General features: G+C 43.5%; 15 protein-coding genes and 1 long non-coding RNA gene across 24 annotated transcripts in view; 3 read left to right on the forward strand and 13 right to left on the reverse strand.

Annotated features, from left to right (window-relative positions):
• Nucleotides 1–5,185, reverse strand: part of LOC306938714 (atrial natriuretic peptide receptor 1-like) — a gene marked incomplete at both ends in the record, with an annotated part of 47,525 nt that extends 42,340 nt beyond the window's left edge. The window contains 3 exons of the mRNA XM_079522980.1: nt 2,143–2,391; nt 2,975–3,173; nt 4,934–5,185. Of these exons, the coding sequence (XP_079379106.1) occupies nt 2,143–2,391; nt 2,975–3,173; nt 4,934–5,185 (700 nt within the window). The remainder of the gene's footprint in view (nt 1–2,142; nt 2,392–2,974; nt 3,174–4,933) is intronic.
• A 4,166-nt stretch (nt 5,186–9,351) lies between these two features.
• LOC306938759 lies at nt 9,352–15,137 on the forward strand. The gene is made up of 3 exons (XR_013791762.1): nt 9,352–12,381; nt 13,060–14,966; nt 15,013–15,137. It is a non-coding gene; the product is annotated as an uncharacterized lncRNA (long non-coding RNA).
• Nucleotides 13,535–31,332, reverse strand: hsf1 (heat shock transcription factor 1). 2 transcript variants are annotated; one of them, XM_079523049.1, is made up of 15 exons: nt 30,952–31,332; nt 27,863–27,971; nt 26,891–27,027; nt 25,944–26,068; nt 24,531–24,606; nt 22,519–22,580; nt 22,027–22,123; nt 21,417–21,532; nt 21,179–21,324; nt 20,003–20,111; nt 18,073–18,126; nt 17,234–17,339; nt 17,091–17,144; nt 16,371–16,410; nt 13,535–16,097 (listed from the first exon to the last, which is right to left on the reverse strand). In XM_079523049.1, the coding sequence occupies exons 1-15, from the start codon at nt 31,096–31,098 to the stop codon at nt 15,916–15,918; spliced, it is 1,560 nt and encodes a 519-aa protein (XP_079379175.1). In that variant the 5' UTR covers nt 31,099–31,332; the 3' UTR covers nt 13,535–15,915. The 2 variants fall into 2 exon arrangements, with proteins under 2 accessions (XP_079379175.1, XP_079379176.1); XM_079523050.1 differs by lacking the exon at nt 18,073–18,126.
• Nucleotides 31,333–45,627: 14,295 nt separating this feature from the next.
• On the reverse strand, nt 45,628–73,396 carry LOC306938157 (uncharacterized protein). The gene is made up of 8 exons (XM_079522188.1): nt 72,838–73,396; nt 64,202–64,499; nt 62,950–63,250; nt 61,267–61,449; nt 60,006–60,211; nt 58,195–58,441; nt 49,368–49,635; nt 45,628–47,118 (listed from the first exon to the last, which is right to left on the reverse strand). Exons 1-8 carry the CDS (start codon nt 73,220–73,222, stop codon nt 46,331–46,333), a joined length of 2,676 nt encoding a protein of 891 aa, XP_079378314.1. The 5' UTR covers nt 73,223–73,396; the 3' UTR covers nt 45,628–46,330.
• A 4,728-nt stretch (nt 73,397–78,124) lies between these two features.
• Nucleotides 78,125–86,195, reverse strand: LOC306938349 (uncharacterized protein). Its single transcript, XM_079522482.1, has 5 exons — nt 85,998–86,195; nt 84,617–85,354; nt 83,646–83,752; nt 82,254–82,523; nt 78,125–78,961 (listed from the first exon to the last, which is right to left on the reverse strand). The coding sequence occupies exons 1-5, from the start codon at nt 86,017–86,019 to the stop codon at nt 78,347–78,349; spliced, it is 1,752 nt and encodes a 583-aa protein (XP_079378608.1). The 5' UTR covers nt 86,020–86,195; the 3' UTR covers nt 78,125–78,346.
• A 10,683-nt stretch (nt 86,196–96,878) lies between these two features.
• LOC306938376 (uncharacterized protein) lies at nt 96,879–104,136 on the reverse strand. Its single transcript, XM_079522524.1, has 5 exons — nt 104,045–104,136; nt 102,449–103,201; nt 101,461–101,567; nt 99,264–99,533; nt 96,879–97,698 (listed from the first exon to the last, which is right to left on the reverse strand). Exons 1-5 carry the CDS (start codon nt 104,064–104,066, stop codon nt 97,084–97,086), a joined length of 1,767 nt encoding a protein of 588 aa, XP_079378650.1. The 5' UTR covers nt 104,067–104,136; the 3' UTR covers nt 96,879–97,083.
• Nucleotides 104,137–117,721: 13,585 nt separating this feature from the next.
• LOC306938373 (uncharacterized protein) lies at nt 117,722–125,565 on the reverse strand. Its single transcript, XM_079522518.1, has 5 exons — nt 125,047–125,565; nt 123,102–123,857; nt 121,511–121,617; nt 120,132–120,401; nt 117,722–118,566 (listed from the first exon to the last, which is right to left on the reverse strand). Exons 1-5 carry the CDS (start codon nt 125,318–125,320, stop codon nt 117,952–117,954), a joined length of 2,022 nt encoding a protein of 673 aa, XP_079378644.1. The 5' UTR covers nt 125,321–125,565; the 3' UTR covers nt 117,722–117,951.
• A 1,379-nt stretch (nt 125,566–126,944) lies between these two features.
• Nucleotides 126,945–137,287, reverse strand: LOC306938715 (uncharacterized protein; the record flags this gene model as incomplete). The annotated part of the gene is made up of 16 exons (XM_079522981.1): nt 126,945–127,085; nt 128,752–128,834; nt 129,217–129,317; nt 129,772–129,920; nt 131,258–131,324; nt 131,452–131,618; nt 131,951–132,033; nt 132,416–132,516; nt 132,968–133,116; nt 134,455–134,521; nt 134,649–134,815; nt 135,153–135,235; nt 135,890–135,984; nt 136,451–136,587; nt 137,021–137,090; nt 137,198–137,287. The coding sequence occupies 16 exons, from the start codon at nt 137,285–137,287 to the stop codon at nt 127,060–127,062; spliced, it is 1,635 nt and encodes a 544-aa protein (XP_079379107.1). The 3' UTR covers nt 126,945–127,059.
• Nucleotides 137,288–146,003: 8,716 nt separating this feature from the next.
• On the reverse strand, nt 146,004–172,736 carry LOC306938370 (uncharacterized protein). Its single transcript, XM_079522510.1, has 11 exons — nt 172,278–172,736; nt 171,331–171,849; nt 170,909–171,015; nt 170,290–170,787; nt 168,830–169,214; nt 168,220–168,566; nt 168,003–168,174; nt 167,594–167,724; nt 166,430–166,699; nt 165,250–165,720; nt 146,004–146,773 (listed from the first exon to the last, which is right to left on the reverse strand). The coding sequence occupies exons 1-11, from the start codon at nt 172,543–172,545 to the stop codon at nt 146,132–146,134; spliced, it is 3,810 nt and encodes a 1,269-aa protein (XP_079378636.1). The 5' UTR covers nt 172,546–172,736; the 3' UTR covers nt 146,004–146,131.
• LOC306938374 (uncharacterized protein) lies at nt 153,835–159,825 on the reverse strand. The gene is made up of 4 exons (XM_079522519.1): nt 159,518–159,825; nt 158,199–158,866; nt 155,815–156,303; nt 153,835–154,585 (listed from the first exon to the last, which is right to left on the reverse strand). Exons 1-4 carry the CDS (start codon nt 159,741–159,743, stop codon nt 153,953–153,955), a joined length of 2,016 nt encoding a protein of 671 aa, XP_079378645.1. The 5' UTR covers nt 159,744–159,825; the 3' UTR covers nt 153,835–153,952.
• Nucleotides 172,737–173,887: 1,151 nt separating the features above from the next.
• Nucleotides 173,888–190,098, reverse strand: LOC306938372 (uncharacterized protein). Of its 3 annotated transcripts, XM_079522515.1 has the most exons (6): nt 189,626–190,098; nt 187,616–188,239; nt 186,935–187,041; nt 185,607–185,876; nt 184,614–185,075; nt 173,888–174,644 (listed from the first exon to the last, which is right to left on the reverse strand). In XM_079522515.1, the coding sequence occupies exons 1-6, from the start codon at nt 189,891–189,893 to the stop codon at nt 174,009–174,011; spliced, it is 2,367 nt and encodes a 788-aa protein (XP_079378641.1). In that variant the 5' UTR covers nt 189,894–190,098; the 3' UTR covers nt 173,888–174,008. The 3 variants fall into 3 exon arrangements, with proteins under 3 accessions (XP_079378641.1, XP_079378643.1, XP_079378642.1); XM_079522517.1 differs by lacking the exons at nt 184,614–185,075; nt 185,607–185,876; nt 186,935–187,041 and adding exons at nt 176,695–176,985; nt 177,885–178,003; XM_079522516.1 differs by lacking the exons at nt 184,614–185,075; nt 185,607–185,876; nt 186,935–187,041; nt 187,616–188,239; nt 189,626–190,098 and adding exons at nt 176,695–176,985; nt 177,885–178,003; nt 178,687–179,478; nt 180,473–180,940.
• A 668-nt stretch (nt 190,099–190,766) lies between these two features.
• Nucleotides 190,767–203,061, reverse strand: LOC306938371 (uncharacterized protein). Of its 4 annotated transcripts, none has more exons than XM_079522514.1 (6): nt 202,592–203,061; nt 199,522–200,262; nt 198,975–199,081; nt 194,735–195,010; nt 193,022–193,450; nt 190,767–191,999 (listed from the first exon to the last, which is right to left on the reverse strand). In XM_079522514.1, the coding sequence occupies exons 1-6, from the start codon at nt 202,857–202,859 to the stop codon at nt 191,352–191,354; spliced, it is 2,469 nt and encodes an 822-aa protein (XP_079378640.1). In that variant the 5' UTR covers nt 202,860–203,061; the 3' UTR covers nt 190,767–191,351. The 4 variants fall into 4 exon arrangements, with proteins under 4 accessions (XP_079378640.1, XP_079378639.1, XP_079378638.1 ...); XM_079522513.1 differs by having other exon boundaries at nt 190,768–192,002; XM_079522512.1 differs by having other exon boundaries at nt 190,768–191,999; nt 193,016–193,450.
• A 1,285-nt stretch (nt 203,062–204,346) lies between these two features.
• Nucleotides 204,347–211,621, reverse strand: LOC306938716 (uncharacterized protein). Its single transcript, XM_079522982.1, has 6 exons — nt 211,158–211,621; nt 209,233–210,075; nt 208,495–208,601; nt 207,766–208,005; nt 206,443–207,057; nt 204,347–205,442 (listed from the first exon to the last, which is right to left on the reverse strand). Exons 1-6 carry the CDS (start codon nt 211,417–211,419, stop codon nt 204,804–204,806), a joined length of 2,706 nt encoding a protein of 901 aa, XP_079379108.1. The 5' UTR covers nt 211,420–211,621; the 3' UTR covers nt 204,347–204,803.
• A 1,419-nt stretch (nt 211,622–213,040) lies between these two features.
• Nucleotides 213,041–220,480, reverse strand: LOC306938446 (uncharacterized protein). Its single transcript, XM_079522624.1, has 8 exons — nt 219,774–220,480; nt 218,845–218,978; nt 218,228–218,410; nt 215,490–216,046; nt 215,088–215,212; nt 214,779–215,001; nt 214,156–214,273; nt 213,041–213,927 (listed from the first exon to the last, which is right to left on the reverse strand). Exons 1-8 carry the CDS (start codon nt 220,000–220,002, stop codon nt 213,607–213,609), a joined length of 1,890 nt encoding a protein of 629 aa, XP_079378750.1. The 5' UTR covers nt 220,003–220,480; the 3' UTR covers nt 213,041–213,606.
• A 1,585-nt stretch (nt 220,481–222,065) lies between these two features.
• Nucleotides 222,066–243,511, forward strand: dusp11 (dual specificity phosphatase 11 (RNA/RNP complex 1-interacting)). 3 transcript variants are annotated; one of them, XR_013791737.1, is made up of 6 exons: nt 222,066–222,231; nt 224,596–224,669; nt 232,904–233,225; nt 236,168–236,333; nt 237,706–241,374; nt 241,481–243,511. XR_013791737.1 is itself a non-coding variant. In XM_079522731.1 (5 exons), exons 2-5 carry the CDS (start codon nt 224,623–224,625, stop codon nt 238,875–238,877), a joined length of 1,707 nt encoding a protein of 568 aa, XP_079378857.1. In that variant the 5' UTR covers nt 222,066–222,231; nt 224,596–224,622; the 3' UTR covers nt 238,878–243,511. The 3 variants fall into 3 exon arrangements, 1 of the variants encoding a protein (XP_079378857.1); XR_013791738.1 differs by having other exon boundaries at nt 237,706–241,344; XM_079522731.1 differs by having other exon boundaries at nt 237,706–243,511.
• LOC306938624 (E3 SUMO-protein ligase ZBED1-like) lies at nt 225,905–228,674 on the forward strand (the record flags this gene model as incomplete). The annotated part of the gene is made up of 2 exons (XM_079522886.1): nt 225,905–226,819; nt 227,967–228,674. The coding sequence occupies 2 exons, from the start codon at nt 225,905–225,907 to the stop codon at nt 228,441–228,443; spliced, it is 1,392 nt and encodes a 463-aa protein (XP_079379012.1). The 3' UTR covers nt 228,444–228,674.
• Nucleotides 243,512–246,968: the final 3,457 nt, after the last annotated feature.

Raw genomic sequence — 246,968 nt, forward strand, 5'->3', positions numbered from 1 at the left:
TTGTCATTACAGAGTCTTAGACTGGGTTTAGACATTCCCTTATTTTTCTTGCTCTTTCGTTTTATCTTTCGTTTTCATGAAGCCATCTGGTATATGCTGCCATGTTGTTTACATTTAAACCACCTCTCCTGCTGGTTTAGAATGAATCCCTTATTGATACTTAAATCAAAGTTTAAAGTAGTGGTGCAACAGGATTGATATTAATCCAGGTTTACTGTGAAAATTAAAACCAAGATTAAAAAAACTAAACCAAGATTAAAAGGATGGTTTAAAACTAAACCGGATTAGTGAAAACTAGGTTTAAAGTTTGGTGCAACTGGATTAATAGATAAACCTTGATTTAAACCAGATTAAGGCTTAACCCAATCTGTGCCAGGAACGTTTAGTTGCGTTTTAAGCAGTAAAACCACCTGTGCAAAGACGTAATTTTACGTTATTTAAAAAATAAAAACATGTAAAACTAGAAAAAGTGCCCTTCTGGGCACAGGTCTCCACCAGGAGGATAGGACTGTGTGAGATGTTTAGGAGTAATATAAACATGTTTGCCTTTGATGGCAATTGGATGATTTGAGGCATTTTGTTCCAAAAATGTGTTTTGCAAAAATCAACCTGTTGGTGGCGCTATAACAGGCCAATGTGAAAAGGGTGGGATATATACCTCAGCCTAGTAAGAAAATGTGTGAAAGATTTCACGTAAATTGCATGCTGCGTTCATGATTTGAGGCTTTTGTTCAAAACGGGGCAATCTTGCAAACTGTGAAAGCCAATTATAGCCAATTAGGATGGAATATGAAATATCGGACAGATCCGACTTGAGCACACGACCATAGAGATACTGTGTAACGATTTGTGAGATCTTTGGACATGTGTTTTCCAAAAGTCGGCCTCCTGGTGGCGCTATAAAAGGCAGATGCGGAAAATGCAGGTCAAAGGTTTGTCCTTGGCCTCTAGGGAGTGTGCATGCAACGTTTCACGCAGATCGGTGCAGTTTTAGGTAAAAAATGTGAAAAGCTGCCTCATGGTGGCGCTATAACAGGCCGTTCTGGAAAATGTGGGGCAGAGGTTCATCGTTGGCATCCAGGGAGTGTGTGTGCAAAGTTTGGCATCGACCGGGTTAACGGTGCCGGAGATTAGCTGGTAACGGACGGACGGAAGGAAGGACGGACGGACGGACGGACACACACACACACACACACGGACGGAGTGCAAAACATACTCTCTCCCCATGCCTTCGGCCTGGTGGAGACAACAACAGCAGACCCAGGTCTCAAGACCCACGGCCAGGCCAGCATTCACCAAACTCCTGCTTGGAAGAAGACAGGGCATTTAAATAGTCACCTGGTGATTGTCAATGAGGAAGTGCCCCTATGGTGGCCTCTGAGGCTCAACTCCAACTGGCCACACATATATTAGACAGTAGACATAGAGCCCATTTTGTATTTAAACGGACGGTTGGCAACCCTACTGTCAATGGAGGGTGTTGCAACTAGTGTAGCCTCGACCTATGAATCTGTTACCAGTCGGCCAAAGAGCCAGGCGCGATAGGCAAGGAGCAACACAGCACCGTATAGCCTACAGTCGTCCCCCACTATACCTGGAAGCACGCCCAAGTGCACCAGCCAGGCGCTATAGGCTCGACTGACCTCCACAACCAGGCAAGTAACGTTCTGTCGACTATACCCGGAATTAGGTCTGTAACCTGTAACGCAGAGTGTCTGTAACGCTGCCACCAATGTAGCCTCAGCCGGGAGGCCAACCCGGGACCTACAAATCCTACGGCGCGGTCGTTACCAGCCGGCTAAAGAGCCTGCAGGCCCGATAGGCAAGCAGCAACGCAGCACCGTATAGCCAATACTATAGGATGCAGATAGCATCTCAGTTGCGTGCGGGCGGCATCAACCAGGGCTTAAATTATGCCGGACCAACCGGAGCTCGGCTCCTGGAACCTCCCTCCTGCGCTCCGGTAATGCACATACAATATACGACTATTTATTATTTTAGTTTCATTTTGAAGTCAATTATAGGCTTCTTCCTGGTCATAGTTATATTTCCAATTTCCAGTACAACTCCAAAATAAAACATGGGTTCCAGGGGCTCCGGCAACCTAATAATTTCCAAGTTAAGCACCTGGCGTCAACTCACCTCTCCCGTGTGCGCTGATGTGCTCGACCAGCTCCTGGTAGTCGATGTTGTCCTTGTTGACGAGCCTCTCGGTGACGGTGACGTTGATGCTGTTGAGCAGAGTGTAGACGCCCTCCACGGCGAAGAAACACACCCTGTCGTCGTTGGCGTCCACACTGTCGTCGGTGAACACCAGGAGCGCGTGGCGACGCCACCCGAAGTACTGCTGGATGGACACGGCCAGCTCGCCCAGCTTCTTATGAGTGGGCCCTGATGTCAGATCATTAGCATAGCAGTCTTTAGCGGTGTTGATTTCGTCGACTAAAACTAAGACGAAAAATGTTCGCCGACTACCTTTTTTCACTGAGGAAAACTAAATGGAAACTAAATGAAAACTAAGCCATCATGACTAAAACTAAGACTAAATATATTGACAATTTCGTCAACAAATAAAAACTAGACTAAAATGTTAGGAAGGGAATAGTGGACAAGAGATCCAGTATAAGTCATTTTGCACTTGTTTGCATGCTGAAAATAGCAGCTCTACAAGCCATAGCTTATTTCACCTGCATGCCCTTTTTCAAAACAAAGAAAAAACTGTCAGAGAAAAAACTGTAGAAAATAATGAAAATAGCAGAGCTTGCAGATCTGCCATTTTTCAGCTAGCTTTCTCTTCCAAATGTACAGATTTTCTTTTAATTATTTAACAAAAAAGTAGAAATAATAATAATAATAGTTCAAAACAAAAGGTAGGCCTACATAATCGCAACCCATAAAAATGACCCAAGAATGGACCCGGACCCGCTGTTTTGGGAAAGGCTAAGCATTCCAAGGTTGCGTTTGTTCAACTCACCTGTGTTGGTCACCGAAGCGTGGCGGTCAAAGCCAATTGCCCGCGCGCCCGCCGTCACCATGGGGACGTCCCAGTGGGTAGTGAAGCGAGCGACCGGCGACGAGGAGTAGTCGCAGCCCGGTCCCACGAACACCCAGGGGTCATGGGACATTTTGAGATCCACCGCCGCTAGCGGCGCCGCCAAGTCCGAACAGAACCCCTATAGGGAAGTGAAACTTCATTAATGCAAGTCCGAACAGAACCCCTATAGGGAAGTGAAACTTCATTAATGCAGGTTCATATAGACTCAGTCCGAACAGAACCCCTATAGGGAAGTACAACTTCATTAATGCAGGTTCATATAGACTCAGTCCGAACAGAACCCCTATAGGGAAGTACAACTTCATTAATGCAGGTTCATATAGACTCAGTCCGAACAGAACCCCTATAGGGAAGTAAAACTTCATTAATGCAGGTTCATATAGACTCTGTGTTTGTTGCTACACTTCGGCGCAATGAATCCGAAGGAAGAGAAAAGAGAAAATAAATAGAAAAGAAAGAGAAAAGGAGAAAACAGGACATGAAAAAGGGTAGGCAATAAAAGCTTCTGCTTCAGCCTCTACCTTTTCAGTGCCACTAAGTTAGTGGACTTACATGTGTATGTATATATGTTTGTATGTATATGTTCTCGAAATAAAGGACCGAAATAAAGTACAATATTACTAAGAATATCACAAATCAAATCAATTTTATTTGTATAGCACATTTAAAAACGACTCTCATCGTACCAAAGTGCTTCGCAGGTCAGAGAAAACAATACGATACACCAGTGTAAAATGAAGCAGTAATAAAAAAAAGCGAGCTAGACTAGGACAACAAGTCACACAGAAACTAAACACACACACGCACGCGCACACGCACACTCACTTACTCACAGGCGCACACAGATGCAAGAGAGTTATGGGCTTTGAAGACAAGCAAAAAAAGAATAATGTCATTATTCTACGCTTCACTGGGAGCCAGTGGAGAGAGACAAGGACCGGTGAGATGTGCTCTGTAGCCTGTCAGCCAGTATACCTGCTGCTGAATAATAGACTAAATAACCAGTATACTTGTTTTAAAATAATAGAACCATTATACCGTAACCCATTTTGACCTGAGATCAGATTCTCAAAATGTCTTCTACATCCTGACAGTTTTCTGAAAAAGCTATGTTCCCCCTCCCAGTAAGGGCGAGATCTATTTCAGCCCACCGCCCGGTCGGACTACCGACCGACCGGGCGGTCGGCTAAAATGGATCTCGCCCTTCCTCCTATGTCAGTCGTTCTTTGATTTTTCAAAAATAGCAGACCTACAAGCTCTACAAGCTTGTAGATCTGCTATTTTTCAATAGCTAAAGCATAACATAATGCTAACACCAAAAGGGGTTCCCGCCCAAAATGGGTTAAGACAGGAGAACAGTACCAGTGTAGCTGCTGGTTTTAGAACAATATAGAGCATCGCAGTCTCGCGGGCGGGACTTTTCCCATTCATTTTTCCCATAGACGTTTCAGAAAGTATTTATTTAAAGACCTGTAAGTCTCGGAATACTCGTAATCACCGTAATACTGGTTTTAAAACAATAGAGCAATCGGACCAGTATAGCAGCTGGTTTTAGAACAACAGAACAATAGGACCAGTATACCTGCTCGTTATAGAACAATAAAGGGCCAGTATAGCAGCTGGTTTTAGAACAACAGAACAATAGGACCAGTATACCTGCTCGTTATAGAACAATAAAGGGCCAGTATAGCAGCTGGTTTTAGAACAACAGAACAATAGGACCAGTATACCTGCTCGTTATAGAACAATAAAGGGCCAGTATAGCAGCTGGTTTTAGAACAACAGAACAATAGGACCAGTATACCTGCTCGTTATAGAACAATAAAGGGCCAGTATAGAAGCTGGTTTTAGAACAACAGAACAATAGGACCAGTATACCTGCTCGTTTTGGGAGTTTCCCACCTCCAGAACCAATCGGATCCCGGGCAGCAGGGCGGGGTCCGAGTTCACGCGCTCTACAGCGCGGTAGAGGGCGGGGCCAACGCGAGGCCACGCCCACGCATAGTCTGTGTTGTTGATGGGCAGAATGGCTGCCATGGTGACGTTGTAGAGGTCACGACCTTCCTGGTGCATGGGGGAGGAAGAGGAGGAGAGGAGGAAGAGCAGGAGGAAGGACAGATGTGGAAACATCTGGAGCTGGAGTTCCTGGAGGCCTGAAAAAACGGTCACAATGTTAGTCCAGCCCGCGCGACCCAAACTAGTGAAAATAGCCGATCTACAAGCTAACAACGCGACACTTCTCACCGCGTTGTGAGCTTGTAGATCGGCTATTGTCGGCTATTGTTTTCTAATTTATGGAATTTCTTAGATTTTTCTTTTATTTATTCATGATTTATTTTTGATTTTGATTTTGTTTTACCAATATTTGATGTTTGTTCTGAAACGAACAGATGCCAATTCCTACTGTCGATCAGATTATACTAAGACCCTCTGCGGGGGTCAGAAAATTGGAGTATTATGTGGGCTATAGAAAATTGGGAAAATGAACCAATATTGTTCTGAAACAAACATCAGAACAGAAAACAGACACTTTTTTTAAAAGCCAATTCTTACTGTTCATCATGATTATACTTTATTGTAAGATTCCCTGGCCTAATTTGCTCTCATCTTATTCTTTAATAATATATAGTAAATGAACAAACTGATTAATTGTTTCATTTGAATTTATGCACATACTGTATGTCTCCTTGGGGCAGAAACCTTGCATTGTAACATCCAGGGCTGTCTGTCAACAACCCTGGATCCTGCAGGAGTCTCCTGCATATCTCTCTCTCTCTCTCTCTCTCTCTCTCTCTCTCTCTCTCTCTCTCTCTCTCTCTCTCTCTCTCTCTCTCTCTCTCTCTCTCTCTCTCTCTCTCTCTCTCTCTCTCTCTCTCTCTCTCTCTCTCTCTCTCTCTCTCTCTCTCTCTCTCTCTCTCTCCCCCATCTCCGGCAGGACTCCTGCATTTTAATCTCTCCTGGATTTCCCCTGGATTTGGTATTCCAAAATTCACCAGAACACAGCCTAGCTCTGGTCCATAGCTCAAATGCAGATGCAACGGCATTAGAGCTATGGACCAGAGCTAAACACATAGCCAAGAACTATACTATATTCAAACATTTCTGGGGGATGAGGACCCCCAGACCAGACCCCCGCTTTGGCTGGTCTGGGCAGTGCATGCAATCATACAGAGAGAATCAGAGAAATGATTGCTAAAAAGTCTCCTGGATTCTCACTGTCCAATGTCTGCAGCCCTGCTCCAGCTACAGTCTATAATTGTGGCATGAGAAGTCTGCCATTTCAATTAGAACCATTTTTAAATCTTTATAGCCTATAATAATAATAATAACGGGAACATTCTTCAGCGACATATAGATGTTCTAATCATAGTTTGAATTAACATAGCCTGTGTGGTCCATCTCACATGCAGTGTTTACATGATGTAGACCTCTGCGCGTGCAGCATGTCCTAATTAACTTAAAGGACAACTTTAGTTTTTTTCAACAAGGTTCATGTTTTAGGTTTAGGTTCATGTTAATTTGCTGCTTTCTTTCATTTTAGGGATTTTAGCTGTTTTTGACAGGGGGTCGGGGGCATTCGAGCATGGGGCTAAATATGTATTTTTTTTGTATTATTATTATTTACTATAGTCCTACTAGTTACACTCCAAGAAATTACATCTGGCCACAAAAGATCACGGGATCTATACTGAATGTGTCAAACTGACATATTGAGCCTATAACACACAGTGTGGCTTCCCCCCAGTAGGCTACCCTCACAATTCAGATTAGATCCTGTGATCTTTTGTGGCAAGATGTAATTTCTTGGAGTGTAGTATCATTATGTAAAGAAATACATATTTAGCCCCATGCTCGAATGCCCCCCCCCCCCCCCCTGTAAAAAACAGCTAAAATCCCTAAAACGAAAGAAAGCAGAAAATGAACACTCATCTTTTACTTTCTCTAATTACTCACTTTTGAAAAAAACTAAAGTTAAAATAAGTTATTTTATAGGCCAGTGGTTCTCACTCAATAGTGGTCCGGGGACCACCAGTGGTCCTTGACAGGGTTCCAGGTGGTATGTACGGGTCCATTTGGTTTCATTTTACTCTCAAGAGTTAAATTATAGTTTAGCATCTGCATTACTTAATTTACAAGAAGTCTACACAATTAAAGAACGTACAAATGGTGCCGGTCCGCATGTGCCTCAAATAATGGACCTTGATATGAAACAGGTTGAAAACCATGGGCTATAAATCATACGTAGTTATAAAGCAGTTGAATAAAGTTTAATTTAATGTACTGAACTTAATGAAATGTAATGAAATGAAAGGTAATCTTACGTGTTGGTCCGTCGCTGCTTGTGTGTTAAATGGTTGTAGCCGTTCTGCTCCGTGTCACTCTGCTGGTTACCGTCACGCACACACACACACACACACACACACACACCTCCCACGTAGGGTCATCAATCTGGTGGACACAACCAAGATATGGCACAAGGGAAGTGCGTGTGTGTGTGACGTGTGTGTGTGTGTGTGTGTGTGTGTGTGTGTGCGTGTGTGTGTGTGTGCGCGTGCTAGGGGACTATTACATTACCATTATGAGAACAGTCATGAGAAGAGGAGATATTATGCCCCTAGAGCTCTCTCTCTCTGTGTGTGTGTGTGTGTGTGTGTGTGTGTGTGTGTGTGTGTGTGTTGTGAGATGCAGCCTGAGCCAGTGTCCTCATCTTAGAGAGAGAGAGAGAGAGAGAGAGAGAGAGAGAGAGAGAGAGAGAGAGAGAGAGAGAGAGAGAGAGAGAGAGAGAGAGGGTCTATTAATTACTGTCATTGGAACAGCAAGACACTAGCACGTTTTATCATGTTGTCATTATGTCAGCATGTGGTGTGTTAGCCAATAGCATGCTGTACCTAGGCTACAGTGTTCACAGTCAAAACCATATTCAGATATTTATAGTAAACACAACACAATCTGATTTAATGACAAGGTTAAGGTCAGGCTCAGCAGACCACTAGAATTATGCTTGGCTGAATCTCTGGACCTCTCCTTGTTTGGTTTGGACTTTGAGATATAGGCCTATATTTAAAAAAAATGCAGTAGTCATTATTACTGTTAATGGACAGACAGACAGATATTCTTTATTTTATAATCAAATTATGTATAGGGGAGGGGAACATATTTTAGCCAGCAATAATGTTCACTGTGAAACCAGACCAGTCCTGTACCACATGTGTCTCCACTTCCCCCTGCCGGTAACACAGGGAATCACATTAAAAAAAAAAACTAAGAATATATCATGTATTCATTGACTCCCCAGTCCAATAACCATTATTATTATTATATTTTAACCACAGTAAATCATTATGGGTGGATCTCTTTGTACTCGCCATGTACCGGTCTAGATACTTCCTTAATGTTAACGAAGTCCACACCCACAACACCAGAGGAAGTGCAACGAACCATGTACAACCCAGATTCGGCACAAACAAGGGACTAAATTCTTTTCGCTCCTATGCCACCAAAATGTGGAACGCCCTACCAACAGTCATTAAGACATGCAAATCCCTTGACTCCTTCAAAACCGCTCTCAAAGGGCACCTACGGACGGCTGCAATTCGAAACTGGCCTCCGTAAAATCTGAATGCCCACCCCTTTTTCCCCTCACTGTATATGTTTCTTTTCCCTTTTTACCTCCCTTATGATGAATTCCTGTTCTGTTCTTTGACTATATATAGAAGTGTCTATTTGTACGTCTCTAAATGTTATGATGAATTGAACAAGGTGGACCCTCTTGTAAACAAGTGTAATGCTTAATTGGGTTGTCCACTCACAGTTAAGTCTTTGTATTGAGTTTGTGCTTGAAATGTACTGTAATTCTGCAAACTGTTAATACATATTTAAATCAATCAATCAAAAGCCTGACTCGCTGTCTGCTGCTAAACTGTAAACACCATAACATCATGCAATAAAGAAAGGCCGGGCCGACGTCCATACTGTAGGTGAACTAGGCAGTGGCCCAGGGCGGCACTTTGCAAGGCCAACTATCCAGGAAGAGAACGTGACGTCCACCATCCTTCAGGGTGGCCATTTGGGGTCCCCCTGATGTTCACATTCAGTGTTGCATTGGTCATTGCACGCAGTACTACCACGCCGCATTGCAAGAACATCCTCAAGGACCCCTAGGGGCCCCGTAGGGGTCCTTGAGGATGTTCATGCAATGACCCCCTAGTAGGGGCGGGGTCCCCTGACCACACTCTGAGAACCAGTGGAACAAAGGGCGAAGGTAGAATTCAATTCACACAAACACACAGTTCAAGGTTAATGGTGAACTTTATTTATTTTTTGCTTCTACTAAAACTTGTCCTGTAGATTCTCTAACATAAAATAAAGCCTACAGTGAGTGCCTTAAAAATAAATACATGGATGCTTTGTGGGGCAACAACAGCAGACCAGCATCGGTGTAATGAAAATAACAAATAAAAACAGAAATAAAAGGAGACAGTTGTACCAGCCTGTCTATGATCTGAACACTGGAATAACTAAGTTTAAAAGGAATAGTTCACCCTAAAAAATTACTTCAATTCTATGAATTACTCTCCCCGTAAAGCCTTGAAATCATGGAGATTTCATTTTTTTTGTCATATTCCTATTCATATTCCTATGAGCCAATAATCCAATATTTGACTAACTGAAGTTAAAGCGGTACTGTAACTTTTTTCTTTAATGAATACAATGTAATGTTGTCCATTCTGTAGTGTGTGAATACAATATAATTTATACAATTTGGGTGCAGGTATTTAGTGTCCCTGCTCTCCTATTGAGATCATGTCTCAGCTATACATACAGGATATGACACAAATCTTGAGCCGATGGTCAAGGTTGAAATTATACCGAGCATAGGCCGGCTTTATCAGCTCAATGGTTAAAAAAAATAAAATAAAAAATAAATCAGCACCTGCGCAAGGTTCAAATCCGGGGTAGAAGAGGTTAAGTTACATAGTGGAGATTTAGAAGGAGACCAATCATAATAAGAGTAAAACCACATTTTAAATCATTCTCTTTGAACCTGGATCATCACACTGTGAGAGTGATTTAGGAGTTTATGTTATGTATACCGCAGCGGCGTCATCAACTATTGGATTATTGTCTCGTGCACGGGGCGAGCAACTGATAGGGGAAAAAAAAGAGGCTACTATTCCTTAAACTTCTACATTGAAAGAAATGCACCGCAAGTGATTTCATTCAATTTGTTGGAAGCTCATTACACAAACGTACGTGTGTGTGTGTGTGTGTAACATTGTCAAGTTAAGTGTCATACTTCAGATTGAGGGGCGAATCATTGTCTACGCGGATAGTTAATTATGTACATACTGTATATAAAATAAAAACACTTGCTCAAATTTCTTTGCAGTGTTAAGGGAACGAGCATCATTTGTTTTCTGTGAAATAAATCTAGATTATGATGCAACAAACATGGTAACTGCACCTTCTAGCCTTGCGTGACACTGGTTTATTCCATATTACATGTAGTATGTGGAATAAACCAGTCTGTTATTCCATATATTACATGTAATCAGTTTTTTTCCCCCTCGTATGTATATATAACGATTCGACACAAACTAAATTGTATCTTTTTAATAATCGGCTACATCGATTTTAAGCTCGGTCCATACTCGTTCCGAGTCCGACCCTCCAAACCTTTCTTCAGAAAAGGTGGTGATATAACTAACGTACGTCATCCCGAGCTCAGAACGTTTCCTCAGAAACCGGGGACGTTCAGAATTATGTCCCGACTCGCCAAACAGGAACATTCTCCGACGTCGGAAAGAGTATGTATCGATTAACCACTTAACCCTGGCCTGTATTACACTTTGTTGCACATTGGCGTTGAACAAAAGATTAACGAAAATAGCCGATCCGACAAGATCTGTAGATCTATTTTCACAATTTGTTTTTTTTAATAATCGTTAATCGTAGGCAAACATTTTTTTTTATTAATGGCGATATGGCCGAGCCCTGACAACATACAGTATGGAGTACTGTAGAGCGAACGGTATATTAAATAAACCGCATTACCAGCAGACAGAGCCAAATGATAAAATAACCAAAGTTACAAACCAACGAGAAGACAAACTAAAAAAAAAAGATTCCACAAAATAATTGGTTGGTTTGAGATCATGTGATCCCATGCCTTTGATCAGTAACACTTGAATAGATATGGAACCACATATATATATATAATCTCTCTTTTACAAACGGCCTGTTTACAAGAACCTCCGTAATAAAAATATACATTTGATTTAATTGAACGTTCCCACATGTTTTTTTGCCACTTCTAGTTTCTGTGCACTTTCCTGACTCAGACACATTTGTTACAGCCCCCCAGTGTGCAGTGTTTTCATAATGACATCCGTCTAGAGTCTACCTACAGTTGGGTGCCACCGATATTGTCCCTTATCATTTGACCCATTTAGGCCTGACCTCAAAATTTAAAAAAATCCTTCTAAATCCTCCAGTTTTCTGAAATAAATATTTTCACGATTTTTCAAAAATAGCAGACCTACAAGCTCGTAGCGCGCCACTCGGTGGCGCGCTATGAGCTTGTAGATCTGCTATTTTTCAATAGCTAAATTATAACATAATGTTTAAAACACCAAAAGGGGTTCCCGCCCATAAAAGGGTTAACTGTCCTTTTGCGCAGATCACGCAAACCTCAGCAAAAAGAAGGACAATATCGATGGCCTCCAACTGTACTCCACAGAGTATGCCAGTGATTCCAAAGTGTTTGACCTCATCTGTGATAATGAAGTTTAGTCCCTTTTAAAATGCTGGCGGCTTCACATAATGCACCAATATGACTTCTCTAGATGTGCAACAATCATCCAGGGGACCTGCTGGAACTTAAAAAAAAGAGTTCTGGCAGGATGCTAAAGTGGACATGTTGATGTTGTGGAGGTGATATAATCACAACACAGATCATTTCGCATTGTATCATTTTTTTTGGTTACAATCTAGTGTATTAATAGTGCAGTTGGCTATGAATATTTGAAATACTGAACATTGTTTTCCCTTTTTATCTTTTTTCATTTTGTCTGGGCTCAGGCAGCGCAGGGGTAAGACCCCTTGCTAACCACCGTGGTGCATCCGGCTCGCCGTCTAAATAAACACACCATTGTGTGTGTTCGGGAAGCTGGTTGGGGAGTCTGGGGACTGGGGAGGGTGATATTTGACACTGCACATAGTAGTACTCCTACAGGCTGGGGGCGGAGCCAGTCAGTGGGGAATGTTGAGCGGGAAGAGTAGGACGGAGGCTCTACATCGTCCCAGCGGGGGCTCCTCACTGGCAGGTGAGCCAGTAGGTTACAACAGTGTGTCCTCCCGGTGGGGGCTCCTCACTGGCAGGTGAGCCAGTAGGTTACAACAGTGTGTCCTCCCGGTGGGGGCTCCTCACTGGCAGGGGAGCCAGTATAGGTTACAACACCGGTGGGGGCTCCTCACTGGCAGGTGAGCCAGTAGGTTACAACACCGGTGGGGTCTCCTCACTGGCAGGGGAGCCAGTATAGGTTACAACACCGGTGGGGTCTCCTCACTGGCAGGGGAGCCAGTAGGGTACGACAGTATGTCCTCCCGGTGGGGGCTCCTCACTGGCAGGTGAGCCAGTAGGTTACAACACCGGTGGGGGCTCCTCACTGGCAGGGGAGCCAGTATAGGTTACAACAGTGTGTCCTCCCGGTGGGGGCTCCTCACTGGCAGGTGAGCCAGTAGGTTACAACACCGGTGGGGGCTCCTCACTGGCAGGTGAGCCAGTAGGTCACAACACCGGTGGGGGCTCCTCACTGGCAGGTGAGCCAGTATAGGTTACAACACCGGTGGGGGCTCCTCACTGGCAGGTGAGCCAGTAGGTAACAACACCGGTGTGGGCTCCTCACTGGCAGGGGAGCCAGTAGGTTACAACACCGGTGGGGGCTCCTCACTGGCAGGTGAGCCAGTAGGTAACAACACCGGTGGGGTCTCCTCACTGGCAGGGGAGCCAGTAGGTCACAACACCGGTGGGGGCTCCTCACTGGCAGGGGAGCCAGTAGGTCACAACACCGGTGGGGGCTCCTCACTGGCAGGGGAGCCAGTATAGGTTACAACACCGGTGGGGGCTCCTCACTGGCAGGGGAGCCAGTAGGTCACAACACCGGTGGGGGCTCCTCACTGGCAGGTGAGCCAGTAGGTAACAACACCGGTGTGGGCTCCTCACTGGCAGGGGAGCCAGTAGGTTACAACACCGGTGGGGGCTCCTCACTGGCAGGTGAGCCAGTAGGTAACAACACCGGTGGGGTCTCCTCACTGGCAGGGGAGCCAGTAGGTCACAACACCGGTGGGGGCTCCTCACTGGCAGGGGAGCCAGTAGGTCACAACACCGGTGGGGGCTCCTCACTGGCAGGGGAGCCAGTATAGGTTACAACACCGGTGGGGGCTCCTCACTGGCAGGGGAGCCAGTAGGTCACAACACCGGTGGGGGCTCCTCACTGGCAGGTGAGCCAGTAGGTTACAACACCGGTGGGGGCTCCTCACTGGCAGGGGAGCCAGTAGGTTACAACAGTATGTCCTCCCGGTGGGGGCTCCTCACTGGCAGGGGAGCCAGTATAGGTTACAACACCGGTGGGGGCTCCTCACTGGCAGGGGAGCCAGTAGGTTACAACAGTATGTCCTCCCGGTGGGGGCTCCTCACTGGCAGGTGAGCCAGTAGGTTACAACACCGGTGGGGGCTCCTCACTGGCAGGGGAGCCAGTAGGTTACAACAGTATGTCCTCCCGGTGGGGGCTTGAGCCAGTAGGTTACAACACCGGTGGGGGCTCCTCACTGGCAGGTGAGCCAGTAGGTTACAACACTATGTCCTCCCGGTGGGGGCTCCTCACTGGCAGGGGAGCCAGTAGGTCAAAACACTATGTCCTCCCGGTGGGGGCTCCTCACTGGCAGGGGAGCCAGTAGGGTACGACAGTATGTCCTCCCGGTGGGGGCTCCTCACAGCAGGGGAGCCAGTAGGGTACGACAGTATGTCCTCCCGGTGGGGGCTCCTCACAGGCAGCAGAGCCAGTAGAGTACAACCAGCAGTGTCAGGAATTAATTGGCATAACTACTGGGTGAAAAGGGGCTACAAAATGATTGGCTACTTTAAATTAACTTAAAAAAAAGAACAATGTTTTTTTTCCCCCTTAGAATTTAGCTCCATGTATTGTGGTGTTTGTTTGTTGAACAAAGCACTGCACTGCCACCAGCTGCAGGAACTATTAGTCAGCCAAGATGGCTTTTCCTTTCATAATATATTTTTTTTCAAATAATATCATGTTTTATTCATTATATCGAATTTAGTGCCAAATCCCTGAAAGTGTAGGAACACAACACCCCAGCTTTACCACCCCAAACCCAGACCTAAACCTAACAGTGCGTAACAGTGCCTAAACTGTTACTTTTCAGGTTCCAATAGTTACTTAGTCACCCATTAAGACCCGATTCTAATGTCTTCTAAATCATGAGTTTTCTGAAAAAACTGTTTCTATATCAGTGGTGCTCAAACTTTTTCATGTCAAGGACTCCAAATATCTCACACACACACACACACACACACACACACACACACACACACACACACACACACACACACACACACACACACACACACACACACACACACACACACACACACACACACACACACACACACACACACACACACACACACACACACACACACACACACACACACACTTCAGAAAACTGTTACGATCAGTTATGATTTAGAACACATTAGTATTATCGTCCTTAGGGCTAAAGTAACGGGTATTATTTAGTAGTAACGGTCTGTCTAAACGGGTTAAATTAATTTTCTTTAGTAGAAATAGTCAATCTTGAAGCTCTCAAGATCGGCTATTTGACTACTTTCGTAGGTTATGAGATGAAGTAGGGCATTCATTTACAAAAAAAAAAAGAACATGAAGTCGAATTATGGCGATACATGATTTCTGTCCGACTGCGACGATAGACTCCACATGGTTGAGTGAGTCTCACTAACAACCATTCATCTACAGTTTGTAAAGCTGTCTGAAGTTGTTAAATCAAAAATAGACTCACTGGATTGATTCTTACTCGTCTAATAAGAAACATCCTCCAATTCTGTTAAAACCAAATGAAGCCAGTCTTGTGTTTTGGTACAGTTGGTGCTAGCTGGTTGTTGTTGCTCCAGATGAAGTTCGGTTGTTGTTGGCGGTGGAGAGTGGAGGCTAAAAGGAGCACTTCACCCATTTTTCAACCGTATCTTCATGTAATAGGTCCTCACTAATGCTCATTATAAGATGGAACCATTTCCGTTCGTTCAGTCTGTGTCTCAGTGGAGGGTTGTGGACAGTTCGGAAACCTGCCTACTACTAGTGACATCATCGGTAGATACGGTCATTTCAAGCTTTCGTTTAACATATTCAGGGATGCACGCATGTGTTTGCGCATGTGAGGTCAAAATAAAATGTTGCGTGGCAGATGAAGTACTATGCGTACAATTATATATATATTTTGGGGTCCTTGACATGGAAATGTTTGAGAACGACTGACATAGAAAACTGTCGGGATTTAGAAGACATTTGAAGTCGAGGGGCAACAACGCAATCGTGTTTACGTGGGCGCTAAAATGTCTGAGAGGCTAAAATGTCATCAAATGGTGGTCCGTGGCTCAAATGCTGAATAAATAAATAATGGGCCTCGATATGAAAAGGGTTGAAAACCACTGACTGTACAGAAACGGTGCCATCGGGTAATGAGACTTAGTGAGCGCCCATTCTCTAAAGATGCGGTTTGAAACGGGCCTTTGAGGAGGAGGCTGTAACAGAAGCGGTGTGAGGTCAGTCTGTTTCTTCTTGTTCATTGGACTCTGGGCTGAATATGGGCGTGGCCAGCAGGTTGAGGGTGGCGTCAGGGCTGAAATATGACTCCTCCCCCTCCAGCTCCAACAGAGACGGCAGCTCCGCCTCATCGCTGCCAGACGTTAACAGGGGCGTGGCCATGTACTGCACCAACTGTTTACCTAGCCAATCAGAAGACATCAACAGGGAAATAAATGGTAACCATGACAACAATTCTAGTTTGCTTCTGAGGGTCAAATGTTCTTACAAGTATTTAGTTTTAATTTGAGAAATAGACATTGGGAAGACCTTTGTCCTGGTCCTCACAAGATTGTTTTATGGCTAAAAACTAGGCTTACAATTAGGAAGTTAAAAATAAATTATTGATTCAAGTTAAAAATGCCTTAAAATTGGTCTCTTCACAACTATAAACTGTGTGTGTGTGTGTGTGTTACCTGTTTTATCATCTGTTCTTGGAGTTAAAGGGGACAGCAGCTGAAAGGAGAAAGTCACATTCAGCCAACTTTAATAATCTGCTCAAAAAGAAACTTACATTATACAATATAATAATCGGTTGTTTGGAAAACGACAATATTATGCCGAGGTAGCCGCATAATCAATCAATATCCCTCCATAGGAAGTAGTCCATGTTTGGTTAGACGGAGAAAACACTACTAGCCAATCACAGAGAAACTGTCCATCCTGGCTATGCAATACATAAATAAAAAAGCTAGTCATTCTCTGACAAAAAATAAATCTGGCCATTCTCTGACAAATAAAAAAACTTGTCATTCTCTGTGATGAATACATTTGTTACAGTCCAGAAGAAAACTCTTCCTTCACATGGTCATAGGCTTTTCTGAAGTGAATCGCTTCGTCATACAAGAGTGTAATGAAAATCATAACTATATTGAAGACATCGGAACAAGAAGTTATTTTTCCCCCCCCGTTTCTTTCTTGTTCTGGACAAATCTATCTTGAAATTGCTTCCAAAATGTTCCATAGCCACCTTTACTTAGTGGTTGTAAAGAAATCTCTCTCTCTCTGTGTCTCTGTGTCTCTGTGTGTGTGTGTGTGTGTGTGTGTGTGTGTGTGTGTGTGTGTGTGTGTGTGTGTGTGTGTGTGTGTGTGTGTCTGTGCGTGTGTCTGTGCGTGTGTGTGTGTGTGTGTCTTACACTGTCAAGGCTGTCCAAGTCAAAGTCTCCACTGGAAACTGACGAACTGAAAAACTGTTGTAAAAAAAGAAACACAAATTAAAAACAAAATAAAGCATTACAAAAGATAAAGGGACACAGACACACACGCACACGGTACTTGCATCAAACAGAGGTGTGGAGTCGAAGCTGATGTTTTGAGAGTTCAGGATGGACTGCAGGCTCTCCAGACTGCCATCAATGTTCTCCAGATGGTCATTTAACTCTGATCTGCACACACACACCCCCACACACACAGTTTACAGCATGGTGAGCAGGGACTATAGCAGTGATCCTCGATCTCTCTGGACTCAGGGCACCTCTGCCTGTCAGTTATTTATTAGACAATTACTACTGCATCGATTCGTCATCGTTTCCATCCATGTCGTTAAATGTTCATATATTTTCAAAAGATATGGAAATAGACAATCTAAAAGCTTGCAAAGCATCGCAATGTGACCGGTGTTATTTAAAAATAAAACAAATAAAATAAAGTTATTAAATACAGAGATGAAAACATGACATATCTCCACAACCACAACTAGTCCACTACTAAATTCAGCAGTAGTTGTGAAGCCCTAAGTGTACTGTGTGTGTGTGTGTGTGTGTGTGTGTGTGTGTGTGTGTGTGTGTGTGTGTGTGCTCAGTAGGGCATTCACTTCTAGGCATTTTTACTACTTGACTAGTTGCCTAGTTTACTAGTCGACTAGTTGTTTAACTACCTATTATGTAAATAATAATTTTTAAATAAATATTTGTACATTTAAAAACTGTGTACATGGTGACTATAACTATAATCTACCTGATCTTGAGGCCTACAAAATCTTGATTTCTTATCAACTAGTACCAACAAGGTTGACTAGTGGATTTACTAGTCGACTAGTTGCTTAATGCCCTAGTGCTCAGTGTGCAGTGCATGTTAATTTGAGGTATGTAATGTGTGCGTGAGTGGCATTCCACTCACATTGGTTTAGACTGGTAATTTCCAGCTGGGCTGGACTTCTGATGAGCTAAAACACTAGAATCAAATGAAGTACATTCAGCGGTAACATTAGTAGTAGCATTAATAACAATAATATTACTAGTACGGTGTTGATACTAGTACTATTATCAGTAATAGTAGTGTTGTTAGTAGTGTTAGTAATACTTATGGACACAGGAAACATTTAGTTGTAGTATTACTAAATGTTTCCTCCACTACTAGTACTATTATCAGTAATAGTAGTGTTGTTAGTAGTGTTAGTAATACTTATGGACACAGGAAACATTTAGTTGTAGTATTACTAAATGTTTCCTCCTCTAAATGTTTCCTCCTCTACTAGCAGCAGTGGCGTATTAACACGGTCATCGTCTCTATGCACAGCAGTAATAACACGGTCATCGTCTCTATGCACAGCAGTAATAACACGGTCATCGTCTCTATGCACAGCAGTAATAACACGGTCATCGTCTCTATGCACAGCAGTAATAACACGGTCATCGTCTCTATGCACAGCAGTAATAACACGGTCATCGTCTCTAAGCACAGCAGTAATAACACGGTCATCGTCTCTAAGCACAGCAGTAATAACACGGTCATCGTCTCTATGCACAGCAGTAATAACACGGTCATCGTCTCTATGCACAGCAGTAATAACACGGTCATCGTCTCTATGCACAGCAGTAATAACACAGTCATCGTCTCTATGCACAGCAGTAATAACACGGTCATCGTCTCTATGCACAGCAGTAATAACACGGTCATCGTCTCTATGCACAGCAGTAATAACACGGTCATCGTCTCTATGCACAGCAGTAATAACACGGTCATCGTCTCTATGCACAGCAGTAATAACACGGTCATCGTCTCTATGCACAGCAGTAATAACACGGTCATTGTCTCTATGCACAGCAGTAATAACACGGTCATCGTCTCTATGCACAGCAGTAATAACACGGTCATCGTCTCTATGCAACAGCAGCCACAGTGGAAAGACATTGGGCCTCTTCCTTACTTTCTTCACAGTATGGGAAACAGCAGTGTTGATTTCGTCGACTAATACTATGAGAAGAAAAGGGTCCCCGCACACCGTCTTCACTTATAGAGCAGTAGTTTTATTAGATGACAACGTTTCGGTCTAAACGATCTTCATCAGGTATCTGGAGAGATACCTGATGGAGGTCGTTTAGACCGCAATGCTGAAAATATGACTCCTAACGTCGTTAAAGTGGGACTCATAAAATGTCCCTGGGACTGAACACTCAAGAAACCATGAGGGTCCCTGGACCCCCACACCAAAGAGACCTACTGGTGTAGCAGAGTTCCCAGTGAGCCAACATGCACAATATCAGCATTGCAGACTTGTCCCTGTGTTTTGACCAGGTGGCCATGGTTTTGAGGTTAGGTTTAGTCATAGCTTTCATGAGGTTAAAGGGATATTTCACTTTCAAATAAAATAAACATTACAAAAAAAAATGAAAAGAAGAATTGGAAAGATCACTTCTTTCCAATGTGGCTGCTGTGCATAGAGCTTAGTAGTTTAGTAATACTGAACAAGAGATAGGATCCTAGCTGGGGGCTAGTGAATGTAATACTTACTTATCCACACGACAAACAATCGTACAATTTAGTTATAGTATTACAACTAGTACAATTTAGCAGACACACGTAAGGTAAAAACATGCATCAAATGCAGAGAGGCAGTGTAGTGCCTCACTAAACCAGTACAATACACTATCATTTTTTTAAAATAGGATACCAGGTAAACAACAAATCTGTCTAAATTACCTGCCATCTAAATTTTAACATCGTGATCAAGACAGAACAAGCCCATGTAACCAGAAAAAAATGAAAAGAAAAAAAGATGAGAACAAAAGTCTAGTCTAGTCACATTATTAGTAAAAGTAATGCTTACTTATCGAAGCACGAAAGACTCAGGCATTTCTGATTTCGTTTTGCTGGGCTGGGGGCGGGGCTGGGGGCGCGGTCAGATGTGACGAGGGAGCCGGTAGCAGTGCCGAGATCTGCAAGATGAGACGGTAATTATGTAAAATGAGACGGTAATTATGTAAATGCATTATGCTCAGCAGCACGCCTGGTGTTCAACCAGCCAAAATGTTCACGGTCTGCCCCCTTTTCCGCTCTCTCCATTGGCTCCCGGTTGCTGCAAAACACTGATGTTGGCCTACAACGCAATCAAAGGCAGGGCACCCTCATATGTTCAACACCTCATCCAACCCTACAAGCTCACTCAGTTGACACAGGAAAACTGTCTGAACATTCCCTAAAACACCCTGGACAATGCTCCACGTGTCCTAGACTCTTCTCCCTTCCCTACAACACCCTGGATAACGCTCCACACATCCTAGCCTCTTCTCACATCCCTAAAACACCCTCTTCTCCCTTCCCTAAAACACCCTGGACAACGCTCCACATGTCCTAGACTCTTCTCCCTTCCCTAAAACACCCTGGACAACGCTCCACATGTCCTAGACTCTTCTCCCTTCCCTAAAACACCCTGGACAACGCTCCACATGTCCTAGACTCTTCTCCCTTCCCTAAAACACCCTGGACAACGCTCCACACATCCTAGACTCTTCTCCCTTCCCTAAAACACCCTGGACAACGCTCCACATGTCCTAGACTCTTCTCCCTTCCCTATAACACACTGGACAACACTCCACACGTCCTAGACTCTTCTCCCTTCCCTAAAACACCCTGGACAACGATCCACATGTCCTAGACTCTTCTCCCTTCCCTAAAATACCCTGGACAACGCTCCACACATCCTAGACTCTTCTCCCTTCCCTAAAACACACTGGACAACACTCCACACGTCCTAGACTCTTCTCGCTTCCCTATAACACCCTGGACAACACTCCACACGTCCTAGACTCTTCTCGCTTCCCTATAACACCCTGGACAACGCTCCACATGTCCTAGACTCTTCTCCCTTCCATAAAACACACTGGACAACACTCCACACGTCCTAGACTCTTCTCCCTTCCCTGAAACACCCTGGACAACGCTCCACACGTCCTGACCTAGACTCTTCTCCTTTCTCTATGGAGGTTGTGGGTGTGAATCCTACCTGGCAGGTGATTGGCTGTAGGGAGATGGTGGGTGGGGTCATCCTGCAGAATGGAGTTAATGAAAGTGGTGGGAGAGAGGGAGGAGTCTACCAGGGAAGCTGTGCCTTCTTCTACTTCCTCCTTCACATGGACCAATGGGCTGCCTCTGGAACGGGAAACAGGAAGTGGTACCGTTACAACAAGCCAATAGTAGCATAATGACATCATTGTGACAAATCTGATTGGCCGACTCCCCACCCTGCTTCTGTCCAATCGGAGGGTATGGTTGTGGGAGAGGGCGGGGCCAGGTCTGTGATGTCAGAGATGATGGGGCCGGACTTCAAAGGACTGTCGGCAGGACGTAAACTGGAAGTCTACACACACACACACACACAAAATAGTAACTATCACTTTTAAATCATTGTATCGTATCGCTATAAATGAACGAATATCATCCATGTATTGTATTATAAATAAATAAATGTGTCGTGACGCGTATCATATCACTGTTAAAATGTATCGTTACACCCCTATAAATAATATATAATTTGTGTTACGTTGCATCTACGTATAAACCATTCTGAAGACCTTGTATCTGCACATTTTATAAATTTTTCTTTTTTGTAAATGAATGCCTTGCTTAGGTCGCTCATAAAAGTAAACTATACAAACTTGCAGATCTTCTATTTTCACAATTTCTGAAACATTTTGAAAGTGGTTTAAGTGTGTGTGTGTGTGTGGGTCCTGTAAATACTGAAGCAACGAAGAGATAAAAAAAAAAGACCTTGTGACTAAAATAATAACTAAATGGGATCCATCGGAACACGGGTTCTTTTTGTAGAGCCCGACGGCGACTCGTGTGACTTACGGTCAAGGCCGGAGACGACTGCACGTGCTCCAAGGAGAACTGACGACTGTATTTGGGCAAGGAATGGGCGGAGCTAGAATCACTCAGCATCAGAGGCCTGTAAACAAGCACAATGGCCTTTACTGACGTTTACTACTACTACGCAATAGTACAAGTAACAGTTCCTAATCGTACCAGTACTAGCAGCAGTAAGGCCTGTCACAGTTATTACTTCAAAGTATACATTAAATAAATATGTTAGTCATTTATTTATTGATGGTATTTGTCATAATATTGTCTGCCCTTACATACATGTAATTGTTATTCATATTTTCTAAAAAAATAAACTTAAAAAATGTAATTAAATCGCAAATCACAATTATTTGCATGACACTTATTGTGACTACCCTAGTTGTAGCAGTAGTAGTAGTGGTAGTTGTAATAACAGTCGTAGTAGTAGTAATAGCACTATTAGTAGTAACAGTAATAGTAATAGACTGAACGTAGACATACATCTTTCTCTTCATTCCCATTACTCTGTTGGACTGAACCAGCGACACCAGGAACTGTATCAACTGGAAGACACACAGACAGAACACTGTACTTAATAATAATTACACAATGACAACATGTGTAGATCAGGAGCCTTCAAATGTTATTCAGGTCCTTGGCAAAGGACCCTTTTGCTAAGAGAGAGATGAAACAGGGGTGTAACCAGGGGTGCACATGAATGGTGCGCATGCATGCGTGGTCAAAATAAACGTTGTGCGGCAGGCCAACATTTACTGGCTCTGGTGTCACATACGCCTAATACTAGACTACGTCCCGGTCCAGTGCAACCCGATGGACAGAATAGTAAATTATTACCCCCCCCGGCAATGCCAACACAGAGCAATATTTATTTCCCACCACGGCGTAACCTCGCGTCATTGTAACCAAGCTGCTATGACTGTTACCCACGTGGCTTAAACACAAGCTTTTAGCCAAAGTTCATATATTTACGATATGCAAACCATGCATCAGAGACTTAAACAATGTACACACTTTGGAATCAAGTTACGGTAAATAAACACGGAACCTCTGCATGAGCTACGACATGCATGCAACGTGGCCCTTCTGGAGTGAGTATGGAAATATAATGGCCCTCTCCATCGTCAAAGTTGCCCACCCCTGCCTTAATTCCTTAAAGGTATATTCAGTGATTTCACTTAATTCAAATATCACTTATTTTTTCTTATTTTTTGGATAATCCTCCCTACTATAAAGTGTGCTGACCATATAAGGAGTTCCTCCCTGTCCCCAGTGAGCCCCTGGGGTCAAAAAACCCTAGTTTCGGTTTGGGTGGCAAAGCCTTCATCCAATCAGGATGAGAGGGGCCTTCTTCCAATCATGATCGAGTGGGGCGGGCATTGGTGCACGTGCTGTTGGTCTGTTGTACTTCCCCCACTGTAGAGCGTGTGCATGTGCACATCTTATAACCGGGTGGACCGGGTTTTTTTCCAAATCACCCAAATCACTGAATGCTCCTTTAACTCAGCGTATGAGTAGCACGGCTTGATGTTGTGCGGTAAGTAGTGGGAGCTGATGTTAGGTGTTGTGCTCCATCTCCCAGAGGTCTAGCGCATTGAAACGGGGATCGACTCCTGCACCCTGGCTGATACAGACAATAAGCCTCTCTGACTGACTAATAGGCAATTCACACTGAGAGGGACTGAATCCGTTTCATTGGAACCGTTTCCGAATACGGTTGCCTGGTCCCCGATGGCCATGATTCACATTGCCCGAGATTCAACAGCGCACCCGGGTACACTTGCATAACACACTTTGATCCTCCATATGGCGGTGTGCTTGATGGCTGGTGCGCACGGACAATGACCATCAACTCTGCGACATTGTCTCCAATAAATCCAGACACACTGACTACATTGCATTGCCTCTTTTGGCTCTTTGCCGTTATACTACTTCACTGTCAGCCTGCCTGCATGCTATTCACTGTGTCAGTCAGTTATGTGCTCCAGTGTCGTGTTTGATATTAGTTTGCTATGGATTCTACTTTAGCATTATTATTATTTTGTTTTACTTTGGAAACTATGCCAATCAAAGTCCAAGAGCCACGTGTAGTCCGCAGAATAAGATCAGCGCGTACTGCGGTGCTGCGCGAACAGGAGACGGGCGGCGTTGAGAAATGTGCTGGTGTAACGCGTCATGCAGCGTCTGTGTCAACTAGAGATTATGTCACGTTCTTAAAAAAAAACAGTCCACTTCCTTCTTTAGGTACGCATGCATTCACATTGGAATGATCCGTATCTGAATACACTTCATCGGTCCAGAGACCCACCCCCCATGCGGTCTCGGGGACGGTTGTGCGATCCGCTCCCGGGAACGGTACGCATCATTCACACTACCACAAAATCTGCCAAGTGGTCCCGAGTGCGAACCCGGGACCATAGTGTGAATTGCCCCTTACTTAGTGTTAAGTTAAGGTGGAGGCAAGATGTTATGTATTATTGGATGGATGGTGGTACCTTGCTGACGACTTTCTGTTGCTGAGCGTGTTTCTGTCGAAGACTGGCCACTTCTCTCCACAAGGCCTCGTTCTCACTGACACACACACACACACACACACACACACACACACACACATAGTATAGTAACGTAGCTGCGCGCTCGGCTCACAATCACAAATTCCACAGGGCAGATATGACAAATAACTTCAATATACAAAGAAATCATTGACACATTTAATAATTTTTTATATATTTTTTCCTTACCGATTTTCAACTGTAGTTGATCTTAATTTATTTTTTATTTATTGAAAATGTATGTATCTCAAGTAGCCTACCCCAGTTTGCACCGCGACAATATCGATGTGGCAAAACACACCCATCCAACATATTTTTACAGCCTTTTTAATCAGACGGACAAAATAATAACATTTATTTTGGATATATTTTTGAAGAGTTGAATTGTCGAGGATTGGACCATTACATTTCCAAAATAAATGTTCAAATATCACCCAAAGAAAGTAAGCAGACAGACAGACAGACAAGTCTGTCCCAATTATTACAATAGCCTAAATGCTATTATTTGAGATAATCACAATTCCTAATCATGTTGATAAATGTGATATGATGATATCATGATGATATATATGATAAAACATATATTTATGAACATTTACACTATTTAAGTAATTTGTCACATCTGTGCACCTTTTCTTTACAAAGCCTAAAAGCCAAACAGAAATGTAATTTCACAACGTTCAACGACTGGAAACGCACTTAAAATATTTTAGCAACACACAGAAATTAAAAGTAAAATGTCACAATGGTGACAGGCTAGCCGCCCTATAGACAGACTCACAGACGGTAATAATGAAGTCATTCAGACCAGGGGTGGGCAACTGGCGGCCCGGGGGCCACATGCGGCCCCCACCTTCACTTAATGCGGCCCGCATGTTAATATCAGAATACTGATATAGTATTGATTTCAGCTGTTACAATTCCAAACCCCGCTTTAATTACTTCATGACTAGTATTAAATGACTAGTACTTAATGACTATAGTATTAAAATGTTATTGTCTTTTTGTGTCCAATGTAGTTATGGTAACAGTTCATAAAGTTAACATAACTATAACTAAATGCATTTGAAATTCAATCCAAAGCTTACTTTTCAGGATTCCAATTCAAAAATAGCAAAAAAATAAATCAGGTTTTCAATTCAAATATAGCAAAAATAGCCGATCTACAAGCTCAAAACGCGTCGCACTGCGACGCGTTTTGAGCTTGTAGATCGGCTATTTTTGCTACGACAGTAATATGCACTGTGGCCCTCTCTGGAGTGAGTGTGTTCATATATTGGCCCTCGCCATCGTCAAAGTTGCCCACCCCTGATTCAGACGGTCGGACGGAGGGAGGGAGGGAGGGGTCAGTCTTACTGTTTCATGGTGCTGATCTTGGTGTCGATGTTCTCTTGCTTCCCTTTCATGTGCTGCACGTCGGTCAGAATCTTGGTCACGTCCTCCGGCGTTATCCTCAGCTCCTCCTGCTTTACGGCAGACACCTGCGTTCCCCAACGACAGCCGTCACACATCAATGCAGAAATAGCCATTTGTGATGCGTGATTCCCTGCCATGTGCACTTATTGCCTAAAAGGCAAACGGAAATGCTAATTCTATTCCAATTCCCAATGCCAAAAACACAATAAAATCATTAATCGCAATTATTTGTGTGACAAATAATCATCAACTTAAATATGTAATCATGACAGCCCAAAGCGTCACCATTATTAACCCATTTTGGGCGGGAACCCCTTTTGGTGTTAGCATTATGTTATGCTTTAGCTATTCAAAAACGAGCTTGTAGGTCTGCTATTTTTGAAAAATTGAAGAACGACGCCATAGAAACATAGCTTTTTCAGAAAACTGTCAGGATGTAGAAGACATTTTTAGAATCTGATCTCAGGTCAAAATGGGTTAATGTGCGAGTCTGTCTGTCTTTCACCAGAGTTATCACTGTGGAAGTCTGTCTGTCTTTCACCAGAGTTATCACTGTGGAAGTCGCTCTGTCTTTCACCAGAGTTATCACTGTGGAAGTCTGTCTGTCTTTCACCAGAGTTATCACTGTGGAAGTCTGTCTGTCTTTCACCAGAGTTATCACTGTGGAAGTCTGTCTGTCTTTCACCAGAGTTATCACTGTGGAAGTCTGTCTGTCTTTCACCAGTTCACTGTGAAAGACAGACAGTGTCGGTCTGTCATATCACCAGCTTTTACAGTGACGACAGATACTGACTTTGCCTCACGATCAATAAAGGTCTGTAGGTCTGTCTGTCCACTACATTAGTAAGTTAACTTTTAATAATTTGTGTAATAAATTGAGAACTTACGTTGGTAACTTTGCGTTTGATATTCTCCAGCAGGTGATCTTGTCCTCGGATGAAATAAGGATGCTGGAATTCTGTGTCGTCTCGTTCTGGTTTCACCAAGCCTCCCTGTTCAATGTGAACCACCTTACGGAACCCATCTGCACGCACACGCACACACACACACACACACACACACACACACACGCGCGCGCACACACACACACACACACACCCACACACACAATTATAAAAACAACAGTGCATATTAACCCATTTAGGCCTGACCTTGAAATTTAAAAAGAAATCTTCTAAATCCTCCAGATTTCTGAAATAAATATTTTCACGATTTTTCAAAAATAGCAGACCTACAAGTGGCGCGCTATGAGCTTGTAGATCTGCTATTTTTCAATAGCTAAATTATAACATGTTTAAAACACCAAAAGGGGTTCCCGCCCAAAATGGGTTAAAGCAATAAGCCACTAGAGCAGTGGTTCTTAATTTGACTCAGTTCCACAGTAAAAAAAAGTAGTGAAAATAGACGATGTACATCTACAAGTTCACAATATTTTTTTACTTTCTTAGGACAACATTTGATTTTAGTGAATAAATGGTAAATGGCGCATTTATATAGAGCCTTTATCCAAGGCGCTTTACATAGATTGTGCATTGCATTACTGTACATTCACCCATTCACACACCGATGACAGGGGAAACCATGCAAGGCACCAACCAGCACATCGGGAGCAATTTGGGGTTCAGTGTCTTGCTCAAGGACACTTCGACACTAACTCTGGGGGAGCCCGGTTTCGAACTGGCAACCTTGCGGTTACCACCCGGCCACTCTACCCCTGAGCCACCCCCTCTTTTTTGCAATCAATTTGGAGCCTCTGCTATTTGGAAATTGCAGTAGTTCATGTGGCAATTTTGGTCATAATTTTAATTAATTGTCCAGCCATAACACAAACACATACACACACGGTGAGCGTATCTTACACATGTTGAGTTGTCGTACGAAGCTGGCCATGTTGTTGTGTTTGAAGAACTTGGGCAGAACCTCTTTTGAGAACTGACCCTGGTCAAAGACGTGGAAACTGGTTCCATTCTGAAAACACACACACACACACACCACAACACACACATTATAAGGCTGCTTTCGCCCCTGTCCTGTCCAGGGTGTCTGACTACCCGTCCGTCTCTGAGTCTGGACAGCAAATTCCCGGCACCGTTGAGCCGAATGGCATGAAACGGTGCATGCAGACTCACAGTAGAGTAGGCCAGGGGTTCTTCTCAACCCTGAGGGGTTATGGATAGTATTCCTGAAGAAGAGTTCCTTTACCAGTGTTGCGGACTCTATTTTTTCTACCTATTCCCGTTTGTCCAGCACCGGGGCACCGGGGCTAGAGTGGATGTGCATGCACTATCACCTCTGTCACTGTGTCACATAACTGAAACATACCAAATAATTACTGGCATTTTATTAATGTTAAAGGTAAAAAAAATGCGGAAATAGCTGATCTACAAGCTTACAGCGCATACAGCAGTGTAGATCTGCTACACGTAGATGACGCCCCTGAGTAAACCTCTGTCATTTGAGACACAGCAGCACACAATGTCAACAACCACATACTATAATAGAAAGCACCTACGTAACTCCAAATGTTCATTTTTGTCAAAATGATGTTCTTGCCACGGACAATAATATTACCAGAAACACACAAAGAGCTAGCCCTGAATGATGATACATGTTTGTTTCGAGTTTCGACCATAATAATTAAAACATAAAACATTCGAGTCATAACATGCCATAATATGCCTTAGTGTCGTAGTAAATAAGTGTCATACATATTCTGAAGAAAACTTGGAGACTTACATTCAGTAATTGGGTCTTAATGATCAAAGTAAAAACATTACAATGGAATGGTGTCTAAAAAGGAAAATCAAACATTTGCCATGGACAACGACAACAAGGCCAAGTCTTTGCCACGGACGGACACATTTGTCAGTGTACGGACATATTGAATGACCCCTGAGCATGAACATTTGAACATCATGTGAGAAGATGAGAGGTTTCCGCAAGACACTCAGCACTCTATAGAACAGATACATGCACACACTGCTTTTCCCCCTTAATCCTAGCTTTTTCTTTACTTATTTCTTGTCATCTGTGTTGCTACAACAATGTCGAGGGGCCTAAAGAAACAAGGGTTAGTCGCGTGTACTTGACCATTATATAAACAGCACGGGAGGTTTAAATGAATGTAATGCTATTTGAGCAGATAGCCTACACCCTACAGCAGGGGGGGGGGGGGGTTGACCGACAGTCCAACAACACCTGGTCTATTCATTCTGTCTTCAGCTCCATTAGCAGCAGCTGTCTGTCGGTCTCTGTCTAAACAACGTCAAGCCCGCCGACCTACAAGACATCAGGGCTTCACGTGGCACCACGTTGATGTCTTGTAGATCCATTGTTTTTCTGGACCAGGCCCAGCCAGCAGCGACACCAAACACCATCTTAATACCACTACTACAGCATGATGGATCTTGGCAACTTAACATCCATGTGGCGTGTGCTGTGCTTGAGTATAAATGTTAGCATTTTATATAAATGCTAGGACCCTGATGTAAACAAGGCTTTGTGCTTTTTTCTGGTTTCACCCTCATAGTGGTTTCTGTATTGACTTGTGCTTTCGATTTAAATGTACCCAGTCTACATACTGTGAATACAAAAATTCAATCAATCAATCAATCACTGTCAATAGTTATGTGTGTGTGTGTGTGTTTGTAGTGAAGTTATGTTATTATGTTAGCACTTAAGGGGCATTCCACTCATTTTACTATGTAATTAATATACCTTAGAGCTGTTGTGTGAGAATAATAAAAAAGTCCCCCCATTCTGTGTTTCCTAGAACTAGAGGTCTGAAAAAAATCATTAACATGGTGAAACACATCTTGATGATGTCATCAAGATGCGTTTCACCATGTTAATTTGTTGATTTTTTTCAAACTTACAGTTCTAGGAAACACAGAATGGGGGGACTTTTTATTATTTCCACACAACAGCTCTAAGGTATATTAATGACATAGTAAAATGTTGAAAATGGGTGGTTTTCCCCTTTAAGCATCAGTGTGTTTTACTCACAAGACTCCAGTATAAATGTTAGCACCACTGAGTGTGGTGTACAGTACAGAACACACATGACATGTTAGCATATTAGCATGTGTGTTGTTCTGTCGATTTACTTACAGAATCCAGCTATAAATAATAGCATGTTAAGCACCGGCATGTTGTTGTACTAATAGTACAGTTATTAATGTTAGCATGTGTGTTGATTCTTACAGGATTCCTGTTAGAAATGCTAGCATTCTGGCATCAGTATGTTGTTGCAGTAGTTACAGTTAGTATCAGTGTGCAGTTATTGTAGTAGTTATGAATGCTAGCTAGCATCACTGTGTTGTTATGAATGTTAGCATGTGTATGTTGTGGAACAGTTATACATGACAGCAATGATTGTGTCATTTCACTTGCAGTCACTTAGTCTTGGGTCCCGAAAAGGGCTACTAGAGTCCTGCAATAACCTTTTCTGTACTACTTTGTTTATTTTGGGACGGCGCTATACCGCCCCAAATACATTTTCAAAATCGATCATCTATATAGCATCTACGACAGGCTAGGACTCCAGTTATAAATGCTATAGCACGTTAGCATGTGTGTGTTCAGTCACACAGGCAGGGCTCCAGTTATATAAACGTTAGCATGTGTGTGTTCACTCACAGGCAGGGCTCCAGTTAGTTAGTTATAGATGTTAGCATGTGTGTGTTCACTCACAGGGCTCCAGTTATAAACGTTAGCATGTGTGTGTTGTGTAACTTGTGTTCACTCACAGGCTGGGCTCCAGTTATAAACGTTAGCATGTGTGTGTCGTGTTCACTCACAGGGCTCCAGTTATACACGTTAGCATGTGTGTGTTGTGTTCACTCACAGGGCTCCAGTTATAAACGTTACTACGTTAGCATGTGTGTGTTGTGTTCACTCACAGGGCTCCAGTTATAGATGTTAGCATGTGTGTGTTGTGTTCACTCACAGGGCTCCAGCAGATCAGCTGGTCGGTTTGGGGGTCTTCAACTAAAGTCCACAGCTTGGTGAGAAACGCAGGCACGTTGCCGCCGCCGACATTCACGCTGTTGACGTTATTATTAGCGCTAGTATTAACATTGTTGAACTCCATCATTAGCAACACCAAGCGTCAACGACACTGATGCTAACGATGATAGCGTTAGCCACACACACACACACACAACTCCAAATAATAACAACTTAACTCACTACCCCCCTAAAAAAAAAAAACTAGCCCACAAACAAAACAAGCTAGCCCACAAACAAGTGTTTGTTAAGCGGAGCGTTGAAACCGACAAAATATGAATGACAAGTATTTACGAAAACATGTTATGGTTTTAGAAAGAAATGTTGCGAGTGGATCAGTGGAAACAGTCTGCGTCAAAAGTAGGCCAGGCCTGAGTGGATTTGTGTCGCACGTTGATGACGTGCCCACGCACACACGCACACGCGCGCACGCACACACGCGCACGGCACGCATGCACACGCACGCACGCACGAACATGTTTGAATTATTTTTTATAATATAAAATAATTATTATAATTAAGAACAAATTGTAGAAACATGTAGCACTAGTGGTTTTCAACCAGTGGTCCGGGGACCACCAGTAGTCCTTGAGGGGGGTCCAGGTGGTCCCCAGCTAAGTGATGGAGAGTTAATTGCAACCAAAAGGACCCTTATAGTCCATGAGCCAGAGTAGACCCCCCTAATTTGCGCGTTAATTACGAAATGGGTGGGCAAATTCTTGTTTGAATTTTTGACTAGCTGTACATCTCTACTTCACATTTTTCTGTGTGTGGATGGGTGGCTGGGTGGGTGCGGCACGTCAAAAAAGCACTTTCACCTAGAAACTCCATTCACACTTTTTATAATTCAGCTTACTGTGCATGGGCACACATGCTGGAACTTTTTACTTTGAAATGTTTTGTAGTTTCTGAGATATTTAACTTAAACGCCCAATGCATTCTCTATGGCAATAGCACAAACTTTGGCATGCTACTAGTCCTACATACTTACACCTAGAAACCCCATTCAAACCTATTTATGTTCATCTTATGGTGGACATGTTTACCTGAATGGGAATCTTTGAAATGTTTCATAGTTTTAGAAATATAGTGCTTTCAAATTTGAGACATTTATAATGGGGCTCAATGGCAGCTCTATGGCAAGTCAAAAAAGCACTTTCACCTAGAAACTCCATTCACACTTTTTATAATTCAGCTTACTGTGGGCACACATGCTGGAACTTTTTACTTTGAAATGTTTTGTAGTTTCTGAGTTATTTAACTTAAACGCCCAATGCATTCTCAATGGCAATAGCACAAACGTTGGCATGCTACTAGTCCTACATACTTACACCTAGAAACCCCATTCAAACCTATTTAGGTTCATCTTACGGTGGACATGTTTGCCTGAAAAGGAATCTTTGAAATGTTTCATAGTTTTAGAAATATAGTGCTTTCAAATTTGAGACATTTATAATGGAGCTCAATGGCAGCTCTATGGCACGTCAAAAAAGCACTTTCACCTAGAAACTCCATTCACACTTTTTATAATTCAGCTTACTGTGGAGACACATGCTGGAACCTTTTGTTGAAATGTTTTGTAGTTTCTGAGTTATTTAACTTAAACGCCCAATGCATTCTCAATGGCAATAGCACAAACTTTGGCATGCTACTTGTAAATGACCCAAGGCACTGTATTTTGTCTGTGTAATTATCTGCATGCAACATGTGTCATACTTTTATTTTGAAGGGTTTTTTTGGTTTTGAGTTCAGTGTGTGGCTGAGAGCCTGGTAACTTTCCACTGGGGGTTTCCTTGATTGGTTATTGCACTCACCTGGCTGCTCAGAATCAGAAGGAAATGTTTGAGGCAAGCAGCAGCAACAGTTTTATCTTAGCACCCAGCTAGAACGGGAACAAGGTAATGTGTTTGGGTTTTATGATTCTGTGCATTTACTTGGATATGTTTATATTAACACAGAGAAGGTGTTGCTTTCATGTAAACATTGTGATTATTCATGATTATGTTTTGTGTGTGTTTTAAAGGCCCATTCTGTATGTTATTGTTTTATGACCTGGTTTGTAATGTTTGTATGTTGTAAGAGCTCATTTTATGAGCTCTTATGTTTATCTGTCCTATAGTTCTTACGGTGTCTGTCCAGAAAAGAGGTGTTTCACACAAAGGAAAGGAATTTATGTTCAAAACAAGGCCTAAGGCTGAGCATAAATAAAACCTTCTGGAAACATCAGTACGCTTCACCATTCTCTGGCTTGGGTTCGCTACAGTAAGAACTTCCCCGCAACGATCTACATGGTTGTTGCCAAAGGACAGGCTACGGCAAAAGGTCTTCACGGCGTGCCTGCTGCTGCTTCGACGGAGGGTCTCTACACACGGTGTGATGTGCTTGCTGCAGCTACTGGTACAACATACCCAGGGACTTCATTGAGTGCCTGCTGCTGATCCTGCTACGTCGCTACATGCCAGCTCCATTCATCAAACGGCACATGTTCTCTCATGTTGGAGCCTGACCTGCATCGGCAACTCGGGCAGCGGTCACATGGATTCAGTGCAATGGTCAGGTACATATCCACCAACATTGATGCAAGTCAGTATTATTGTTATACAGTCAACGGTATTGACAAGGTGAGCAACGGATGTAGCCTGAACTGAACTGTGAACAATACTCATCTGCTCACCTACAGAAAATTCAAAAACGAACAAAAAAATACTGCATTTCTAAAAACGAACGCAGATACAGACATACATGGTCTTAAGGATACATTTACATTTTTGGACTTGTGTTTGAAACGTATACAGTACACCACGTGCACAACACGCACACACAGACACAGAAGAATACATTTATTTTTGGATTTACATTTCAAGGACTTTCAGAGTTGGGTTCATTGTTGTATTTACATGGACATTTATGGTTGATCTACATTGGTTGAATTGTCTTTATAATAACTACTGAGGTTCTGATATTTCATGTTTATTTTTCATTGCAAAGGGTCAATTATAACTGCCAATATATTTGATCATAACTGCCAAGAGGTTCTCTCATAACTTAAAGGTTGAAATTCATATTTCTGTTGACAATGTCTAAGTCAGATAAAAGTAAGGAGCTCAGGGAACAGAAAGGTGAGGTCACAGAGGAACCTCGCCGCTCTGAGCGTGTACGATATCCAACAGAAAAAATGCATGCTTACCAACAAGAGGAGATGAGTAAGAAAGAAAAGGGACTAATTACCCTGTATGAACAGTGGAAGAGTTTGGCCCGTAAAACGAGACAAGATCTCAAAACTAACATAACAGAAAGCCATCTGACATCACTCGTAGACCCTCTTGAAAAGGCACAACATGTAGTCACAAGGACCTACATGGAAATAAGAGATCAGATCCCACCATCAACTGAACTAAGACGTAAAATCGATGCGTGTGAAGCCGTGACTAAGGATATCACCAAAATTATATATGATAGGATTACTGAGATTGATGGAGATTATGATGCAGAGTTTGCAAATGGCCGGCTTCGTGAGCTACTAGAGTATGACTATGCCCGCTCTATTTATGGTTCAACTGCATCTCAAGTACAAGGCCATCACTCTGTGGCGTCTTCACATAGAAGTGAACACTCTGTGTCACCTTCAAATAAAAGACCACCTGTTATTATCTATCCATGTCCTGTTGTATTTGAATAAAACACCTGTCACTGACTGTCAATTTGGGGGTGTGTGGTTGGGAAATAAAGGGGAGGGAAAGGAACAACTTGGGGAGGAACGGGGTGACACTCACTTTTGACTGTACTACGATGAGCAACCATGCTACCATTCTGCTGTACTGAGATGATCGGAACGAATAAAGAACGATGATTGACAATATGCCGGACTCCTTGATGCTGTGTCATGCCTTCACCTCCCTCTGCTGATTGCCAATGATGGGACCTCATAATTTCCTTAACAAGGTCTATAACAGAGAGGTACAAAGGGAAACGGACAACCAATCTGTAAAACATGACCCCGAGAGCCAGCACCCCATATTCTCAACTTCTGTACAGCCCCACATACAGTCTGTTAAGGGTGCCCCTGATAACCAGCGCTCCGTCATTCCTTCCTCTATGCAGCCCCAAGTCCAATCTATTAAACGCGACCCTGATACTCAGCGTTCCACACCAGCTATTGCCATGCAGTCCCCCAGCAATGAGGCCACAACACCTCCTCCTACTGATGTGTCAATTCTGGCGCAAGCTGTACAGGACAGCATAGCAATTAATCGACTTCCTATGCCTGAGCCCACAGTCTTCAATGGTGAACCCATTCGATTCATTGATTGGAAAGCTTCCTTTATGTCACTTATAGACAGAAAGAGCATTTCGTCTGCCGACAAACTGTACTACCTTAAGAAGTATGTTAGTGGCCCAGCTCATAAATGTCTTGAAGGCACATTCTACCGAAGCGATGAAGAGGCTTATCAAGATGCTTGGACCAAACTTAACCAGCGATACGGCCAGGCCTTTGTCATCCAAAAGGCATTTAGGGAGAAGCTGACAAATTGGCCAAAAATACATGCTAAGGATGCAGAAGGTTTAAGGAACTTTTCAGATTTTCTGAATGCTTGCCTACAGGCTATGCCATACGTTAAGGGTTTGGATATACTGAGTGACTCTGAAGAGAACCAAAAATTAGCACAGAAATTGCCAGATTGGTTAGCGTCACAATGGAATCGGCAAGTTACTAAGGCCCTCATTGAAAGTAACGAATTTCCCAGATTTCATGCCTTTGCTGCATTCATGTCAGTCGAAGCAGAGATTGCATGTAACCCAGTTACCTCTATCCACGCTCTTCGCTCATCTGACTCATTCAAGGATAAAAGGAATCCAAAGGATATTAAAAGGAACAATGTGAATGTTTACAGTACCCAGGCAACTGTAGACAGTGACGAAGAAATGCCAACAAAAGGTGCCCCATGCATGTGGTGCAAGGGCACTAAGCATCAGCTCTATAAGTGCCCTGACTTCATGAAAAACTCCCTTGAGGACCGAAGAACATATATTAAGGACAATAGACTATGTTACGGATGCACGAAAGCAGGACATGGCGCGAAAGAATGTCGCCACCGTCACAGTTGTGACACATGCAAGGGAAGACATCCCACTTGTCTTCATGACAATAACTATATAAGGAAACCTGTGCAGAAGGAAAAGGTAAAACCTGTGCAGAAGAATAGTGCAACACAGCAGGATGCAGATGAGATAGCATCAGCTCTGTCTCACAAGATTGCCAGAGAAGGACAGTCTGCAAGCACTTCAATGATTGTGCCGGTATGGGTGTCATCTGTCAAGAATCCAAACAAGGAAAAACTTGTCTATGCCTTATTAGACACACAAAGTGACACTGCTTTTATTGATCAAGAGGTGAGCAGTGAACTGCAAATGGATCGTTACCCAGTTAAGCTAAAACTAACCACTATGCTGGGAGAAAATACAGTCATGAATAGTGAAAGGGTATCAGGTGTCCGTGTGAGGGGCTATAGCTCCTCAGTACACATCGACCTCCCTTCAGCATACATGAAAGACTGCATACCTGTCAACCGGGAGCACATACCAACCTGTGAAACAGCCAAACACTGGAGTCATCTTTCTGATATCTCAGATGAAATACCGACACTCCTGAGTTGTGAAGTTGGCCTTCTCATAGGCTACAACTATTCCAGGGCATTGGCACCTAGAAAGGTGATACTAGGCAAAGAAAACGAGCCCTATGCTGTCAAAACCGACTTAGGGTGGAGTATTGTTGGATGTTCAAGGCCTTGCCTCGATGCATTGAGGTCAACCGGATTTTGTCACCGGGTTGCTGTAAAGGAGTTGCCCCCTTTAACATCGATGGATACAATTCGTGCTCTCGAGTATGATTTCAAGGATGTCACTGGACATGACAAAACCGTGTCTCAAGAAGATCTAATGTTCCTAGATAAAATACAGAAAGACATAACACAAAATGACCAAGGACATTATGAAATGCCCTTACCTTTTAAGGACAGACCATACTTACCAGACAGCAAGCCGCTCACCGAGATCAGACTCAGCCACCTCAAAAGGAAATTCTCCAAGGATGAGAAGTACAAGGAAGAGTACATTAAGTACATGAATGACATCATTGAAAGGGGTGATGTAGAGGAAGTGCATGGGGATGGAGTTCCTGAAGTGAAAAAGGCCTTGATACTGAAAACGGAGACCACCGAACCAGTGGGTCTCTCAGACCGCGTATCTAAGTTCTCATCATGGTCCAGAGCCACCAAGGCTGTGGCACTCCTTCTACGGCGGACTAAGAAAATCAAGTCAAGCACTCGTACTACAGTAAGTGAATGGGAAGACGCTGAACGTGTCATAATAAAAGATCTGCAAAGCCAAACATATGAAAAGCTGTTAAACAAAGGAATGCAGCTACCACGGTGCAACACACTGCACCACCTTGATGTTTTTCTTGACGGAGACGGTATCCTCAAGGTGGGAGGAAGACTCCACTATGCATCCCTCCCTGATTCATTCAAGCACCCAATAGTTATTCCTAAAGATCATCATGTGACAAAACTGATAATTGCTCACTTTCACGAAAAGGTCAAGCACCAAGGAAAAGGCTTCACTATCAATGAGATCCGGTCCAATGGCTATTGGATCCCCGGGATAAACAGAGCAGTTGCATCAGGCATACGCCAGTGTGTGACTTGCCATAGACTCTGGAGACCGCCAGAGGGTCAAAGAATGAGTGACCTACCTGCAGAACGTGTAGAGCCCTCTCCACCATTCATGTATTGTGGTATGGACTGTTTCGGTCCCTTTGTCACTACAGAAGGAAGAAAACGGCACAAGCGTTACGGCCTACTCTTTAACTGCTTCTGCTCATGGGCTCTCCACATAGTCGCTAGAGGAAGGAATATGTCCACAACATTACCTTCAGGCAGTGCTGGCATACCCCTAAAAGGAACGTGGTGATGGACAAGGAAGAAATGTTGCCACGGAGTGAGTGGAAGCTAGGACGAGTCTCGGAGACACTTATCGGCTCAGATGGACTGGTCAGAAGAGTCAAAATAACTATAGGAGATCGAAAGCTCAATCAGAAGGGTGAACGCAACAAATTGACTGTGGTAGAACGCCCAGTACAAAAACTGATTTTGTTATTAGAAACTGTTTAGTATATCCTGACAGTACAGGTGAAATGGTCATGTGATGTTTTTGTTTTTGATATGAGCCATTTCATATGTGAAAATTATTTGTTTTTGTATGCCTTATTTGTAAAACCCTCATAATTATGGTGGGAGTGTAAATGACCCAAGGCACTGTATTTTGTCTGTGTAATTATCTGCATGCAACATGTGTCATACTTTTATTTTGAAGGGGTTTTTTGGTTTTGAGTTCAGTGTGTGGCTGAGAGCCTGGTAACTTTCCACTGGGGGTTTCCTTGATTGGTTATTGCACTCACCTGGCTGCTCAGAATCAGAAGGAAATGTTTGAGGCAAGCAGCAGCAACAGTTTTATCTTAGCACCCAGCTAGAACGGGAACAAGGTAATGTGTTTGGGTTTTATGATTCTGTGCATTTACTTGGATATGTTTATATTAACACAGAGAAGGTGTTGCTTTCATGTAAACATTGTGATTATTCATGATTATGTTTTGTGTGTGTTTTAAAGGCCCATTCTGTATGTTATTGTTTTATGACCTGGTTTGTGAAATGAAATGAAATGAAATCTATATTTACCCAGGGTATCTGGGCTAAGCTCTAAGAACTTGTTTCCAGCCAGGCCCTGCTCATAGAACACATTTCATCGTAGTGGTTGATGCCTTGTTCAAGGGCATTTCAGCGGTGGTAATTTTAACGTGTCGGACGGCTGGTTCGAACTGGGAACCTTCCGGTATCTAGACCGCGCCGCTATCCGTTCGGCCACCGCTGCCACAAATGTTTTGTAATGTTTGTATGTTGTAAGAGCTCATTTTATGAGCTCTTATGTTTATCTGTCCTATAGTTCTTACGGTGTCTGTCCAGAAAAGAGGTGTTTCACACAAAGGAAAGGAATTTATGTTCAAAACAAGGTCTAAGGCTGAGCATAAATAAAACCTTCTGGAAACATCAGTACGCTTCACCATTCTCTGGCTTGGGTTCGCTACACTACTAGTCCTACATACTTACACCTAGAAACCCCATTCAACCCTATTTAGATTAATCTTACGGTGGACATGTTTGCCTGAAAAGGAATCTTTGAAATGTTTCATAGTTTTAGAAATATAGTGCTTTCAAATTTGAGAAATTTACAATGGGGCTTAATGGCAGATCTTGGCACGTCAAAAATCACTTTTACCTAGAAACTCCATTCACACTTTTTATAATTCAGCTTACTGTGGAGACACATGCTGGAACTTTTAACGTTGAAATGTGTTGTAGTTTCTGAGTTATTTAACTTAAACGCCCAATGCATTCTCAATGGCAATAGCAAACTTTGGCATGCTACTAGTCCTACATACTTACACCTATAAACCCCATTCAACCCTATTTAGATTCATCTTACGGTGGACATGTTTGCCTGAAAAGGAATCTTTGAAATGTTTCATAGTTTTAGAAATATAGTGCTTTCAAATTTGAGAAATTTACAATGGCAGATCTTGGCACGTCAAAAATCACTTTTACCTAGTAACTCCATTCACACTTTTTATAATTCGGCTTACTGTGGAGACACATGCTGGAACTTTTTACTTTGAAATGTACAGTCTGGGTAGCTCAGTCGGTAGAGCTCTCATCAAGTTCATGGGTTTGATCCTGGTCATCGCCAACTCAGCATATGAGTAGCACAGCTTTGGTGCGGCAAGTCATGCGGGAAGTACTGGGAGCTCAAACCTAGTACTGCGCGGTCCAATTTCCCCCGAAGGGCCCCTGAGAGACAAGGGCCCCTGGGCCACGGCCCCACTGGCCCAATGGCTAATTTGTCCCTGTCTAGCACATTGTAACGGGGATAGACCCGGGAAAGAACAGTGATACCAACAATAATTAAGTCACTACTACTACTTCTTTTTATTTTAATCTCCGTTTACCCCATCAAACCATGAACAACTACGCACTATAATGTAGTTTTTCATGATTTTCCTCTTTTTCTTTTGCGAAAACCATGAAACCTTTCCTTTTTGGACACTAACAAAGTGCATTGCCAATTCTTCATTGTTATACAGCAACGCATCGATATTAAAAAATCACACCCGTGTGCACTGAGTGGTGTAAGGTCTTATATAGCCTGTCTGACGTAATGAAATCACACCCGGGTGAACAGGGTGAACATAGCAACCATGCTCATTTTTTCTGCACAGAAAAAAAACCCTGTTCACCCGGGTGAACATAGCAACCATGCTCATTTTTTGCGCACTAACAACGCCAGTTGTAGGAGTGGTTTACACCACTCAAAAAATAAAATGTACATTGTAATTGTACTTTTGAATAGTAGGCCTACTTATAAAAACTTGTAGGCCTACTTTTTAATTCTTACGCTTTTTTAAAAGCACTTTCAACGATCCAACTATATCAATTGCCAATGGCAACATATATCGTGAATCGATTGATAATACCTGTGCCTTGCATTTAGCAATGTTTAAACAAGAGGGGTTTAATTACCTAAATGTAAGTACATACATGTATACTGTGATCATCAAGATTAAAGGTATATTCAGTGATTTGACTTAATCTAAATATCACTTATTTTTTATTTTTTTCTGCATAATCCTCCCTACTATAGTGTGTGCTGACCATATAAGGAGTACCTCCCTGTCCCCAGTTAGCCCCTGGGGTCAAAAAACCCTAGTTTCGGTTTGGGCTTTGGGTGGCAAAGCCTTCATCCAATCAGGATGAGAGGGGCCTTCCTCCAATCATGATCGAGTGGGGCAGGCATTGGTGCGCGTGCTGTTGGTCTGTTGTACTTCCCCCACTGTAGAGCGTGTGCATGTGCACATCTTGTTACCGGGTGGACCGGGGTTTTTTTCCATATCACCCAAATAACTGAATGCTCCTTTAAATTAAAACATGAATTCAAGATGATTGGTGTAAAACAAAAAGACACAGAGATGACAGTCATCAGTTTCCAGGCAGAATATGAATTTTACTCGTCATGGAAAAGTTCAGGCACACTGTAGAAATAATGCTAATAAACAACATTAGCACAAACATATTATTATAATTATTATCATTATTATAGAGCCAGAGATACATTAAAACCAATGTTATGTTTTCATGATGTAATCAAGGCTTATTATGGTCGGTCAACCGTGAGAAAAAAAAAAAAAAAGAGAGAAAAAAAACTCAATCACTTCACACAGTGGACGGTGTTCAAAACATCTTTCTGAACCACAGCGCCCCCCAGAAGAGAAGCCTTTCACCAGAACTGAACCAAGAATTATTTCATCAACTCATGACATTTGTGTTTCCTCTGCCTGTGTTGGACGACATCTCCAAATATCCACAGGGCGACCAGAAATTAGGTGTACAAAATGCAGAAGTGCTGCTAACTCGCCTGAACACACTTGAATCTAATCATGAACGACCGTTTTGTAGCACGGCTCTTCAATGTTTTTGAGCTTTTAGAGCTTGTAGATCGGCTATTTTTGAACTGTAATCCGGGAAAAGCAACAGTTTTGGACATTTGAGCAGCATCGACCGATGTGCTGAATTGTGGAGTGGAGTAGTATACAGGCATTAAACGCAGCATTGCAGTGGATATTTTGGAGTTGCCGTCCAAGACTAAACAAAGATATATAATTATACACAAATCAATGTGTGTCAGTCTTAGTCCGAGGCCTGCAGAGCAGCCGTTTGGAGATCCGTTCTCCAAATTCTACAAGTCCATCTCTGAGTAGTCCCTCTACTGCACAGGTCCTGGTTCGACACGCTCACATTGAAGAATAATCTGAACATTTAGAATGATTCACTAACTAAGACGTCTCTACTTGGATATATATATATATGATATATGATTCTTAAAGGGGCATTTCACAAAAAAAACAAAACACAGGGACTGACCCTGCCCATCATTTTTACCGTTATAACAACCCAAAAGAAAAGATATAGGAACAGTGATCCGTCCTGCACTGGGTTCATATGCAGGAAGGTTTTCCATGTCTGAGACAGACAAATAAATGAAAGATACCGTGACGTTACTATTATCGCTACTTTAGTTTCTATCTTGAATCTCACCTAGTGAACAATCTCTATTTTTCATATAAATGCAGGTTAAATGTTAGGCTACATGACAGACAACACTACGTGACAAAAATAAAAATACATCTAACTAGTAAAATGCAGGGAGAATAAAACAGTTCTGCATCAAGTCAACATCAGTCTGTATAGAATATATTGATCATTAATCACGTAAACCCAGCTTTGATTTATTTGACCCGGGAAAGAACAGTGAACCCAGAGAGTGAGGAGCTTTGTGCCGATTGGTCAGAGGCCATATCTCCCTAGAGCCGATACGGCGTCTGGCCAATCAACGCAAGCTAAAAAGTGCCGAGGTGTGTTGAACCTCCACAGAGAGCGAACTTTCTGCTTGGAGGAAAGGAAACATCAAAGACAGAAGACAGAACAATGTCAAGGACTTGTGTGCGGCTTCTAAGCTTGATTCTTCCATCTATTTGTTGCAATGGACACATGCGCATTTGGCTGTTTGTTAATTGTTTAATTGCCTAGCTGTCCACATGTGTTCTGGCCCTATGTAATGACAAATTAGTTTGTATGTTTTTAATTTAATTTAGCCCTGATGAAGACCTTTGTAGTTCCAAACATGTTGGCTTCTGCCTTATATAAAAGTTGTTGCCTCTTATTTACACTGAGAAACAGGATTGTTTTGAACCAGTCTGATCCAGGAGCCCCTTTGACATTTTACGTTTTTGTTTAGTCTCCCATGAGCACCTGGTTGCTTTATTCTCTTAAGCAATACAGTTCTGGACACTGTGGTTATGACATGCAGAGCAACAGCGACCTCCAGTGGCTGTGTGTTAGCATGACATAACCAGCAGTGCATGTTGCGTTTTGAAACAGACAATAGGCTCTATGTACAAATGGAGCCAAATGCTCCATTTGGTTCCATTTGTACACTCTCAGAGACACACCCGTACAGGGCCATTTGGAACCCACTCAAGGACACTTTGATTGTGTTTCCAGTGAGCCAACATGCACAATAACAGCACCCTGACTGTTTGACCAGAATGGAACAGAGCCTTCATTAGCATCATCGGTAACACCTGTGAAGGAAGTGGGGAAGCGACAGTTTTCTGCCCCGAGGTGGGAGGGACTTTCGCCCTATAGTTTTAGACCGTGACGGAGGGGCGCCGTCTCAAGCGAACTTGAGCTCACGAGAGACGGCACTGAGCGAGCTAAAGTGAGCAATTAGCCGCGTCGAACTTTGCAAAGTTCGCTTGAGCTGACTCAGCCCCGTCCGAGTTACGACCCGATAGGCACGGAATAGTAAATCCTCTTTTCCACTTTTTGAAAGCACTCCTTTTTTTCTCCTGATTCGTCTCTCTGAAAAAAGGCATTTTAGTGTCAGAATGATGGGAAAATTGTGCGGCTTGTGACACATCTTTAGTCCAGTGATCATGGAGCTGAAGAATTATTTAGAAGCCGTGTTCACGTTACTAAAGAGGCAGCCACCAGTGTTGGAAAAAAGTACTCTTTTTTTTACTTAAGTAAAAGTATCAATACTGCAATGTAGGAATACTTTAGTTACAACTAAAAGTCCGGAATTCAAAATATACTTGAGTGAAAGTACAAAAGTATTAGCATCAAAGCGTACTAGGAAGTACCAAAAGTAGAAAGCACTCATTATGCAGAATGTCTCATTTAAAGTATTTCAAATGTTTAAAAAATATTGAGATGTAGTGGAGTAGAAGTAAAAGAATTGGACAAAGTACAAATACCTCAAAAGTGTAGGCTACTTTGAGCACAGTATACAGTAGACTAAGTACATGTACTTAGTTAATTTCCACCACTGGCGGCCGGCCACCTACGTCACGCAGATACGAAGTGGTGCACCAGCACTACGCTGCACTAGCCTGGAAACCAGACCAATCTCCCACAGGAAGAACATATTCCCTGGGAAGACTCCTCAGTTTGAATTACATTTCTCTCACCCCAACGTTGCGGGTGACCAATCAGAGCCCACCATTCGTTTGTAACCGTGAGTTGGAAATAAACCTTCCACACCGAAGTTCCAGACTAACATACTGTACGCAGTGATATTAGTCTGGCCATGACAGGCTAACGCTGCACCTCCCTGTGACCACCCAGTAGGGGGCGCTGCCCACACTTTGAGAACCCCTTCTCTGTGTTCACGTTTGAATTCCTCCTCCTAGTGATGTCATCGTCATCATCACCCTAGTGATGTCATCAGGAGGCCATTCATGTATAGTTTGTGTTATTAAATCAAGCTCAGTGAGTGACAGAACAACGTGAGAATGTAGTACGGCTGTAGCATGAGCCTAATGGTGCGTTCAGATGAAACGATGCAAGAAAACGCATCACAGCATCATTTGGGGCAGCTCCACGCGTCATAGCCGGTTCGCAGCTTCCAGTGCCATATAGAGTAAGACAGTTGCGACATTGAGGGTGAAGAAAACGGAGCGCTCGAGCGCTGTTCATGCAGCCGGAACTGGGACAAGCTGGAGCTTGAAATACATCGTTTTCATCGAGGGCAGCGCAAATTAGAGCAATTTTAGTTTAGAGCAAGTTTAATTTCGGCAGTTTTAAAGTATTGTACAGTAACAACTGTTTACGTACGTAAAGTCTCTGTAATGTTTATGTTGTACTATTACAAAAAAAAACAATCTAAAACAGAGGGATTTAAGATCATTAAAGCTGGGCTGTTGCCCAGGACCGGAGGTTCTTATTCGCAATAGAAGTCTATGTAGAAGAGCCGCCATTGGACTGGCCCCATGAAGTGAGCGGAGTTGTCAGAACTCTGTCTTACTCTATGGCTCTGGTAGCTTCACGTAGCTGGCTTCCATTGACAGTGAACGGTAGACTGCATCGTTTCATCTGCCCGTGTGAACGCAACATAAATAAAGCCTCGCAGAGGAGAAACACACATAGGGTTTACACAGGAAGGACTAAACATCACGACAACATACTGTATGGAATGAACACAGACTGGGGCTGGGGTTAGTTACGGTTAACTAACCTTAACTGAGTTAGGTAACCCTAATTTACCTGCTGGGTTTAGGGTTAAATTGCCCGAAAATTGCCTTTCTCTATGAATCACTCAGCCTTGAATTCAAGGAGATGTTTTTAGTAATTTTCGGGGCGAACTACTCCTATAACTAACCCCTACTGTTGGCTCTTTTCGACTATGAAGGGTTAATCCAGAACCTTCCCACACCCTGATACTTCACAGCAGTGTTTTCCAAACTGTGGGCGGGGACCCCTTTTTTCATCCGCAATTTCAATGGGTCATGAATACATCTACGTCTCCCTTTATTCTGATTGTGTCAAACATTTTTCAAAATAATGTTAACTTTAGAACTATATAGATATATATATATATATATATATATATATATATATATCACTTGACGAAGCCTACATGGCGAAACGCGGCATGCGAATAAAGCCTGACATGAAGCATTTAGTCCTGTCCTCGAGCATCTTTTGGAGTGTCCCTTCCTTTTCTAGGGGAAGTTTTCCCTCTGGTTTTGCATATCAAACTTGCCTACCGGGCAGCACAGTGAAAATAGCACATCTTACATCGTGACGTGATACGACAGACCGGCTATTTTCACTAGTTTGGAGACCCAAACTAAATGTCTCTTTTGGGTCTCGAGCCAAACGGTTTGGGAAACACTGCTTTACAGAACCTGTGAAGTTCTCTGAGGCCTTTTTTCTGTTTCCATTATAACCACTACCAGTCATACAAAAAACCCACAAAAAACAAGAATAATTAAAAAGAAAATGCTTAAAAAAAAAAGCAGAAATATCAGATCCACAACTTCACAACGCTGTGCTGAGCTTGTAGATCTTCTAATTTCACGATATTTTAGAATTTGCGTAAGGGCTAGTACGATCTCCTGAGCAGGGCCCAAAGTTTCAGACTTTCCTAGAGCCTTTATGTGAAACCCAAGTCGTAGCGTTATGGAAACACATCCAGAACCATGTTGAAACACGTTTCATTGCACGGCACGGTTCACTTTAGTCCTTAGTCAAAAAGAGCCTCAACAGACTGGGTTTAGGGTTAACTAGGGTTTTAATTAACCCCCCAAACGAGAGTTAATTAAGGTTAATGAACCCCCAACCAGGGTCATTTTAGGGTTCGTTAATAATAGTTTACAGCTGGATGAAGTCTCTGTGAAGCGCCAGGCCCTCGTGCCGCCTCATCAGATCGGGCATGCCGAGCGGCCCACCGTCGTGTCTCCTCAGGTCGGGCATGCCCGCCATCGGCAGGCCGCCGTCCTTCCCCGGCTTGACGCCGCCCAGGTGCACCTTCATGTGGACGTCGCGCGAGCGCTTCTCCTGGTAGCTCTTGCCGCACACGCGGCAGCTGTAGGGCTTCTCGCCGCTGTGCGTCAGCAGGTGCTTCTTGAGGTCGTTCTTGGTGACGAAGGCCTTCCAGCACAGGTGGCAGCCGAACGGCTTGTCCTTCTTGTGGAAGCGCACGTGCGTCTCCAGGTAGCCCTTGGTGCTGAAGCTCTTGTTGCAGATGCCGCAGCTGTAGGGCTTCTCGCCCGTGTGCGTGAGCATGTGCGCGTTGAGTCCGCCCACCTGCCGGAAGGCCTTGCCGCACACGTGGCACTCGAAGGGCTTCTCGCCGGTGTGGATGCGCTTGTGCACCTCCAGCACGTGCGCCGACGCCAGGCTCTTGCCGCACACGTCGCAGGAGACGCGCGCGTTCAGCTTGTCGTCCGTGTGACTCTTGAGGTGCGTCGAGAGGGCGCCGTTGTCTATGAAGGCCTTGCCGCAGAACTCGCAGATGTACGGCCTCTCGCCCGTGTGGAGCTTCCGGTGGCGGCGCAGCGCTCCCGGCCGCGGGAAGCTCTTGTTGCAGACGGGACAGGTGTACGGCTTGACCCCCGTGTGGATCCGCATGTGAGTGTCAATGTTCTGGTAGGTCTTACCTGGAGGGGGCAACCATTATTCAATATTAGTGTACAATTAATTGTCATACAAATTACAGATTAACGATATAGGTGTGGTACAGTAAGTGTGTTTTTGTTCGTCGTGGCGTGCCCCCACGACGATTATATGAACATTTCGTCCCTGTTGGGAGTCCTTGGCATTTGTAGAATCGGCCTCAGGTCTTAATGGGTTATGTTATTTGACATATCTGCCCTGTGCAAGTTCCAATGTGCAATGAGGCCTAAGGGCTGTGATCATTGTGAAAACTATATTACTACTCTATATTCTGATAGAGTGCTTGTTCGGCAACAGGCTAGAGTTAGAGATCTCCCCCGTCTCTCCAGCTCTTCATCCCATTTAAACCTGACGTCGAAATTTAAAAAATGTCTTCTAAATCATGACAATTTTCTGAAAAACCTTGTTTCTATATCAGTGGTGCTCAATATTTCATGTCAAGGACCCCCTAGAATTATGTATTTGGCCGCTAGTGTTGCGCGGGTCAGGGTTTTTCATGACCCGCAGGTCACGCATGTGATAATAATCTGACTCGGCTCAGCCCGCCCCGCAGCACCACATCAATTTTCACAACTCGACCTGGCCCGCAACCCGCCATCATTAAATGCACGTCAAATATGTCTTTGAACGCGGCTTTTATTTGTCAAAAAAGGTGCTTCTAATCTAAACTGTCTTAAAGGCTAATAATATCACTGGCAAGCACGCATAGTCACGGGTGTTCCGACCACCGCATCGCATCGATGCCATTAATTTGTCACACACGTAGTGACATGGCAGATTGAGAGGAGACAGAGAGGTTGAGGGAGAGAAGAAAGACTCACCCGTGCGTCGCAGACATAGCCTACAGTATAACAACAGGACTGTCACTGCACAGACGCTGAAAGAAAACGCCACTAAAGACCTAAGAAAAACTATTTGAAAACGTTTGCGTTGTCTAACTTGTCCTCCTTGCACTTATAAACTCCACACACGTGCGCGCAAACAAACACACACACACACACACACACACACACACACACACACACACACACACACACACACACACACACACACACACACACACACACACACACACACACACACACACACACACACACACACACACACACACACACACACACACACACACACACACACACACACACACACGCTGAAGGAAGGGACTGCTGGTGGTTATAAAATATTTCACTCGCTCTGGAGTGAGTCAGAACTTAAGACTCAGTCAGAACACAAGAGGCAAGATGGAGTCCAACCATTAACTGATGACTTAAGTAGACATGAAACACAACTCACCACTGTTCAAGGACGCACAGGGAAAAGGTAAAAAAGGTTTAACAGAATGTCCGTTGTGGTGAGAAAAGTTGACAATGATAATTGTGTGTGGCGGCGGCCGCTCTACCGCTACGTGCCTGCGGGGTGTGCTCATGCACGCGCATTGGGAGCACGTGCGGCTGTGCGCTGTTTGGCGATTAATAGTTATTAATAATTGGAGAGAGGAGATATCAACCAGCACAGCAACACAACAATCCGGTAGGCTGCGCAAATTTCATCCCAGGACTCGTGGCGACAATAATCATTTGTAAAAATCACAGTATACATTATTTGACCCGCCTCAACCTGGCCCGCAAATAAAGTGAAAATGTCATGACTCGGCCCAGCCCGCCCCGCGGTTAACCCGCGGGACCTGCGGGTTACAGGTCGGCCCGCGCAACACTATTGGCCGCCGACCCCCATCTGAAAATATGTTGTTCCAGGGACCCCGACAGAAGCAAATATTTTAGTTAAAAATGTTCGCTCTGAAATATATATTCAATGATTTGCACCACATTTTCACGATATTTCACTGAGTGCCGCGCTATGAACTTGTAGGTCTGCTATTTTTCAATAGCTAAAGCATAACATAATGTTTAGAACACCAAAAGGTGTTCCCAGAATGGGTTAACCCACGAAGACCTGAGGCCGATCACAAATGCCTTCTAAAATCAGGTTTAGTTTTCTGAAAAAATATAATTTTGCTATATAAATTATACTGCTAAAATCTAAAATGGTTTTAATGGGCCAATTTGATGTTGCTTTCTTTCCTTTTTTTATAGCATAAATAGACGATCCACACATTTTTCAAACAGATGAATGGAAAAAATTATGGAGGGGGGGGGGGGGGGGGGGGGGCGATAAAATAATTGTGATTATCCCGAAATAATAATAATAGCTACCAGGCCGTTGTCTTTCTTACCGCATACGTGACAGATCTTGCCGCCGGTCTCAATGTGCGAGCGCAGGTGCTCCGTCAGACTCTCGTGCGCCGGCACTCGCTCCCCGCACACGCCGCAGCGCGACTCGGGGTCGTTGAAGTGCCTCTCGGCGTGCTTCCTCAGGTGACCTTTGCTCTGGAAGTTGTCGCCACACACCATGCAGCGGTGCGGAGGGCACAGCAGGTCCAGGTCGTCGGGGTCGGGAGCGCCGCCTCCGCCAACCTTGTCCAACTCCGCTTGTTCCAGCATCTGTTTAACAAACAGTGGTGGGAAAGAAAGGACTCAAATGTTTTACTCAAGGTGAAAGTGTCAATACTGCAATGTAAAAAAGAAAAAAAGAAAACTCCAATACCAGTACAAGTCCGGAATGATGTACTTGTGTAAAAGTACAAAAGTATTAGCAAATAGCATCAACATGTACATATATTGTCTATAGTACTCATTGCTATAGTCTCTACAGCTTTATCTTAACCCATTTAGGCCTGACGTCGAAAAAAAAAAAAAAAAGTCTTCTGAAAGAATATATATATTAAAAGATTTGTGCGCATTTTAACGATTTTTCAAAAATAGCAGACCTACAATCTCGTAGCGCGCCACTCGGTGGCGCGCTATGAGCTTGTAGGTCTGCTATTTTTCAATAGCTAAAGCATAGCATAATGCTTAGTTAAAACACCAAAAGGGGTTCCCGCCCAGAAATTAAAACAGAAAATGCAATTTCAGGTCGGGATACCAATGTTATCCAATCAGGATCAGGATAGAGAACTCAGTCGGGAATCAGGATACAGATGAACTCAGAAAGAAAACAACACCCTGTCCGCCTTACACAACTTTTATTGGTCATTTGAATATCATGCAAGCTTTGAAGATGGACAATTTTACTATTATTAGCGTCAGGTTTACAAAACAATTCCCTATTGGGTGTGTTAAAACCCAGAACGATATTTGGCCATTTCTGTGGAAATTCTTCTTTGAACAGAGACATAAGGGCAGCAACTTGAGTTGCCCAAGCAGAAACAAAAATAATCACGCCCGTGTGAAGTGAGGGGTGCTCTTATCATCGTACAATATCATGACGTAACATGTCAATTTGCTCAGACACATATGAAGTAAATTCTCCTATCATTGTCAATGGCATTTAATGTTTGGGTTAGCACAAAAAGCCGATTTGCTCAGACACATATGACGTAAAATCTCCTTTCATTGTCAATGGCAAATGTGACACGAGTTAGGACAAAAAGCTGTATATAGGAGAGCTAGCACCCCTCAATAATGGTCTGTCTCCTCTGTGACCAGATTAGCAGGCTTCCAAACAACAAGCTTCCATTTGTACATGTTTTACATCATTTGGAAGAATAGTGTGCTTATAGCTTGGGTTGTGTGAGAGAGCGTTGTGGGTTTAATGACAGACATAAACACAGGTTCTTCAATTCCCCTACCCGACAAGTGGCAAGGGCATTTATTAAATCAAAACTGTTCAGGGAAAAAAAAAAACTTAAAGTCTCTGTCCCTCTCTGGGAAATAAACTAAGTCCTCTGTCTGTAGAGAGCTCCTGCTCGGACTCAGGTTCCCAGTATGTCTGCATGTGTGATGTCTGCTTGCATATTGTTTTACAATTACATCTTGTCAGATCCATGTGTACATTGTCAATGTATTGCTGCATCTTGTTGGTGTGAGCTTGCTTTACTGGTAGAGTCCAAAGGGAAGCATGCACATCTCACAACACAAACAATTCCACAGGTGCTGAACAAAAGATACGTACAATGAAAAAGAAAGGCAGTCCGCACACTGTTCTGAAGCTCTTAGGGATACTTTATTTTAGAAGACACACTGAACAGGACTATGGAAAAGGGCAGTATGATTTTGAAATGCGATTAGGATATATTTTTCTTCATCACCATACCCATCACTGTCTGTAGTCGTCAGTGCAGTTGAACAATTTATTTTCACTCCAGCTTCACGATATACAGTGCAGGCAGCAGGGGCCGAGGGACAACAGAGAAGGCTGTGGAGGCCACGGGCGAGACTGACGAGGCAACAGTGGAAAGTGCTGGGGCTCTGGAGACAGTGGAGGAGACAGCTGCAAGGGGTGACAGAGGATAGATTGAGTTAAAGCTCAAAATACAAAAACACTGAGGCAGAAGCTACAATAAAAAGGATGACGAAGAAAAGCACGGTTCTTGTTTCTCATCAAAGGTTTACAACAGGGGTATTCAACTAGATTAGGCAGTGGGCCACAACTGTAGAAAGAGTGTGTGTGTGTGTGTGTGTGTGTGTGTGGGGGGGGGCACATGAACATAATTGCCCTGACATTAACGAGCATCAGCTGGACACCCACGCACACACACACCCTCTGCAGTGCTTGAGTCTAGTCTAAAGTGACTGGAGTCTCATTTCTCTCCAAGAGTCCTCAAATATGATGGAATATGATTTAAGGATAACTGTGATTATGGTAATCTCACATTCCATATTGCACACACTATACCTGCAACTTTCATTAGCCCTCCCTGAAAAAATATTTCGGAAAAAAAGAAGAAAAATAAAAAATTAAAATAAAGTACAGGGGCCACAAGAAAGATCACTGTGGGCCGCCAGTTGAATACCCCTGGATCACTGGAAACAACGGGTGTATTAAAAAAGAAAATATTGTATTAGTTGGCTAAGTACAATTATAATTCCGGGACAGCCACATTTCTTAGTTTTGCTTTAAAAGGTGGATGTCGAGACATTAGATGGGAGACGGTATGGCATTCCACATTATAGCAGTATAGTTGTATGACGCGTTTCCCCCATGTTTAAAACACAATGAGTGCCACCTGGTGGACAGAAAGTGTTGTACAGGTGCCAGAGAAAAGGGACAAATAAAAGGATAAATAAGCGTGCGAGCGTCCGCATGCACATCACGTGATAAAAATGAAATAAAAATAATAATAATAATAAAACACTGATTTTCGTGTTCTGCCACAGGAGGGTTGTCTAGATAAAAAACGGATTAAAATGTTTTGGCACCCATTGTGATAAGTTGTGTTGTGGGGGAGAACAAGGTAATGGCCAGCCAGCCATGTTCGAGTGCAGCACATCACTCTGGTGAAGTGATTTACCTGCAGAGGCTGCTGGGGGCACAGTGGAGGCCGAGGGGACGACCGTGGAGGAGGAGGCTGCCCCTGTGCACTTTTGGACATGTTTCACAATATTCGGCTGGGTTCTAGGCTCTCCACAGTAGCAGCAGTGGAAATGGGACGTCTTGATGCATACTCCATAACACCTGTACATTCGAAAATCTACAAAGAAAAAAATCCAGTTTACAATTATGCAACTATATTTGTACATTTTGGAAGATTTGGAACATTTAATTTTTTTTATCCCACGATTTTGTAACCCATTTTTCACCCCTGTGTCAATTATCTAATGTGATCCTGGGCTCTACACACCCTCCGCCAACCTAGTCCCCATATATGGGGGACATGGGGAGAGCAACGGACTTGAACTCATGCTTCCTTCATGCCTGTCCAAGTTGCTCCTTTACACCTGACAGGGGGGAGTTTCCCTGGTTGGACGTAGCGTGTGGAAGGAACACGTTATTCCAACCAGTTCCTTTCCCCTCCATCAGGCGCCCCGGCTGGCCAGGGGGAGGCAGTTTAGAGACCAGGATTACTGCATGTTTTTTGTGAGGGTACCTACCCTAGGAGACACGGGGAGAACATGCAAACTCCACACAGAAAGGCCCTTTCGCCAACCTCGCCTCGGGTATGGGCACTGATGACACGGAGGAGGAAACACGCCGCCAGCACCCACAGCGTCCCGAGCGGGAATCGAACCCAGGACCTTCTAGCTGTGAGGCGACAGCACTACCAACTGTGCCACCATGCCATGCAACATTTTATTTTGATTAATAAATACCTCCATGTTTAACGGCTGTCCTCCTGTGTGTCTGATGATGTGCCACAATTGGTCCATATTCCCCCACTTTGCTGCAGAATATGCATTTGTACTTTAGGCCTTCGCAAATGGGTGGTATAAGGGCATCGCCCGTATAAACAGTTGGGTGAATCTGGAAGCAAATGAGTAAATTTTTTATTTCATTTGTTTACAATTCAAACTGTTTTTATTTGTACTTCTAACATATCACATAAATGGAAGTAATTAAGCCTTAATCTTAATTAGTACTGCACGTCTTATTACTCAATTCAACCAACCAACTAGGCTTTGTTGTCTATCCAAATCTATAACATATGTGACCAGATTTGACTGAGGGACTGCCATTGGATCTTTTTTGTAATTTTCGTTTTTTTACGTCATGTGAAAGCAGGGAATCATAGCCTCAAATTGACATATTGGTTGTTCAGTTTGACCCACCAGTTTTGGAGAAATGGCTTATAGAGTAATGTCTTGCAGAAAACAGCGAGTTGAGAAAACAGGCTTGAAAGGGTCACTTATGTGGACTAACATTACTAGCCTGGCTAATAAGCCAAATAAGTCAAATCACACTGTCGTGTGGTATTTGAGTCTGGAGATGCTGTGTATGGATCTTGTTTCCCGGGGGGTGGGTTCAAACATTTTCTCTTTGACGCAATTGGTTAGAGGTACTGTCAGTCAAAGGTCTCAAGCATTGAATGTCACTGTACCAAAGCCCGCCCATATTGCATACCGTGTCCCGATTGGCCACACCAGTTCTCTGGTGTAGGAAATGGGCGTACAATTGAGCCTCTCCAGACCGTAATCCGCCGGCAGGCAATTTTGTTTTGCCAACGGCTGATTCGGTCTGGCTTATTAGCCAGGCTATAACATTACACCTAGCTACATATTTAAGCATTTATTTCATATTTACATGTCAATTTCAGCTCTGACATTTATTTCAGACATGCTCTAGTATGTGAAGAGTCTGCCTGTGCTATTAACTCATTTTGGATAAAAATAAATAAATTCAGTTTTTCTCTTCTGGTGAAAAGCTGAAGGCTGCACGATGGCAATCAAATCTGGTCACACATTTGATTACGTTACAGTACGTAGGGCAGACCTACTATTCCGGTAATACAACAGTATGTGTGTTTTTCAGCATCATGCTAAGTGCTGGTTAGAATCTAAGGCCCTCATTTATCAATTGAGTGTAAATTCTGCCCCAAATTCGAGTGTAGGATTCGTAGTACACCCACGTCGGGTCGGCATTTACAAAGTGATCGCAGACAGCTGTTTCTTCCTTAATTTCGTTCGGACGTTTATAAATGTGACGGCTGAAATCTATCTGGCACGCCCTATGAAATCAAGCCTCGCCCTCGTTTTTGCGACATGAACAACTGCAGTACGACCTTGGAAACCATAGTTACATGACGAAAAAAGTAAATAAAAAAGTCACCCCCCTCTCATACACACACAGACGCACGCACGCACACGCAACTTGCAAGTCCAACTGGTTTGTTGTAGCCTATCTTAAATAAATAAAGAACGAACACCTGTATGAATTAAATAAAGCTGTAGCTGCATGTAGTACCCTGTCTGTTTCTCCTCTCGCCTCGCTCGTTCACACTTCACACTTCACTATCGGCCGGGGCTACCCCCCCCCCCCCCCCCCCCCATGCTAATTTGCCCAGTCAATCATTTGATCCGCGCTACGCGCCTGCCGTGTGTTGTTAGTTGTAGCCTATATTAAATTATTAAAGTATTTATTCATTTAATATAGCCTACAACAATATATTAGTGAACGAAAATCTGAACCTGCATGTGAACAATGAATTAAATAACAAATAGGCGCACACACACGCTGCTGTTTTCCTCCTCTCCTGTCCTGTCTGTCTCTATCACTGTTCATGACACCGCGACCATGCACGTTTATGACAATCTATTTAGATTAGCCTACCTCGCTAGTCGCAGTAGTAGTCGGTGCAGTGGCTGGGCTATCAACTGACAATTATATAAATGTTCAGCCTAAACCAGCCTCATGTGGCACACTGGCACTGGTGGGCTGGCAGCCTGGCTGGGTGGTTTAGCCTATACCTAACTCCGATGCGGTCAGCGGTCCCCAATTTTGCGCTGGCACGCCGGCATGGCACATTTGGCATTCGAGCGACGCGTCGGGTTTATTAAACGAGGAGGAGATTGCACATAGGCTACTGTAACTCCAGAAAGACATCGGCCTGCTGTAGATTAGGCTACAGTAGGCTACCCAAGTTGGGACTCTCCGCAGCTGCAGCGCTGCACTCTCCAACGTCCCGTCATGGAAATATTTCAGCACAGACAGCCCAAATCCTCGCATGTATGCGCTCATCATGCAAAACACTGTTTAAATGGCTTACGCATCTAACTTGCAACATTGTTTTTAAATGCGCGATTTTAATTGCTTGCTTGTAAAGTTGGAAAGCTCCTACTAATTTCATATGACACAAAGACACATCGTTGATGTATTCCTTAACTTTTTTTTACTTTTTTACATTTAGCCCATATACATACCTATACAGTTTTATATAAACATTTTAGGAGTGAATACATATGTTTCGATGCCTGTGACAGCCTCTCAGCTGGTCAAACAATGCTGCTCCGCTGTTCTACGACAGAAAAACAGGTGAGGACAAAGCGTACGACAGCTCCCGACCAGACGTGGTTTTTGTCCTGGCTCAAGTTCAAAATCAAACGTTGGCGCAAATGGTAAATGCCGAAAATTGCGGTAATTTCGGCGTACACCCATATTTTGGCGTACGCACGGTTGATAAATGAGGGCCTAAGCATCTACGCTAAGCTAAACATGTCAATAATGAATTAGATCAGCTGGTAACACAAATTGGTATCGTTACCGACCTTAATAATCTATTGGCCTGTCTAAACATAGCATTATTATAATACAGCAGTAGTGTTTTTGCATCATGCTAATCAGTTGGACAGTACATTGTGTGTTATTAAAAAAATGACATATTTCAATCAATATAAAAATGTATGTCCAGAAAATAGTATGAGTATTACCTCTCAACGTCTTCTGCCATCTTGAAAGGAGGAGCATCATCTGACGCAATTCTTGTACTTGATTCTATTGGATAGTATGAGCCCTATAGGATCCGCCTCCCCCTCTTGCTTGTGCATGGAATTAGCCTGCCTGCCGTTCCAACTCTGGCCAGTAGGGTGGGGCGGCTTCAACGTTTTCTTAGATGCTCTGGGGGCTTGTTTGGCACCAAACTAATCTCTCAAGACAGATTCTGCTAACCGGCACCACTGCCCTGAACATGTAGCGTTGTTGTTAGTAGAAATAAACCCAGAAGCACCCAGGAGGAAGTTAACTAAGAAAGGGAAGGAGCCAAACAGAGTTCCTGTTTCTACACAAAAAAAAGATCACACCTGTGTGAAGTGAGGGGTGCTCTTATCATCATGCATCATCATACATCATCTCATTCTGGCCAATCACAATTTGCGTCCTCACTTTTCCATCTCCGTCTTCACTTTTCTGCCCTCGCTTTTATCTTCAATATGTACTTGTATGCTCAGCCAATCAAATCATCGCTATGGGGTGATCTGCCAATCACAAGCGAATGTTTGTGTTTACACAAACCCATAAAGCGGGGCATAGGAGGCCCCTCAAAAAAGGTGTCGTGCCCCCAGAAGCAAAAAGAAAAACCTCAAGGGGAAAAACACCCCCTTTCCTTTTACGTAATCAAATAGCTATACCACTTTCAAAGTCATTTTGACATCGTCTTCTTCTGGGGGGGACTGCCCATAACTTTGACTACGTCCCATTACTCGGACTACGGGCGGTTTGGGTTAGCGTCAGGGTTCGTAATGCGTGACTTGGACCAACGACTATAATGACCTGGCAGCTTTTGTCTCATCACTTCCAATTCCACTCGTTTATCCTGTACCCAGTATGAGTTCTCTCTCTCCTGATTGGACTAAATTGGTAACCCAGACCTGAAAATGCATTTTCTAGTTTACCAAAGAGCTAGTGAGACGGGGAGACCCCCCTGTTACTGAACACAAAAAAAGTTCCTATCACAAAATAGAGCAATTTAACACATTAATGGGTTAACACTTATCACTAGGGATGGAGCTTGTACATTTTTGAGTGGTGCAAACCACTCCAACAACTGGCTTTGTACCCGTGTACCCGTGTTTGTTCGTACCAAAAAAACGAGCATGGTTGCTATGGTTAGCAACCAAAAAAACGAGCATGGTTGCTATGGTTAGTATGTGACGTCACTGACATCACAGATATCACGTCAGAGTGAATCAATCTCCACTCCATCTAAACTGAATTCATGCGGAGAGTACTTATAACACAGATGCTTTCCTGGTTCTAATGTACAGTAACTATAACAATAAATGTGTAGTTGCACCACTCAGTTCACACGGGTGTGATTTTTATTGATAACGAGCACCTTATCGATCAGGCTTATCAAGCTGGGTTCTTATCGAGCATTTTCAAAGATGGGAGACGACAATAAATTGTGAACAGAACCAATTCAGGACATTTCTAACAGACAGAAGGCAATTGACCATTTTACTTTTGGAAAATAATATTGATGAAACTGTTAACTGGTTAATGTGTGTGTACCGTCACTTTAATAGCGTCATTTTGTTTACACGGGCAGCGCAATACACTTTTAGACCGACATGTTTGTGCCAGCGTGGGTGATTAGATTTATTTCTTGATCGCCTCTTGTCTTGATTGTTTAAACATGACATCATGATGCTCGATAACAGGCTTGATAAGCCCTAATTGATAGCGGGGACTCAATAAGCTTGTTATCAGGTTTTTTCGGGTATCAGGTTTCGAGCTCCATCCCTACTTATAACAACACACACATAAAATAACATAAAAATCACTTACTGTACCTTTAAGACAGAATCTCCTCCGTCCCCATCCTTGTCCAGGTCATCTCCGCCGTCACCTCCCCAGGACGGGTGACCCCCACCTCCTACTCCTCCTCCTACTCCTCCCATGTGTGACTTCAAACCTCCGCCCTTCCCGTACGCCTTGGCCTGACTGGTGCTGGCGTGCGCCGCTCTCTCCGCCACGTGCGTCTTCTTGTGTCTCCGGAGCGCGCCCGGGCGAGGGAACCGCTTGTGGCAGATGGAACAGCTGTAGGCCGAAGCAGAGGGCAGGTTCTGGTTTACTTGTTTGGCACATTTCATTTAACAGTTCTACTGCTTATTCCGTGTTTCCCGCATTATAATCAAAATTCCTACGCTGCCTGGATTGTTTTATTACCTTTAGATCATACGCTGAAGTATTTGGGTGTTTGATCTGTGAAAATCCGGTCCAGATCCGTACCTTAGTTTGTTTTTGGACGATCGCACCACCCGCCATCTTGCAAAGCAGAAAGGAGGGGGCTGGGAGGCTGTTGTAGTCATACAAAACCTCCGTCCGCTTGCATTGGACTCAATTTCCCAGAAGCCCTAGCAGCCCAGCATAAGTATCGATTTCCGGTTTCTTCGTCATAACATGAAGCTCTCTCCAGCCTTCTCCGCGGAACGACTGACTTTCTTTTTTATTATTAAAATTCGGCGATTTAGACACATAAAACAAATAGCGGGAAACGCGTAATAAGCAGGGCATATCGTTTGATCAATCAATTTAAGGCCCTGAAACTGTTTTAAAGGCGTAGTGCAACGGAAATGGTGGACATTTTATTCAGTAATACACTGATGTTATCTTGAATGGGAATAAAAACGGAGGATTTCTGTAATCAGTAGCAGCTGTGCTGCCAGTGCTGGACGGATGCAGAGATATGGGGAATTAAACGGGTGAGCTTCATTTTTATTGGCTTTTATCGATGTGGGCCTCGACACGTCATCACGCAGCACGTTTTCGTTTTCAGGAGGTAATAAAAAATATTTGTTATGGACGTTTGATATAAAAACACAATTTGCCCATTTTTTTGGCATCCATTGTTAGGTATGCCCATATGATGACCACGGATATGGTCTAAAAGGGTGAAAAACGTATTTTTCATTTCACTACACCTTTAAGCCATTAACCCATTTTGACCTGAGATCAGATTCTAAAAATGTCTTCTACATCCTGACCGTTTTCTGAAAAAGCTATGTTTCTATGGCAGTCGATTTTTCAAAAAGAGCAGACCTACAAGCTCGAGTGGCGCGCTACGAGCTTGTAGATCTGCTATTTTTCAATAGCTAAAGCATAACATAACACCAAAAAGGGGTTTCCGCCCAAAATGGGTTAAGACCTGGAACGCATCCGTGTCACCGTAGCTTTTAAACACTTATTTTTTTTTGTTTATTTGTGGCTTTCGCCTTTAATATTTGTATAGAGAGGCTGACAGGAAATGGGGAGAGAGATGGGGGGGTAACATGCAGTAAAGGCCGTCAGGATCGGGAGTCGAACCCACGGCATACTGCCAGACTTGGGCTACCGGCCAAGGTGCCTGGACCGCTGAGCCACGACCCAGGCCGCTTTTAACCACTTTATAACCATTATTTTATACTTTAGCTGTTGAAAAATAGCAGAACTAGAAGCTCGTAGCGCACCACTCTGTGGTGCGCTATGAGCTTGTAGATCTGCTATTTTTCAATAGCTAAATTATAACAATGTTTGAAACACCAAAACGGGTTCCCGCCCAAAATTCACAAAATCGCAAAAGTGAAATATCCCTTTAAAGAGGTGAGAGTTTTAGTTGTACTACCTGTAGGGTTTCTCTCCGGTGTGTCGTCTCATGTGCGTCTCCATGTTCTGGAAGACCTTGCCACAGATCTTGCACGGCCCGCTGGGCTCTCTGTGCGAGCGCAGGTGAGTGGTCAGGCCCTCGCCCGACTCAAACCACTCGCCGCACACCCCGCACGCGCACTGCGCCTCCTTGCAGTGGCTCAGCGCGTGTTTCCTCAGGAAGCCCTAACAAATGACATTTAAAAATCACATTACGTACATTAACCCATTTAGACCCGAGGACGATTCTACAAATGTGACCAGATTTGACTGAGAGACTGCCATCGCGCAAATTCCAGCTTTTCACCAGAGGAGAAAACCTTTTTTTTTGTTTTTTAATGCGTTTATACTAGCACAGGCAGACTCTTCACATACTAACGAAAAAAAAACGAAAATTCAAAAAAATCCAGTGGCAGTCCCTCAGTAAAATTTAGTCACAAATGCCTTCTAAATAGGTTTTCTGAAAAACCCATGTTTCTATGTCAGTCGTTCTCAAACATTTTCATGTCAAGGAAATGTTGTTCCAGGCAGAGTAATCTAGTAAGAGAGTAATGACACTCCCGTCATTGTAACAATGGAATGCGGAAGTGCTCATTCTATCTCAATGGAATAGTTCCAGCCATAGGAGCAATGTTTGGAACTATCGCTTTGCGGCGAGATCAAAGCGTGTCACCACTCTCTTACTAGGTTAAGTAAGAAGCAAAGATTTGAGTTAAAAATGTTCACTCTGAAAGAATATATATTCCAAATTTGCGCCACATTTTCACGATTTTTCTAAAATAGCAGACCTACAAGCTCGTAGCGCGGCACTCGCTACGTGCCGTGCTGGACATAGCACGGTACATTTTTAACTATATAGAAGACTAACCACTGGGAATCACTGAATGTCAATGAATGAGTGGATAACCAGACAGTGGCCTTGTGGTTAGAGTGTCCGCCCTGAAACTGGGAGGTCGGGGTTCGTTCGATCCCCGGCCGGGTCATACCAAAGACTGTAAAAATGGGACCCAATGCCTCCCTGCTTGGCACTCAGCATCAATGGGTTGGATTGGGGGTCAAATCAACTAATGATTCCCGAGCGCGGCGCAGGCTGCGGCTCACCGTCCCAAGAGATGGGTCAAATGCGGAGAACAAATTTCACTGCGGTAACGTCTGTGACTAATCGTACGACTTTGACTTGACTTTGAATGTGCAGAACATTAGTAACATAATAATAATAACATAATAGTGTAAATACCTACCTTGCTGTAAAAGGTGTCTCCACACACTCGGCAGTAGTAGTTGCCGATGCCCGGCTCCCTCTCCTGGTCGGAGGTGGTCTCACCGCCACCGCCCCCCTCCTTCCAACCCCCACCCCCCTCCTCCTCTTCGTCATCATCATCCTCACAGTGATCCTCCCCTTTATGAGTGTCTTTTATGTGAGCCTACACACACACACACACACACACACACACACACACACACACACACACACACACACACACACACACACACACACACACACACACACACACACACACACACACACACACACACACACACACACACACACACACACACACACACACACACACACACACACAGTCTTTTCTATGAGCCTGCAAAGGCACAGAGGATCGACAGAAAATGTAACCATTCAATCATTACACAGCATAGCGATTTTTTTATTCTTTCTCTGTCAAGTCCGTATATATACGTACGTACCCCCCAGCTAGGGGATGTTATTTCGTATATATACGGACCCCAACGTACACTCCGTGTATATATAATGGTTGAGCCCCACAGCAGCGTTTAACATTCATCCGGTTGCTATGCAACGCCTCCATCACCACCAGCTATGGGTCGTAAAATCTGATGTGCGTTTACCTCGGCTACAATTACAATTCATGAATGAATTTCGTGACGTAGAGGTACCACAAGACCAACAGCGCAAGGGGGGTACTATCATAGGAGCCAACCAATCATAGCAACGCTCGAGGGGTACTACCCGGAAGACCTCGTCGGTCTTCCACGTCCTTCAAAACGCCACTGAGCAACTTCTATTGAAATGAATTATAGCGGGGGGCGGGGCTGACGCTCCTCATCCGCTCTCTAGATATATTATAACTCTATGATCCTCACCTGTAGTTCCTCTCCTCCTCCGAACATCTCTCTAGAATCTAGAGAGATATATCTAGAGCAGGGGTTGTGCAAGTAGACCACATGACATTCCCCTAAAAACATATCATTTAAATGTAAAAAAACCCCGGCCTGGGCAGTCTGGCAGTGTGCCGCGGGTTCGACTCCCGATCCCGACGGCCTTTACTGCATGTCTTCCCCCCATCTCTCTCCCCATTTCCTGTCAGCCTACTACTGTCTGTCCCTCCATAAAATATATAAAATAAAGGCGAAAGCCACAAAAAAAAAAAAACATTAAAAAAAAATATATATATATAAAAAACCCTGTTTGGCATCTGCCACTTTAATTAAATAGACTTGATTAATTGATATAAAAAATGGCCTGCAGCTCAAACCCACAAAGCAATACTTGAGTTATATACAAGGTTTTCTAATATATAAGAAACCCTTCCAATTGACCTATACTATAGCTAAGCCCCTCCCCAAACTGCTATGGTTCAAACACAGCTACGCATAACATGGGTTATACAAACCTCTCCACCAATAGTTTTTATATGTGATAAAAAATTGTTTTAAAAAAAAAAACGCACATATTTTTCCAGTGCATATGGCAGGCCTTGTTGTCGGATTTGGAAGAGATTTTGAAGGTCTGGTTCCAAAAATGAACCAGTATTTAATGTGTAAAATCCATGATCTTCGTGGGTAGATCTTGTCGAGCCAGTCATTTTGAAAGTAGCTCTCAAGTCAAAAAAGTGTGGGCACCCCTGATCTAGAGTCTAGATGTATTATAACTCTATGATCCTCACCTGTAGCTCCTCTTCTCCTCTGAACATCTCTCCGCACACGTAGCAGACGCGCGGGTCTCTGGCGTGGATCTTCTTGTGTCTCCGCAGCGCGCCGGGCCGCGGGAAGCGCTTGTAGCAGACAGGGCAGCTGTAGGGCTTGACGCCCGTGTGACGCCGCATGTGGGTCTCCATGTTCTGGAAGCTCTTGCCACAGATGGAGCACGTGCCGCCCGCACCGCTGGTGTCCGACCGGTGGGACTCCATGTGCTCCGCCAGCGCCTCCCTGCCGTCCGGCGTGTCACCGCACACGCCGCACACACACCTGGGAGGAGAGATGGGTTGAGTTGATTTGGTGACATAAAAAAAAAAAAAAAAGAGTCAGAGAGCACTTTCCATCACAGAGGCATAATGTATAGATCAACGCTTCGACACAGAGTCTTCATCAGAATGTAAGGCTCTTAATCTATAAATAAAGTTGACTGCGAGCTTTGCAAAGTTACAGTGTGCAGACTTATCATTTTGATATCGCCTTATCCACTGTTGTTCACGGTCGTCCAGCGGATGTGCCAGCTTTATTCTTTTCTTAAATATCTCATGCTCACCTTGAAAGTCTGACCAATCACAGTAGCCAAACTAGTTCCGCTAGTCACAACATCGTGGTGGTGCAGAAAACCCAGAAGTGGGTCCCGCTACAGCGGTGCTTACAGAAAACCCAGAAGTGGGTCCCGCTACAGCGGTGCTTACAGAAAACCCAGAAGTGGGTCCCGCTACAGCGGCGGTGCTTACAAGCACTATAACAATAGGTCAGACGAGAGCTAGCCGCATACACAGCATTTAACATTACATCAATGTTACGTGCAAAACATCCAGCCGCGATCGCTCAATAGTTCACCGCGACGACATGTCGTTGTATTGAAACCTTCACGTGAAACCACAAGTGCTATTGCTACCCCAATCAAAAATATTGGATATATGTGTATGCTACATGGCCCGGTCCCATCAAACGTTACCACTCAAGGTAACGCAACGGAGGCTGTACAAGATCTCCACAAAAGTGTACTCGTTTCCTCATGCAGATTGACTACTTTCGCTGTTTGATAACTTTGATTTGTCGTAATGTTGGTCCTAATAACACTTAAATTCATTGCTAAGCTGAGGCGGGGAAGAGGGGCTGCTTGAAAAAGACCACATGACGGAGATCTCCGTCATCTGCGGTGAAGTGTTGGATTAGACTTGGCGGATATCTCCGTCAACGGCAGGGAACGTTAATTACCCGGCATTGTCCATGTGCGTATCGGCTGCGTGCTTAACGAGGTTGGTTTTGTGTCGGAAAGCTTTCTTGCAGAGCAGGCAGCTGTGGTTGGGCCGCTGGCCGCGCCCCCTCGTCCTCTTATAGGTCCGTTTGGCCAGGGCTCCGCCCCCCTGGCCGTCGATGTCGTTGGATTGGCCGACGGAGCAGGACGACGACAGGGCGTCGCCTCCGGGTGGCACCGCCGCACCGTGGTTCTGGTGCAGCGGCAGAGACTGATTCTGATCACTGGCCCCGTATGGTGGGAGCTGGAACTGCAGATCTGGAGACAAAAGATACAAAAGGCATAATTATAAAACAAATAATTAATTCAAAATAACGCATCATATTTATCAAGAATAAAGATGTTTATGAATAATATATTCATACATCATTTAAAATGAACATCACGAACTAAACCTTTTATCAGAGAAAGATTTATGAGAAATTAATTTACACTCATGATATTTTGTCCAGACTTTAACTGTCCAGATAGATAGTGACAGACAGACAGACAGACAGACAGACAGACAGACAGACAGACAGAAGATGAGGTAAGGTGCATGTCAAATCCTCATGTTTTGTATAAAGGGAATCAAATGGACCTGCAAGGGTGCATTTGGTTACCATTTGCAGACTCTTCTGAGGGGGGACGGGTGTGATGTGACTCGTTGTAGGGTGGGTGTTATGGGGGAAGGGTGGACCCTTATGGGTCCATTTGGTTCCATTTGCACTCTCTTCAGAAAATGCATTTTCAGGTGGGTCGGCAATTTCATCCAAATCAGGATAGACTAGAGAGTATCCATGTATCAGCTTCAATTTCAGTGTTCCAGTTCTGAATTTGTCTGCTAATTTTTTCACTTCCAAATTCACTTGTTTAGCCTGTATCGCCTTGTAGCACAGTCTACTATACAGACTAAGTCAAATGGAGATCAGTCGATTGAAACTTTAAGGGCCTTGCAAACGTGAAGCGAGGAACGCAGGCGTTGTTGCCTGGATCAACACAGGTCTCCCTCCAGGTCTGTTGAAGAGGGGCGCGACAACGCATGCGTAAAAAAAAAGCTAAACAGAATCCAGGTCTGGTGAGTCGCGGGCGTGTGCGCGTAACGAGCACGCTCGCAAAACAAATTCACGGGACCACGCTCACGTAAATACGCTTGCGTTGTCGCACCGCGACTTCTCAGATCAAAAACGCAGGTCTCATTGAAAATGAACTATAGGCGCGTTGTATTATCGCTCCCCGTCTGCAAGGCCCTTAAGGTGTCAAAATGTTGCTGAATGCCATGCTCTGAGTCTCCACACTGACAAACAGGAAGGCAGACAGACACCGCATTGACAGTCGGCTACTACGGTTTGACGTTTGCTTTTCAACAACACACACATGAAGTTCACACGTGCATGTTAAAATCATTTGAGAAATCAAAGCAATAAAGCACAATAAAAAAGCAGGCTTACAGGACATAGGCACATGGTTATACTTTAAACAGTGGTTAAACTTTAACTAAAAAGTAATTAGACTATTTTTGGTTATCGTATCGTTCTTCTCATTTAATGTTAAATCGATAAACACACTGCAAGCCTGCAGCCGTCGACAGCTGCGATACACACAGAGCCATAACTCCATTTTGTTTCAACTAATGATCAACAATGTGTTATCAATATTATAGAATGATTAGCAAACATTGCCCACAGCGGCCTGTCGTTTCAGGTAGGCTACTCGCCACATTGTGCACTCCGCAAAAGTAATCCAACATCATCATCATCATCATGATCTTCAATTGATAACATGGTCATTCTATCCTGCATATCGGGGCGACTGTGGCTCAGGAGGTAGAGCAGGTCGTCCAATGATCCATGGGTCGGCGGTTCGAATCCCGGCTCCTCCTGTCTACATGTCGAAGTGTCCTTGGGCAAGACACTGAACCCCAAATTGCTCCCGATGTGCTGGTTGGTACCTTGCATGGCTTCCGCCGCAATCGGTGTATGAATGTGTGTGTGAATGGGTGAATGTAATGCACTATATGTAAAGCGCCTTGGATAAAGGCGCTATATAAATGCACCATTTACCATATCCATTATCCTATGATTTAGGTGGAGAATGAGCACAGTAGCACACACATGCTTTTGCCATGGTGAAAACCAAACCGAAAGGCAGCCGTCATAGAATATCAGCAGTTTATTTTTAACAGACCTTTACATTATAAAGGACTTTGGACAATAGCAGGCCAAAGTGCTTACAGAACTATAGCCTGTAACACTCAGTGTTAATGTATATTTTGCTTTAACCCATTTTGGACTGAGGTCGATAAAAAAAGGCTTCTAAATCAAAAAAAAATTCTGAAAAACCCATGTTTCTATGTCAGTGGTGCTCAACCGTTTTCATGTCAAGGACCCCCCGAATTATCTCTCAAAATATGTAGTTCCAGGGACGCCCCAGAAGCAAATATTTTAGTTAAAAATGTTCGCTCTGAAAGTATATATATTCAATGATTTGCGCCACATTTTAACGACTTTTAAAAAATAGCAGACCTACAAGATCTACAAGCTCGTAGCGCGCCACTCGGTGCTTGTAGATCTGCTATTTTTCAATAGCTAAACTATAACATAATGTTTATAACACCAAAAGGGGTTCCCGCCCAAAATGGGTTAAGAGAATAGCTGACACTACAGCTGATAAAAAGTGTTCGCGCAACATTCTTTCCACCTTCTGGCGTTTGAATGAAAGACACACACAAACGGGCACACACTTTACTGTGTCTGCATTTTGAGCTGCAGACATAATAGCCTACCATACAGTCTGTACGCAGAATAAAAACCACTCTCTTTCTCTCTCTCTCATATTAGCAGGCAACAGTGCAGCACTATCTCTCTCTTTCTGTTTCTGGCACAACAGCGCCACTTTTGCCCCTACTGCTACTCGTAGTCACACACATAGGTTAACACGAGTCGCATAGGTTAACACGGACATTGCTGTTCCTTGGAGTGGTTGCACCACTCAAAAACCAACATACGACAGAAGGAAATGTAGCCTACTGCTCCTTGCATAGGCTAAACACTAAAACAGCAAACCAGAGAGATCTACCACCTCTGTCTAGCCCCCTCAGCGCCACTCCGCTGCTATTGACAATTTGACGTCTGAGAACCAACGCCGTGTGGCGTGTACACACACCTCACACACTATAACACTGAGATAACACACTATAAACACACACACACACACACACAATCGTTAATACAGACTCTTTCCAACACTTGCATCAATGCCAGCGCTGGGCCAGTGTGTTCGAGCTTAACCCATTTTGTGGCGGGAACCCCTTTTGGTGTTTTAACTAAGCATTATGTTATACTTTAGCTATTGAAAAATAGCAGATCTACAAGCTCATAGCGCGCCACCGAGTGGCGCGCTACGAGCTTGTAGGTCTGCTATTTTTGAAAAATGGTAAAAATGCGTCAGGCCTAAATGGGTTAAAGGACAACTTTGTTTTTTCAACCAAGGTTCATTTTTGAGGTTGTTATTAGAGAAAGTAAAAGATGAGTGTTCTTTTTTTCTTTTTACATACTGTGTGTCGTAGGCTCAATATGTCCGTTTGTCACCTCCCCCTCCCCATTCAATAGATCCCGTGTTCATTCGTGGCCAGGTCTAGTAGGACTATAATAAATAATAATAAAGAAATCGCCGTAACATTTTGTACAAAAATAAATACTTATTTATTTAGCTACTTGGTCGAATGCCCCCCTCCCCCCTGTCAAAAACATTTAAAATCGATAAAACGAAAGCAAGCAGCAAATGGAAATTTTTAACAACTTTTACTTTCTCTAATATCAACCTAAAACATGAACATTGGTTGAAAAAAAGGGGGAAGAAATAGTTGTCCTTTACGCTTTGGTTGTGTGTATCAGCATGTGTTAAATGTCACAGACATTATTTTCTTTTTTTCTGTTTGGGGAAAGTCAGATTTTTCCCCTCCAGAATGTGTACAAATGGAACCAAATGGACCCTAATGGAGCCAGGTACATTTGATCTAAAAGGATCAAAAAGCCATCTTTCATTTGGTCTCTAGACTTTAATGACGTCATTTTGTCCTAAGTGCAGGAAATGGCTTTAAATGGACTTCTGAAAGAAAAGAGAAAAAATGAAACACAATCACTGCAAAATCCTCCGTGTTGATTCAACTCAGATGATGTACAAATGGAACCAAATGGACCCGTAAAAGGGTCCCCATCACACCCATCCTTCAAAGAGTCAATATCACACCCATCCCTCACAAGAGTGTAGAAAAAAAATGGAACCAAATGGACTCGTAGGGGTCCATTTGGTTCCATTTCTACACTCTTGGGAGTTAAATTAACACTGAGGTTTTGCCGTGTGCACCCTCCCCCCTTCCCAGTAAAACATACTGAGGAATGCAATAAAAGAACACCTCTTAAAATCCATCTGGTTCAGCCCACACTGTAAAAATCCTCAGCGTTAATTAACCCATTTCTGACTCTCTCCGAGGCCCCTTTTCCACCGGAGTTGAACCAGTTAAACAATATGTCAATTTCTATTGCATTGTATATTAACCCATTTAGACCTGAGGCCGATTCAAAACAAAAAAAAAAGTCTTCTAAATCCTGACAGTTTTCTGAAAAACCTATGTTTTTGTGGTATGTCAGTGAATGGTGCTCAACCTTTTTCATGTCAAGGACCCCCAGAATTATCTGTATGTGGCCACAGACCCCCATCTGAACATATGTTGTTCCAAGGACCCCCAGAAGCAAAGATTTGAGTTAAAAATGTTCGCCCTGAAAGAATATACAGTATATTCAAAGATTTGTGCCTCCTTTTCACAATTTTGTAAAAGAAAAAGCAGATCTACAAGCTCGGCGGTGCCGCGCTATGGGCTTGTAGATCTGCTATTTTTCAATAGCTAAACTTTAGCTATTGAAAAATAGCAGATCTACAAGCTCATAGCACTTTAGCTGCTAAAGTATAACATAAAGCTTAAACACCAAAAGGGGTTCCTGTCCTGAATGGGTGAATACAAATTAATATGTATTTGGCTGCGGACCCCATCTGAAAACATGTCGTGCCAGGCAACCCCATAAGAGAAGATCTGTGATTTAACAAAAGTGACAAATCATTCCAAATCATGTCTGAAAAATGTTTCCAAAATAGCCGATCTACAAGCGTAATCTGCTATGTTGTTGAACTTGCAAGCGTGTAGATTCTACTAGATTGTGCTTTGTTCAAGATTCAAGATTGCGGGCCGTATTTTCATCAGTGCTAAAGCCCTTATCTCTAAACTTCTTTGCCTTTTGTTACTATTTTGAAAAACATATTCCAATTGTTCAACTAGCCGACCTACTTCAACATGTGAGCATCAACACGTGTACACGTTAGCTCCGTCGAAAAAAGGGCCCAAAGTGCCTAAAGTTCTAAACTACTGTATTCCTCATCCTGCTGGGGACCACCTGGAGGCTGGAACCCCCTCAAGGACCACCTGGAGGCTGGAACTCCCTCAAGGACGAGTGTGAAACGCTGAGGAAGGCCTGCGTGCCGAAACGCGTTCCGTTTCTCTAGGTGCACTGCTGCTGCATGTGTTTTCATGAAATAAAGAAACTCAAACTTTATACAAGAGAGTGCAGATTTTTTCCATTACCCCCTCAATGACATCCCAAAGGCCTCAATGACTGCCTGGGGGTCCCCAAGGCCCCACTTTGAGGAACACTGGTTTAGTGAGCTTTGACGACAGCAACAACAACCAATTCATCTTCTCCTAAATAGGCGGCAGGCCTGTCACAATGATCGAATCACAATTATTTGAGATCATCAGTACAACCACGGTCTGATACTGTTGTACTGGGAGGTGGGAGCTGACCAGTACAACCACGGTCTGATACTGTTGTAGTGTGAGCTGACCACTGTGACCAGTACAACCACAGTATTATAATATACTGCTGTACTGGGAGCTGACCAGTACAACCACAGTCTGATACTGTTGTACTAGGAGCTGACCAGTACAACCACAGTCTGATACTGTTGTACTAGGAGCTGACCAGTACAACCACAGTCTGATACGGTTGTACTAGGAGCTGACCACTACAAAGACAATCTGATACTGTTGTACTAGGAGCTGACCAGTACAATCACAGTCTGATACTGTTGTACTAGGAGCTGGCCACTACAAACAGTCTGATACTGTTGTACTAGGAGCTGACCAGTACAATCACAGTCTAATACTGTTGTACTGGGAGCTGACCACTACAGACAGTAATACTGTTGTACTAGGAGCTGGCCACTACAAACAGTCTATATATATATATATATATATATATATATATATATATATATATATATATATATATATATATTGATACTGTTGTACTAGGAGCTGACCACTACAAACAGTCTGATACTGTTGTACTAGGAGCTGACCACTACAAACAGTCTGATACTGTTGTACTAGGAGCTGACCACTACAAACAGTCTGATACTGTTGTACTAGGAGCTGACCACTACAAACAGTCTGATACCGTTGTACTAGGAGCTGACCACTACAAACAGTCTGATACCGTTGTACTAGGAGCTGACCACTACAAACAGTCTGATACTGTTGTACTAGGAGCTGACCACTACAAACAGTGATACTGTTGTACTAGGAGCTGACCACTACAAACAGTCTGATACTGTTGTACTAGGAGCTGACCACTACAAACAGTCTGATACTGTTGTACTAGGAGCTGACCACTACAAACAGTCTGATACTGTTGTACTAGGAGCTGACCACTACAAACAGTCTGATACTGTTGTACTAGGAGCTGACCACTACAAACAGTCTCATACTGTTGTACTAGGAGCTGACCACTACAAACAGTCTGATACTGTTGTACTAGGAGCTGACCACTACAAACAGTCTGATACTGTTGTACTAGGAGCTGACCACTACAAACAGTCTGATACTGTTGTACTAGGAGCTGACCACTACAAACAGTCTGATACTGTTGTACTGGGAGCTGACCACTACAAAGACAGTCTAATACCATTCATTGGCCAATGAGCAGCTTCACTGGAGCACTGTGCCTTGCTCAAAAGGCACTTCAACAGTGTTGAAGTGAGCTTAGTCCCTTCACAGATTTCCCTGCCGGTCCAGAGAATCAAGCCGGGAATCTGTCGGCCACAAGCACACTTTTCTAACCTTCAGGCCACCGCTGCCCCGCACCCCACCGCTGCCCTGCACCCCAGTCACAAATAATAAGCCGCTTTCTTTCTCATCCGACAGGGGGGAGTTTCCCCAGTTGGACGTAGTGCGTGGAATGAACACGTTATTCCAACCAGTTCCTTTCCCCTCCATCAGGCGCCCCGGCTGACCAGGGGGAGGCAGTTTAGAGACCAGGATTACTGCATGTTTTTTGTGAGGGTACCTACCCTGGGGGACACGGGGAGAACATGCAAACTCCACACAGATAGGCCCTTTTGTCAACCCCACCTAGGGTATGGGGCCTGGGCACTGATAACGCGGAGGTGAGAACACGCCCCCCAGTGCCCACAGTGTCCCCAGCAGGAATCAAACCCAGGACCTTCTAGGCGACAGCACTACCGACTGCACCACCGTAATCTTGTTCTTATTATGATGTTTACAAACAACACCAGCGTAAGATGACATGTTGACAAAGCATTACGACAAATTAGTTTAATCATTTGAAATTCAAATATGTGTACCCTGCCTGGTCTATGTTGTTGTTTTAAGTTCAGTTTTAAGATCAATTTGATTGACTTTAGTCAAATAATCCTCATCTCAACTATTAACAAAACACAATCCTGATTATAAGCAGTCGATACAAGTTCCATATCTGATAGCTCAGTGGTTAAGAGGTGTAGCACATGACAGAGTGGGTCTCAGGTTCGATTCCCACGCAGACCATTGCTGCATGCCACTCTAGTTTCTGACTCTCTCTCTCTCTGTTTACACTGTGGCTGTCAATAACAGGCAAGAAAGAAAATCGCTACAAGAGATGCTACAAGAGATGCATTATACCATTACGAATGCATTATTACAATATTAAAATAATAATGCACATTACAACATAGATACGTAGGGTAGGCTACTAGGCTATAATACATGTATTGACTGGTGGTTGAATGGACACCTACTGCATGGTCCCAGGACAGTAGGCCTACTATAGAGCATTGATACAGTACAGTAGGATATGTAAGTAATAAGTAAATTAACTGGTTTTGAGTACAGTATGTATACCGGTACCAGTACAGTACATCAGTATAAAATGGCGTCTGGTCCTCCCAGTGGGTAATATATATAAATATATATAACTACATTACACTGCGTCGTACCACTGTGCAAGTGCACAAAAAGAGAAGATCTACAAGCTACCAACGCGCCGCTCGCGGGGCATCGATAGCTTGTAGATCTGTGCTCTTTTTTCCGCTCGAGACTGTAGTAGAGAGAAGGGGAAAAAAAGAGGAAAAAAATAAAAACTAGCGACACCTACCGCTATGCATTATGGGTCTATGTGTATATAAAAAAAAGAAAAAAGAACAGCGATAAATCAACAAAGCGGCATTAAAAATAAATAAAATGATTACGAATACTAAACAATTAAAATAAAGCATTGTTAAAAACCTGGTCTGTGCATCTTGTTGTGCGGCTTGACCACGATGTCGAGCAGCTGCGCCTCGTACACGTCCATCTCGCGCTGCACCAGACCCACGATGATCTCCGCCGCGGCGGACAGCCGCTCCGACACGAACAGGCGCACGGACACCGTGGCGTCGGCGGCCCCGGACCCCGGCCCGAGGAGCCCGGCTCCGCCACCGGGGCCGGGCCCCCCGCCGGGAGGCCCCTGTCCCCCGGCAGGACCGCCGATCCTGCCGCCGCCGCCGCCGGGGTGGTGGTGGTGCTGCTTCTCCATGACGGACCAGATCTCGTCTCCCACCAGGGTCAGCTGCTCGTTGACGGAGAGCCGCAGGCTCTGGATCTTACACATCTTTAGCCCTTCGATCGACATCTTGGTTTGTTGTTATTGTATTTCCTTTCTTGTTATTGTTTTTTTTTGTTTTGTTCTCCTATAAATCCAACACTGCGGCGGCGACGAGAGGAGAGCCTTTGTTCCTCCTCCTCCTCGCTCTCTCTCTCTCTCTCTCTCTCTCCTGGGTCTGCCAGGGTCTCCCTCTCGCTCTCTCTCTCCTGCTCCTGGGTCTGCCAGGGTCTCTCTCTCGTCTCGCGCTGCTCCTCCTCCTGAAGGAAAACAACCCAACCCACCAAACACTAATAGTTCCTTCCGGGATCGATAGTATACTGCACTGCGCATGCGCACCCCATCCATCCATCCATCCATCCTTAGAGGAGGAACCACCAGAGCCGACTCTGGAAGGAACTGATGATGGGTTTATTTATTTTTTTCGTTTTCTGGTGGTGGAGTCAGGTGGACCATGGAGGTGTGGAACTTACTGCAGTGAAGGATTTCCCCCATGCATTCACCACCTGGCCAGCCACTGTCACATTATGTGCCCATTGAGGGGACCATAGGAAGCCCTGCTATGTTTCACCCGTTTCAATTGAAACGGGCCTCCACCCTCAGGGGGGCCTCCGAGCTACGACTAACCGCCAGACGTCATTCAACCCCCCACCACCCTTGGCCCTCTGTCTCTCACACTCACTCGCTGCCTTGCTCTCTCCCACGATGTTAAAGTTACACCTTATTACCTGTTAATAACCTGGGTAAAATGTGCAGCATTGGGAGGTAAATGGGAGACACTTTATTGTGAAGGGACGACAGGATGAGGAGAGGTGTTGTTGCTGCGTAATTGTCGAGTAATGGCTGCGATCGATATTGAACAGTCAAAACTATGTGCCAATACGCCTGTATCAACAGAATTATGTCATAGGTATATGGGGGCCTCATTTGGTCATGAAACGGGCCTCCAGATTCCTAAGGCCGCCCCTGGAAGGGACACTGGGACACAGGGTATCATGTTTTCAAATAGAAGTATTTTTTTGAGGGGCGCAAGCCTCTTATTTTCATAATCGATTCATCTGCCGATTATTTAAACGATTAATCGTTTAATCGGATTATGACACTTATTTAGCTATCACCTTAAAAATATATTTTAGGTTATTTTAGACATGTTATAACTAACAAAAAATATAATTAATTCAAAAATGTATTTGATTAGCTGCTGATTAGGCTGCTATTCAAATACAAGACAAACAAAATTAAAACTCATGGTGTCTTTAGGCTTATTCTGACTGTACTGCATACATTTTATTAAAGAATAGCTACACGTGTCAGTCTAGAAGGAACAGTACTCTTCTGAACTCAAATCATTTAAAAATAAATATTCAAGCCATATGTTTTGTTCTTGATACTATAATCGTTGTCATATTTTGCTTTGCAGTCGCTACTGTGCAACTATCATCAGATTGTAAGGGAAGAGAGATGGCTCACTCCTCTTTAGTTTAGTTACACTTAACACTGGAAAAACTATGGTTAAGTGGGAAATCACCTATGATAAATTGCAAAAAACTCTAGTGATTAGTTGCCGATTCGATTAATCGATTACTAAATTAGTTGACTACTAATTGAATAATCGATTTGATTACGATTAATCGATGAATCGTTGCAGCCCAGTGTAAACCCAAACATTGAAGACAAAAGTGAGGACAGAAAAGTGAAGACGCAAATTGTGATTGGCCGGAATGTGATGATTTGATTGGCTGAGCACCGAACGTGATGTACATGATGTATGATAATAAGAGTGCCCCTCACTTCACACGGGTGTGATTTTTTAAATTATAATATTGATATGTAGTTACATATTTAAACCCCCAATACTAAATCCACAATTGAATTTATGCTACCTCACACTTCGCCACCATGGAGCTACATTTGGCAGCACTGACTGGATATGAAATGATACACTTAATGGCCTCTTGAGTGGGCGTGGTTGAGTCTCCCCGTCCCTATAGAGCGTCGCAGTCCCGCCTCCTACCCTGGACCAGGAAATGAAACCCAATGCATTTTCCTCATAGACATTTCTTAGTATTTATTTAAAGACTGTTACGCCGCGGACAAAGCCAACTCGAGTCGTGACAACTCATGACAACACAAACAATATTTTGGACCAAACAAATAATTACAAAGAAGAAAAACAACAAAAAAAGTGTTGTAACCTGCCGTTTTTTTCTTCTTTCTAATTATTTGTTTGGTCCAAAATATTGTTTGTGTTGTCATGAGTTGTCACGACTCGAGTTGGCTTTGTCCGCGGCGTAACCGTCTTTAAATAAATACTTTAAGAAATGTCTATGAGGAAAATGCATTAGGTTTAATTTCCTGGTCCAGGGTAGGAGGCGGGACTGCGACGCTCTATAGTGGCAAGACTGAACAGCTTCCACTCAGCTTCACTCAGATCAGACTGAACAGCTTCCACTCACCTTCACTCAGATCAGACTGAACAGCTTCCACTCAGCTTCACTCAGATCAGACTGAACAGCTTCCACTCAGCTTCACTCAGATCAGACTGAACAGCTTCCACTCAGCTTCACTCAGATCAGACTGAACCGCTTCCACTCAGATCAGACTGAACAGCTTCCACTCAGCTTCACTCAGATCAGACTGAACAGCTTCCACTCAGCTTCACTCAGATCAGACTGTTGAACAAGGCCTGATCACTGCAAAACTTTACTTTAACAGTGCAATCAAATATACACCCTATGAGGCCTTGAATTCACAGAGATTTAGTTTGTCGCATTCCTACGGCAATAATTTGATGACCGGTAATAGAGTCATAGAGGTAGAAGACTTGCGGAAACTCCACCAGTCATTCATTATTATTGGCTCAGGAAATGAGACATAAACAAAACAATCTCCATGAATTCAAGGCTTAAAGAAGCATTCAGTGATTTGGGTGATTTGGAAAAAAACCCCGGTACACCCGGTAACAAGATGTGCACATGCACACGCTCTACAGTGGGGGAAGTACAACAGACCAACAGCACGCGCACCAATGCCAGCCACACGCGATCATGATTGGAGGAAGGCACCTCTCATCCTGATTGGATGAAAGCTTTGCCACCCAAAGCCCAAACCGAAACTAGGGTTTTTTGACCCCAGGGGCTCACTGGGGACATGAGGAACTCCTTATATGGTCAGCCCACAATAGTAGGGAGGATTATCCAAAAAATAAGAAAAAATAAGTGATATTTGAATGAAGTGAAATCACTGAATATACCTTTAAAGGGGAATTTCTCCCTAAACCTTTTTTACAAAAGTAAGTTGATAATTGACCAAAACAAAAGATTTAAAAAAAAATAAAGATATAGGTGAGCTGAAGCAGCAGAAGGAGCTGGAGCTGCTGCTGGAGGGGTCTAACGTTAGAACTCCTATTCAATCGCGCAATTGTTTTTTGTTCTGTTCTAGATGATGTATTATAATGTACTATACTATCATCATATCAGTTTATCTTTAAGTCGTGGCAAACGGTGGCATGACACGGAACTATACATTTCATGAATTATTTACCATCAACTGCTATTTCCCCTACCATAAATAAGCCCTCAATGGGGGTTGGGGGTTTATGCTAATTTGCTTATTTCCATCAAAATAAGTATTGAAGTGCGCCGCTTGGGATACTATTTACATTATGAAGAGAGGATATATACAAAAAAAAGATTTTTGAGCGATGGAAATAAGCAAATTAGCACAACACCCCATAGCCCCATTCAATTCAATGCAATTCATTGAGGGCTTATGGTAGGGGAAATAGCCAATAATGCGCTTTTGCACAAAATAACACCTGGACCTCTTTGGTGGGGACGTAACAACTACAAATATAGGTAAGGAAGCCTTCTAGTATGGAATTCTCCTTTAACCCAGAGGTTCTCAGGAGACAGACACCGTCATGTGAAAGTCAGTGAAAGCTAAATCAGAGTTCACAGAGCATACAAGGTCAACTCCAAGGATAGAAAATGTAATCAGATGAGCCTGATCCAGTGTTGTGGCTGAGCAGTTCGCCTTCCACTGCACTGTAAACACCATGCAGGTGGCCTCTTATCGATGAGGACAGTGGTTCTCAAACGTTTTCATGTCCAGGACCCCAAATTAACAGATTCGGCCCTGGACTGAAAATATTTGGTGCCAGGGAGGGACCTAGCGCTGGCTCCATAGAAGGCTATGCGACTCCCCATTCCCTGCCGCCGCATGACATGCAGCACAGCCTCTCGACTTCTGCTAAAATAAAAATAACGATTTCGCTACTCACCAATACAAAGACGGTTTTGTGATGAAGAAAGCCTACTTTCCCTAGTGGACGCACTCTGAGTCCCCCACCTCACGTATTATGGCCAGAAAGATATATATTTTTTGCTAAATATATTAAGACTCACCCAAATACTGGTTGCATTTCTGCTTGGTTTTATAATGTCAACACAACAGGCTCTGAACAGTAAACATTTACGTCTCTATGACTGCTTTCTAGTGTGGAATATTAGCAATAAATATATAGAATCAGTCTATTCAGGTGATTTATAAAGACACAGAACATTAAAAGTCTTACAGCTCAACATTCACAACATACTGGATCATTAATCCACTGAGTAAACTACCTGCTCATCACCAAGGTTGCTGTCGGATGGAAACCTTGTTCGTGTCCAAAACCGTTCCTTTAACTATTATTTTGTCAAAATTGTTTAACTGGAATTAACAAAGGTCTCCCTTTGTTTCTTTCTCTCGTGTTATTCCCCTCCTCTTTTCTTCTCTGTAGCACCGTCTGCAGTCTTCTCCTCGCTGTGATCTCACCGTCTGCAGTCTTCTCCTCGCTGTGATCTCACCGTCTGCAGTCTTCTCCTCGCTGTGATCTCACCGTCTGCAGTCTTCTCCTCGCTGTGATCTCACCGTCTGCAGTCTTCTCCTCGCTGTGATCTCACTGTCTGCAGTCTTCTCCTCGCTGTGATCTCACCGTCTGCAGTCTTCTCCTCGCTGTGATCTCACCGTCTGCAGTCTTCTCCTCGCTGTGATCTCACCGTCTGCAGTCTTCTCCTCGCTGTGATTTCACCGTCTGCAGTCTTCTCCTCGCTGTGATCTCCAGCATGAGTGTTCGTATCAATGTTCATACTTTCTTTTTCGTTTCACCGTCTACTCCGTAGTGTCGTCTCCACTGTTCTCCACAACATTATTATCTCCGCTCTGTCGTTTCCTTCCCCTCCTCTTCTCTGTAGTGCCGTTGCCGCTGTGAGTGCTGTTCATGTGAATGTTCAGGGACCTTTTGGCTTGGAAGCGGCTGCCGCAGATGGTGCATACGTAGGGTTTCTCCCCAGTGTGCGTCAACTCGTGCCTCTGCAGGTCCACGGCCTGCATGAAGCCTTTACCGCAGCCGATCACCCGACACATGAAGGTCCTCTCTTTGTTGTGGAACTTCAGGTGTCTGTCCCGGACATGCTTCTGGAGGAAAGCCTTGCCACAGACGTCGCAGGCGAACTTCCGCTCGCCGTTGTGGATCTTCATGTGCATCTTCAGAGTTCCCTGGAGTGGAAAATCCTTGCCGCACTCTGCGCAGCTGAACGGTTTCTCACCGGTGTGGACTCTCATGTGGATGTCTAGAGCGGAGGCGGAGGGGCAGCCCTTCCCACACATGTGACACACGTGGCTCTGCTCTATGTGGGACCGCAGGTGGACCGAGAGACTGTGTGTGTCCTCGGTTTGATGGCCGCACAGACCACAACACAACGATGATGACGATGGCGATGACTCCTTGACACAAAAAGGGGGGGAAAAAAAACAACATTACATGTATTATTACTATGATGTTATGTCAAGTCAGGTCACCTTTATTTGTATATCACATTTAACTCATTAACACAGCCGACGCGAATCGCGTATCAATACGTTATCAATTAATCAAACGTCGGGTGCGAATCACGTATCAATACGTTTCAATCACTTTTTTATAGCATACTTTCATTCATCTTTTTACCCACCCGGACAATGAAGAACCATCGCCCTATCATTGCTGCTTAGTCCCGCTCACGTGATCAGAAAAAAAAAACAAAAACAAAAAAACCCCTCCCCTCCTGAAAACAGGAGGGCGGGCCGCTTTACGTGTATAAACCAGTGTAAAATGGATGCGCCCATGCCGATGTAGTCTGTGTGAAAATAATCAAATTTCACCTAACCTCGCCTCACCAGGCTTTCCTCCACCTATTGGCTTTTATACTCGATTCCCCCCTCCCCTCCTGTTTCTCCTGCAGGAGGAGGGCCTTGCGAGATGGGGGCTCATGTCTCGGAAAAAAACATGAACGGAACGCTGTTACGCTGCCTAACACATGATCTGCAGATTCTGCACCAGATCGGCATTGCACATGGACAGATGCATGTTTACTTCTTCATACTGTAGCGACCAAACGATCCCCGAGCCTACAATACTACGAACTAACAAACGAACTACAGTATCGAGAGGGGCCGCCATGACAACAGACAGTCTACCGTTGGTGGATCACGTATCGCCATGCAGAGCCGTCATAATCGGAGATCGCTCAGACGTGTGATTGTAACGCTTTTTTATTCATTATAATTGTAGTTTGGTCTGTAAACTTCTACTGTAATAATAAAAATCACACCCCTGTGAAGTGAGCGGTGCAACTGTTCTCTACAGTTGCACCGCGCAACTGTAGAGAACAGTTGCACCGCTCACTTCACAGGGGTGTGATTTTTATTATTACAGTAGAAGTTTACAGACCAAACTGTAAATAAAAGGTTTACATGACTTTCTGTCTCAGTCCGTATATAGCGAGCTGTAGTGAATAAGTACAGAACAGTTGCAACGCTCACTTCACAGGGGTGTGATTTTTATTATTACAGTAGAAGTTTACAGACCAAACTGTAAATAAAAGGTTTACATGACTTTCTGCCTCAGTCCGTATATAGCGAGCTGTATTGAATAAGCAGAGAACAGAATATGGGACAGAGTTGCACCACTCACTTCACATGGGTGTGATTTTTATTATTACTACAGTAGAAGTTTTTTTCTTATGAAAGCAGAGAGTCTTCTGTTTCATGCGGTATATAGTATTTATATGTCGCTATAGGCCTTATTTTGTGAATATTGAGGAGTTCACGTCCATGTCTTCTCTGAAGTTATCTGGTGGGCACAAGCTGCATTCAATAACCAATTACTGTCTAACTGTACATGGGATCAATGTTTACTCTTTTCCTCGTAAAAGTACACATTCAGGGCTTTCATTCGGTGTATAGGATGTATAGGATATTTATTGGGTTCAATTTTATATCTGCCTGTCAATGTCTCTGACTTTAAACCATCCATAACTCTGCTCGCTGTTCAAGATAACCACTTCCAGGCAAATGCAGGTGTTGCAAAAAGGTCAATAACTCCAGAATGGAACATGGTAAAATTAAATTAAATTGAAGTGGACAAGTTCAGCTTTCTTTTGATGTATGCGTGTGATTCTCGCTATAAGAGAACATTTTGCTGTGGGCCCCCGAACAAGGCCTTTGTGCAATGTTAAACGGTAGCAACATCCAAATAGGCCTGTCGAGATCTTGTAGTGTTAAGACCCGAGGACCTTATGTCAACCTTATATTGCTATATACGTGGTTCTCGTTTATTTTTTCATGTCAAGCACGCCCAAAACTACATGTATTTGGCCGTGGACTCCCATCTCAAAATATTTTGTTCCAGGGACCCCCAGAAGCAAAGATTTGTTCAAAGTTAAAAGTGATAACTTTAAAAATATATGTCCAAAACTCAGCTGCCCGTCTGCTCACCAGTACACGCTCCAGAGACCACAACTTTTCTATTTTTTTTAATAGCTAAAGTATAAAATAGTTAAAGTGGTTCAAATCTAAATTGACACACACAGATGCTTCCATGGTTCTAATAGGTTAAAAACAACAGTAGTTGACCCAAAGTGCTTTCCATTCAAAATATCATCATAAACACCTCATAAAATACAACATAGTAAAATAAATATATACCTCGTAAAAATACAGCATAATTAAAATAACATAAAAAAGCAATACTATAAAAACTAGAGTTAAAATACATTCACTGATCAAAATAGACCATAAGTTAGTTTCCCACAGACTAATCTCTCAAGAACAGATTCTGAGCTGAGGAAACAAACAGCAGAGGGCACTGTTTTTCCTTTTTTTGCCGATGGGTTTCCATATTGTCCACAGACTGACTGTTGTCTGTTATGTGACAATAAAGCTTGATTCCCATTCTTATGGGGTTGGCACGATCATAAAAGATATCGTTGTGCAAATAATTGTGCAACGATATCTTAGATTCGATGAGGAAAGAAACACATTTAATCCATTTTGAAATGAGGCTGTAACACAGGGGTTCTCAACGTTTTTGGCCGGGGACCCCCGGAAATGCTTTGGCAATGTCTCGGGACACCCGCCCCGCCCCCTCCCGACCCCCAATATAAATTGACTGCTACAATAACCTTAAACCATTTTGGGCGGGAACCCCTTTTGGTGTTTTAAGCATTGTTATAATTTAGCTATTGAAAAATAGCAGATCTACAAGCTCATAGCGCGCCACCGAGTGGCGCGCTACGAGCTTGTAGATCTGCTATTTTTGAAAAATCCTGAAAAAATAAATACAAAAATATATATATTTTTTTATTTTATTTTTTTTAAATAATTTGGGGACCCCTAAAATAATTTGGCGACCCCCCGAGGGGTCGCGACCCACGGGTTGAGAACCCCTGCTGTAACAAAACAAAATGTGGTAAAAGTGAAGGAGTGTGAATCCTTTCTGGGTGCACTGTATATACTGTACGCACCTGGGAGAAAAAGGTCGTTACCAACATATAAACATAAAATAAATAATGTACTATGGCCAATATATTTAGTAATTTTATACTTTAAATAGTGGAAATGGCCAATCTACAAACTTGAGCTTGTAGATCCGTTCCCATTCCCATTTTTTTTAAATGGCATTGTGATAACCGCGATTATTTCAATAAAATTGTGAACGGGTGAATACGTAACAACGGTGACGGCAGGCGGGTCTTACCTTCACGTGCGTCCGGACGTGTTTCATAATGTCTTTCTTCACGGAAAACTCTTCTCCGCAGGCTTTGCACTTGTAAGCGGGGTGCTGTCTGGGGCGGCCCGCCTCCGGCTGCTCCTCGTTGTCGGGACGGTGTGTGATCCTCTGGTGGCGCAGCAGCTCCGGTCTCGTGCGGAACTCTTCCCTGCAGACGGCGCAAACGTGCCGGCTCCTGTAGTGTTTGGCGGCGTGTCTGTCCAGAGAGTGCCAGTGGTAGTACGCCTTCTTGCACACCTTAGGACAGACAGACAGAGACATTTATTAAACCCAGTATATTAAACTCTATTAAACTAACTATTAAACTCAATCGCATGAGGGAGCACAGCAGTTTGAGTACAGACACGCTCTGCATCAGGCAGGATGATTGTATAGAGCAGGGGTTCTCAACCTTTTTTTGGCCGGGGACCCCCGGAAATGTTTTGACAATGTCTCGGGACCCCCGCCCCGCCCCATCCCGCCCCCCAATATAAATTGACTGCTACAATAACCTTAACCCATTTTGGGTGGGAACCCCTTTGTGTTTTAAGCATTATGTTATAATTTAGCTATTGAAAAATAGCAGATCTACAAGCTCATAGCGCGCCACCGAGTGGCACGCTACGAGCTTGTAGGTCTGCTATTTTTGAAAAATCGTGAAAATAAAATTTAAAAAAAATCTTTTTTTTTTTTTGAAAATAATTTGGGGACCCCCTAAAATATTTTGGCGACCCCCCGAGGGGTCGCGACCCACGGGTTGAGAACCCCTGGTATAGAGCAGGGGTAGGCAACCTGGGAGGGTGATCACTGGCACACTGGCGTAAGTGTGAGAGAGCTTTTTCTTTCTTTTAAAATGAAGTGAAGAACTGAAATGAAGTAAAATGACGTCACTCTCGCTACTCCTGGGACACGGAAGTATGTTTTACTGTTGAAAATAGCGAAGCGAATCCCCGTTTTTGGCGAACTAGAATGCGTTTGTTTGATCAGCACCAGAATTTGAAATTTTGAAGTAAGAAATGAAGACAGAACATTGCCCATCTGGTCAAAACCATGGAGAGTTCTAGATTAAGAGATACGAGCCATTCCTTCTGAGTCGTAAACAAGGAAGTGAAAGGGCAGTGCGCATGCGTGAAACAGCAAGGAGTACGGTGCAGAAGGAGAGGCCACCCAAAAACAAACAAATAAAAACGATTGTTTTGTTTTATATCAATAAAAAAGCCCTAGACGTGTCACGTGTATACACGTCCAAGGCCACCTACGGTTTGATTAGAAAGGACGTGTCCAAGGCCAAAATGTTGTTAATTGCAGTAAAACATCTGGGTGTGAATGTGACATTAGAGACCAGGCCCATTGGATCCATAGGGTTTAAATGGAACCTACCTTACACTGGTATGGTTTCTCCACCTGATGAACTGTCATGTGGCGCGTCAGGCATACCTTCATTCTGAATGTTCTGCCACACACCTCACAACTGAATGGTTTCCCTCCTGTGTGCAATAGTGACATTTTAGCTAACATAATTGTCGTACGAATGATTTAATTGTGTTTTTTTTGGCATCGAAAATTGGACCATATGAATAAAATTGACATTTCACTTTTCCTTTTAGGCTTTGTAAAGCACTACCGTCTACTACCCCAAGCTCACACCTCAGGTGGAATCACCCGGAGGGTACTACCAAGCCACGCCCTAGAAACCCCCAAGTCAAACACCAAATGCCTTGATAGGAGCTTTCTACACTCTGCTATAAGGATATGGAACAGCCTTCCCCCTGCGGTTGTTGGAGATATTACATCTAGCAGTGTTCACGCCTTCAAGAAGAGGCTGAACCTCCTCAGTATGTGACTGTAATCCCACAAAGCTCAAGGACTGTTATTCATCCAACATTCAGTTTACACATACACCTGACTGAGTAGCTGCAGATCATTGATAGGCTCTTTGAATGTGTTTGTCTTATAGCCTGTATCTGCTTAAGCTTAATTAAAAAAAAAAGTTACTGGTACCGATGATCAAAGGAAATAATCTACCAAAACGCCAGGCCTCTTATTGCTTTCTAAAGTTTTCTAAAATAGCGTGAATAAGCTCACATTGGGTCACATGCTGTGACCTTGTTGATCGTCTATTTCCTCTATTTTTGAGAATGTACCAGCCAACATTTTCCAACAAAAACCAAGGCTGATAATTGTGCAAAATAATTGCAATTAGCTCAAATAATTGCAATCAGGCGACTGTAAAATTTATTTTTGTTTCTGGTCCGCGAACATTTTATGAACCGTCAGCCGGTCCGTGGTAATAGAGAGGTTGGGAACCCCTGGTCTAAACAATACCATACAATATAGCACAGTAGGCTTACCTGTGTGAACCTTTCTGTGTATCTTCAGACACTGCGTAGTACGGAACTTCATCCCACATGTGCTGCAGGTGTTACAGTGCTCTCTGTGAGTTTCAAGGTGACCTTTCAGGTCCCGGTTGGACGGGAACAGCTCCCCACAGAACCCACAGCGACACTGTGTCTCATCGCAACACGACCTCATGACATGTCTGAGCAGAGCGTCCATTTTCTGGAAGGACTGGGAGCACACCAGACAGAACTGAAACTTATGTTCGTTTAACGTCTCCAGCGGACTCTGTCCTTCGACTGAATTTGACTCTAATGTTGAACTCTCTGATTCTGGACTCTTTAATGTTGAACTCTCCTCCTCGCTCTCTCTCATATCAACCTCAACCCCAGGGTCATAATCTTTATCATCATCATCATCATCATCCTCATCCTCAACCATACAGCTGTCTGGGGACAGCGCTTCATACTCATCACTGGCTGGTTCTGGACACGGTTGGCTGCCATTGGTTGATTCCGATGGAGGTTGGCCGTCATTGGTTGGTTCTGGACAAGGTTGGCTGTCATTGGTTGGTTCCGAACTAGGTTGGCTGTCATTGGCTGGTTTTGGACAAGGTTGGCTGTCATTGGTTGGTTCTGAACGAGGTTGGCTGTCATTGGTTGATTGTGAATGAGGTTGGTCGTCATTGGCTGGTTCTGGGAAAGATTGCCAGTCATTGGTTGACAGTGTGTTGCTTAGATAATGCTGTAAGTCTAGGGGGGGTGGGAGAGAGAGAGAGGGGGGGGGGGATTAAAATAAAAATTGATTTGCCTTTAGGTTTAACTCAATTGTTTCTATCCGGTGAGGGCAGGGAAGGCAGAGATACAAGTATATGGACAGCAGTTTTATAATAAACATAAGCAAATAATGAACATACACATTACATTATGAAATATGCAATTATGTGTTGAAATGTAAACCAAATTACTTGAATGAGTTAAACAGCCCCGCCACAAAAATTACAGAAAACAGAAGAGACATGTTTACGGTATTCTCTATTCTAGGAGATTCGCTCAGTTCTTAATAGAAGCATTCAAACTATAAGAGAACAGATTATTTATGTTTATGCTGTATTTGCTGTGCATTGGTTTGTTTGTTTCTTTGTGTCTGTATTGTTTATAAATAATAAAACAGAGTTATAATTTGATTAATGATGGGCAAACGAAAAAGTTCATAGCACAGTAGGCTAGCCACACACACACACACACACACACACACACACACACACACACACACACACACACACACACACACACACACACACACACACACACACACACACACACACACACACACACACACACACACACACACACACACACACACACACACTTACTTACTTACTTACTTACTTACTTACTTGCTGATGGTTGTCCATCGAATCCAATGATGACGTCCACTTATGTCCTTAACGGTGAGTTCTTTGGTGGCTAAAGAGTCCAATCCTGGAATTACATGTTTTATTGCAGGTGGGGCATGGGTAGGTTGTAGTGGTCGTACTGGCAGTCATGGGTGTGTTCCTCCTGTGTCTCTGTTGCCTCTGTTGCTGTCTTCTGACACACACACACAGGAAGTCAGAGAAACTAGAGAAGAAGAGTAATTTGGGAGTGAAATTCAGAACAGCGCCACACCCACTCTGTGGCCAGATATAGATATTACATGGGCAGTGAGATGAATGGAGGCCTCTGCCTCTCCCCTCCTCTGCTCTCCTCTCTTTTTGAGTGAACAGACCAAACACAAAACACAACATGTTCATTAATGTTATTCTTCACACACTAGACATATTGTTCATATTAAGAGCATGCCGAATCCAATGGCGCCGGTCTGGGCTTTCCACGACGTTTGCAAAGGTCAAAGGTCCGCCAAAAGACTGCCTCTCCTCTCCCTCCTCTCCTCTCCTCTCCACAGAAGTGTGAAATACACAAAACAAACCTTTAAAACATGTTCCCTAACCCTATTCTTCTCACACTCTTCATATTTAGAGTGTGCCGAATCCAATGGAGCCGGTCTGGGCTTTCCACAACGTTTGCAAAGGTCAAAGGTCAGCCACGCTGACCTTTGGGCCAAATGCCTTACAAATGTGGTGAAGGATATTTAAAAAAATACCCAACACCCCCGAATATCCATATTCAGGACATGACGAATAAAATGGAGTTGGTCTCGACTTTGTGGGACTCTTACAAGCGTCTGATAAAGGGAACTACACTGCAACGCTAGGCCTCGGGTCAGATTTGAGGTTCCCGAGGTTGCAGAAAAAAACACAGACCATCACGACGATCGGCTCGTCGCCGCGATCGTCGGCGTAGGCGTGCGTGAACGTAAAACCTTTGCTTCACTAGAACGCCACGACGGTGAGGCCTTCCGGTCAGATTTTCGGATATGTTATAGAGCTCCCGGAGACACACGCGTGGATCTATAGAACGTCCTCGGGCGACCTTTCTAGGAGGCGCGGTCACGTTTCACTTTTTCAGCCTGGATGCTGTTAGAGTCTATGTGTCTATGAGGTCTCCCATGCACACAGCCAAAGTGAAGGACGTTTTGTACGACTGTCGGAGGCGTGCGTCCGAGACACCGAACCGTTCGTCTCGGCTAGCTCTCCGACATATCCGAACGTCGGACCGTGATGTTTTATTGTTGGCGCGTTGTCGCGCGTCAAAGTGACTTTCACGACTTTTCTCGCTAACTTAGGCCTCTGTCAAACCTAAGCCCCGCCTTCCCCCCTTTTTTAAGACCCGCCTCTTTCAAACCTAAGCCCCGCCTCCCCTTTTTTCCCTCGGCTGATTTGTGGGAGTTGTTTATTCAAATGAAGGGGTGTGGTATGCATTTGCACCACCCCCACAAAGTAGTCGAAACCACGCCCACTAATTTGCATAAACCACCCCCACAAAGTAGTCAGAACCACTCCCCTTCATTTGCATAAACCCCTCCCACAAAGTAGTCGAAACCACGCCTATCAAATTTGCATAACCCTAACCCACAAAGTAGTCGAAACCACGCCCTTCATTTGCATGAACCACCCCCACAAAGTAGTCGAAACCACGCCCATCAAATTTGCATAAACCGTTCCCACAAAGTAGTCGAAACCACGCCCTTCATTTGCATAACCCACCCCCACAAAGTAGTCGAAACCACGCCCATCAAATTTGCATAAACCGTTCCCACAAAGTAGTCGAAACCACGCCCTTCATTTGCATAACCCACCCCCACAAAGTAGCCGAAACACGCCCGACAAATTTGCATAAACCGTTCCCACAAAGTAGTCAAAACCACGCCCTTCATTTGCATGAACCACCCCCACAAAGTAGTCGAAACCACGCCCATCAAATTTGCATAAACCGTTCCCACAAAGTAGTCGAAACCACGCCCTTCATTTGCATAACCCACCCCCACAAAGTAGTCGAAACCACGCCCATCAAATTTGCATAAACCGTTCCCACAAAGTAGTCGAAACCACGCCCTTCATTTGCATAACCCACCCCCACAAAGTAGTCGAAACCACGCCCATCAAATTTGCATAAACCGTTCCCACAAAGTAGTCAAAACCACGCCCTTCATTTGCATGAACCACCCCCACAAAGTAGTCGAAACCACGCCCATCAAATTTGCATAAACCGTTCCCACAAAGTAGTCGAAACCACGCCCTTCATTTGCATGAACCACCCCCACAAAGTAGTCGAAACCACGCCCATCAAATTTGCATAACCCACTCCCACAAAGTAGTCTGAACCAATTTGCATAAACCGTTCCCACAAAGTAGTCGAAACCACGCCCTTCATTTGCATAAACCACCCACACAAAGTAGCCGAAACACGCCCGTCAAATTTGCATAAACCGTTCCCACAAAGTAGTCGAAACCACGCCCTTCATTTGCATGAACCACCCCCACAAAGTAGTCGAAACCACGCCCATCAAATTTGCATAAACCGTTCCCACAAAGTAGTCAAAACCACGCCCTTCATTTGCATGAACCACCCCCACAAAGTAGTCGAAACCACGCCCATCAAAAATTTGCATAAACCGTTCCCACAAAGTAGTCGAAACCACGCCCTTCATTTGCATGAACCACCCCCACAAAGTAGTCGAAACCACGCCCGTCAAATTTGCATTAACCGTTCCCACAAAGTAGCCGAAACCACACCCTTCATTTGCATGAACAACCCCCACAAAGTAGTCCAAACCACGCCCGTCAAATTTGCATAAACCGTTCCCACAAAGTAGTCGAAACCACACCCCTTAATTTGCATAAACTAATACCACAAAGTAGCCGAAACATGCCCTTCATTTGCATACCACTCCCCTTCATGTGCATACCACGCACCTTCATTTGCATAAACTAATCCCACAAAGTAGCCGGAACCATGCCCCTTCATTTGCATACCACTCCCCTTCATTTGCATACCACTCCCCTTCATTTGAATAACACGCCCCTTCATTTGCATACCATGCCCCTTCATTTGCATACCATGCCCCTTCATTTGCATACCACGCACCTTCATTTGCATACCACGCACCTTCATTTGCATACCATGCCCCTTCATTTGCATAAGATAATCCCAGAAAGTAGCCGGAACCATGCCCCTTCATTTGCATACCACTCCCCTTCATTTGCATACCATGCCCCTTCATTTGCATACCACTCCCCTTCATTTGCATACCACGCACCTTCATTTGCATAAACTAATCCCACAAAGTAGCCGGAACCATGCCCCTTCATTTGCATACCACGCACCTTCATTTGCATACCACTCCCCTTCATTTGCATACCACGCACCTTCATTTGCATAACACGCACCTTCATTTGCATACCACGCACCTTCATTTGCATAAACTAATCCCACAAAGTAGCCGGAACCATGCCCCTTCATTTGCATACCACTCCTTCATTTGCATACCACGCACCTTCATTTGCATACCACGCCCCTTCATTTGCATACCATGCCCCTTCATTTGCATACCATGCCCCTTCATTTGCATACCACGCACCTTCATTTGCATACCATGCCCCTTCATTTGCATACCACTCCCCTTCATTTGCATACCACTCCCCTTCATTTATTTGCATACCACGCCCCTTCATTTGCATACCACACCTCTTAATTTGCATAAGCCACTCCCACAAAGTAGTTGAAACCACGCCCACAAAGTAGGCTGGACACCGCCCACTAATTTTCATAAACCATGCCCACAAAGCAGGTGTGACAACGCCCACTAATTTGCATAAACCACGCCCACATAGTAGTTGAAACTACGCCCATCAAATTTGCATAAACCACTCCCACAAAGTAGCCGGAACCGCCCACAAAGCCGGCGGGACACCGCCCACTCATTTGCATAAACGACGCCCATGAAATTTGCATATGGTTACATAACGAGTAGGCGTGACCTAATATAATGAGAGGTGTGGCCTAACATTACGAGAGGCGGAGTCATTAACGAGAGGGGGTGTGTGTGTGTGTGTGTGTGTGTGTGTGTGTGTGTGTGTGTGTGTGTGTGTGTGTGTGTGTGTGTGTAGTAGTAGTAGTAGAAGTAATACATACGAGATGATGCCTGATCTTCTGACATCCATATTTGGTTGACTGGATGGCATTGTCCTCACCTGGAGAGAAATGCCCCCGGAAATATGATTATTTATTTATTCATTCATTCATTCATTCATTCACTCCCCCCGGAAATAAATAAATAAACAATGCTAATCATCCATCCATGTGTGACATGTTTGACACACATCATGTCATGTCATGTCATGTCATGTCATGTCTATAGCAAGAGGTGGAGGGGGGGGGGGGGGCAAAGCATATTTTAGACTGATTCAGTATTGACCATATTAAGCCAGGTCTCACGGCAGACAGCACTAATATAATAAACAAACGTGAACGGAGCACTGCTGCCAACATAGTACACGCATAATGTGGCCATACTGGCATACTCACCATAGCCTGGTCAAGGTTTCCCCCTGGTGGACGTGTCATTTCCAACTATTGCCAGCACATGGAAACTAGGGGCTACTGATATATACTATTCTCTGCCTATCGGGACGTAACTCGGACGGCGCTGAGTCGGGTCTTAAATACATTTCAATTGTAGGCCTACATTTAGGTAAAGTGTGATTTATTTGGATTTATCCTTATTATTGTGAAAGATGTCCCCCAAATGTAAATTATTAATTTATTATTATTATTTGAATAATTATTATAAATGTGCAAATTTATTTTACATGATTCCCTCTGATGAGTCCTAGTAGGCCTAGTAAAAAGTAGTAGTAAGGTTGAAATCGTTTTTTTGCAAGTAGAAATTAATCCGGGTTTTACAGGGTTAGTCATTCATTCATTCATTCCCCCCGGAAATAAATAAATAATCACGGCTAATCATCCATCCATGTGTGACAATTGTTTGACACACATCATGTCATGTCATGTCTATCTATAGCAAGAGGTGGAATTGCGTCAGATCTTCTACACAAAGCAAAACAAAAGGGAGCAGTGCACCACCCTGTGGCACCAACTGGCACTGCTGACTGTTACAAATTGACAGTGGATTATCTTGGATTATGTCCGCCAAAATACATTCCAATGGTACATTTACTTGACCAAAAGGTAAAGAGTGATTTATTTTGATTTATTTACTCTGGATCCTTAGTCCTTGGTCCGAGGTCCCGAATCTTGACTCGAACCAGCGTCCTCTGGCAGGTACCGTAGGCAGCTGCTGCCCAAACCACTGAGCCATCGTGGAATACTCTTAACCATGGATTTTGGGTCATTTTATCTTTTTGTTTTTTTGGAAGGGAAGACAAAAAAAGAAAAAGTCTATTTTACCAATGCAAAGGGTGAAATATTGTCATAATGTACGTTGTGTTTGTTTTGGAAAGGAAAAAGTGTTTTAATGTACTTTTTAGTGACGTTAGGGTAGAGTTTGTTTTAACAGTACAGGACTCTCTCTCTCTCACACACACACCAGAGACTGGCAGCTGATTGGCTCATTCAGGGTTGCCAGGTTGGTGGCTGTCAGGTTGTCCAATGCCTGCTGCATTGTGTGTGTGAACCAGCTACACTGGCATTTAAACACATTCATATTGTAACCGTTGCCACTATAGGTGATATAGTTTCATTGTTTAATGAAGAAGTTCATAATTAAGTCACATTTACGTTTAAAACATTATTTCATGTATTTGTGTCAAGTTGTTGTAATGCTGAGTCAAAGTCATGTTCCGTGTCTCGTTTGGTCTGCTCATGTAAATTGGGTACACAGGTTTTAAGAAAGGTTATAAGGACCTAAGACTGAAGAGATTCCCTTCTTTGTTATTTGCACGCAGCCAACGAGGTATTTGTTTTATGTCTGTATTTTACTTTGGTAAAATGTTTGCATCTACATGCTGTGCATGTCATGTCGTATTTATGTTAATTGTAACGTGCTTGTTTTATTGTATTGTTTATAGTTTTCACGGTGAATTTGGAGGATCCACAAGTCTTCAAATAAATCACTTTCAAGGAAACCACTTGTGTCTGTCTGTGCTCGGAGGGAGTTACACATATAATATGACAGCACCACACACACAGAGGCATTGCCTACAACACATTAAAACACTCAAACATTCCAGGTGACTAAAATGTGACTAAATGAAAACTATTCAAGGGACTGAAATGAGTTTGCTGCCAAAAACACAACACTGCATGATGTCACCTCCGTTCTTTATTTCCCCAGAGAGCAGACACGGTCCCCACAGGACAGGTCAGGTCAAAGGTCATTCCGACTGACAGACAGACAGAGAGTCAGTCGGTCGGTCAGACACTCAGCGAGTCACTCGATTGATTCATTTACAAACACACAAGTTGTGTGTTTGTAAATAATCAGACCCACCGTTTCATTAGAGGATGTTCAGGTGGGGGTGAAGAGGCCGGAGGTCAAGAGGTCAACACAATTATACTGTCAGTCTTTTGGGTTTTATTAACCCATTCTGGACGGGAACCCTTTTTGGTGCATTATGTTATACTTTTATATACTTTTATGTTATAAAAATAGCAGACCCGCAAGCGGTGGCGCGCTACGAGCTTGTAGATCTGCTATTTTGGGGGCCACTGTCTGTCTGTCTGTCTGTCTGTCTAACAATCTGTCTTGTCTGTCTGTCTGTCTGTCTGTCTGTCTAAAATAGCAGACCTACAAGCTCGTAGCGCGGCACCGAGTGCCGCGCTACGAGCTTGTAGATCTGCTATTTTGGGGGCCACTGTCTGTCTGTCTGTCTGTCTGTCTAACAATCTGTCTTGTCTGTCTGTCTGTCTGTCTGTCTGTCTAAAATAGCAGACCTACAAGCTCGTAGCGCGGCACCGAGTGCCGCGCTACGAGCTTGTAGATCTGCTATTTTGGGGGCCACTGCCTGTCTGTCTGTCTGTCTGTCTGTCTAACAATCTGTCTTGTCTGTCTGTCTGTCTGTCTGTCTGTCTAACAATCTGTCTTGTCTGTCTGTCTGTCTGTCTAAAATAGCAGATCTACAAGCTCGTAGCGCGGCACTCGGTGCCGCGCTACGAGCTTGTAGATCTGCTATTTTGGGGGCCACTGCCTGTCTGTCTGTCTGTCTGTCTAACAATCTGTCTTGTCTGTCTGTCTGTCTGTCTGTCTAAAATAGCAGACCTACAAGCTCGTAGCGCGGCACCGAGTGCCGCGCTACGAGCTTGTAGATCTGCTATTTTGGGGGCCACTGTCTGTCTGTCTGTCTGTCTGTCTAACAATCTGTCTTGTCTGTCTGTCTGTCTGTCTGTCTAACAATCTGTCTTGTCTGTCTGTCTGTCTGTCTGTCTGTCTGTCTGTCTAACAAACTGTCTTGTCTGTCTGTCTGTCTGTCTGTCTAACAATCTGTCTTGTCTGTCTGTCTATCTGTCTAAAATAGCAGACCTACAAGCTCGTAGCGCGGCACCGAGTGCCGCGCTACGAGCTTGTAGATCTGCTATTTTGGGGGCCACTGCCTGTCTGTCTGTCTGTCTGTCTAACAATCTGTCTTGTCTGTCTGTCTGTCTGTCTGTCTAAAATAGCAGACCTACAAGCTCGTAGCGCGGCACCGAGTGCCGCGCTACGAGCTTGTAGATCTGCTATTTTGGGGGCCACTGTCTGTCTGTCTGTCTGTCTGTCTAACAATCTGTCTTGTCTGTCTGTCTGTCTGTCTGTCTAACAATCTGTCTTGTCTGTCTGTCTGTCTGTCTGTCTGTCTGTCTGTCTAACAAACTGTCTTGTCTGTCTGTCTGTCTGTCTGTCTAACAATCTGTCTTGTCTGTCTGTCTATCTGTCTAAAATAGCAGACCTACAAGCTCGTAGCGCGGCACCGAGTGCCGCGCTACGAGCTTGTAGATCTGCTATTTTGGGGGCCACTGCCTGTCTGTCTGTCTGTCTGTCTGTCTGTCTGTCTGTCTGTCTGTCTAACAATCTGTCTGTCTGTCTGTCTAACAATCTGTCTTGTCTGTCTGTCTGTCTAACAATCTGTCTTGTCTGTCTGTCTGTCTGTCTAAAATAGCAGATCTACAAGCTCGTAGCGCGGCACTCGGTGCCGCGCTACGAGCTTGTAGATCTGCTATTTTGGGGGCCACTGCCTGTCTGTCTGTCTGTCTGTCTGTCTAACAATCTGTCTGTCTGTCTGTCTAACAATCTGTCTTGTCTGTCTGTCTGTCTGTCTGTCTAACAAACTGTCTTGTCTGTCTGTCTGTCTGTCTGTCTAACAATCTGTCTTGTCTGTCTGTCTGTCTGTCTGTCTGTCTGTCTGTCTGTCTGTCTGTCTAACAAACTGTCTTGTCTGTCTGTCTGTCTGTCTAACAATCTGTCTGTCTGTCTGTCTAACAATCTGTCTTGTCTGTCTGTCTGTCTGTCTAAAATAGCAGACCTACAAGCTCGTAGCGCGGCACCGAGTGCCGCGCTACGAGCTTGTAGATCTGCTATTTTGGGGGCCACTGTCTGTCTGTCTGTCTGTCTGTCTGTCTAACAATCTGTCTTGTTTGTCTAACAATCTGTCTTGTCTGTCTGTCTGTCTGTCTGTCTGTCTGTCTAACAAACTGTCTTGTCTGTCTGTCTGTCTGTCTGTCTAACAATCTGTCTTGTCTGTCTGTCTGTCTGTCTAAAATAGCAGACCTACAAGCTCGTAGCGCGGCACCGAGTGCCGCGCTACGAGCTTGTAGATCTGCTATTTTGGGGGCCACTGCCTGTCTGTCTGTCTGTCTGTCTGTCTAACAATCTGTCTGTCTGTCTGTCTAACAATCTGTCTTGTCTGTCTGTCTGTCTGTCTAAAATAGCAGACCTACAAGCTCGTAGCGCGGCACCGAGTGCCGCGCTACGAGCTTGTAGATCTGCTATTTTGGGGGCCACTGTCTGTCTGTCTGTCTGTCTGTCTGTCTGTCTAACAATCTGTCTTGTCTGTCTGTCTGTCTGTCTGTCTGTCTGTCTGTCTGTCTAACAATCTGTCTTGTCTGTCTGTCTGTCTGTCTGTCTAAAATAGCAGACCTACAAGTTCATAGCGCGCCACTCTGTGGCGCGCTATGAGCTTGTAGATCTGCTATTTTTCAATAGCTAAAGTATAATCCAAGGGTTGAGTCATGAGTCATAGCACTGTTCTAAGACAATGGTTGCTGTCTCATCACAATGGCAACTGACCTTATCTCCTTCATTTCATGAATTATTTACCATCAACTGCTATTTCCCCTACCATAAATAAGCCCTCAATGGGGGTTGGGGGTTTATGCTAATTTGCTTATTTCCATCAAAATAAGTATTGAAGTGCGCCGCTTGGGATACTATTTACATTATGAAGAGAGGATATATACAAAAAAAAGATTTTTGAGCGATGGAAATAAGCAAATTAGCACAACACCCCATAGCCCCATTCAATTCAATGCAATTCATTGAGGGCTTATGGTAGGGGAAATAGCCAATAATGCGCTTTTGCACAAAATAACACCTGGACCTCTTTGGTGGGGACGTAACAACTACAAATATAGGTAAGGAAGCCTTCTAGTATGGAATTCTCCTTTAACCCAGAGGTTCTCAGGAGACAGACACCGTCATGTGAAAGTCAGTGAAAGCTAAATCAGAGTTCACAGAGCATACAAGGTCAACTCCAAGGATAGAAAATGTAATCAGATGAGCCTGATCCAGTGTTGTGGCTGAGCAGTCCACTGCACTGTAAACACCATGCAGGTGGCCTCTTATCGATGAGGACAGTGGTTCTCAAACTTTTTCATGTCCAGGACCCCAAATTAACAGATTCGGCCCTGGACTGAAAATATTTGGTGCCAGGGAGGGACCTAGCGCTGGCTCCATAGAAGGCTATGCGACTCCCCATTCCCTGCCGCCGCATGACATGCAGCACAGCCTCTCGACTTCTGCTAAAATAAAAATAACGATTTCGCTACTCACCAATACAAAGACGGTTTTGTGATGAAGAAAGCCTACTTTCCCTAGTGGACGCACTCTGAGTCCCCCACCTCACGTATTTTGGCCAGAAAGATATATATTTTTTGCTAAATATATTAAGACTCACCCAAATACTGGTTGCATTTCTGCTTGGTTTTATAATGTCAACACAACAGGCTCTGAACAGTAAACATTTACGTCTCTATGACTGCTTTCTAGGGTGGAATATTAGCAATAAAGATGTTTAACCCTCGTAGTGGATATAGAATCTAGCAGTCTATGCAGGTGATTTATAAAGAAACAGGACATTAAAAGTCTTACAGCTCAACATTCACAACATACTGGATCATTAATCCACTGAGTAAACTACCTGCTCATCACCAAGGTTGTTGATGTTGTGGAAACCTTGTTCGTGTCCAAAACCGTTCCTTTAACTATTATTTTGTCAAAATTGTTTAGCTGGAATTAACAAAGGTCTCCCTTTGTTTCTTTCTCTCGTGTTATTCCCCTCCTCTTTTCTTCTCTGTAGCACCGTCTGCAGTCTTCTCCTCGCTGTGATCTCACCGTCTGCAGTCTTCTCCTCGCTGTGATCTCACCGTCTGCAGTCTTCTCCTCGCTGTGATCTCACCGTCTGCAGTCTTCTCCTCGCTGTGATCTCACTGTCTGCAGTCTTCTCCTCGCTGTGATCTCACCGTCTGCAGTCTTCTCCTCGCTGTGATCTCACCGTCTGCAGTCTTCTCCTCGCTGTGATCTCACCGTCTGCAGTCTTCTCCTCGCTGTGATCTCACCGTCTGCAGTCTTCTCCTCGCTGTGATCTCACCGTCTGCAGTCTTCTCCTCGCTGTGATCTCACCGTCTGCAGTCTTCTCCTCGCTGTGATCTCACCGTCTGCAGTCTTCTCCTCGCTGTGATCTCACCGTCTGCAGTCTTCTCCTCGCTGTGATCTCACCGTCTGCAGTCTTCTCCTCGCTGTGATCTCACCGTCTGCAGTCTTCTCCTCGCTGTGATCTCCAGCATGAGTGTTCGTATCAATGTTCATACTTTCTTTTTCGTTTCACCGTCTACTCCGTAGTGTCGTCTCCACTGTTCTCCACAACATTATTATCTCCGCTCTGTCGTTTCCTTCCCCTCCTCTTCTCTGTAGTGCCGTTGCCGCTGTGAGTGCTGTTCATGTGAATGTTCAGGGACCTTTTGGCTTGGAAGCGGCTGCCGCAGATGGTGCATACGTAGGGTTTCTCCCCGGTGTGCGTCAACTCGTGCCTCTGCAGGTCCACGGCCTGCATGAAGCCTTTACCGCAGCCGATCACCCGACACATGAAGGTCCTCTCTTTGTTGTGGAACTTCAGGTGTCTGTCCCGGACATGCTTCTGGAGGAAAGTCTTGCCACAGACGTCGCAGGCGAACTTCCGCTCGCCGTTGTGGATCTTCATGTGCATCTTCAGAGTTCCCTGGAGTGGAAAATCCTTGCCGCACTCTGCGCAGCTGAACGGTTTCTCACCCGTGTGGACTCTCATGTGGATGTCTAGAGCGGAGGCGGAGGGGCAGCCCTTCCCACACATGTGACACACGTGGCTCTGCTCTATGTGGGACCGCAGGTGGACCGAGAGACTGTGTGTGTCCTCGGTTTGATGGCCGCACAGACCACAACTCAATGATGATGGCGATGGCGATGACTCCTTGACACAAAAAGGGGGGGAAAACAACAACATTACATGTATTATTACTATGATGTTATGTCAAGTCAAGTCACCTTTATTTGTATCACATTTAACTCATTAAGACCCGAGGACCTTATGTCAACCTTATATTGCTATATACGTGGTTCTCGTTTATTTTTTCATGTCAAGCACGCCCAAAACTACATGTATTTGGCCGTGGACTCCCATCTCAAAATATTTTGTTCCAGGGACCCCCAGAAGCAAAGATTTGTTCAAAGTTAAAAGTGATAACTTTAAAAATATATGTCCAAAACTCAGCTGCCCGTCTGCTCACCAGTACACGCTCCAGAGACCACAACTTTTCTATTTTTTTTAATAGCTAAAGTATAAAATAGTTAAAGTGGTTCAAATCTAAATTGACACACACAGATGCTTCCATGGTTCTAATAGGTTAAAAACAACAGTAGTTGACCCAAAGTGCTTTCCATTCAAAATATCATCATAAACACCTCATAAAATACAACATAGTAAAATAAATATATACCTCGTAAAAATACAGCATAATTAAAATAACATAAAAAAGCAATACTATAAAAACTAGAGTTAAAATACATTCACTGATCAAAATAGACCATAAGTTAGTTTCCCACAGACTAATCTCTCAAGAACAGATTCTGAGCTGAGGAAACAAACAGCAGAGGGCACTGTTTTTCCTTTTTTGCTGATGGGTTTCCATATTGTCCACAGACTGACTGTTGTCTGTTATGTGACAATAAAGCTTGATTCCCATTCTTATGGGGTTGGCACGATCATAAAAGATATCGTTGTGCAAATAATTGTGCAACGATATCTTAGATTCGATGAGGAAAGAAACACATTTAATCCATTTTGAAATGAGGCTGTAACACAGGGGTTCTCAACGTTTTTGGCCGGGGACCCCCGGAAATGCTTTGGCAATGTCTCGGGACCCCCGCCCCGCCCCCTCCCGACCCCCAATATAAATTGACTGCTACAATAACCTTAAACCATTTTGGGCGGGAACCCCTTTTGGTGTTTTAAGCATTGTTATAATTTAGCTATTGAAAAATAGCAGATCTACAAGCTCATAGCGCGCCACCGAGTGGCGCGCTACGAGCTTGTAGGTCTGCTATTTTTGAAAAATCCTGAAAAAAAAAAAAATATATATATATTTTTTTTTTAAATAATTTGGGGACCCCCTAAAATAATTTGGCGACCCCCCGAGGGGTCGCGACCCACGGGTTGAGAACCCCTGCTGTAACAAAACAAAATGTGGTAAAAGTGAAGGAGTGTGAATCCTTTCTGGGTGCACTGTATATACTGAACGTACCTGGGAAAAAAAGGTCGTTACCAACATATAAACATATAAAATAAATAATGTACTATGGCCAATATATTTAGTAATTTTATACTTTAAATAGTGGAAATGGCCAATCTACAAACTTGAGCTTGTAGATCCGTTCCCATTCCCATTTTTTAAAAATGGCATTGTGATAACCGCGATTATTTCAATAAAATTGTGAACGGGTGAATACGTAACAATGGTGACGGCAGGCGGGTCTTACCTTCACGTGCGTCCGGACGTGTTTCATAATGTCTTTCTTCACGGAAAACTCTTCTCCGCAGGCTTTGCACTTGTAAGCGGGGTGCTGTCTGGGGCGGCCCGCCTCCGGCTGCTCCTCGTTGTCGGGACGGTGTGTGATCCTCTGGTGGCGCAGCAGCTCCGGTCTCGTGCGGAACTCTTCCCTGCAGACGGCGCAAACGTGCCGGCTCCTGTAGTGTTTGGCGGCGTGTCTATCCAGAGAGTGCCAGTGGTAGTACGCCTTCTTGCACACCTTAGACAGACAGACAGAGACATTTATTAAACTCTATTAAACTAACTATTAAACTCAATCGCATGAGGGAGCACAGCAGTTTGAGTACAGACACGCTCTGCATCAGGCAGGATGATTGTATAGAGCAGGGGTTCTCAACGTTTTTGGCCGGGGACCGCCGGAAATGTTTTGGCAATGTCTCGGGACCCCCGCCCCGCCCCCTCCCGACCCCCAATATAAATTGACTGCTACAATAACCTTAACCCATTTTGGGTGGGAACCCCTTTTGGTGTTTTAAGCATTATGTTATAATTTAGCTATTGAAAAATAGCAGATCTACAAGCTCATAGCGCGCCACCGAGTGGCGCGCTACGAGCTTGTAGGTCTGCTATTTTTGAAAAATCGTGAAAATAAAATTTATTTTTTGAAAATAATTTGGGGACCCCCTAAAATATTTTGGCGACCCCCCGAGGGGTCGCGACCCACGGGTTGAGAACCCCTGGTATAGAGCAGGGGTAGGCAACCTGGGAGGGTGATCACTAGGTGCGGTTCCATTAAGCCTTTGCGAAAAAAGGAAGCGTATGTTCATTAAGTCGAAAAAAGAAAAGCGAATTGTCGGTGTTTCCATTAAACTGATAAAATGCGCATATGCAATAAGTTCATGAAATGTGCAGTAGGTTGCACTGTTTTGCCAGTAAAGTGAGGCTCATGTAAAGTAGTCCTAATCGATGTTCACACCATTGATTTGATGCGCTGTATGTATGCTGTATGCTGTATGTATCTCAGTTTAACGGACGGGACCCCATATACTGCGCTGTAATCTGATCCCTGGTCAGCGGCTGACCGACCGTCTGCTGCTTTCACAGTATTGACGACACCTACAGTCAAAGAACGTACAAAGAACGATTTGTTGTGTAATGCTTGTCTTAATATATTCGGGGCACATGTAGCCTATATGTCACGGGACTCGATTGGAGCATACTGGTCGTTTATACTGTAAATTGATTGATTGCAGCTGCAAACAGTTGAATAACTTGTTTCATCGGCTATATAGCCTATAGCCTACACGTTTAGGTTCACTCCACTGCACCGTTCACTCCACTGCCTCCCCATCGTTGTTTTATTTTATTTCCCAACTGTTCAAAAGCGATATAATGCGAGTTCAATGCTTTCTAATTAAAAACCTTTTCCGCAAGTGTTTCCATACACTATTTGCGCATTTCCCTTTTTTCGAAAAAGCCTAAATCCGCAACCTCCAAGCGAAAAAGTGTTTTTGCGAAAAATTGAGACTTATTCGCATGTTGATGTGTTTCCATCCAGGAGATTTTGCGCAAGAGCCTTAATGCGCAAAGAAACGGCTTTATGGAAACGCACCTACTGGCACACTGGCGTAAGTGTGAGAGAGCTTTTTCTTTCTTTTAAAATGAAGTGAAGAACTGAAATGAAGTAAAATGACGTCACTCTCGCTACTCCTGGGACACGGAAGTATGTTTTACTGTTGAAAATAGCGAAGCGAATCCCCGTTTTTGGCGAACTAGAATGCGTTTGTTTGATCAGCACCAGAATTTGAATTTTGAAGTAAGAAATGAAGACAGACCATTGCCCATCTGGTCAAAACCATGGAGAGTTCTAGATTAAGATATACGAGCCATTCCTTCTGAGTCGTAAACAAGGAAGTGAAAGGGCAGTGCGCATGCGTGAAACAGCAAGGAGTACGGTGCAGAAGGAGAGGCCACCCAAAAACAAACAAATAAAAAAGATTTTTTGTTTTATATCAATAAAAAAGCCCTAGACGTGTCACGTGTATACACGTCCAAGGCCACCTACGGTTTGATTAGAAAGGACGTGTCCAAGGCCAAAATTGTGTTAATTGCAGTAAAACATCTGGGTGTGAATGTGACATTAGAGACCAGGCCCATTGGATCCGTAGGGTTTAAATGGAACCTACCTTACACTGGTATGGTTTCTCCACCTGATGAACTGTCATGTGGCGCGTCAGGCATACCTTCATTCTGAATGTTCTGCCACACACCTCACAACTGAATGGTTTCCCTCCTGTGTGCAATAGTGACATTTTAGCTAACATAATTGTCGTACGAATGATTTAATTGTGTTTTTTTGGCATCGAAAATTGGACCATATGAATAAAATTGACATTTCACTTTTCCTTTTAGGCTTTGTAAAGCACTACCGTCTACTACCCCAAGCTCACACCTCAGGTGGAATCACCCGGAGGGTACTACCAAGCCACGCCCTAGAAACCCCCAAGTCAAACACCAAATGCCTTGATAGGAGCTTTCTACACTCTGCTATAAGGATATGGAACAGCCTTCCCCCTGCGGTTGTTGGAGATATTACATCTAGCAGTGTTCACGCCTTCAAGGAGAGGCTGAAGCTCCTCAGTATGTGACTGTAATCCCACAAAGCTCAAGGACTGTTATTCATCCAACATTCAGTTTACACATACACCTGACTGAGTAGCTGCAGATCATTGATAGGCTCTTTGAATGTGTTTGTCTTATAGCCTGTATCTGCTTAAGCTTAATTAAAAAGAAAAAAAAAGAAATTAGTGAAAGTTACTGGTACCGATGATCAAAGGAAATACTCTACCAAAACGCCAGGCCTCTTATTGCTTTCTAAAGTTTTCTAAAATAGCATGAATAAGCTCACATTGGGTCACATGCTGTGACCTTGTTGATCGTCTATTTCCTCTATTTTTGAGAATGTACCAGCCAACATTTTCCAACAAAAACCAAGGCTGATAATTGTGCAAAATAATTGCAATTAGCTCAAATAATTGCAATCAGGCGACTGTAAAATTTATTTTTGTTTCTGGTCCGCGAACATTTTATGAACCGTCAGCCGGTCCGTGGTAATAGAGAGGTTGGGAACCCCTGGTCTAAACAATACCATACAATATAGCACAGTAGGCTTACCTGTGTGAACCTTTCTGTGTATCTTCAGACACTGCGTAGTACGGAACTTCATCCCACATGTGCTGCAGGTGTTACAGTGCTCTCTGTGAGTTTCAAGGTGACCTTTCAGGTCCCGGTTGGACGGGAACAGCTCCCCACAGAACCCACAGCGACACTGTGTCTCATCGCAACACGACCTCATGACATGTCTGAGCAGAGCGTCCATTTTCTGGAAGGACTGGGAGCACACCAGACAGAACTGAAACTTATGTTCGTTTAACGTCTCCAGCGGACTCTGTCCTTCGACTGAATTTGACTCTAATGTTGAACTCTCTGATTCTGGACTCTTTAATGTTGAACTCTCCTCCTCGCTCTCTCTCATATCAACCTCAACCCCAGGGTCATAATCTTTATCATCATCATCATCATCATCATCATCATCCTCATCCTCATCCTCAACCATACAGCTGTCTGGGGACAGCGCTTCATACTCATCACTGGCTGGTTCTGGACACGGTTGGCTGCCATTGGTTGATTCCGATGGAGGTTGGCCGTCATTGGTTGGTTCTGGACAAGGTTGGCTGTCATTGGTTGGTTCCGAACTAGGTTGGCTGTCATTGTCTGGTTTTGGACAAGGTTGGCTGTCATTGGTTGGTTCTGAACGAGGTTGGCTGTCATTGGTTGATTGTGAATGAGGTTGGTCGTCATTGGCTGGTTCTGGGAAAGATTGCCAGTCATTGGTTGACAGTGTGTTGCTTAGATAATGCTGTAAGTCTAGGGGGGGTGGGAGAGAGAGAGAGAGAGAGAGAGAGAGAGAGAGAGAGAGAGAGAGAGAGAGAGAGAGAGAGAGAGAGAGAGAGAGAGAGAGAGAGAGAGCGAGAGAGAGGGGGGGGGGGGATTAAAATAAAAATAGATTTGCCTTTAGGTTTAACTCAATTGTTTCTATCCGGTGAGGGCAGGGAAGGCAGAGATACAAGTATATGGACAGCAGTTTTATAATAAACTGTATTTGTAAAAACATAAGCAAATAATGAACATACACATTACATTATGAAATATGCAATTATGTGTTGAAATGTAAACCAAATTACTTGAATGAGTTGTAGAAAACAGCCCCGCCACAAAAATTACAGAAAACAGAAGAGACATGTTTACGGTATTCTCTATTCTAGGAGATTTGCTCAGTTCTTAATAGAAGCATTCAAACTATAAGACAACAGATTATTTATGTTTATGCTGTATTTGCTGTGCATTGGTTTATTTCTTTGTGTCTGTATTGTTTATAAATAATAAAACAGAGTTATAATTTGATTAATGATGGGCAAACGAAAAAGTTCATAGCACAGTAGGCTAGCCACACACACACACACACACACACACACACACACACACACACACACACACACACACACACACACACACACACACACACACACACACACACACACACACACACACACACACACACACACACACACACAAAACACACACACACACACACACACACACACACACACACACACACACACACACACACACACACACACACACACACACACACACACACACACACACACACACACACACACACACACACTTACTTACTTACTTACTTACTTACTTGCTGATGGTTGTCCATCGAATCCAATGATGACGTCCACTTATGTCCTTAACGGTGAGTTCTTTGGTGGCTAAAGAGTCCAATCCTGGAATTACATGTTTTATTGCAGGTGGGGCATGGGTAGGTTGTAGTGGTCGTACTGGCAGTCATGGGTGTGTTCCTCCTGTGTCTCTGTTGCCTCTGTTGCTGTCTTCTGACACACACACACAGGAAGTCAGAGAAACTAGAGAAGAAGAGTAATTTGGGAGTGAAATTCAGAACAGCGCCACACCCACTCTGTGGCCAGATATAGATATTACATGGGCAGTGAGATGAATGGAGGCCTCTGCCTCTCCCCTCCTCTGCTCTCCTCTCTTTTTGAGTGAACAGACCAAACACAAAACACAACATGTTCATTAATGTTATTCTTCACACACTAGACATATTGTTCATATTAAGAGCATGCCGAATCCAATGGCGCCGGTCTGGGCTTTCCACGACGTTTGCAAAGGTCAAAGGTCCGCCAAAAGACTGCCTCTCCTCTCCCTCCTCTCCTCTCCTCTCCACAGAAGTGTGAAATACACAAAACAAACCTTTAAAACATGTTCCCTAACCCTATTCTTCTCACACTCTTCATATTTAGAGTGTGCCGAATCCAATGGAGCCGGTCTGGGCTTTCCACAACGTTTGCAAAGGTCAAAGGTCAGCCACGCTGACCTTTGGGCCAAATGCCTTACAAATGTGGTGAAGGATATTTAAAAAAATACCCAACACCCCCGAATATCCATATTCAGGACATGACGAATAAAATGGAGTTGGTCTCGACTTTGTGGGACTCTTACAAGCGTCTGATAAAGGGAACTACACTGCAACGCTAGGCCTCGGGTCAGATTTGAGGTTCCCGAGGTTGCAGAAAAAAACACAGACCATCACGACGATCGGCTCGTCGCCGTGATCGTCGGCGTAGGCGTGCGTGAACGTAAAACCTTTGCTTCACTAGAACGCCACGACGGTGAGGCCTTCCGGTCAGATTTTCGGATATGTTATAGAGCTCCCGGAGACACACGCGTGGATCTATAGAACGTCCTCGGGCGACCTTTCTAGGAGGCGCGGTCACGTTTCACTTTTTCAGCCTGGATGCTGTTAGAGTCTATGTGTCTATGAGGTCTCCCATGCACACAGCCAAAGTGAAGGACGTTTTGTACGACTGTCGGAGGCGTGCGTCCGAGACACCGAACCGTTCGTCTCGGCTAGCTCTCCGACATATCCGAACGTCGGACCGTGATGTTTTATTGTTGGCGCGTTGTCGCGCGTCAAAGTGACTTTCACGACTTTTCTCGCTAACTTAGGCCTCTGTCAAACCTAAGCCCCGCCTTCCCCCCTTTTTTAAGACCCGCCTCTTTCAAACCTAAGCCCCGCCTCCCCTTTTTTCCCTCGGCTGATTTGTGGGAGTTGTTTATTCAAATGAAGGGGCGTGGTATGCATTTGCACCACCCCCACAAAGTAGTCGAAACCACGCCCACTAATTTGCATAAACCACCCCCACAAAGTAGTCAGAACCACTCCCCTTCATTTGCATAAACCCCTCCCACAAAGTAGTCGAAACCACGCCTATCAAATTTGTATAACCCTAACCCACAAAGTAGTCGGAAGCACTCCCCTTCATTTGCATTAACCACCCCCACAAAGTAGTCAAAACCACGCCCATCAAATTTGCATAAACCGTTCCCACAAAGTAGTCGAAACCACGCCCTTCATTTGCATGAACCACCCCCACAAAGTAGTCGAAACCACGCCCTTCATTTGCATAAACCACCCCCACAAAGTAGTCGAAACCACGCCCATCAAATTTGCATAAACCGTTCCCACAAAGTAGTCGAAACCACGCTCTTCATTTGCATGAACCACCCCCACAAAGTAGTCGAAACCACGCCCATCAAATTTGCATAACCCACTCCCACAAAGTAGTCTGAACCAATTTGCATAAACCGTTCCCACAAAGTAGTCGAAACCACGCCCTTCATTTGCATAAACCACCCCCACAAAGTAGCCGAAACACGCCCGTCAAATTTGCATAAACCGTTCCCACAAAGTAGTCGAAACCACGCCCTTTATTTGCATGAACAACCCCCACAAAGTAGTCGAAACCACGCCCATCAAATTTGCATAAACCGTTCCCACAAAGTAGTCGAAACCACGCCCTTCATTTGCATGAACCACCCCCACAAAGTAGTCAAAACCACGCCCATTAAATTTGCATAAACCGTTCCCACAAAGTAGTCGAAACCACGCCCTGCATTTGCATGAACTACCCCCACAAAGTAGTCGAAACCACGCCCATCAAATTTGCATAACCCACTCCCACAAAGTAGTCGAAACCACGCCCTTCATTTGCATGAACCACCCCCACAAAGTAGTCGAAACCACGGCCATCAAATTTGCATAACCCACTCCCACAAAGTAGTCGAAACCACGCCCGTCAAATTTGCATAAACCGTTCCCACAAAGTGATCAAAACCACGCCCTTCATTTGCATGAACAACCCCCACAAAGTAGTCGAAACCACGCCCATCAAATTTGCATAAACCGTTCCCACAAAGTAGTCGAAACCACGCCCTTCATTTGCATAACCCACCCCCACAAAGTAGTCGAAACCACGCCCATCAAATTTGCATAAACCGTTCCCACAAAGTAGTCGAAACCACGCCCTTCATTTGCATAACCCACCCCCACAAAGTAGTCGAAACCACGCCCATCAAATTTGCATAAACCGTTCCCACAAAGTAGTCAAAACCACGCCCTTCATTTGCATGAACCACCCCCACAAAGTAGTCGAAACCACGCCCATCAAATTTGCATAAACCGTTCCCACAAAGTAGTCGAAACCACGCCCTTCATTTGCATGAACCACCCCCACAAAGTAGTCGAAACCACGCCCATCAAATTTGCATAAACCGTTCCCACAAAGTAGTCAAAACCACGCCCTTCATTTGCATGAACCACCCCCACAAAGTAGTCGAAACCACGCCCATCAAATTTGCATAAACCGTTCCCACAAAGTAGTCGAAACCACGCCCTTCATTTGCATGAACCACCCCCACAAAGTAGTCGAAACCACGCCCATCAAATTTGCATAACCCACTCCCACAAAGTAGTCTGAACCAATTTGCATAAACCGTTCCCACAAAGTAGTCGAAACCACGCCCTTCATTTGCATAAACCACCCCCACAAAGTAGCCGAAACACGCCCGTCAAATTTGCATAAACCGTTCCCACAAAGTAGTCGAAACCACGCCCTTTATTTGCATGAACAACCCCCACAAAGTAGTCGAAACCACGCCCATCAAATTTGCATAAACCGTTCCCACAAAGTAGTCGAAACCACGCCCTTCATTTGCATGAACCACCCCCACAAAGTAGTCGAAACCACGCCCATCAAATTTGCATAAACCGTTCCCACAAAGTAGTCAAAACCACGCCCTTCATTTGCATGAACCACCCCCACAAAGTAGTCGAAACCACGCCCATCAAATTTGCATAAACCGTTCCCACAAAGTAGTCGAAACCACGCCCTTCATTTGCATGAACCACCCCCACAAAGTAGTCGAAACCACGCCCATCAAATTTGCATAACCCACTCCCACAAAGTAGTCTGAACCAATTTGCATAAACCGTTCCCACAAAGTAGTCGAAACCACGCCCTTCATTTGCATAAACCACCCCCACAAAGTAGCCGAAACACGCCCGTCAAATTTGCATAAACCGTTCCCACAAAGTAGTCGAAACCACGCCCTTTATTTGCATGAACAACCCCCACAAAGTAGTCGAAACCACGCCCATCAAATTTGCATAAACCGTTCCCACAAAGTAGTCGAAACCACGCCCTTCATTTGCATGAACCACCCCCACAAAGTAGTCAAAACCACGCCCATTAAATTTGCATAAACCGTTCCCACAAAGTAGTCGAAACCACGCCCTGCATTTGCATGAACTACCCCCACAAAGTAGTCGAAACCACGCCCATCAAATTTGCATAACCCACTCCCACAAAGTAGTCGAAACCACGCCCTTCATTTGCATGAACCACCCCCACAAAGTAGTCGAAACCACGCCCATCAAATTTGCATAACCCACTCTCACAAAGTAGTCGAAACCACGCCCGTCAAATTTGCATAAACCGTTCCCACAAAGTGATCAAAACCACGCCCTTCATTTGCATGAACAACCCCCACAAAGTAGTCGAAACCACGCCCATCAAATTTGCATAAACCGTTCCCACAAAGTAGTCGAAACCACGCCCTTCATTTGCATAACCCACCCCCACAAAGTAGTCGAAACCACGCCCATCAAATTTGCATAAACCGTTCCCACAAAGTAGTCGAAACCTCGCCCTTTATTTGCATGAACAACCCCCACAAAGTAGTCGAAACCACGCCCTTCATTTGCATGAACCACCCCCACAAAGTAGTCGAAACCACGCCCATCAAATTTGCATAACCCACTCCCACAAAGTAGTCTGAACCAATTTGCATAAACCGTTCCCACAAAGTAGTCGAAACCACGCCCTTCATTTGCATAAACCACCCCCACAAAGTAGCCGAAACACGCCCGTCAAATTTGCATAAACCGTTCCCACAAAGTAGTCGAAACCACGCCCTTTATTTGCATGAACAACCCCCACAAAGTAGTCGAAACCACGCCCATCAAATTTGCATAAACCGTTCCCACAAAGTAGTCGAAACCACGCCCTTCATTTGCATGAACCACCCCCACAAAGTAGTCGAAACCACGCCCATCAAATTTGCATAACCCACTCCCACAAAGTAGTCTGAACCAATTTGCATAAACCGTTCCCACAAAGTAGTCGAAACCACGCCCTTCATTTGCATAAACCACCCACACAAAGTAGCCGAAACACGCCCGTCAAATTTGCATAAACCGTTCCCACAAAGTGATCAAAACCACGCCCTTCATTTGCATGAACCACCCCCACAAAGTAGTCGAAACCACGCCCGTCAAATTTGCATAAACCGTTCCCACAAAGTGATCAAAACCACGCCCTTCATTTGCATGAACAACCCCCACAAAGTAGTCCAAACCACGCCCGTCAAATTTGCATAAACCGTTCCCACAAAGTGATCAAAACCACGCCCTTCATTTGCATGAACAACCCCCACAAAGTAGTCGAAACCACGCCCATCAAATTTGCATAAACCGTTCCCACAAAGTAGTCGAAACCACGCCCTTCATTTGCATAACCCACCCCCACAAAGTAGTCGAAACCACGCCCATCAAATTTGCATAAACCGTTCCCACAAAGTAGTCGAAACCTCGCCCTTTATTTGCATGAACAACCCCCACAAAGTAGTCGAAACCACGCCCTTCATTTGCATGAACCACCCCCACAAAGTAGTCGAAACCACGCCCATCAAATTTGCATAACCCACTCCCACAAAGTAGTCTGAACCAATTTGCATAAACCGTTCCCACAAAGTAGTCGAAACCACGCCCTTCATTTGCATAAACCACCCCCACAAAGTAGCCGAAACACGCCCGTCAAATTTGCATAAACCGTTCCCACAAAGTAGTCGAAACCACGCCCTTTATTTGCATGAACAACCCCCACAAAGTAGTCGAAACCACGCCCATCAAATTTGCATAAACCGTTCCCACAAAGTAGTCGAAACCACGCCCTTCATTTGCATGAACCACCCCCACAAAGTAGTCGAAACCACGCCCATCAAATTTGCATAACCCACTCCCACAAAGTAGTCTGAACCAATTTGCATAAACCGTTCCCACAAAGTAGTCGAAACCACGCCCTTCATTTGCATAAACCACCCACACAAAGTAGCCGAAACACGCCCGTCAAATTTGCATAAACCGTTCCCACAAAGTGATCAAAACCACGCCCTTCATTTGCATGAACCACCCCCACAAAGTAGTCGAAACCACGCCCGTCAAATTTGCATAAACCGTTCCCACAAAGTGATCAAAACCACGCCCTTCATTTGCATGAACAACCCCCACAAAGTAGTCCAAACCACGCCCGTCAAATTTGCATAAACCGTTCCCACAAAGTAGTCGAAACCACGCCCTTCATTTGCATGAACAACCCCCACAAAGTAGTCGAAACCACGCCCATCAAATTTGCATAAACCGTTCCCACAAAGTAGTCGAAACCACGCCCTTCATTTGCATAACCCACCCCCACAAAGTAGCCGAAACACGCCCGACAAATTTGCATAAACCGTTCCCACAAAGTAGTCAAAAACACGCCCTTCATTTGCATGAACCACCCCCACAAAGTAGTCGAAACCACGCCCATCAAATTTGCATAAACCGTTCCCACAAAGTAGTCGAAACCACGCCCTTCATTTGCATGAACCACCCCCACAAAGTAGTCGAAACCACGCCCGTCAAATTTGCATTAACCGTTCCCACAAAGTAGTCAAAACCACGCCCTTCATTTGCATGAACCACCCCCACAAAGTAGTCGAAACCACGCCCGTCAAATTTGCATAAACCGTTCCCACAAAGTAGTCGAAACCACGCCCTTCATTTGCATGAACCACCCCCACAAAGTAGTCGAAACCACGCCCGTCAAATTTGCATTAACCGTTCCCACAAAGTAGCCGAAACCACACCCTTCATTTGCATGAACAACCCCCACAAAGTAGTCCAAACCACGCCCGTCAAATTTGCATAAACCGTTCCCACAAAGTAGTCGAAACCACACCCCTTAATTTGCATAAACTAATACCACAAAGTAGCCGAAACATGCCCTTCATTTGCATACCACTCCCCTTCATGTGCATACCACGCACCTTCATTTGCATAAACTAATCCCACAAAGTAGCCGGAACCATGCCCCTTCATTTGCATACCACTCCCCTTCATTTGCATACCACTCCCCTTCATTTGAATAACACGCCCCTTCATTTGCATACCATGCCCCTTCATTTGCATACCATGCCCCTTCATTTGCATACCACGCACCTTCATTTGCATACCACGCACCTTCATTTGCATACCATGCCCCTTCATTTGCATAAGATAATCCCAGAAAGTAGCCGGAACCATGCCCCTTCATTTGCATACCACTCCCCTTCATTTGCATACCACTCCCCTTCATTTGCATACCATGCCCCTTCATTTGCATACCACTCCCCTTCATTTGCATACCACGCACCTTCATTTGCATAAACTAATCCCACAAAGTAGCCGGAACCATGCCCCTTCATTTGCATACCACGCACCTTCATTTGCATACCACTCCCCTTCATTTGCATACCACGCACCTTCATTTGCATAACACGCACCTTCATTTGCATACCACGCACCTTCATTTGCATAAACTAATCCCACAAAGTAGCCGGAACCATGCCCCTTCATTTGCATACCACTCCCCTTCATTTGCATACCACGCACCTTCATTTGCATACCACGCCCCTTCATTTGCATACCATGCCCCTTCATTTGCATACCATGCCCCTTCATTTGCATACCACGCACCTTCATTTGCATACCATGCCCCTTCATTTGCATACCACTCCCCTTCATTTGCATACCACTCCCCTTCATTTATTTGCATACCACGCCCCTTCATTTGCATACCACACCTCTTAATTTGCATAAGCCACTCCCACAAAGTAGTTGAAACCACGCCCACAAAGTAGGCTGGACACCGCCCACTAATTTTCATAAACCATGCCCACAAAGCAGGTGTGACAACGCCCACTAATTTGCATAAACCACGCCCACATAGTAGTTGAAACTACGCCCATCAAATTTGCATAAACCACTCCCACAAAGTAGCCGGAACCGCCCACAAAGCCGGCGGGACACCGCCCACTCATTTGCATAAACGACGCCCATGAAATTTGCATATGGTTACATAACGAGTAGGCGTGACCTAATATAATGAGAGGTGTGGCCTAACATTACGAGAGGCGGAGTCATTAACGAGAGGGGGTGTGTGTGTGTGTGTGTGTGTGTGTGTGTGTGTGTTGTGTGTGTGTGTGTGTGTAGTAGTAGTAGTAGAAGTAATACATACGAGATGATGCCTGATCTTCTGACATCCATATTTGGTTGACTGGATGGCATTGTCCTCACCTGGAGAGAAATGCCCCCGGAAATATGATTATTTATTTATTCATTCATTCATTCATTCACTCCCCCCGGAAATAAATAAATAAACAATGCTAATCATCCATCCATGTGTGACATGTTTGACACACATCATGTCATGTCATGTCATGTCATGTCATGTCATGTCATGTCATGTCTATAGCAAGAGGTGGAGGGGGGGGGGGGGGCAAAGCATATTTTAGACTGATTCAGTATTGACCATATTAAGCCAGGTCTCACGGCAGACAGCACTAATATAATAAACAAACGTGAACGGAGCACTGCTGCCAACATAGTACACGCATAATGTGGCCATACTGGCATACTCACCATAGCCTGGTCAAGGTTTCCCCCTGGTGGACGTGTCATTTCCAACTATTGCCAGCACATGGAAACTAGGGGCTACTGATATATACTATTCTCTGCCTATCGGGACGTAACTCGGACGGCGCTGAGTCGGGTCTTAAATACATTTCAATTGTAGGCCTACATTTAGGTAAAGTGTGATTTATTTGGATTTATCCTTATTATTGTGAAAGATGTCCCCCAAATGATTCCCTCTGATGAGTCCTAGTAGGCCTAGTAAAAAGTAGTAGTAAGGTTGAAATCGTTTTTTTGCAAGTAGAAATTAATCCGGGTTTTACAGGGTTAGTCATTCATTCATTCATTCCCCCCGGAAATAAATAAATAAACACGGCTAATCATCCATCCATGTGTGACAATTGTTTGACACACATCATGTCATGTCATGTCTATCTATAGCAAGAGGTGGAATTGACGTCAGATCTTCTACACAAAGCAAAACAAAAGGGAGCAGTGCACCACCCTGTGGCACCAACTGGCACTGCTGACTGTTACAAATTGACAGTGGATTATCTTGGATTATGTCCGCCAAAATACATTCCAATGGTACATTTACTTGACCAAAAGGTAAAGAGTGATTTATTTTGATTTATTTACTCTGGATCCTTAGTCCTTGGTCCGAGGTCACGAATCTTGACTCGAACCAGCGTCCTCTGGCAGGTACCGTAGGCAGCTGCTGCCCAAACCACTGAGCCATCGTGGAATACTCTTAACCATGGATTTGGGGTCATTTTATCTTTTTGTTTTTTTGGAAGGGAAGGAAAAAAAAGGAAAAAGTCTATTTTACCAATGCAAAGGGTGAAATATTGTCATAATGTACGTTGTGTTTGTTTTGGAAAGGAAAAAGTGTTTAAATGTACTTTTTACTGACGTTAGGGTAGAGTTTGTTTTAACAGTACAGGACTCTCTCTCTCTCTCACACACACACCAGAGACTGGCAGCTGATTGGCTCATTCAGGGTTGCCAGGTTGGTGGCTGTCAGGTTGTCCAATGCCTGCTGCATTGTGTGTGTGTGTGAACCAGCTACACTGGCATTTAAACACATTCATATTGTAACCGTTGCCACTATAGGTGATAAAGTTTCATTGTTTAATGAAGAAGTTCATAATTAAGTCACATTTACGTTTAAAACATTATTTCATGTATTTGTGTCAAGTTGTTGTAATGCTGAGTCAAAGTCATGTTCCGTGTCTCGTTTGGTCTGCTCATGTAAATTGGGTACACAGGTTTTAAGAAAGGTTATAAGGACCTAAGACTGAAGAGATTCCCTTCTTTGTTATTTGCACGCAGCCAACGAGGTATTTGTTTTATGTCTGTATTTTACTTTGGTAAAATGTTTGCATCTACATGCTGTGCATGTCATGTCGTATTTATGTTAATTGTAACGTGCTTGTTTTATTGTATTGTTTATAGTTTTCACGGTGAATTTGGAGGATCCACAAGTCTTCAAATAAATCACTTTCAAGGAAACCACTTGTGTCTGTCTGTGCTCGGAGGGAGTTACACATATAATATGACAGCACCACACACACACAGAGGCATTGCCTAAAACACTCAAACATTCCAGGTGACTAAAATGTGACTAAATGAAAACTATTCAAGGGACTGAAATGAGTTTGCTGCCAAAAACACAACACTGCATGATGTCACCTCCGTTCTTTATTTCCCCAGAGAGCAGACACGGTCCCCACAGGACAGGTCAGGTCAAAGGTCATTCCGACTGACAGACAGACAGAGAGTCAGTCGGTCAGACACTCAGCGAGTCACTCGATTGATTCATTTACAAACACACAAGTTGTGTGTTTGTAAATAATCAGACCCACCGTTTCATTAGAGGATGTTCAGGTGGGGGTGAAGAGGCCGGAGGTCAAGAGGTCAACACAATTATACTGTCAGTCTTTTGGGTTTTATTAACCCATTCTGGACGGGAACCCTTTTTGGTGCATTATGTTATACTTTTATATACTTTTATGTTATAAAAATAGCAGACCCGCAAGCGGTGGCGCGCTACGAGCTTGTAGATCTGCTATTTTGGGGGCCACTGTCTGTCTGTCTGTCTGTCTAACAATCTGTCTTGTCTGTCTGTCTGTCTGTCTGTCTGTCTGTCTAAAATAGCAGACCTACAAGCTCGTAGCGCGGCACCGAGTGCCGCGCTACGAGCTTGTAGATCTGCTATTTTGGGGGCCACTGCCTGTCTGTCTGTCTGTCTGTCTGTCTAACAATCTGTCTTGTCTGTCTGTCTGTCTGTCTGTCTGTCTAACAATCTGTCTTGTCTGTCTGTCTGTCTGTCTGTCTAAAATAGCAGACCTACAAGCTCGTAGCGCGGCACCGAGTGCCGCGCTACGAGCTTGTAGATCTGCTATTTTGGGGGCCACTGTCTGTCTGTCTGTCTGTCTGTCTGTCTAACAATCTGTCTTGTCTGTCTTGTCTGTCTAACAATCTGTCTTGTCTGTCTGTCTGTCTGTCTGTCTGTCTGTCTGTCTAACAATCTGTCTTGTCTGTCTGTCTGTCTGTCTGTCTAAAATAGCAGACCTACAAGCTCGTAGCGCGGCACCGAGTGCCGCGCTACGAGCTTGTAGATCTGCTATTTTGGGGGCCACTGTCTGTCTGTCTGTCTGTCTGTCTGTCTAAAATAGCAGACCTACAAGCTCGTAGCGCGGCACCGAGTGCCGCGCTACGAGCTTGTAGATCTGCTATTTTGGGGGCCACTGTCTGTCTGTCTGTCTGTCTGTCTGTCTGTCTGTCTAACAATCTGTCTTGTCTGTCTGTCTGTCTAACAATCTGTCTTGTCTGTCTGTCTGTCTAACAAACTGTCTTGTCTGTCTGTCTGTCTGTCTAACAATCTGTCTTGTCTGTCTGTCTGTCTGTCTGTCTAAAATAGCAGACCTACAAGCTCGTAGCGCGGCACCGAGCGCCGCGCTACGAGCTTGTAGATCTGCTATTTTGGGGGCCACTGTCTGTCTGTCTGTCTGTCTGTCTGTCTGTCTAACAATGTCTTGTCTGTCTGTCTGTCTGTCTGTCTAACAATCTGTCTTGTCTGTCTGTCTAACAATCTGTCTTGTCTGTCTGTCTGTCTGTCTGTCTGTCTAAAATAGCAGACCTACAAGCTCGTAGCGCGGCACCGAGTGCCGCGCTACGAGCTTGTAGATCTGCTATTTTGGGGGCCACTGTCTGTCTGTCTGTCTGTCTGTCTGTCAATCTGTCTTGTCTGTCTGTCTGTCTAACAATCTGTCTTGTCTGTCTGTCTGTCTGTCTGTCTAAAATAGCAGACCTACAAGCTCGTAGCGCGGCACCGAGTGCCGCGCTACGAGCTTGTAGATCTGCTATTTTGGGGGCCACTGTCTGTCTGTCTGTCTGTCTGTCTGTCTGTCTGTCTAACAATCTGTCTTGTCTGTCTGTCTGTCTGTCTGTCTAACAATCTGTCTTGTCTGTCTGTCTGTCTGTCTGTCTAAAATAGCAGACCTACAAGTTCATAGCGCGCCACTCTGTGGCGCGCTATGAGCTTGTAGATCTGCTATTTTTCAATAGCTAAAGTATAATCCAAGGGTTGAGTCATGAGTCATAGCACTGTTCTAAGACAATGGTTGCTGTCTCATCACAATGGCAACTGACCTTATCTCCTTCATTTCATGAATTATTTACCATCGACTGCTATTTCCCCTACCATAAATAAGCCCTCAATGGGGGTTGGGGTTTTATGCTAATTTGCTTATTTCCATCAAAATAAGTATTGAAGTGCGCCGCTTGGGATACTATTTACATTATGAAGAGAGGATATATACAAAAAAAAGATTTTTGAGCGATGGAAATAAGCAAATTAGCACAACACCCCATAGCCCCATTCAATTCAATGCAATTCATTGAGGGCTTATGGTAGGGGAAATAGCCAATAATGCGCTTTTGCACAAAATAACACCTGGACCTCTTTGGTGGGGACGTAACAACTACAAATATAGGTAAGGAAGCCTTCTAGTATGGAATTCTCCTTTAACCCAGAGGTTCTCAGGAGACAGACACCGTCATGTGAAAGTCAGTGAAAGCTAAATCAGAGTTCACAGAGCATACAAGGTCAACTCCAAGGATAGAAAATGTAATCAGATGAGCCTGATCCAGTGTTGTGGCTGAGCAGTCCACTGCACTGTAAACACCATGCAGGTGGCCTCTTATCGATGAGGACAGTGGTTCTCAAACTTTTTCATGTCCAGGACCCCAAATTAACAGATTCGGCCCTGGACTGAAAATATTTGGTGCCAGGGAGGGACCTAGCGCTGGCTCCATAGAAGGCTATGCGACTCCCCATTCCCTGCCGCCGCATGACATGCAGCACAGCCTCTCGACTTCTGCTAAAATAAAAATAACGATTTCGCTACTCACCAATACAAAGACGGTTTTGTGATGAAGAAAGCCTACTTTCCCTAGTGGACGCACTCTGAGTCCCCCACCTCACGTATTTTGGCCAGAAAGATATATATTTTTTGCTAAATATATTAAGACTCACCCAAATACTGGTTGCATTTCTGCTTGGTTTTATAATGTCAACACAACAGGCTCTGAACAGTAAACATTTACGTCTCTATGACTGCTTTCTAGGGTGGAATATTAGCAATAAAGATGTTTAACCCTCGTAGTGGATATAGAATCTAGCAGTCTATGCAGGTGATTTATAAAGAAACAGGACATTAAAAGTCTTACAGCTCAACATTCACAACATACTGGATCATTAATCCACTGAGTAAACTACCTGCTCATCACCAAGGTTGTTGATGTTGTGGAAACCTTGTTCGTGTCCAAAACCGTTCCTTTAACTATTATTTTGTCAAAATTGTTTAGCTGGAATTAACAAAGGTCTCCCTTTGTTTCTTTCTCTCGTGTTATTCCCCTCCTCTTTTCTTCTCTGTAGCACCGTCTGCAGTCTTCTCCTCGCTGTGATCTCACCGTCTGCAGTCTTCTCCTCGCTGTGATCTCACCGTCTGCAGTCTTCTCCTCGCTGTGATCTCACCGTCTGCAGTCTTCTCCTCGCTGTGATCTCACTGTCTGCAGTCTTCTCCTCGCTGTGATCTCACCGTCTGCAGTCTTCTCCTCGCTGTGATCTCACCGTCTGCAGTCTTCTCCTCGCTGTGATCTCACCGTCTGCAGTCTTCTCCTCGCTGTGATCTCACCGTCTGCAGTCTTCTCCTCGCTGTGATCTCACCGTCTGCAGTCTTCTCCTCGCTGTGATCTCACCGTCTGCAGTCTTCTCCTCGCTGTGATCTCACCGTCTGCAGTCTTCTCCTCGCTGTGATCTCACCGTCTGCAGTCTTCTCCTCGCTGTGATCTCACCGTCTGCAGTCTTCTCCTCGCTGTGATCTCACCGTCTGCAGTCTTCTCCTCGCTGTGATCTCCAGCATGAGTGTTCGTATCAATGTTCATACTTTCTTTTTCGTTTCACCGTCTACTCCGTAGTGTCGTCTCCACTGTTCTCCACAACATTATTATCTCCGCTCTGTCGTTTCCTTCCCCTCCTCTTCTCTGTAGTGCCGTTGCCGCTGTGAGTGCTGTTCATGTGAATGTTCAGGGACCTTTTGGCTTGGAAGCGGCTGCCGCAGATGGTGCATACGTAGGGTTTCTCCCCGGTGTGCGTCAACTCGTGCCTCTGCAGGTCCACGGCCTGCATGAAGCCTTTACCGCAGCCGATCACCCGACACATGAAGGTCCTCTCTTTGTTGTGGAACTTCAGGTGTCTGTCCCGGACATGCTTCTGGAGGAAAGTCTTGCCACAGACGTCGCAGGCGAACTTCCGCTCGCCGTTGTGGATCTTCATGTGCATCTTCAGAGTTCCCTGGAGTGGAAAATCCTTGCCGCACTCTGCGCAGCTGAACGGTTTCTCACCCGTGTGGACTCTCATGTGGATGTCTAGAGCGGAGGCGGAGGGGCAGCCCTTCCCACACATGTGACACACGTGGCTCTGCTCTATGTGGGACCGCAGGTGGACCGAGAGACTGTGTGTGTCCTCGGTTTGATGGCCGCACAGACCACAACTCAATGATGATGGCGATGGCGATGACTCCTTGACACAAAAAGGGGGGGAAAACAACAACATTACATGTATTATTACTATGATGTTATGTCAAGTCAAGTCACCTTTATTTGTATCACATTTAACTCATTAAGACCCGAGGACCTTATGTCAACCTTATATTGCTATATACGTGGTTCTCGTTTATTTTTTCATGTCAAGCACGCCCAAAACTACATGTATTTGGCCGTGGACTCCCATCTCAAAATATTTTGTTCCAGGGACCCCCAGAAGCAAAGATTTGTTCAAAGTTAAAAGTGATAACTTTAAAAATATATGTCCAAAACTCAGCTGCCCGTCTGCTCACCAGTACACGCTCCAGAGACCACAACTTTTCTATTTTTTTTAATAGCTAAAGTATAAAATAGTTAAAGTGGTTCAAATCTAAATTGACACACACAGATGCTTCCATGGTTCTAATAGGTTAAAAACAACAGTAGTTGACCCAAAGTGCTTTCCATTCAAAATATCATCATAAACACCTCATAAAATACAACATAGTAAAATAAATATATACCTCGTAAAAATACAGCATAATTAAAATAACATAAAAAAGCAATACTATAAAAACTAGAGTTAAAATACATTCACTGATCAAAATAGACCATAAGTTAGTTTCCCACAGACTAATCTCTCAAGAACAGATTCTGAGCTGAGGAAACAAACAGCAGAGGGCACTGTTTTTCCTTTTTTGCTGATGGGTTTCCATATTGTCCACAGACTGACTGTTGTCTGTTATGTGACAATAAAGCTTGATTCCCATTCTTATGGGGTTGGCACGATCATAAAAGATATCGTTGTGCAAATAATTGTGCAACGATATCTTAGATTCGATGAGGAAAGAAACACATTTAATCCATTTTGAAATGAGGCTGTAACACAGGGGTTCTCAACGTTTTTGGCCGGGGACCCCCGGAAATGCTTTGGCAATGTCTCGGGACCCCCGCCCCGCCCCCTCCCGACCCCCAATATAAATTGACTGCTACAATAACCTTAAACCATTTTGGGCGGGAACCCCTTTTGGTGTTTTAAGCATTGTTATAATTTAGCTATTGAAAAATAGCAGATCTACAAGCTCATAGCGCGCCACCGAGTGGCGCGCTACGAGCTTGTAGGTCTGCTATTTTTGAAAAATCCTGAAAAAAAAAAAAATATATATATATTTTTTTTTTAAATAATTTGGGGACCCCCTAAAATAATTTGGCGACCCCCCGAGGGGTCGCGACCCACGGGTTGAGAACCCCTGCTGTAACAAAACAAAATGTGGTAAAAGTGAAGGAGTGTGAATCCTTTCTGGGTGCACTGTATATACTGAACGTACCTGGGAAAAAAAGGTCGTTACCAACATATAAACATATAAAATAAATAATGTACTATGGCCAATATATTTAGTAATTTTATACTTTAAATAGTGGAAATGGCCAATCTACAAACTTGAGCTTGTAGATCTGTTCCCATTCCCATTTTTTAAAAATGGCATTGTGATAACCGCGATTATTTCAATAAAATTGTGAACGGGTGAATACGTAACAATGGTGACGGCAGGTGGGTCTTACCTTCACGTGCGTCCGGACGTGTTTCATAATGTCTTTCTTCACGGAAAACTCTTCTCCGCAGGCTTTGCACTTGTAAGCGGGGTGCTGTCTGGGGCGGCCCGCCTCCGGCTGCTCCTCGTTGTCGGGACGGTGTGTGATCCTCTGGTGGCGCAGCAGCTCCGGTCTCGTGCGGAACTCTTCCCTGCAGACGGCGCAAACGTGCCGGCTCCTGTAGTGTTTGGCGGCGTGTCTATCCAGAGAGTGCCAGTGGTAGTACGCCTTCTTGCACACCTTAGACAGACAGACAGACAGACAGACAGACAGAGACATTTATTAAACCCAGTATATTAAACTCTATTAAACTAACGATTATTCGCATGAGGGAGCACAGCAGTTTGAGTACAGACACGCTCTGCATCAGGCAGGATGATTGTATAGCGCAGGGGTTCTCAACGTTTTTGTCCGGGGACCCCCGGAAATGTTTTGGCAATGTCTCGGGACCCCCGCCCCGCCCCCTCCCGACCCCCAATATAAATTGACTGCTACAATAACCTTAACCCATTTTGGGTGGGAACCCCTTTTGGTGTTTTAAGCATTATGTTATAATTTAGCTATTGAAAAATAGCAGATCTACAAGCTCATAGCGCGCCACCGAGTGGCGCGCTACGAGCTTGTAGGTCTGCTATTTTTGAGAAATCGTGAAAATATTTTTTTTGAAAATAATTTGGGGATCCCCTAAAATATTTTGGCGACCCCCCGAGGGGTCGCGACCCACGGGTTGAGAACCCCTGGTATAGAGCAGGGGTAGGCAACCTGGGAGGGTGATCACTGGCACACTGGCGTAAGTGTGAGAGAGCTTTTTCTTTCTTTTAAAATGAAGTGAAGAACTGAAATGAAGTAAAATGACGTCACTCTCGCTACTCCTGGGACACGGAAGTATGTTTTACTGTTGAAAATAGCGAAGCGAATCCCCGTTTTTGGCGAACTAGAATGCGTTTGTTTGATCAGCACCAGAATTTGAATTTTGAAGTAAGAAATGAAGACAGAACATTGCCCATCTGGTCAAAACCATGGAGAGTTCTAGATTAAGATATACGAGCCATTCCTTCTGAGTCGTAAACAAGGAAGTGAAAGGGCAGTGCGCATGCGTGAAACAGCAAGGAGTACGGTGCAGAAGGAGAGGCCACCCAAAAACAAACAAATAAAAACGATTGTTTTGTTTTATATCAATAAAAAAGCCCTAGACGTGTCACGTGTATACACGTCCAAGGCCACCTACGGTTTGATTAGAAAGGACGTGTCCAAGGCCAACATTGTGTTAATTGCAGTAAAACATCTGGGTGTGAATGTGACATTAGAGACCAGGCCCATTGGATCCGTAGGGTTTAAATGGAACCTACCTTACACTGGTATGGTTTCTCCACCTGATGAACTGTCATGTGGCGCGTCAGGCATACCTTCATTCTGAATGTTCTGCCACACACCTCACAACTGAATGGTTTCCCTCCTGTGTGCAATAGTGACATTTTAGCTAACATAATTGTCGTACGAATGATTTAATTGTGTTTTTTTGGCATCGAAAATTGGACCATATGAATAAAATTGACATTTCACTTTTCGGCTTTGTAAAGCACTACCGTCTACTACCCCAAGCTCACACCTCAGGTGGAATCACCCGGAGGGTACTACCAAGCCACACCCTAGAACGCCCCAAGTCAAACACCAAATGCCTTGATAGGAGCTTTCTACACTCTGCTATAAGGCCTTCCCCCTGCGGTTGTTGGAGATATTACATCTAGCAGTGTTCACGCCTTCAAGAAGAGGCTGAACCGCCTCAGTATGTGACTGTAATCCCACAAAGCTCAAGGACTGTTATTCATCCAACATTCAGTTTACACATACACCTGACTGAGTAGCTGCAGATCATTGATAGGCTCTTTGAATGTGTTTGTCTTATAGCCTGTATCTGCTTAAAGGGATAGTTCAGATTTTTTGAACATAAGTTGTATGAAATACTTGCCATTAATATAGTGGTTGCAACTGTATTAATTGATTGCCCAAGTCCCATGGTGGGAGTTCTGCTCTGGTTTTGGTGAAATATCAAGTAGTTCCGGTCATTTTGTGGGGGGCACTGGGGGCCACGCAGTAAAAGTAAATTAATCCACAAAACTAACGTAATTTGTATTGTTGACCTATTTCTAAAATATTAGTGCAACTTCCGTTCTTTTTTTACCCCTCTATCACACAGAACTGTGTTTTTTGTGTCCATATCACTACGCCCAAAAAATAGTTCCATGTGATAGAGGGGTCAAAGTTGAACGAAAGTCGCGCTAATATTTTAGAAATAGGTCAACAATACAAATTACGTTCGTTTTGTGCATTCATTTACTTTTACTGCGTGGCCCCAGTGCCCCCCACAAAATGACCGGAACTACTTAATATTGACCAAAACCAGAGCAGAACTCCCACCATGGGACTCGGGCAATCAATTAATACAGTTGCAACCACTATATTAATGGCAAGTATTTCATACAACTTAAGTTCAAAAAATCTGAACTATCTCTTTAAGCTTAATTAAAAAGAAAAAAAAGAAATGAGTGAAAGTTACTGGTACCGATGATCAAAGGAAATAATCTACCAAAACGCCAGGCCTCTTATTGCTTTCTAAAGTTTTTCTAAAATAGCATGAATAAGCTCACATTGGGTCACATGCTGTGACCTTGTTGATCGTCTATTTCCTCTATTTTTGAGAATGTACCAGCCAACATTTTCCAAAAAAAACCAAGGCTGATAATTGTGCAAAATAATTGCAATTATCTCAAATAATTGCAATCAGGCGACTGTAAAATTTGTGACAGGAAAATTACATTTTTATTTATTTTTTGTTCTGGTCCGCGAACATTTTATGAACCGTCAGCCGGTCCGTGGTAATAGAGAGGTTGGGAACCCCTAGTCTATACAATACCATACAATATAGCACAGTAGGCTTACCTGTGTGAACCTTTCTGTGTATCTTCAGACACTGCGTAGTACGGAACTTCATCCCACATGTGCTGCAGGTGTTACAGTGCTCTCTGTGAGTTTCAAGGTGACCTTTCAGGTCCCGGTTGGACGGGAACAGCTCCCCACAGAACCCACAGCGACACTGTGTCTCATCGCAACACGACCTCATGACATGTCTGAGCAGAGCGTCCATTTTCTGGAAGGACTGGGAGCACACCAGACAGAACTGAAACTTATGTTCGTTTAACGTCTCCAGCGGACTCTGTCCTTCGACTGAATTTGACTCTAATGTTGAACTCTCTGATTCTGGACTCTTTAATGTTGAACTCTCCTCCTCGCTCTCTCTCATATCAACCTCAACCCCAGGGTCATAATCTTTATCATCATCATCATCATCATCATCATCATCATCATCATCCTCATCCTCAACAATACAGCTGTCTGGGGACAGCGCTTCATACTCATCACTGGCTGGTTCTGGACACGGTTGGCTGCCATTGGTTGATTCCGATGGAGGTTGGCCGTCATTGGTTGGTTCTGGACAAGGTTGGCTGTCATTGGTTGGTTCCGAACTAGGTTGGCTGTCATTGGCTGGTTTTGGACAAGGTTGGCTGTCATTGGTTGGTTCTGAACGAGGTTGGCTGTCATTGGTTGATTGTGAATGAGGTTGGTCGTCATTGGCTGGTTCTGGGAAAGATTGCCAGTCATTGGTTGACAGTGTGTTGCTTAGATAATGCTGTAAGTCTAGGGGGGGTGGGAGAGAGGGAGAGAGAGAGGGGGGGGGGATTAAAATAAAAATAGATTTGCCTTTAGGTTTAACTCAATTGTTTCTATCCGGTGAGGGCATGGAAGGCAGAGATACAAGTATATGGACAGCAGTTTTATAATAAACTGTATTTGTAAAAACATAAGCAAATAATGAACATACACATTACATTATGAAATATGCAATTATGTGTTGAAATGTAAACCAAATTACTTGAATGAGTTGTAGAAAACAGCCCCGCCACAAAAATTACAGAAAACAGAAGAGACATGTTTACGGTATTCTCTATTCTAGGAGATTTGCGCAGTTCTTAATAGAAGCATTCAAACTATAAGACAACAGATTATTTATGTTTATGCTGTATTTGCTGTGCATTGGTTTGTTTGTGTCTGTATTGTTTATAAATAATAAAACAGAGTTATAATTTGATTAATGATGGGCAAACGAAAAAGTTCATAGCACAGTAGGCTAGCCACACACACACACACACCATTTTAAGAAGTTATACATCTTACAATATAAAATATAAAGGAGTCTCTCGTACGCCTGTAATTAGTGATGGGAGATTCATCGGCAAACACATCGGTATCTGCCGATATTGGCCATAAACCAATTAATCGGTAATCGTATATTATCGTAAGAATCGGATTTAGCAGATCATTCATTGTATTAAAATTATGTTGAAGGAGAAAAAAGCCTGAAAAGGATGATGAAGGCTGCAAATTATATCAGTGTTGTGCTGGGGAGGCCTTTGAAAGAGTCAATACTTTAGCCCCTTTCGGGACCCTCGGTTACCTTTTCAGAATTTTTGACGGCGGTACCCTAGGGTCCCTCATCGGTTATTTCACTCTCCATAGGACGCAGATTTACCTACTCTCGGTTCACAGAGACCATGTTACAATTGTGTTTATTTGCATTGAACATTTGGAACACCACAATTTGTATTTCAGTTTGCCACTGTAGCCTAGACATGTTGTGGTGTAGCAGAGTGGCTCACACACAGCCTCAGCCTGATTTATCAGTTTATTCAGATTCCATGTGACTTGTTTGTGTTTAGACTCAAATAAATCGGATTCCATCAGATTGACTGGATGTGACTGCAGTCTAAATGGGGCTCAAGTTAATTCCACCACAGGAGTTCTGTCAGAAATAACAATTTGTACCAACCTGTATCTCTGTTCAGTTTCTGTGTGCCGTGTGGGTTCAGCCGGGTGTCCAACAGCGCCCTCTGGCGTTCCAGAGTATCTTCAAAGTCGTGCACGGTGAGATGGAACAGTTCCAGGACGTCTTCAGCCGCTTCCATCAGAACCTTCATCACCACACGATCCACTCTTTCTCCTCTTCCTCTCTTCTTCTTCATCACGACGTCAACATCTCGAGCGGCACGCTGCATCCTCTTCCTCACATCCACATCCACATGAAGCCAGATCTCACAAGACATTTTGTTTTACTATTTGTTAAATTCTCTCCTTTTTTACTGAATTCAAATGTGGGTTTTTTTATGAAGCGTTGCCTCTGCTTAATGTTTTAAAATGTAAAGCTAATTGAATTGCCATGTTGCTGAACTGTATTTTACAAATACACTTCTCCTCGCCACTGACTGCTCTCTTCTCTGCTGCGGCCACTCTATGGCTGCGGCGCGAACGAAAACAAATACAACGTGAGCGACTTCATGTTCCGGGTCAACAAAACAACGCCTGGATTCCTGAATAAAATAAAGAGAATAAAGGAGAAGAAAATCACACAGCCCCCTGCTGGAGGGAAAGATAAACTCACTGGTCCACAATTCCTTTTTTAACCCTGGCTACCCCTCAGCCCTTGTCCCTTCCCCCTACATAATGAGTGTCAAGGGGTAGGGGGATAAATCATCCCCCTAGGAATTGGAACGTCCCTAAATATTGAACGTCCCTTGTACATATTGATATATTTATATACAACCTGTTCTCAGAAAATAGCTGATCTGCAAGCTCACTACAGGCCAGTGGTCCCCAAACGTTTTCATTTCAAGGACCCCCAAATTGACACTAATTAGCCCGCAGACCCCCATTTGAAGAGATATGCCAGGGACCCCATAGATTTTTACGAATCTAGCAGTGTCACGGACCGCCAGTGTGATATGCATTAGTCCATGCATGTTGACCCCCATTTGATGGCATTTCTGTCTCTGGGACCCCCAATTTATATTGTAAAATCAATGTTAATTAACTCTGAGAGTGTACAAATGGACCCTTATGGGTCCATATAGCTCATTCTGACACCTGCTCAACAGTTGTAGGCTACCTGATTCATTGATTATTGTATTAACAGTTTGTATAGAATGGGTAAGGACTATAGGTTTGAGGTTTGAGGTCCAACACGAGGTCAGATGTAGAGTTGCTTTCTGGCTCCATACTGTATGCAGATAGGTGATGATCCAGTCTTCTCCATGAGAAGCCAGGCGTGACAGCCATATAGGGAGCATGTCTTCAAAGGTGATTTAAAGCTAGTGTAACTATTCGATAGCATGAAAACAGGATAAGACTGGCCTCTTAACTTCCTTACACTAGGGAATGGAAGGTTAAATCAATTCAAGCGTGAACTTCCTCTCCTGATTTGTGTAAGCTATTATAGTCAGCTATAAAGGCAGCATGTGTTAAGTTAGCCAACAATCTGAAAAGCAAATATTTATAAGCATGATTTTCGACACATCACATGCTACTTAAAGCATAATGAAACTTTGCCTGAGGTCGCTGGCTCGGGCGCCCTAACTAAATCATTAGAGCATGCCCTGGGCTACATCTGTGCAAAGTTTTACGCTTTTAGACGAATTAGCGCGACATATCCCTAAGCTCCTCCACTACATGAAATGTTCTTACAATGGAGACACACTGAAATGGAATGAAGCAGTAAACACATGCATATGTTTAATGTACTTTTATTATGGAGGCCGTTAGTACAAGTCAGCAGGTTGAATCAGACAATCCACTCATTAGTATACACACACAGAAGGAAACCTCTGACTACAGTACGCATCAGCCCATTGACTATTGTAGTCAGTAATCACACAGTTTTGATCTTACTCAATGTAAAACCACTGGGTGTAGTCACATCCATTTGCCCTCCAACACAGTGTCTCTCAGTCCAATCCAGGTTGCTCTTGTGTTTTGCTCAAATTTCCTTTTGAAGGTCAGGACACCATCATCACCACCACCATGGACGCTGGGTGCCTATACACAAGAAAATAAAGGTGACCAAGTTGGCATAGAAGAACCATTTTTAGTTCTATGAATTTATTTTAATGGTTTATTTTAATTTATTGTAATGGTTCTATAAAGTTGGAGTGCTTTTGGAATATGGGAACTACATAAAAATGAAGCTAATGAAGGACATGATTGACCTCTCCTGATGTATCTTCCTACTATAAATGCGCCACGTCTCTGTGTGCGTGCGTGTCTGCGTGTGTGTGCGGTTGTAATGCACGTAACTCGAGAACCGTTTGCCCCACCGACTTCATATTCGACACACGCGTTCCACAACCCCGCAGGGAGTGCAGTGCCTGGACTCGAGTCGGTCGGACCCACGGTTCTCCAGAACCACTACAAAAGGCTCTGGTCAGGCTCTGCCAGTGCGGGTCTAATCAGCCTAAATCCCCTCATCTGTGCAGTTTCCAGCCTCTGCCTCAGCCAATTGATTGCCATGGCAACCCCACACCTGACAATTAACCACAGTCAGTCAGTTTGCCCTCTTCACACAGATACAGAGATCTCCATGTGGGACATAGACAGACAGTTAAAACGGGCGCTGTGACAAGTTGACAACGGGTATTATTAGGTTCCCAAGTTGCATCGTTCTCAAGTAGGCCGGTAGCCGAGGGGCATGTACAGGTCTGTCTGTTTTACCCATTATAGGCGGGAACCCCTTTTTGTAACCCTACCCTTCTGGACGGGAACCCCTCTTGGGGTTCTGTACAGTATGTACAGTATTCAAAAATTACGAAAAAATATATGCTGCTATATAAATATTTGAAGTTTTTCATAAATTTAGGTCAGTATTTAGAAAGCGATTTTAGAATCGGCACAGGCCAACATGGGTTCAAGTGCAGAAGAGACGGGAGACCCCTGATACTGAACGAACACTCTAAATAAAGTGACTATAGGAGGGTGTACTTTTGGTACGCTCAATCTCATGTGTCATTCGCCAAAGTTGGTGTAATGGCTTCATTTGTGCGTGTCGCGGCTGTAGCTCATTTTTGCCTCACAATCAAGTGGACTCGCTATTTCCCAAACGTTTCGCCCGATTTCACCGCATGTAGTACATCTCCGCCCATTTTACCACCATAAATGTTAACCGTAAACTAACGTGATGATGTTTATGATTATCGTCAAGCTAACAGTGCGTGGGTACCATAGAGTTATAAACAAAACTGTCCCAGGTCGGGAAGCACCGCATATAACAACTTGTAGATCAGCTTATTTTGGCACACGATTCCTTCACTCCTTGCTGAACGTTAAGTTAATAAAGTCAATCTCACGTATAATGCGAAAGAAGTTAATCTATACAGTTCAACATCACGACCAAATGTTGGGTACAATGTTACATATCTTATTTGAGGTTTGTTGACTATTAATTGATTCAGCATGAAGACTAAAGCATTCTAAATAAATACATATGTATACAAGCCTTGATCCTCGATAATTCACCTGAGCTGACGTGAAAATGAGCGGACTGTCACGACCCAAAAAATTATAATTAATCGCACACGGAATGTAGAAATGGTCGGGAATTACGGTACGCTCAAAATATGAGCGTAAATTGCTTGATGAATCTGGCCCTATATGATTACTGAATATGCTCTAACCTTTGAACAATCAAAAAAAACCTTTGGTCACTTACTGCACAGCTTGTCATCACAGCTGTTGGGGCAATCACCACAAGATGGTCCAGCCATGTAGGGGTGGGTGGACCGTCTGTCACCGCTGAAATGAGGGACACAACCATTGTTGATTTCGTCGACTAATAATTCGTCGACTACCTTTTTTCACTGACGAAAACTAAATGGAAACTAAATGAAAACTAAGCTATGATGACTAAAAGCAAGACTAAATATATTGACAATTTCATCAACAAATAAAAACTAGACTAAAATGTTAGGAAGGGACTAGTGGACAAGTCTTTACACTTGGTTGCATGCTGTAAAATCAGTCAAGGGCTCAAGGCCTGCCAAAATACATTTTAGTCGACTAAAGCAACTGTAAATTTAGTCGACTAAAATATTGTAATAGTTAGTCGACTAAAAGTAGACTAACACTAAACATTCCAGGTGACTCATTGTGACTTTGGGACAGTAGTAGTACTTACGCTGCGCCTGGATTGTACTGACAAACATAATGCCATGTCCACTCAGAGTAGGGGCAGTGGGCCACGCCACATCCTATCTGGTCGGTGTTGTACCACACAATCTGGGCAAAACACACACAACACAACATCACTGTTTAAAGGGCCAGCTTATTTTAATGATGTTTAGGACACAAGAAACACTTTCCTGGGGGTTTTATGTGAGTAATATGTTTTTTAGTTTTTTTGGGGGGGGGGGGGGGGTTAAGATATTTTGGCCATGACACCATGTTCATGACCAAACATCTTTCATGAAAATGCAGTCTCACTTTAACTGCAGTGACTGCAGTTTCTGCCAGGGGTGAAATGTCCCTTTAAACGTTTTCATGTCAAGGACTGGGGCGTCATTTAGTGTATAGGCCTACTTAGTGTAAAAGATGATGCCAATACTTTCGCACTTTTACTCAAGCAAAACCTTCAACACAGACATTTCACCTGTAACAGTGTATAGGCTATTGTGATATTGCAATATTTAAGTTAATACAAAGTCAAGAGTATTTCTTATATGACTGGGTGTACCTGTGTGAAGATTCCCACTTCTTGTCCATTGATAGATCCCGTCCCGTACTTCCAGTTCTTCACCCCACTATGCCATTCCTCGATAACCTCGTCCCATGGCTGCATGGTCGGCTTGGAATACATGATTGCACTGTTATAGTCCGTAATGCCTATATACAGAAAGAGAGAGAGAGAGAGAGAGAGAGGCTGCAATCTTCTTTCAAATCAAATCATGTGGATCCTGGACTGGCGTCCAACTAAGTCCGTATTTCCATGAAAGATGAGTGATATGCCCAGTAAAATATACACTTTCACTGCACAGTGCAGTATATGTATGTACAGTTTGTTTTATATTATAATAACAACCAGTATTATAGTATATGCATAATGTGTGGTTGAACTAAGATGTGTCATTGATTGATTCCCTTCAGTTCAAAAAAGGAACACGTAATTTTGTTTCCAAATAAGGGAAGGTTGGGAACCATAATTACCACACATACTTGAATGATGTATTATAAATTAAATTGATATTAATATAAACAAATAATAATAATGTATTATTATTATTGCGACCAAAGGTCGCAGTTAACTATGGAATTGCACATTTCCTGTCGGGCTAAGTGTGTGTCGGGCATCGTATATGGTGCCCAGGTCCCATGTGACATCATCAGGGATGGAGATGTGGAGAAACTGATGTCCATATGTTGATCCTTCCCCATCCATCCTTCCTCTTTGATGTCTCCCTTTTGACTTAATAATAATAATGAATTGCATTTTTAGAGCGCTTTTCCAAGTGCTCAAAGCGCTTTACAATGGTTCATTCATTCATACATTGGGAGGTGAAGCGGCGAACAGTCGACGCCAGCGTCCTTACTTCCCACATTCACACACCAATGGTGGCAAGCTAACACCGACCAACTCATTGGAGGCAATGTAGGGTTCAGTGTCTTGCCAAAGGACACTTCGACATGTGGACAGGAGGTGCCAGGATTCGAACAGCCGACCCAGGGATCATTGGACGACCTGCTCTACCTCCTGAGCCACAGCCGCCCCAACTTATAACTTATATCTGTCATTCAAATGTCAAACTCTAGACGGACCTGCCCCAAAGTTATGAGTGCAGCCGCGCCCGGCAGCTGGAAAAAACTAGAGTTCTCAATAGGCCCGAAAAGGAATGCCCGGCCCTACATGGGCCCTCATCAAACCCTGTACACTCAAGAGAATCTCCCCGCTACCACCCACCCTTAGATCTCCATATACTGAGCTGACCTGTTCTGACATTCCATATGTTGATCTGACCTCATCAAACCCTGTACACTCAAGACATGCTCCTTATATGGCCAGTACAGAATTCATTCCTTTTTGATCTGACCCCCCATGCCAAAGCTCCAGCGCTCGCCCAGCATTCTGCCGTCAACGAGGCGGATGCGTGCACGCGACCTTGCCCTTTAGGGCGAGGTTAGTATTATTATTAGTAGTAGTAGTATTAATCTTAAAGGGCTCTTACCCTCATGGCTCATGGTACACCTGTTGGCGCTTTTCTGAGCGCTGGCCGCAACTTCCTCACTCCACACCTGTGAGAACGAGAGGACATGTGAGGATGTGTGTTTCCATAGCATTTGACAACGGTCTGCAAGATATGAGCAATGACATTTAAAGATGTCAAATCGCATCTCATCAAACGTCCAGTACGTGACTTACCATCTTCTTCATGTTGCTGGCGGTAGGCGACACACCTCTTCTCCGCGCATTGTATGTGTCCACAATGGTCTGCTTGTCAGCTTCGGTCATCGGGTTAGAGTCACCTCTTCTCAGCGTGTTGCGTGTGTAGGTTGGGGGTGGAGGTGGGGCCTCTATCATTCTATCAACTGAAATGTAGTAGAACAAAATACAACACAAAAGTTTACATTTGACCACAATATGTTTAGTGTCCTTTATCTCCACAAATTCAAAATAATGGTTATGTTTCCAAGCTGCAAAGCTGCCGCTGTGTATTTTGCCATATTTGCCATTGTGTGTGCGACTGTGCGTGCGTGTGTGCATGCAACACTCTAAAGAAACACACACGGAATGTAGAAATGTTCGGGAATTACGGTACGCTCAAAATATTAGTGTAAATTGCTTGATGAATCTGGCCCTATATGATTACTGAATATGCTCTAACCTTGGTTCCTGAACAATCAAAAAAAACCTTACTTACTGCACAGCTTGTCATCACAGCTGTTGGGGCAATCACCACAAGATGGTCCAGACTTGTAGGGGTCGGTGCCCTGAAAGTTACCGCTGAAATGAGGGGAAAAAACAGTGTTGATTTCGTCGACTAATAATTCGTCGACTACCTTTTTTCACTGACGAAAACTAAATGGAAACTAAATGAAAACTAAGCTATGATGACTAAAAGCAAGACTAAATATATTGACAATTTCATCAACAAATAAAAACTAGACTAAAATGTTAGGAAGGGACTAGTGGACAAGTCTTTACACTTGGTTGCATGCTGTAAAATCAGTCAAGGGCTCAAGGCCTGCCAAAATACATTTTAGTCGACTAAAGCAACTGTAAATTTAGTCGACTAAAATATTGTAATAGTTAGTCGACTAAAAGTAGACTAACACTAAACATTCCAGGTGACTCATTGTGACTTTGGGACAGTAGTAGTACTTACGCTGCGCCTGGATTGTACTGACAAACATAATGCCATGTCCACTCAGAGTAGGGGCAGTGGGCCACGCCACATCCTATCTGGTCGGTGTTGTACCACACAATCTGGGCAAAACACACACAACACAACATCACTGTTTAAAGGGCCAGCTTATTTTAATGATGTTTAGGACACAAGAAACACTTTCCTGGGGGTTTTATGTGAGTAATATGTTTTTTAGTTTTTTTGGGGGGGGGGGGGTTAAGATATTTTGGCCATGACACCATGTTCATGACCAAACATCTTTCATGAAAATGCAGTCTCACTTTAACTGCAGTGACTGCAGTTTCTGCCAGGGGTGAAATGTCCCTTTAAACGTTTTCATGTCAAGGACTGGGGCGTCATTTAGTGTATAGGCCTACTTAGTGTAAAAGATGATGCCAATACTTTCGCACTTTTACTCAAGCAAAACCTTCAACACAGACATTTCACCTGTAACAGTGTATAGGCTATTGTGATATTGCAATATTTAAGTTAATACAAAGTCAAGAGTATTTCTTATATGACTGGGTGTACCTGTGTGAAGATTCCCACTTCTTGTCCATTGATAGATCCCGTCCCGTACTTCCAGTTCTTCACCCCACTATGCCATTCCTCGATAACCTCGTCCCATGGCTGCATGGTCGGCTTGGAATACATGATTGCACTGTTATAGTCCGTAATGCCTATATACAGAAAGAGAGAGAGAGAGAGAGAGAGAGGCTGCAATCTTCTTTCAAATCAAATCATGTGGATCCTGGACTGGCGTCCAACTAAGTCCGTATTTCCATGAAAGATGAGTGATATGCCCAGTAAAATATACACTTTCACTGCACAGTGCAGTATATGTATGTACAGTTTGTTTTATATTATAATAACAACCAGTATTATAGTATATGCATAATGTGTGGTTGAACTAAGATGTGTCATTGATTGATTCCCTTCAGTTCAAAAAAGGAACACGTAATTTCGTTTCCAAATAAGGGAAGGTTGGGAACCATAATTACCACACATACTTGAATGATGTATTATAAATTAAATTGATATTAATATAAACAAATAATAATAATGTATTATTATTATTGCGACCAAAGGTCGCAGTTAACTATGGAATTGCACATTTCCTGTCGGGCTAAGTGTGTGTCGGGCATCGTATATGGTGCCCAGGTCCCATGTGACATCATCAGGGATGGAGATGTGGAGAAACTGATGTCCATATGTTGATCCTTCCCCATCCATCCTTCCTCTTTGATGTCTCCCTTTTGACTTAATAATAATAATGAATTGCATTTTTAGAGCGCTTTTCCAAGTGCTCAAAGCGCTTTACAATGGTTCATTCATTCATACATTGGGAGGTGAAGCGGCGAACAGTCGACGCCAGCGTCCTCACTTCCCACATTCACACACCAATGGTGGCAAGCTAACACCGACCAACTCATTGGAGGCAATGTAGGGTTCAGTGTCTTGCCAAAGGACACTTCGACATGTGGACAGGAGGTGCCAGGATTCGAACAGCCGACCCAGGGATCATTGGACGACCTGCTCTACCTCCTGAGCCACAGCCGCCCCAACTTATAACTTATATCTGTCATTCAAATGTCAAACTCTAGACGGACCTGCCCCAAAGTTATGAGTGCAGCCGCGCCCGGCAGCTGGAAAAAACTAGAGTTCTCAATAGGCCCGAAAAGGAATGCCCGGCCCTACATGGGCCCTCATCAAACCCTGTACACTCAAGAGAATCTCCCCGCTACCACCCACCCTTAGATCTCCATATACTGAGCTGACCTGTTCTGACATTCCATATGTTGATCTGACCTCATCAAACCCTGTACACTCAAGACATGCTCCTTATATGGCCAGTACAGAATTCATTCCTTTTTGATCTGACCCCCCCATGCCTAAGCTCCAGCGCTCGCCCAGCATTCTGCCGTCAACGAGGCGGATGCGTGCACGCGACCTTGCCCTTTAGGGCGAGGTTAGTATTATTATTAGTAGTAGTAGTATTAATCTTAAAGGGCTCTTACCCTCATGGCTCATGGTACACCTGTTGGCGCTTTTCTGAGCGCTGGCCGCAACTTCCTCACTCCACACCTGTGAGAACGAGAGGACATGTGAGGATGTGTGTTTCCATAGCATTTGACAACGGTCTGCAAGATATGAGCAATGACATTTAAAGATGTCAAATCGCATCTCATCAAACGTCCAGTACGTGACTTACCATCTTCTTCATGTTGCTGGCGGTAGGCGACACACCTCTTCTCCGCGCATTGTATGTGTCCACAATGGTCTGCTTGTCAGCTTCGGTCATCGGGTTAGAGTCACCTCTTCTCAGCGTGTTGCGTGTGTAGGTTGGGGGTGGAGGTGGGGCCTCTATCATTCTATCAACTGAAATGTAGTAGAACAAAATACAACACAAAAGTTTACATTTGACCACAATATGTTTAGTGTCCTTTATCTCCACAAATTCAAAATAATGGTTATGTTTCCAAGCTGCAAAGCTGCCGCTGTGTATTTTGCCATATTTGCCATTGTGTGTGCGACTGTGCGTGCGTGTGTGCATGCAACACTCTAAAAAAACACACACGGAATGTAGAAATGTTCGGGAATTACGGTACGCTCAAAATATGAGTGTAAATTGCTTGATGAATCTGGCCCTATATGATTACTGAATATGCTCTAACCTTGGTTCCTGAACAATCAAAAAAAACCTTTGGTCACTTACTGCACAGCTTGTCATCACAGCTGTTGGGGCAATCACCACAAGATGGTCCAGACTTGTAGGGGTCGGTGCCCTGAAAGTTACCGCTGAAATGAGGGAAAAAAACAGTGTTGATTTCGTCGACTAATAATATGACGAAGACTGTTCGTCGACTACCTTTTTTCACTGACGAAAACTAACTGGAAACTAAATGAAAACTAAGCTATGATGACTAAAACCAAGACTAAATATATTGACATTATCATCAACAAATAAAAACTAGACTAAAATGTTAGGAAGGGACTAGTGGACAAGTCATTTCACACTTGGTTGCATGCTGAAAATAGCAGATCTACAAGCTAACATTTCAGCAAGTGTAAAATCAGTCATTACGACGCCATCAAGGCCCGCCACAATACATTTTAGTCAACTAAATCAACTGTAGATTTAGTTGACTAAAATCTTGTGATATTTAGTCGACTAAAGCTAGACTAACACTAAAACGTTCCAGGTGACTATAATGTGACTAAAACTACATGAAAACTATTCAAGAGACTATGACTAAAACTAAAATCTAAATTAGCTGTCAAAATCAACACTGCAGACACAACATGAAATACTAAACATCTATGTCCATCTACAGTTCAATTCTACACTATAAGTGTTTCCAAACCTTTTTACCAGATCAGGGCTCACTTGAAAATCTTGCTAATAGTTTGGTGTGTGACTCATTGTGACTTTGGGACAGTAGTAGTACTTACGCTGGATTGTACTGGCAAATGTACTGCCATCTCCACTGAGAGTAGGGGCAGTGGGCCACGCCACATCCTATCTGGTTGGAGTTGGACCACACAACCTGGGCAAAACACACACAACACAACATCACTGTTTAAAGGGCCAGCTTATTTTAATGATGTTTAGGACACAAGCAACACTTTCCTGGGCGTTTTATGTGAGTAATATGTTTATTATTTTATTTTTTTATATATATATATATATATATATATATATATATATATATTTTAGTCATGACACCATGTTCATGACCAAACACCTTTCATGAAAATGCAGTCTCACTTTGACTGCAGTTTCTGCCAGCGGTGAAATGTCCCTTTAAACGTTTTCATGTCAAGGACTGGGGCGTCATTTAGTGTATAGGCCTACATAGTGTAAAAACAATGATGCCAATACTTTCGCACTTTTACTCAAGCAAAACTTTTAACACATACATTTCACTAACAGTGTATTTACATAGGCCATTGTGATATTGCAATATTTAAGTTGATACAAAGTCAGAGTATTTCTTCTATGACTGGGTGTACCTGTGTGAAGTGTCCCACTCCTCGCATAGATCCCCTCCCGTACTTCCAGTTCTTCACCTCGCTATGCCAGTCTGCAATAACCTCGTCCCATGGATTCGTGTTCGTCCCCGCAAACAAGTTCTCACCATATGCTGTCGCTATATACAGAGAGAGAGAGAGAGGGGCTGCAGTCTTCTTTAAAATCAAATCATGTGGATCCTGGACTGGCGTCCAACTAAGTCCTTATTTATTAGTGCAGCCACGCCCGGCAGCTGACTAAAAATTCTCAACAGGCCTGAAAATTAAGGCCCGGCTCTACCTGGGCCCTGTCATCGCTACCACCCACCCTTCTCCATATACTGTATAGAGCTGACCTGTTCTGTCATTTCATATGTTGATCTGACTTCATCAAACCCTGTACACTCAAGACATGCTCCTTATATGGCCAGTACAGAATTCATTCCATGTTGATCTGACCCCCCATGCCAAAGCGCCAGTGCTCGCCCAGCAGTCTGCCGTCAACGAGGCGGATGCGTGCACGCATTATTATTATTATTAGTAGTATTAGTAGTAATCTTAAAGGGCTCTTACTGGGGCTGTGGTTCGAGGTACACCTGTCGGCCCATTTCTGAGCGCTGGCCGCAATTTCCTCACTCCACACCTGTGAGAACGAGAGGACATGTGAGGATGTGTGTTTCCATAGCATTTGACAACGGTATGCAAGATATGAGCAATCGCATCTCATCAAACGTCCAGTACGTGTCTTACCATCTTCTTCATGTTTCTGGCGGTAGGCCACACATCTCTTCTCAGCGCGTTGTGTGTGTTCACAATGGTCTGCTTGTCAGCTTCAGTCATCGGGTAAGAGCCAGGTCGGGCCCCTATCATTGTAAAAATTGAAATGTATAGTGGAACAAAATAAAACACAAAAGTTTACATTTGACCACAATATGTTTAGTGTCCTTTATCTCCACAAATTCAAAAGTAATGGTTGTTTCCAAGCTGCAAAGCTGCCGCTGTGACGTGGATTTGCCATTGTGCGTGTGCGTGTGTGTGTGTGGTGTAGAGCTGGGATAGCCGTGATCCTAAAGTGTGATCCTCATTATTTGTACCATATGGCAGTGGTTCCCAAACTTTTTCGTGTCAAGGACCCCCAAATTTACCCCCAACATTTATTAGGCCGCGGACCCCCCCATTTGAAAACATATGCCAGTGACCCCGATAAGGGAGGATTTCTACGGCTCTAGCAGTGATTCCGAAACATTAATTCCATTGACCCCCCAGTTTCACACGCATTATGCTACGGGCCTCCGATTTAATGGAATTTATATCTCTGGTACCCCAATTTATATTGTAAAACCACTGTTAATTTAACTCAGAGAGTATACAAATGGAACATTTGGTTCCATTTGTACACTCTCAGAGTTACAGACCCATAAGGGTCAGTTTGGTTCCTGACTATCTCTAATTGAGCTAGGTACCCCCTGGAACTCCCTCAAGTACCCCCAGGGGTCCCCGGACCCCACTTTGGGAACCCATGCCATATGGATTGTCTTGTCTTACCCTCAGAGAGTTCAGTCACAGCCAGGAGAGCAAAAAGCACCGTGAGAGCAATGTACACCATCATGCTCTGTGGAAACCACAAGAAAGAGCAGTCAAAATAAAGGTTGTGGAGACATTATTGTTCTTTTTGTGCCAAGATAACGATTAGTAGAAGCTAAAAGCTGTGGTCAGGGTTAGGATAAAACAACAATAAATGTCATTATTACAGCTACAACAATGAGACAAAACAGAAAATAAATATGACAGGCATAATAATGAACGGAAGAACAGAAGGACCAAAAATATTATTAAGAGAAAATTACATGATGAAAGAAAATCTCAGAGTATAATTTCAAATGTGTAAATGGCTATTTAATTAACACCAATAACGTCTAATTCAAGCAGATGGAAAGAAACATGATGATCCGCTGAAAATAGAAGAAACTGAGATTTTATGAACTTACCTCCAGTAGTTTGAAGTGTGTCCTTTCAAATGAAATAATGATGCTGAATGGTTTTGACATGTCTCATGTGCTGCATGGTAGGCTATATATACCCTTAAATTATCAGCCTTAGGGTTGTGTGTGTGTGTGTGTGTGTGTGTGTGTGTGTGTGTGTGTGTGTGTGTGTGTGTGTGTGTGTGTGTGTGTGTGTGTGTGTGTGTGTGTGTGTGTGTGTGCAATGTACTGTACGTCGTGATCAATCAATGCCCCCAGACGAATGTGTGTGTGTGTGTGTGTGTGTGTGTGTGTCAATCTGTGTTGTCATAAATAAGCAGCCGGATCGTCTGTGTACTTTAGTGTCGACTACACTAAATATGCCAGCTGATGCCATACATGTTTAGAACTCCTGTTAGTCCAATGTGTCTTGTTGTACATTGGTTGTCAGTAAACAAACTTAGAACTTAGAATATTTCACTTTAAAAAAAACCTTTGGTCATGTTATCGTCTATACCAGGGGTTCTCAACCCGTGGGTCGCGACCCCTCGGGGGGTCGCCAAATTATTTTAGGGGGTCCCCAAATTATTTTAGGGGGTCCCCAAATTATTTAAAAAAAAAATTCTTTTCACAATTTTTCAAAAATTCTTTTCACAATTTTTCAAAAATTCTTTTCACAATTTTTCAAAAATTCTTTTCACAATTTTTCAAAAATTCTTTTCACAATTTTTCAAAAATTCTTTTCACAATTTTTCAAAAATTCTTTTCACAATTTTTCAAAAATTCTTTTCACAATTTTTCAAAAATTCTTTTCACAATTTTTCAAAAATAGCAGACCTACAAGCTCGTAGCGCGCCCAAAATGGTTTAAGGTTATTGTAGCAGTCAATTTATATTGGGGGTTGGGAGGGGGCGGGGCGGGGGTCCCGAGACATTGCCAAAGCATTTCCGGGGGTCCCCGGCCAAAAACGTTGAGAACCCCTGGTCTATACTCAGGTTTATGTGAACACCCCAGACAGTTTATAAGTTGCTCGATTCAGTATTTAAATATTTGATATTAAAACGAATACAACAGTCCTTTTTTTCCGGTGACTGATACTGCCCTCCTAATTATGTGAGGTGCCCGTGTTTTTTTCATTTATTTATTTTTAATAATTATTTTGGATGAAAAGCATCAGAGAAAGAACAAGGCTCCAAAAAAGAAATCAAAACATAATTATTAAACATAAATGAGAAAAGTAATAAAAAGGTGTTTTTGAGTAATCTAACATGGTTAAAATGGAGTTTGAACTTGAAGTTACAATGGGTTTTGTATAGGAAGGGAGCGGGGCAGCTAAAATGAATATCATCAGAATCATCTTTATTGTCACATCACAGTTTTACAAGTAGAGTTGGGTGAACTTCGTCTTCGTGCACATTTCCCACAAAACTGTCTGGGTGTTCACATAAACCTGAGTGGACGATAAAATGACATCAGTAAAATAAAAAAAAGTATCTTCCATTTCTGCTAATAAGCAAGCTGCTTATTAATATGCTTTGATTCTTTTTGGAGGCTTTACTTAAGCAACAGTCTGGCTATGCGAGACTCCAACAACAAACACAGGGTATTCTATTTGAAAATAACATTCAAACGGCTTTTGATTGATATGTCGTATATTTCATACATTAGGCTTTTGATATGTCGTAGCCTATATTTAATACATTAATATTCAAGATTATACGTAGCCTAATAAACCATAATGAGCAGATATACAGACAAGAGCAGGCCTGCATTAGTGAGGGCCGGGGTTACACAAGAATGCCTGTTGATGCCTGATGATTAAATGAAGGAGATAAGGTCAGTTGCCATTGTGATGAGACAGCAACCATTGTCTTAGAACAGTGCTATGACTCATGACTCAACCCTTGGATCACAAGGTACAGTCACAGAGAGAAGGGGAGTGCAATTGCATAGGCAACACCACTGCATGGAATGGGTCAAAGAGTAAGATGTGGTTTTTAGGTCCCCAAAAATGATTAATTACACATATTATTAATTACAATTCTCTAATAGTTTTTTATGTTCATTGGAGTGTCATCTACTCCCTGGTCTCTCAAGAACACATTTGAGCGCTGCGCTATAAGCGCTGCACTATACATTCAAACAGGGGAGCTGTTTTTCCCTTTTTGTGCCACTGGGTTCTCAGATTATCTATTCCCTATAATAATATGTATATTCATGAATAAAGCCAGTAATTCTATGTTATTGTCATTCATTTAAAATGCCATTTTAAGTGTTTATATTAAATAAAACAATCTAATCTAATCTAACATATAATTTAGGGACTGTCTGCATGTTTGTTTGTTTGTCTGCATGTCTGAGGCAATGCTGAGAGTACAGCATCTTGCAATGGGTCTGGTCCACAAGATTCGATACACCACCAAGATACCCATGCATGTACCTGTCTAGATACTTCCTTAATGTTAACGAAGTCCACACCCACAACACCAGAGGGAGTGCAACGAACCATGTACAACCCAGATTCGGCACAAACAAGGGACTAAATTCTTTTCGCTCCTATGCCACCAAAATGTGGAACGCGGCCCTACCAACAGTCATTAAGACATGCAAATCCCTTGACAGTTGACTCCTTCAAAACCGCTCTCAAAGGGCACCTCCGGACGGCTGCAATTCGAAACTGGCCCCCGTAAAAATCTGAATCCCCCCCCCCTTTTTCCCCTCACTGTATATGTCTCTTTTCCCTTTTTACCTCTATGATGAATTCATGTTCTGTTCTTTGACTATATAGAAGTGTCTATTTGTACGTCTCTAAATGTTTTGATGAATTGAACATGGTGGACCCTGTTGTAAACAAGTGTAATGCTTAATTGGGTCGTCCACTCACAGTTAACAGCCTTTGTATTGAGTTTGTGCTTGAAATGTACTGTAATTCTGCAAACTGTTAATACAATTTTCAATCAATCAATCAATCAATAATGCTTAATTGGTCGTCCACTCACAGTTAACAGTCTTTGTATTGAGTTTGTGCTTGAAATGTACTGTAATTCTGCAAACTGTTAATATAGATCTCCATATATGGAGCTGATCTGTTCTGTTCTGACATTCCATATGTTGATCCTTCCCCTCTTCGATGTCTCCCTTTTAACTGATCCCTGTCCGTTCAAACTCTACCTGGGCCCTAACTGGGCTGGCCAGAGGCCCCGCCTGCGGCCTTACTAATTAGCACACATTTTACACCCTACCTGGCCGGGAAGAAAAGGTCCATATATGGGCATTCCGAGACCTGTTATTTCAGCACGACCTCAGGGTGTCTTACTGGTTTTACTATATATACAAATTATGTGCCCCCGACAATTTCCAACTCCCCCTCGACTGGCCTGTAAGTGCCAGTCGAAACCCATGTGTAGGCCTATATTTAAACCCATGTGTAGGCCTATATTTAACTCATATAAACCCATGTGTAGGCCTATATTTTACCCATATAAACCCATGTGTAGGCCTATAATTCTGATCAGAACAATTGTGTGATTAACAATTTAATTGTGTTACTGACATTGGAACAAAAAAATCACACCTGTGTGAAGTGAGGGGCGCTCTTATCATCTTAAAACATCGAGGGCGATTTGCACAGTAACAGACAAAACAAACATTAAACTCTGTTCATTGTTAATGGCATTTAATGTTTGTGCTAGTGACAACAAATATTAAACTCTGTCCATTGTCAATGGCGTTTTTAATGTTTGTCTAAGGAAAAACAAACATTAAACCTGTATATAGGAGGGGCTAGCGACCCTCAAAAATCACACCTGTGTGAAGTGAGGGGCGCTCTTATGCTCTCATTGCGGCCAATCACAATTTGTGTCCTCACCTTCGTCATCATTGTTTGCGTTTACACAAACACTCAAATTGTCCATTCATTGTCAATGTTTGTGTTAAGGCAAAATTTGAGTTACACACACGAAAAGCTGGACACAGGAGGGCCTCAAAGAAATTCCACGCTTTGCAACTTGAAGGTAGGGTTGTTACGTAGACAGCTCTAGAATTGCACTTTATGTAGTCATAGCACTTTATAGTACACATGTATAATATATTATATAGTATAGTATGTATAGTTTACATAGATACTCCACTGTTACGTTCTTAGTTTACGCATGATTCATGATAACTACTTTTTATATTGCCATGCTTTTGTTATTGCTTAAATGTAAATCGCTCTGGATTAAGAGCGTCTGCTAAATGCCTAAATTGTAAATTCGTAAGTGAATACTATAGAAATGTAACATTTGTCAAAAATGTAATACTAGGCCATATTTAATTAATCTAATATGGAGAGGAAGGCCATTCGATAGCCTATAGGGCGGCCACAGCAAACACACGGTCGCCCCTGGTTTTCAGTTGGGCAACTTGTGGAGTCAGTAGGGAAAGGTGAGCTGACCTCAGGGCTCTCTAGCCGGTTTATGGGGATCAATGAGTTTGGCTAGGTAGAGGGGGCCGGGCCCAGCCCATAAAGTGATTTAAAAGTGATGTGACACGTTGTGAGCTTGTAGATCTGCTATCTCCAAAATGTAGAACATTTCCACATGAAAATGATTATGAAAATTGTTAGCCCTTCGCTAAGTCCCTCCCCAACACGTCCTTGTCCAAAAGGAGGACACATTTCAAACTGTCCTTCTCAGAAAAATACAATAGAGCACATACACTAACTAAATGCCAGGTGCCGGGAAGTTCCAGAACCAGAGGAACGCGCCCAGGGTGCCGGCCCGGTTCCGGCGAGCCGCCCCGAAACGGTTGAGAAATGACAGAGTTACCGTGTGGGGGACCCCAGGGGGTCCCTCTACTGTACTGTACTGTCACACCCGAAATCATATACAGTTGATGTGTGTGTGTGTGTGTGTGTGTGTGTGTTAGGCTGTGCAACAGTGACACTTGGTTGTGAAAACCAACCAAACGCAATTTTCGTGCTCGGACAGACCCAGCCAGGGACGGACACAGCCAGCCAGCAAGCCAGCCACCCATGGACACACCTAGCTCCGTATTCAAGTCTTTGCGTTTGTGTGTGCATAACTTCCTCTTTGTGAGCTTGTAGGTCGACTATGAGGTGCGCTTTTAGCATAGAAAATTGGACCATATGAATAAAATTGACATTTCGCTTTTCCTTTTAGGCTTTGTAAACACAAATATTTACATAACTCACAAGAATATTGATCCAATATAACATAGTATAAATAAAGTATAATAAAGTTATATTGACTATATTATATTCAATATAACATGAAGTGTTGTAGAAATACAGACAGGAAAGAAGGGGGGGGGGGGGGGGTGTAAGGAGATCAAGGCAGGAAAGAAGAACGTTTGAACGCTTTTACCACAAAAAGTACAAGTAAAGGGTATCAGTTCATTTATAAAGCTGGTTTCTCTTTGCTTATTTACAGGCTGTACAGCCGTACAACCAAGGGATATTTTTTTCCACAAAATATGTTTACACACATTACCTGAGATTAGATAGATAGATAGATATAAACTTTATTATACATTTTATTATATTATTCTGGTTTTATAATGAAGTCAAAGATCATCATTAACAAGGTAATTATATTATATAATCAGTTTCAAACAGAAAAAAAAGAAGAAAAACAAACGTTAAAACATGTTTTAAAGAGAAAAAGAGAGCAATTATTAAAATGTTAAGAATATATACAGGCTCATCATGTTGCCTCACATGCTGTGTGATGCCTTGTCGATCAGCTGTTTTGTACATTTTGAGTTTATATGACGTTTTTTGTTCCTTTTTGTGTGTCTATGACGACCAAAATAGAGATACTAGGTTGAAATAAATAAATAGGTTGAAAGTGGTCAAAGTATTCTAGTGTATGTCTGTGCTGCTGATAAGTAATAATTTATTTATAATCCCAAACATCTGCTAAATATATTCAAACTTACCCAAATACTGGTTGCATTTCTGCTTGGTTTAATTATAATGAGGCTCTGAACAGTGAAATGGAATAATGATCATACATTCTGGCTCTATGACTGCTTTCTAGTGTGGAATATTAGCACTAAAGATGTTTAACTCTCGTAGTGGATATATAATCTAGTAGTCTATTTAGGTGATTTATTTCAGACAGAACATTAAAAAGTCAACATACTGGATCATTAATCCACTGAGTAAACTACCTGCTCATCACCAAGGTTGCTGTCGGGTGGAAACCTTGTTCGTGTCTAAAACCGTTCCTTTAATTATTATTTTCTAAAATTGTTTACAATAATGATTGTGAAAACATCTGATCTACAAGCTCACAACACGCTTCTAGATCTGCTATTTTAACTACTTGTGTGGAGGGCATTCATTTACAAAAAAAGAAAAGAAAGTTGGCATATAGGGGGAGGGATCAATCCCTGGCACCATCTTCCTGCCTACATGTAGGATGCTAGGCTACTTGGCTGCCAGTCTGTAGTTCTTAATTTTGCTTGTCAGTGACGCTGGTGTGTACACTGTCACTGCAGTACACCATCTTCCATCTCTCTACTATCTTTGATTTGTCACGGGTGTTCTGATCTGATAACCGCCTCACCTCCCCTCACGTCAAAACAGTTCTCAATGTTTACATCTCACTTGACGAGAAGACATGTGGACATATCCTTAGACCTCATTCATACCTAAAAGACACCCGTCTTGTCCGTGTTTAATGGCCGCTCCAATGCATTTCCAATCTTCCGTCTTGTTTGATGGGGGGAGGGGGGAAGAACACAACCATCAAACAATGCTGTCTTGTCAAACCATGTGACTTCAATTTACAATGTAGGCATTTAGCAGACGCTCTTAATCCAGAGCGATTTACATTAGGCAAGAACAAAAGCATGGGAATACATCACATATATAAAATGCATTTATCATGAAACATGCGTAAGCTAAGAACGTAACTAGAACATATCTATATAATGACACTATACATATAAACTATACTATGCTATACATATGTACTATGATGTGCTATGACTACATACAATGCAATTATTGTGCTGTCTACATGACATGCTATAAGTCTGTTTCAAATGCTATCTAAGTCTAAAAGTGCTATCTAAGGGGGTAGGATAAGTGCTTCCATTGGAAATGCATTGGAGCGCCGTTAAACATGGACAAGACACAAGACAGGTGTCTTTTAGGTGTGAACGAGGCCTTATGGAACCAGGGAGACAGGGAAAACCACCACAAGGGTGACGAGTGATCAGTCAAACATGTGTTCTCTCTGCAGTGAATAAATAGCAGTGTTATGTTGTACCGTGTCCGTGACCACAACGCAGATCTGTCTGTATGCGATCTGACGATTATCATTTTGATTCCACTGTCCTGCTCGTTTGAGGACAGGTAGAGAGCAGAGCATAGCATGTGTTTGGGAATGTTGTCAGCGGACACCCAAATCAAAGAAACCATACAGCGTATGATATCCGACAGTCAGCGCACTGCGAGGCTACAATGGAAGCATCAAGTTAGTAACAAGTTAGTATAAAAACAGACCAGGTTATGTTATTTGTCATCGGACACCCAAACCATACAGTGACAAACTGGAGCCAGAAGGTCAATGGAATGCATTGAATTCAATGAGAGCCGAGTGGACCAGCTTTTAATGAACACGTCTTTTAATGATTGCCACCTTTGTCAGATAATTGGTTCAGGATAAAGAAAACATCACATTTCACACCTTTCTGATGACACAGTATTAGTTCATACTTTCTTTCTTTTTCGTTTCACCGTCTTCTCCGTAGTGTTGTCTCCACTGTTCTCCACAGCATGATCTCCAGTCTGTCGTTTCCTTCCCCTCCTCTTCTCCGTAGTGCCGTTGCCGATGTGAGTGCTGTTCATGTGAATGTTCAGGGACCTTCTGGCTTGGAAGCGTTCGCCGCAGACGGTGCATACGTAGGGTTTATCCCCGGTGTGCGTCAGCTCGTGCCTCTTCAGGTCCACGGCCTGCATGAAGCCTTTACCGCAGCTACTCACCCGACACATGAAGGTCCTCTCTTTGTTGTGGAACCTCAGGTGTCTGTCCCGGACTTGCTTCTGGAGGAAAGTCTTGCCGCAGACGTCGCAGGCAAACTTCCGCTCGCCAATGTGAATCTTCCTGTGCGAGTCCAGACCTCCCTGCTGTTTAAAATCCTTGCCGCACTCGGCGCAGCTGAACGGTTTCTCACCGGTGTGGACTCTCATGTGCACGTCTAGAGCGAAGGAGCTGGGGAAGGCCTTCCCACACACGTGACACACGTGGCTCAGCTCTATGTGGGACTGCAGGTGGACCGAGAGACTGTGTGTGTCCTCGGTTTGATGGCCGCACAGACCACAACACAACGATGATGATGATGGCGATGACTCCTTGACACAAAAAGAGGGGGGGAGGGGGGGGGGGGGGGGAGTGTAACGATAACATTACACCTATTATTACTATAATGTTATGTCAAGTCAGGTCACACATTTAACCCATTAAGCCCCAATGCAGAACATTTCAACCGTACGTTGCTATATCAGTGGTTCTCAATTGTCAAGGACGCCCAAAACTACATGGATTTGAGCGTGGGCTCCCATCTCGAAATATATTGTTTAACGGACCACCAGAAGCAAAGATTTGAGTTAAAAGTGATCGCTTTAAAAATATATATACAACACCGGTATTCAAAGATTTGTCACAAAAAAAAAGAAAAAAGTAAAATAACATCATAGAGACCTTGTAAACTACAACAAAAGTAAAATAAACCTAAAAAGCAATAACTCTTATAAATACAGCATGATAAAAAGAACATAAAAACCATACAATTAAATAAAAAGAGTTAAAATACATTCATTGATCAAAATAGACCATAAGTTAGTTGCCATAGTTAGTGACATAATTAATCGTTGTGCAAATAATTGTGTTATAATGATTTCATGGTGTATCTGACAACATTGGAACATTTAACATTACATTTATGTTTGCCTTTTAAGTAAACAAAGAAATGACTAAACACAGTCGTTACAAATATATAAAAATATTAAAATAAATAATGTACTATGGCCGATAAATGGCATATATTTAGTAATTTTATACTTTAAATATAGTGGAAATAGCCGATCTACATACTTGAGCTTGTAGATCTGCTATTTCAGCCATTACTTTTTTGTAAATGGCCTTGCGATAACCGCGATTAGCTCAATACAATTGTGAACGGGCGATTACGTAACAATGGTGAATGCGGCGGGCTTTACCTTCGCGTGCGCCCGGACGTGTTTCAGAAGGTCTTTCTTCGAGGTGAACTCTTCTCCACAGGCTTTGCACTTGTAAGCGGGGTGCGGTCTGGAGCGGCCCGCCTCCGGCTGCTGCTCGTTGTCGGGACGGTGTGTGATCTTCTGGTGGCGCAGCAGCTCCTGTCTCGTGCGGAACTCTTCCCTGCAGACGGCGCAAACGTGCCGGTTCCTGTAGTGTTCGGCGGCGTGTCTATCCAGAGAGGGCCAGTGGTAGTACGCCTTCTTGCACACCTTAGACAGACATTTATTAAACCCAGGGGTGAACTCAATCGCATGAGGGAGCACAGCAGTTTGAGTACAGACACGCTCTGCATCAGGCAGGATGATTGTATAGACCAGGGGTATTGTATAGAACACTGGCACACTGGCGTAAGTGTGAGAGAGTGTTAGCTACAGTAACATAGATCATGCTGAGCTAAATAGTTTGTTTAATTTAAGTAAGAAATCAGGTGCGCATGGAAGCAAACGAAACCCCCCGTGTTTTGGCGGACTAGAATGTGTTTTTTTTATCAGCACCAGAATTCGAACGAGCCTCCACACCTGCAAAAAGGAAGCACTTTCAGACAATACGCAATTTTAATTGCAGTAAAACGTCCTGGTGTGAATGCGACACACCAGGCATATTGGATCTGTAGGGTTTAAAATGTAAACCCTAATTTTAAATGGAACCTACCTTACACTGGTATGGTTTCTCCACCTGATGAACTGTCATGTGGTGCTTCAGGCATCCCTTCCTTCTGAATGTTCTGCCACACACCTCACAACTGAATGGTTTCCCTGAATAAAATGTACATTTCTTTCTTTTAGGCTTTGTAAACCGAAATTACAAATTTACAAATTACAAAAAAAACAAATTACAAAACAAATTACAAAAAAAACAAATATACCAATAAATTAGTGAAAGTTACCGGTACGATGATCAAAGGAAATAATCTACCAAAACGCCAGGCGTCTTTAATGCTGTTTAAAGTTCTCTAAAATAGCATGAATAATCTCACATTGTAGATTGTCTATCTCCTCTATTTTTGAGAATGTACCAACCAACATTTTCCAACAGTAAACATGGCTGATAATTGTGCAAAATAATTGCAATTAGCTCAAATCATTTCAATTAGGCGACTATGTAAAATATGTGAGAGTAAATGTACAATTATTATTTTTTGTATGTTCTGGTCCGCGAACATTGTATGAACCGTCAGCCGGTCCGTGGTAATAGAGAGGTTGGGAACCCCTAGTCTAAACAATACCATACAATATAGCACAGTAGGCTTACCTGTGTGAACCTTTCTGTGTATATCCAGTAACCGCGTATTCTGGAACTTCTTCCCACATGTGCTGCAGGTGTTACAGTGCTCTCTGTGAGTTTCAAGGTGACCTTTCAGGTCCCGGTTGGACGGGAACAGCTCCCCACAGAACCCACAGCGACACTGTGTCTCATCGCAACACGACCTCATGACATGTCTGAGCAGAGCGCCCATTTTCTGGAAGGACTGGGAGCACACCAGACAGAACTGAAACTTCTCCTGTTGTTTGTTACCCGTCTCCAGCACACTCTGTCCTTCGACTGAATTTGACTCTAATGTTGAACTCTCTAATTCTGGACTCTTCAATGTTGAACTCTCCTCCTCGTTCTCTCTCGTATCATCCTCAACCCCAGGGTCATAATCTTTATCATCATCATCATCATCATCCTCAACCATACAGCTGTCTGGGGACAGCGCTTCATACTCATCACTGGCTGATTCTGGACACGGTTGGCTGTCATTTGTTGGTTCTGAACGAGGTTGGCCGTCATTGGTTGGTTCTGCACAAGGTTGGCTGTCATTGGTTGGTTCTGAACGAGGTTGGCCGTCATTGGTTGGTTCTGCACAAGGTTGGCTGTCATTGGTTGGTTCCGAATGAGGTTGGCCGTCATTGGCTGGTTCTGGACAAGGTTGGCCGGCATTGGCTGGTTCTGGATGAAGTTGGCAGTCATTGGTTGGTTCTGGATGAGGTTGACAGTCATTGGTTGGTTCTGAGACAGATTGCCAGTCATTGGTTGGTTCTGGGACAGATTGCCAGTCATTGGTTGAAAGTGTGTGGCTTTGATAAGGCTGCAAGTCTAGAGGGATAAAGATAGAGAGAGGGGGGGGGGGGGGGGGGGGAGTATAAAATACTGGTACATTTGTCCTTATGTTTTACTGAAATGTTTCCATTAGGTGAGGGCAGGGAAAGCAGAGAAACAAGTATATGGACAGCAATTTTATAATAAGCTGAATTTGCTGTGCATTGGTTTGTTTGTTTGTGTCTGTATTGTTTATAAACATTAAAACAGAGCTACAATTTTATTAATGATGGGCTAAAAGAAAAAGTTTCATAGTACTATAGGCAAAATTTCTATTATACATCTTACAATGTAAAATGAAGAAATCTTATACGTCTGTAATTCACGTTATTCCGAGAACCGTTACTAAGGAATAAAATCAAAGGCACCCACCGTGTTTAATTAACTCTCTACATTACTCTACGAGTCTACGTCAAATAAATGGGAAACAAACAAGTCAATATTAGTGCTTCAAAATAGCTACACAGTAAAAGTAGCTACATTACTTGAGTAAGTTACTTCTACCACGGTTCTCTCAGTCAGAAATAACAACACATGATGTTGTTCATGTGAATTTGCAACTCTAGATTTTTTTTTATAATGGGATGAATCTAGAGTTGCAATACCCTCCATTGACTCCCCACTTATCCAATTTGCGTTTGCGATCTGCTTGTATTGAACGACGTTAAACTCACCAACATTGCAGCTGTAGGGCAAGCTTGAATTATCCTCTTTCAATCTGCCAAGCTTTTGTGTCATAAAAATCCACCATAGACATGTTATGAGATACTTTCTGTCAAGACATCCTCTGCAGGTGATTCTTTTTCTAAGTGTTGGAGTTTGGAAGCACTCATGTTAATGCCTCCTGCATTATGTGCAAATGCGAAACAGATGGCACACAGGGCCATTTAGTGACTTACGACGAGCGCTTCCAAACTCCAACACTTAGAAAAAGAATCACTTGCACAGAATGTCTTGACAGAAAGTAGCTCATAACATGTCTACGGTGGATTCTTATAACATAAAAGCTCAGCAGATTGAAAGAGGATGATTCAAGTTTTCCCTAAAATTTACAATTACAATTTTGCCCTACAGCTGCAATGTTTAATGTCGCTTAATACAAGCAGATCGCAAACGCAAATTGGATAAGTGGGGAGTCAATGGAGGGTATTGCAACTCTAGATTCATCCCATTATAAAAAAAATCTAGAGTTGCAAATTGCAGCTACCTCCAGAGGTCCTGGCTGGGATGCAATACTGTACTCCATGCTGTACTCTAGTCAAAAACGTTGTTGAAGTAGGACTCATAAAATGTCCCTAAAAGACCACCCCTGGGAGCATTACATTGAAAACCTATTTTATTTACAACATCATATCATATCACTGTTACCTGTATCTCTGTTCAGTGTGACGTGTGGGTTCAGCAGTCTGTCTAATAGCGCCCTCTGGCGTTCCAGAGTATCTTCCAAGTCGTGCACGGTGAGATGGAACAGTTCCAGGACGTCTTCAGCCGCTTCCATCAGAACCTTCATCACCACACGATCGACTCTTTCTCCTCTTCCTCTGTTCTTCTTCACCACGAAGTCAACATCTCGAGCGGCACGCTGCATCCTCTTCCTCACATCCACATCCACATGAAGCCAGATCTCACAAGACATTTTTACTACTAGTATGGAATTCAAATGTATTTTTTATGATGCGTCGCCTCTGGTTAATGTTTTAAAATGTAAAGCTAATTTAATTGCTCTGTTGTTAAATTGTATTTTACAAATAAACACACATCTCCTCGCCACTGACTGCTTTCTTCTCTGCGGCGCGAACGAAAACAAAAACGTGAGCGACTTCCGGACGGTTCCGGGTCAACAATTCCTGAATAAAGAGTAAAGACGCGTGAAGGAGAAAACAGTCACACCGCCCCCTGCTGGAGGGAAAGATAAACTCAAAGGTTTGAAAGGAGCCAGGACTCAGGAGTAGCCCAAAATTTGAACTATCTCATAGATGTATGTATTTATCGATTCTGACATTTTCAATCTAGTTCAAAGACTTATAGCCTTGCCCTTGGGTGCGTCGAGCAAAACCACCTGCCTCAAAGTAACACTGAACATGTACAAATGCAAAATCCAAGGTGCTTTCCTGGTTGCCCCACCTGTCTGATTATTCTCCGGGTTCTGAAACCCGGAGTTCCGTAGTTTTTGATAAAAAAAGGTGTTTTAATCCACTCAGTCTCGGAATCTGTCATCCATCTTGGATGACAGATAAATATGAAAAATAAATGTTAAAACATGTTTTAAAAAGAAAAAGAGCAATTACTAAAATGTTGTTATACTTAAAAACATATACAGGCTCAGATCCACGATGCATCACATGCTGTGTGCTGCCTTGTCGATCAGCTGTTTTGTATATAGAAATAAAGATGTTTAACCCTTATAGTGGATATAGAATCTAGCAGTCTATTCAGGTGATTTATAAAGACACAGAACATTGATTGATTGAAGAATTTATTAACAGTTTGCAGAATTACAGTACATTTCAAGCACAAACTCAATACAAAGGCTGTTAACTGTGAGTGGACGACCCAATTAAGCATTACACTTGTTTCCAATAGGGTCCACCATGTTCAAATCATCAAAACATTTAGAGACGTACAAATAGACACTTCTATAGACAGAACAGGAATTCATCATAAAGGCGGTAAAAAGGGAAAAGAAACATATACAGTGAGGGAAAAAAAGGGGTGGGCGGTGGGGGGGATTCACGTTCAGCTCCGTTAATTTGTTTGTTTTCCTTGGAGGAGCTGCGTTGGGTCCCCAAGTCGGCTCCGTGGCCGTACCTTGAGTTGGCTGTGTGGCCGTGACCGTCTCTTGTGTTGTCCTTGCGTTGGGTCCCCAAGTCGGCTCAGTGGCCATACCTTGAGTTGGCTGTGTGGCCGCGACCGTCTCTTTGTTGTCCTTGCGTTCGTGTTTGAGGGATTCCGATTTTACAGGGGCCAGTTTCGAATTGCAGCCGTCCGTAGGTGCCCTTTGAGAACGGTTTTGAAGGAGTCAAGGGATTCGCATGTCTTAATGACAGTTGGTAGGGCGTTCCACATTTTGGTGGCATAGGAGCGAAAAGAATTTAGTCCCTTGTTTGTGCCGAATCTGGGTTGTACATGGTTCGTTGCACTCCCTCTGGTGTTGTGGGTGTGGACTTCGTTAACATTAAGGAAGTATCTAGACAGGTACATGGGTATCTTGGTGGTGTATCGAATCTTGTGGACCAGACCCATTGCAAGATGCTGTACTCTGTCGTCGACCCTAAGCCATTCCAGCCTGTCGAAGTGGGCAGGGGTGAGGTGGGTTCGGGGGGCCAAGTAGGAGGTCAAGTAGGAGCCTGACCAGTTTGTTTTGGGAAGTCTGGAGCCTGGTTTTAAGGGCCTTTGAGGTGCTGTGGTACCAGGAGGTGCATGCATAGTCAAAGAAACCCTGTACAAGGCCTCCTGTTAAGGTCTTCAAGGTGTTTTTGTTGACCAGTGAGGAGATCCTGTAAAGGAATCTTGTTCTATGGTTGATCTTTTTGATTACATTGGTGGCCATTTTATCACCGGAAAGATTAGCCTCCAGGATGGAACCTAGGTCAAAGTCTTACAGCTCAAAATGTACAACATACTGGATCATTAATACACTGAGTAAACTACCTGCTCATCACCAAGGTTGCTGTCGGATGGAAACCTTGTTCTTGTCTAAAACCGTTCCTTTAACTATTATTTTATAACATTATTTAGAATTTGTATTGTGAAAACAGCTGATCTACAAGCTCACAACGCGCAACACGGTCACACCTTGTGAGCTTCTAGATCTGCTATTTTCACTACTTTTGTGTGACACTTTTGTATGAATAATAATATGTATAATTTACAAAAAAGAAAAGACGGTTGGCATATTATGGAGATACAAGGTTTCTGCCCGACAGCAATGATACATAAAGATGAATAGGACAGACGTACTACGTCGCAGCATGCACCATAGCTGCACTGGGAGACAAACTGGAGCCAGAAGGTCAATGGAATGAATTGAATTCAATGAGAGCTGAGTGGACCAGCTTTTAATGAACACGTCTTTTAATGATTGCCACCTTTGTCAGATAATTGGTTCAGGAAAAAGAAAACATCACATTTCACATCACCTTTCTGATGCTTGTGCACACAGTATTAGTTCATACTTTCTTTCTTTTTCGTTTCACCTTTCTCTCCGTAGTGTTGTCTCCACTGTTCTCCACAGCATGATCTCCAGTCTGTCGTTTCCTTCCCCATCTCTTCTCTGTAGCGCCGTTGCCGGTGTGAATGTTGTTGTTCATGTGAATGTTCAGGGACCTTCTGGCTTGGAAGCGTTCGCCGCAGACGGTGCATATGTAGGGTTTCTCCCCGGTGTGCATCAACTTGTGCCTCTTCAGGTCCACAGCCTGCATGAAGCCTTTACCGCAGCCGATCACCCGACACATGAAGGTCCTCTCTTTGTTGTGGAACTTCAGGTGTCTGTCCAGGTTCACCTTCCTGTGGAAAGCCTTGCCGCAGACGTTGCAGGCGAACTCCCGCTCGCCGATGTGAATCTTCATGTGCGAGTCCAGATTACCCTGCTGTTTAAAATCCTTGCCGCACTCGGCGCAGCTGAACGGTCTCTCACCGGTGTGGACTCTCATGTGCACGTATAGAGCGGAGGCGGTGGGGAAGCCCTTCCCACACACGTGACACACATGACTCAGGTGGGACTGCAGGTGGACCGAGAGACTGTGTGTGTCTTCAGTTTGATGGCCGCACAGACCACAACACAACGATGATGATGATGACTCCTTGACACAAAGAGGAAAAAACAATAACATTGCACCTATTAGTACTATGATATGTCAAGTCAAGTCACCTTTATTTGTATAGCACATTTGACCACCCATTTAGACCTGAGGTTGATTCTAAAAACGCCTTCTTAAAACCTAACCTAAAGGTTTTCTGAAAACCTTCAAATCGTTATTAAAAAAATCACACCCGTGTGAACTGAGTGGTGCAACTACACATGTATTGTTATAGTTACGTCACATACTAACCATAGCAACCATGCTCACCCGTACAGGCACAAACACACACGGGTACTAACAAAGCCAGTTGTTGGAGTGGTTTGCACCACTCAAAAACCGCACCTGTGTGAAGTGAGGGGCGTTCTTATCATATACAGATTCATCATTGATCATCTCATTCTGGCCAATCACAATTTGCGTCCTCACCTTCGTCTTCAATGTTTCTGTTTGCACAAACACTCAAAACTGGCCATTCATTGTCAATGGCATTCAGTGTTTGTGTTAGGACAATGTTTGTGTTTACACAAACCCTCAAAGCTGGACATAGCCCTCAAAAATCACACCCATGTGAAGTGAGGGGCGCTTTACCAACCCTTATCATCTTACATCGTCGCGATATGACATAACATCATATGCCAATTTGCTCAGTGACAGACAAAACAAACATTAAACTCTGTTCATGGTCAATGGCATTTTTGATGTTTGTCTAGGAAAGACAAACATTAAACCTGTATATAGGAGGGGCTAGCGCCGCTCAAAAATAAAACAAAATAAATGATGTTGCTATATGAGACACAGAGGTAGCTCCCGGCATGAAAGGTAAAACAACGTATACGTTACACCAGGTCTAAATGGGTTAAGACCCGAGGACCCAATGCAAAGAATGTCAACCTTATGTTGCTATACCAGTGGTTCTCATTTTTATTTATATCATTAATTAATGTTTAACTTTAAATATTGAAATTGGAACGTGTCAAAAAACAATTCTGTTTGGCTTTTAGGCTTTGTAAATAAAAAGAACAATTACAAAACACGGTCGTTACCAACATACACAAAATATAGGGCCATATAGGGCTTATTTAGTAGTACCTTAAATAGTGGAAATGGAATTTCTGCCATTATTATTTATTTTTTAAATATGTTTTAATGACATTCCAATAACCGCGATTATCTCAATACAATTGCGAACGGGTGATTACGTAACAATGGTGACGGCGGGTGGGCCTTACCTTTGCGTGCGTCCGGACGTGTTTCATGAAGCCTGTCTTCCTGGTGAACTCTTCTCCGCAGGCTTTGCACTTGTGAGCGGGGAGCGGTCTGGGACGGCGCGTCTTGGGTCTGGGACGGCGCCGGTGCGTCTTACGGTGTGTGATCCTGTGCGTCAACTCGTGCCTCTTCAGATCCCCGGACTGCACGAAGCCTTTACCGCATTCGCTCACCCGACACATGAAGGTCCTCTCTTTGTTGTGGAACCTCAGGTGTCTGTCCCGGTTACTCTTCTGGACGAAAGTCTTGCCACACTCTGCGCAGCTGAAAGGTTTCTCACCGGTATGGACTCTCATGTGCATGTCTAGAGCGCTGGCGTAGGGGAAGGCCTTCCCACACACGTGACACATGTGGTTCAGCTCTCCGTGGGACCGCAGGTGGACAGAGAGACTGTGTGTGTCCTCGGTTTGATGGCCGCACAGACCACAACACAACGGTGATGATGATGTCTCCTTGACACAAAATGGGGAAAAAACTATAGGATTAAACCTATAATTACTATAAGGTTACATCAAGTCAGGTCACCTTTATTTATATAGCACATTTAACCCAATAATAACCGATTTTCAAACTCTGGGACCCCCAGAAGCAAAGATTTGAGTTCAAAGTAAAAAAAATCAAAGATTTGTCACAACTTTTCACAATTTCTTAATAGCCAAAGTATAAAATAATAGTTAAAGTGGTTAAAATCTAAAATCTAAAATGACACACAGATGCTTTCCTGGTTCTAATAGGTTAAAAATAACAGTAGTTGACACCAAAGTGCTTTCCATTCAAAATAACATCATAAAGACCTTGTAAAATACAACATAGTAAAATGGGGAATAAGAATACAGCATAATTAAAAGAACATAAAGCAATATATTTTAAACACAAGAGTTAAAAGACATTCATTGGTCAAAATAGACCATAACGTCGCTGTCGGGAGGAAACCTCCTAAGTCCATTTTCAAGGTTTTTGATATTTTCTTCATAAACCGATGCTACTGAACACCCTTTACGTCTGTGTGTTGTTATGAACATATTGAACCAATGGAAAGTATCAAAAAGCGCTTCTGAAAGAACCTCTGAAATCCATTTGATCCTCAAACTGTCAGAAGAAACACTTAACTCCACTGCTCTGTGGGGGCACTGCCTGCAGCGCAGCCTCAGAGCCGTGCAGAAGATAAACAAAAAGAACGACAGTTTCTGCCTGCTGGCATGAATGGGAGGAACGGGATTCAACTTTTGTGTGAGTGCGTGTTTGTTTGTGTCGGTCCCATGTGTGTGATTGTGTGAGTGTGTGCGTGTGTGTGACTGTGAGACTGACGTGTGCACCCGTGCGCATGTGAGCGAGCGAGAGAGAGGGACAGACAGACAGACAGACTGAAAGAGGCTGTGTGCGTGCGTGCATGCATGTGTGATAATCAAACCTGCGTGTGTGTGTGTGGCCGTGCGTACACGTGAGTGAGCGAGCGAGAGAGAGACAGACAGATACTAAAAGAAGGTGTGTATGTGTGTGCGTGTGTGCGTGCGTGCGTGCGTGCGTGCGTTGGCTAATCAAACTTGGAGATCCATTGTCAGTGGATTTAGGAGGTTTCTCTGTTATTGATAAGAACTATCAATGACAGAGAAAACCACCTAACTCCACTTGAGCTGTATTCGGGTAAAGTGGTGATAATATAATGACACAAATGGTAAATGGTAAATGGTGCATTTTTATATAGCGCCTTTATCCAAGGCGCTTTACATAGATTGTGCATTACATTCACCCGCACACACATTCATACACCGATTGCGGCGGAAACCATGCAAGGTACCAACCAGCACATCGGGAGCAATTTGGGGTTCAGTGTCTTGCCCAAGGACACTTCGACATGTATCCAGGAGGAGCCGGGATTCGAACCGCCGACCCATGGAACATTGGACGACCCGCTCTACCTCTTGAGCCACAGTCGCCCCACACATGCAAGTATCTGATAATACCGGTATACAAAGTCACAATACCAACTTTGATGCTTTGTTTCAAAAAATATATATATAAGATTTTGGAGTTAAGAGGTTTCCTCCCCACAGTAGAGATAAGTTAGTTGCCCACAGACAGACTGTTAAGTGACAATAAAGCTAGATTCCCATTCTTATGGCCAAAATAGGGCATATTAAATAACTTCCTACTTTAAATATAGTAACTAAGTAAGTCAGAAATACTATAAATATAGTAGCAATTGTCAATCTACAAACTTGAGCTTGTAGATCAACTATTTCTGCCATTAGCTTATTTATTTATATTTTTTATGACATTGCGATAACCTCAATTATCTCAAAACAATTGCGAATTACGTAACAATGGTGACGGCGGCGGGCCTTACCTTCGCGTGTGTCCGGATGTGTTTCAGAATGTCTTTCTTCAAGGCGAACTCGTCTCCGCAGGCTTTGCACTTGTAAGCGGGGTGCGGTCTAGAGCGGCGCGACTCCGGCTGCTCCTCGTTGTCGGGATGGTGTGTGGTCCTCTGGTGGCGCACCAGATCCTCAACCCCAGGGTCATAATCTTCATCATCATCCACCTCCTCCACCATAGTGCTGTCAGGGGACAGCGCTTCATACTCCTCACTGGCTGGTTCTGGACATGGTTTGCCGTCATTGGTTGATTCTGGAAAAGGTTGGCCGTCATTGGTTGATTGCGATGGAGGTTGTCCGTCATTGGCTGGTTCTGGACAAGGTTGGCTGTCATTGGTTGGTTCTGAACGAGGTTGGCTGTCATTGGTTGGTTGTGAATGAGGTTGGCCGTCAATGGCTGGTTCTGAACAAGGTTGGCCGTCATTGGATGGTTCTGGACAAGTCTGGCTGGCATTGGTTGGTTCTGAACGAGGTTGGCTGTCATTGGCTGGTTCTGAACGAGGTTGGCCGTCATTTGCTGGTTCTGGATGAAGTTGGCAGTCATTGGTTGGTTCTGGATGAGGTTCACAGTCATTGGTTGGTTCTGGAACAGATTGCCAGTCATTGGTTGCTCGTGTGTGGCTGTGATAAGGCTTTAAGTCTAGAGAGAAAGAGAGATTTTTACGTTATTAGAGAAAGTAAAAGATGAGTGTTAAAACATTTTCATTTGGTGCTTTCTTTCATTTCAGCGATTTTAGCCAGTTTTGAATAGGGGTGCGGGGGATAAATATAAGTGACTAAATATGTATTTATTTTACAACTTTTATGGCGATTATTATTATTTACTATAGTCCTACTAGACCCCAGAAAATTACATCAGGCCACAAAAAAAGAGTGCACACCTCCATCAGAGTGGATTACCAATACTAAAATTAAGGGCACCCACCGCGTTTAATGATCTCTCTACATTACTCTAGGACTACGTATCAGAAATGTGAAATTCAAAAGTTAATCAGTGCTTCAAAATAGCTATAGTAAAAGTAGCTACATTACTTGCAGTAAATGTAGTTAAGTCAACACAGTTCATGTACCTGCACTCCTGCAGGGATGCAAATAGCCTGCATACTTAGGATGAAGGCTCCTGTGACAAAATACGCACTCATGTCACCCTCCAGGGGTCCTGGCTGGGATGCAATACTGTACTCCGTACTGTACTCTAACGTTGTTGAAGTAGGACTCATAAAATGTCCCTGGGACCCATCTAAAGGACTGGGTCCTATTATATTGAATGAAAACCTTACATCACTGTTACCTGTATCTCTGTTCAGTGTGACGTGTGGGATCAGCAGGGTGTCTAATAGCGCCCTCTGGCGGTCCAGAGTATCTTCCAAGTCGTGCACGGTGAGATGGAACAGTTCCAGGACGTCTTCAGCCGCTTCCATCAAAATCTTCTTCACCATGACGTCAACATCTCGAGCGGCACGCTGCATCCTCTTCCTCACATCCAGATCCACATGAAGCCAGATCTCACAAGACATTTTTACTACTAGACTAGTTGTTAAATGATCTCCTTTTTTTTTTTTTACTGAATTCAGATGTATGTTTTTATGTTACGTTATGTTTCGAACTGTATTTTACAAATAAACACACTTGTCCTCGCCACTGACTGCTTTCTTCTCTGCAGCGCGAACGAAAACAAAAACAACGTGAGCGACTTTTCGATTCCGGGTCAACAATTCTTGAATAAAGAGTAAAGTGGCGTGAGGGAGAAGACAGTTACAGTGCCCCCTGCTGGAGGGAAAGATAAACTCAAATGTTTGAAATGACCAGGAGCCAGGAGTAGCCCAAAATTTGAACTATCTCGTAGATGTATTTATCGATTCTGACATTTTCAATCTACGAGAGTTCAAAGACTTATAGCCTTGCCCTTGGGTGCGTCGAGCGAAACCACCTGCCTCAAAGTAACACTGAACATGTACAAATGCAAAATCTAAGGTGCTTTCCTGGTTGCCCCACCTGTCTGATTATTCTCCGGGAAGGTTCTGAAACCCGGAGTTCCGTAGTTTTTGATAAAAAAAGGTGTTTTAATCCACTCAGTCTCGGAATCTGTCATCCATCTTGGATGATAGATTCCGACACTTAAGGTCAATGGAATGCATTGAATGTCACCTGTCCTTGTCTCCTCAAATGAGTGCAACTGGCTGCACAACCCTGGCCGCCAGGGGCGTCACCACCTCACACTAAGTTCAAATTTAACTTGCTTTTAAGTCAAGACTAATAGATTGCATTACTAAAATGTAAGCTGTTGCACCCATAGAGTTTGCACCACACAAAGTAGTTATTTAAGTTATAACGTATCTCATAACTAAATATTTACATAACTCACAAGAATTGATTTTGTTGACAGCGTGACGTTAGGCCATGGCGTCACGTCAGTATAAAGTATCGCATATAGAAGGATTCAGCAATAATAGGCTACTACAAGTAAGTATTTCATGCTTTAGGTAAGTATTTGGAATCATATAAGGAGGTACCTAGCTAACACCGGGCTCTATAGCTACTAGCTCTAGCTCTTGTTCACACGGCTAGCAAGAAAGGTATACAGATCCCACAAGCCGCAGAGTCCACACAGGACTGCAAGGTCCACACATAGGACTAACCTCTACCGACAGCCTTCTCTACAAATATAAAGAAATCTCAGTTATAGATTCAATATAACAAACTTATATTGACTATATTATATTCAATATGACATTGTGCAAGTGTTTTTGCATAGTTCCCAACTTCCCATCGTGTCATATTTTCCAAGAAATAGCCTACTGAAAGGGGGGTAAGGAGATCAAGTAAAGGGTTTCAGATATTTTAGAAAGCTTGTTTCTCGTTGCTTAGTTACAGGCTGTATAGCCATACAACCAAGGGGTATGTTTTTCCACGAAATATGTTTACACATATTTACCTGAGATTAGACAGACTGACCTCTCAGGTAAATAATTTTTTTATGAATTTTATTATAAATGTTATATTATTATTATTTTATCATTTATAATAATACTTTGAAAATTAAGTCAAAGATAATCATTAACAAGGTATGATCTTGGGGTGTGGTGAAGGACCAAGTTCAGTTTCAAACTGAAAAAATAAATGTTAAAACATGTTTTAAACAGAAAAAGAGCAATTACTAAAATGTTGTTATAATTAAAAACATATACAGGCTCAGATCCACGATGCATCACATGCTGTGTGCTGCCTTGTCGGATCAGCTGTTTTGTATATAGAAAATAGAAATAAAGATGTTTAACCCTTATAGTGGATAGAGAATCTAGCAGTCTAATCAGGTGATTTATAAAGAAACAGGACATTAAAAGTCTTACAGCTCAACATACTGGATCATTAATCCACTGAGTAAACTACCTGCTCATCACCAAGGTTGCTGTCGGGTGGAAACCTTGTTTGTGTCCAAAACCGTTCCTTTAACTATTATTTTATAAAATTATTTAGAATTTGTATTGTGAAAACAGCTGATCTACAAGCTCACAACACGGTCACACCTTGTGAGCTTCTAGATCTGCTATTTTCACTACTTTTGTGTGGAGGGCATTAATTTACAAAAAATGAATGCCCTCTTCACACAACGATATGTAAAGAGGAATAGGACAGACGTACTACGTCACAGCATGCACCATAGCTGCACTGGGAGACAAACTGGAGCCAGAAGGTCAATGGAATGAATTGAATTCAATGAGAGCCGAGTGGACCAGCTTTTAATGAACAGGTCTTTTAATGATTGCCACCTTTGTCAGATAATTGGTTCAGGAAAAAGAAAACATCACATTTCACATCACCTTTCTGATGCTTGTGCAGACAGTTTTAGTTCATACTTTCTTTCTTTTTCGTTTCACTGTCTTCTCCGTAGTGTCGTCTCCACTGTTCTCCACAGCATGATCTCCGGTCTGTCGTTTCCTTCCCCTCCTCTTCTCCGTAGTGCTGTTGCCGCTGTGAGTGTTGTCCATGTGAATGTTCAGGGACCTTCTGGCCTGGAAGCGGTTGCCGCAGACGGTGCATACATAGGGTTTCTCCCCAGTGTGCGTCAACCCGTGCCTCTTCAGGTCCACGCCCTGCATGAAGCCTTTCCTGCAGCCGCTCACCCGACACATGAAGGTCCTCTCTTTGTTGTGGAACTTCAGGTGTCTGTCCAGGTTCAACTTCTGGACGAAAGTCTTGCCGCAGACGTCGCAGGCAAACTTCCGCTCGCCGGTATGGATCCTCATGTGCAGCGTCAGATTTCCCAGCTGATTAAAATCCTTGCCGCAATCGGCACAGCTGAAAGGTTTCTCATCGGTGTGGACCCTCATGTGCACATCTAGACCCAGGGCCCCGGGGAAGCCCTTCCCACACACGTGACACATGTGGCTCAGGTGGGACTTCAGGTGAACCAAGAGACTGCGTGTGTCCTCGCTTTGATGGCCGCACAGACCACAACACAACGATGATGATGATGACGGTGATGACTCCTTGACACAAAGATGGAAAAAACGATAATATTACACCTATTATTACTATGTTATGTCAAGTCAAGTCACCTGTATTTGTATAGCACATTTGACCTGAGGCCGATTATATAAACACATTCTAAAACCTAACCTAATAAGGTTTTCTGAAAACCTTCAAATTGTAATTAATAAAAATCACACCCGTGTGAAGTGAGGGGCGCTCTTACGTGTAACCTCTATTAATCTAACTCTAATATATTCAAGTCTAACTCATGTTGCTATGACTTCATGTAATCCGCAAGTTAAGATCATTATCTGTTGCTCCACATCTTCTATTATTATTGTACAAAAGCAATATTCAACCTGTTCTGTTATACTGTTCCGCATGTTTCTACAACATACTGTCCATGCCTAACAGAAACAGAAACTTTTCAGTATTACCCGTGTTGCTTCCAAGATTATCGGACTTCCCACACCAACACTTTCTGAGATGAACAATAAGGCCATCACACGGCTGGCACTCTCAATATCACGTGACACTGATCATCCCCTTTTTCAACCTCATGCCATCAGGACAAAGTTACAGAACCTTACCATGGAAAAAGGTTTGTTTCAGTAGGAGCTTTGTCCCCTCAGCCATCGCAGCATTAAACAAACTGCCCCGCGATAGGATGGTTCTGTACACAGTGGGGAACTCATGTTTTTTGGTGTAATGTTTTTCTGTACTGTGTTGTTTTTGTTGTTGGTGTTGAACAGACCTGTGAAGATGTGTGTGTGTGTGTGTGTGTGTGTGTGTGTGTGTGTGTGTGTGTGTGTGTGTGTGTGTGTGTGTGTGTGTGTTGCTATATGAGACACAGAGGTGTATGAGACACAGAGGTAGCTCCCGGCATGAAAGGTAAAACAACGTATACGTTACACTAGGTCTAAATGGGTTAAGACCCGAGGACCCAATGCAAAGAATGTCAACCTTATGTTGCTATACCAGTGGTTCTCATTTTTCTTTTCTTGTCAAGGACGCCCCAAACTACATGTATTTGGCCATGGACTCCAATCTCAAAATATTTTGTTCCAGGGACCCCCAGAAGCAAAGATTTGAGTTAAAAGTGACAGTGAAAATAAATATTCAAAGATTTGTCACAAATATTCAAAAAAATGTAATAGCCAAAGTAATAGTATAAAATAATAGTTAAAGTTAAAATCTAAAATGACACACAGATACAACCAACCAAACAATTAACCAACCAACTCCAACCACCTCATGAACAGAAGGTTGCACAGACTTGTCGAGTTGCAGGCACACATTAAATGTCTTAGAAATTTTGCTTCTAGTTTTGTTTTTTAACCCTAAACGTTGGCATGCTACTTTTACCAGTTTTGACGCACTTGAGCCATATGGCAAATCAACCAGCTTCATCGGGAATGGTGTGCTTCCATTTTGCTAAGAGATATGCTGTATAGTTTAATTGATATTAATTTATTCATGCATTAAATTTCCCAATTGACTTGAATGGGTATTTATTTCTCGGAGACCGTAAGGGCTATAGTTACAAAACTTGGAGGGGATGTTCATACTAATTACAAAAAATAATTAAGATATAATTTATATTGGTCGGCCTCGTGGTGGCGCTATAACAGCCCACTTTACGTTTTGGCTTATAACTTCTGACCCGTAGAATCAAAATGTATTTTTTCCTGGATTCCTCGGGCAATGTCACATCTCCCCAAGTTAGTGGGAGGGGCCTATTTCACCAAAAATGCCACAAATCATGATCCAAACGTCCAATCCACCCCAAATTTGAATCACATGTTGTGGGTGATGGCATCAACACAGAGCCAAATGTAATCCCATTTCCATCCTTAGGGGGCATCCTTTGTTGCAAAACTATGATTTTTGGGGGATAAATTCCCTCCGAATTACTTACACATGATCACAGGGGTGACTTGACATTGTAATTGGCTAGAAAAGTGACTGGGAGGGGTCTATACTAGCGGTTGCGGCAACCACACTTTGCATTTTTTCCGGAATTGCATCTTTCTAGTTTAATTGTGTATGTGGCTTTAAATATTGGAATTGGAAAATGTAAAAAAAAAGAATTCTGTTTGGCTTTTAGGCTTTGTAGGGCAGATATGACAAATAACTTAAATATACAAAGAAATGACTAAACACGCTCGTTACCAACATATAAAAATAAAATATGTACTATGGCCGATATAGGCCATATTTAGTAATTTCATACCTTAAATAGTAGAAATGGCCAATCTACAAACCTAAGCTTGTAGACCTAATATTCCTCCATTAGTTTTTATTTTTTAATATATTTTAATGACATTGCGATAACCGCGATTATCTTAAAACAATTTCGAACGGGTGATTACGTAACAATGGTTTTGATTGATTGATTGAAATATGTATTAACAGTTTGCAGAATTACAGTACATTTCAAGCACAAACTCAATACAAAGACTGTTAACTGTGAGTGGACGACCCAATTAAGCATTACACTTGTTTACAAGAGGGTCCACCATGTTCACGGTGATGGCGGGTGGGCCTTACCTTCGCGTGCGTCCGGACGTGTTTCATGAAGCCTGTCTTCCTGGCGAACTCTTCTCCGCAGGCTTTGCACTTGTGAGCGGGGAGCGGTCTGGGACGGCGCTGGTGCGCCTTACGGTGTGTGATCCTGTGCGTCAACCCGTGCCTCTTCAGATCCCTGGACTGCACGAAGCCTTTACCGCAGCCGCTCACCTGACACATGAAGGTCCTCTCTTTGTTGTGGAACCTCAGGTGTGTGTCCCGGTTACTCTTCAGGGCGAAAGTCTTGCCGCACTCTGCGCAGCTGAAAGGTTTCTCACCGGTATGGACTCTCATGTGCGTGTCTAGAGTGCTGGCGTAGGGGAAGGCCTTCCCACACACGTGACACACGTGGTACAGCTCTTTGTGGGACTGCAGGTGGACCGAAAGACTGTGTGTGTCCTCGGTTTGATGGCCGCACAGACCACAACACAACGATGATGATGGCGATGTATCCTTGACACAAAATGGGGAAAAAACAATAGGATTACACCCTCAAGTCAGATCAACTTTATTTATATAGCACATTTAACCCAATAATACCCGAATTTTATTATTTATTATTTTGGACTCCCATCTTAAATATTTTGTTCCAGGGACCGCCAGAAGCAAAGATTTGAGTTCAAAGTGATTGCTTTAAAAATATTATGTATATGTATTCAAAGATTTGTCACAACTCTTCACAATATTTTAATAATTAGCATAATTAAAAGAACATAAAGCAATAGCAATAGAGTTGAAAGACATTCATTGGTCAAAATAGACCATACGTTAGTTGCCCACAGACAGACTGTTAAGTGAAAAAAATAAAATTCTGTTTGGCGTTTAGGCTTTCTAAGTAAAAATTGCACAGGGCAGATATGACAAATAACTTAGATAAACAAAGAAATTACTAAACACACTCGTTACCAACATATACAAATAATTAAATAAATAATGCACTATGGCCAAAATAGGGCATATTAAATAACTTCCTACTTTAAATATAGTAACTAAGTAAGTCAGAAATACCATAAATATAGTAGAAATCTACAAACTTGAGCTTGTAGATCAACTATTTCTGCCATTAGCTTATTTATTTATATTTTTTATGACATTGCGATAACCTCAATTATCTCAAAACAATTGCGAATTACGTAACAATGGTGACGGCGGCGGGCCTTACCTTCGCGTGCGTCCGGATGTGTTTCAAAATGTCGTTCTTCAAGGCGAACTCGTCTCCGCAGGCTTTGCACTTGTAAGCGGGGTGCGGTCTGGAGCGGCGCGCCTCCGGCTGTTCCTCGTTGTCGGGACGGTGTGTGATCCTCTGGTGGCGCACCAGATCCCGCCTCGTGCGGAACTCTTCCCTGCAGACGGCGCAAACGTGATGGTTCGTGTGGTGTTCGGCGACGTGTCTATCCAGAGAGTGGGAGTGGTAGTACGCCTTCTTGCACACCTTAGACAGACAGACATTTATTAAACCCAGGGGGGGAGGGACTCAATCGCATGAGGCAGCACAGCAGTTAAGAGTTCAGACAGCGTGCATCAGGCAGGAGGATTGTATAGAGAGTATACAGAACCCATTTAGGACTGCGGCGGATTCTAAAAACGCCTTCTAAATAGTATTCTAAAAAACGTCCAATATTAAAAATACAAAAATGTTATGTTGCTTGCTATATACTGAACATAGTTAACATACTGAACAAGTTAACATCGATCCCAAAAGGGGTTCCCATCTTGAAAGGTTAAAAACCCCAAAAGGGGCTCCGGTCCTGAATTGAAGTCCTGATGTCACTCAGGCTACCCCTGGGGCATGGAAGTATGTTTCACTGTTGAAGATAACATACGGTCATCTTAATATAGTGTCATACAAGATATATAACACATCATTACTATACATAAAGACAAAAGCTCCAGTAGAACAAAAATAGCTAGAGTTAACATAGATCATGCAGAGCTAAACAATTAATTTAAGTATTTATATTTTTATATTTAAACGAGATAAAGAAAGTCCCCACTCCCCACACTGTAAGCGCGCTCCATGTCTACACAGACAGACAGACATCCGCCACATTGTTTGCTTAATTTCCTTGATTTGATGCAGATTGCATTCACACCTGCAGTGAATCGAAATCAGGTGTGCTTGGAAGCGAAGCCCTTGTGTTTTTGGCAAACTAGAATGCGTTTGTTTGATCAGCACAATTCCATTGAGCCTTCACACCTGCCAAAAGGAGTGCACTTTCCGAAAATACGCAACAGGATTCGTTTTAATTGCAGAAAAAACATACTGGTGTGAATGAGACATTAGAGACCAGGCCCATTGGATCTGTACGGTTTAAATGGAACCTACCTTACACTGGTATGGTTTCTCCCCCTGATGAACTGTCATGTGGCGCTTCAGGCCTGCCTTCATCCTGAATGTTCTGCCACACACCTCACAACTGAATGGTTTCCCTCCTTTGTGCAATAGTGACATTTTAGCTGTAATTGTCGTACAGATGATTTAATTGTGTGTTTTTTTGCCATTTAGGTATGTAAACACAAGTTGCACAGGGCAGATATGACAAATGACCTAAATATACCATGAAATGGTATGACATGTTACAAAACAATTGTGACAGGAAATGTCATTTCCATACGTCATAAATTAGTAGTGAAAATTCAGAGCAGCAGATTCAGTCGCAACGTGGCGTCTTGAGCTAAACCGTTTGGGAACCAAGTGCTGCTCTAATCAATACAATATCACACAGTAGGCTTACCTGTATGAACCCTTGACTTTAATGTTGAACTCTCCGATTCTGGACTCTTTAATGTTGAACTCTCTATTTCTGGACTCTTTAATGTTGAACTCTCCTCCTCGCTTTCTCCCGTAACGTCCTCAACCCCAGGGTCATAATCTTTATCATCATCATCATCATCATCATCCTCCTCCTCCTCCTCCTCCTCCTCCTCCTCCTCCTCCTCCTCCTCCTCCACCATAGTGCTGTCAGGGGACAGCGCTTCATACTCATCACTGGCTGGTTCTGGACACAGTTTGCCGTCATTGGTTGATTCTGGAAAAGTTTGGCCGTCGTTGGTTGATTCCGATGGAGGTTGTCCATCATTGGCTGGTTCTGGACAAGGTTGGCTGTCATTGGTTGGTTCTGCACGAAGTTGGCTGTCATTGGTTGGTTGTGAACGAGGTTGGCCATCAATGGCTGATTCTGAACGAGGTTGGCCGTCATTGGCTGGTTCTGGACAAGTCTGGCTGTCATTGGTTGGTTCTGAACGAGGTTGGCTGCCATTGGCTGGTTCTGGATGAAGTTCACATTCATTGGTTGGTTCTGGAACAGATTGCCAGTCATTGGTGAGTGAGAGAGGATTTTAATACAATACATTAAAGGACAACTTTGTTTTGTTCAACCAAGTTTCATGTTTTAGGTTGTTATTAGAGAAAGTAAAAGATGAGTGTTAAAACATTTTAATTTGCTGCTTTTTTTCATTTCAGCGATTTTATGCAGTTTTGAATAGGGAGGGGGGGGGGGGGGGGGGGTAAATATAAATGACTAAATATGTATTTATTATGCACAGCTGAAAGGTTTCTCACCGGTATGGACTCTCATGTGCGTGTCTAGAGTGCTGGCGGAGGCGGAACCCTTCTCACCGGTATGGACTCTCATGTGCGTGTCTAGAGTGCTGGCGGAGGCGGAACCCTTCTCACCGGTATGGACTCTCATGTGCGTGTCTAGAGTGCTGGCGGAGGCGGAACCCTTCTCACCGGTATGGACTCTCATGTGCGTGTCTAGAGTGCTGGCGGAGGCGGAACCCTTCTCACCGGTATGGACTCTCATGTGCGTGTCTAGAGTGCTGGCGGAGGCGGAACCCTTCCCACGGCTCAGGTGGGACTGCAGGTGTACCGAGAGACTGTGTGTGTCCTCAGTTTGATGGCCGCACAGACCACAACACAACGATGATGATGATGGTGATGTCTCCTTGACACAAAATGGGGGAAAAAAACAATAGGATTACACCTATAATTACTAATACTATAATGTTACATCAAGTCAGGTCACCTTTATTTATATAGCACATTTAACCCAATAATAGCCGATTATTTTCATGCCCAAAACTATGTATTTGGCCATGGACTCCCATCTTAAATATTTTGTTCCAGGGACCCCCAAAAGCAAAGATTTGAGTTCAAAGTGACAGCTTTAAAAATATATATGTATATGTATTCAAAGATTTGTCAAAACTTTTCACAATCTTTTAATAGCCAAAGTATAAAGTGGTTAAAATCTCAAATCTAAAATGACACACACAGATGCTTTCCTGGTTCTAATAGGTAACACATAACTAGTTGACCCACAGTGCTTTCCATTAAAAATAACATCATGAAGACATCGTAAAATACAACATAGTAAAATAAACATAAAAGGAAATAACTCATAAAAATACAGCATAATTAAAAGAACATAAAAAGAAATACAATTTAAACACAAGAGTAAAATACATTCATTGATCAAAATAGACCATAAGTTGCCCACACAGACTGTTATATGACAATAAAGCTTGATTCAAGTTCTTACGGGGTTGGCAAGATCATAAAAGATAATTAATCGTCGTGCAAATAATTATGATATAATGATTTAATTGTGTATTTGGCCTTAAACATTGGAATTGGAACGTGTACAAAATAAATGTCTGTTTAGCTTTTAGTCTTTGTAAATATAAATTGCACATGGCAGATATGACAAATAACTTAAATAAACAAAGAACTTACTAAACACGGTCGTTACCAACATATACAAATAATTCAATAAATAATGCACTATGGCCGAAATAGGGCATATTAAATAATGTATTTTTATATATATTAATTAAGTAAGTCAGAAATACTATAAATATATTAGAAACAGCCAATCTACAAACTTGAGCTTGTAGATCCACTATTTCTGCCATTAGTTTATTTATTTATTTCTCATTTTTTTATGACAATGTGATAACCTCAATTATCTCAAAACAATTGTGAATTACGCAACAATGGTGACGGTGGGTGGGCCTTACCTTCGCGTGCATCCGGACGTGTTTCAGAATGTCTGTCTTCAAGGCGAACTCTTCTCCGCAGGCTTTGCACTTGTGAGTGGGGAGCCGTCTCTGTCTGGGGCGGCGCGTCTTGGGTCTGGGACGGCGCCAGTGCGTCTTACGGTGTTTGATCCTGTGTGTCAACTCGTGCCTCTTCAGATCCCCGGACTGCATGTAGCCTTTACTGCAGCCGCTCACCTGACACATGAAGGTCCTCTCTTTGTTGTGGAACCTCAGGTGTGTGTCCCGGTTACTCTTCTGGGCGAAAGTCTTGCCGCACTCTGCGCAGCTGAAAGGTTTCTCACCGGTATGGACTCTCATGTGCGTGTCTAGAGCGCTGGCGGAGGCGGAACCCTGCCCACACACGTGACACGCGTGGGACTCTCTGTGGGACTGCAGGTGTACCGAGAGACTGTGTGTGTCCTCGGTTTGATGGCCGCACAGACCACAACACAACGATGATGATGATGGTGATGTCTCCTTGACACGAAATGGGGACAAAACAATAGGATTACACCTATAATTACTATAATGTTACATCAAGTCAGGTCACCTTTATGTATAATGCCCATTGGATCCATACGGTTTAAATGGAACCTACCTTACACTGGTATGGTTTCTCCCCCTGATGAACTGTCATGTGGCGCTTCAGGCCTGCCTTCATTCTGAATGTTCTGCCACACACCTCACAACTGAATGGTTTCCCTCCTGTGTGCAATAGTGACATTTTAGCTGTAATTGTCGTACAAATGATTTAATTGTGTGGGTTTTTTTGCATCGAACATTGGACCATTATTACAATTTCACATTGCCATTTAGGTTTGTAAACACTAATTGCACAGGGCAGATATGACAAATTACCTAAATATACCATGAAATGGTATGACAGGAAATGTAATTTCCATACGTCATAAATTAGTAGTGAAAATTCAGAGCAGCAGATTCAGTCGCAATGTGGCGTCTTGAGCTAAACCGTTTGGGAACCACTGCTCTAATCAATACAATATCACACAGTAGGCTTACCTGTATGAACCCTTGACTTGAATGTTGAACTCTCTGATTCTGGACTCTTTAATGTTGAACTCTCTGATTCTGGACTCTTTAATGTTGAACTCTCTATTTCTGGACTCTTTAATGTTGAACTCTCCTCCACGCTCTCTCTCATAACGTCCTCAACCCCAGGGTCATAATCTTTATCATCATTATCATCATCATCATCCTCCTCCTCCTCAGTGCTGTCAGGAGACAGCGCTTCATAATCATCACTGGCTGGCTCTGGACAAGGTTGGCTGTCATTGGTTGGTTCTGAACGAGGTTGGCTGTCATTGGTTGGTTGTGAATGAGGTTGGGCGTCAATGGCTGATTCTGAACGAGGTTGGCCGTCATTGGCTGGTTCTGGACAAGTCTGGCTGTCATTGGTTGGTTCTGAACGAGGTTGGCTGCCAGTGGCTGGTTCTGGATGAAGTTCACAGTTATTGGTTGGGTCTGGAACAGATTGCCAGTCATTGGTTGCTCGTGTGTGGCTGTGATAAGGCTGTAAGTCTAGAGAGAGAGAGAGAGAGAGAGCGAGAGAGGAATTTAATATAATACATTTGTCTTTAGGATTTACTCAAATGTTCAATGTGTAAACAAAATGAGTTAAAGGACAACTTTGTTTCGTTCAACCAAGGTTCATGTTTTAGGTTGTTATTAGAGAAAGTAAAAGATGAGTGTTAATTGCTGCTTTCTTTCATTTCAGCGATTTTAGCCAGTTTTGAATAGGGGGGGGGGGGGGGATAAATATAAGTGACTAAATATGTATTTATTTTACAACTTTTATGGCACATGTCACTCTCCAGGGGTCCTGGCTGGGATGCAATACTGTACTCTGTACTGTATTCTAACGTCGTTGAAGTAGGACTCATAAAATGTCCCTGGGACCCATCAAAAGGACTGGGTCCTATTATATTGAATGAAAACCTTACTGTTACCTGTATCTCTGCTCAGTGTGACGTGTGGGTTCAGCAGTCTGTCCAATAGCGCCCTCTGGCGGTCCAGAGTATCTTCCAAGTCGTGCACGGTGAGATGGAACAGTTCCAGGACGTCTTCAGCCGCTTCCATCAGAACCTTCATCACCACACGATCCACTCTTTCTCCTCTTCCTCTGTTCTTCTTCATCACGACATCAACATCTCGAGCGGCACGCTGCATCCTCTTCCTCACATCCACATCCACATGAAGCCAGATCTCACAAGACATTTGTTCAATTTTCTCCTTTTTTTACTGAATTCAAATGTATTTTTTATGATGCGTCGCCTCTGGTTAATGTTTTAAAATGTAAAGCTAATTTAATTGCCTTGTTGTTAATTTGCATTTTACAAATAAACACACTTCTCCTCGCCACTGACTGCTTTCTTCTCTGCGGCGCGAACGAAAACAAAAACGTGAGCGACTTCCGGACGGTTCCGTGTCAACAATTCCTGAATAAAGAGTAAAGAGTAAAGACGCGTGAAGGAGAAGAGTCACACCGCCCCCTGCTGGAGGGAAAGATAAACTCAAAGGTTTGAAATGACCAGGAGCCAGGAGTAGCCCAAAATTTGAACTATCTCGTAGATGTATCATGTATGTATTTATCGATTCTGACATTTTCAATCTATGAGAGTTCAAAGACTTATAGCCTTGCCCTTGGGTGCGTTGAGCGAAACCACCTGCCTCAAAGTAACACTGAACAAAATCCAAGGTGCTTTCCTGGTTGCCCCACCTGTCTGATTATTCTCCGGGTTCTGAAACCCGGAATTCCGTTGTTTTTGATACAAAAAAAAAGGTGTTTTAATCCACTCAGTCTCGGAATCTGTCATCCATCTTGGATGACAGATAACATGTTTTAAAAAGAAAAGGAGCAATTACTAAAATGTTGTTATACTTAAAAACATATACAGGCTCAGATCCACGATGCATCACATGCTGTGTGCTGCCTTGTCGATCAGCTGTTTTGTATATAGAAATAAAGATGTTTAACCCTTATAGTGGATATAGAATCTAGCAGTCTATGCAGGTGATTTATAAAGACACAGAACATTAAAAGTCTTACAGCTCAACATTCACAACATACTGGATCATTAATCCACTGAGTAAACTACCTGCTCATCACCAAGGTTGCTGTCGGATGGAAACCTTGTTCTTGTCTAAAACCGTTCCTTTAACTATAATTTTATAACATTATTTAGAATTTGTATTGTGAAAACAGCTGATCTACAAGCTCACAACGCGCAACACGGTCACACCTTGTGAGCTTCTAGATCTGCTATTTTCACTACTTTTGTGTGACACTTTTGAATACGAATAATAATATGTATAATTTACATATTATGTATAATTTGCAAAAAAGAAAAGACGGTTGGAATTTACACATGTATAATTTACAAAAAAGAAAAGACGGTTGGCATATTATGGAGATACAAGGTTTCTGCCCGACAGCAATGATACATAAAGAGGAATAGGACAGACGTACTACGTCGCAGCATGCACCATAGCTGCACTGGGAGACAAACTGGAGCCAGAAGGTCAATGGAATGCATTGAATTCAATGAGAGCTGAGTGGACCAGCTTTTAATGAACACGTCTTTTAATGATTGCCACCTTTGTCAGATAATTGGTTCAGGAAAAATAAAACATATCAGATTTCACATCACCTTTCTGATGCTTGTACACACAGTATTAGTTCATACTTTCTTTCTTTTTCGTTTCACCTTCTTCTCCGTGGTGTCTCCACTGTTCTCCACGGCATGATCTCCGGTCTGTCGTTTCCTTCCCCTCCTCTTCTCTGTAGCACCGTTGCTGCCGTGAGTGTTGTTCATGTGAATGTTCAGGGACCTCTTGGCTTGGAAGCGTTCACCGCAGACGGTGCACACATAGGGTTTCTCCCCAGTGTGCGTCAACTTGTGCCTCTTCAGGTCCACGCGCTGCATGAAGCCTTTACCGCAGCCGCTCACCTGACACATGAAGGTCCTCTCTTTGTTGTGGAACCTCAGGTGTGCGTCCCGGACTTGCTTAACAACGAAAGCCTTGCCGCAGATGTCGCAGGCGAACCTCCGCTCGCCGCTGTGGATTGCTCTGAAGTGCTCTGCCAGATTGCCCTGTTGTTTAAAATCCTTTCCGCACTCGGCACAGCTGAACGGTTTCTCACCAGTGTGAACTCTCATGTGCACGGCTAGTTCGGTGGTGTTGGGGAAACCCTTCCCACACACGTGACACACTTGACCTAGGTGGGACCGCAGGTGGATCATGAGACTGTGTGGGTCCTCTGTTTGATGGCCGCACAGACCACAACACAACGATGATGATGATGGCGATGACTCCTTGACACAAAGAGAAAAAAACAATAACGTTACACCTATTACTATGTTATGTCATGTCAAGTCACCTTTATTTGTATAGCACATTTGACCACCCATTTAGACCTGAGGCCGATTGTAAAAACACCTTCTAAAACCTAACCTAAGGTTTTCTTAAAACCTTCAAATTGTTAGTAAAAATCACACCTGTGTGAAGTGAGTGGTGCAACTCCATGTGGGGGCCCCCGGGGGGTCCGCAGAAGTTCCAGACCCACAGAAACGCGGGCAGGGTGCCGGCCTGGTTCCGGCGAACCGCCCCGCATCCGAAACGGTCGAGAAATGACAGTTACCATGTGGGGGTCCCCGGGGGTCCCTGGGGGGTCCCCAGAACATCCAGAACACCAGGAACGTGCCCAGGAGGCTGGCCCAGTTCCGGCGAGCCGCCCCGCATCCGAAACGGTTGAAAAATGACAGTTACCATGTGGGGGTCCCCGGGGGTCCCTGGAACATCCAGACCCCCATGAATGCGGCCAGGGGGCTGGCCCGGTTCCGGCGAGCTGCCCCGCGTCCGAAACGGTCGAGAAATGACAGAGTTACCATGTGGGGGTCCCCGGGGGTCCCTGGAACATCCAGACCCCCAGGAATGTGCCCAGGGGGCCGGCCCGGGCCGTTTCCGGCAAGCCGCCCTGCGTCCGAAACGGTTGAGAAATGGTGAAAACCAACCAAGCTATTCGTGCTTGGACAGACAGACAGACCCAGGGACACACATACTGTAGCTGTGTAATGGAGTAGTTGCACCACTCAAAAAACACACACCCGTGTGAAGTGAGGGGCGCTCTTATCATATACATCATCATACATCATCTCATTCCGGCCAATCACAATTTCCGTCCTCACCTTCGTCTTCAATGTTTGTGTTTACACAAACACTCAAAGCTAAAAAATATATATATGTTGCTATATGAGACACAGAGGTGTATGATGAATTCCTGTTCTGTCTATAGAAGTGTCTATTTGTACGTCTCTAAATGTTTTGATGATTTGAACATGGTGGACCCTATTGGAAACAAGTGTAATGCTTAATTGGGTCGTCCACTCACAGTTAACAGCCTTTGTATTGAGTTTGTGCTTGAAATGTACTGTAATTCTGCAAACTGTTAATAAATTCTTCAATCAATCAATCAATGAGACACAGAGGTAGCTCCCAGCATGAAAGGTAAAACAACGTGTAGGTTACACCAGGTCTAAATGGGACCCGAGGACGTCTGGCTTATTAGCCAGGCTAAAGAATGTCAACCTTATGTTGCTATACCAGTGGTTCTCATTTTTCTTTTCCTGTCAAGGACGCCCAAAACTACATTTATTTGGCCGTGGACTCCCATCAACATATTCTGTTCCAGGGACCCCCAGAAGCAAAGATTTGAGTTAAATGTGATAAAAAATAAAATAAAAACTATATATATTAGTAGTTGAAAGTGCTTTCCATTCAAAATAACATCATAAAGACCTCATAAAATACAACATAGGAAAAATAAACATGAAAAGCAATACCTCATACAAATACAGCATAATTCAAATAACATAAAGCAATACAATTTAAACACAAGAGTTAAAATACATTCATTGATCAAAATAGACCATCAGTTAGTTGCCCACAGACTGACTGTTATGTGTCAATAAAGCTTGATTTCCATTCTTATGGTGCAAGATCATAAAAGATAATTAATCGTAGAGCAAATAATTGTGATACAATAATTTAATTGCGTATTTAGCCGCAAACATTGGAATTGGAATGTGTAAAAAAATATTTCTGTTTGGCTTTTAGGCTTTTAAAAAAATGCACTGGGAAGATATGACAAATAACTTTAATATACAAAGAAATTACTAAACACGGTCATTACCAACATAATTATAAAAAGATCATGTACTATGGCCGATATAGGACATATTTAGTAATTACATACTTTAAATATAGTGGAAATAGCCAAACTACAAACTTGAGCTGGTAGATCTGCTATTTCTGCCATTACTTTATTTTAAATGGCATTGTGATAACCGCGATGAAGGGCCTTACCTTCGCGTGCGTCCTAGCGTGTTTCAGAAGGTCTTTCTTCACGGTGAACTCGTCTCCACAGGCTTTGCACTTGTAGACTGTGAGCTGTCTGGGGCAGCGCCGGCGCACCTTCGGCCGCTGCTCGTTGTTGGGACGGTGTGTGGTCCTCTGGTGGCTGGTCCTCTGGTGGCGCCTCATATCCCGCCTCGTGCGGAACTCTTCCCTGCAGACGGCGCAAACGTGCCGGTTCCTCCAGTGTTCGGCGGCGTGTCTATTCAGAGAGGTCCAGTGGTAGTACTCCTTCTTGCATGCCTTAGACAGACAAGAGACATTTTATTAAACCCAGGGGGGAATTCAATCGCATGAGGCAGCACAGCAGTAAGAGTACAGACACGCTCTGCATCAGGCAGGGGGATTGTATAGACTGTATACATATTTTATATTAACCCATTTAGGACTGAGGCCGATTCCAAAAACGCCTTCTAAATCCTGACCTAAGTATTCCGTAAAACTTCAAATATTTATTCAAAATATACAAAAATGTTATGTTGCTATATACTGAACATAGCAACAAGTTAACATCAATCCCAAAAGGGGTTCCCATCTTGACGGGTAAAACCCCCAAAAGAGGCTCCGGTCCTGAATTGAAGTCCTGACGTCACTCCCGTTACCTCTGGGGCACGGAAGTACTGTATGTTATACTGTTGAAGATAACATAAGGTCATCTACAAGACCTAACAAATCATTACTATACCTGAAGACAAAAGCTCCAGTAGAACAAAAACAGTTAGAGTTAGCATAGATCATGCAGAGCTAAACAGTTTGTTTAATTTAAGTATCTATATTTAAACGAGATAAAGAAGTCCCCACTCCCCACACAGTGAGCGCGGTCCATGTTTACGCACAGACAGACAGACATCCGCCACATTGTTTGCTTTCCTTGATTTGATGCGGATTGCATTCACACCTGCAGTGAATCGAAATCAGGTGCGCATGGAAGCGAAGCGAAACCCCCGTTTTTTGGTGAATTAGAATGCATTTGTTCAGCACCAAAATTCGAATGAGCCTTCACACCTGCCAAATGAAGCACACTTTCCGACAAAACGGAATCAGGATTCGTTTTAATCGCAGTAAAACATACTGGTGTGAAACTGTGAATGAGACATTAGAGACCAGGTCCATTGGATCTGTAGGGTCTAAATGGAACCTACCTTACACTGGTATGGTTTCTCCTCCTGATGATCTCTCATGTGGCGCCTCAGGCCTAACTTTGTTCTGAATGTTCTGCCACACACCTCACAACTGAATGGTTTCCCTCCTGTGTGCAATCCTGTGTGCAATAGTGACATTTTAGCTAATGTAATTGTCGTACAAATGATTTAATTGTGTGTGGGTTTTTTTGCATCGAACATTGGACCATAATATAAAATGTCACTTTGCCTTTTAGGTTTTGTAAACACAAATTGCACAGGGCAGATGTGCAATGAAACCATGAAATTAGACAGTTACCAGTACATATGATCAAAGGAAATAATGTTGCTTTCTAAAATAGCCTGTACAAGCTCACAGTGGGTTGCACGCTGTGACCAACCAACATTTTCCAACAGAAAACAAGGCCAACAATTGTGCAAAATAATTGCAATTAGCTCAAATAATTGCAAAAGGGCGACTTTGTAAAATGGTGACAGGAAATCGACTATTTAGGCACGCTCATATCCCCAGCACCTTACAATAAGCAAGGTCAATAGTCAGAATCACATACACGGAATGTAGATGGACAGTGAAGTACCTCAGGACAGTGAAGTACCTCTGTTTTTATGGCAATTTGTATGAGTCGCGAGTAAATATCTCCTACATTATTTATTTATTATTTCAGAAGATTTACAAAAGTTAAAGGCTTTTTCATCAATTAAAAACATTCAGAGCAGCAGATTCAGTCGCAACGTGGCGTCTTGAGCTAAAACATTTGGGAACCACTGCTCTAATCAACACAATATCGCACAGTAGGCTTACCTGTATGAACCCTTGACTTTAATGTTGAACTCTCCGATTCTGGACTCTTTAATGTTGAACTCTCTGATTCTGGACTCTTTAATGTTGAACTCTCTGATTCTGGACTCTTTAATGTTGAACTCTCTGATTCTGGACTCTTTAATGTTGAACTCTCTGATTCTGGACTCTTTAATGTTGAACTCTCTGATTCTGGACTCTTTAATGTTGAACTCTCCTCCTCACTCCCTCTCATAACGTCCTCAACCCCAGGGTCATAATCTTTATCATCAACATCATCATCATCATCATCCTCAACCATACTGCTGTACGGGGACAGCGCTTCATTCACATCACTGGCTGGGTCTGGACACGGTTGGCTGTCATTGGTTGATTTCGATGGAGGTTGGCCGTCATTGGTTGGTTCCGGATGAGGTTGACCGTCATTGGCCGGTTCTGGAAAAGGTTGGCCGTCATTGGTTGGTTCTGAACGAGGTTGGTCGTCATTTGCTGGTTCTGGACAAGCTTGGCTTTCATTGGTTGGTTCTGAACGAGATTGGCCGTCATTGGCGGGTTCTGGAAAAGGTTGGCCGTCATTGGTTGGTTGTGAATGAGTTTGGCCGTCATTTGCTGGTTCTGGACAAGCTTGGCCGTCATTGACTGGTTCTGAACGAGGCTGGCCATCTTTTGCTGGTTCTGGACATGGCTGGCTGTCATTGGTTGGATATGAATGAGGTTGGCCGTCATTGGCTGGTTCTGGATTAAGTTGGCAGTCATTGGTTGGTTCTGGATGAGGTTCACAGTCATTGGTTGGTTCTGGAACAGATTGCCAGTTATTGGTTGAGAGAGAGAGAGGATTTTGATACAATACATATGTCTTTGGATTTACTCAAATGTTCAATGTGTAAAAAAAAGATCACACCTGTGTGAACTGAGTGGTGCAAGGTCTTATATAGCCTGATCAGCTGTGGTCTGACGAAATGTCAGTGACCATAGTATTAAACCACGCTCATTTTTTGGGTCCCACGTATAGGTACACACATACACACATACACGGACACAAACATAGATACAGACAAAGCTGGTTGTTGGAGTGGTTTGCACCACTCAAAAACGAGGTAAAGGACAACTTTGTTTTGTTCAACCAAGGTTCGTGTTTTAGGACACAGGATCTCCTCACTGGTCAATAAAAACACCTTGAAGACCCTAAAGGCTCATTCATAGTCTGGATTTTCGGTGGTGAGGTGACCACCGCTCCGGTGGGAGGTGACCACCGGAGCTGAAATAACGTTGATCGGTGGTGAGTAAAAACAGAGAGGAGGGCTGGGGCGGTGGTTTGCTCTTCACTGCGGCTTGTGACGCCGAAAATCCAGACTATGAATAACGCTTAACAGGGTGGTAAGGCCTTGAAAACAAGGCTCCAGACATCCCAAAACAAACTACTTGGCCTCACTCTCCTAACAGGCTGGAATGGCTTAGGGTTGACGACAGAGTACAGCATCTTGCAATGGCTCTGGTCCACAAGATTTGCTACACCACCAAGATACCCATGTATAATTTTTGGCTATATAGAAGTGTATATTTGGACTTCTCTAAATGTATTGATGAATTGAAAATGGTGGACCCTATTGTAATGCGTTATGGTGTCGTCCACAGTAAAACAGCTTTTGTATGGAGGTGTGCTTGCAATGTACTGTAATTCCGCAAATGGTGAATAAACTGTTAATAAATACTTCAATCAGAAACCTGGGACTCCTCTAAAAGACCACCCCTGGGACCCATTACATTGAAAACCTATTTACATTGTTACCTGTATCTCTGTTCAGTGTGACGTGTGGGTTCAGCAGTCTGTCCAATAGCGCCCTCTGGTGGTCCAGAGTATCTTCCAAGTCGTGCACGGTGAGATGGAACAGTTCCAGGACGTCTTCAGCCGCTTCCATCAGAACCTTCATCACCACACGATCCACTCTTTCTCCTCTTCCTCTCTTCTTCTTCATCACGACGTCAACATCTCGAGCGGCACGCTGCATCCTCTTCCTCACATCCACATCCACATGAAGCCAGATCTCACAAGACATTTTGTTTGTTTTACCACAACTTCTCTCCTTTTTTACTGAATACAAATGTGTTTATGATGCGTTGCCTCTGTTTAATGTTTTAAAATGTAAATCTAATTTAATTGCCTTGTCGTTTTACAAATAAACACACTTCTCCTCGCCACTGACTGCATTCTTCGCTGCGGCGCGCGAACGAAAACAAAAACGTGAGCGACTTCCGTGTCAACAACCCCAAGACGCGTGAAGGAGAAGACATCCAACACCGCCCCCTGCTGGAGGGAAAGATAAACTCAAAGGTTTGAAATGACCAGGATCCAGGGTGCACCACCACCTCACACTAACAAACTTAGCATAGTTATAGCTTATGCATTGTATTACTAAAATGTAAGCTGTTGCACTCATAGAGTTATATAAGCAGTTGCACCACACAAATTAGGTATCTCTAAGTCATACATGGGGAACTGGCGGCCCGGGGGCCACATGCGGCCCCCACCTTCACTTAATGTGGCCCTCAGGTTCATATCAGAATACTGATATATTATTGGTTTCAGCTGTTTACAATTCCACAACATGCAAACACATGACCCGCTTTAATTACTTCAGTCTAAATTAGTAGCTCAATGCTTCAACACACATATAATTAAAGGCATTTGAAATTACATAAAAATGTTAATTTTCAGGATTCCAATTCAAAAATAGCAAAAAATAATTCAAGATTTCAATTCGAATATAGAAAAAATAGCAGATCTACAAGCTCAAAACGTGTCTTGAGCTTGTAGATCTGCTATTTTTGCTACGACAGCAATGTGGCCCTCTGGAGTGAGTGTGGAAATATAGTGGCCCTCTCCATCGTCAAAGTTGCCCACCCCTGCCCTAAGTAATAACTAAATATTTACATAACTCAAGAATTGATAGTTCCCATCGACGAACTGGGAACTACGCACAAAAGGGGGGGGGGGTAAGGAGACCAAGGCAGGAAGGATGTTTGAACGCTTTAAAGTACATGTAGAGGGTACAAGTAAAGGGTTTCAGACAGAAAACGTGTTATACTCTGCTTATAATATTTACAGGCTGTACTGCCGTACAGCATAACCAAGGTCTTTTTTTCAGTCAAAGATCATCATTAACAAGGTATATAGTCACTGTTGTTCTGGGGCTGTGGTGAAGGATCAAGTTCAGTTTCAAACTGAAAAAATAAAAGCTGTTTTGTACTTTTTGAGTATATATGAAGTTATGTGTTCCTTTTTTTTGTATGCAAAATAAAGATGCTAGGTTGAAATAAATAAATAATAATGTCAACACAACAGGCTCTGAACAGTGACATGGAATAATTATCGTAATTTCCAACTCTATGACCAACTCCAACTTTCTAGTGTGGAATATTAGCAATAAAGATGTTTATTGTAGCAGATAATATAGAATCTAGCAGTCTATAAAGGTGATTTAAGGACACAGAACATTAAAATGTCTTTAAAAGTCTACATTCAACATTCACAACATACTGGATCAATAATCCACTTTGACCTGAGATCAGATTCTAAAAATGTCTTCTACATCCTGAGTTTTCTGAAAAAGCTATGTTTCTACAGTATGTCAGTGGTTCTTCGATTTTTCAAAAATAGCAGACCTACAAGCTCGTAGCGCGCCACTCGGTGGCGCGCTATGAGCTTGTAGATCTGCTATTTTTCAATAGCTAAAGCATAACATAATGCTAACGCCAAAAGGGGTTCCCGCCCAAAATTGTTTAATCCACTGAGCAAACTACCTGCTCATCACCAAGGTTCCTGTCGGGTGGAAACCTTTTCGTGTCCAAAACCGTTCCTTTAATTATTATTTTCTAAAATAGTTTACAATAATTATTGTGAAAACAGCTGATCTACAAGCTCACAACACGCCACATGGTCACACCTTGTGAGCTTCTAGATTTTAATTTAACTTAATTTACAAAACAAGAAAAGACAGTTGGCATATAATGGAGATACAAGGTTTCTGCCCGACAGCAATGATACATAAAGAGGAATAGGACAGACGTACTACGTCGCAGCATGCACCATAGCTGCACTGGGAGGCAAACTGGAGCCAGAAGGTCAATGGAATGCATTGAATTCAATGAGATCCGAGTGGACCAGCTTTTAATGAACACGTCTTTTAATGATAGCCACCTTTGTCAGATAATTGGTTCAGGATAAAGAAAACATATGACATTTCACATCACCTTTCTGATGCTTGTGCACACAGTATTAGTTCATACTTTCTTTCTTTTTCGTTTCACCGTCTTCCCCGTAGTGTCCTCTCCACTGTTCTCCAAGGCATGATCTCCAGTCTGTCGTTTCCTTCCCCTCCTTTTCTCCGTAGTGCCGTTGCTGCTGTGAGTGTTGTTCATGTGAATGTTCAGGGTCCTTCTGGCTTGGAAGCGGCTGCCACAGATGGTGCACACATAGGGTTTCTCCCCAGTGTGCGTCAACTTGTGCCTCTTCAGGTCCACGTCCTGCATGAAGCCTTTACCGCAGCCGCTCACCCGACACATGAAGGTCCTCTCTTTGTTGTGGAACCTTAGGTGTGTGTCCCGGACATGCTTCTGGAGGAACGTCTTGCCGCAGACGTCGCAGGCGAACTTCCGCTCACCGATGTGAATCTTCATGTGCACCGTCAGATTTCCCTGGTGTGTAAAATCCTTGCCGCACTCGGCGCAGCTGAACGGTCTCTCGCCGGTATGGACTCTCATGTGCGCTTCTAGAGTGGTGATAGGGATGGCCATCCCACACACGTGACACACGTGACTCAGGTGGGACTGCAGGTGGACCGAGAGACTGTGTGTGTCCTCGGTTTGATGGCCGCACAGACCACAACACAACGATGATGATGGCGATGACTCCTTGACACAAAGAGAAAAAAAGAAAAACATTACACCTATTATTACTATGTTATGTTAAGTCACCCATTTAGACCTGAGGCTGATTCTAAAAACGCCTTCTAAAACCTAACCTAGGGTTTTATGAAAACCTTCAAATTGTTATTAAAAAATTACACCCGGGCCTGGGCCGTGGCTCAGCGGTCCAGGCACCTTGGCTGGTAGTCTAGTCTGGCAGTGTGCCGCGGGTTCGACTCCCGTTCCCGACGGCCTTTACTGCATGTCACTCCCCCATCTCTCTCCCCATTTCCTGTCAGCCTACTATCTGTCCCTCCATAATTTAATAATAAAAAAAATCACACCCGTGTGAAGTGAGTGCGCTGTTATTATCATACATCATCTCAATCCGGCCAATCACAATTTGCGTCCTCACCATCGTCTTCAATGTTTGTGTTTGCACAAACACTCAAAACTGCCCATTCATTGTCAATGGCATTCAATGTTTGTGTTAGGACAATGTTTGTGTTTACATAAACCCTCAAAGCTGGACATAGGAGGGGCTAGCGGCGCTCAAAAAATTAAAAAATAAATGATGTTGCTATATGAGACACAGAGGTAGCTCCCGGCATGAAAGGTAAAACAACATGTACGTTACACCAGGTCTGAATGGGTTAAGACCCGAGGACCCAATGCAAAGAATGTCAACCTTATGTTGCTATACCAGTGGTTCTCATTTTTCTTTTTATTAATTAATTATTTTTTAACTTTAAATATTGAAATTGGAACGTGTAAAAAATACATTTCTGTTTGGCTTTAGGCTTTGTAAATTAAAATTGCACAGGTCAGATTTGACAAATAACGTAAATATACAAAGCAATTACAAAACACGGTTGTTACCAACATTAAAAAAAAAAGGTACTATGGCCGATATAAGGCATATTTAGTCATTTCATACCTTAAATAGTGGAAATGGCCAGTCTACAGACTTAATGACATTAAGGGTGATTACGTAACAATGGTGACGGCGGGCGGGCGGGCCTTACCTTCGCGTGCGTCTGGACATGTTTCAGAATGTCTTTCTTCATGGCGAACTCTTCTCCGCAGGCTTTGCACTTGTGAGCGTTGAGCCGTCTCTGTCTGGGGCGGCGCGCCTTACGGTGTTTGATCCCGTGCGTCAACCCGTGCCTCTTCAGATCCCCGGACTGCATGAAGCCTTGACTGCAGCCGCTCACCCGACACATGAAGGTCCTCTCTTTGTTGTGGAACTTCATGTGCGTCATCAGATTTCCCTTCTGAACAAAATCCTTGCCGCACTCGGCGCACTTGAAAGGTTTCTCACCGGTATGGACTCTCATGTGCGTGTCTAGAGCGCAGGCGGAGGTGGAACCCTGCCCACACACGTGACACACGTGGGACTCTCTGTGGGACTGCAGGTGGACCGAGAGACTGTGTGTGTCCTCGGTTTGATGGCCGCACAGACCACAACACAACGATGATGATGTGTCCTTGACACAAAATGGGGAAAAAAACAATAGGATTACACATTTACACTACATCAAGTCAGGTCACCTTTATTTATAATAGCACAGTTAACCCAATAATACCCGACAATTTTTGTCACGCCCCAAAACTATGTATTTGGCCGTGGACTCCCATCTAGTATAATATTTGGAAACATTGGAATTGGAACGTGTAAAATTTTAAATTCAGTTTGGCTTTTAGGCTTTGTAAATAAAAATTGGGGGCAGATATGACAAATAACTTAGATAAACAAAGAAATTACTAAACAGAGTCGTTACCAACATATACAAATAATTAAATAAATAATGCACTATGGCCAAAATAGGGCATATTTAATAATTTCCTACTTTAAATATAGTAATAAGAAAGTCAGAATTACTATAAATATAGTAGAAATAGCCAATCTACAAACTTGAGCTTGTAGATCAACTATTTCTGCCATTAGTTTATTTATTTTATTTACGTAAATAAACAATGGTTACGTAACAATGGTGATGGCGGCGGGCAGGCCTTACCTTCGCGTGCATAAGGACGTGTTTCAGAATGTCTTTCTTCAAGGCGAACTCCTCTCCGCAGGCTTTGCACTTGTAAGCGGGGTGCGGTCTGGGGCGGCGCACCTCCGGCTGCTCCTCGTTGTCGGGACGGTGTGTGGTCCTCTGGTGGTGCACCAGATCCCGCCTCGTGCTGAACTCTTCCCTGCAGACGGCGCAAACGTGCTGGTTCGTGTGGTGTTCGGCGACGTGTCTATGCAGAGAGTGGGAGTGGTAGTACGCCTTCTTGCACACCTTAGACAGACAGACATTTATTAAACCCAGGGGGGGCGGGGGGGGACTCAATCGCATGAGGCAGCACAGCAGTTAAGAGTACAGACACACTCTGCATCAGGCAGGAGGATTGTATAGAGAGTATACATCTTTTAGATGAACCCATTTAGGACTAAGGCCGATTCTAAAAACGCCTTCTAAATAGTATTCTAAAAACAATTCCAATATATATATATGAAAAATACAAAAATGTTATGTTGCTTGCTATATACTGAACAATAACATAACAACAAGTTAACATCAATCCCAAGAGGGGTTCCCAACTTGAAGGGTAAAAACCCCAAAAGAGGCTCCGGTCCTGAATTGGCGTCACTCCCGCTACCCCGGGGGCACGGAAGTATGTTTAACTTTTGAAGATAACATAAGGTCATCTTAACATAGTGTCATAAAAGACATATAACAAATCATTACTATACCTAAAGACAAAAGCTTCAGTAGAATAAAAATCACACCCGTGTGAACTGAGTGGTGTAAGGTATTATATAGCCTGATCAGCTGTGGTCTGACGTAATGTCTGACGTAATGAAATCACACCCGTGTGAACTGAGTGACCATAGCAACCATGCTCATTTCTTGGTACGAACAGACAGACAGACAGACAGACACGTAAACTAACAAAGCCAGTCGTAGGAGTGGTTTACACCACTACAAAATAGCTAGAGTTAGCATAGATCATGCAGAGCTAAACAGTTTGTTTAATTTAAGTATTTATATTTAAACGAGATGAAGAAAGTCCCCACTCCCCACACACAGTGACAGGGCTCCATGTTTACACACAGACATCTGCCACAGTGTTTGCTTCATTTCCTTGATTTGATGCAGATTGCATTCACACCTTCAGTGAAACAAAATCAGGTGCGTTTGGAAGCGAAGCGAAACCCTTGTTTTTTGGCAAACTAGAATGTGTTTGTTTAAATAGGCACTACGCAGCAGCATTCGTTTTAATTGCAGTAAAACATACTGGTGTGAATGAGACATTAGAGACCAGGTCCATTGGCTCTGTAGGGAATGGAACTTACCTTACACTGGTATGGTTTCTCTCCCTGATGAACTCTCATGTGGCGCGTCAGGCATACCTTCATTCTGAATGTTCTGCCACACACCTCACAACTGAATGGTTTCCCTCCTGTGTGCAATAGTGACATTTTAGCTGAGGTAATTGCAATTTCACTTTGCCTTTTAGGTTTTGTAAACACAAATTCCACAGGGCAGATATGACAAATGACCTAATATATAACATGACATTAGACAGTTACAAAAAAACATTGTGACGGGAAATTTACAATTTAGGCATGCTCATATCCCAGTTACCAGCACCTTACAATAAGCAAGGTCAATAGTCAGAATCACATACACAGAATGTAGATGGACAGTGAAGTACCTCAGGAAACTAGGGTCACCAAGAACTGTCTCTGTTTTTATGGCAATTTGTATGAGTTGCGAGTAAATATCTCCTACATTATTTTTTGTATCATTATTTCAGAAGATTTAAAAAAGTAAAAAAGGCTTTTTCATCAATTAAAAACAATTCCAACATTTTACAAAAGTATTTCATAAATAAAATAAAAATAATAATTCCCATACGTCATAAGTTAGTAGTGAAAATTAAGATCAGCAGATTCACTCGCAACGTGGCGTCTTGAGCTAAAACGTTTGGGAACCACTGCTCTAATCAATACAATATCACACAGTAGGCTTACCTGTATGAACCCTTGACTTTAATGTTGAACTCTCTGATTCTGGACTCTTTAATGTTGAACTCTCTGATTCTGGACTCTTTAATGTTGAACTCTCTGATTCTGGACTCTTTAATGTTGAACTCTCTGATTCTGGACTCTTTAATGTTGAACTCTCCTCCTCACTCTCTCTCGTAACGTCCTCAACCCCAGGGTCATAATCTTTATCATAATCATCATCATCATCATCATCCTCATCCTGCTCCTCCTCAACCATACTGCTGCCTGGGGACAGCGCTTCATTCACATCACAGGCAGGTTCTGGACACAGTTGGCTGTCATTGGTTGATTCCGGATGAGGTTGGCCGTCATTAGCTGATTCTGGAAAAGGTTGGCCGTCAATGGCTGATTCTGGACAAGCTTGGCTGTCATTGGCAGGTTCTGAACGAGGTTGGCCGTCTTTGGCTGGTTCTGGACAAGGCTGGCTGTCATTGGTTGGTTCTGAACGAGGTTGGCTGTCATTGGTTGGTTGTGAATGAGGTTGACCATCATTGGCTGGTTCTGGATGAAGTTGGCAGGCATTGGTTGGTTCTGGATGAGGTTCACAGTCATTGGTTGTTCGTGTGTGGCTGTGATAAGGCTGTAAGTCTAGACAGAGAGAGAGAGAGAGAGAGAGGGGGGGGGGGGGGATTTTAATACAATACATTTGTCTTTAAGATTTACTCAAATGTTCAATGTGTAAACAAAACGAGTTAAAGGACAACTTTGTTTCTTTCAACCAAGGTTCATGTTTTAGGTTGTTATTAGAGAAAGTAAAAGATGAGTGTTAAAAGTAAAACACTTTTTCATTTCAGCGATTTTAGCCAGTTTCGATAGGGGGGGCGGGAAATATAAGTGACTAAATATGTTTTTTTTCCAACATTTTACAGCGATTATTATGATTTACTATAGAGCGCTGTAGTCCCGCCCTCTTTCATGACGACGAGAGCCCCGGAAGACAATTCCTCGTTAATTTTCCTCATAGACTTTTTTTTTTAAAAGTATTTATTTAAAGACGTTTACGCTGCGGACAAAGCCAACTCCCAACTGTCATGACAAATCATGACAATAAACAATGTTTTGGGCCGATCAAATAATTAGCAAGAAAAAAAAGGGTTGTACCCTGCCTTTTTTTTCCTTCCAATTATTTTATCGGCCCAAAACGTTGTGTTTATTGTCATGATTTGTCACAAGCCGAGTTGGCTTTGTCCGCGGCATAAACGTCTTTTAAATACATACTTTTTGAAAAGTGTAAATGATGTCTGGCCACAAAAGATCATGGGATTTACCGAGTGTTTAGTGTGAGGTGACAAACTGAGCCTACGAAACGACACAGTATGGCATCCCCCTAGCACCTCCTCCTTCAGTTTTACGTTGCTCAGAGGACTTTTCGCTGTCAATGGCCGCACAACATGGTTGGCTAAAAGAAACAAGAAGAAACGGGTCTGCTTTGTTTATGCTGCAGAGACCGCCAATGTTGTTTTAGTCTGACGGACAGTTTAGTGCACAGTGAGTGCACACCGTTTTGCCTCCGTCAGAGTGGAAGGAATAAAATCAAGGGCACCCACGGTGACCCACCGTGTCTGATTAACTTTCTACATTACTCTACGACTACGTATCAGAAATGTGAAATACAAAAGTCAATCAGTGCTTCAAAATAGCTACAGTAAAGCAGCTACATTACTTGCGTAAATGTAGTTACTACATACTACTACTACTAAGTCAACACTGTTCTCTCAGTCGGAAATGTAACACCTGTACCTGCTCTCCTGCAGGGATGCAAAATAGCCTGCATACTTAGGATGCAGGCTCCAGTGAGAAAATACGCACTCATGTCACCCTCCAGCCTCCAGGGGTCCTGGCTGGGATGCAATACTGTACTCAGTACTGTACTCCAACGTCGTTGACGTAAAGACTCATAAAATGTCCCTGGGACCATCTAAAAGACCACCCCTGGGACCCATTCCATTGAAAACCTATTTACATCACTGTTACCTGTATCTCTGTTCAGTGTGACGTGTGGGTTCAGCAGGGTGTCCAACAGCGCCCTCTGGCGTTCCAGAGTATCTTCCAAGTCGTGCACGGTGAGATGGAACAGTTCCAGGACGTCTTCAGCCGCTTCCATCAGAACCTTCATCACCACACGATCCACTCTTTCTCCTCTTCCTCTCTTCTTCTTCACCACGACGTCAACATCTCGAGCGGCACGCTGCATCCTCTTCCTCACATCCACATCCACATGAAGCCAGATCTCACAAGACATTTTTACTATTTGTTAAATTCTCTCTGGCTGAATTCAAATGTATGATTTTATGAGGCGTTGCCTCTGGTCTGGTCTTACAATGTAAAGCTAATTTAATTGCCTTGGTGCTAAACTGTATTTTACAAATACACTTCTCCTCGCCACTGACTGCTTTCTTCTCTGCGGCGCGAACGAAAACAAACAAATACAACGTGAGCGACTTCATGTTCCGGGTCAACAACGCCTGGATTCCTGAATAAAATAAAGAGTAAAGACGAGTAAGGAGAAGAAAACACCGCCCCCTGCTGGAGGGAAAGATAAGGAGGTCAACGCAGGAAAGAAGAATGTTTGAACGCTTATACCACAAAAAGTACAAGTAAAGGGTTTCAGATAATTTAGAAAGCTTGTTTCTCTTTGCTAATTTACAGGCTGTACAGCAGTACAACCAAGGAGTATTTATTTTCCCCACAAAATGTTTACCCATATTACCTGAGATTATAGATAGATAGATAGATAGATACCGGTAGATAGATAGATTATAGATAGATGTAGAACTGTAGAGCAATTATTAAAATGTTGTTATACTTAAAAACAAATACAGACTAGTAATCATGTTGCCTCACATGCTTTGTTTTTTGTTCCTTTGTGTGTGTGTGTGTGACGACTTCCCCAAAATAGAGATGCTAGGTTGAAATAAATAAATAGGTTATAGTATTCTAGTGTAAGTCTGTGCTGCTAATAAGTAATCATTTACTTATAATCCCAAACATCTGCTAAATATATTCAGACTCACCCAAATACTGGTTGCATTTCTGCTTGGTTTAATTATAATGTCACAACAGGCAACAGTGAAATGGAATAATTATCATAATTTCTGCCTCTATGATTGCTTTCTACTGTGGAATATTAGCAATAAAGATGTTTAACCCTCGTAATGGATATAGAATCTAGCAGTCTATGCAGGTGATTTATTTAAGACACAGAACATTAAAATGTCTTTAAAAGTCTTACAACTCAACATTCACAACATACTGGATCATGAATCCACTGAGTAAACTACCTGCTCATCACTGCTGTCGGGTGGAAACCTTGTTTGTGTCAAAAACCGTTCCTTTAATTATTATTTTCTAAAATTGTTTACAATAATTATTGTGAAAACAGCTGATCTACAAGCTCACAACACGCCACATGGTGTGTTGGCATTAATTTACAAAAAAGAAAAGAAAGTTGGCATATGGAGATACAAGGTTTCTGCCTGACAGCAACGATATGTAAAGAGGAATAGGACAGACGTACACCATAGCCGCACTGGGAGGAAACTGGAGCCAGAAGGTCAATGCATTGTATTCAATGAGAGCTGAGTGGACCAGTATTTAATGAACACGTCTTTTAATGATTGCTTTGTCAAATTGTCAGATAATTGGTTCAGGAAAAAGAAAACACATCACATTTCATTATGCTTGTGCACACAGTATTAGTTCATACTTTCTTTCTTTTTCGTTTCACCGTCTTCTCCGTAGTGTCGTCTCCACTGTTCTCCACGGCATGATCTCCAGTCTGTCGTTTCCTTCCCCTCCTCTTCTCCGTAGTGCCGTTGCCGCTGTGAGTGTTGTTCATGTGAATGTTTAGGGACCTTCTGGCTTGGAAGCGGCTGCCGCAGACGGTGCATACGTAGGGTTTCTCCCCGGTGTGTGTCAACCCGTGCCTCTTCAGGTCCACGGCCTGCATGAAGCCTTTACCGCAGCCGCTCACCCGACACATGAAGGTCCTCTCTTTGTTGTGGAACTTCAGGTGTGTGTCCAGGGTCATCTTCTGCTGGAAAGCCTTGCCGCAGATGTCGCAGGCAAACTTCCGCTCGCCGGTGTGGACCTTCATGTGCGTCACCAGACTTCCCTGTAGTTTAAAATCCTTGCCGCACTCGGCGCAGCTGAAAGGTTTGTCATCCGTGTGAACTCCCATGTGTATGTCTAGAGCATTGCCGTGAGGGAAGGCCTTCCCACACACGTGACACACGTAGTTCAGCTTTCTGTGGGACCGCAGGTGGACCGAGAGACTGTGTTTGTCCTCGGTTTGATGGCCGCACAGACCACAACACAACGATGATGATGATGATGATGACGACGATGACTCCTTGACACAAAGAGGAAAAAACAATAACATTACACCTATTACTACTACCAGTATGTTATGTCAAGTCACCTTTATTTGTATAGCACAACCTGTCCATTCATAACCTGAAAACATTCAAATTGTTATTAAAAAACAATCACACCCGTGTGAAGTGAGGGGCGCTCTTATCATACATCATCTCATTCCGGCCAATCACAATTTGCATCCTCAGCTTCTCTTCAATGTTTGTGTTTACACAAACAGTCAGAACTGGCCATTCATTGTCAATAGCATTCAATGTTTGTGTTAGGAGTAGGACAATGTTTGTTTACACAAACCTGCAAAACCTCAAAGCATAGAAGGGGCGCCACTAGAGGTGTATGAGACACAGAGGTACCTCCCGGCATGAAAGGTAAAACAACGTATACGTATAGGTTACACCAGGTCTAACTGGGTTAAGACCCGAGGACCCAATGCAAAGAATGTCAACCTTATGTTGCTATACCAGTGGTTCTCATTTTTCTTTTCTTGTCAAGGACGCCCAAAACTACATGTATTTACTATTTGGCCATGGACTCCAATCTCAACATATTATGTTCCAGGGACCCCCAGATAGAGTTCTCAACGGGCATGAAAATTAAGGCCCGGCCCTAACTGGGCCCTAAATGATCAGGCCGAGGCCCGGCCCGACTAATTAGCATAGATTGTAGGCCCAACCTGGCCCTAAAATGTCGTCTCGGGCCTAGTCGGGTTCAGGCAGCGTTTGAGAACTCTACCCCCAGATGCAAAGATTTGTGTTAACAGATAGCTTTAAAAATATATTCAAAGATTTGTCAAAGTGGTTAAAATCTCAAATTACACACATAGAAATGGCCAATCTACAAACTTGAGCTTGTAGATCTGCTATTTCTGCCATTACGTTTTATTTTTTGATTTATTCATATTTTTTTAATGACATTGCGATAACCGCGATTACCTAAAAAAAATGGTGAACAGGCGATTACGTAACAAATGTGACGGCGGGTCGGCCTTACCTTCACGTGCGTCCGGACGTGTTTCATGAAGTCCTTCTTGAAGGTGAACTCGTCTCCACAGGTTTTGCACTTGTAAGTGGGCTTGTCGGGACGGTGTGTGCTCTGGTGGCGCAACAGATCCCGCGTCGTGCGGAACTCTTCCCTGCAGACCTTGCACGCGCGGCGGGGTTTCTCCTCCCCAGTGTGCGTCAACTCGTGCATCTTCAGATTTCCCTGCTGATTAAAATCCTTGCCGCACTCGGCGCAGCTGAAAGGTTTCTCACCGGTGTGGACCCTCATGTGCCCCTCAAGAAGCTTGGCGGCATGGAAGCCCTTCCCACACACGTGACAGACGTGGCCCTGACTGTGGGTCCGCAGGTGGACTGAGAGACTGTGTGTGTCCTCGGTGTGATGGCCGCACAGACCACAACACAATGATGATGATGGGGATGACTCCTTGACACAAAATGGGGGGGGGGGGGGGGGGGAATAGGATTACACGTATAATTACGATAATGTTATGTCAAGACTCCCATCTTAAATATTTTGTTCTATAGTCACCCAGAAGCAAAGATTTTAGTTCAAAGTGGTAACTTATATATATATATTATATATATATACACATATACATATATATATATACACACACACACACACACACACACACACACACACACACACACACACACACACACACACACACACACACACACACACACACACACACACACACACACACACACACACACACACACACACAACGTTAAAGTGGTTAAAATCTAAAATGACAGACAGATGCTTCCCTGGTTCTGATATGTTAAAAACAACAGTAGTTGACCCAAAGTGATTCCATTCAAAATAAATACCTCGTAAAATACAACATAGTAAAATAAACATAAAAAGCAATACCTCATAAAAATACAGCATAATTAAAATAACATAAAAAGCTAAACAATTTAAACACAAGAGTTAAATTCATTAATTGATCAAAATACACTATAAGTTATGACTGTTACGTGTATGTGACAAAGCTTGGTTCACATTCTTATGGGGTTGGCAAGATCATACGAGATAAATGTCTGGCTTTTAGGCTTTGTAAAACAAAATTGCACAGGGCAGATATTACAAATAAGTTAAATAACTTAAATATACAAAGCAATTACTAAACACGGTCGTTACCAACATATACACATAAATGATGTACTATGGCCAATATAGGGCATATTTCGATGCTGTCGGGAGGAAATCTTATAACTCCATTTTTGAGACTTTTGATTTTTTTTTGGCATAAATCAGTGCTATTGAACACCCTTTACGTCTGTGTGTTGTTTAGAAAATATTGAACCAATGGATAGTAAAAAGTGCTCTGGACAAAACCTCTTAACTCCATTGAACCCTCAAAATGTCTGCTAAAGAAACTAACTCCACCACCTCTCTCTCTTTCTTGGAAGTAATTGACAATATATAAAGTTAGAACACCAACTTTGATGAGGCTGTATTGCTTTGTTTTAAAAATATAAGGTTTTCTTAATTTCCTGAATTTTTCATTAACTGAAAAAACAAAACAAAATCTCATATCTCCAAAATTTTGGAGATATGAGGTTTCCTCCCGACAGCAGAGATTTAGTAATTTCATACTTAGAAAATAGATCTACAAACTTGAGGTTGTAGATCTGCTATTTCTCCCATTATTTCTTTTTTTTTAAATGGCATTGCGATAACCGCAATGAAGGGCCATACCTTCGCATGCGTCCTCCAGATGTGTTTCATAATGTCTTTCTGCATGGCGAACTCTTCTCCGCAGGCTTTGCACTTGTGAGGGGGGAGCGGTGTGGTGCGGCCGACCCCCCGAGGCTGCTCCTCGTTGTCGAGGCGGTGTGTGATCCACCGGTGGCGCACCAGCTCCTGCCTCGTGCGGAACTCTTCCCTGCAGATGGCGCAAACGTGCCGGTTCTTGTAGTGTTCGGCGGCGTGTCTGTCCAGAGAGTGCCAGTGGTAGTACGCCTTCTTGCACACCTTAGACAGACAGACAGAGACATTTTATTAAACCCAGGGGGGGAACTCAATCGCATGAGTCAGCACAGCAGTTTGAGTACAGACACGCTCTGCATCAGGCAGGAGGATTGTATAGAGTGCCAGGGGTGCCCAGAAGGTAGATCGTGATCTACCAGTAGATCCCAAAGTCTTTGCAGGTAGACCACATGACACGCCCTTAAATTATATATAATTAATAAAAAAGAAAATCTATTTTCCCTTCTGCCACTTGAATTAAGGTGACTTGATTGATTGACATCAGGGTGTGGGCACCCTTGGTATAGACTCTATACGATAAAAGCTCCAGTAGAACAAAAATACTACTGTAATACGGTAATTACAGAGGAATTAGGGGAAGAGTGGAGCGTCTGTGGACTGCTTGGTGGAATTTGGCCAGGATGAACAAAATAACTTTGTTACCCCGCTGCTAACGGACATTCCTGAATACCTGCTGTGCACTAAGGATTCACCTCCCCGGAGGCGTAAACGTCACAAGCGCCGGAGGGATACGAGCTGGCCGGCTAGTCCGGGCCAAAGCTTGGCTTGCGTTTTCCCCCGAATTGGCCCTGTTTTCCCGCAGCGCCCCACCGGGATATTGAGCCTGCTTTCGCCGCTTCACCTCTCGGGGTGCCCCCGCCCTGGTCCCTACCTGGCTGTTACCTGTTGTCGATCCGTATGCAGAGCTCCACGGCCTGCGCTCTATCCTGCCTCGCCTGCGGCGGCTTGGTGGAGCAAACCTCGGCAACCTGAAGCCGCTGAGACGGGCGGCTCGCGCGGCGGATCCTCCCGTAGCGATTAGCTGTGCGTTGCTAAACGCCAGATCGGTGAGGAATAAGACTTAAATTCTGAATAACTTTTTCTCATCCCACGCATTGGATATCCTCTTTCTGACGGAAACCTGGATACAACCGGGTGAGTCTGCTGCTCTCACAGAACTGTTACCTCCTGACTGTACTGTTATAAACTCTCCCAGGATGACAGGTCGTGCAGGAGGAGGAATAGCTAATATTTTTAAAAACACGCTTTATTGTAAACCCATTGCACCGCTGTCTTTCTCCTCCTTTGAGCTGAGTTTATTTGAAATGCGTCGCTCCGACCCGGTGCTTTGTGCGGTTATCTATCGGCCGCCGGGATACAATAAAGACTTTATAAAGGACTTTTCAGATTTTCTGGCTGGCGTTCTAATCAAGTACGATAAACTCCTAATTGTCGGTGATACCAACGTGCATGTTTGTTGTATCTCTAAGCCACTGGCTAAAGACTTTACGGATGTACTGGATGCTTTTAACCTTGTTCAACACGTCACTGCTCCCACACATGAACTTGGACATACGCTTGACCTTGTCATTTCTTATGGTTTGCCCATTTCTAATGTTCATGTTTGTGCTCCAGTCAGCTCCGATCATTTTCCTGTTACTTTTGATTTTGCACTGCCCTGTGACACTTTTAATACATGCGGTATTACACGTCAGTGCCGTGTATTGAAACCTGCCACCGAAACACGCTGTTCTCCTCTGCTTTTATTAATGTAGCTCAGGGTGTAAATGGCCTCTCTGAGGGCCCAGACACTGAGCAACTCACTTCTTCCTTTCTTTCCACCTGTGCCGGCATTCTGAACCCTGTTGCGCCATTAAAAGCCATGCGTCCCAAACCTAGGTCTGAGCCTTGGCTTAACGACACCACCCGCACTGCCAGGAGAGTGTCGGAAGGCTGAGCGCAGATGGAAGAAAGATAGGCTTCATGTGTCACATGACATTCTTAAAGATTGCTTGAAAGAATATCAGAGGACTGTTAAAGCTGAAAAGACAAAGCATTTCTCTGATGTTATTTCCAAAAATGTGGATAAACCCGTGTTCTTTTTCAAACCATTGCTATCCCCACTCACTTCTTTAAGGAGGTCTGGGAGACCATTGGGCCCAGTGTCCAAAACATCATAAATAGCAGTCTTGCTTCAGGTGTTGTACCTCCATATTTCAAATCAGCAGTTGTGACACCACTGATTAAAAAACCAAATCTGGATTCCTCTGCTTCCTATTTCTAAACTTCCATCCATCTCAAAGATCCTTGAAAAAACTCAATTGCAGTCATTCTTGCAGGTACACAGTATTTTTGATATTTTTCAGTCAGGATTTAAAGCATTTCACAGTACAGAGTCAGCATTATTGAGGGTTTTTAATTATGTGCTTCTGACTACAGACTCTGACTCCACCCCCTGTCCTCTGGAGTCCCCCAGGGCTCGATCCTTGGGCCGATACTCTTCTCTATATCTCCTCCCCCTTGGCATAATCTTTAAAAAGCATGGCATCTCCTACCACCTGTATGCTGACGATTCACAAATTTACATGCCCCTTAAAAAGGACAGCAACAGCTCCCTGACACCTGTCTAAGCGACATTAAGGCATGGATGGCGCTAAACTTCCTTAGCGTTAATGACAGCAAGACTGAGGTCATAGTGTTTGGGCCTAGTGGCCCTGGGATTGTTCCCACTGACCTAGGCCCTCTGCAGCCTTGCGTGAAAACGGTTGTCTCAAACCTTGGCGTCAAATTTGATAATGCGCTCAAACTTGACAAACAGATAAATGCTGTGGTCAGATCCAGCTTTTACCATCTGAGGCTTTTAGCTAAAATCAAGGCTGTACTTTCCTTTGGTGATTTTGAGCGTGTTATCCATGCCTTTATCACCACGTGCCTGGACTACTGTAACGCGCTCTATGCTGGCCTAAACCAAGCATCCATTGCTCGGCTTCAGTTAGTCCAGAATGCCGCGGGACCACATCACACCTGTTCTGGCGTCACTACACTGGCTCCCTGTGCGTTTCAGAATCGACTTTAAAATCGTATTATTTGTCTTTAAAGCATTGAATGGTCTGGCACCTCAATATTTGGCTGATCTTATTGAGGTGTATAATCCCCCAAGGTCACTGCGGTCCTCAGGCCAGCTAAACCTTAGGGTCAAAAAGAAGACCCGTTTAAAGACCAGAGGGGATAGAGCCTTTTCCATTATAGCCCCCAAATTATGGAATGCGCTCCTCCCCCAATGTCAAACTGGCCCCCTCCATTGAGACCTTTAAATCCCACCTAAAGACCCACCTCTACACCTTGGCTTTTAACCCCGGTTGAGTTTCCATGGTCCATGTTTTGTTTATCCGTTTTCCGTTTATTTTTCGTGTGTTTGCTGTTGTTCTCTGTGTTTAGCTCCAGTGTATTTATTTGTATTCTTCTGTACAGCACTTTGTAAACTCTGAGTTGTAAAATGTGCTTTATAAATAAAGTGGATTGGATTGGATTGGAGCAAGTTGGTGGGGCATAGGAATCTAAGACCAGTTGTAATTTGAGGTCAGACGTGGTTTTAGGGTACCGGATGTGTGGATGGTGAGTCAAGATCTACTGTATAAGGACTGTTGGAAGGGCATGCCTTATTTTGGTGTCAGCATAGTAGAATGCATTGTTCACCACCCTGGGCAAGACCTACGCTGAAAAGACTATCAGCGGAAGTGGCGGAAGTGTTGCGTGTAAGATAACTACGTCACGCGGTGCGGCTGTGTTTACTAGTCCCCACCCAATGATCATTTCAGCGGGAATACATTTTCGGGAACACAACGCTGCGATTGGTCAAAAAACGTTAACTTCCGGGGGGGGGGGGGGGGGGGGTTACACGGCGGAAGTCCCGCATTTCGATAGCTTCTCTGCCTTAGGTTGTGACCAGGCTCTTCTTTTTCGCAGTTAAGTGAGCCTGGGACCGAGGCTAATTGTTCACTGGTTGTGCGACTGGGGGGTGAAGTTGACTCAGGATTGCAACAAAAGGGAGACAAAGGCACAGTTAAGTGTATAAAAATTAGGGATGGGTCCGATTAATCGATTATCGTTAATAGGACCCGAAATTGATTATGAAAATTAATAATTGAGACCAGGTCCATTGGATCTGTATGGTTTAAATGGAACCTACCTTACACTGGTATGGTTTCTTCACCAGATGAACTGTCGTGTGGCGCATCAGGCCTGCCTTCATTCTGAATGTTCTGCCACAAACTTCACAACTGAATGGTTTCCCTCCTGTGTGCAATAGTGACATTTTAGTTAAGATAATTGTCATACGAATGATTTTATTGTGTGGTCTTTTTTTACATTTTACTTTGTAAACACAAAGATATGTCAAATGCCCGAAATATATATACAAAGACATTAGTGACAGTTACCGGTACCAATGATCAAAGGAAATAATATACCAAAACGCCATGCATCTTTGCAACCAACGTTTTCCAACAGAAAACAAGGCTGATATTTGTGCAACATAATTGCAATTAGCTCAAATAATTGCAATTTCGTCAAATGTGTGATAGAAAATTTACAATTTAGGCATTTAGGCAAGCTCAGATCCCAGTTACCAGCACCTTACAATAAGCGAGACATGGCCAAAGCATTTCCGGGGGTCCCCAGCCAAAAAGGTTGAGAACCCCTGCTCTAATCAATACAATATCGCACAGTAGGCGTACCTGTATGAATACTTGACTTTAATATTGAACTCTCTGATTCTGAACTCTTTAATGTTGAACTCTCCTCCTCGCTCTCTCTCATAACATCCTCAACCCCAGGGTCATAATCTTTATCATCAACATCATCGTCGTCGTCGTGATCATCCTCATCCTCAACCATACTGCTGTACGGGCACAGCGCTTCATTCACATCACTGGCTGGGTCTGGACACGGTTGGCTGTCATTGGTTGATTCCGATGGAGGTTGGCCAACATTGGCTGGTTCTGGACGAAGTTGGCAGTCATTGGTTGGTTGTGATTGAGGTTGGCTATCATTGGCTGGTTCTGGACGAAGTCGGCAGTCATTGGTTGGTTGTGAATGAGGTTGGCCGTCATTGGTTGGTTGTAAATTAGGTTGACAGTCATTGGTTGGTTCTGGACAAGGTTGGCTGCCATCGGTCGGTTCTGGACACGTTTGACTGTCATCGGTTGGTCCCGGATGAGGTTGGCCAACATTGGCTGGTTCTGGACGAAGTTGGCAGTCATTGGTTGGTTGTGATTGAGGTTGGCTATCATTGGCTGGTTCTGGACGAAGTCGGCAGTCATTGGTTGGTTGTGAATGAGGTTGGCCGTCATTGGTTGGTTGTAAATTAGGTTGACAGTCATTGGTTGGTTCTGGATGAGGTTGACAGTCATTGGTTGGTTCCGGAAGAGACTGTAAGTCATTGGTTGTTTGTGTGTGGCTGTGATGAGGCTGTAAGTCTAGAGAGAGAGAGAGAATTTGAATAAAATACATTTGTCTCTTACTCAAATGTTCAATGTGTAAACAAAATGAGGAAAATGACCATTTAATGTGTTTTTGTTTCTTTTCTTTTTTGAGGGGCGCTCCTTGACAATGAATGAAGAATCACTCCTCACTTCACACAGGTGTGATTTTTCTTTTAATACAAGTAGGAGGACTTGTAGAAAACAGCCCCACCACCAAAAATAGAAACAACTTGATGCATTGCACACAACAAGTAGGCCATGTATGGCCTACCATAAGGTGCGCTCACCACTGCTGGTACGACTGCTGGTCCGAAAAGCTCTCTGCTGGTTGTCTAGGTTTGAAATACAGTAGTGGTCAGTGGTTTCTCATTGGCTGGTGGAATGTACCGACATACATACCCAGCTGATCGCTGTTCTTGGTCCCTGATTGGCCGAGCGACGCCACCGACATACATAGATACATACTTGATCCCTGATTGGCCGAGTGCCGCCACCGACATACGTAGCCGATTACAGTACTTGCGCACTCTGCTTGCGCAAGTAAAAACAAAACCAATTGGCCGACCAACTTCAAATTCAAAAGGTTCTGAACCAATCGATTGCCATGGCAATCAGCCTAAGCTTTATTTGGCTAATCGCCCACATGGACATGCATATAGCGTATGGTCATATACTGTCTGTCAGACAGACATATACAGATATCTATATGTATGGGCAGAAAGGGGACAACTAGTACAGTTACTATGGCTGTCAATTACACAATTACAATTTTAAGTTGATGATTATTGTCACACAAATAATTGTGATTAACAATGTCAGTTTCTTTGCATTGAACAACATTGGATTATCAGTGGTGTCAAACTGGCGATCCGCGGGCATTTTTTTTTGTCAAAAAAATGAATGTAAAACGTGGGCACTCTGGGTTTTTTTTCTTCTCTCAGACAATTGAACTCTCACATGGCAAGTGTCTGGAAACAGAATGAAGTAAAGTATTTTTGTGATGTTTTGAGCTGAGCCTTTTCTGTTGGGTTATTATTTCCCCCCGTTTTTTAAATTGATTATGCATGCATGAAGCATTGAGTGTTTTTATTGACATTTTCTGAATATTTCATTATTCTGTGAAATTCAATAAAAATACTAAATTGAGTTAATTCAATTGTCTGAGTTTGATTGCTGAATGTAGGTCTGCATAATGTTACTAGACAGGTAATATCCTCACTTCAAATTGAATTGTTCTTTCAAATGTTTTATTGGGGCCCCTTATTGCATTGTTTGTTAATAGTAGTCTTCCATATATATATATATATATATATATATATATATATATATATGAGAAAACAGACTGAAAAACAATGCTGTATGAGTGAATATGTGTGAGCGCGGGTCCGCAACTGGTTCTGGCCCACATCAAGTGACCTTTTGACCAATGCGGCCCTCACCTAGCCTGGATCCAGCCCAAAGACCCCGCCCACTCTCTGAGTGGACTGCATCTCTTGGTCTGGTGTTGCGCTGTGAACCTATAATTTCTTCGGTACAAAAATGTATTATCCAATGAGAATCGGTGGTGGGGGGGTGGGTCTAACGAACAACCAATCAGCGCCGAGTCCCGTTTTCAGCGTCATCACGCAGCGCAACACACAGAGGGTTGAGGGAAATTCTAATCCCCTCCCCCTTGAAATCGCTCAGACAGGAGACAATGTCAGACTGAAGCTTCAAGAAAGCTACAGTCTGATAATCAGGCTAGCCCTCACCCCAAAATGGGTTCGACAGGCCTGGATTAGATAGTTAGTTACTTCCACCACAGTTCTCTCAGTCAGAAATAACAACACATCAGGGCAGTGATGCAATCATGCAAATAGCCTGTATCCTGCATCCTTTCTGACTCACTAAATTGAGAAAGGACGCAATCGTGTCACCATCCTGGGGTCCTGGCTGGGATGCAATACTGTAAATGGTAAATGGTGCATTTATATAGCGCCTTTATCCAATGCGCTTTACATAGATTGTGCATTACATTCATACACCGATTGCGGCGGAAGCCATGCAAGGTACCAGCCAGCACATCGGGAGCAATTTGGGGTTCCGTTTCTTGCCCAAGGACACTTCGACATGTAGCCAGGAGGAGCCGGGATTCGAACCGCCGACCCATGGATCATTGGACGACCTGCTCTACCTCTTGAGCCACAGTCGCCCTGTACTGTACTCTAACGTCGTTGAAGCAGGACTCATAAAATGGGACCCATCTAAAAGACAATCCCTGGCTGGGAACCATTACATTGAAAACCTATTTACATCCTATTTACATCACAGTCATCACTGTTACCTGTATCTCTGTTCAGTTTGACGTATGGGTTCAGCAGTCTGTCCAATAGCGCCCTCTGGCGGTCCAGAGTATCTTCCAAGTCGTGCACGGTGAGATGGAACAGTTCCAGGACGTCTTCAGCCGCTTCCATCAGAACCTTCATCACCACACGATCCACTCTTTCTCCTCTTCCTCTGTTCTTCTTCACCACGACGTCAACATCTCGAGCGGCACGCTGCATCCTCTTCCTCACATCCACATCCACATGAAGCCAGATCTCACAAGACATTTTTACTATTTGTTAAATTCTCTCTGGCTGAATTCAAATGTATGATTTTATGAGGCGTTGCCTCTGGTCTGGTCTTACAATGTAAAGCTAATTTAATTGCCTTTGTGCTAAACTGTATTTTACAAATACACTTCTCCTCGCCACTGACTGCTTTCTTCTCTGCGGCGCGAACGAAAACAAAAACAACGTGAGCGACTTCATGTTCCGGGTCAACAACGCCTGGATTCCTGAATAAAATAAAGAGTAAAGACAAGTGAAGGAGGAGAAAACACCGCCCCCTGCTGGAGGGAAAGATAAGCCGGTCAACGCAGGAAAGAAGAACGTTTGAACGCCTATACCACAAAAAGTACAAGTAAAGGGTTTCAGATCATGTAGAAAGCTTGTTTCTCTTTGCTAATTTACAGGCTGTACAGCAGTACAACCAAGGAGTATTTTCCCCCACAAAATGTTTACCCATATTACCTGAGATTATAGATGGATAGATGGATAGATAGATAGATACTACAGATAAAATCTCAGGTACTATGTGTACATTTAATTTGTATTATATTATTATGTTATTATGTTATTATATTTATTATAATATAATAAATTCAAAGATAATCATTAACAAGGTAATTATATTATATAATCATTGTCGTTCTGGGGGTGTGGTGAAGGATCAAGTTCAGTTTCAAACTGGAAAGAATAAAAGTAAATATGAAAAACAAACGTTAAAACATGTTTTAAACAGAAAAAGAGAGCACTTATTACAATGTTATACTTAAAAACATAAAGACTAATCATGCCTCACATGCTGTGTGATGCCTTGTCGATCAGCTGTTTTGTACTTTTTTTGTTCTTTTGTGTGTGTGTGTGTGAAATTAAATGAAATGAAATCTATATTTACCCAGGGTATCTGGGCTAAGCTCAAGAACTTGTTTCCAGCTAGGCCCTGCTCATAGAACACATTTCATCGTAGTGGTTGATGCCTTGTTCAAGGGCATTTCAGCGGTGGTAATTTTAACGTGTCGGACGGCTGATTCGAACTGGGAACCTTCCGGTATCTAGACCGCGCCGCTATCCGTTCGGCCACCGCTGCTGTGTGTGTGTGTGTGTGTGTGTGTGTGTGTGACGACTTCCCCAACATAGAGATGCTAGGTTGAAATAAATAAATAGGTTGAAAGTGGTCAAAGTATTCTAGTGTATGTCTGTGCTGCTGATAAGTAATAATTTACTTATAATCCCAAACATCTGCTAAATATATTCAGACTCACCCAAATACTGGTTGCATTTCTGCTTGGTTTAATTATAATGTCACAGGCTCTGGACAGTGAAATGGAATAATTATCATAATTTCTGCGTCTATGAATTATGGCTTTCTACTGTGGAATATTAGCAATAAAGATGTTTAACCCTCTTAATGGATATAGAATCTAGCAGTCTATTCAGGTGATTTATTTAAGACACAGAACATTAAAATGTCTTTAAAAGTCTTACAACTCAACATTCTGGATCATTAATCCACTGAGCAAACTACCTGCTCATCACCAAGGTTGCTGTCGGCTGGAAACCTTGTTTGTGTCGAAAACCGTTCCTTTAATTATTATTTTCTAAAATTGTTTACAATAATTATTGTGAAAACAGCTGATCTACAAGCTCACAACACGCCACATGGCGTGTTGGCATTAATTTACAAAAAAGAAAAGAAAGTTGGCATATGGAGATACAAGGTTTCTGCCTGACAGCAACGATATGTAAAGAGGAATAGGACAGACGTACACCATAGCCACACTGGGAGGAAACTGGAGCCAGAAGGTCAATGCATTGTATTCAATGAGAGCTGAGTGGACCAGCATTTAATGAACACGTCTTTTAATGATTGCTTTGTCAAATTGTCAGATAATTGGTTCAGGAAAAAGAAAACATATCACATTTCATTATGCTTGTGCACACAGTATTAGTTCATACTTTCTTTCTTTTTCGTTTCACCGTCTTCTCCGTAGTGTCGTCTCCACTGTTCTTCACGGCATGATCTCCAGTCTGTCGTTTTCTTCCCCTCCTCTTCTCCGTAGTGGCGTTGCCGGTGTGAGTGCTGTTCATGTGAATGTTCAGGGACCTTTTGGCTTGGAAGCGTTCGCCGCAGACGGTGCACACGTAGGGTTTCTCCCCGGTGTGCGTCAACCCGTGCCTCTTCAGGTCCACGGCCTGCATGAAGCCTTTACCGCAGCCGATCACCCGACACATGAAGGTCCTCTCTTTGTTGTGGAACTTCAGGTGTCTGTCCAGCATCATCTTCTGCTGGAAAGCCTTGCTGCAGATGTCGCAGACGAACTTCCGCTCGCCGGTGTGGATCTTCATGTGCGTCACCAGACTTCCCTGTAGTTTAAAATCCTTGCCACACTCGGCGCAGCGGAAAGGTTTCTCATCCGTGTGAACTCCCATGTGTATGTCTAGAGACTTGGCGCGAGGGAAGGCCTTCCCACACACGTGACACATGTGGTTCAGCTCTCTGTGGGACTTCAGGTGAACCAAGAGACTGTGTGTGTCCTCGGTTTGATGGCCACACAGACCACAAGACAACGATGATGACGACGATGACTCCTTGACACAAAGAGGAAAAAACAATAACATTACCTATTACCTATTACCACTACCGGTATGTTATGTCAAGTCACCTTTATTTGTATAGCACAACCTGTCCATTCCAAAAATGCCTTCTAAAACCTAACCTAAGGTTTTCTGAAAACATTCAAATTGTTCAAAACAATTCAAGTGAGGGGCGCTCTTATCATACATCATCTCATTCCGGCCCATCACAATTTGCATCCTCAGCTTCGTCTTCAATGTTTGTGTTTACACAAATAGTCAGAACTGGCCATTCATTGTCAATAGCATTTACACAAACCCGCAAAACCTCAAAGCATAGAAGGGGCGCCACTAGAGGTGTATGAGACACAGAGGTACCTCCCGGCATGAAAGGTAAAACAACGTATACGTATAGGTTATACCAGGTCTAACTGGGTTAAGACCCGAGGACCAAATGCAAAGAATGTCAACCTTATGTTGCTATACCAGTGGTTCTCATTTTTCTTTTCTTGTCAAGGACGCCCAAAACTACATGTATTTACTATTTGGCCATGGACTCCAATCTCAACATATTATGTTCCAGGGACCCCCAGATAGAGTTCTCAACGGGCATGAAAATTAAGGCCCGGCCCTAACTGGGCCCTAAATGATCAGGCCGAGGCCCGGCCCGACTAATTAGCATAGATTGTAGGCCCAACCTGGCCCTAAAATGTCGTCTCGGGCCTAGTCGGGTTCAGGCAGCGTTTGAGAACTCTACCCCCAGATGCAAAGATTTGTGTTAACAGATAGCTTTAAAAATATATTCAAAGATTTGTCAAAGTGGTTACAATCTCAAATTACACACATAGAAATGGCCAATCTACAAACTTGAGCTTGTAGATCTGCTATTTCTGCCATTACGTTTTATTTTTTGATTTATTCATATTTTTTTAATGACATTGCGATAACCGCGATTACCTAAACAAAATGGTGAACAGGCGATTACGTAACAAATGTGACGGCGGGTCGGCCTTACCTTCACGTGCGTCCGGAGGTGTTTCAGGATGTTCTTCGAGGTGAACTCGTCTCCACAGGTTTTGCACTTGTAAGTGGGGTTGTCGGGACGGTGTGTGATCCTCTGGTGGCGCAACAGATCCCGCTTAGTGCAGAACTCTTCCCTGCAGACGGCGCACACGGGGCGGGGTTCCTCCTCCTCCTCCTCAGTGTGCGTCAACTCGTGCATCTTCAGGCCCACGGCGTTCTTGTAGGCTTTGGCGCAGCCGCTCACCAGACACATGAAGGTCCTCTCTGTGTTGTGGTACCTCAGGTGTGTGTCCCACTTAGACTTCTGGAGGAAAGTCTTGCTGCAGATGTTGCAGGCGAACTTCCGCTCACCGGTGTGGATCATCATGTGCATGTCCAGATTTCCCTGCTGAGTAAAATCCTTGCCGCACTCGGCGCAGCTGAAAGGTTTCTCACCGGTGTGGACTCTCATGTGCACCTGAAGAGCCTTAGCGGAAGGGAAGCCCTTCCCACACACGTGACAGACGTGGCCCTGACTGTGGGACCGCAGGTGGACCGAGAGACTGTGTGTGTCCTCGGTGTGATGGCCGCACAGACCACAACACAATGATGATGATGGCGATGACTCCTTGACACAAAATGCGGGGGGAAAAAATAGGATTACACCTATAATTACTATAATGTTATGTCAAGTCAGGTCACCTTTATTTGTATAGCACATTTAACCCATTAAGAGTATTTAGCTGTGGACTCCCATCTTAAATATTTTGTTCTATCGACCCCCAGAAGCAAAGATTTTAGTTCAAAGTGATAGCTTATATATATATATATATATAGCGCCAACGTTAAAGTGACACACACAGATGCTTCCCTGGTTCTGATATGTTAAAAACAACAGTAGTTGACCCAAAGTGCTTTCCATTCAAAATAAAGACCTCATAAAATACAACATAGTAAAATAAACATAAAAAGCAATACCTCATAAAAATACAGCATCATTAAAATAACATAAAAAGCAAAACTATTTAAACACAAGAGTTAAATCCATTCATTGATCAAAATACACTATAAGTTATGACTTAAAAGATAAATGTCTGTTTGGCTTTTAGGCTTTGTAAAAAACAATTGCACAGGGCAGATATGACAAATAACTTAAATATACAAAGCAATTACTAAACACGGTCGTTACCAACATATACTCATACATTATGTACTATGGCCAATATCATACTTTAAATAAATAGCCGATCTACAAACTTGAGGTTGTAGATCTGCTATTTCTGCCATTATTTCTTTTTTTTAATGACATTGCGATAACCGCAATGAAGGGCCGTACCTTCGCATGCGTCCAGACGTGTTTCATGATGTCTTTCTTCATGGCGAACTCTTCTCCGCAGGCTTTGCACTTGTGAGGCTGCTCCTCGTTGTCGAGACGGTGTGAGATCAACCGGTGGCTCAGCAGCTCCCGCCTCGTGCGGAACTCTTCCCTGCAGACGGCGCAAACGTGCCGGTTCTTGTAGTGTTCGGCGGCGTGTTTATCAAGAGAGTGCCAGTGGTAGTACGCCTTCTTGCACACCTTAGACAGACAGACAGACAGACAGACAGACAGATTTTATTAAACCCAGGAAGGGAACTCAATCGCATGAGTCAGCACATCAGTTTGATTACAGACACGCTCTGCATCAGGCAGGAGGATTGCATGACATGCCCATACATTATATATAATTAAAAAATAACATCTATTTTTCCTTTCTGCCGTGGTGACTTTATTGATTGACATCAGGGGCACCCTTGGTATAGACTCTATACAATCTCTATACTATAGAGAGTATACATCTTTTATATTAACCCGTGTGTGTGTGTGTGTGTGTGTGTATGCGCGCGACCCGTGCGTGAATTCGAATGAACTTGAATGAATTCGAATGAACCTTCACACGTGCCAAACGAAGCACACACTTTACGACAATACGCAGCAGGATTTGTTTTAATCTGGTAAAACATCCTGGTGTGAAGGTGACATTAGAGACCAGGTCCATTGGATCTGTAGGGTCTAAAAGGAACCTACCTTACACTGGTATGGTTTCTTCACCAGATGAACTGTCATGTGGCGCATCAGGCCTGCCTTCATTCTGAATGTTCTGCTACACACCTCACAACTGAATGGTTTCCCTCCTGTGTGCAATAGTAACATTTTAGTTAAGATAATTGTCATATGAATGATTTAATTGTGTGGTTTTGTTTGGCATCAAACATTGGACCATGTGAATAACATTTATTTTATTGCAACCAACATTGCAACCAACGTTTTCCAACAGAAAACAAGGCTGATATTTGTGCAACATAATTGCAATTAGCTCAAATAATTACAATCAGGCGACTATGTAAAATGTGTGACAGGAAATTTACAATTTAGGCATTTAGGCAAGCTCAGATCCCAGTTACCAGCACCTTACAATAGGCGAGGTCAATAATCACATACACAGAATGTAGATACAGTGAAATGACTAGGATCACATGTAAACCAAGAACCTAGCATCTGTCTCTAAAACACCATTTCCAAATTGTTTTATGGCAATTTGTATCCCCTACATTTATTTTTTACAAAAGTTAAAAGGGCTTTTTCATCAATAAAAACAATTCCAACATTTTACAAAAGTAGCACATTTCATAAATAAAATAAAAATAATAATAATTTCCATACGTCATGAATTAGTAGTGAAAATTCAGAGCAGCAGATCTTGAGCTAAAACATTTGGGAACCACGTGCTGCTCTAATCAATACAATATCGCACAGTAGGCTTACCTGTATGAACCTTTGACTTGAATGTTGAACTCTCTGATTCTGGACTCTTTAATGTTGAACTCTCTGATTCTGGACTCTTTAATGTTGAACTCTCTGATTCTGGACTCTTTAATGTTGAACTCTCTGATTCTGGATTCTTTAATGTTGAACTCTCTGATTCTGGACTCTTTAATGTTGAACTCTCTGATTCTGGACTCTTTAATGTTGAACTCTCTGATTCTGGACTCTTTAATGTTGAACTCTCTGATTCTGGACTCTTTAATGTTGAACTCTCTGATTCTGGACTCTTTAATGTTGAACTCTCTGATTCTGGACTCTTTAATGTTGAACTCTCTGATTCTGGACTCTTTAATGTTGAACTCTCTAATTCTGGACTCTTTAATGTTGAACTCTCTGATTCTGGACTCTTTAATGTTGAACTCTCTGATTCTGGACTCTTTAATGTTGAACTCTCCTCCTCGCTCTCTCTCATAAAGTCCTCAACCCCAGGTTCATAATCTTTATCATCAACATCATCAACATCATCGTCGTCGTCGTCGTCCTCATCCTCATCCTCAACCATATTGCTGTACGGGAACAGCGCTTCATTCACATCACTGGCTGGGTCTGGACACGGTTGGCTGTCATTGGTTGATTCCGATGGAGGTTGGCCATCATTGGCTGGTTCTGGATGAAGTTGGCAGTCATTGGTTGGTTGTGACTGAGGTTGGCTGTCATTGGCTGGTTCTGGACGAAGTTGGCAGTCATTGGTTGGTTCTGGATGAGGTTGACAGTCATTGGTTGGTTCCGGAACAGATTGCAAGTCATTGTTTGTTTGTGTGTGGCTGTGATGAGGCTGTAAGTCTAGAGAGAGAGAGAGAGAGAGAGAGAGAGAGAGAGGATTTGAATAAAATACATTTCACATCTTACTCAAATGTTCAATGTGTAACAAAATGAGTAAAATGACCGTTTAATGTGTTAATGTTTTTGTTGCTTTTCTTTTTTGAGGGGCGCTCCTACATCCAGCTTTTAGTTACCGTCCACAAACTTCGTCTTAAACAAACATTAAATTCCATTGACGATGAATCATTCCTCACTTCCCGCGGGTGTGATTTTTTTCATACAAGTAGAAGGACTGCTGGTCTCTGCTGGTTGTCTAGGTTTGAAATACAGCAGTGGTCAGTGGTTTCTCATTGGCTGGTGGAATATACCGACATACATACCCAGCTGATCGCTGTTCTTGGTCCCCGATTGGCCGAGCGACGCCACCGACATACATAGGTAGATACATACTTGATCCCCGATTGGCCGAGTGCCGCCACCGACATACGTAGCCGATTACAGTACTTGCGCGCTCTGCTTGCGCAAGTAAAAACAAAACCAATTGGCCGACCAACTTCAAATTCAAAAGGTTCTGAACCAATCGATTGCCATGGCAATCAGCCTAAGCTTTATTTGGCTAATCGCCCACATGGACATGCATATAGCCTATGGTCATATACTGTCTGTCAGACAGACATATACAGATATCTATATGTATGGGCAGAAAGGGGACAACTAGTACAGTTACTATGGCTGTCACAATTACAATTTTAAGTTGATGATTATTGTCACACAAATAATTGTGATTAACAATGTCAGTTTCTTTGCATTGAACAACATTGGATTAGATAGTTAGTTACTTCCACCACAGTTCTCTCAGTCAGAAATAACAACACATCAGGGCAGTGATGCAAATAGCCTGTATCCTTTCTGACTCACTAAATTGAGAAAGGACGAAATCGTGTCACCATCCTGGGGACCTGGCTGGGATGCAATACTGTACTCAGTACTGTACTCTAACGTCGTTGAAGTAGGACTCATAAAATGGGACCTATCTAAAAGACAATCCCTGGCTGGGAACCATTACATTGAAAACCTATTTACATCACAGTCATCACTGTTACCTGTATCTCTGTTCAGTTTGATGTGTGGGTTCAGCAGGGTGTCCAACAGCGCCCTCTGGCGGTCCAGAGTATCTTCCAAGTCGTGCACGGTGAGATGGAACAGTTCCAGGACGTCTTCAGCCGCTTCCATCAGAACCTTCATCACCACACGATCCACTCTTTCTCCTCTTCCTCTCTTCTTCTTCATCACGACGTCAACATCTCGAGCGGCACGCTGCATCCTCTTCCTCACATCCACATGGAGCCAGATCTCACAAGACATTCTTACTGTTTGAACTTTGTTAAATTCTCTCTCGCTGAATTCAAATGTATGTTTTTATGATGCGTTGCCTCTGGTTAATGTCTTACAATGTAAAGATAATTTAATTGCCTTGGTGCTGAAGTTGACTGAACTGTATTTTACAAATACACTCGCCACTGACTGCTTTCTTCTCTGCGGCGCGAACGAAAACAAAAACAACGTGAGCGACTCAGCGACTCTCCGCCGGGTCAACAACGCCTGGATTCCAGAATAAAGAGTAAAGACGCGTGAAGGAGAAGACAATCTACCGCCCCCTGCTGGAGATGGAGGGAAAGATACACTCAAACGTTTGAAATGACCAGGGAGCCAGTTGCACTACTGTTATAGCTTATGCATTACTGTATGCATAATGCACATATGCATTAGCTATAACTAAGCCAGACTCTGAACTAAGCTAAGTTTGAACTTAGTGTGAGGTGGTGGTGCAACTGCCGACAGGAGCCATTGCCAGTTGCACCACAAGTTGTGGTCCACAACCACCTTCTTGGCTCACAGACACACTACATTCAACTTAGCCTTAGTTATAGCTTAAAATGCAATTTAAGTCAAGACTTAATTTCAATCTGGGAACCCATTGGCAAAACAAAGGAAAAACAATCAAGAGACTACTAAAATAACATTGAAGCTGTATAGGTTAATAGGGAAGTAATAACTAAATGTGTACAACACACGTCTTTTGGCAGCACTAAGTCCTATCAGGAGTGGCCTACCTAACTATTAACATGGCAGGTCGCACTGATTTCATCGAATTAATTCAATATAACATGACGTTATATATTATATATTTTATTGCGACCGAAGGTTGCGCTTATTATGAAAACGTGCATCTCCCGTCCGCTAGTTAGTTAGTCACCCACATCTCCATATATGGTATCGCGCCACGTGACATCTCGTGACATCATGGAGACCCTTAGATCTCCATATATGGTTGTCAGTCCATCATATGTCAGTCTGACATCATCAAACCCTCTGCATTCAAGACACTCTATATATGGCCATGAACCCTGGCCATGGCCATGAACCCTAGCCTGGTTTCCAGCCCACTCGACTGAGCGCTGGAGGCTCTCAGAGTCTGACAAGCAGTCTGCAGTCACCCAGGAAGATGTGTGCACGCACGCGCCGATCTGCCCCAGCAGCGCCACCTTGACATCATCAGGGATCTCCATATGGGCATATATATATATGTAGTCGCGACGTAGATGTCATCGCTAGGGGCGCTTCCCCATATATGGGAATGTCAATATATGGCCATATCACGTCACACCTCATAACATCATGCCTCCATATATGCACATCCTGGAGACCCTTAGATCTTGTGCATTTTTTGGTCAAAGACATCTGACCTCAAACCCTTAGATCTCCATATGTGGAGCTGACATTATCTGACATTCCGTATGTTGATCCTTCCCCACCCGTCCTTCCTGTTCTGACATTCCTAATGTTGATCTGACCTCATCAAACCCTGTACGCTCAAGACACGCTCCATATATGGCCAGTACAGAATGAATCATCACAATGAATCAAGGTTTTAAAGGCAACATACCATGACATGTTTTTGTCATTGTATAAATGTTTTAATTAATTTTTAAATTGATGATAAAGTAGGGAATGCTTCTATGGGGCTTCTACTGGTTCTACCAAATGAAGACCCGCCCTCGCTTCCCTTCCACCCAACATTTTGAATTTCCCACCACTGCATCTACAGTATCTATCTAAAACTGTAAAAACAGCACAGAAAGTGAGCGAAACAAACTCAATACAATTAAAACATCGGTCGGTTGATGAATTCAGCAGCTTTACAGGTCAGGTGTATGAAGTATGTAAGTATCAGGGCGGCTGTGGCTCAGGAGGTAGAGCAGGTCTTCCAATGATCCCTGGGTCAGTGGTTCGAATCCCGGCTCCTCCTATCCACATGTCGAAGTGTCCTTGGGCAAGACACTGAACCCTACATTGCCTCCAATGAGTCGGTCGGTGTGAGCTTGCCACCATTGGTGTGTGAATGTGGGAAGTGAGGACGCTGGCGTCGACTGTTCGCCGCTTCACCTCCCAATGTATGAATGAATGAACCATTGTAAAGCGCTTTGAGCACTTGGAAAAGCGCTATAAAAATGCAAATGCAATTCATTATGTATGTTTTTTCTTTTAAAGTTACAGTTGTATGAAGTCCGTATTCAGCGTTTCATGTCGCTGGCTGTTGGTCGACACGGCAGAGTCTTTGGTGACATTCGGAGCCGCGTGAACCTTCACGTGGTGGATCACATTTTGAACCGTGTGAACCTTCATGTGCGATTCCATGGATCTCTTCTCCTGGTACTTCTTCCCACAGACGGCGCAGCCGTAGGGCTTCTCTCCGGTGTGTGTCAGCATGTGACGTTTCAGGTCGACCTTCTGAACGAAGCCTTTGTCGCACAGCTGACAGCCAAACGGCTTCTCCTTCTTGTGGAACCTCTCGTGTATCTCCAGCGACACCTACAGTATAGCAAACAAGATCCAAGTACAATGAATATTCATTTAGCAGTGGTTCAGAACTTCAGAGCATCGATGATGTCACTGGCTTCAAAACATAATGATAATTGTATGTTAATAAGTTGACCCTTTGCGAGCTTGTAGATCAGCCATTTCCACTATTTTTCAAATCTTTCGAAAGTGAGAGTAAATTAATCTATTGAATAATAAAAAAATAAAATAAACAATGACCTTTTGTCGGAAGCGTTTACCACACAGGCTACAAATGAAGGGCTTCTCTCCAGTGTGAATCCTCATGTGCGAGTCCAGGTTTCCGACCTGTCGGAATGTTTTACCGCACACCGTACAGCTGTAGGGGAAAGATAACGTAACGTTTATTTATAAAACAAAATGTTACAAAGGAACAGGCATCTAACAAGTTTATAGGCATTTATAACAATAAAAACGAAGTTAGGATGAGACAACCTCAACCTATTGCTCAACCTTTTCTGGATCGGGGGGCCGACTTAATCTATCATGACAGATCCTTCTAACAGCATACATATATACATTTAAAACCCAGATTTGGTCCGACTTGAAGACTTCGAAATCATTTGTTTTTAGCTCATGACCCAAACGAGAAATTTGATGTTTTCCGAGGACCCAAACTTGTGAAAATAGCAGATCTAGAAATCTCCAAAAAAGTGCTCTTTGGTACAACTGGGTGACAGAATTGATTCAAAAGAAGAAGAAGAGACCAAGGCACTCTTGTAGAAAAAGTAAAAAAGCCTTTAATAAAGTGGCTAATGCATAATATGCAGGGATTAAAATGATGCACAACTGCCTTCATCAGAGTGACTCAGTTTAAACTTTACCTGTAGGGTTTCTCTCCGGTGTGGATCCTCTTGTGCACGTCCAGGTGTTGACTCATGGCGAACTTCTTCCCGCAGACGTCGCAGGAGTAAATCCTGGCCTTCTCTCCGCTGTGGCTCTTGAGGTGTCGCCGCAGCACGCCGTTCTCCAGGAACGTTTTCCCGCAGAACTCGCAGACGTACGGCCGCTCGGCGCCGTGCAGCTTCGCGTGTCGCTCCAGCGACCCTGCAAATGGGAAATGTTACGTATGAACGACTCCTTCACATTCTGTCATCTTAATGAAGTTATTATGCAAGAATTACACAACACACCTTTTCGTGGGAAGTCTTTGCCGCATTCTTTGCAGCTGTAGGGTTTGAGGCCGGTGTGAACTCTCATGTGCAGATCCATGTCACGCACGGTGACACCACACACGTCACATATCGTCTGCATCTCCCTACAGACAGACAGACAGGCAGACATTTATTGATCTTGGGGGGTGTTAAGCCACCAGAAACAGTACAGCAGTTAAAGTACACATACACACAAAAAATGGGGAAAGTCTCCGCCAGGTCAGGTAGATAATAACAGGCCGATGTGAAAAATGTGGGGCAGAGGTTCTGCTCTGTCATCCAGGGAGTGTGTGTGCAGTTTCACAATGAGCAACAGCGTCAGTATTAGCAGTAGTAACCCTACAGCATTACTCTTACTGATGGCTACAAAGCACAGGTTACCTGTGAGACTGCAGGTGATCTTTCAGGTCGACTGCAGAGTCCAAGCGTTCGCCGCACACCCCGCACATCCCCGCTGGTTCATTTAAATGGCTCTCTGCGTGTCTGATGAAGTTGCCCTTGTTGTGAAAGGCACCTCCACACACTTTACAGCAGTGAGCAGCAACGGGGTCCTGCTTGCTGCGCTTGGTTTTGACCGCGGCAGCGCCTCTGTGCGTCCGCGCGTGTCTCTTGAGCTCGGCGTTCTTAACGAAGCCCTGACCGCAAACTCTGCAGCTGAAAGGCGTCTGACTGGCGTGAGACTTCATGTGCCTCTCCAGGGAGCGGGCGTAGCTGAAGTCTTTACCGCATACACCGCATTCGTATTTCTCGCATTTCTCCGCGGTGTGGGTCCTCCTCATGTGTGTCGTCATGTTGCCCTTCTGGTTGAAACCCTTACTGCACACGTGGCAGCTGAAGGGCTTCTCTCCGGTGTGCAATCGCCGGTGCGTCTCCTGGGCGCGGACGGAAGGGAACTTCTTGCCGCAAACGTCACACGTTCGGCTGACGTCTCTGTGAGCCTGACGCGTGGATTAAAGCAAAATATATAGTATAGAGTTACTTCTCTGAAACAAGAATTACAAGGTCCTATGAATTAATTGTGAAAAGATTAAGTACTTTTGTACTCTTACTTGAGTAACATTTTGACTAAGCAAATTTTTACTTCATTGAGACACTTCGGCTCAGGATTAAGCATTTACCATTTATTGCAATGCTATTGCATTTAATTTGGCGCTGTGGCTCTGCTCATGTGACCTTACTGATTACCTTTGCAACATACACAATCTGAGATCACAACCCCCCCCCCCCCACACACACACACACCCCAGAGCAGAGCATAAGATAAAGACATTTGATGACCAACACAACAATACCACAGATATATAATTATGATACATATGAGAATAGAACAATCCATAAATCACATTATAATCACAGAATCACCCATTACAGAACTAGATACCACATATAGTACAACCCATAAGGCACATATATTCACAGAATCACCCATTACAGAACTAAATGCCACATTCGGGGAGGTCGAGGGAATTTGAAAGCCGACATCTGAACAACTCCTGTGTCAGCTAGCCTTTAGAGCGAACGCATGCAGAATAGTGACTGCTTAAATGGACCGCCTGAGTAGGATACTGGGAATGTGTGAGTTAGCTTGAAGCGAATGAGAAACAGACCGACTGATTAGTGGGAGTATACAGGAATTAACTATTAGCGAATGAACCTCAACAAAGCAAATGGCTTCCCCAACACTGCTTGTAGTTACTAATAATTGGTTTATTGTATCCATCAATGTACACCCACACTAAAAAAAATTAAAATACATCGCATGGATGCACCTTGGACGTATCCTCAGTGATGTATCCCATTGTCATCGGGGTTTCGGGTCTCCCAACATCATACCCCTCACTCAGGTGACCCAGCCGTGGTGATCAAGTCCCGACTGACGTCCCAGTAGCTACCCTCATTTCCCATTAGGGAAAAACCAGGGCCACACAATCCGTTCCTGAACTACTCTGCCGGGACTGGGAGGTACCATTCTGGCGCGTGGAAGGACTAGGCTCTGTGGGTTGACTCCTGTCCGGGCCCCTCCTACGTCTTTACCAGGTCCACTCCTGCTCTCTCACCAGGTCAGCCCCTGTGCGAAAAATGTAGCTCCACTAAACTTGTCCTGCCCAGGAGGTGTCGCTGGTGTGTTACATGTGGATTCAATCTCAGCGGAGCTGTCCTTTCTGTGTATTTTGAAGAACCTAACCTGTATGTAATTGTTCTTTCTGTGTATTTAAATGAACCTACCTCGAGTAGTTGTAGTAGTGGGTCTACGAATTGTTGTAGTTGTTGTTCTTTCCAACGTGATGAAGATGTGAGTGACGGCGTCCATCAGTCTGTCCGTCACCAGCACACGGAGGACAGACAGACCTTTGTCTTTATCTGAATCTAAACGTTTGGATTTAAATAGAACTATAATGTCGTCTGCTGCTGAAACCAGCTGCTGCTTGATCACAGAGTCTATCGAGGACGACATGGTTATAACAACACCTTACTTTATCAATAATAACTTAACTTTATACTTCACTTTTTTAGTTTTAGGGCTGGGCGATATGGACACACAATCAGATAGCCTTTTGCAGAATAGTGACTGCTTAAATGGACCGCCTGAGTAGGCTACTGGGAATGTGTGAGTTAGCTTGAAGCGAATGAGAAACAGACCGACTGATTAGTGGGAGTATACAGGAATTAACTATTAGCGAATGAATGTGGGGGTCTGGGGAGAGATAATTAGATGTAGCCTCCTGACTTCTGTGGCTCCATGAACTCACGCTGGGCAAGACCTACGCTGTAGAGTGCATTGCTGGAATTTGGTGGAAGTAGCGGGATTTTGGCGGAAGTACCGCTCAAGGAAATTACATTGACGCTTTACAAATCTGTTTACATTATCTGTGTATGAAACAAGTGTTGTGATATTGTATAGGGGGGAAATACATCTGACGGAAGTTCCGGGCCGACATTTCCGGCTACGCAATCTCTGCCTTAAATTGTGACCAGACTTTTCTCTTCGGAAATAAGGCGGGGCCCGAGGGTGGCTACCATGAACTATCGCTTCTGCGCTGGATTTGTAGTGGAGTAAATTTGACCAGTCGTGTTTTACTCAAGTACTGGGGTAGAGTACTCTGTCCCTGGAGGTGTACCTGGAGGTGACGTCTCAGCTCGTCTGTGGTGTCCAGGCGGTCGCCACACAGGCCGCACACTCGCTCTGTGTCTGTGTCGATGTGCTGGTCGATGTGTTTGATCAGGATACCTTTCCGGCCAAAGCCTTTTCCACACACCCTGCAGCGGTGAGAGCCTCCCTCCTCCTCTGGCTTGCTGCCGACCTGAGGAATTCAGTGGTGGAACAAATCAATACTGCAATGCAGAAACACTCTGGTACAAGTAAGTATGTAAGTAAGTAAGTAAGTAAGTAAGTAAGTCACTAAAGTCAGTCATTCAGTCCGGTAATCAAAACGTACTTGAGTAAAAGTAGTTTTGTAATAATAATCCAAATCTACAAAGCAACTAAAGTTTTCAAATAATTGTAGTGGAGTGAAAGTACAATATCTGTCTTTGAGATGTAGTGGAGTAGAAATAAAAGTATTGAAAAGTACTTAAGTACAATACTTGAGTAAATATTATTAGTTTATTTCTACAATTGATGAATTGAGCACAATGGACCACAATGGAAACTTTTTTTTTGTTATCCTTTTAGCATAACCTTTGTCATAGCCATCCCATGTTAATTAAAGGCAAGCATGGGATCAATCAATCAAACCTCATTCTCATCCTCCTCTGCCTTGCTGTCAACCTCATCTTCTGGGTCAGCATCGTTGACGCTGACGCTGGCCGGAGGGGGAGCTGTTTCCTCAGCTCTGCTCTGAGCGGAGTTGGTGCTGCTGGCTGAAAGATCTGCAGGGAACCAATCACATCATGTTGGCATCTTCGAAACCACAATACCACATACATCCTCTCGTGTCAGTAACGATAATGAGATGAAACAAATCGATTTGGCAGTAAACTCAATCGCAGTGCCTTTTTCTTTCTTTTTTTGCTGGCTGCCTGGCTTGCCGATTACACTTTGTATTATGTTTTGTTAGAATGTTGATTTTATCTCATTTTAACAAAGCAAATGGCTTCCCCAACACTGCTTGTAGTGTAGTTAGTTACTAATAATTGGTTTATTGTATCCATCAATGTACACCCACACTAAAACAAAAAAAAATACATCGCATGGATGCACCTGAGACGTATCCTCAGTGATGTATCCCAAGGTCATCAGGGTTTCGGGTCTTCCAACATCATACCCCTCACTCAGGTGACCCAGCCGGGGTGATCAAGTCCCGACTTACGTCCTAGTAGCTACCCTCGATCAGTCGCATTAGGGAAAAACCAGGGCCACACAATCCGTTCCTCCTGAACTACTCTGCCGGGACTGGGAGGTACCATTCTGGCGCGTGGAAGGACTAGGCTCTGTGGGTTGACTACTGTCCGGGCCCCTCCTACGTCTCACCAGGTCCACTCCTGCTCTCACCAGGTCAGCCCCTGTGCGAAAAATGTAGCTCCACTAAACTTGTCCTGCCCAGGAGGTGTCGCTGGTGTTACATGTGGATTCAATCTCAGCGGAGCTGTCCTTTCTGTGTATTTTGATGAAGTTGAACCTAACCTGTATGTAATTGTTCTTTCTGTGTATTTAAATGAACCTACCTCGAGTAGTTGTAGTAGTAGGTCTACGAATTGTTGTAGTTGTTGTTCTTTCCAACGTGATGAAGATGTGAGTGACGGCGTCCATCAGTCTGTCCGTCACCAGCACACGGAGGACAGACAGACCTTTGTCTTTATCTGAATCTAAACGTTTGGATTTAAATAGAACTATAATGTCTTCTGCTGCTGAAACCAGCTGCTGCTTGATCACAGAGTCTACCGAGGACGACATGGTTACAACGCCTTACTTTATCAATAATAATAACTTCACTTTATACTTTACTTTTTTAGTTTTAGGGCTGGGCGATATGGACACACAATCAGATCCTTTTGGTATTCTTATATAATACGGTCCATCTCTCTCATGCAGTGTCGATATTGTGGGGATGACAAATATTTCCCCAAAGAGATGTTTGGTCGCAAGACCATCCGTAATGTTTACATTATAAAAAATAGCAATAACAACTAAAGTGAAAGGGTATAAGGAAACAAGTATACGACCAGAACATAAATTACAGTAAAATACAACAAAAAATACAAATCCTCGATATCCTATTAAAATCCCAGACGATGTCTGTAGTTGCCTCATATGACAATAATATCGACATATTGCCCTGCAACCCTAGTTCATATTAGTTTATTTGAGTCATTGTTTGGTTCTCTTAGAATTTAAAACAAAGAGCGGGTGAATGTAAACCTTAGAGATGTAAACAAACACACACACACACACACACATGCAGAACTCAACTGCTCTCACTTCCGGGTTACGTCAAGGAGAATTTAGAAGAAGGATAGGACAACAACAAAAACGTTACTCTTTGCAAAACGTGACGCACGTGACCGCTCCTTTTTTATGGGGATTTCAGTGAGCTTTATTTTCCAACAAAAACATTCTGCAAACTGCTCCAAACAACTGCTCCACTGAAGAAAAATAGAGAAAGAAAGTCCAATTGACAATTTAAAGTGTCAATACATTTGGTGTAATTTTCCATAAACATCCCTGCTGAAACCACATTAATTAATTGAATAAGTTATAAACAAAATAAATCCCAAAGCCTTTACTTTTGGATTTTAAGATTGGTCAGCTGACTTCATTATTGATCATTAGTATCATCATCCCGTTTTAGATTTACTGATGGGATTTTGCAGACTTGGGTTTTAAGGTCTTTTGATTGATTGATTGATTGATTAGTCTTTTGGCAGCGGTGGCCGAACGGTTTGCGGAGCGGTCTTGTTATCGGAAGGTCGCCAGTTCGGACCGGCACGTTAAAATGACCACCGCTGAAGTGCCCTTGTCCTTGAGCAAGGCATTGAACCCCTACCATGAAATGTTCTATGAGCAGGGTCTGGCTGTAAACAAGCATCTCGAGCTTAGTCCATTCACCCTGGGTAAACAAAGAACTTTGCTTTGCTTTGAAGTATTTATGAACAGTTTGCAGAATTACAGCACAACTACAACCACACCAATGCAACTAAATTCAATTCAAAGGAGCTATTTTGGTATGAGAAACATACGTTTACATTGTCAAAGCAAGTGTCACAAATCACAATACAGTAAAAACAGTTGGAACATTAAAGGACCACTTCACCACTTTTCAACCTATCTTCATATAATAGGTCCTCACTAATAATCATGATAAAATGGCACGATTTTTTCCTACTCAGTCTGTGTATCATAGGAGGGCTGTGGGCAGTTTAGAAACCGTCTTCCAGTGACATCATCATTAGGCAGATTTTTTTTAAACAAGATTTTTTTACAAAATATTTTAGATTTTCATTATCGTGAGAACGATGGCTTCCATTTTCGCATTGCAACTTTTCAGGAATAGAAAGCCTGCAGTTTCTATTAGCTTGTATTCCCATCGATGATGTCACTGGAAGACGGTTTCTGAACTGCCCACAGCCCTCCTATGAGACACAGACTGAGTAGAGAAAAATTGCGCCATTTTTTCATGATTATTAGTGAGGACCTATTATATGAAAATATGTTGAAAAGTGGTGAAGTGGTCCTTTAAGTAATTACGTTTTTTTTTAGTCATGACATACAATACATTACATTACAAAGACAAACAAACAAACACAGAAAAACAAAGTTATTAATACAACAATACAACATCAGAGCCAGGGGGGATTACTAACAGAAAACATTCGAAAACATCACAACAGTGAACACACAAAAGCAACAGTAAAGTTCAACTCATTGAACGCGGTGACGTGTTTATCGCCGCGACGATCAGGCCACGCCCCACCTCCTCTCCCTAGCGCGACGTCATCGGGGCGCGCCATTCCAGCAGCAGCAGTACAGTGTGTAACGTGGTAAACAAACGGTCGGTACTAGTCTCTCTCTCTCTCTCGTCAACAAAGCGTGAAAAAAACAAACGGATTCGTTGCCATGGAAACGTTAACCAGTTAAATTTGGGTCGTTGTCGCCAAGGTTACCGGAGGCTCGTGGCGTTTTAAGGTAAATAAATTAACGTTTTGATTTAATCTCGTCATGCCCGGCCGGCGGTCTGGCATGATGTCGTCACGGCCATTTTTTCCACGAGGAGGAAGGACTCTGGTAGTTAGTTTTAACATTACACAAGTGATATAATAACCTATAAACCTACCCACAGTACTTCTACCTACTATTACTGCTATAACTACTACTGCTAATACAATACAACAATATGTAATACTACTTGTATACCAGACCAGTACTATTGATACTACTACCCTATGTACCTAACCAGCAACCATCTGATGAATTGAAAATGGAGGACCCTGATGTAAACAAGTCTTAGTGCTTTTTCTGGTTTCATCCTCTTAGCAGTTTACCTGTCTGTACCTTCGCTTGAACTGTCTGTACCCATTCTACTAACTGTGAATACAAATTTCAATCAATTAATCAAACCACCAGCAGATATTACTAATAGGTAATAGTAAAACAGTAGTCATTGCTAGTAGTTGGGGGACTAACTTTGGTGTTGGGGAGGGTAGGGAACAAAGGACTGAGGGAACAGAGGTCTGGTTCACTCTCTACTCTAGCTGCAAATTGGCATGAGAAAACATACGTTTACATTGCCAAAGCAAGTGTCAAAATACAATAAAAACAGTTGGGGAAAGTATATGTATACAGTTGGAAGGGGTAAACAGAGCTATCTCACATTGCATGATCGTTAATATATACATGTTTACAGGGTATAAAGCTTTTTTGAAACAAATAGCAGCATTTTCACTTTGGGACAAATAGCAGATTTTTTTGCAGTCACTTTGGGACAAATAGCAGCATTTTTTTGCAGTCACTTTGAGACAAATAGCAGCATTTTTCTCAAGAATATTTAAATAGTATAAATAAAAACCCTCAGATTTAAGATCTTTACATATGCAGTGGGTCTAGCAGTCTACTTGGTACAGATAGTAAACAACAGCAAAACAATTAACTTGTCTTGATGAATTGAATACAAAGGCAATGACCCCAAGGAAACAAGCCCCTATAGATGCAGATTACATTTTGATTGAATGATTACATTATATAGTTTGTAAATAGTACAGTTGGACAATTATACAATAATGCTAAAAAAAGACAACACACAACACTTCAGTTGAAACGCCCCCCCCCCCCCCCCCCCATTGACATAACAGGTTATACTAGTAGTTTCACCAGCACAGCTGCAGTCCTGGCTGCTGTTAATTTGGAACCCTTGTTCCCATACCTACCACTACTACGACTACTACCACTACCCGTAACTAGTACTACCACAATTAGTAATGTAATACATAATACTAGTATACTACTTGTAGGAAGCGTCAAAGTCCTAAACTTTGGGCTACTGGTTGCCCGATGCCGAGGGTCTAGTAATGACGTGTGATAAAAAGACTGATGTCCAAGCGTTGACTTAAAGTTCAAGATTTATATTTATTCACTGTATTAAATAAAGCAAAAAAGGATGTAAAAACCACATCAATCAACAGCCTGTGTCTCACAATCAAAAAACTGTTCGCCTTCACATCAGGACAACAACATAGTATTCAATCGGGTCTCATTAAGTAACCTGGCCAACCTTGGCCTTGACCAAGCCCTTGGAATGACGTCATCAAAAAACATAGAAATAAAACAGAAAATAAATGGCTCTTACACTACTAATTAATTCCAGTTATATTGATAATAATAATGCTACTACTGATACTGATGATTTCTCTGTACGTCTTTAAATGTTCTGATGAATTGAAAATGGAGAACCCTGATGTAAACAAGTCTAGTGCTTTTCGGTATCGTCCTCGAAGTAGCAGGTTTTGTATTGACTTGAGCTTTTGTTTGAAATGTACCCATTCTACTGAAATACATTTATCAATACACTGACACCACGCTAGACAGGAACGCCCAAAAACGTCACATCCGGGGTAAGAATTTACCCCGGAATTTTCTATGGCTGCCAATGCAACTTGGTCCAATCCTTAATCACATACGGACAAACATCTATGCCGATGCTATCTAACTTGCGGAGGTAGCGTGCCTTGTCCACGGGCAACAGATCTTTCAACGTATGGCATTGCAAATACGTTTGATAATCGCTACTCTGCTCAATATTGTTTTGAAAATGCCGCAAATTGCATTGCAGTGAACGAGCGAAAATCACAACTTCCCCCGTTTGTGGGCAGAGTCACAGTTTGAGGCGCTGTTTACGCGCTGTGGTGTCAGTGTATCAATCAATGAGTTGTTTTTGTGTTTTGTTTGATGTCAGTGTGTTTAGTTTGGTTTATCAGTGTCTTCCAAGGAAAGGAAAGATATTAGTCGCACACATTTGCTGCTTTGCTAATTGTTTATCTCAATTTTCTTTTCAAGGTTACAAAGAGGGACGTTTTGGAGCCCATGCTGTTCTTCAGACTCTTCAGACAGTGTCTTCAAACAACAAACAAGTAATTCAATTCAATGTGTTTAGTTTGGCGAGACAGTGTGACGCTCTGCAGGAGAGCGCACTAAGGCCGTCCCCGAATTCTCGGGGGTTCGAACAATCGCTTGTTGGGGTTGGCACTCGAATCTTAATTAATGAGCTCGAACCATTCGTTTTGTTTTGTTTTTTACTCTCGGCGAGAATGCAACATGCATAATAAGAGTACTATGTTCATGTTGGGTTTACAATAATTTGAAAGTACTGCATGACAGCAGGAGACGAGGCAAATACACTGGACTGTGGACTGCACGCCATCACGCACATAATGGCACAGCCAATAATGAAGAGATTTGAAGCAATCATGGCGGCAGCAACAACAAGTGGGAAGAAATCACCAGTCTGGAAGTACTACATATTGACGGAGGATAAAACAAAGGCTGTGTGTCAAGTATGTGACAAGCACATAGCATACTGCGGCGGCACGACAAATCTGGGTGCTCATTTAACAAATGTAAGTATGGCTGGCCTGGCGCTAATTAGAAGTATCGGGGCGGCAGTGGCTCAGGGGTAGAGTGGCTGGATGGTAACCGCAAGGTTGCCAGTTCGAACCCGGGCTCCCCCAGAGTTAGTGTCGAAGTGTCCTTGAGCAAGACACTGAACCCCTAATTGCTCCTGATGTGCTGGTTGGTGCCTTGCATGGTTTCTGCCGCCATCGGTGTGTGAATGTGTGTGTGAATGGGTGAATGTAATGCACAATCTATGTAAAGCGCCTTGGATAAAGGCGCTATATAAATACACCATTTTATTTACCATGTATCGCCTTGTGTGCAATGTGCAGCAGCCGCCTTGTGCAGTTGGCCTTAAATGTATAGGCTTATTAGGCTAATAATAATATCATATTAATTATTTTAGGTACACAAGCTGGATCTGGAGGATGGGTCCAACAACTCAACGACAACGCAGACACGGCTGGAATTCAACAATCAATTAACCGAGAAGAAAAAGAATAAGTTGACGGAGAGCATTGTTGAGTTCATTGCTTTAGACTCGATGCCCATAAATGTAGTCGAGGGCGAGGGCTTCAGGAGGATGCTTACATTGATGGTTCCGGGTTACACCGTGCCCAAAAGATCCACTGTTTCCTTACACCTAACCAGGAGGCACACGGCCGTGCACGCGTTAGTCTCGTCACATATTGATGACGCCATCGCCGTAGCATTCACAACAGACACTTGGACGTCAATTGCGATGGAGGCATACATGGCTGTCACCTGTCATTTTATTTCCGACGAGTGGAAACTGCAGGGATACGTCTTGGAAACAAAAGAACTGAGTGTGAAGCACACTGGAGCTGACGTAGCACAACGCCTTAGTGAAGTGGCTGACGCGTATTGCATACCAAACTACAAGAGAGTCGCTGTTGTACATGACAACGCCAGTAACATGAAGCTGTGTGATGAAGTGTTGAAACAGGACCCAGAGAATTGGGGCAAAGTCCAGGGGGTCTACTGTTCGGGACACACATTGCAACTGTGTATAAACTCCTCCCTAAAGGTAAATGCCACACTGCAGCACACTGTTGCAGCGGCCAGGAATCTTGTATCGCATTTCAGAAAAAGTGCAAAAGCTACAGCTGCATTGAAAGCTAAACGAGTCAAGGACATCCGAGACCACGAACTAATCCCAGACGTTGCCACTTGTTGGCATTCTACATTGATGATGCTGGATCGCTTGGTGGAACAACGATGGCCAATATCAGCTGTGTTGCGCGACCTCGCCGTCTCCAAAAAGGATGATTGTTCACTGGACCTCACAGAAGAACAGTGGACCTCACTGGACCTCACGGAAGAACAGTGGACCCTGGCAAAAGATGCCGCTGATGTGCTCCACCCTCTACTGACACTTACAGAACTGCTTTCCCAAGAGATCAATGTGTCGTTGTCGGCGACCGTGCCCATGTTAAGCAACCTGAAGAAGTGCTACTTGTCCCCAAATGAGGGAGACAGCCCTGCTATTAGAGAGCTGAAAAAGACCCTCGTCACCGAAATAGACACCAGATGGGAGCTGAACGAGCTGGAGCCCACCAGTATCTATCTCCTTTCTGTGGCCCTGGACCCGCGGTTCAAACATCTTAAATTCCTCGATGCTGAGTTGAAGGAAAACGTACACACCCAGGTTAGACTAATATATTACATTATTTAAATATGAAAGACACTATGGCCTGCCCTAAGCATATAGGGCTCCATTTTCGTCACCGCTAAACCTCTTATCCCTAAACTTCTTTGCCCTTTTCTTACAATTTTGCAAATCATTTTTGAATAGTTAAAATGGCCAGTCTACAAGCTCACAATGTGTCAATGTAGATCGGCTAGTTGAAGTTTAGGCAAAGAAGTTTAGGGATAAGGGGTTTAGCGGTGACGGAAATGGAGCCCATAGTCTCCATCTGAGACCCGTATTTACCCATTTAGACCTGAGGACGATTCTACAAATGCCTTCTAAATTGTGACAGTTTTCTGAAAAACCCATGTTTCTATGTCAGTCGTCCTCAACATTTTCATGTCAAGGACCCCCAAAAATATATATTTGGCCGCCGACCCCCATCTGAAAATATGATGTTCCAGGGACTACCCCAGAGGCAAAGATTTGAGTTAAAACGTTCGCTCTGAAAGAATATATATTCAAAGATTTGTGCAACATTTTCACAGGTTTTTCAAAAATAGCAGATCTTCGAGTCCCGCGCTACGAGCTTGTAGATCTGCTATTTTTCAATAGCTAAAGTATAACATAATGCTTACCCATTTTGGGCGGGAACCCCTTTTGGTGTTTTAAGCATTATGTTATACTTTAGCTATTGAAAAATAGCAGATCTACAAGTTCATAGCGCGGCACTCTCGGTGCCGCGCTATGAACTTGTAGGTCTGCTATTTTTGAAAAATCGTGAAAATGTGCCTCAAATCTTTGAATATATATTATTTCAGAGTTTGTTTACAACTCAAATCTTTGCTTCTGGGGCCGGGGGTCCCTGGAACAACATATTTTCAGATGGGGGTCGGCTGCATATTACATATAATGTTTGGGGTCTTTGACATGAAATATTGAGAACCACTGATATAGAAACATGAGGTTACATTTTAAAAGGACATTTTTTTTAATTTCAACTTCAGGCCTAAATGGGTTAAAACAACAAAAGGGGTTCCCGTCATAAATGGGTTAATGTGTTCACAAATTCTATTCACAACTATCTTAATATGCCACATTGTAGCCTGTGTTACCCTTTTTCCCATTTACATGATTAATAATTAAAGGCTAATTTGATTTCCAGGTTATTCTCCTTGCCGATCACCTACACCAGCGTGACACAACCGAGGAAGACCATGCAAGCGAGGAAGAGGCAGAGGAGGATGCGCCCGCCGCCGCGGCGGGACCACCGGCCAAAAAAAAGAAACGGCGCGAGATCGAAATGTTGCTCCAGTCGTCGGAGGACGAAGACGAGGCGAAGGAGGAAGGCGACGGAGACGCCAAAAAAGAGATGGAGCATTACCTCCAGGACAAGTCCAAAGCCAAGTCCGGGCCGCTGGTGTGGTGGAAGGCAAACCGTTTCCGCTACCCAAAACTTGCGAGGGCAGCAAAGCAGTGTCTTTGTATCCCGGCCACTTCCATGCCATCGGAACGAATCTTCACCACCGCGGGATATATCGTTAATAAGAGAAGGAGCAGCCTTCTCCCCGACAATGTGAACAAACTAGTCTGCTTGGCACACAATATGAAGAGCGTAGGGCTGTATGGAGTAAGCAATTAGGCAGGCTGCAGAGGTGAGGGCCGACTCCAGCCTCGAGACTGACATTTCTTTTATTTTTCTATTTTTTTTATATAGAGTCAAGGCTCAAGAGTGACGACGAGACAAGCTATTTCGTTTTTTTGTTTATGATACATGTTTCAAGCTGAAGCTGCTATATTTTGTTTTAAAAGTTGTTTAATACAGCCAGCCTATAGGCCCGTGGCCTACATACAGTACAGTGTGCAGAATACAGGTCTGTATTTCATTTTCTGCCGTGGACTCGTAGCGTGGCTCTATAGGGCGGCCAATTATTGGCCAGAGAGAATGCTTTGTCTGACGATGGTGGTTTGTTCACATTGTGGTACAGTGGTTTCATTGGTTTGTATTATTTTACAGTTTGCAACCAAAAACAAAGAGTGCATGGCACATATGCCTATTAGTATTTAGGCCCATTCATTCAACACTGTTCACTGTTTCACGGAGGCTATCTGCATTCATTTCGGCTTGTACTTGTATTTCTTGTAAGAAACGACTTGTGAAATAAATCCTACTTTTGGAAATATCTCGTCTTATTATTAATACTATTTTGGATTTATATAGGCTTTTTTTTTTTACAAGTTCTCAACGACTAATAATGGTGCTTAAATCCTTTGTGGGGACGTGTTGTGGAACTTAACCCTTAATTCACTGATTGTCTATGCCAGCGGTCCCCAAACCTTTTTGACCGTGCACCAACGGTTAACTACTGACCTAGCTGACACACCCCCGATGCAGCGACGTCTCGTTGCATTTGGACGAAAATGATAATTTTTTAATATGACTATGGCAAATAATCACAGATTGTCACTGCACTGCAGACATGCAGAGCTGTATACTCCCACAGCTGCTCTATACATCTCTGACTGTTTTATGGGATTTTGCCGTTTGTGTTAAATATAAATAACACGTAAAACCACCATTTTCATGTCACGCACCCCCTAGAGGGCATTCGCGCACCACAGTTTGGGAACCCCAATGTCACCACCCATAGGATATCATAGGCCAGAGCCCATTTCAAGGTGCTCCTTATAGAGAGATGACTTCCGCACACCCGGTAGGTTTGGAGCAGGTGCGATGATGACGAGGTATATACAATGTTGAAGGAGGGACACCCGCACACTGCCACTTACTGGATTCAGAGATTTTTATTAAAGCAAAGCAAGCAACGTTTCGGTCTTGCGACCTTCCTCAGGCTCAGGAGCCTGAGGAAGGTCGCAAGACCGAAACGTTGCTTGCTTTGCTTTACAAGGTGCTCTGACATTTAAAGCTCTAAATGGACTTGCTCCACACTATGGTCCTCATTCAATCACAACGGCGTTTACGCTCATAAAGTGACGTTACGTGAGCGGAGCGTGAGCGGACAGGCATTTACGTGGATTCCCACATTACGTGGGAATTCATGAACTTGAACGTGAACTTGACGGTGACGTTGTTTGTTCGGAAAATCCGCTAAAAGCTGCGCCAGCTCTCATGGTCGTGTACGGCTTGCGTAGATTTATTCAGAAGGCTTTAGTCTTCATGCTGAATCAATTAAAAGTCCCCAAATCTCAGATAAAATATGTAGGCATGTGTCCAAAACATTGGTCAGCACATAAAAAAATGATAGCTTATATAAAAGCCAAGTATCACTTGTATGCCTAAATGCAGGCATTCTAGAGGCAGGTTAGCCTAGAGTCCCATACAGAAACTGCCCCTGCAAGCCCGACACCTTTTTATTTATTTATTAGGATATTTCTAGCATGCGCGATTGCGCTGCTCACTTGACAACTTTCTACCCGCAGTGCAACGCGTTGTGAGCTTGTAGATCGGCTCTCGCGGACTCGCGCTGCATGTTAAAAAACAAACAATTATAATAAGAACATACACTTATCTGCATATTGCACTGTACGAATCCAACGTTGTTTAGTGTAGTAATGTCTGCAGTATAGGCCTATTTAAATTGTTTTGTTACGGAGCTCCTTTGAGTCAGTCTGACTGTCGGTGTGATGGGGGGGGGGGGGATTAGCCCTATATAAAAAATAGAAGACCACATTAGCCTATTTGAATGAATGGCATCAGCGTGTTTGAAAGTCGGCCAGTCATATCATAGTTTTAAGCCAGCTCACCTCCACTCGCGCTTGTTCACAAACATGACGGACAGACAAGAAAGGCTGTTGATGATGATTATTATTACCACTGTAACTCGCTGATCAGCATGTTGACAGAGACTCACTCAGCCAATTAAAGTTTCACGTAGGCCTAAATGCCTTTGCTGCAAGCACCTATCTGCCTCCATTTGCGTCGTGGTATTAATTTATAATAATGTATATTGATCACATGCGGACGCCACACAGAATAGCCAACTCTTACCTGCAGCTGAGGAAACATACAACCGGATGAAATATAGCCTTTAGTCCAAATCCCACAAGAAAAAAAAGAAAGAAAATATGTCCTGTGTCCATGCATGTCCATATATTTGATTTCCAAATCCGACAGTGCAGGGCAGGGAATCAATCACCGCAGTAGACTAATCAATAGGGCCTTTTATCATTGCCGAGTTTTAATATAGCATTTGGTCGTGTGGTGAACAGTACAAATTAACTTCTTTCTCATTATGTGAAAGTAACTGTAACATCAGTTAACTTATTAACGTTCTGACATTAACAAGGAGTGAAGCAATGCGTGCCAAGTTGGCAAGTTTCGTTTATAATATATACATATAACTCGCGCTGTTTGCTTGAAGATCTGTCCGTGCAGAGACCCACCTGTCAAAATGAACTGCTCTACAAGCACATCGCGGCTGTTGTATATAATTTAAAACTTGGGAATCCTCTGTGCAGTCTATGATGACGTATTTCGATATTTCCTGTTGCCTTATATGGTCGTGGATGTTCCATCAAACCAGGCGACACCAGGTGAATCGCTTGGAAAACATGCGGAAATGATACACTCGCCGATCCGCACAAATGAAGTGATTACACTTGGTTCCCTGAATAACACGGAACTTAACCGTAGCGTGATCGGACGGATTTTCCGCTATCTATACGCATGGCCTTTACGCTTCTGTTACACTCTGGCGTATTTCTCCTTTGTGAATGAGGACCTATATGTCCAGCTTAAGTGCCAAAGACGTTAAGACGAGCCCGTTTTCACTATGTCCAGATTTATTTTTTAATTATTTTTATTTTTATCTATATTTTGAAAATTCCTCTAATCTGGTGTGCAGGTGATGACATGCACATGACATGCACAAAATAATTACATTTTCTTTCTTTTGTCCCATAGCCAAAATGGCACCCCCGACCAAAAGTAGGGCCCCGCCCCCTGGCGCTGAAAGAGTTTTAATAAAAGCATACATCCCCTCACGACCACTACGCTCCCAAGATGCCCGAAAACATGCCGCGTTAAAATAACGGTTGGGGGGCAGAGCATTCACACACCGTGCCCCCTGCCTCTGGGATGCTCTCCCACAAGCTGTTAGAGATGCCAACTCATAATGGTTGGGGGCAGAGCATTCACACACCGTGCCCCCTGCCTCTGGGATGCTCTCCCACAAGCTGTTAGAGATGGTGGCAGAGCATTCACACACCGTGCCCCCTGCCTCTGGGATGCTATCCCACAAGCTGTTGGTGGCAGAGCATTCACACACCGTGCCCCCTGCCTCTGGGATGCTCTCCCACAAGCTGTTAGAGATGCCAACTCACTAGACATTCTTAAATCTAGAAAACTCATCTTTTCTCCCTGCACTATTGTTCCCCCTGTGGTTTTAAAACCCTATGTTGTATTTTCTTTTTTTAAATATCTTTTTTTTATCCCACAATTTTGTAACCCATTTTCACCCCTGTGTCAATTATCTAATGTGATCCTGGGCTCTACACACCCTCCGCCAACCTAGTCCCCATATATGGGGGACATGGGGAGAGCAACGGACTTGAACTCATGCTTCCTTCATGCCTGAGTGTCCAAGTTGCTCCTTTACACCTGACAGGGGGGAGTTTCCCTGGTTGGACGTAGCGCGTGGAAGGAACACGTTATTCCAACCAGTTCCTTTCCCCTCCATCAGGCTCCCCGGGCTGGGCAGGGGAAGGCAGTTTAGAGACCAGGATCCTATGTTGTATTTTCGTGTGTGTGTGTGTGTGTGTGTGTGTGTGTGTGTGTGTGTGTGTGTGTGTGTGTGTGTGTGTGTGTGTGTGTGTGTGTGTGTGTGTGTGTGTGTGTGTGTGTGTGTGTGTGTGTGTGTGTGTGTGTGTGTGTGTGTGTGTGTGTGTGTGAATAAAAAGAAACTGATCTATTTATGAATTGCAGCCTGGGTCAAAGCAGCAGGTTCGGAGCTCAAAGGTTTTTTTTTTATTAATTAGAAACGACGGTCGAATACATACAATTTTGACAGAAAACTGACAGGATTTAAAAGACAATTTGTAGAATCATTCTGGGTCTCATGGGTTAATGTAATGTGCTTTTAGGCGTAGTTTGCTGAGTCGGCGTCTTCGAGCGACAGGCGAGGAGATGTTCTCCAAGAACAAGAAGAGTGGCGGCGTCCCGGACAGATGGCTGGACTACCGGGCGGTCGGGGAGAGGATTCCCAGGACGCGCTTCATCGCCTTCAAGGTCCCTCTGAGGGCCGCGCTGACCCGGCTGCTGCCCCAGGACGAGGCGTTCGGACCCTGGGAGCTCCTGGACACTCTGCAGAAGAGCGGCCAGGAGCTGGGGCTGATCATAGACCTGACGTTTACCACCCGCTACTACAAGGTCCACGACCTGCCGCAGTCCCTGCTTTTTATCAAGGTTATTATTACACATTTGTTAAAAAATCATTATTCGTTTTAATTTGTATTCATATTTAGTTTTGACTTTTTTTCCCAACTTCAATGAAAACTAAACGTTTTCATTTGTTTGAACAGTTTTTTATTTATTTTTTTTGTTTTTTGTATGGTGCACCAATATACTCTTGTTTTGATGCTTCCTAACCCATGTACTCTCAAGTACCTGTGGTATCTGGGTGTACATGGTTAGCTTGTTCCCAGAGAAGGCAGAGAGGAACAGCCTAGTGCTACAAGCTCGTAGGTCTGCTATTTTTGAAAAATCTTGAAAATGCGGCACAAATCATTGAACATATATTCTTTCAGAAGACTTTTTTTTAAATTTCGACGTCAGGCCTAAATGGGTTAACGAAACTGTTCTGTCCATGTAGATCTTCACAGAGGGCCACCAGGTCCCCAGTGATCAATGAACTGTTCTCTTACATGATACAGATCTTCACAGAGGGCCACCAGGTCCCCAGTGATCAATGAACTGTTCTCTTACATGATACAGATCTTCACAGAGGGCCACCAGGTCCCCAGTGATCAATGAACTGTTCTCTTACATGATACAGATCTTCACAGAGGGCCACCAGGTCCCCAGTGATCAATGAACTGTTCTGTCCATGTAGATCTTCACAGAGGGCCACCAGGTCCCCAGTGATCAATGAACTGTTCTCTCACATGTCACAGATCTTCACAGAGGGCCACCAGGTCCCCAGACAGTGATCAATGAACTGTCTTCACAGAGGGCCACCAGGTCCCCAGACAGTGATCAATGAACTGTTCTCTCACATGTCACAGATCTTCACAGAGGGCCACCAGGTCCCCAGTGATCAATGAACTGTTCTCTCACATGTCACAGATCTTCACAGAGGGCCACCAGGTCCCCAGTGATCAATGAACTGTTCTCTCACATGTCACAGCTCTTCACAGAGGGCCACCAGGTCCCCAGTGATCAATGAACTGTTCTCTTACATGTCACAGCTCTTCACAGAGGGCCACCAGGTCCCCAGACAGTGATCAATGAACTGTTCTCTCACATGTCACAGATCTTCACAGAGAGCCACCAGGTCCCCAGTGATCAATGAACTGTTCTGTCCATGTAGATCTTCACAGAGGGACCCCAGGTCCCCAGTGATCAATGAACTGTTCTGTCCATGTAGATCTTCACAGAGGGACCCCAGGTCCCCAGTGATCAATGAACTGTTCTCTCACATGTCACATATCTTCACAGAGGGCCACCAGGTCCCCAGTGATCAATGAACTGTTCTCTCACATGTCACAGATCTTCACAGAGAGCCACCAGGTCCCCAGTGATCAATGAACTGTGCTCTTACATGATACAGATCTTCACAGAGGGCCACCAGGTCCCCAGACAGTGACCAATGAACTGTTCTCTCACATGTCACAGATCTTCACAGAGGGCCACCAGGTCCCCAGACAGTGATCAATGAACTGTTCTGTCCATGTAGATCTTCACAGAGGGCCACCGGGTCCCCAGTGATCAATGAACTGTTCCCTTACATGTCACAGATCTTCACAGAGGGCCACCAGGTCCCCAGACAGTGATCAATGAACTGTTCTCTCTTACATTTCACAGATCTTCACAGAGGGCCACCAGGTCCCCAGTGATCAATGAACTGTTCTCTTACATGTCACAGATCTTCACAGAGGGCCACCAGGTCCCCAGTGATCAATGAACTGTTCTGTCCATGTAGATCTTCACAGAGGGCCACCAGGTCCCCAGTGATTAATGAACTGTTCTCTTACATGTCACAGATCTTCACAGAGGGCCACCAGGTCCCCAGACAGTGATCAATGAACTGTTCTCTCTTACATTTCACAGATCTTCACAGAGGGCCACCAGGTCCCCAGTGATCAATGAACTGTTCTCTTACATGTCACAGATCTTCACAGAGGGCCACCAGGTCCCCAGACAGTGATCAATGAACTGTTCTCTCTTACATGTCACAGACCTTCACAGAGGGCCACCAGGTCCCCAGTGATCAATGAACTGTTCTCTCACATGTCACAGATCTTCACAGAGGGCCACCAGGTCCCCAGTGATCAATGAACTGTTCTCTCACATGTCACAGATCTTCACAGAGGGCCACCAGGTCCCCAGACAGTGATCAATGAACTGTTCTCTCACATGTCACAGATCTTCACAGAGGGCCACCAGGTCCCCAGACAGTGATCAATGAACTGTTCTCGTACATGTCACAGATCTTCACAGAGGGCCACCAGGTCCCCAGTGATCAATGAACTGTTCTCTCTTACATGTCACAGATCTTCACAGAGGGCCACCAGGTCCCCAGACAGTGATCAATGAACTGTTCTCTCTTACATGTCACAGATCTTCACAGAGGGCCACCAGGTCCCCAGACAGTGATCAATGAACTGTTCTCTTACATGTTACAGATCTTCACAGAGGGCCACCAGGTCCCCAGACAGTGATCAATGAACTGTTCTCTCACATGTCACAGATCTTCACAGAGGGCCACCAGGTCCCCAATGATCAATGAACTGTTCTGTCCATGTAGATCTTCACAGAGGGCCACCAGGTCCCCAGACAGTGATCAATGAACTGTTCTCTCACATGTCACAGATCTTCACAGAGGGCCACCAGGTCCCCAGTGATCAATGAACTGTTCTCTCACATGTCACAGATCATCACAGAGGGCCACCAGGTCCCCAGACAGTGATCAATGAACTGTTCTCTTACATGTCACAGATCTTCACAGAGGGCCACCAGGTCCCCAGACAGTGATCAATGAACTGTTCTCTCACATGTCACAGATCTTCACAGAGGGCCACCAGGTCCCCAGACAGTGATCAATGAACTGTTCTGTCCATGTAGATCTTCACAGAGGGCCACCAGGTCCCCAGGCAGTGATCAATGAACTGTTCTCTCACATGTCACAGATCTTCACAGAGGGCCACCAGGTCCCCAGTGAACAGACCATCCTCAGTTTCAAACGGGCCGTGCGGCACTTCCTACGAGAGAACCCCCACAACGACACGCTGATCGGCGTCCACTGTACGCACGGACTGAACCGCACCGGATACCTGGTCTGTCGATACCTCATAGGTACCGCTGTTTACTTATTTATTGTTTTAACCCATTCTGGGCGGGAACCCCTTTTGGTGTTTTAAGCATTATGTTATACTTAAAGGACCACTTCACCACTTTTCAACTTCTCTTCCTATAATTGGTCCTAACTAATGTTCATGATAAAATACCACCATTTTTTTCCTACTCGGTCTGTGTCTCATAGGAAGGCTGTGGGCAGTTCAGAAACCCGTCCACCAGTGACATCATCGATGGTGAATCCAAGCTAATAGAAACGGCAGGCTTTCTTTTCCTGAAAAGTTGCAATGCAAAAGTTGAAGCCATCGTTCTCACGATAATAAAAATCTATCTAAATATATTTTAAAACAAATCTTGGTTTAAAAAAAAACTGCCTAATGATGATGTCACTGGTGGACGGGTGTCCGAACTGCCCAAACCCCTCCTATGAGACACAGACCGAGTAGGAAAAAAATGGTGGTGTTTTATCATGAACATTAGTGAGGATCAATTATATGAAGAGATGTTGAAAAGTGGTGAAGTGGTCCTTTAAGCTATTGAAAAATAGCAGATCTACAAGCTCATAGTGCGGGGGGGGGGGGTCAGTGATGGAAGAAGTACTTAAGTAAAAGTATCAATTCAATACCCCTATTGTAGAAATAGTCTGTTACAATAATTTAAAGGTTCCAAATGGGTCCTTATGGGTCCATTTGGTTCCATTTGTACACTCTTCAGAGTTATGGTGGTCCTTGAAATATAAAGACCAATACCGGTCGAAACGTTGTATGTCCTGCCTGCTGTGATTGTGAATAAATACTTGGAGCATTACAAAAGTGAGTTGCGAGGCTTTGCTTTTCTTCATGATTTCTGTTAGTCTTAACAGTTTGTCTCAGCACCAAGACCGGAGGATGTGCGCCGTTCTATTTTATTCTAACTGTTCTAACCAAACATCACTAGCCGTGGTTGACTCAACTACGGTTGTCACAATTATTACATAATTATCGCGTAATCGCAATTCTTTGAGCTAATCGAGACAAGCTTTATAATATAATAATTTGAGACACGCTTACAAGGTGTCACTTTGTGATGCCTTCTAAGCATGTAGATCAGCTATTTCCACTATGTTTACCTATTTATAAAATGTATCAAAATGCCAATAATTTATCTGTATATTTCAGTTATATGTTATATCTGCCATCTGCACTTAAAAAACAAAAAAAAAGCCTAAAAGGCTGTTTGACTGGATCAATTTGCCTCAGCTGCATTTGCATACTTTGTAGTGTGAATATTGCACCCGTTTGCATTGCATGTTGATGCTGAAGAAAGCATTATATTGACCTGTACAATCTCCTGTCTGTCTGTCTGTCTGTCTGTCTGTCTGTCTGTCATACAGATGTGGATGGGTTTGACCCAGGGGAGGCGGTGCAGTTGTTCAACTCGTCCAGAGGCCATCCAATAGAGAGACAGAACTATTTGGACGACCTCCAATCAGGGCCCAGGAGGAGCAACGAGGGGATGGACCAGTCCGAAGAGGACCCAATGAGAGGCCTGGCTGTGACCCGCCCACCGCCCCTTCCTATTGGACAGGACGAACAGCAGTGGTCACGCGAGGATGTCCGTCAGGACAGACAGCAGTGGTCACGCGAGGCTGGCCGTCAGGACAGACAGCAGTGGTCACACGAGGCTGTCCATCAAAGAGGGGCGCCCAGTCAGAGCTGGGGGCGAGGGGTGAACCACCAGTCACATCCCAGAGGAGGCGGGACTAACTGGTCTCACCACAGAGAAGTGGACCACCAATCGTGGCGAGGCGAGACGAACCAATCGCATCCGAGAAGAGAAGGATCTGACCAATCGCATCCGAGAAGAGAAGGATCTAACCAATCGCATCCGAGAAGAGAAGGATCTGACCAATCACATCCGAGAAGAGAAGGATCTAACCAATCGCATCCAAGAGGGGGATCTAACCAGTCTCATCCGAGAAGAGAAGGATCTGACCAATCGCATCCGAGAGGGGGATCTAACCAATCGCATCCGAGAAGAGAAGGATCTGACCAATCGCATCCGAGAGGGGGATCTAACCAGTCTCATCCGAGAAGAGAAGGATCTGACCAATCGCATCCGAGAGGGGGATTTAACCAATCACAGCCGAGAGGGGGATTTAACCAATCACATCCGAGAGGAGGATCTAACCACTCACATCCGAGAGGAGGATCTAAGAACTCACATCCCTGGCCTCCCCGAGACCAGGGCTTCCCCACTGCCGCTCCGCCTCGCCAGGGGTTTCCCCCGGGCGATGGACTCCTCCCCCTTCCCTCGCAGTGGATACACCCGTCCCGCGCCGCCGCCGCCCCCTCCGCCCACAGCGAGGGGCAGTCCTTCGGGACGAAGAGGCCCAGGGACCGCCCCCAGCCCCAGCCCGAGTGGAGTTCCCCCCACAGCCACGCCTCCTCGTCCTTCCAACGGGGGAAGAAGAGCCGAGAGCACCGGCACCGCCCGCCCGGCGGTCCACCGCACCCATCGCACCTCCCCCGCTACACCCCCGCCCTCCCCCCGGACCACGAATGAAGATGCATTGCAGCGCCATCTCACCGCCCACCACCCGCGTGTCTTTTTTTCCAAGTCGACCTCCTCGGTAAAGACGACAGTCGAGGCACTGAGCTCCGTCGCGTGAAGTCGGACGCATACTCCACTTTTAGGACCTCCGCGTTGGTTGGGATAATTACAACAAGACATCATTGAGCCGCGGCGATAAGCGACTGACCGCTCACCCCCCACCCCCCCGCACTGCCCCTCTCTTTGTTTACGACCTAACCTAACCACTGCGGTTGTTCGGTTATCATCACCTAAAAATTGGAGTAATGCGTACCGCCTTCTTAAAAGAACGGATGTACAGGCTAATAATGCGTCGCATTGCAAGTTGCAAGCTAATAACCGCTAACACAAAGACAGGGAGGGTTAAGGTCCCTGCACACTGAGCGCGCTTTTAGGATTTTTAGCGGCGTTTCTCCATCGGTTTTCCGAAAACCGCGTCCAGTGTGCAACCACCTTTACACTGCGGCATGCAGCAGAAAGCAGAAACAATGCACTGGAGGAACTTAGACCATTTTAGGCCACGTTTACACAGCAACGGTCAGAATAGAAAACGACAAAGTGCCGTTGAGTTGCGTTCTCACTTTTTACGTTGCGTTTTTCTTTTACACGAAGACGCGACAGTGATCGACGCTGTAGTGTGCATGCCAGGTGGCTCGGTGGCTTTGTTTACTTTACATCAATGCAGCGTGCTTTAATTTCTCTCTGTACCAAATCTGTTCGCCAAAAATAGATGATCTAGAACAGTGGTTTTCAACCAGTGGTCCGGGGACCACCAGTGGGCCTTGAGGGCCCACTGGTGTGAATCATGGAGAGAGAATCATGGAGAGTTGCTAACCAAATGGACCCTTATAGATCTTTAACTCTTGAGAGCATAAAATGAAACCAAGAGGTCTACACAATTAAAGAATGTAGAATAATTGTTATTTTGATCATTTGCCTGTTATCTCCTAATGGTACCAACATCAATACAGCATGACATTGTGGACAAAATCTTATCCAACGACAACAAAATATTCTTTAGTTTTGGGTCTGCAAGGCTAAATGTCATCAATTGGTGGTTCTGTGGCTCAAATGCAGAATAAATAATGGGCCTTGACCTGAAAAGGGTTGAAAACCACTGATCTAGAAGCTATTTGTTATTTTTTTATAAACGTTCCTCCCCCCGGAATAGGGAATGCTGTGGTTCAAGTTGTTTAACAAGGCGCTACGTAAAGTAGGAAAGCAACGCCGTCACGCTACGAAGCTCGCTGCCATGACTGCCACTTTTTTTATCGTGGAACTCAAAATGGGCCCACACGCTTGGGGAGCCCAAGTACGGCTGGAAATACATGACTCTATATGTGTTCTCATCTTATAAGCAACACTCCATCCTCAGATGCAGCCACACGACGAGCCAGTGAGAAAAAGTCATTCAGAGACGTGTGTTTCAATCAGACTATGCTGAAGTATCGTGAGTGACGGCACGTCACCAATCCCTCTAATATCCGCTGGCTCTGCCTCGATTTGAGCGAGGTTTGGTAATCGTGTCCTCCTCCCACCTCGTTGTTTCTTTTAGCGGTGGAGCTGCTTTTCATTTGTTCCTGGAATGCAGCTCTTTGAGATTGTCACACATTTTCTCTTAATGTGTGTTTAAGGAAATTGGATATTCAAATTGCACTGTGGACGACCTGAACGTCTATCCCACTTTGCTCAACACACTATAGTTCAGGAGGATGGTTCAAAACCGCCATCAAATGGTAGGTAGGGTGAACCCCTTATCTAGTGGTTATTTTCTACTGAAGTGTGTTTGTGTATGTGTGTGTGTGTGTGTGCGTGCTCGCGCCGTTGCTTGAGAAAAGCGTAGAGCGGCCTCTCCTCAGCAGTTCTATCCATTAGTTTGTTTATCATTCATGATCGTAGTACATTTCATTGGTTCAGGCTAGGTCGCAAAAACACCATGGCTGACGTTACATGTCGGGACCGTTTCGCACAATTTTGTTGCCAGATCCCTCGCTATCTCTGGCTGTCAGGATGGGGTGTGAGACAGGGTGGGGTGTGAGACAGGATGGGAGTGTAAGACAGGGAGTGTTCGTTTCTGTCGGGCAGAAACCCCCAAAACGTTCCTTTTTTATTGTCATTCGAAGAAAAGAAAAAACATTAAAAAAAATAACATGTAGATCTTCTATTTTCTCTGCTTTTTGTGAGACAAAAAAGAAAATGGAGATGTGAGGTTTCTGCCCCACAGCTGCCGTTAGTCTGTTGACGCTGTGGAGGAGAGTGCCTTGATAAGACGATTACACTGCTTCTCGTTGTCGCGGGGGCCTGGCCTGGGGTCCCCCAGGTGCCTACGAGGGGGCCTGGGGTCCCCCAGGTGCTTACGAGGGGGCCTGGGGTCCCCCAGGTGCCTACGAGGGGGCCTGGGGTCCCCCAGGTGCCTACGAGGGGGCCTGGGGTCCCCCAGGTGCCTACGAGGGGGCCTGGGGTCCCCCAGGTGCTTACGAGGGGGCCTGGGATCCCCCAGGTGCCCACGAGGGGGCCTGGGGTCCCCCAGGTGCTACTGCTTACAAGGGGTTCTGGGGGGGCCTGGGGACCCCCAGGTGCCTACACGGGGGGGGTTCGGAGGGTCCTCCAGCTAAAACATCATTGATAGTGAGGAATCAAATGGGACCTTTTCGGTTCTGTAAGTCTGAGTTAAAATAACTGGATTAGACGTGTTGAATGAGATGATTATGATATGATGAGAAGTCTGTGACTCTGTGGTGTCATGCATATGAAACTCGTGGGTCCTGGTGTTTGAAGCTGTGATGTTTTGGTTGTAGGACTCTCTTATGTGACTACATTTATTTGTGTTAAAATAGTCCCGTGTGAGTTAAAGGACCACTTCACCCATTTTCATTGTATCTTCATATATTTGCTCCAATGATACCATTGTCGTCCATTAGGTCTGGCGCCTTGGAGGTGGACAGTTCAGAAACATGTCTACCAGTGTCCTCATCCGTAGGCAGGTTTGGTCGTTTTAAACAACTTGTTTATTTGTTATATGTATTAATGCGAGAACAATGGCTTCTGTATCAGCATGCTAACTTTCCAGGAAGCGAAAGGATGTCATATCTATTAGCTTGGAATCCCAATCGATGATGTCACTGGTGGTAGTTTCGGAACTGTCCACAGCCCTTCTTCCTCTGAGACACAGAGTAAATCAAAATGGTGCCATATTATAATGAGCATTAGTGAGGACCAATTATATGAAGATGAGGTTGAACATGGTTCAAGTGCTTCTTTAAGACAAAGTCAAAACTAAAGTGATTGTAGCTCAGGTTTCGTTTGTTTGCTTAATCCTGTCCTATTGTGAGAACATGAACCTTTTTGGAGAACATGGATGAGGTGCGTCACATTTTCAGCATCTCACGACAGAACGACAAGGAGTCACATTAGAGATTAGTCAAAGCCTTTAATGGAGTGAACACTGAACACACACCACTGCAGTGAAGTACAGTAAAGTACAGTGAAGTACGGGTGCAACACTTAATCCAACTAATCGTCTTCTAATTTTAAATATTTTTTTAAATGATCAAGCTCTCAATTTTTGTTGCCATTTCCACGTGACACCGTAGTACAACTTAGTATAAAATGAGGCTTGAATGGCTAATCAGACATTGATGTAGCCGATTATAAAAATCGATTAAAAATATTTACCAGTTGAAAATATACAAATTTAAAATGTAAAAGGTGAAAAAAGCATGTTTCTCCATTATTTGATTTGATTAATCCAATAGAATAAACACTAAGAAGGTGAAAGATAAAGTCAGAAGTAGGTTGCAAAGGTTTTACCATAAGAAACAGTTTGTGTGCAAGTGTGTGGGTTTGTTGACTAGTATCAATCTGAGAACCCATCGTCAAAACAAAGGGAAAACAGCGCCCTCATTGACAGAGTCAACAGTCTTCTGTCTTGAGAGACTAGTTGACTATAAACACAGAAACTGACATGTATCGTCATTTATTGGACTTTGATGTTGACTATGAACACAGAAACTGACATGTATCGTCATTTATTGGACTTTGATGTTGTATCAATGAACCACAAGCTTGATGTGACGCCGATTCTACTACTAAACAAGGGATCTGAGACATAGTATGACAATGTTTCTAGTCTCTTATGTTAAAACATATCAGGGAAGGAAACTACTAATGATTCTTCTAATTGTCCTGTCTAATAATTCACCAAATAATTACACAAAAACCTACAAAATGGAGTCTGACAAGAGGCATTCATCACAATTATAGATGATACATTTACATCAAATTACATTTTAATTTTGGTTAAACGAGTCACGGGCAGAGATAATGTCGATAGTTCTGTCACAATTTGTTCCATGTATCGTTTTATCATCCTTTTGTTCTGCACTTAATTGAGATTCTTTGAGCAGAAACAATTGTAAAAGTTTAATTCCTGTGGAACACCTAACGACCGTGAGGCTTTGACTTTGCTAAAGGTCTTTGTTTTCTGTGTGATTTTAAGAGGAGCTCTGCCTGCTAATTCAGCTCAGGGGCTACAACAGTGTTGACGTTTTTTTATTTATCATAAGTGCAGAAAATAAAACAATAAAAAATGGATGCTACAAGTGGAATGACTCGTCGGTTACATTGTTTTGGTTCAAACAAAAATGTTTAAGTAAAAAGCTCTATATTGCGATAGTATTATTGATTGTTCGGCAATGGTAGGGGGCCTTTCCAGCTCTTCCGTGAACAGAAAATACATTTTTCAGGTGGGTTGCCAATTTCATCCAATTAGGAGAAAGTTAAGCCATGTATCAGTTTCAATTTTTATAGTGTTCCAGTTTAAAATGTGTGTTCATTTATTTGTGTCATCAGTTTATCCTGTGTTGTGTATAGTTCACCGATTAGATGATGTTGGTGTCCCTCCTGACCCAAAGAGCTGAGAGACAGGGAGACCCCCGTTACTGTGAACAAACACACTATTATATATAGCAATGATTCCAGGACTCGGGGCTTAAAGCCCCAAAAAGTCCTAAGACTGAAAAAGATTTTTTACAAATCTGCACTGATCTCATTAAATGACCCCCCTATGAAATCCTCAGGACTGAAATCAGTCCCTAGGACTGAGAACTTTAAGCCCTGAGGACTCCTCCAGTAAGGGCGAAATCCATTTGACCCGGTCGACACCCAAGATATATTTGGTGTCTCCCTGGGACCCAAACAAATACATTATGAATTACCGGTAATAACTTGACTTTTTTAATAGTGAAAATAATAGCCAATCTACAAGCTCACAGTGGTCACCATGTGAGCTTTGTTGATGGGCCATTTGCACCATCTTTACTTTGTTACTACGTTATTTTATTCATTATTTATACCAGTGGTTCTCAAACTTCCAAGGAAATGCATTTGGCAGAGGACTGAAATGACTCTTCATATGACCACCGCGCTCTGACTAGGTGCGCTACCCCGTTCAATCAAAACATATCAAAACAACGGTCATCATCAGTGTTGACACTGATGAAGGCTGGATAGCGACACGTTTGTCCGTATTTGTTCAAATATGAAATAAACTATTTGAACTGAAGTCTTGGTGTGTGCGGCCCACTACCGTTATTTTGATATGCAGAGGACTGAAAACAATTTGTGTCAGGGACATGCATAGAAGATTTGTGTTAACTTAAAAAAAAAAGGCACATTTGACCCCTTTCTTAATAACCAATGTATATAGGGTTAAAGATTTTGATGCTATATTACACATTGTTTTAACTTCACTTTGAAAACCACTGGTTTATACACGATACTTATGAACTTATGAATATGGTTCCACTGGTTTACATACATTTATGTACATACAGAGACGGTCATATTTTTATATCCATTTATTACACAGCTTTGTGGAACACTCACTTCTGGTTGGTCAATGAAAACATGTGGTCTGCTATCTCTGCCCAACAGACCACTGTTTCCATGGATAGATACTATATTGTACAATCTAACAGACTTGTTATTAAAGCCAATACAATACATTTCTTGTTTCTAAGTAGTGTCTAAGAAGTGGATCGGCAGTGTTTGGCAAACGTTATTCCCCTAAGAATAGGGAGGCTAGGGACCCCCACATTGACATTTATCAGCCTGCGGACCCCCATCTAGCAGCGATTTCCAAACGTTTTCATTTCAAGGACCCCCAGTTTGACATGCATTAAGCTACAGACTCTTATTTAACAGCATTTCTATCTCTGGGACCCCAATTTATATAGTAAAAACCCATGCTAATTTAACTCTGAGAATGTGCAAATGGAACCATTTGTACACTTTCAGAGTTACAATCCCGTAAGGGTCCATTTGGTTCCTAGCTATCATTTTCCTGGGGACCCCCTGGAGTTCCCTCAAGGACCCCACTTTGAGAACCACTGTTTTACTGGATACTCTACCTTTCTAGCAAGGGAAAAAGTACGTTATGAATTAACCACTTAAGACCTATTTCAGAATATAGTGAAAATAGCTCCTTGTGATTTTTGTAGATCTGCTTTTTAGGTTTTTTTTTACATTTCTGGGAAATGTTTTAATTCGTTTGGAAAATATCTACATTTTAATACAACATAATTGATAACAAAAATATACCGTCGCTGTCCGGCAGAAACCACTCGCTAAACTCTCTAACTTTCTTTTTCATAAATCAATGCTATTAGAACACACTGTTGGTTAAAAAATGTAACTGATAACTTTTACTTAAAGTAAAACAAAATATGAGTACTTTTCCCCCACCAATGTTAAGTATACATACACTGTAGCCTACTATCATCACTAGCCGTAACAGTCTGTTAGTTGGTCATGTTAGTTTGTGACAGATATTTGGTTCTAATGCAACGATCAAACGACATCTAATTTATTGGTAATTAACCCACATTTAAGAGACAACAGGGAACTGCCGTTGACCAAAGTGCCGACAGAACATAAATCGACAACAAGACATTGCAACACATTAAGGCACAAAGAGACAATCTGTAAAAAAGAAAATGCAAGCCATTATTTAATACGGTGGAATTCAACCTGTGCATGGGCCGGGCCCCATTGGTGTCGGGCCCCATTGCCTAAAACACTTTATTAATAACATAAATAAAAAAAGTTTTCATTGTGATATACTTCTAAATTAACTTAAAGTACATTAAACATAGAAACATAAGTCTTTCAGAAAACTGTCTAGAAGATGGATCAGACTGAGAAAAGATTGAGAACCACTGATTTAAAACGACACAAATAAACCATATCATGGGGGAGTGTAGTCGGTCTTGAGCCTGGACTTGTAAAAGGTCTGCACTTCAAATAATGCTAAGTGACTCAGTGACAAGACAAATGACTCTAAATGTATGTGAAGAATAAGAATAAAGCACACAACACAATTGTAACTCAGTCTCAGGTCCCCCTCTAGTGGCGAGAGGAACAAGTGCACAAATACACCTAAAGTCAGCCAATCCAGAGCAAGGGTCTTCATGTCAACGAGCCCTTAGCTAAGAGAGAGAGATGAAGATACGATCATATTATGTTTGTATCAAACACAGATTTGGCAGACCCAAACTAGTGAAAGAAGCAGATCTAAAAGCTCACAACACGTCGCTTCGTGCAGCGTTATGAGCTTGTAGATCGGCTATTTTCACTACTTCTTGTTTTCTAATGTATGGAATTTATTTTATTTTTTATTTCTTCATGGAATAACTGGGAAAAAATAATCATTGAATTTGTTTGAATTCATGAAAAAAAAAGAGTTTTGAAATAAAACAATGTGGCAAACAACAAATAAAGGGACACATACAAATGTGTCCGCGATCCACAAATGGGTCCCGACCCGACCCAGCCCCAGCGTTCTCAAATAAACATGAGGAATTGCATCTGAGCCAGTCTTGCATCTTGTATTTTGGAGTGCCGCTTTTTTCCACTTAGTTGTTTTATGAGTCAAGTTATTTTCAAAGCTGAGCTGAGCTTAACCCAGGGCAGCTTTGGGGTCCCAGTGTTTGGGAACCAGTGTGATGGAGGACCAGACCTGACCTGGGATCAGCTTTTGCCGTTCATTCATTGTAAAGCGAGGAG

This window comes from Electrona antarctica, assembly GCF_951216825.1.
Source record: "Electrona antarctica genome assembly, chromosome: 15".
NCBI classification, from domain to species: Eukaryota; Metazoa; Chordata; class Actinopteri; order Myctophiformes; family Myctophidae; genus Electrona; species Electrona antarctica.

Coding starts and splice junctions, on each gene's coding strand:
- hsf1 (XM_079523049.1), bottom strand. CDS start 31,098: ATGATGGAGTTCAACAATGTTAATACTAGCGCTAATAATAACGTCAAC. Junction 17,340..18,072: donor AATTACCAGTCTAAACCAAT/GTGAGTGGAATG, acceptor GTGTGTGTGCAG/ATCAGAGTTAAATGACCATC. Junction 17,145..17,233: donor ACTCCACACCTCTGTTTGAT/GCAAGTACCGTG, acceptor TTTTTACAACAG/TTTTTCAGTTCGTCAGTTTC.
- LOC306938157 (XM_079522188.1), bottom strand. CDS start 73,222: ATGTCGATCGAAGGGCTAAAGATGTGTAAGATCCAGAGCCTGCGGCTC. Junction 58,442..60,005: donor ACCGGAGAGAAACCCTACAG/GTAGTACAACTA, acceptor TTCGGCCTACAG/CTGTTCCATCTGCCACAAGC. Junction 49,636..58,194: donor GAGGAGATTCTGTCTTAAAG/GTACAGTAAGTG, acceptor TTTGTTAAACAG/ATGCTGGAACAAGCGGAGTT.
- LOC306938349 (XM_079522482.1), bottom strand. CDS start 86,019: ATGGACAACCATCAGCAAGTAA. Junction 82,524..83,645: donor AGAAACCATACCAGTGTAAG/GTAGGTTCCATT, acceptor GTCTGTCCTAAG/GTGTGCAAGAAGGCGTACTA. Junction 78,962..82,253: donor ACGTCCGGACGCACGTGAAG/GTAAGACCCGCC, acceptor TTTTGTGTCAAG/GAGTCATCGCCATCGTCATC.
- LOC306938376 (XM_079522524.1), bottom strand. CDS start 104,066: ATGGACAACCATCAGCAAGTAA. Junction 101,568..102,448: donor ACACAGAAAGGTTCACACAG/GTAAGCCTACTG, acceptor TATTGCACACAG/GAGGGAAACCATTCAGTTGT. Junction 97,699..99,263: donor ACGTCCGGACGCACGTGAAG/GTAAGACCCGCC, acceptor TTTTGTGTCAAG/GAGTCATCGCCATCGCCATC.
- LOC306938373 (XM_079522518.1), bottom strand. CDS start 125,320: ATGTCTTGTGAGATCTGGCTTCATGTGGATGTGGATGTGAGGAAGAGG. Junction 123,858..125,046: donor GAAACTGAACAGAGATACAG/GTTGGTACAAAT, acceptor CACCCCCCCTAG/ACTTACAGCATTATCTAAGC. Junction 120,402..121,510: donor AGAAACCATACCAGTGTAAG/GTAGGTTCCATT, acceptor TGTCTGTCTAAG/GTGTGCAAGAAGGCGTACTA.
- LOC306938374 (XM_079522519.1), bottom strand. CDS start 159,743: ATGTCTTGTGAGATCTGGCTTCATGTGGATCTGGATGTGAGGAAGAGG. Junction 158,867..159,517: donor CACACTGAACAGAGATACAG/GTAACAGTGATG, acceptor CTTTCTCTCTAG/ACTTAAAGCCTTATCACAGC. Junction 154,586..155,814: donor ACGTCCGGACGCACGCAAAG/GTAAGGCCCACC, acceptor CTTTGTGTCAAG/GAGTCATCATCATCATCGTT.
- LOC306938370 (XM_079522510.1), bottom strand. CDS start 172,545: ATGTCTTGTGAGATCTGGCTTCATGTGGATGTGGATGTGAGGAAGAGG. Junction 169,215..170,289: donor ACGTCCGGATGCACGCGAAG/GTAAGGCCCACC, acceptor TTTTGTGTCAAG/GAGACATCACCATCATCATC. Junction 146,774..165,249: donor ACGTCCGGACGCACGCGAAG/GTAAGGCCCACC, acceptor TTTTGTGTCAAG/GAGTCATCGCCATCATCATC.
- LOC306938372 (XM_079522515.1), bottom strand. CDS start 189,893: ATGTCTTGTGAGATCTGGCTTCATGTGGATGTGGATGTGAGGAAGAGG. Junction 187,042..187,615: donor AAAGTCAAGGGTTCATACAG/GTAAGCCTACTG, acceptor TATTGCACACAG/GAGGGAAACCATTCAGTTGT. Junction 174,645..184,613: donor ATGTCCAGACGCACGCGAAG/GTAAGGCCCGCC, acceptor CTTTGTGTCAAG/GAGTCATCGCCATCATCATC.
- LOC306938371 (XM_079522511.1), bottom strand. CDS start 202,859: ATGTCTTGTGAGATCTGGCTTCATGTGGATGTGGATGTGAGGAAGAGG. Junction 200,263..202,591: donor CAAACTGAACAGAGATACAG/GTAACAGTGATG, acceptor CTCTCTCTCTAG/ACTTACAGCCTCATCACAGC. Junction 192,003..193,015: donor ACGTCCGGACGCACGTGAAG/GTAAGGCCGACC, acceptor CTTTGTGTCAAG/GAGTCATCGTCGTCATCATC.
- LOC306938716 (XM_079522982.1), bottom strand. CDS start 211,419: ATGTCTTGTGAGATCTGGCTCCATGTGGATGTGAGGAAGAGGATGCAG. Junction 210,076..211,157: donor CAAACTGAACAGAGATACAG/GTAACAGTGATG, acceptor CTCTCTCTCTAG/ACTTACAGCCTCATCACAGC. Junction 208,602..209,232: donor CAAGTCAAAGGTTCATACAG/GTAAGCCTACTG, acceptor TATTGCACACAG/GAGGGAAACCATTCAGTTGT.
- LOC306938446 (XM_079522624.1), bottom strand. CDS start 220,002: ATGTCGTCCTCGGTAGACTCTGTGATCAAGCAGCAGCTGGTTTCAGCA. Junction 218,979..219,773: donor TACTACTACAACTACTCGAG/GTAGGTTCATTT, acceptor GGTTCCCTGCAG/ATCTTTCAGCCAGCAGCACC. Junction 214,274..214,778: donor ACCGGAGAGAAACCCTACAG/GTAAAGTTTAAA, acceptor TTTCCCCTACAG/CTGTACGGTGTGCGGTAAAA.
- dusp11 (XM_079522731.1), top strand. CDS start 224,623: ATGCTGTTCTTCAGACTCTTCAGACAGTGTCTTCAAACAACAAACAA. Junction 233,226..236,167: donor AGTCCCTGCTTTTTATCAAG/GTTATTATTACA, acceptor CACATGTCACAG/ATCTTCACAGAGGGCCACCA. Junction 236,334..237,705: donor GGTCTGTCGATACCTCATAG/GTACCGCTGTTT, acceptor TCTGTCATACAG/ATGTGGATGGGTTTGACCCA.